The 213,035-nt window shown below is 53.8% G+C and overlaps 10 protein-coding genes across 19 annotated transcripts; 6 read left to right on the plus strand and 4 right to left on the minus strand.

Moving 5' to 3' along the window:
* Window positions 1-11,649: 11,649 nt before the first annotated feature.
* CLUAP1 (clusterin associated protein 1) lies at window positions 11,650-70,143 on the plus strand. Of its 2 annotated transcripts, XM_065644934.1 has the most exons (13): window positions 11,650-11,727; window positions 12,414-12,525; window positions 13,200-13,284; window positions 17,307-17,486; window positions 18,067-18,162; window positions 30,949-31,032; window positions 32,523-32,656; window positions 33,846-33,987; window positions 47,698-47,770; window positions 57,831-57,938; window positions 66,942-66,997; window positions 69,259-69,312; window positions 69,849-70,143. In XM_065644934.1, the coding sequence occupies exons 1-13, from the start codon at window positions 11,706-11,708 to the stop codon at window positions 69,993-69,995; spliced, it is 1,293 nt and encodes a 430-aa protein (XP_065501006.1). In that variant the 5' UTR covers window positions 11,650-11,705; the 3' UTR covers window positions 69,996-70,143. The 2 variants fall into 2 exon arrangements, with proteins under 2 accessions (XP_065501006.1, XP_065501008.1); XM_065644936.1 differs by lacking the exon at window positions 69,259-69,312.
* Window positions 70,144-73,609: 3,466 nt separating this feature from the next.
* Window positions 73,610-82,985, minus strand: NLRC3 (NLR family CARD domain containing 3). The gene is made up of 18 exons (XM_065644947.1): window positions 82,960-82,985; window positions 82,322-82,470; window positions 79,420-81,163; window positions 79,074-79,160; window positions 78,273-78,356; window positions 78,060-78,143; window positions 77,467-77,550; window positions 77,274-77,357; window positions 76,654-76,737; window positions 76,288-76,371; window positions 75,804-75,887; window positions 75,616-75,699; window positions 75,402-75,485; window positions 75,022-75,105; window positions 74,823-74,906; window positions 74,506-74,589; window positions 74,218-74,301; window positions 73,610-73,718 (listed from the first exon to the last, which is right to left on the minus strand). The coding sequence occupies exons 1-18, from the start codon at window positions 82,983-82,985 to the stop codon at window positions 73,628-73,630; spliced, it is 3,189 nt and encodes a 1,062-aa protein (XP_065501019.1). The 3' UTR covers window positions 73,610-73,627.
* A 7,885-nt stretch (window positions 82,986-90,870) lies between these two features.
* Window positions 90,871-96,438, plus strand: NMRAL1 (NmrA like redox sensor 1). Of its 2 annotated transcripts, none has more exons than XM_065644717.1 (6): window positions 90,871-91,037; window positions 91,245-91,310; window positions 91,768-92,006; window positions 92,860-93,109; window positions 93,598-93,788; window positions 94,966-96,438. In XM_065644717.1, the coding sequence occupies exons 2-6, from the start codon at window positions 91,271-91,273 to the stop codon at window positions 95,134-95,136; spliced, it is 891 nt and encodes a 296-aa protein (XP_065500789.1). In that variant the 5' UTR covers window positions 90,871-91,037; window positions 91,245-91,270; the 3' UTR covers window positions 95,137-96,438. The 2 variants fall into 2 exon arrangements, with proteins under 2 accessions (XP_065500789.1, XP_065500790.1); XM_065644718.1 differs by having other exon boundaries at window positions 90,871-91,007.
* On the minus strand, window positions 96,092-108,161 carry DNAJA3 (DnaJ heat shock protein family (Hsp40) member A3). 2 transcript variants are annotated; one of them, XM_065644715.1, is made up of 12 exons: window positions 107,957-108,161; window positions 107,644-107,771; window positions 106,884-106,967; window positions 105,924-106,130; window positions 104,671-104,823; window positions 103,536-103,683; window positions 102,671-102,735; window positions 101,648-101,776; window positions 101,086-101,201; window positions 100,208-100,305; window positions 97,920-98,036; window positions 96,092-97,187 (listed from the first exon to the last, which is right to left on the minus strand). In XM_065644715.1, the coding sequence occupies exons 1-11, from the start codon at window positions 108,138-108,140 to the stop codon at window positions 97,933-97,935; spliced, it is 1,416 nt and encodes a 471-aa protein (XP_065500787.1). In that variant the 5' UTR covers window positions 108,141-108,161; the 3' UTR covers window positions 96,092-97,187; window positions 97,920-97,932. The 2 variants fall into 2 exon arrangements, with proteins under 2 accessions (XP_065500787.1, XP_065500788.1); XM_065644716.1 differs by lacking the exon at window positions 97,920-98,036.
* A 1,383-nt stretch (window positions 108,162-109,544) lies between these two features.
* On the plus strand, window positions 109,545-147,103 carry CORO7 (coronin 7). Of its 2 annotated transcripts, XM_065645180.1 has the most exons (28): window positions 109,545-109,645; window positions 112,896-112,992; window positions 113,301-113,375; window positions 114,990-115,060; window positions 115,442-115,625; window positions 116,233-116,309; window positions 117,459-117,509; window positions 125,905-125,991; window positions 126,209-126,291; window positions 142,305-142,359; window positions 142,747-142,804; window positions 142,902-143,047; window positions 143,840-143,935; window positions 144,022-144,144; window positions 144,273-144,405; window positions 144,497-144,672; window positions 144,750-144,858; window positions 144,960-145,046; window positions 145,160-145,302; window positions 145,377-145,481; window positions 145,586-145,671; window positions 145,742-145,883; window positions 145,984-146,073; window positions 146,170-146,286; window positions 146,365-146,500; window positions 146,610-146,701; window positions 146,787-146,873; window positions 146,948-147,103. In XM_065645180.1, the coding sequence occupies exons 1-28, from the start codon at window positions 109,586-109,588 to the stop codon at window positions 146,951-146,953; spliced, it is 2,772 nt and encodes a 923-aa protein (XP_065501252.1). In that variant the 5' UTR covers window positions 109,545-109,585; the 3' UTR covers window positions 146,954-147,103. The 2 variants fall into 2 exon arrangements, with proteins under 2 accessions (XP_065501252.1, XP_065501253.1); XM_065645181.1 differs by lacking the exons at window positions 109,545-109,645; window positions 112,896-112,992; window positions 113,301-113,375; ... (2 more) ...; window positions 116,233-116,309; window positions 117,459-117,509 and adding an exon at window positions 125,401-125,476.
* On the minus strand, window positions 132,858-140,461 carry VASN (vasorin). 2 transcript variants are annotated; one of them, XM_065645182.1, is made up of 2 exons: window positions 140,379-140,461; window positions 132,858-135,511 (listed from the first exon to the last, which is right to left on the minus strand). In XM_065645182.1, the coding sequence occupies exon 2, from the start codon at window positions 135,499-135,501 to the stop codon at window positions 133,483-133,485; it is 2,019 nt and encodes a 672-aa protein (XP_065501254.1). In that variant the 5' UTR covers window positions 135,502-135,511; window positions 140,379-140,461; the 3' UTR covers window positions 132,858-133,482. The 2 variants fall into 2 exon arrangements, with proteins under 2 accessions (XP_065501254.1, XP_065501255.1); XM_065645183.1 differs by lacking the exon at window positions 140,379-140,461 and adding an exon at window positions 137,789-137,868.
* Window positions 147,104-147,329: 226 nt separating the features above from the next.
* Window positions 147,330-149,969, plus strand: PAM16 (presequence translocase associated motor 16). 3 transcript variants are annotated; one of them, XM_065645187.1, is made up of 6 exons: window positions 147,330-147,439; window positions 147,849-147,933; window positions 148,477-148,616; window positions 149,048-149,113; window positions 149,249-149,374; window positions 149,777-149,969. In XM_065645187.1, exons 1-5 carry the CDS (start codon window positions 147,437-147,439, stop codon window positions 149,327-149,329), a joined length of 375 nt encoding a protein of 124 aa, XP_065501259.1. In that variant the 5' UTR covers window positions 147,330-147,436; the 3' UTR covers window positions 149,330-149,374; window positions 149,777-149,969. The 3 variants fall into 3 exon arrangements, with proteins under 3 accessions (XP_065501259.1, XP_065501258.1, XP_065501260.1); XM_065645186.1 differs by lacking the exon at window positions 149,777-149,969 and having other exon boundaries at window positions 149,249-149,400; XM_065645188.1 differs by lacking the exons at window positions 147,330-147,439; window positions 149,777-149,969 and adding an exon at window positions 147,490-147,544 and having other exon boundaries at window positions 149,249-149,400.
* Window positions 149,950-158,453, minus strand: GLIS2 (GLIS family zinc finger 2). The gene is made up of 6 exons (XM_065645184.1): window positions 158,257-158,453; window positions 153,817-154,192; window positions 153,307-153,483; window positions 152,687-152,820; window positions 152,290-152,408; window positions 149,950-152,174 (listed from the first exon to the last, which is right to left on the minus strand). Exons 2-6 carry the CDS (start codon window positions 154,174-154,176, stop codon window positions 151,387-151,389), a joined length of 1,578 nt encoding a protein of 525 aa, XP_065501256.1. The 5' UTR covers window positions 154,177-154,192; window positions 158,257-158,453; the 3' UTR covers window positions 149,950-151,386.
* A 3,479-nt stretch (window positions 158,454-161,932) lies between these two features.
* TFAP4 (transcription factor AP-4) lies at window positions 161,933-169,793 on the plus strand. The gene is made up of 7 exons (XM_065644978.1): window positions 161,933-162,084; window positions 166,052-166,217; window positions 166,736-166,834; window positions 167,351-167,521; window positions 167,829-167,966; window positions 169,188-169,346; window positions 169,464-169,793. The coding sequence occupies exons 1-7, from the start codon at window positions 161,996-161,998 to the stop codon at window positions 169,656-169,658; spliced, it is 1,017 nt and encodes a 338-aa protein (XP_065501050.1). The 5' UTR covers window positions 161,933-161,995; the 3' UTR covers window positions 169,659-169,793.
* Window positions 169,794-172,015: 2,222 nt separating this feature from the next.
* On the plus strand, window positions 172,016-198,761 carry SRL (sarcalumenin). 3 transcript variants are annotated; one of them, XM_065645142.1, is made up of 8 exons: window positions 172,017-172,124; window positions 180,648-181,832; window positions 183,553-183,651; window positions 184,494-184,589; window positions 188,507-188,542; window positions 193,204-193,320; window positions 194,044-194,277; window positions 195,001-198,761. In XM_065645142.1, exons 1-8 carry the CDS (start codon window positions 172,064-172,066, stop codon window positions 195,810-195,812), a joined length of 2,640 nt encoding a protein of 879 aa, XP_065501214.1. In that variant the 5' UTR covers window positions 172,017-172,063; the 3' UTR covers window positions 195,813-198,761. The 3 variants fall into 3 exon arrangements, with proteins under 3 accessions (XP_065501216.1, XP_065501214.1, XP_065501215.1); XM_065645144.1 differs by lacking the exon at window positions 180,648-181,832 and having other exon boundaries at window positions 172,016-172,124; XM_065645143.1 differs by lacking the exon at window positions 188,507-188,542.
* The last annotated feature ends 14,274 nt before the right edge of the window (window positions 198,762-213,035 follow it).

Genomic DNA, 213,035 nt, shown 5'->3' on the forward strand with positions numbered 1-213,035 from the left:
ATATCAGGGTCGCTATATTCTCCACGTTAGGAATTTAAGGAGCAGAGAAGGGGCTGTACCTTTTGTTTCCCTCCTGGCTATTTGCAGCTCAGTTGCATCTTCTTTTTACCACCTGTTTAGGCACAATTGTGCCTGATCTATCACTTGCCTGTCTTCTGTTTCTGGCCAGAGTGGTGGTGTAGCCACATCCAGGGGAAGCAGCATCTCCTTTTCACCCACTGGTGTGGAAATAAGGGAGGTCGACACCTTCCTGTGAGGGTGTGATGTACAAGGGGCTGGGGATGAAGTCAGCCTTTGCTCTGCACTCAGATGCATCTACAGCCCTGGGGGTAGAAACGCAGATGATTTTCCAAAGGTTAAATACAGCCCTGAAGGTGACTTCGTAAAAATCCCTTTGAAAAAAAAAAAGTCCCTTTGTGCAAGGGGCGGCATTTCTGTCAACCTTGTGGCACAGGCATGGCCTCCCCCCATGTACTCAGACAGGGTACAGCTGTTTGGCAAAATCAGAGGGGACATGAGCAGGTTTCCAGGCTGGCAGTGCCAGTAATAAAAGACTAAATGGTGGCCACTGTAGATGGGGTTTGTGGGGGCTGCTGTGGCTCAGCCCTGGCGGGGCAGGTGAGTTTGGAGCAGGACTGTCTCCCCCGCCAGCACGTCCTGCCCAGCTATTTTCCTCATCTTTCATCACCAGGCGTGAGCTGAGGCATCGCCGTTCCCCACTTATTGTCCTACCCATCGGCCACCAGCGATGCTCGAGGGGCTCAGCCAGGCTGGAGGAGAGCAGCTGGGCTGGTGGTGCTCAGGTAGGGATGTCCTGCACTACAGCTGCTTCTTTCATGGGCAGCTGGATCTGACCTCTGAAAACCTCTCCCTCCATCACACCTGGATTTGCTGGGTCTCCCTGGTCTGCAGAACCACAGGCTCCCCATTGCCACAGTCCTCTTGGAAGGCTTCATGTGTCTTCATGGCTGAATTGCCAAGAGCTGCAGCACCAGCAGAAGCTCAGGCTGTTTGCTGAAACATCAGAAACCATTTGGCTCTGGATCCTTGAGTTTCATTTTTGTCGCACTGAAATGCAGAGAAGGCAAACCCAAAAGTTTTCTCCCAATGAATCAATTTTAAATCAAATGCAAATTCTTCAGCTGGTGCATGAAAATGTGTTTGGGAGTAGCTGAGACAACGTGGATGAAGTGAAAATGGCAGCAACTCGCCTCCCTCTGATCACATCTCTCCCACATCATCTCCTCTGGATTGGTTTCTGATCTCTCCGTAGACTTGTGTTCACATCATCATCTGGCTTTTTCTGATTTCTGTTTCCCATTCCTGTTTATAAAGGCCAGGTCCAGGTGCTAAAAAGCCAGCCTGTCGGTAATGGCAGATACTGCACTGCAGGGCAGCAGTGCTCACTGTGGGAGTACCTGCCCTTACAAGGACACCAGTAATAAACGCGTGATACCAGTAGGGTACCAGCAGTTTTCTTTGAGAAATATGTGGTTCAAAGTGCTCTACAAATATTATGTCTGTGTCTTTTTCTCCCAAACATCTTAGCACTCACATTTTTTTATACTGCCAAATGATGTTATTTCACATTTTCACACAGTTATGCTGAAAATTGACCATTCCTGGCATTTCCAAAGAGGGAGAAATACCAATTCAGGGCAGTCACTGGTCTCAGTGAGACACCTTTCCCCATCGGTTGTTGGAGCCAGGCAGACTTGGGGACACATGGACATGGCCCCATTCTACCCCACCTCTCAGACATCTCCTGGGAACCCCTCAGATATGGACAAGCCAGCACTGTGTTTTGCTGACCAGTGGCCACCACAGTTCCTGTGACAGGCAGGGGCTTGTGAATGTGGAGGACACTCCTTGCAGCGGTGGCTCTGGCAGGGACTGTCCCCTGCAGCCACCACTGGTCCTGGGAATGGCAACGACCTCTGTCTTCAACCTCTATCCCTACCAACCCCGCTCCAGGTGAAACCACTGCTAAATGTTATTAAGCTGGGTAGGGGCTGGGCTAGCCCCAGGTGTAATCTCTTGGAGTCATCTTCAGCAGAGCCTCCCACCAACTCCTTCTATGCCCCTCATAGTTAAGGTGATGCTGTGCCAGATTTGGGCAGGAAGCAGGTTGCTCTCCAAAATGTTTAAGGGGAAGCTGAACAGTCTGTCAGGGGGCAGGTGGCTTGAGGTGGGACTGATGGAGCCTGGAAACTCAGCTACTGGCCGAGATGTCAGGTTGCATCATCTCCTCCAGCATCCCACTGCAGCTTTGTGACGCTGCAGCCAGCCAGGCACAGTGCTGTATCGCAGCACGCTTGGCTGTTCAGTTTCAGCTTGCTGGGAAAACTCTCTCTTTCTTCTCACTTCGGGGAAAATTAAGTAAGAAAGTGACTTGCTGGCTTTTCCTCCTTCTTAGCAGTCCCTTGCATGCATTACTGCATCAATCTCCTAATTAGCTGGCAGGCTGGGCTGCGCTCTGCAGTTTGTGGAGGGGCTGCTGTTTGCTGCCCCTCTCTTCTCTTGATGTTTGAAGGATAATGGCTCCTCTGCTCAATCCAGCTCTCCTTTGAGGCTCCAACATGAAGAGCCCGGGCAGCTTGGCATATGCTGTTGTTTTGGGCTCTTTCTGGCATCAGATTTCTGTGGGTGTACAAAAATCTGGAGCTTTGGGTTGTGTCTATCTAAAGGTATTGATAGATGCTGTGACCTGGGCTGAAAACAGCCCCTTGGATTTTTATGTGTTACCCAGGGCTGCCTGTGTGTTCCTTTCCCTCTGATGACAGAAGGGCCAATTAATTGGTATAAAAAGTTAAGGCTGCATGGTTCCCCCCGTTATTGCTCCTTCCCCACTCGCTCCCATTTCTGCTAGTGCAGGGAAGCTCTCCAGGAGCACCAGTACAGACTCTGTGCCTTCTGCCTCAGCAGCTTCTGTCTTCAAGGAGCTTTCCTTTCCTGTAGAAGACCAGAGGAGATTTTTATCACTCAGCAGCTGGGCTCCTTTCTGCTGGGCATCACCAGCACCAGGGACTTGCACGACTCGCTTGGAGGGTGCTGCACACAGGGGAGCACCTGTGTGTAGTGATGGGGTATTAGCAAACCCATCTACTGATGAGGTGCAGGCAGACGTGACCACAGCCTCTTGCTCTGCAGCTTTCCCATCCTGGAAGCAATCCTTCTGTGATTCAATAGGCTTTAGCTGATGTTTTGAGGGGTATTCACTTCTCTTTTAGTTAATGACACCTGAAGCTGGGTCCTGGGTTCACTGGCAACTTGGTGTATTTTCTGAAGCTCCAGCAAAGAGATATTCTGGATGTACATATCACCTCTGCTCATAAAGAGGCACAGACATCCTCATCATGAGGTTTTTTTCTGATGTGACCAGAGATCTTCTAAGAGCTTAATGGCTGATGAAGGTGCCCAGCCTGCAGAGAAAACAATCTATCACTTGCCCAGGGAGCCAGAGATCCTCAATACCTAACCAAGAGGGGATAATAATTCCCCAAATCCCATAATATCTGCAGTGCAATAGCTTTTGCTTCAACAGGAAAGAGGTTATGAGGTCTCCCGACATCCACCATACGCTCCAGACAGTTGCTGAGAGTGACGCTGAATTAATCTAAGAGGGATAGCTTCCTCTAGGCTCAATTTCACAGTTGAGTGTTTTTTTGCAATAGAAAAAGGTAGTTATAAGAAAGGAGTTATTTCCAGATGAGGCATGTCCGTGCTATTGCTCATCTTTTCCTTGTGATTGTGCCCAGCTTGGTTTGGTGGGGTTCCCGCTGGGGGGTGAAGCTGGGGGTGGGATCCCTTTGGCTTTGCTGAGAGCCAGGGTCCTGTGGGAGAAGTCGGCAGTGCCAGCCCTCCCCAGCCACCATCACTCACCTGTCTGCAGGTAACGGTGTTACTTGGGTTGCAAAGTCTTCTGCTGCCTCATCTGTGCCCAGTGACCCCCCGCTTCCTCTTGCATCTCTCCCACTGCACCCCAGGCCCTGCCTGCAGCCCCTCCATCGATTCCACTCCAAACTCTTCCTTGTCACAAACCTGGTTTTAGATGTACTGAACCTAAAGCAGCTGCTCGTCCCTTTTAACAGCGCAACACTTAATTCTGCTGCTGAGATCCCAGGTTTCTGCCAGCACAGGACATAAAATTGCTGGACTGACTCAGCCTCAAGGTCTATTTATCCAAGACCATGACTTCCCCTGTGAGCTGGGATTCCTGGAGTGGCTGTTTCAGCCAATGACAGTTTAACATTGAAGCAGAGCTGGGAACAGAACACAAACCCAGCTCCCAGCACTTCAAGGCTTCCATTGCAGTTTGATAAATCTGAAAGGTTTTTAAGCAAACTGTTTCTTCTCCTGGCAGCATAAATAGTTGTGCTTGTTGTTTAAACACTAATATTATTTCTGCATTTCCCTTTGGACTCTTCCTCTCTCTTTTTCAGAGGACACGGCTCCATCCCCATCCCACTGTGGCCACCAGCAGGGCTCCTGCTGGCCCATTGCTGGCTGAGCAGCCACTGGCTTCCCCAGCTGTGGTGGTCCCCAAGCCCACTCAAGGTTGCATGGTGGGGCGGAGGACACCCATCTCCGTGATCCCACCAGCTACTGCTGGAAAGCAGCACCCTGACAGCAAGGCGGGAGGATGGAAAGACACACTTGGGGTGAAAACTTGGCAAAGGTGGCACCTTCACAGGTAAGGAGTACTTGGGATAATCTTGGAAGAGCTCTCGTTTCCCCTCGTGTCCCTAGTTTTGATGGTGGTGCCCAAATGATGATTGCAATTAGTTAAATAACGTAGTTCTGGCAAGGGCAGAGCCTGGAAAAGGGGACCTTGCCCAGGAGAGTTTGCTTCATCCTGGCGCTGTGCAGGACTTGTGCTCCTCAGCTGTGAAAGAAGCATTTTGCTTGGTGACCTTCATCAAAAAGGGCAAGTTGAGTAACTGGTGACAGTGCCCTTCCAAGCCTATTTTGACTCTTTGTCACCTTTGCTGGCTGTTCTCTGTACCTTTTGCTCCAGATAGGTCAAGAGCCAAAATGTTGGTGCTGCAGAAAAACACATCCAAACTTTTCATGAGAAAACAATGCTTTTTGGATCCCTTTGCCCTGTACTGAAGATGATCTGGATTTTCAGCTCCCAGGGACACAGGGAATGCCATGTTGTCTATAAATTAAGCTGTGCCATGCCATCTTAGATTAGACACCTTGAAATTAGGCAGATTCTGGGAAATAAGCACATAGTGCTGGCTTCAGGCATGCCAAATGGCACTCGGCTTTGGAGGGAGCTAATGGAGAGTAGAAATATAATATTGTTTTTCACTGCATGTAAATGAGAACCCAGTCTCTCCTCTCCTGACCTGTGAGACAAAGTCTGCGATAGATCTGGAAACCTACTTGCTTGGGGATGGTTTTTTATCCTAAGTAGCTTCTCTTGTTTATCTGCCAAGTGATCAAAGGGAGGATGTTGATTTATTACCCCTTCTGCTTGATACATGGGCTGCTGTTTATCCTGGGTACCACACTCTGCTCTCGGAGCTCTTCTTGAATGCCAGTGCGTTAGCAGGGAGGGAGCTGCTCTGCAATGTAATTACAGGGAACGTGACATTCCTGGATGTTTTTCTTCCCCAGACACAAAGGCTCCAGACTTCCCCAGGTTCCTCAGCACAGAGCTGAGCTGAGAGTTGATGTTACACGAAGAGGGAAGGAAGAAGGCTGCTCATCAAACTCTCTGCCAATGCAACACCAAGGAGTTCGCAAGCTGAGCCAGTCCTCAGCAGCAGAGACCTTGGATCATGTGGATAGGTAGAGCAAATGTTGTTGAAAACACCTTTTAGGTGAAAATTAATGTCCCACCTGGGTAATGGGGGAGGCTCTGATTAGAGGAGCAAAAATTGATGCCCAACTTGCAAGTAAAAGCAGAAAGTGGATACAAAAAACCGATCATGAGGTGTCTGTATGACACTTCCATATACCAGCCAAATTAAAATCTCATCATTTTCTACCCTGCCTTTTTTTTTTTGCATCTGCCCCTCTGAGCAAATTACTCTGGCAGATTCCCTTCCCAGTCTCTCAAGCTATAAAGGATCTATTTGTAAAGCTAATACCCTCCTGCAGCATTCATCTAACAAGTAGCTTGGGAAACAACCCAGCACAAACAGGTTTTATTTTCTCAGCCATCAAGAGGACTACAGTCTTATCTTATTTTTTCACAGTGCCTGAAAGGTGACTATATAGGAGCATATTAAAGCATACAGCAACTTCGCACTAGGGTGTGAAAGAAGCTTGAGCCCTTTTTCCAACAGGGAGGGCACAGGTGAGTGTTGCTCTACTTTGTGCTTGAGGAATCTCAAGAATACCTGATCCTCTCAATTTTGTTTTTCTTGATTTAGAAAACATTAGAGAAATCAGAGTAAAAATTACTTGCTTTTTCAGTTAATCATATTTTCAACAGCAGTTTATGTCCTAGTCCTGCCACCCCTGGGATTGAGGACTGAATTTGCAGTGCAAGAATAACCAGGTAAGACAACATCAGAAAAAGAGCAGTAAAATCCTGAAGCTCTTTTTCTTTGCTTTGCAGGTTGTTTTACAGAAAGGCAACAGGCAATGAGGGGACTTGGGTGCTGCTGGAGGGAAGTTCCACCATGCACTGCCGGGGGGGCTGCACTCAGCTATTAAAAGCTCTTTTCCAGTTTGACGTGTAGATTTCTAGATGGATACCAGGGTGCAATATTGAAGGGAACAGGGGTACAGGCTGTTCAAACACCCCATCAGGAACTGGGGTGCAGCCTGACCCAGGGGAGCTGGGCAGCCTCGTGCCTGTGACACCGGCTTGGGGACAAAGCCCAGTCTCAGAAAAGCCTGGTTATCTGCCCTGTCGTGTGGTCCTGTTAGAAACTGAGTGATTCTGCATCTTTGAGGGCAAAATCAAACGTAGCTGCTCTCCTAACACACAGGACACCAGGTGGTGGGACAGGGGGAAGAATGATGGTCTATTTGCAACATGAATACAGCAGAGCTGTTGCTGGAGGCACACAGCAGACACAGGGGCACAGATGAGTGTCCGAGCAGTTTTCTGATTCTGTTTTCCCCCTGCTTCTGTGGTTCAGCCTGTCCCTGGGAAGGTGTTTTGGCCACAACGGTGATGCCACTACCTGCCCTCGCACTCTCTCTTCCCAAACTCCCCGTCAGCATGGCTCACCCACCCACTGCACTGAGTTTCTCTCTAGATTTTAAGGCATCAAAAAAAAAAAATCTCCTTTCCAGTTATGCGGCAGAGACACCACAAGTGCTCCTTGGGGTTGTCCATGAGCTGGAACAAGTCCTGCCTTCGCAACTGGCCCGTGGCACTTGTTGTATCCCCAGACCATTGGCCAACGGGGTCCAGGTCAGCCTGACTCCAGGTGAGTTCACCCTGTGATAGCAGCACGAAACAACAGCTCTCCACAAAGCATTATTCCTTGTTACCGGAGGAAAAAAATGTTCTAAGACGATCTGCAAGGTACGGTAATGTAAAGGTGTGAGAAATTGAATTAAAAAACATGTGATAACAACTTTAATGCCAAGCTCACAAAACAACCTGAGGAGAGAACACTAGAGCACTAAAATGAAAAAATATGTCTATTACCTAAAATAAAAGAATCTTTCATCTACAAGATGATGGCAACAAGAGTTCAGATGGCTGAAAGGATGCCCACAGGGAAAGATTAATAGAGCTGATTACTGAGAACCTGACAGGTACTGGGGTTGGGGGTGTCCCGAAGGGGTGGGGTCACGTGCAGCCCGAGATGGGGAGCAGCTGCTGACGGGTGCGACCAGCACTGCTGAGATGAGATGGGGAGAAATGAAAAACTGCTGGCTGGTGGCCACGAGTCTCTGCCCGGGAGATTGATAATGCTGTTTTAGATGTAAAGAGCGTTTGGTGAACGTGGTAAGGAAAGGGGTCTCAACCTGCAAATCGTTAAGATTTATTTTGCTGGTCCTAAAATGGCAATAATGGGGTGAAGCAGCAAAAATCATGTATGGAGGTTGTACAGTTTAGCTCCACAAATGGAGGGTGGGCAGATGTGATCAAATTATTCTTTCTTCCCCAAAAGAGAGAAGAGTTTCTTACAAGCAGAGGAGACTGGCAGGGTTCTACAAGGTCTGACCATCCTTGCATTGAGGTGGTTTCTCCTTCCCTGTCCTTCCCAAATCTCTTTTATCACAGACCTCATCTCCTGCCTCAGTCCGGACACCGAGGCTCTCCCAGTGCACAGCAAACTCAGGCATTGTTCTTGCTAAATTGGGAGCTGACACAGAGACATCAGGCTGATGGGATCTTTGAATGAAGGACTATTTAAAAGCACGCTGTGCTAACCACGCTTACATCAGCCAAAAGGGTCCCGGTGGCACATAGCCTGGATCAATGATGTTCAGCTGCCCAAGTCAATGGTTTTTCAGTGAAATCTTTGATTAATGGATGCTCATGAGCCAAAGGATGACTCGACTTCAGTGGTGTGTTTGGGGATGGGTGGGAGCCAGAGAGAGAGGCTAAAAGGTGTTGGCAGGGTCCTGAAACTGGGATGGAGGCAGTGAACAGCACGAGATGATGCTAACTGGGATGTGGAAGGGTTCGCCTGGCCGTGCTAAAGTGAACCACGGAGCCCCAAAATTCCTCTGTACAGCAACTGAAACAGGCAGAGGAGAATGTTTTTCCACAAGGTGTTAAATAATAACTGTTGCTTCTGTCATCCCCAACTGTGTTTTAGAGCAAAGCTGGTCACTGCAGGGGCTGCTAATTCCTTATCACCAGAGGTTCAGGCTGCAAGGTGGGGTCACCACCTTCTGCTAGAAACCAGCCTGAGAGGCAGTCAGTGCCACTGGATGCTCACATGCTGCTTGGACAGGGTTTGCCAGCCCTGGCTGGGTTCCTCCTACACCTCTACCAGGCCCCCAGCAGCAGTTGTGGCTTCCTACAGCCTTAAAGAAATGAAATTTCATCTAAAAAAAAATCAGAGGTTGGGATGGAGACCAGGCACTGCAGATGTGCAATGAAGAGATTACTGTTGGTACTCAGAAGCCTGCAATGTCATCTGATAGCTGACCCATTGCCACAGAAACTTGTGCCAAAATGTTAGATTTTCTTTCCTTTCCAAAAAATTTTTCCAGCTTTTGTAGTGATGAGCGGGGGAAAAGCCCCATTCCTCAAAAGAGTGAACTGGGCTGTGGAATGGGGAGCTGCTTCCATGTAGGTTAGTTCGTGTCTCTGTGAAATGAGTAGAGATGTGGCATTTTTGCCTTTGGATGCAGGTTTCTGGAGATGGGAATGTGGCTGGAGAAAGGCTTAGACCTCGCAGATGCGGTGTGAGCTCCTGCCACAGTTATATGGCTGCAGTTTGCTCTTCTTTGAGCCCCTGTTTAGTTCAAAGCTACATCCACTCTCCAGCGGCACATTTGTGCTGCCTAATATTAATATATAAATATTAATGATATTTATATAAAGTGAAGAGCTGAGGTAAACAGTATGCTGTTTATTTATTTTGTTTTACAGCTTTGGCTTTCCACCCCATATTTCATCCCAGCTGCTTTTTGCCTGTCAGTCAATGTAACACAGCAGTAGAGCAGGGGAACGTTTCCTTCCTTCTCTCGTCCCCCTGTCCAAGTTATTAGATCACTGATACACTCTTGAACTAGTGAATTATTTAAGGTTTGCCATCTCATGGCTTTCTGGCATAGGAAACCCAGAGTCTTATCATGTCTCCTGTTTTCTAATGTAACTACTTCATTTCAATATCTATTCTCTCTAGGATTGATTGTTATTTCCTTGCTTTTGGTTATTTTTTCAATCATGTGGATAGGGTACTGCTCAATATAGAGGCCATGTGTGCATGTCTCTTATATGCTTGAGCAGTTAGAACTGGAAAAATGCAGCCTGCTCCGCAAAATGTCCTGAGACATCCATAGATCAGCCTGACATCTAGATTATTTTCAACTCATTCCACCCTGGGATATTGATGACCCTATCAGGAAGAGCTCCAGCCGCTCTGTCTGGTGTTTCTGCAGAGTCTCGTGGTCAGAGCTCCTGTTCCTTTAGGACATCTGAAACCACCAAGTGTTAGCGGAGAAGCTGTCATACTGTTCTTACTTGATGCATCAACATGAAAACTGCTGTTGGTTATGTCTGTAGGGGCAAACTCAGGACATCAAGAGCCTTTAGGAATTTTATTACGAAACTGCTGGCAGGATAAGTCAGTGTCAGTTGTGGGCAGGAGCTCATTGTGGTCTACAGCTTCCTCACCAGGGGAGAAGTGGCAGGTTCTGGTCTCTTCTGTCTGGTGACCAATGACAGAACCTGATGGAATGGCAAGAAGATGTGCCAGGGGAGGTTTAGGTTGGACATGAGGAAAAGGTTCTTCACCCAGAGGGTGCTGGAGCACTGGAACAGGCTCCCCAGGGAGGTGTCACGGCCCCAAGCCTGACAGTGTTCAAGAAGAGACTGGACAATTCCCTCAGACGCATGGTGTGAACTGTGGGGTTGTCACTTGCAGGGACAGGAGTTGGAACCAATGTTCCTTGTGTGTCCCTTCCAACTCAGGATGTTCTATGATTCTAAGAAGCCACGTTGGCCGGCCTGGGGACACTGGTTTGCGTGGGTGTCTGTGGGGATGGACAATGAGTGCGCAGAGCTCTGGCTCTGATGACAGGCAGCCATGTGCAGTGTGGGCTGCGCCAAAGACCTCTTGTGCATTTCAGCGAGTGCTCATGTACTGCAGTCGCTGTCTGCATGGCTGTGGCACCCTGGATGCCCATCAGAAACGTGTGATCGTAGAGAAGGAAGGTGTTCCCATCTGCCTTCCTGCTGGTCCACATCCTCTGCTCGAGCTCAGCCCTGCGGTACCCGAGCACCTGGGCAGAGCTGCATGCTGGGCTCCCATCCTCGGAGAGATCGAAGTCCGTCTCTGCAGAGCAAGTGGAAGGTGGATGCACTGACTCCAACAAGACGGAGAGCCAGGGACTCAGCCCCCGGGATGCGGCAGCGGTGGGTTTGTGTCTGCCAGGTGAGGGGGGACGTGGATTTTCACATCCCTGGTGACCGTTGTGCTGTCCTACCAGGGAGCGTGGCATTCTCCTCAAACCAAAGCAGCCATGATTTAATGTAGCTAAGGTACTATTGGGTCTTCTCCGAAAATAACTGGTGATAGCTCTTAGGTCTCCCTCCCCGCTCCCTGAATTTAAGACCATGTTCAGCAAAGCTCCTGTCCCAGCTGGGTGTTGCCATGGGCAGAGCACTGGCGGGTGGCTGCTGTGTGACAGCAGGGAGCCGTGGAGTCCCAGGGCTGTCTCCCAGCACCCAAGGCACAGCCACGACACGCAGGTTGTCCCAGGCAGTGGGGTCAGCCTGCACCTCAGGGACAGCCATCATGCCACCATTGTCCCAGCAGACCCAACCGCCCTGCGGAACAAGGGGGAGGCTGGGCACCCCACAGAGCCGCTCCCCTTTGCCACCCCGGCTGGTGAGAGGGTGTCCCGGGCAGAGCCAGCGCTGCCCCGGCCCAGGAGGTGCCGTAGGGGTCAGGAGCTCAGGGCCCTGACCAGCCCTCAGGGCCCTGCGCTTTCCGCAGGATTTTGGCCCCGCCGCTGCGCCGTAGCGCGGTTGCCATAGAGACGAGCGGCGCGGCCTAGTGCGGCGGCGGGCGGGGATCCGCGGGCTCCTTTGGGCTCCCCCGGCGATGTCGTTCCGCGACGTCCGGAGTGAGGAGCCCCGCTGAGGGGAGCGGGTGTGGGGCGGGGGGACGGGACGCGGCAGCCCCCGGTCTCGGCGCCTCTGAGGTCCCTCCGGGCCGCCGCGGCTCTGGGGCCGGCGGAGCGGCTCCGGGCCCGTTGGGTGCCCCAGCGGCCGAGCGGGTCCCGCTTTGCTTTAAGTTTTGCCCGGTAGTTTCACTCAGAGATCGGGGAGGCAGCGCAGGCGGGTGAGGGGCGCTTGGGGTGTAACCGATGCCTCAGCGAGGACTGCAGGAAACTCTGCGCTGGGAGAAATTGAGAAAACCGAAAAACTGAGAAAATCGACTGGCAGGCTGCGCTTTAACAGGGTGTAATAAATGCCGAGGGCTGGGGTAGCACAGCACCTGCAGAGTGGTGATCGCCCTACGCCGTAGTTAGCTTCATTTAATTGGTGTGTTTTGTAGCGAGAAACTGTTCTAACATTGTTTCTGCCCTGTGAATCTCTTGTGAAAAACTCACCTCTTTACTCAGGCATGTTCTCTGGTGAAATTATATAGATTTTTTTTTTTTTAATTAATTAATTCAGGGTTTTCTGAACAGTACTTTGAACAGGGCATATCTAATGGTAAATGAACAGCACGCTGTGGCAAGCAGAGTTCTTGGTAATGTCGTGTTGGGTACCTAAGAAGAAATCTCTGCTCTTATGTGTTTTTCAGATTTTACTGAGATGATGAGGGCGCTGGGGTATCCCCGACTCATATCTATGGAGAATTTCCATACCCCAAACTTCAGGCTTGTTTCAGAAGTGCTTCTCTGGCTAGTGAAAAGGTTGGTGACTCAGCTAACAAATGTTGGGGCTGATCCTGGGACATGATATGTATGTTTGGAACTGATGTTTTGGTGTGAAACTGTATTAAGAAGTTTAAAGAGGAACATGATGGTATTTACTCATTGAGATCTGTTATTCTGAATATTGGATAGAATATATGGTAGTTAAGTTTGCAGGTTTTTGGTTTGATTGTAGAACTTTAAAATGTGTTTTAATAGCTGAAGTAGGAAATAGAATTTCTCAGTCCAGGCAGAAACTCTACGCTGAACGTGGACAAGCTCATTCAAAAGTAGCTATATCTCTTTCATGTACTCTACAAACTCCGTTACCATTCTGCCCATATCTGACCTTGTACCCCAAACAGGGTGATACACAGTGAGAACCTCCAAGATACAGTTCGTCCTTACCGTGTTGCTACAGTTGTTCTTGGTTTAACCTGGTATTGTCTAGCATCCGTGCCAATTAAAAAAAAAAAAACAAACCACAACTAATCTACTACTCCCCAGTTCTTGTTTTACACCCACTTAACCCATTGACAGACTTTGGTTAAATATTTATGAAACCTGATGTGATAATCAAATGTTTTGTTTGATTTTTGCTTCACAAATGAACCAGTCTCTTTAATATTGCACAGGTGTTTCTTGTCAGAATCTACGCCTGCTTCTTTCCACAGGTATGAACCTCAGACTGATATTCCTCCTGATGTGGACACAGAGCAGGACCGGATTTTCTTCATTAAGGCAGTGGCTCAGTTCATGGTGGGTCTGCATTAGGAGTTATGCTTAAGCACGTTGAAATTCTGGTTCTATATTAGCTTTTATGCTTTCTCTCTCAACCCCTTGCAATTTCCTTGCAGCGTGTGTACTGTCTTCTTGTGCTATATTGTATGTCTTGTGCTGTTATAAAGTTGAACAGGCCAGGGCGTGCTGCTACTGAACTCACGTAGAGTTATGCACGTCTTTGCAGAATTGGGATCTAAACATCTAACACTAAACCAATATTCATTCTTATCTCTTCGTATTTATAAAAAGGTAATAGTGGAAGATACAGCTGTAGATGTGAAATTTTTTGAAGCCATCTAAATGGGTTTAGAAGAGATCCCATCATATTTATTGTTAACTTCGAATGCCTGATTCTTTTGTATGCTTGAATAGTCATAACTTGTGATGTTTTCATTATGATGTAGTCATATATTGGTATCCTCTTGTATGAGCCTTCTCACTTAATAGATCGAGTCATATTTTTCTCAGATCATTTTTTTACCGTGTTACACATGAGCATACTTGAATTGGGCCATCAACATTTTTAGTCTCATGGAATAAAACATTGTCCTTCATATCCTTCTTGTTATTTTGATGCAGCATGAGCCTTTGCTGTTATGACACACTTACATAGCACTCTTAATCAGGTGCAAGAAACTTAATGGATCTGGGAGCAATGGAAGTCTTTTTGACTTTTAAAAATATATTGAAATGGCATTCTAACCAAGCCAGCTCTTTCCCTTCTGATTTTTGATGATGTCCACCGTAAATTTGCTTAATTTTAGTATGTTCAGAGCACGATACACTACTGTACATACCAGAATACACTTTTGAGCCCTGTGGCATCCTAAGATGTCATGAACAAATGTATTTTGTTCAGAGGGATTTCCCTCCTTCAAATCAAGCATGTTTTGAAAGGACAAGTGTGGAAGCAAAAACAATGTTACATGTACATTTTCCCTTTAAAAGCTGATTTAATCTAAAAATATCCCAAGGGTTTTGAAGAATTATATAATATGATTCAGAAAATGTAATGAATTGAAATTTCTTTAAGTATCCTGTACTTAGTCTTGGTTAATATTACAAGATAATATGGGGATTATTGTAGGTTTTCAGCATTTGCAGAATGAGAAAAGCTTGTAGACATTTCCTTAACAATTCACTGTCCGTGGAATCCACAGTTATCTTCTCCAATAGCTAATAGCTTTATGCATCTGTAGCTTGATGTGAGATTTGATGGAGACAGATTCATCTTAGACGAGAATATCAGGATGGATTAATCATCATGAAACATGACTCAAACACTGTTCTCCTTTACTGAAGAAGGAGTAAAGATGTGTTAATTTTTTACACAAATGATGTATTGCTCTGTGTTACTGGTAGTTTGAGAACTTACCAAGTGCCTGCTTTTCAGACCCAGAAGTTCCTGAAGTGTCTGCGGGATTTTCTTATATGCTGCTTTAATCATTTGCTCGCCTAGAATTGCCCTAGTCTATGTGGATCTATATGTGGCTCCTACTTGAGCCTATTTGGATCCAAATTTGAGGTAGAGTGCAGCAAAAAGCCTCTGATGAGTTTAGTCTCATAAAAATGCATTAATGAAAATGTACTTAACAAACCAAGATACCAAACTTTTTGCACAAGGCAGGCATATTTGTTTTTTAAAGAGTGGTGGGAGAAGTGGTTGATGAGATATCTGCTAATAATCTTCTGTGGTGTTTTCAGGGAAGTATCGTGTTCAATTCCCATTTCAGCTTGTGAGATTTAGAGCCACTACTTCAGTACCCAGGAGACTACCCTAAGTATTAAACGAGACAGAAAGATGAGAGCAATCCTCATTCTTCATGTCTGGAATGTGCTGTTGTACAGAAAAGAATGTAAAATGTTTGGACTAGACAGGCTGAAGACTGTGACTCTGCAGCTGAATGGCTGGAGCACTCGGCTTGGAGTTCTGGTTCTTCTCTGGGCTCTTTTTGCATCTCCATCACACCGCCAAAATTTGGTTTGATGATAATAATAAAGCAGATTCTAAAGTAAAGCAAACGTTCAGGCTGTTGATGCCATTCCTGCAGTATATTACTGTTTCTCTTTTCTATTGTGTTGTAATAATCTGATCTTCAGAACAGACGGAAGTGATTTTTAATGATACTTTTAAACTATGTAAAATAGGTGACTGTCTCAAGCTTTCCATACACGAAGTTACCTTCTTGAGTAAACAGTGTCATTATGCTGGTCTGAAAAAATTATGTACTTGTATGTGTATTTTTTTTTCTCTTTTTAAGTAGCCTTTGAACAAAAACATACAAAAAAATCCCTTTACTAGACATTGATTTTTCTCTCTTTGAGTTGAATGGAACCGAAATTGGAATTTCTGTGTTCAACAGCATCCTTTATGATGTGGTGCATTAGTCTTTGTGTATGGGATGTTTAACAGATTCTGTCAATTTAATGATCAGCTTCTCTTAAAGTTTAATACCTACTGTTTCTATTCATTTTTTCCTTCCCTTTCAGCAGAAGGAATCTAAGGAGAGCATTTCTGACTTTCCACTTTGTGTACTGGCTCATTTGAGGTCACACTGGTCAAATTTTTCACAAGCAATCAGGGTTTTTTGTACCATAAGTCTCATATTCCCCTGGATCAGGGTGTACAACATCAGTAACCTGTTCTGGAAGTTTTGACTTCACTTTTCAGCTGATGTAGAGTCAGTTTCCTCTGCTGGGTTGAGATTTTGGGACCAGAGAGGCAAGAGGTAAACATTTCTTGGAAATGGAAATCTGATGGTAAAGTCACAACGTTTGACAATGCATATGAAGAAACATGGGCCAACAACTATTTGCTTTGTTTCCTTTGTTCCTTGAAAAGTTGCAGCTAAATCCATGTTTTGAGATGTGTCCCTTTCTCTTTTTAGTTTCACAGGAAATTTTCCTGCAGTCAATTATTCAGTGAAGCTCAGTGCAGGGTGGGCAAAACTTGCACCAGCCATTTTAATATTGGAGTATTTTACCCCAGATTGAAGGTCTCGCACTGTCAGAGCCCCAGGGGGGTGTGAATTGCTTATGGTAACACTGGAATACAGAACTTGTGTAACACTGTGAGTGAATTGTGGATAGATTCTTTCTGCCACACAGTAGTCCCGAAGGATAAACATTTTATCAGAAATTTCGTCTTAAAGATACTGAAAAGAAGATGCTAAGTTGTTTGGATACTTAGTTTTTTTATTCATAACTGGTGATCAGTTTTTATTTGCTTCCTCATTTAGTCATGCCATCAGAAAGACTGCCTCAAAGTTTTACCAGAAGTTTGGTGTTGGCTCCTTGTAGCTATTCCTTTCTAATATAATCTTGCCAGGAATTTCAAGAACAACATTTGCGTCCTTTCTGTGACAGATGTATCATTTCTATTACGCTTTTTCCCCCTCTTTTATTATTTTAAAGTATAAAAAATATAATATTATAATTTTTAATGTTTTTTTCCTTACTGGTCTGTCTGTACTTCTCAGAGATGGAAGACAAGGGAATAAAATCACTAATATTGTAGCAGGGAAAAATTTGAGAGAAATAATAAAATATTCTGAAGGTACTTCTGGAAGACAAGACAGTTAAATTAGGATAATTGATCTTATTCTTGTAACTCATTAAGGGTGAAATTTACCTCTCTGCAGCATCATCAGAAGACCTGGGCAGCACTTACATTCCACTTATACTTAATTTGAATTTAAGTGGTGCACAGGGTTTTTGCTGATCTTCATGCAGGAAAGAATTAATGGATAGTTCGAGATTTTTTCATTCTGGCAATTATCTGCAAATATTCTGACATGAAGAAAGTGCACATGTTTCAGAAAAAAATCTTCTAGAAACCTCAGTAATATGATGATGCAAACTTGTGCTTCCAAACAGGAAGATCTATTTGTGTAAAGCAGAGCACAATGCCCTTGAAAAGAGCTTTTGAGTCAAGTGTGAAGAGGTAAATGAAGATTTTGTTCTTTGTAACATGATGAAATCATTCTTTCTTCCTGAAGGCTACCAAAGCTCACATAAAGCTCAACACCAAGAAGCTTTACCAGGCAGATGGTTATGCAGTGAAGGAACTGCTAAAGGTCACCTCTGTGCTTTATGGTGCTATGAATACCAAGGGAGTGGAACGCGCAGACGTGAATGAGGAAGACAGCAGCAAGTTCAAGTTTGATCTTGGCTCAAAAGTAAGGAAAACTTGTACTCTTGTTTTGGGCAGGAGTTTTGTGTTAACTTATGAAAAACAAATCAATTTTCTACCTGGAACTTAAGTAGAGAATGGTCTCACAAGGGAGTGTGTGTGGTTTCAACTCATACTCTGTGTACTTGAGGTTATATGCTATGATTTGTTTTAAAATCTGTGAATTCTCAACCAGAGGCAAAATACAAGGCAACAGTGGCACAAAATTGGTTATCTTTGGTTTGGATTGCTGTTGAAATCATAGAAATAGTGGAGTAGGCTGGAATGAAAACTATTTTCCATCTACTAACCTCCAGTTTTGAGGAGGCTGGGGTTTTTTGTCGGCCTGAAGTGGCTGGGGTTTCACCCAGAAGCTCATGTCTAAATGCTGCCTCATCTGCACCATTTTAAAGCCAAGAGACAGGCTCACTCTCATTCTAGTGGACATCAGTACTATAGTAGAGTTTCAGCCACTGCGCTGACCTCCTATGCAATTTTAACAGCAAAATGGGAATAATCTGTCGTGGATTTTCTTTGTGATATTGGTGATTCTCTTTTGCTACTCATTGCTGTTGCTGTGTTTCCAGATTTCTGACTTGAAGGCAGCTAGACAGCTTGCTTCCGAAATCACCTCCAAAGGAGCAAGTCTGTATGACTTACTTGGCAAAGAAGTTGAACTAAGGGTAAGTACATGCTGCAGAGTGTATAAGAACTTGTGTTCCCCGGGCTCTGCAAAGGAAAAAGGTGAAAAAAAGTATCAGTAGTTCTTCTTAACAGCTGTGTCTAAAATGATGAGTTTGAAAGAATGCATCTCAAAGTTTGCATTTCCTTCCCACTCATATTCATACTTGGATTGCAGTAAGCCTGAGAGAACAGTTTGGCATCTTCTCTTTAGCAGGAAATGCCCTCTGCAGAACTGTTTGGAAATATAACTTTATATGTATGTTTAACGGTGGGCATAGATATATTCTGAAGGATAAATGATTAATGCCATTAGTTTTCCAAGTGCAAGGCTCGTTATTTCTGTTACAGTAATTGAAGGCCTCATAAGCTGCAGGGTACATATTCTTCAGCTTAGTTGTAAAATCACAAGCTGTTGCTTGAAGTCACGGAAGTGTCCTGGAACACTGCCAATAAGTCTTTCAATTATTTTCTTAAATGAATTATCTGCAATGCTGGAGGTTATTAATTTTCTGAAAATAGACATTTAAAGAAGGGAAACCTTTAAACAGTTCTAGTACTGGTTTTGGTAATCTTCGGATTTGCAATATCTGAGCTGTAGGAAGTGCAGCCTGTAAGAGCCATAAACTGTGTGCCTTGACGATTAATGTTTCCAGATCCTTGTTTGATGGAGTACAAGTGTTTCAAAAGGTGGGTGATATACAGGGAACATTATCTGTGGAACACTGCCTTTTCTGCTAGATACGCAAGTCAGCACGGTTTGCAGCAGTGTGAAAGCCATTAATTTTTCAAAAGGGAGAGAAAAGTGATAAGCCAGTTTAATTCAACATACATGATTGTCACAAAACTGTTAATCAGTCACTTCTCATCTTGCATTCTTTGCATAATTTCTTGGCTTTGAAAGTTTTCACAGAAATACTACCAAGCACATTAATATTTGCTTCAGAGCATTAAACCCTTTTTTTCTGTGTACAGCATCCCTAAGTGTAAAGCAACATTTTTATAAAGTACTCAAACATTGGTTTGAAATTCATCATTGTTTAATAACTTTAAATCAAGGCTTTCAGGAGTCCAACTGCCTTTAGAACTGGGCCCTAGAAAAGGGACTTGTACAAGTACACTGTGCTGAAAGCATGAAATGAAAAATCAAGAGATGAGTGAGTGCTTCGGTGCAGCCACTTTTCATTGGGTCCATTAGAAACCTTCAATGGAGGACTATTTAAAGGTGCAACTTCTGAAAGGACAGTATTTCTTATATACAGTAGCGGGCACATGTTTCTTGTGGCGTAATGGCTGAGTGCACGAGATGGAGCTACTTAATCCTACATAGGTACACAGTTTATATTTTGCAAAAAGATTTAACAGATTGAACTTGTCTTTATGAAATCCTGTCTTGGGAAAGATGACCTTTGTTTCTGTCTCAATTAGCTCTGAGTTTATATCCTAAAAGCACAAGGTGACAGTATGACAGCACAATGAGAACTTCCAGAGAGCAGCAGAAGAGACTTTCATGCTCTGTTCCTTATGATTTGTGACTGATTCCAGCCTTCTTCAATGATTTGTTAAACCTGAAGAACCCATTTTTGCCTTGTGTCTTAAATGCAAAGCTTGATACATAAGCGTGTAACAAGTTTGAGACTTAAGGCTGCAGCAAAGCAAATAGGTTTCAGGTTAGAAGCCACGAGGTTGCAGTAACCAGTAGTTCTGTGGAATTTGTCAAGTTTTCCTTTTTTAATTATAAGCACACAGCTCTGCCTTTCACTTGAAGTATGAAATTTGCTCATCAGCTGAGAGACTTAGAGCCAAATGCTGCTGTTTTCTTCCATTGCTGCTAGGTCTGCTAATGCGCACATTAGTCAGTGGAGCTGCAGCTCTTGCTAAGTAGCCAATGCTGAGGGCAGGAAGGAATTGCCCTTCATTTCACACACCTTCCCTGGATCCTTCACAGAGTTGGTGAGGTGCTCTGATCACATCCTCTGCTGCCCGTCCCACCTGCCTCCAGCTGGGCAGAAGTGCAGTTAATTCTGGCTTCCTGTGGGGAATTTGAGCTTTGTCTGGAAATATCAAATTAGTTGCCATTAACCTAAGGTTACTTTTATTATTGTTTAATGTGAAGATTTTTTATTTCCGTTGCTTATTTTCTTTTGACGTTGCATGGCTAAGTAATGCACACAATAAATTGCACTGGCAGAGGGATTGCGCTGTTAAAGGCCGGTAGGCGAGCAGGATGGTGTATTTTTTCATCACATTTTATGTCTTGAAATTTGTTGCATATACTAAAATACATCAACAGCTGTGATATTGTTTTAACAAATTTGAAACCATGGTAGTTTTATGTTCCCTGAACTTCTTTTTTTCCCCCGCCAATCCATCCATTTCCAAATATTTAAATGAAGGATCTTGCTACCTGGGCTTGGTTAGACTGATAATATATATTGTTTTTATTCTAAGTGAAGACTGCTTAATTTTCCAGCAGCTGTAAAAGAAGCGCCAACATTTGGCACTAATGGGTTGACTAGGTCTGTTCTCATAGTCTGAGCTGCTTTTGGGGAGAGATCACTGGGAAAAAAGTGAAGTAAAACTCATTATTTCCTGTAGAAATGTTGACTCTAATTTGTGTCACAATCTTTACTGGAGGGAGTTTTTTGCACATATTTTGTATAGAAACTGTATAGAAAAGCCTTATACATTAGATACATTTTACTATTTCAAGTCATGGAACACTTCTTATAATAAATTACTTTCTGAATGAAAACAAACTTGGGCTAGAGAGGAGTTTATGAACAGAATGGTTCTGTTAGATATATCGTAGATACATTCTGATCTCAATATATACGCACATTTATTGGGAAGAGTCTGAGTCTGTATTTGTTTTCTTGGCAATGTGGTACTGTGCTTTTCTGATGCCTTTATAAAAAGATTATTTCCTGACTGAATACATAGTTATCATGTATATGTAAACCACTTTCAAAGTTAATCTAGAATGTAAAAAACCTTTAACTGAAGAACATCAGAAGAAACAAAACCTACAGATTTTCATTTGCTGAACTCAGACTATGATGCTGTTAGTTAAGATTTTTTTGGGGAAAAAAAAACCCCTATGCTTTTCTTATCAAATTAAAATCATAAATGTCATTTTTGGTTTAAAAAAGAAATCGGATTTTATAGTAGAATAGAGGAATACGTTTCCCAGTGGTGGAGCACCAGGTATGGAGGGGAGAAGTACAGCGTCACGTGTGTGTCACCACAGTGGTGTCACCTACACTGTCAGGGAACTGTTAAACGGGAGCTCAGCACAGTTGACTTTGGGGAGCAATTCAGCACTGAGGGGGGAAAGGGATGAAAGGCCTTTCTTGACCAGGATCTTTGGAGTTAAATGTTGCATTCCATTGAAGTTGTTTCTAGATCAACTGTGGATGAGCACAGCATAGGTTATTGGTGTCCTGTGGCAGTGCAATGGTGGAGACACAGAATCTTTATTTTAAAACACATTTAAACCTTACATTTGCAAATAGTTTGCAGTTTCCAGTCTTACTGTTCCAAGTCTTAAAGCACAGAAATTGCAAAGTTGGAATTAATAGAATGTAGTGGAGTTCATGAATGAATTTTGATACAACACAGTGAGATCCCCAGCTGAAAAGCAAATTTTGTGCGCAGAGGCTTATGTCTTTATCTCCATTGTTTCCTTCACTGCCAGGGGACTTTCTCTGCATTGCATTACTCTGTAGACTTAATTTTCAGAATATTTACAACTAGCTCAACTAGCTTTGGAATAGTAGTTAGACACTTTGAGTTCTGGTTTTCTTTAATGTATTTTCTAACTTTTTTTTTTTTGCATGGGGATGGTGGAGCTTGATTTGGATTTGAGGTGGAGATGGGAGATTTTTTTTTGATTTCTTTCTCTTTGTACACTATACTAAATGCTTAGAATGATTAAAAGAAGTAGAATTTGAAAATACTAGTGCTGTGATTAACCCTGCGAAGGCCCAAATCGAGAAAAGCAGCAAGAGAATGGATTTCAATACTCGAGGAAAATGCCACATAACTTGGCTATGCATTCTCGCTGGGTTTCACATGTGGTGGCTGCTTCTGGACCTCCCCCGCTAACTGCTGCAGTCTTGTAAGTGGCCAAAAGATGTTAGAAAAGTCAGTGGATCTCTGTACCCTGAGAGAGCTGGTGATCGGCCAGTCGTTCATTGGGAAAACGGCAAGATGAATCTTTGGGAGGAGTGAGAGGTGATGAGGTGATTCAATAAATTCTTTAGCACAGAATAAAGCAGGAATGACTTTCAAGGTCAGTTTTGATCAGTTGAAGAAGGACACTCCTGAGTTATCCTACACTGAAAGAAGAAATTCACAGGTATTTGTAACACGTGAGCGAAGCTCAGTGGCTCTGAGTGTCGGCCGCTCTGCAGCTGCCAGAGCTCCTGTGGACACATTAGCAGGAGCCTGTCAAGAAGCTGCCTTGCTTAGACTCGCTGAATTATTGGACGCAGTAACATAATGAAGCAAAAAAATGCCAAAATAGAACTGTTTCTGTGCTGGTGGCAGACATAAAGATTTCTGACCTTCTCAAGGTTATTTTCATTTTATTTACCTGTTAATTAGCTCTAAGCTGTATAAAACTGAAGAAAGATGGAAATAATCTTTATATATATGTGTATATTTAGCTTGTGCCGATGATGGGCAACGCATTGGGTTTGTTTTCTAATGCTCCTCTTAGCACTTACTCCACCTGTGACCTTGAACAAACTGTTTATTCCTTATATATCCTCTTGGGTAAATAAAGTAATTTCTGTAATTTTGTAGATTAAAGCTTTTAACAGACAGATAAACTTTTTCCCAGTCTATGGAGGATAAATTTCTAAGTATTGCTATGACTGTTACTGTTCTGTATGCACACAGTATGAGCTTGTTCCAAAACTGATGGAAGTCATTGAGAATCTCTTTACTGACTTCAGTTTGTGTAATGTTTGAATTAAACTCTTACGAGAGCCAAAGGCATTTAGATCCAGCTGTGGAGCTGAGACAGTATTAGTTACAATGAAAAGAGCTGCCACTACGGACATTTAACTTGGATCTCTTCATTGCCATTTTTCTGATTAAAGAACCCTTCCTCCCTGCCTCCCCCCTCGCACTGTTGCAGCTTGCCGCCTACTCCTTCTGTAGAGAGGTAGATCTGATTTGAGTGACGGCTGCATTATTCAGTACTCTTTGAAAGTTAACTACAAAAAATATTTTATTTGTAGCGTTGGAAACATTTTCCATCTGCCAAATGTTAGTTCTGGGTACCAGCTACTGCCTGGAGGAGGCTGATAAACTAATTTCCCTCATTTCCTGTGCTTTGGCTACAAAGTTGCCACACATCAGGGAGAGAAAAATTCTTTATAGTGGAAATTTGTAACCTGAAATTGCCAGAACTCTGGAGAATTATCTAGTTTGTTTCAGATTTTTTGAACTGCCCTGCTTCAAACCAAAGCCTAACCTATCAGTTTTGAGAAAAGGGGCTTATTGCAAAGAGGGAAGCCATGTAAAACAGAAGCCAAATTAAACCTTGCAATTGTAAGATGTATTTGAATCACTACTGCCCTAAATTTTAGATTGTTCTAACCATAACCATGGTTATACGCTGTGTGGATATAACACTTGTGGATATGTGTTTTATGTGACAAATGATTTTGTAGTGAACTTCCCATTAGTATTCAGTGTGTAGACACAGTGTCAGCTATAAATGGATGGCACTTTTCTCCCCGCAGTTTGGGGACAGTGCATTGATAATTTTGTCAATGAGCTGGAAGATCTGAATTCTTATAGCTCAATTCTAGACTGTTCTGGGGAAAAAAAAAAAAAAAGTAGCTTAGATGGGAAGAAAATCACATTTGAACCATCTTTTGTACGTCACAGCATTTGTCAAAACCTCTATGACTCTGCAAGAAGTTCCACTTAATTGGGCTAAATCAGAAACACTGTCTTTTGAATAGCTGGTGAGATTTTGGTTGTTCATTATTCCTAACCTTCCTTCATGATACACAAAGTATGTGTCTCAAAGCCATGACAAAATTTTAATTACATAAGAGGAAAATGTGCTGGCTTAAACATAAGGATAATGATTTTTAGCTATTTTTTAGCTATTAAAAAATGCCTGTTTTCTGCCCAAAGAGAGCCACCCAGTATTTCTGTCTCTGGAATACAACAGCCACTCTGCTTCCTGCTGGTTAAGCTTTGCTGGGAATGGAAATATGAGTTGTGTAATAGTGTTTACTGAAGTCAAGGGCTTGATGTGAATTAGAAGTTTAAACTATCTCTTTGGGTGGTATTGCTGCATATACAATGCCTGCTCCTACCTCTGCTGCAACTTTACATGTTGTATCTTTGAGGTCTGAAAGATGCTGCTGAAAAATATGCTCCTTTTTGTTGCTCTTTTTCCTCAGAAAATCATAACCCTTCCTGAAGTTTTCTTATATGTTACCTAAGAGGAAAGGAACTTCTGTTTTCTTATATGTTACCTAAGAGGAAAGGAACTTCTATGTCTAATTTTGTTACAGAAGACTGTGGATAAAATGAGAAACTGGGTATCTTGCCTTTTTGATGACCCTGCTCTTTTTCCCTTAAAAAACGAAAAGCAAGCTCCCACCTCTCCATGCTGCCCAAGGACTTTTCTATCTGTTGATGTTAGGAAATTCACTCACAAACCTGGCTTTTGCTCTGCAAGAAGAGAAACGTTCCTTGTTGTTTTGCCAGACTCTGGAAGAGACTTCACAAGCCACCTCCTGGTTAAGGACCCATTAAGTGACACCCCATAGTCCTGTGGACTAATCCAAGCTTTACCAGCGCAGCGTGCAATGAAACCTTGCATGAAGTAAATTAAAGGTGAGGTTTTAAAGGATGTGGGAAGGTATCAGTAAGCACATGCTGGGTTTTGTGAGCTGAGGGTAATTCAGTGGAATCAGCTCTTGAGCCAGAAGTGGACCTGGAGGGGTGTGTGGGGAGGGAGCAGAGCAGTGGAACTTCGTGCCAGTCGGAAAGGTTTAAAGTTCCCTTTCCATGTGCCAGTATTTGTAAGGGGTTTCTTCTGTCATAGAGCATATATTCAGATTACTTCTTATCTGGCTAGGCAGGCCTTCTGATTCTTTTTGGTCTGCAGAAAAATTATGTTTTCCAGTTGGTTCTCTATCTCAGATCCTCTTGCGGGATGCTTTCTACGCATCAGGATAGCCAAGGGGTTTCAGACACTGTCTTTGATTGAGGGTTTTGCACTGCTGAGCAGGGAAATGTCTCTGGATTTCCTTTGTGGACTGCTGAGATGAGCATATGAGAAAGCAAAATAGCTTTATGGGAGCCTGGAAGCAGCAAAATTCACAACTAGCTTGAGCTTTAATCTGTTGAAGAGGAAAATTGGCTGTTAGGAGGTATGCGATTCCTTCAGAAGGTCTGGATTATTTTTGATGTCCCTCCTGTACCTTCCTGTTCATATATAACAATGCCTAACGATCTCTTCCCTATGTTGGTCAAATGTGATCACAGTGTGTGGTAGGAAACTCCCTGAATAATAAACTCTCCAAAATGAGAGTTTTATTGCCTGTATGGACAGCAGTAGTTGCAAAACACCTATTTGCAGGGAGTACAGGATGTATAATAAAATGTTTCCTGGACTAAGATGGAAGGTGACAGGTAGTGGTAGTGAGGAGGTAACTTTTGTTTGCATCAGGCTTAAAATCTCCTGAAAAAATGAGGAAAGATTTAACCTGTGGTCAAAAAATGTTTGATGCAAAGACCAATATGTTGAAAAAAATCTTTTATTTCTGGTCCTTATCACAAAAATGTGTTTGGAAACCTCTGCTAGACCTTGTGCATGTCAATATATACATATATTATTCCACATTTATCATGAGTGACTTGTTTGCTAGTTATGCTTAATTACTTGCCTTGGTTCCTTACTGCCGTTCAGAAGATTTGTGCATCCATTTATCCAGACATCAAGCATGCAGGAAGCTGGTTTATCAGGTTTTGATGCATGATGACGGAAAACCATTACCAGTTGGAAATGCTTCATTTGGCATACTTGCAGAATGGTTTTGCAATAACGGCTCTTCGTTATTAATCAAGTATAAAGCTCCTGCAGGAAAATTTGCAGTAAGGGCAGTGTGGGGTACATTTGCAGAGGTGGTGGTGTCCTCCTGCCTGCACTCGTTGTGGCTATAAGTACATTTATCTTTCTGCACGGAGTGTGGGAATTCAGGATTAATTCAGTGTTCCACATTAACACCGCACACAATGGAAAGGTGCAACGTACCTAGAAAGTACTGTTAGCTGTTCCCTGTTTCTCTTAAGGTCAGAAGATGCTAGAAACTGTTACCTAGACCCTCTGCCACTACATGGTCGGTGGAGCTCATACAATACTTTACAATATACCAGTTCCCTCTCTAGTCTTTACTGCTAATTCTTGATGCTTTTGCAGGGTTTCACATTCTCAACAATTTTAATTGTCTGTAGAGAATATTTCTTGTCTTATATTTGACATGTAAGTGGGCTGAAATCCAAACTTTCAGGAGCTTTTATTTGTGTGTGTGTTTTTGTTTGTTTGGTTGTTGTTGTTCCAGGTTTTTTTGTGGTGGTGGTGGTGAGGCTTTTGTTTGGATTGATTTATTCAGGAAGATGACAATGCTGTACTATGCTTTTTTCATGTGCAATAGAGGTGCCTAAATATAGACATACAGTCTCATTTCAAATGTCTGAGGGTGTCCAAGACATTTGAGGAGGGTTGGCAAATATAATATTAATACAGGACATAGGGCATATCTAGGAGATCAGATTGTTCAGGAACTGGAGTCGCCTGCATGTTAGTGTGTGTTTCAGAGATTGTGTACACACCCTAAAAGGTATGATACCTCGAATAAAAGATAGGTATTCTCTAATGATCCTGGAGGGGTAGAGAAATCCATGTGGTTCCACATTCAGGAAACTGAAGGCTGCAGAGCTTTGTGGAACAGGTCTTTAGTGACAGGAAAGGCAACTCCTGTGCCGTGTTTCTGCATTTTATATTTGAACCAGCCGTTGTACATTTTGCTGCATGTTTGGCACTGAAGCTGTTAGAGGGCTTGATGAGGTTGCTACCTCTGTATTTGTATCCTACAGGATGCTTTTCTGCTGAGCGAGGTAGAATTCCTGCTTAGGTGAACCAGTTGCTTTATCATCTTTTGGCAGAAAGAAGCTGTACTGTGACACTAACCTGAGTGTTGTGAGAATAACAGTAACTCGTGGTCCTGTGCCAGGCCAACTTCTCCCCCAAAAGGTGATCGCCACAGCAAACGGCCAGAACCGCGGCTCGTTGCCTCTGGCAGAGCCTGGCTGCTGCTCTGAGTCCCGGGGACAGAACCTCGGGCTCCTGCTCTGAAGATCTGCTGTGCCCTTCTCCCTCGCTGGCGTTGGACCCAGGGAACCGTCACTCAGCAGGGACACAGATTTGAGACGAGTAAATTATTTAGACAGATGGAGTTTTGAAGGCTTTAAGGTCAGCGTTATTTCCTGAAATGACTGCAATGCAGTTTTGCTCTAAGGAAATTTATCCTCACTTTTGATGCCAAAACTGGTGCAATTTGGGCACAGCTGGTTTCAATGCTAACTTTCCGTGTCCTGTGGGGAATGTCCTGTTAGGCTGGGCACTGTTCTGCTTGATTGGGCAGTCAGCTAGTCTTTGATTAGAAACCTTTCTTACTTTGTAATTAAATTTTCATTTCCAAAGGAAACAAAGTTTTCGAGTCTAAACCAGCAAACTGATTTGTTGGCACTCCCAATTGGCTTTGTCCAAAATTGAGATTCAAAACTTGAAGAAATAAGTCTCAGCCTTTCCATGCAGCACCAAATATTAGTCCAACCAGGGAGGACAAGTAATGCCAGCAAATGGTATCTCCTGTGTGTTTTCATGTGTTTTCTTTAATAATTGATAGCTTAAGTTCATCAAAAATAATTTTACACTTGGCTTCCCTGATTTTTCATTAGCATTTATCATGTAAAACTATAGCCAGGGAGCTCTTGGACGCTTTGAACAGGAAGCACTGGTAAGTGATAAACAATCAGCCTGCTTTGGCGTATGTTTGTTTTCTCAAGATGTAATCACCAGGCATAGTCCTAAATTGTTCTGCTTCTTACCTCCTCTTGCTTTGATAATTTTTTCTATATTTTTAATCTCTCATGAGAACTCTATTTTTAATGGTTAATTTAAAGAAAACCTCTTGAGTATTATAATGTGTATTCTGATTAGTACACCTAATTGCAAAGAGTACATTACTTCAAAAAAAATGAATGATGCCGTATTTTTCAGCTGAGTTTCATTTGCACACTTTTTTGAGAACAAGGAATTGCGAGTACAGCCAGTGACAATGGAATACCTGATATTTGGACAAAATTACAAAATTGGTTTTGCCCTTAAGTATACGGCCTATTTGTATCCACAGATTTAAGCACAAACAGATGACCCTTTGTGTAAAGCCAGGCTTTAAAAACCTCAGTTGTTGTGTTACTGCTTATTTTATATTGGGTAAGACATACCAGTGAGGTTGAGTTAGGCTGGAGAAAAAATGTGCTTTATTTGCTCATGTGGGGAATCATTGTTTGTAACAGTGAAGTGAAAAATATATATACAAATACAGAGTCTTAGGGAGGAGCTATGTGTGTACAGAAGCTGTAATCGTCCCCTTGGATTCTCCTCTTGGCCTGCTGAGGTGCGAGGTGGTTAATTGCCCAGACCTTCTGCTTTTCCAGTTTATCCCTGGTTCCGCAGTCTGAAAATACGAATTTCTGCCTTTATGCTACTCTTCATTGGCCTGACAGATTTTTCTGAACAGGTGTGACTGTAGGACTGAACCCTGTTCTAGGAAATGGTGTGGATTTCTGTATGAAGACTGTGGTCTGTAGTGAAACTTCCACAGGTAGTAGAGGGAAGGTAGAAGAAAAGACATTCAACTTGTATAAATTATTCTAACTTAAAAGGGTAGATCTGCAGAAGTGTAGCTAAAACCCATCAGTTACCCTTCCCCAGCACACACCGCAGTGACTTGTGCCTGTTCTGTGGGTGTTTTACCAGGCAACCGAAAGGAAATTGATAAGGAGTTTTCCATAATTAAAAACTAAGATCCTTGCTGTTCCTTTTATCTCTTTTAAAATTGGGAAGGAAAATAATTTCCTTCCCCCTGCTGAGTGATAAACTATTTTGTTTGAAATATGTTTGCTCTGTAGCAGAGATCTCCCTGTTGCCATCAAAACCACCAAGCCTGTCTGGCAGGGCGGTGTCTGTACCAGCCTGGCCCTGGCTGCCACTGCCGGTCAGGCAAAGTCCTCACAAATAAACAGGCATCTCGTTGAGCTTGTTACATGCATAATGTTCACATAACAGCTACTAAGCTGCATTATACTTGTCTAGTCTTCCTCCAAAAGCGTCTACCTGTGGAGTTACTCAGGAATATGTGTTGTGCAGATGCTTCGTATCTCATTTTCATCCAAATTAACTTTCTGCTGCTGAGAGCCTGTGTTTCTGTGTGGACAGAGGAGTGTTCACAAGCGCTTCAGGCAGCATAAGCTGTCACTGCCACTAACAGATGTAGCTCCTGTCGCTATCCCCAACATAATATTTCTTCTACTTCTGTTCTAGTGCCAGAAAAAGGCCTTTGTGCAGCATGTGGCAGGCTCATTCAGGGACCTCATTCAGCAGAAGAATAAGCTCAGCACAAAAAGCTGGTTTTTGGTTTTTTTTGGCTGGATGAGCTCCCTGATGGGGTTCACCAGGCAACTCCCTGAAGTTGAGTTGGTGGAGAGGGAGCCAGGCTGCCTCTGCTGGTACTTGCCTCTGCGACCTGGAGTGTCTGGCATGGTAACTTAATAAAGTAATTGCATCTGCTTCCAGAATTCATCTTGTAGTAGGCTGGGTACAGCCTGGTGCAATGGGTATAAAGCATTTCTAGATTCTTAGTCAGATGTTCTCTAGAGAGCTGCTATTTCCATCTTTACCCACCTGTTACCAAATAGTTTGCCAACATAAGATGATTTTAAGGACATTTAGCTGCAAAATTCTCCCTCCTCCCAGTAGCAAACACATAATCCAATGTTTTCATATCATGACTGGGTCAGAGTTGTAAGACATAAGACAGACAAAGTGCATGCTGAATACCCCATAGCCCTTCTGTCCCCAAAACTGCTGAGGATGGAGGAGGCTTTTTCATCCTTTGGGCTCGAAACAAAGTTCACTGTTTAGATGAGGATTTGGAACCACTTGGTTATCGGAACTGGAGAAACCCATATATCTGCATCATCTGGTTTTCGTATGGGCATAGGAGGCACCTGCTGACTGTCCCAGCTGCCTGGCTGAGTAGATGGATTTATAGTGTTTGTCGCTCCACAATTTTTGTGACACTGCTCATCTACCTGCACTATGGTTTTCATGGTTTTTGTTGTAAAGTTGATGAAATCTTCTGTGCTACATTGCACACATTGCGCAACATGTAATAACCAGTGCAGTTTCCAAAAACCTTCTTTCAAGAATACTTGCAGTTCAGACAATAGCACTTGTTTTGAAAAGATGCCTTAATTGCTCAGTGTTAAACTCAGCCTCACTTAACTGACTTTTTCATTATCTGCTGTTCTTTAAATCATCTGAGCCTTGGTGAATAAACACTAAATCCTACTCCATCTATTATGCAGATGATCATATTGTTGTTCCTTTACCATCCTCAGTTCTGTATGTATTAGTTCCTTTGTGTAGTGTTTAAATATATTGGTGTATTTTTATTTCATAGGAAGCAAGAACAGAATCTATTGCCAGACCTTTGGAGATAAATGAGGCTGAGAAAATGATGAAAATTGCCATTGACTGTGTTCTGGTAAGCAAAATGGTATTTATTTAATTGTAAAATTATCATTCCTTTCCTGCAAGAAAAACATAGCTCTTTTTATCAGCAGCCTAGGGTTAAGAGTGCCCTCACCCTCAGCTGGCTGGACCAAGTGCTGCTGCACCTGGTTAGTTAATAGCTAACGTGGAGCTACAGTTAATGGCTATTACAGACTTTGGTGTTTAGGTAACATCAGATGTGTGAGCAGGAGTTCATCAAGGCAGAGATCAGTCTGTGATGACTCCTTGTGTTGTGGCAATGAATACGGTCACTGCTGGTTTATTTGCGAAGCCTGTTGTGTCCAAAGGGAACAAGCATGTTAATTTGAACTGATAGCTTTTCCTGGCAGAGTGAAGGAGGTGGCAGTCAGAAATCAGCCTGCAGCAGAAGGGTAAACCATGCTAGCAGCAGCACCTAGGAGGGCATGTTAAGACCCGTTCTGCTGTCTCTGTTGCACTGTGTAACTTTGTCAGTTTAATGTGCAGAAACATTTCCCCAGTTGATTCATCAAAGAACTGCACTTGGCCTCCCATGGCCTCTCCCTTGGGAGAAAATGACAGGAAAACCCTCTGAATTTTAGTTGTATTCCCCGCCTCTGTTAGGAGCTCAGTAGTAGCCTCAGAAGCTCTATAGGAAGGATAAAAATTGCCTAAATCAGCACAGAAATCTACATCCCACCTACTAGTGTCTAAGCCATATAAACGTTGTGGAGTCAGGGCTGCAAAGGGGGCACTTGGTAACTCCAGATATGCTGGTACCTCTAAAGTTGTGAAGCTGGGCTCTTGAAGCAGGAGGCTGAGCTGGCGCTGTGCTAATGAGTGCCAGGCCAGGGCTTCGTTATGGTTCTGGTCTGGGAGGACCTTTCGCCTGTCCCACTCTCAGCAATACTGTGCTTGCTCCAGCGCTTGGGTTCCTGTATTTCTGAACCATTAGCTGCACTCACAGCCACTGTGCAAGTATGATGGTTAATTAAATCCTAGCGATCACTAGACGTTATTTAACTGCAATCTGTATGCAGTCCACTTGTGTAATTGCAAGGAGTAGAGTTCCGCATTTAAACAGCCAATGCATAATGAATAGATACTCTAGGTGATCTTCCCTTATGTTTTTGCTCGTACTCGCAGTCTATATGAATTCTAAATGTTGTTAATAGGCATTGCTCTTCTATGCAGTAGTGCTAATAAACTAACAGCAGCATAGTAGAACAATTGGCTTCTTGGGAAATAGCAGTAATGCGTATCTCAGCTGGTTTAGTTCTGGGAAAAAAATCAGGTATTTTAAATTTGTAAATGTCCAGTTAGTTCACTATCCTGGCCACAAATAACTTTAATTTTCATTGCGTAGCCCGTTTATGTTCTAGATCATTGTTATAATGTTATTTGATAACATGAGAGCAAGATTATCCAGAAAAATGTTCAGCATCTGAAAGATAATTCTAATTATTCCAGTGCAAGCCATGGTTCACCATCCTTCTCTTTTAGGAAGAAGTCCAAAAGACTAAAGACATGTTGAATAATGTGGCTTTGGATGAAGCCAATTTGGAAGTCAAGATTGAAAAACGAAAATTGGAACTGGAAAGAAGCCAGAAGAGGCTACAGACTCTACAAAGTGTTCGGTAAAGATTATGAGCTGATTTTCTACTGCATAAATGAGCGTTAGCATAAATGATGGAATGTGTGTTGTTAATGTTTAGAGCAGCAAGGAGTGAAGTCTCTAATGAGACTGAGATGATGGCCTGTGGAAGAGAGAGATTCTCTTCTCCAGAAGTGCCCAGTCTGGATTATATTATAATTGTTTGTTTTTCCGTTACCATGTATTTGAAATCAGAATTTCAGGGCTATTCGAAGTGGCCGGAATACTATTTTGGGGGATTGCTTAATCACTACCTGAGCTGTACAGATTGATCAGGTAGCATGTCTTTTCCTTTGTCATTCGTCATAGATTGTGTCAGGTAGTTTGAAAATGGCAACTTGTGCAAACATTTGCACTGTTCCCAGAGGCTTCAAGCATTCTTAGCCACCAGTTATTCATTATTCATCCTTTGTTAGGGTCAGTTCCTCTAGGCAGTGATACAGCCTGCCATAAAGTCAAGATGTTCAGATTTACAGTTTGGGTTGATTTCTTGCCCTTATTAAACTGCAGGTTTATACAATCTACAAGGTCATGCTCTATTTTTGACTTCATATATTAAAAAAAAAAAAAAGGAAATACTAGAAAAATGAGTTGTAGAAGCAATGACATTGATTCATATACACGTTTGGATCAGTAACACTTTGGAGGAAGGATATGGGGTAGATGTGAAGCACCAGACAGCCATTGTGTTCTTTGGGGCACAGCAGTTGGCTCTGTAGTGTAAGGACTTCATCATTTCTTGGTCTCAAGTCTTGTTCTGCTTGTAATGACACAGCACAGTTTTGTAACAAATAAAGTCTCCAGCAAAGTTAATGATTCACCAGCCATGCTACAAGCCAGTTTTTTGGAGTTATGTAACAGCAGGATAATTAACTTGGATTTGCCTGGTAAAGAGGCCAAAATATTGCCTTTGTGCCTGTTTGGAAGGGAATGGTAGTGGGTACGCAATAACCTCTCCTTTACTAGATCTAATTTTTGCAGAATAATTTAATGAGGTTTTTTGTCTCATACTTTTAGTCTCTGAAGTAGTGTGGAACCTTAAAAACAAAAGGTCCTTTTAGATTAGTTTAGCAGACGTGGAAAGGAAGCTGCAAAATCAAAAAATGCATATTTCAGAATTCTGCACATACAGGTCAATACTCCGCTGAGTAGTTTGTGCTCGTTCTCTCCAGTCCTGCTTTTATGGATGAGTATGAGAAGATTGAGGAACAACTGCAGAAACAATACAGTAGTTACCTAGAAAAATTCCGTAATCTGACCTACATGGAGCAGCTCCTGGATGATCATCGTAGGACAGAGCAAGAGATGTTTGAGGTAAGACAGCTTAGAAATGCTCAGCAAGACTGTATATCCCATAGTTCTTGATCTCAAAACAGGAAAATTTTTTAATACCCCTGTGCCAAAGCAGCGCATCACTAGTTGTAGAGCCAGCCCTGAGTGACTGGCAGTTTACTGACCATCCAGTAATTGTGACTGCTCTTGGACAAGCATGATAATACAGCTTTCTTTTGGGTTAGTGAAGTTAAACCAGTGAAGTGATGCCCCTTTCCAGTCTCTGACTCTCCCACCTTGTTTTCAGTTGATGTATGTGTCTGTCCCTTTTACAGCCAGATCTTCAGGAGTGCTAGTGTCCAAACTGTTATTTGAAGTCATTATGGGATGTCAGTGCTCAAAATCAGGCTCTGGGACTTGGTAACTGAAAGAGGGGGAAGAATCTGAATCCCAACTAAACCAGGAGACTTGCTGATGCACTCTGATTTCTGAACCAATAGGGGGACTTTTTTATTTTTTATTTTAAAGAGATGGCACATTGTTTAATCCATTTCAGATTAGTCTCTTGCCAACCTGGAACACCAGGATATTTCACTTCTTGTGTCAGTCTTGATCTGCTTTTCATATGATGCTTCATCACTTTTGGCTACTTGTTAGTGAAGCAAAACTGTGGGTTGTTTTTTACATGCTTGGAAAAAAAGCAGTTTGCTCCCAAATGTTGCTACATGTTGTCCTGAAGTTTATCATCTCATGCCATTTTCAGGATCAACAGAGAAAAAGTTAACAAGGATAATTATATTTAATCCATTTTAATATACATTCTCTCCAGCTGTCAAAAAACACTGAAATTTATGTTGACTTTTTTTCAACCCTGATTTGTCTTTCATTCCACCAAACAAATCTTAATTATCTTCTGTAGTAGAAGTGAGAGTCAATTCTTTTATCATCGCTGTGTATTTTGTTAAATAGCTTGCCAGAAAAAAGCAACAGCGATGTAATTAGATTAATCCAGCACACCGTGTGCTGCTCAGCACCGAGGACTGATGCTTGGACCCTTTCCTTGACTAGGTGCATGTTTTTTGGAGTAATTTTTGTTCTGATTGAGAGACCCTTGCTGAATAACGAGACTAATCTCTCGTGCACTTAGCCTCAAAGCTGTTTTGGTACCCTGCTGACATTGCACAGCTAATGACCTGGGCCAGAGTGCATTTCTTAATTAGAAAAGTGATTTAAAGATTGTACCCAAGCACACAATTTTAATTAAGTGACACTGAGCAGTTGAAGCACTCCAGCCTCTCCAGACCGCAGTGCCAGTTTTTTGTATGGATGGTTTTGGTTTGTTCTTTCCTGTGGTAGGTGCAGCTGCAGGAGACAAGCGCTCTGTAGGTCTTGGTGTTGTCCTGAGGTTCCTGTTCCTTCTGCCTCCCGGTGTCCGTAATAATACAGAGCAATCGGCAGGAGTCTCCTGCCAGGCACTGGTCTGAGAAATCTCTGTGTTAAAAGGAATTTAAAGGCTCAGTGTTGAGTCTGAACCGAATGAATTGCCAGAACTGAACAGTTAATTGATGATGAAATTACCACCTGCAAAGCACCTGCTCATTTGATGTGGAAGCCCTTTGAAATGTATGAAAAATATGAAATTATTTGTCTGTTATCAACTCTCATTTGTGGAGATGTCACAAGTCCTCAAATGACTCCTTTGAGTGAATGTCTCCCTTACTGACAAACCGTTATGCACCACTTATTTTTGGATCTGAGGAATTTAAATAACAGTCTTTTGTCTTTGCAGTTTCCTTAGCCTTTTTTCATTTTCAGCCACCTCTTTTATTCTGTTTCTGTTCTCTTGTGCTGCTTGTGGGATTAATCCATCTTCCTGCATTTCTGTGCAGAAGCAGGGATTTATGTGCCGTGTCTCCTCAAAGATTTGTTCTTATTTTTCTACTTTGTAAAAAGATTCAGCACATTTCATAATTTTTATCCTGTTTTTAGGATGAAATTGTTTCTGATGCTTAGACATGAAAACTATTAGAACCGTGTCTGCTCTAAAAATCAAAGTTTAAGGGGGCTGTAGATTTGAGGGTCGAAATTGTCTATGACTGTAGATGAATGCCTCTCTTTTAAAGGACAACATAGACTAATACAATTCAAAAAGGTGTTCTTGAAACTAGCTTGTGTAATGCTAGAATAACTTGGCAAGATGCTTTAGCATTTGCCTTTTCTCTAGGCAGAATATGCTTATTCTTTCTTGAGCTTCGCAGGGGACATCTTTGACGTTCGTTCTTCTTCAGCTACCTTATCCTAAGGTATTTTAAGGCTGCTTTTTATGCTGGTACTGTGAAATTTCAGATTCAACCAAGGAATACCATGAAGTGGCGGACACACAGAAGAGAATGTTCTAATCCACTCAGTCATTATCTTTCATTTGGGTTTGCTTAAGCCATTTTTCTTTTCCTCAGTATGTTATTACTCTCAGTCAGCAGTCCATCACGATTGAGCAAAGAAAAGCCGAATAAACAGACTATATTGTGACTTTCCCTCTGCAACCCACCCTCCCCAATAAAATCCCCTCTTCATTAAACTCATGGGTTTTTTATCAGAGCTCCATATCTGAAGCAGATGCTTTATTCTCAATATCCACACAATAGAGGTATCTGAGTTCTGCTGCATTCTGAGATACCCCATGGTTCTGCTGCTTTTCATGCTATCCCATTTGAAATATTAAATGTAGCCATTGCCATTGCGATGTCTGCTTACTGAAATAGCCAGACAGAAGGTTAATATGAAAAGCAGTTGGTTACAGTCTTTAATCTTCTAGCAAATGTACATTTGAATTATGACTGTTTGGTAACATTTTTATAGGTATCAGGAGAGCACTTCTGGTCCAGTGTTGCTGAATTATATTGAATATCAGACGTCAAAGTAAGCACAAGCATCTTAATTGTTGATTGCTGCTATTTTGGCATTTAGTCCAGTGTACAAGTATGACAGTATTGGTGCACTGAGACACACAAATCCCATAATGGAGAAATGTGGAAACAAATAGAGGAGGAGAAAGGGAATGCACAAGGAGAGAGTCAGGGCAATGGAGCATGGGAGAAAAGGACAGAGGAAATTGCTGGCCTGAGAAGTGATGGTCACACAAAAGGATAAGATGGAGATAAAGGAAAGGTGGGAGGGCATGTGAAGAGCATGTTAGAAAAGCTGGAACTGTTGCTGTGTGCATTCATTCCACTGAAGGAAAAATCTGTAATCCCCTACCAGTACCATGGCAACTGGATGTAGACTCTCCAATGTACCTCTCCATGCTCTGAAGCAGTTGTGTGTGTACCTGCTCCTGGTGCTTTACTGATGCTCTCTCCCACTAAAAGCTTTAGCAAAAATTTTGGGGAAATGAAGACAGTTGAGATCAGCTCAATTGACCTCAATCAGATCCATCAACTGAGTGCTCAAAGATCCACATATTTGTTAGAATTATCCTGACACCTAATGTACCAGATGAGTGAACAAGCTCACCTTAAGATCCCAAATCTGGGGTCATTTGATTCACAGCTTCAAATTCTTCATGTTTGACAGACTCTAGAGCTTTTTCACAGACCTAGAGATCAAACAGGAATTGATTAAAATGATCCCACTTAAACCCCATTATATCTAGTGCATGATGACCCCTAGATTGGCTTTGGGAGAACAAAACTGTGATATTCATGAAACCATAACTGTTTTCTGGGAGCTTGGGAGGTGCGAGTGGAGAACTGCAGCTCTATGTTAACAACATTGTTTTTACTAAACTAAATTGAAAAGGAGGCCCAAGATGAAATTTAAAACATTTCAATAAGCTAAGGATATGTGGGAAGGCCAGTGACATTTTTTGAACAGGCCAATACCCATTTGAATTTTCTCCATAGAGGACAAAGCAAAGACCGATATGGCAGGGGCTTGATAACAGGAGAATTATGAAGGAATGCAGGTCATCCCTACTCTCACATCAAATTCTGCCACAATCTGACAAGTAGGATTTACTAAAAGAAGTTACTCGTGGACTGGGAGGTGTTGAGGCCGAAGATGACTTTCCAGAATGGTTGCTAAAACCAGAAACATTAATATTCTGCCTTCAGCAGCCCACAAAGTCCTCAGCAGAAGAGGTAAAGAGGTTCCTGGCGCATCAGGGCTTGATGCTCTGCCTGGATATGGACGCTGCACAGGCTACTCAGTCTAGTTCTTTCTTGCTGCTGTTGTAAAACTGCACTAATTCTGTTGTATATAAACTGCTCTGTAGTTGGGGAAGGAACACAGGGACAGTATCTACTAAGCTTGTAGTGTAGTAAGTTGTGGGGAGTTCCTCTGCCATACCAGCAATTTCTTCTGTGAAGTATGAGATGTGACAGCTCCCGTTCACGGTGTAGGTTGGAAATCATTATTTCCTTGAACAGAAATCAGACACTATCTGATCTCTAATATTTTCAGTTCTTAGGTCATTTCACTGGCTTTATGCAGTCATCCCACTCCTGATGAAACATTGTATGAAAACTGCGTCCATTTAGCGCATTCTGAATGTATTCCTTTCTGAATGTATTGCCTTTTAGTTTTTAAGTATTCCCTTTTTACGTTTTTATTTAGTAAGAAAGTAGAATAAGTGAGTTGTTCATATTACAGTTTTTATGCCTTCCCTGTCAGCCTACAGCTTTTGAATATTCACAAGTATTTCAGATGTGTGTAATATGTAATAGAAATCTAGCTTGAAATTCACTCGAAATAGGAGACAATGTGGTCACTTGAAGCAAAATTGATCAAGCAGGTCAATTTTGGTTTTCCCCAGAAATCAACACAGAAATAAAAATCATTGAGAAACCTTTTAGTAGGTGATTAAAAACCAAGGAATTGGTTGAAAGAAAAAGTTCAAATAACTCTTATTTTGGGACTAATGTTTTGCAACTGATCTGCACCAAATGACATAAGTAGGTGATGTTAAAATGACGTATGTGAAATTTAGGAGGTTTATGCTCTGCTAACTGCACAAGATACTTAGCAGTAGAGAGAACTAGCTATGAGACCAGCACTTTGATTTGTACAAGCACGTGTAATCTCATAACGCGAAAAACAGTAAGGTTTGAGTTTTTTAATGTTAAATAGTAAAATAATTCTCAGATTTCTAGCTGTGTAGAAACAATTTCTGGTTCAATTCTGTGGAACATATGAAAATGAAATACTACACACATATGAACCATAGACCTCTAGGACAGGTGTTGTGGCAGAACCCTTGGCTGATAGCACCCAGTGCCTGGGCTGGCAGTGTGAGTTACTGCCCCTTGCACAGTCTTTGCCTTCCCCTCTGAGAGCTCTGGAATACTGTCAGGATTCTTTGAAGATGATTCTGATATTGAGATACCAGTGGACCAAACTGTGAGCCATACCATTTCAGAAGCATTGCAGCAGGGTCAAACGTCAGGACTGAGGAAAGGTAAGAAATCCTGAGGCAAACAATACAGCTTTCTGCCCAAGGAACATGGGTCACATTTGTTTTGCTACAATTCCATTTACATTCTCATTCAGGCTTATCATGAGCACAGTAAGGCCCTGAAATAAATGGGAGCCTCCATTCTAGGCCACTAGACTCTCTGAGAGCCTGCTTTTTAAAAATTTGTTGACCTGGAGAGCTATATGCCCATCTCTTACTCAAGCATTGTTGCATCTTTCAGAGGATTGATGAGAAACCTGACTTGATTACATCCCAGCCTGTTAAGCAGGGTTTAACTCTGGCAGTGCTTATTCACTGTATGTACCTGGTGGTGGCTGTCTTCTGGCAAGAAACAAAGGCTTCACATAGTGCACCCTACGTCTCAGATCCTACTCAGCCACAAGGATTTTTAAACCAACAGCTCTTGTTTCTTAATCTGTAGAGTAGGCTAGAGTGAAGCTATGCAGTGTCCTTACTACTTAAGCTGGGTGATTACGTGAAGAACAGGATTATTGAAACTAGAGAAGAAGAATGTGTAAGGTGAAACGTGGTGTTGTTATAGATCATTAGTTGCCCAGCAAGTATTACCTACTCGTTTTGTATTAAAGAATCATAGTCTGATGCATGTGAACAGTTGTAGAAACAGTGCTTACCATTCTCTTTTAGAAGAGGTTTGTCTGCATCATTAGACATCTTTACTTTCTTCTCTAAGGCACCACAATGAGATATTTAAAAATAGTTTTATCCTGGTCTTCTAAGCTAGTAGCTAGAGCATAGTCCTGGTGAACAGGAACTAGGACTGCACATGTTTTCAAGTCGGAGAAATAATAAAAAACAGGTCTCTAATTCCTGTGCTAGGGCTCTAAAAAGACCATTAGAGAGAGGCTTGCTGGTGCTGCCTCTTAATTTGGGACTTGACTGGTGGGAAATAAGAAATAAACTGAAGTGTGTGTCAGCCACCTGTAGAAGAGATTCTTTGCCTTAAGGAACATGGGCTGTATTGGAGCTAATTGATCTCAAGATGAAGGCAGCAGATTCCGTTATCAATTCCTGGAACCATCAAGCTCACCAGGAACAACTACTCTTTAATATAATAAATGCTGTCCTTGAAAAGAGTGAATAATCCTTGCTCCCCTTTGAACACTTAAGGGTTTGTGCTACCTGTGACACAGGGAGAGGGTAATTCTGACATTAGATTCTAGCAGTGATGTGACACTGTCTGCTTTATGGTGATGAACAAGACACAACTGTGAATACTAACTTCCAATCAACATTAATTTGGATGATAATTTCTTCAGACAGTGCAAACTGACCTCAGGTTTACATTGCAGAATTGTACATTAATTCAAATAAATCACATATCCAACCAATACTTCTTGTAAGCTTGGTACAATAAAAATGTAATACGTGAAGGGAATGCTCAATGAGCTGTTATTAAGTCATTATAATTCATATCTTCCTCAAAAGCGAATAGGAAAAATAGAGAAGAGTTGTTGTTATGGTACATTCGCATTATGTATCTCATGATTAATACATCTGATTCACAGTATAAAGTCCATTCTCTGTTGCATTATGTTAGGCAGCAGTGAATTCCTGAATGTTAGTGCTGACTTCAAGCTTCTTGCGTGAAAGCATTTTAACTGGGAAGCTCTGAGCAGAAAATGTGAGTCTGGGTCTTTTTTTTGCCTCCTTTTTTCTTAGTTCTGTTTGGGTGCTGTCACTCAGTGCTGGTGGATGATTTAAAGCCCTGTGGTCTCGACTAGTCTCACGTTGCCATCTCTGCCAGTGACTTACCAATCCTTCTTTCTTTTCACAATGCTCTTGAGCTGTGCCCTGTTGTAGACGGCCACACAAATCCTCAGCGGTGTGCTCAGTGCTGTGTTTCCTCTGATATTCCACTCCCTTGGCTCTGCCCCGTGGATTCTGAATGGGTCTGGGGTGTTTCTTACATCCTCCTGGGGCTTTCACCTTCAGGCCTCCAGCCGCCTTAATTCAATCTGGATCTTGCTGAAGCTGAAAGGAGAACCTTAACCTAGTCTAAACATGCTAGATGTACCTGTAGGCAGGATCCATGTGCTGCTTTAACCAAAATAAAAGGCATTTATGCTGGTACTTGTTTGGGGGAATCATGGCAGCTCAAAATTCTCTGCTTTCGAAATGGCCCAATCAATGTGAAAAATGGCTCTTGGTGGCAGCGCAGTGAAGTGTACTCTGGGAGCAGTGTTGGAAAACCAGTTCAGCAAAAGCATTTATTAATAGTATACATGTCATTTGTTTTTATGAAGGCTTCTCCATATTTATGGTGTCTCTTTCGTGTTATTGTTGAATGAATGGAGGTGGTGAAGGCAAAAGTTATATCAGTCTGAAAGTAAGTGATCCATACTGTGCAAAACACACACATAGGTGTGGGGGAAAACTGTCTGGCCCAGGAAATAACAAAAATAGGCTGCATGTGTGCATGCAAGGAGGGATTTTAATCATTGGAGCTTCTGAAAGAGAGAGGAGGGAAGGTCATGGAGTAAAGGAAGATCTGAAGCCTCAAGCTCATCAGAGCCAGAGTTGACTCCAGAACTGGCAGAGCTCATAATGAAGGGGGTAGGGTTGCACAGAGCTGGACTGGTATCCTTTGTGGGAGCTTTCATGTAGCTTATGTCAAATTCCTTGAACTGCTGTGCATCCTAATATATCACCCAAAACAAGTACAGTACAGCAGTGGAGAGAAGTATTTAAGGTAGAAAGTTTTTGTGGTTTGCCTGGTTGGTTTGTTTGGTTTTTAATAGAAAACCAGTAAAAAATAACTAAATAACTTTTAAACTTGCTTTCTTGGTGACTGATTCACAGACTAATTCTGTTCAAAGCAAGGTCAGATATGGCATCAGACCACATTGCTGAAGACTTTATCCACTCCAGTCTTGAAGGCTTCCAAGGGCAGAGACTGCACAACCTCTTTGGCCAAGCTGTTCGCTGTTTGACTGTTCTGATGGAAACATGCAACGTGTAGGCACATAAAAATTGGAGTAATATGTGCAGAAAGCTTTTCTATTGCATCAAGAGTTGCCTAAAAAACATGCCACTGGCAGAATTACTTATTTACTTTATGAGGATAAGAAGGGAGATGAGGATGTAGAGAGATGCGAAGAGAGTTCATACAAAGCATGAATATAGCACCCTAGTCTATAGGGCAAGTCAGGAAACCCATTCCGTAGTGCAAGAACAATCAATCACCCAAGTGGAATTCACCCCCCTGAGCTATGTGCTTTTTCTGTTTAGTTCCTTCCTTTTGAGTTCCAAAGGGAAGGTGTTCATGTCTGGGTGAGACCTCCACACGCAATCTGCTGTTGAAGTGGAACAGTATCTGATCTGCCTGAACTCTCAGGACGCTGCCTCTCAGCTTCAGCTTATGAAGTGTGCTGTTCTCTTCCAACTCCAATTTATCTGTTCTGCGAAAGTGGTTATTTCAGTATTTGAGCTGGACGTACTGAAACCAGAACTGCTAAGTAATTATGGAAGCTTTTGGAAGAAGTGTATGTGAGAAACATCAAACCAATCTAATTTCTAAATACTTGCTGTGGATTGTGTTGCATCCTGTTGCTTTAAGTGTGGAGTTTTTTTAATTACATTTTACTGTCTGGCTTCATGTAGCCTAAGCTTGGTAGCATTAGGAGCTGCTATGTTAGAGTAGCATCAGTGTAGGTATCGTAAGCCACAAACTGCATCTTTTCCTGCCTCTGCCTTCTGCCACTCCCATGGCCCCACGCAAAGGCTCAGCTGGGCACCCTGTTCTTGGCTCCTCTTTCCACAGACCCCTGACAGCAGTACACCTTCATAAAGAGTTTTCCCCCAAAGTCATCATACAAGCCCATGCTAGATTTTTTTACCATGATAGCTTTCCTTTATGGTGCATTTCATTTACATTAGAAAACATTTTAGCTTTTTTCCTAATTTCCATGATAGCATTAATGAAGTTCAGTTAATTAACAAGTATTTCCTTGAAAAGATAAACCTTCCAATAAACTTTTGAGGTATTTTTGTGACTTTTGTTGATGAAAGTGCACTTCAGTAGTCACCTAACAGATCTAATTGTTTATTTTGATAAGTGTGATCACTGGACTTAGTGTGTCAGAATTTTTGGGGGGAGGATGCTATATCTTGTGTACTGTCAACTGACCAACGTGATTGCATTTGGGTCTCTGTGCTTCTGCTGAGTCTGTCAGTACCAAGTCAGATTTGGTGTTTCACTTGGATAAGTGTTATTCTGTCAGACTAATACTCTTCCGCCCCTTCTGTTTTACTGTATCTAGTACAGTACCTTCAGTGAAGACTTCTCCTGCAAGAAGCAGCAAAAGTCAAGGTTAGCAGGGTTTAACCTAGAAAGACTGAGTCATGTTGTAAAGTAACAGAAGATTTGCTGGTTTTCAATAGAATTTGATTCTAGATAGATACATCAATGACAGATAATGGCTAGCTGGGACAGAAGAGCTTTAGGATAAAAAACTTTTTCTGAAGAAGGACAATGAATCAAATTAATAATTTAAAATAATGACATTACAGCAGAAATGAGTCCCCATCCCCTTCCTGTGACATTGGTGGTGCCAGTATTATGATAACAGTTGGTGAATTTCTGGCAAGTGTCAGTTAAGTGTATAAAATACTCTCAAGTATGCTTTATGTGTGTTTCAGGAGAAATGATTGCTGTAAAATGACTATTAATGATGGGAGGTGATGACTGTTTCAGCACATGAAAGCGAGGGGAAGATGGGAATAATAAGGAGGGGACAGATGGTCTTATAATAGGGGCTGATGATTTTCAATTCATTCAATGTGTGCTCATCCACTGGAAGGATGACCTCTAAAAAAGTTTAAATGGCCAGTGGTGATGGCTTTCAGATGCTCTTCAGACCACAACAGTAAAGATGTATAAATGTCCATAAAAGCTAAGTATTTATTAGTATTAACCTTGATGAGGGATCCATAGAATCTGCTAGCACAAGTCCATGTTTTCCTTTTATGTGCACAACTCTGTATTTGGAGCAGTGGCTTGTTTGTTTGAGACCACATTCTCCAAAGCACTGTACTTGATTTAATATTGGGGAGTGGGGGAAGTTGCTGCTCCTGTATTCATCAGAAAGCTTTATCACAGCGATAGCACTTTGTAATTACTGAGGTGGCATCAACATTCAGAGAAGAATAACATCTAAATGCAAAACCTCTCTCTGTGCTAGGCCAGGGTCCTGCTTTATTGCTGGCTCTGAGGAGCTGTAAGGCAGCTACACTGTTTGCTGAGTGCAACTTCATGTGATGTGGAAAGGAATATTTAATTTTCAGTTTTGGTAACTTTTGTAGGAAAAAGAAAGTCATGGTCAAATGACTATAGACAAGAGATGGGAAACCAAAGGACCCCTCTGGTAATACTGCCAGCTGTGACTTCGGGTTTGTGTTTTTTACTGTAGTGACATGATCTGCCAACAATAAGCATTTAAAAGTTCAAAGTTAAAATGAACATTAGTTTATGCAGCATGGTCTGTGTTGTTTTATAGGTCAGTAGTTTGTCCTCCGATCCTTAACCGTGAACTCTCAAAGGGCTCATCACCTGTCACAAGGTGACATTCAGGCTGCTCCTTTGCAGAGGGGCAGCCCCTCCTCCTCACCTCCCAGCTTGTCCTTTCTAGAGCGCCTGGAACTGCCTGGTGCAACCCTCCCAACGTGGAAACAGTCTCACCAGGTTTCTGTAAACCCGATGGGATCAAAGCTGTGCAACTGTGCACCTTCTAATTCCTTCTGTTGTGTTTCCTGTGGTGCATGTACTTGTGCACAGGCACTTGAGATGGGCTCCTGCCTGTGCTGCCTTCACAGGGAACACACCAGAGCCTCCCCTTCTCTGTTCACAGTACCCCTGCTTTTCATCGGGCTGTCATCATCATCATCATCATTCCCTGACAGACTGAGTTTGAAGCCCTCCTCATAGATTAGCAAGCCTGTCGGTAAAGATTCTTCTGCCCCACTTTTTCAGGTGGATCTTTTCTCTCTCCCATAGTCGTCACTCCTCAACAGGCTAAAAAGGGAAAAAAGCCTATAATATTGCACTTTTGGTCAAGCGTAACTAGCCACATTCCAATTCAAATCATACAACTGGACATTAATTTAGTGTGAGATTTTTAGTAGTAGTTTGCATGGTAGGAAGCATCGTCTTCAGTTCTTAAAGAACAGCTCTGGGTCATTTGATACATCACATGATTGTGAACATTAACTGTGCAACCTCAGTGTTGTGCTCACTTGCCTTCTGTTGTACCTAGCAGACTTGCTCTTATTAAGAGTATTGTCACACTGTCCGTTCAGGCACCGCACAATTTCTCCTCATCCTTATATCTCACTCCTGCTGCATGAGTGACAACCCTTTATTATGAAAAGCAAATGCCATTGTGCGTGTGTAGCAAGAGCTAATCTCAGCTGCTTTGTTCTGTAACAAAGCAAGAAACAGCTGCTGAGATGAATAGGCAAGGCGAAGATTGAGGCGGTCCAATCCATCCTCAAATTGGTTCATTTTAAATGTACTACAAAGCTGTAGGATTGCAAATATTCTCTAGCAAATCACTGAGGAAATGCAGAATATATATCCATCACTTCAGGGATTTCAGTAGTTTATGTTGGTGCAGGTTGCTGTTGGAGTGTCTCGTTCAGAATGATTTTGCATCATGACCTTTCTGCTTTATAGCCCTGGAAGCTGTCATGCCTGCTGTGTTATTTCTGTTATTTATGTTCTTTTCTATATGTTTTGCAGTGTTATTTCTACAATCCCAAGCAATCATACGCAGTCTTCCTAGTACCCATGGGGCCATTGTCTGTGTTAGTAGTGGAGAGTTTGTACAGCAGACACTTTGCATAGTTGGCCAAAGCAGACTTTTGGATCAGAATTTATTCCCTCTCTGGCTTTGAGACAAGCACCGAGCTGGGTTTCTCACCACATACAGGGATTTACATCATTTCCCCTTACCACCAGTAAACATCTTCTCTGCAAGCTCTTTCAGTGTGAATTTCAACTCCCAAAACACAGATGCCTGTGCCAAGTTCATATCCTACCTACTCTATTGATAGTTTAGTTTGCTATTCACCATTAATGTTACCCAAACTTAAACTGGATGTCATTAAAAATATTTTTTTTCTTTCTGATGCTATTATTGGAATAGCGAGCCTTAGTTCCTAAAATTCAGTGTCTTGGTATCTTTGATAGATTTTAGTCCTAACTGGATGGAGAACTTCAGGAACTCAGCAAAACACCTCCTACGATTGCTTTGTGGTGTTCAGCAATCAAATAGTCCCTTTAGTCTACCAGGTCTGTGATGCTCTGCAAATGCTTGCATCCTAGAAGATTAAAATTATTCTCATCAGTTACTGTCTGCAGAGCCCTCCATGTTTTCTTACCAATCCATTACACTGGAATCAGAATGTCTGTGCAAGACTTAGGTTTTAAAGTCCTTGTGGGCCTTTTTGCAACATTTTCTATTATCATTTGCCTTCATTTGAATGGGTGGAGACTTGTGATTTGCTTCTCTTCCTCAGCACAGCAGCCACTGCTCTACCTACTGTTTTCCATTTGCTGTGAACGGCATTTGTCATGACTTTACCATCCTGTCATTACAATGGTGTTTCTAAGCATCTTTTTGTCTAAGAACCTGCTATATTAAAGAAAGAAAAATTAACAAACCACCTTTCGCAGTCATACCATCATGGTTCTCCTTTGCACCCAAATTAGTATAGTATGGTGTAGTGTAGTGTAGTATATGGCTCTACTTCTCCAGCTTATTGATGGGGCTTCTTGCTCCCACTTTGTTTGCATGCGTGGAAATGTGTGAATTTATTCTGGTTTGGCTATTATGAAGCTGCAGTTATTTCACAAACCACTTCTGTTAAATGGAGCATTGGTTAACAACAGCTACCAAAGGCTCCTTTCCAAAGAAAACCCCTTCCATTTTGTAGCAGCAGTAATTTTTTTGTGGGTTGAAGACAAGTAAACTCATTTTAAATGTGGTAAGTGAGGATTCAGCCAGTGGGAATGTGTGGTTGATTTTCAGTGCACTGTTTCACCTGGGTATGTGCTTCATATCCTGACCTTCATGGGCAAAGTAAGTAGGAGCCCCCAGGTTTCAATTAAGACCATGTTTTCATAAAATACTTCCAATGCTGAAATTTTCTGCTCTCATTCTGCCTGAGTGCCTTTAACTGTTGTTGTAGAACCATCCAGTTAACTACTTGACTGGGCAATGTGGCAGCTTTTCCAATTCAGTTGTTTTCACCTGTTACAGGAAGCAGCAAACATGCTACGTCTTACGCAGAACAGGCTGAAGGAAGAGGAACAGAACCTGCTTAAGAGTGAAAGTAAGTGGAAGTAAGATTTCTTCACTCCTTGTGTTAGCAGAAAAAATGCGAAATACTGGCTACTTTATGTCTCAGTATCCACTTAAAAGCCTGAAGCGAGGGGACATAGGATAGATGACAGAGTCAACATGCTACATTAGGAAAAGTGGAATGATAATAACCTTAAAAGGAGAACAGTGAAACAGGGAGCATGGAGGGGCTGGCTGTGGACACAGCCCTTGTCCCAGCACGATGGGATTGCTGGTGAAAGGTTGGTTTGCAAACAAACTTAGTTAGAGGATTCTACCCAACAAATTGCTTGCGCGTAGGTGAGTAGTCTCATCACCTTGTGGGACTGCTTGGCTGCCTCATATTATACTGGTGCTGGTGTGCTTTGCAAATCTGGAATATAATTTATGTCCTCAGCCGTGAGCCTGCCACATTGCGTGGCATGGAGTTCGATTATGTGTTTGGATTAATCCTTTGTGATGTTTCTATCAGATCATAACTTTCACAGATGAAAAACTCTCAGCTTGAAATGCTCTTTAATATCACTAATCTTCAGACTGGGGTCCACATTTGCCTGCTTGCATTTGCTTGATTTTAGTGTACCTGCAAAATGAGAATGCAATTAAAATTTGAGGGGGTTTCTAAACTTACTCTTAATTAGAATTCTAGCTGAGGATCAGAAGGGAATAATAACCTCTTGAGATTTTGCAGAAAGCCAGCAAACCAGATTTTGCTCCTTTTGAGCCAAGCATCAGCAAGAACTTCCTCATTAATTAGTCCTATGAATTTAATATTGCAATATGTGCATTTTTGTATGGTAGTGGTAAAAAAATACAAGAGGAGTTAAGGATCAGAGAGACAGTTCATGAAAGCTGAAAATGAGTAAGGATATAAAAGTTGCACTTCACTGTTTGCTGGCAGAGATTTTCAGAGCAAGGTCATGAAAGAGGATATTCACTCATTTCTGCTCGTCTTTGATGTCCTTTTCTTATGTCAATGCAGTAAAAAGTGAAGAAGGTTTAGCTAAAACATAGGATTTGTAATATAAATTACAAGAATGTGGAATTGTTTCAAAGATTTACTTGAGTGAAAAAGTCCAAGTCTTGCTGTCTGACAGCTTCCAGAGTAAGTAAGTTCAAGAGGAGAACATCTGTCATCAGTAATTAGCGTTATGAAGTATAACATGAAAACTTGCTGACCCGCTTTCTCCTTATCTGTGGATTTTTACTTGGAAAACTATCAGTCATTTTGTATAACTGAAATAATATGAACCTTGCCTTTTAGTGAGTGATGTAACTGCCACCTAAGAACATGTGATTATGACTTTCAATGACCTAAAAATATTGCCATAACACATCTTTATTCACATACTTAATTGTCATAATTAGTAATTTATCTAGTGATAAGAGCACCAGGATCCTGCTTTTCAGTGCTGGCTCATTTCTTGATTGTCCCATAACTTGGAAAATCAAGTCATCTTTGTCAGCTCCTGTCTGCTTTTATCTGCACAGGGTGTGGAAGTCTGCAGAGTTGCAGGGGTGTAACTGAGACAATAAATTTGGCTCTCAGAGGCTGTTTCGCCAGTCACGAGGATGGAGCACCACTTCATTACTGGGTGCTGTAAGGTTAATTTACTGAATGTTGTGAAGCTCTGAGACCACAGTTTGCTATGGTACCATGGTGAGGTACCAGGCTGTGCTTTCCCCTTACATCAGACCCCACTCTCCTCCTCTCATTATTAGTTAAATGATGCCCTTTACACAATTCAAAACCAAGAGAATTGCTTTGGTAAGAGAATGCAGAGGTTGGTGTCTAAAATCTCGTGGTGGCCTATTAGAGATACATTTACATGATGGTTACGTTAATCCCACAATCTCAGTCACAAGAAAAATATATTTTTTTTGTGCAAGGGGAAAAAAAAAGAAACGGCAGCAGAATCGGTGCAGCATCACTGAACAGCTTCACCTGCCCCAACCGCCCGAAAGGTTAATCGTGAAATTCCCACTAGAAATAGGAAGCACGATAACAGACAGAATTTCTGCCGCAGAGGATTCCCCAGAGCCCTACAACGTTGGGCTGGCAGGTAGTGATTTTATCAAGGAGTCCTGTGAGCATTGTGTGTATCATGTGGAAATGGTGTAAAGTGCTCCAGGCATAAGCACTTAAACCATCTTTCCCCTGTGCCTTCGGAGGTTCTGTGTGCTGCATCCTCCTCGGCTGGGATGTGCCCTGTTACTGAGACAGACGCAAAGAAGATTAAAGAAGGGCTTTTCTTCACCATCAGAAAGCTCTTTCTAAAGTAGGCTTTGGGAGGGAAAAAGCACACACCATCCCCTATCCCCAAGCAAAGTGCTTTTATCCTAATACGTCTTCCATCTTCAGTTTGTCAAAAAATGTAGGACTTGGCTGTCCGGACCTTCAGCCCGTGGCGCCTGCTCGCAGGATGGGTAAGGCGGGACCTGCTCTGGCTTGGTCTTGCCCATCTAACAGGTTCTGGAGATGGAAGGACAAGTTTCTTCCCCTTGCAGTGGCAGGTGGGCAGGCTGGCCTGATGGCTCCCAGTATCCTAACACTCTCTGGCCGAATCTTGAAGGTCTGGGGTGGTGGAGTGAGCTTGGTTTGAACAGACCGATTGCTTTCCTGCTCAGCGGGGTAGCACAGGGTCAGTGCCTCCTGCAAGGGACAGGGAAGGTTCTCTAACTCTCATTACACTTTGCCCCTGAGAGCTGCAAAACACTTAATGAGGCTCTTCTAACAGTGTAGGCTGGAAGCTGGTGATAAATTTGTTACCATTAACTGATAAAAGTCAGCATCCACTCTGCCCCAGTAAGAACTCTTACCTTTTCGTGCCTTTGTAATAGATGCAGTTCTCTCATTGTCTGGATCCTTTGACCTTATCTTGCTAATTTGGTAAGAAGGGTCGCAAATTAACAGTTCATTTCTCTGCAGCAGAAGTTGCAGGAATTCTGGGCAGCTTCAGGCTGAACTAACACCAGAGAAAATGAAATCATGTTTCTTGTAAAGAAGAGCTGAGAAGTGTAGGTTAAATTGTGCAGGTCTGCATTAAAAATATAGAAGGCCCATGGATATGTCATGGTACTCACATAAAATTTGCAAAAAATGTTTAGCATAGTTCAGAAACAGCCTGGTTCTTTTTTTTCTTTTGCTAGCATACATTGCAAGTCATCTTTTATTTCTGACAGAGCATCCCCATAAAACCACTGCACTAACAAAACAAAAAAGAACAAAAAACCAAGAAAAGCTAACATTAAGTTATATAAAAATTCATTTTTAAAAACTCTGGATACAGATCAGGCTTTGAGTATTATTTACATAATGAAAATATATGCAGTTAAGTATTTGCAGCAGTACAGAAATGTTTTTTGAGATGAGTGGTAAGTAAATTGCTGATATTTTTGTAATCTTTATTTCACATAAGCTGTTCTTAGAGAAACTAGTATGCGATGTGGTGTTTTTCACACAGCCTGCTGCCCTTGTGACACATCCAAGGTTGGTGCAAAGTAACAAATACCAATTGACTGAAACTCAGGGCTTGATTTCCTTGTGGTTAATGGAACAGTGACTCTCAAACATCATATTAGACACTGCTTGGATGAGCGCTGAAGGCTGTTGATAGAACTATTGTCAGGTGTAGATACGTGAAGAGCTGCTCTGACAATGGTTTGGCGTGAGAGGAGAGGGAAGGTCACTGACCACAGCAGAAATTAAAGATGTTTTTTCAAGTTCATCCAATGTTGAAAAAACATGTTTGCTGAGCAAAAAGTAACAAGTGGAAATGTTTCTAGACCGAAACACACTTTTTCAGACTAATCAGCTTATTTACAGGTTTGTCTTTATTTTTTACACACTTTTTTGCATGGGTTTTCTCACATCCTTTTTTAAGATTTTTTTGTCCTTTTAAAAGCAGACTATATAAACCATAGTTTTTTAAAAAGTAAAATATTTTGGTGTGAAAATACAAAAATAAACCCTTTGAATTTTTCAAAATATTTTCTGTATTTATTTTGGATAACTGTGTCTAGAATTTGATTCACTTTGCAAAGGTATTTGCTGTAAAATTACATTTTTTTCTTAATTCAATGTACCACTTTCTTGTGTGCCGCTACAGGCAATCCACCCTGCATAGTCTCCCTTGGTCTGTAGAATGAACAAACATCCATGTTACACAGCATTTTGAAACTTGCACTACTTCATTTTTCAGCAACAGGATTAACTGATGCCCCTGGAGAGCTTTAATTCTGCTCAATGCACAACCAAAGTGTTTCCTTGGCCAGTTCTACCTGTAACTCCTTGTTTTCTGACAGCCAAGCAAAATGTGCTTAGGTCTATTGTTTTGTTCAATTAAGCAGAGCAAGTAACTGTTGTGTTTTGGACAGCAAATCGCATGATGCTGTTGCGGTTTGGTGCTGCGCTCAATCTCTCATACCCTTTGTGCTCCAGAATTGATGCTTCAAAATCTGACAGCAGGAAAACAGCCCCATTGCAACAGTTGTGGCATTTGAAGTGCAGCAGTGAGTCGCTGGGTAATTCCCTCAAGGGTGAGATGCTTGGATGATATTGCTGATGTTCAGCACTGTCACCAGCAGGATGCTCAGACCATCCATCTTCTTGTAACAGACACTTGGAATTTGTCCACAATAGTCTTCTGTTTTGCTTGTTAAATAATTGCAAGTTCATGTTCTAATTTTATAGTACTTTGATGGACTCTTGGCTTTTAAGATCATTAGAAATAGTTATGGTCACTGAATATGACCTCTCTATAAAATGGGCCAAAAAATATCTGAGCTACTCATTCCTGAGCCAAAACTACAAATTCCAGTTTAAATGGAGCTTGTCATCGAGAAATATTTTTAATTATTTCAAGTGATGGAGACCTTTTGCTTCCCTTGGCAGTGGTTAATCATCCCTACTGTTAAAAATGGGAGTGTGGATGTAGCAATAGACCATTTTAAAATGACAAAGCAAGGTAAGAAAGTGCAGTGAGACCTCTACAACCTACTGGTTGGTGTTTGTGGGTATGTTATTGCCCTGTTGGAGTATACACAGGTCTGAACATCCAAACTTCCTGCTGAAGTTAGTGAGAGCCACAGGTGTTTGGACCTTGATCCAGTAAGTCTCAGCACCAGGATTAATTTTTCCTAGAGATCAGACGAAGGATCTCAGTTTTGTGTCAAGGACAAAGGATGTTCCTTGCTTTTTATATGTGTTTATTTAGATATCAAAGTGTTTCTTCCAGTTCAAATTGCAGAGCTGCAAATCTGTTAGTATTCAGGCTGATGTACATGACTGGTGTCTCTGAGATTCATGAGACACAAGTATGGGTTTGGTAGAACCAAGGCTTCCATGTGGAAACTGAACTTCACTCTCCCTTCAGTCTCCTTAAAATCCAAATCCACCCTTTTTTTTTTCTGTTCTAAAATTTAATGCTATTTATTAAATGGATTTTATTTGGGATCAAGTGGCTGTCAGTTGCCCACTTGATTTTCTCATTATGTTTTTTCACCAAAATCAACAGCCTGCTGAATCGAGTAATTGCTGTGGAGCCAGTGCCTGTGTTTTCAAAGCAGTGATTTTTATTATGAAATTGAACATTCTAAACAACACTTACATTTAATTGTAAACCATATCGATAAACAATGCCCATTGTGCTCATTATCTTCACCACAGTACCTTCTTATTTTACAGTTGGATACATTTACTTGAATATTTATGCAAACTAACAAATCTGTAATGAAATCACTGGTAAGTTATTAAATCATGCTGGTTTTCCTTCAAGCATTGCAAATTACCAAAAAATTAAATCATTTAAATATAGAATTATCGGTCCAGGTATCTGCTCTGGCTTTTTTCTGGAAACAGTAGGTGTGCTTTGGAACAAATAACGCATCTTCTGAGAGCAAGGTTTTTCACTTGTAGCCAGAATGTACTTTTTGTGGCCAGGCTGCTTTAAATGAAAGTAATTTAGTTGACTGAAATCCACCTTTATGAAATTGAAATGTTGAAATGTAAGGCAAGCAGAGTTTAAAATCCCAATATATTCTCTCTCAGGTATTCAGCTAGCATTCTCTGTGCAACAGAGTAAATCACAGCAGTGGGGAAATGGGCCAAACACAGATTATAGGGTTGTTTTGTCAATCACCTTTTAGTAGTAAAAATACAGGATCATGTTAAAATACCAGCCTTAAGCTGCAGTAAGCTACCAGTGTTGGCCTAAATTTGGGCACACGGATTGCTGAATAGCAGTTTGTTGTGAAAAGTCAAATAATCTTCATGTAAACCCATGCAAATCTCATAAGCCAGCTCCGTTAGAATGTGTTCTGTACTCCATGTACTCGTACGTGGGAATTTGTAGTAGTATGCTTTATCTTTGTTGCTTTATGCTGATACTAAGAAAAATCTGTTTTCTCCATAAAGAATGTTCCTTGTCTCGCCAGAATTGATGCATTGTGATTTCTGTTATGCAGTATTACACAGATGTGGTCATGACTTCTCCTATGGCAACAAGTAGATTCTTTCTGTATGTAATTAAAAGAAACTTTCCAAATTGTCACCTTTTTATGAATACCAAGAATATTTTGTTGAAAACTGGGAATGTAGGATGGTGGAATCCTGTAGTGCTCTGGCTAGGATGGGTCACACACAGCATTGGACTATTCTGCCGTTCCACTCTGCTAAGAAGCCTGTACTCAGCTTCTCTTTATCTTGTGTATTTACATACATTTTCAGCAATATGCTCTGCTTCTGTGTCCTTGAGATTTTGGCTCAGTGCTGTTCTGCTCAGCTGGTAACTCACATTGTACACTGGACAGAGCCGGGCTTGGTGATAGCAGCTATTGAGCTGGGTTAGAGCAATACAGTTAATTTTTTGTAAGTGAAAAATGTGCTCGATGTCTTTCCAAGTGGTGGGCAGGAGGCTTGGAGGCAAAAATTTTACTGTTGCTGAATTTGCATTTGCAGGTGCCACTTGTCTGATCTTCTGGCACACATTCACCGTAGTGATGTTTCGTGTTGGGGTATGTGTGTCAGAATTCCAGCTAGATTATTCAAAAAAAATCCAAACTCTTGCCATAGATCCATAACAAGATTTCTTTCAAAGTCACAGCTCCATAGGAGAAGTGTTGCACTGTGCTTATGTGCTGATAATTCTGATAATTCACCTGATGAATCTTCTCTTCATTTATTTTGAAAGGCATAAATAAAAATTAGGCCTCCAGTTGCTACTGGCTTGGCTTGTCAAGCACACTTTGAAAGACAAGAGGTGGATCTGAAGCACAAGGCACACTTTTCTGGGGTTGTCAGGGGTATTCTGTGGCATCCACGCATGGGCCGAACAGCAGAAAACTGCAACTGCATCACTGACAGGCGAGAGTTACAACAGCTGAGTTTGTGGGATAGAAGGATAAAAGAAATAGTGTGAGAAAGAAGGGATTGAGAATACCAGAGAACCTGAGGGAAAGAAGGGCTGGGTGAGGGAGGAAAAACGCTGTGTTTAAACCAGTTCCTTTCATAAAGCGGCAGCTTGGGCTCTCCAGCCACTGATTCTCTCTCCTCAGTAGGAATCACTTCTACTACAAAGCACTTATTCACCATGGCATCTTTCTGCAAGTCCCGCTTTCCACCAGAAAGGTGCTGCAGAGAATTATATGATGAAAGGAACCTCCTTTTTGCATGCTGAAATGGGTCAGGAATGGCTGGAGTGTGCTATGGAGAGCTGGAGGGGTTCAGGTGGGTCGGGAGGGCATTGAGCCGTCAGCGTCAGCGCGGCTACGCAGGAAAGGGCACCAGTATGTACGGCAGAGGGGAGATGGCAGATTCATTCTCGATTATTCTTCTCTTCTTACCGCTGCTTTGTCCCAAGGGAAAGACATTTTACATGTTATTTCTGAGAGTCTGGTATCACGAATGGTTGAAACAAACAGGTTTCCAGAACAGTGAAATGTACAATTGAAGCCCCGTGTTGTTACGGCCGTGCCCCCAGCCAGAGCAGAATCGCGTCGCTGTGCCTCTTTGCTGCGAGTCCTGTTCTCACAGTGGTGTCAGCTGGGTTGGCCACTTTGGGTTGTCAGCAGAGAGCACCGGCTCCATTAGTCCCCATCTCAGCTGGCAACTCCTGCTCAGGAGATCCCAGCCAGAGGCAGAAAGTGTTAATGGGTGTGAAATAGAAGTGGTTTGACAAAGTAATCAGAAGGGCTCTCTGCAGCATCCTCAGCCTGGCCAGCAGTGCTGCAGAACGGGAGGAGCACACATGACAAAATCTGAAAGGAAGGAATTGCTGCTCCAAAATAGGAAAGAGAAAAGGGGGAAGGTGGGAAGGGAAAAAAAAATAATGAGGGCATTTTAGTAGCAGCAGTAAGAGCTGTCACAGATGGGGTAGTCGTGCTCTTTAACATGCAGAACACGAACCTGAATCCTTTGTGTAGGCTCCACATAGCTCTTCCCAAGGAGTTTGCCTGGGCAAGGGCTGAACAAAACCTTGTTTTTCTGAATACCAGGTAAACAGAAACGGTATTTGAGTCACACAGCAGTGAGCGGTTCCTGCACTTGCCAGAGAAGAAAGTGCAACACAAAGAGAAATTGTAACTAACGTTGCTGGTGCCTTGTAATCTTACCAGGGTATCAAATATATCCCTTGCTGTTATATGTTGGCATTAACATTGCAATGAAAAAGATTACGGAAAAATGTCTACTATTTGTATATTGTCCACTAATTAAAGTTTGCAAAGATGTGTCAGCTCATTACTAATCATAATTAAAGTAGTTGTTTCCATTTTCAGCTCAGGCATGTGTGTAATTAAATGTACCTGGGAAAAAATTGCCTGTTTTCTCTAAATAATTAACAGCTATTGTTGCTGCGCTGGGTGCTGGCCTCCCACGGAGCCCCGTTGGGTTTGTCAGCGTGGCTGATGCCATGAGCCCGAGCTGGGGGAGCAGCTGCTGAGAGGGGCTCATCTCTGCACGGGTGAGAAGAGTTCCAAAGATGACAGGAGCTGAGGATCTGGTTCACTGAGTGAATGTTTGAAGAGTATAGTAAATAATGACAAGTGAGCAGCAGCTGGAAAGCAGAGCTTGGTTCGAGTGAGCTTGCACAAGCAGGCTGGCACAAGAGGGGGCAAAAGCTCGTGGGATAGAAGGAGACTGATATGGAGTAGAGCCTGCTTCAAACTTCCCGTGCACTTCTCCACCAACTTTCCACCCTCTGTTCTACTTCAGAGTAGGCTCAGAGGACAACCATTTTGGTTGACCATGCATGTGAACCTCAAACGTAGGACTCTTACAGCTGACATGGAGAACAGTCTTCCCTTTTCTTTGTCGGCACTTTTAAGTACCTAAAGACTTTTGTCATGCTTTCAGACATCTGAAGGTCAATTTACTCCAAGTTCTTTAGGTTTGTTCCATTTTGGTGATGGGGAACTGGGAGTAAGAGACCAAGTAGGCTTTAGTTTGGATAGGAAGAAGAAAAAAAGAAAGGCAGGTTATGAAAATATTTGAAGTTCCTGCTTCTTGGGAAGCTTTCCTGTCTCTCCAGGCATCTTGCATTTGGCTGTAACTGCTTTCCTTTATCCGGGGATGTCTCATTTGTGCTTTTCTAGCCTATGATTAAATGACAGGCAAAGAGTCTAAGGGGACAGGTTTTTTGATATTGCTTGTGTCAGGATAAAGGACTAGGAGATGCATTAATAAGCTCACACTTTCCAAATGTTTTTAAAAGACTTCTATCTTTAAATCAGTTGCTGAAATAGCACCTTCTAACTGTATGTATGCTTCATACCCAGGGAGTGTATTCAGAGCACGGCCTTTATGGCACAGCCTGAGGATTGTCCCAAGACAATTGTATATATTGTATGCTTCTTTGGCACTATGCCTTTCTTAGGATGTGGATGTTGGCTGTTTCCCTGTGCTAGTAGAGCCAATGTTCTGTCTGCGACTGTATTTTTAATTAATCTTGGACTTGAACAAAGGCAGAAACTGCTAGCATCTCTTGCATCCAACTGCTGTTCTGAGTTGTGGGTTGGCTTGAGTGATATTTATCAACTGCTTTTGTTTTAACCAGATAATGATGACTCCGACGTAGACATTCAAGAGGATGAAGGATCCGATAGTGAAGTGGAAGACAGGCAGATCATGAAGCAGCACGCCGCCATGGAAACACTACTGCCAGGTATCTTAATCTTTCCTTAGCTGCTTCTATGCAGAAGGATATGCTGGAATTATCTGAGTAACCTTAAATGTAAGAAGACTCTGTTGTTGTTCAAGGACACTGGCATTGCTCAGCTCTTGTGAGGTGTAAGGGGTTGTGTCTTGTGGGAAAGACACAATGCTTTCAGGGGAGCAAATTAAGGATTATTTACTGAAAAAAGTACCATGTGAGGAAAATCATTCCTTGGTGTTGCCTTGCAGATTCTGAAGTAGTTTTATACAAAGTCTTAGAAAAGTAATACCATTCCTGATGGCAAAGCCTTTGTTTCCCTTTAGCTGTTGACACTCATTCTGGTAGGGTCTTCTTCAAAAGGAGGCCTATGGTGAGTCCACAAATCCACCTGCCCTGACACAGTCACAGGTGCAACATGCCTGAGTTGTTGCTTTCAGGGAAGGACATCTGGCTTCTGCTGCTCTTTATGTGAAGTGGAACTACAGCCTCCGGCAGATGATTCCTCTAGGGCCCGGGTCAGAAGTAACTCAGAGAAATTACTGTGTGAGGCTCTGTGTTTCACCTGGGTAGAAAAAGAATCACTCTGCTTAGTCTATAGACAAGCAAAATGAAACCAGAAAATCAGGTTACTTCTCCATGGCGTTCTTGTTAGCGGTGAGTAATTCTGACCATCATGTGACAAGCAGTTCCAGTCTTGGCAGGCTCAGATCTGCACCTCTCCATCTGTGTAGTCGGGTCCCTCATCGACAGTGAGGTTATGTGTTTGGTTGCAAGACCCTCAGCAACTGAAGTGCTGGAGACATGTCAAGACATGAGATTAGTGTCAGGTGCATCAGCTTCTTTAGAAAATCAGGCCTGATTTTCTGGCTATTTGTTGTCAAACACACCAAGAATCTGTACGTGTTCTTCGGCACAGGTAGTTTGCATTTAAGATATACTTAAGGTAGCATAACAAGAACATTATTTATATTAATTACTGCTTTTTTCCTTGACTCAATTCACAATATTTCAATCACTTTCTTTTGAAGTTTTGCATCTTCTTACATGGTGGTGCTTCTGAGCCATGTTTGCTCTCAAACTAAGGAGAAATGGTCCACTGTGGTCAGTTCCTGTACTTGCTGTGATTCAGTTTTACATCTCTAATTTCCAGGTTATTAGTATTGTAAGAGATGGCTCCCTCCCTCTGCCTGTAATAGGTGGGCAGGTATTCCAGTGTGTTTTGCCATTATAGAGGCAAGATTCTCAGGGAGAGATAATCTCTCTTATTAGGCCACTTGGTATAAGTGAGAAAAATCAACACACTTTCACCCTGAAGAGTCCTTTCATCAGATTTGTCTAGATGCAGCAAAATTCAAACTAAATGCAGCTTTGACAATATCGCCCCTAGTGTTATTCTTTTAGCCAATTAAAAGACTTGAAGTTACAGGATTTAGTCTCCCATGGAGCAGAAAAGAGTGTTAGCTGGGAAAGACATGGCAGGCTGCGAGCTCCTGTGGTACAGAGAGAAAATTGGACCCTTATTCCCCATGTAAAAAGAGAGATAGGCAGTAGCAGGTGAAGAGGGAAGCTGTAATGCACTAGGGAGCTTCTGTCTCCATTGAGTTCAGTGCTTTTGGTTTAACAATACAGCAAACTCAGCTTTAGGAAGGCAGGAAGGTTTTGGTACAAGGAGGGAGCAGCATGGGGTGACAATACATGGCTGGGAGGACAGTTATCAGCCTGACAGATGCTGGCTTATTGGGTTTGTGAAACTACAATCTGTTTTGTTATCACAATGTCTCAATTACAGGCAAGTCTCTCCTTGATGGGGCTTGTTATAATAAATCCGTGTGCCACTAATCATTTGTTTAACTAAGAGAACACATTGATTTATTGTCTGTAATTTTTAATTTTAACATTGTCAATGTGAATAAAAATTCACATCCACTTTTATTCTGTCTGTCAACAGAAAAGTGAGGCTGTCGCACAAATAAAATAGATGCATGGACTTCCCTGAGGTCAAACTATGAATTAGTGACGGTGTTTGGAATAAGACTCTTGTTTTGTCAGAGACCCAAAGAAAAATAAATTCTTTCAATGTTGAAAGTCTTAACCATTTGCAGTGTAGAGAAACCTCTTGCCTGAAACAGGCCATAAACCAGTAGTTTGCAGCAGGGCAGTTGTTCACGTGCAGATGAGGTGAAGATCAGGGTGAAGAATCCAAAGCCCTGTCCTAGGAATGTAGAAGCTGCTATGCCAGGTCAGACAGAAGGTCCATCTAAGCCTGGTCCTTGTCTCCAGCACTGGCTGAAAGGCAATGCCTGAGGAAGAGTGTAGGAACTTCCCTGAGGTTCCCTCTCGCTCTCAAACAGTTTCAACTCCCACCAGGACTTCCTGAGCTGGATGTGGTTTCCATGAATTTAGTCTAACCCTCAGTAGATTTTTCTTTTTTTTCCCTAAGAACCTGTCCAGTTTCCCCTTGAACTAAAGTGGATTTTTTTCATCTGTGCTATCAGAAGTGGCAGATTTTGAAGTGATGTTGTGATTACATGCGGAGATCCATCTTTCCAGTGTCATTTGGATGAGAGTTCTGAAATGCATTTTGGCATCATAAGCAAATTCAGGCTCTCTCCTCCTCCCAGTGGGAGCACTGGCTGACTGGGCAGGCCATGGCAGACTGGCACACGCTGTGCTTGCAACAGGGCAGGCAGTGGAAATGCTACCGAATGAAGCAGAAATGATCCATGCTTGCAAAACTCTGGATCTGTGCCTGTCTGTAGTAAATCACCCTCTATTCCACACTGCCAGGATCTTTCAGCTCCTGCAAACCAATTATCCAAATGCTTTAGCTCTTATGTTTCCTTTTATAATGTTGGTGTTAAGGGGTGTTTTTGTCCTGTTTGGACCACAAGAGACTATTCCACTATTGAGACAGTAACAACTTCAGCCCCATTTGATCTTTATTGTAAGAAGACAGCTTTATAAAACTCTGAGTGTTTTTCAGCAAAGAATCGGTCCAAAATCAAACAGTGAGAGAGCAGCTCTCTTGGAGCCTCTTACCTTTGCAGAACGGACCCAGAGGATCAGTGCGGGAATGATGTGCCGGCAGCCAGGTTAGCAAGTGTACTTGCTACCAAAGGGATAAGATCTTTGCCTGTGAAAACCTGCACTGCTTAACATGGCAAGAATAGATAAGTCTCTGAATGTAGCAGATGGGAATAAAGGGATTTCATTAAAAAAGCAAAGTGTACCTCATTGGAAGAAGTGGAATCAAATATGCAACAATCAAAGTGGAGGTGAGTTCTGGGGCAGACAGAGAGCACGGTCCTCTGGCTCTGTGGACATGGGCTGGTTGCCAGCGCTGGCTGGAGCCAGGCCTGTGGGGATCCCCCCTCCTGTACAGGTGCATCTCAGTGCACACAGAGCAGCACATACCCAAACCACGCTGATGATGTTTTTGTGGCAGATACTTGGTGTTTTGAGATGATGGTGATGTTTAGCCTCCCTCTCTCAGTTTTCTTTTTAAGCTTGAGCTTGTGATTATTAAGGAGGAACTGGCCAGCAGACATGGGGGAAGGGCCAAAGGTACCCTGTGCACTGAGGGGAAGGTTGCAGAGGCTGAATTAGCCCTCACTTTTTCAGTTCTTTAGAGAATTGGGGCTTTGACATAGTAACAAGGAATCTTCCCAGGATACCCTACATAGTCGTGTTTCCAAATCCCTCCATCCAGCATGCAAGCCAAAAAGTAGGAAAGTCCTGATCTCAGTGGAAATGGTCAGACTCCGCTTGTGGAAATTCTTTCTCCAGCTCATTATCATTTTCAGACTTCTGCTACTGAATTTCTAGAATGTTTTCCTTCCCCCAATCTCCCCAGGTGTGTAGAAGCCACAGGTGTGTCATCATTATGCAGGGGAGTGGAGGAATTAATTAGGAATGTGCAACAGCAGCCTGCTCCTTGTTGGTTGTCTTGTTCACATTGAGTTCCTGTGGCTGTCACCTGCCTAATTTTTTTGAAAAGCATGTTAAATAACTACACTATTTCTTCTCTTCTCTCTGGTTCCTAAAGGAAATTACTTCTCCGAGTCCAAGACCAAGGAAAGTATACAAGTGCATTTATCCGTACAAATACGAGATGATAACAAATCTGCAGCTTTTCTCAAAATGCTGCATGTTTCTCTGTTGTGGTAATGAGTCTTGATAAGAAAAACATGCTGAAGCCCACTGCAGTTGTCCAGGCATCATTCAAATGCAGTATGATCCCATCCCTCATCTCTCAGCTTCATCTGCAGGGACAGCTGCATCTCACTGGCACGCAGCTCTGTGCAGGATGGTTTCCCTCTTTACTGTTCCCAAGGCATTTCCCCCAGTCAGGCTGTTCAGAAACCCTTAAAAAACTGTGATCAGGGTTTTCCCATCGCTGCAGTCAGAGTACGTGGAGTTTGTGACATAGAAAAACAGAAGATCTCTTGTTCCGAGTCACAGCACACTGGGTAACTACAGTGCCCATTGTGGGGATTTGCCAAGGGCCTGTTGCACATGTGAGCTTCAGCCACAGACTGGAGAAGCTGTCAGTGTCCTTCCGATGTCGCAGCAGGTCCAGCATGGCAAGGCCTGAGTCTCAAAAATACCAGGAATCTGCAGTTCACATGCTTGCTGGGGCTTGCAGGTGCCCTGCATCGCGTGCATTCTGGGGCCAAAATAGATTCTGTGTCTGCACAGAAGGGAGAGCAACAGACCTGATGTGGAGTCAGGTATGAGCAGCAGCCGTGAGACAGGCTCTGCTGGGCACTGAACTCTTCTTTCCTTTCCATCCCATGTGGGATTTATGATTATTTTTTGTAACCCCAAAGCTCCTTTGAAAATCCCTGCCTGATTTCTTCACAGTTAACAAAAAGTACGGAACTACAGAAACAAAAGTCTCTTCTAAGCTGGCCAAGCCGCTCTCTTCCTGATGGTTCTTCATGAACCGTGGTGTTTGAAGGTACCACATTGCATGTGTTTGCCTTGATTCAAAGTCTGTGCAAGTGAGGAGGTGAGTGGGTATGGATAGCGCACGTACAATGGTGGTGGCAGAGAGAGAGGGCTGAGGCATAAAGAACGGGCCTGGAGGGAAGGGATTTGGCTGTGCATTAGCAGGATTCAAGTTCTCCAGCTGTTTGATAACGTATGAAGTCAAGGGAAAAAATTTCGCTAATGCACCTGCTCTCAGAGAACTCTACCAAATTGGTATTGCTATCCGTGACTTCTAAAAACAAATTCCTTCCTTGTGAACTTTACAAAGTTCAATTTTATCCTGACTGGAGCTTTGTAGGCATGGCATAGTGTGGGTCCTTCTGACTGTGCTCCTGGAGTGAATATACTTTTCTAGTAAAGCAGATCAAGTTCTAATTGTAGATGTTATAAAAGAATTTTGGAGAGTCAAATTAATCTCTTTCTTCCCTCTTCAGGTCAAGCAGGAGGGAAAAAACAGTCAATACTAAGTGTCTGAGCCGCTGAGAGAAAACTCAGCTGGGGAGGGAGAAAGCTGATATAACTGCTCTTCTCATTTTTCACACATTTCTGTGTGTATTCCTGCCCCCCAGTTAAAAGTCCACAAAGTCTTTATTTTCCTGATACAGCAGCTGCTGGGCAGTATTACCAGGCTCATGTAGCTGGGGACATGGTGGGCAACCAAGTGTCTTTGGAAACACCAAAAAGCGGCTGCAGTTTTGAATTCACAGAAATTAATTTGTTTTAGCTTGAAATAGAGCTTCTTCCCACCATTGCGGCATCTGGTCCCAACAGAGCTGCCTTTGCGTGTTTTGTGTCAGCGAAGTTACATGCTCCCAGGGAGGGAGGAGCAGATTCTGTACGCGGTCAGCCTGTGTTATGGCCATTGCGACACTGGACCTCGTGGAGAAGGAGGGCAGGTTGTAGGTCTGAGATGGTGGGAGACAGGTCACTCGCTTCTGAGCAAATTTCCTTTTCATGATGGTGTAAGAAATAAGTAGAAGTCTGCTCACCCTGGGCAGCAGCTATAGTGTGCTTAATTAATCATTGTACTTTGGCAATGCCTAGAACATGCTGCTGAGATCAGGGCTTTGTGCTAAGGGCTACACTCACACTTAAGAGCACAGTGCTCAAGGGGCATGCAGATCAGAAAGATAAAAATCAGGCAAAATATTTATCCCAATTTTCTGTGTGCAGAGGTAATGCAGAGGGAAAGGAGGTGTCCTACCTGAGCTCATGCTGTGAATTTGCATTAAGAGCTGGAGACTGAATGCAGATCTCCAAACTGGGAGCAAAATGTTTCAGCTGCAAATCTACCTTTCCCTCATGGTAGGTTGTCCTAACCTCTCAGGTTAAGTGTCACTTCTTGCTGTCAGGCACAGGGTTAACACATACCCACTGCTGGGTAAGAAGATGTAAATCACGCCAGTCCTGTGGATCCATTGTAGGCAGCTGCACGGGTTAGTACAATGGCAGCGTCACATGCAGAGGAAAAATGGCAAATGCTCGCAGGCTTAAAATTGTGGATGCACGTTCACTTCTGATCTTTGATAGCTTAGTGGCTATAAACTGCGGCGATGCATGGAGATTAGATTTGGATCCAGAGGTGCAGTGAATTACAGTCTGTTCATTACTAACATTTTAGCTAATTACCGCTTTGTACAGCCTGTCCCGGCTGAATTCACATTCTCTATAAGTAACCATAACAGGCTCTCACCCGCTTGGAAGCTGCGTGAGCCTCTGTGGCCAGAGTGGTGCAGCTCTAATGTGGCTGCAAGCTGAGCCCAGCTAAATTGAACCCAGGAAATTTCAAGGGATGAACACCCCCGTACCTGCCAGCCCTCCCTGTCCTGGGCAGGTGACTCCTGGGTCCTGCCTCCCCCCAGTACACATGGAAATGCACCGTTGCCGTCTGTCCCTCCTCGTGCTCCCACACACGGAATCTTGGGGGTTTACCATCCGAAAGTTAAAATAGCACTTCTGTCTTTGTCATGGAAGTTCTTCTACCAATGTGGAAATTTTGCTTTCTCTCTTGTTTAGTGTACAGCACAGTGCACAAGCTGGAGCTCCAGGCCCTCTGCATCCTGGGCTGTCTCCTCTGAGCATCCCAGGGTTGTGCTACGGGACCTGATCCTGCTGAGCCTGCAGTCGCTAGTTCAGAGAGGTGTTCCTGGCTTAAACAATGTAGGGATCAAAGTCTGGGCAGTACCTGATTGTTGTCTTCCTCCAAATGTGAGCAGATGAATGCCCTTGAGATGTCCTTACTGTTTGCATTGATGGAAGAGCAGCATCCAGCATCCTGCAGACCTCCTGTTAGCATTCCCTAAGCTCTTCCGTTGGCATTTTTGAACTGTCCAATTTCATCAGCTTTCCTTATGTGATATCTTGATTCTCTTTTATATTCAGGATCTCTCTTAGTTTTGTCTTACCAGTAAATTTTAGGAGCTCCCTGCTGCTTTCTTCTTTGAGTTAATAATTCCCTATCTAACACTTTATGCTGAGCCTTCTACGTAGCAAAATTGCAGTTAGGCTCTTGGAGCAATCTCTATGCTGGGCAAAAATGTGGGTTTGTGGTTGTTTAATGATGTCAGTTGTAACAGTCTCTGAATTTACATGGTTTAGTCTAGCATATATTAGAGAACATGTCTCTAAAGGTTGAAGAAAGATCAGCTGCCCAGAAATCTTCTTATAATTCCATCCCCACTGCCTGTGTTATCAGCAACCAGACGGATAGAGGACACTGCTTTTTATTTAAAGACGTAAGACCCTTTAAATTACCTGCCTTGACACAACAAGGGTTTTTTCGTGACTTCTGGGTGAGTTAGTCAGCTTTTTGCTACAACTAACCCAGATCAGTCTGTGAAGGGAATGAAATTGACCATCTTCTTTTGTACTTTGGGAGGTACAAAAGAGGTTCAACAGGATATATTTAAAAGTCACTTTGTTTTCGTGCTAAAAAAAATAAAATAGATTTTGCCTAGATTGGAAAAATCCATATTTGGCATAGAGAAAACCAGTGATGACAGGAGATAAGCAGATGGTGAAATGCGGTGGTCACAGCAGGACTGTTCAATAGGCATCCAGTTGGTGCTGGTGACTCCAGGTGGCTGCAGGAAGCCGGGCTGAGTCACCCGTCAGGCCACACATGGAACTTCCCCTGTCACAACCCTGCTGTACCCATCCCAACACCTTCCAGACTCCCTTCCTAGCAAAGGAGACCATGCTGGCATCTTCTTCATTCCTTATGGCCTCTACATAACCAAAAGTAACAAAGGTAGGTGCAAGCGTCTTCTCACTTTTCAGTGAACTCCTCACAACCCTGAGATCGCCACCTCCCTCCTCAGACTTACTCATCCAACTCTCAACAAGGAATTCCTGAGGTTTGCCTTGGCATTGCGTAGGATTCCTGTGAGACATCAGTCCCTGCTGGAATATCAGAAAGCATCTGAGCACAGTGAGCTCTCTAAAGGACAGAAGCCTTGCCCCACAGAAAAGATGGGCTTTTGCTCTCTGGGTACCAAAGCAGAGGAAGGAATATGCCAATGCACAGAAAGGACTTCTTGAGATCATCTAGTCCAACCCCTCTGCTCAAACAGGAGGTTTGAGCAAGTTGTCCAGGGCTGCATCCAGTTGGGTTTTGAATATCTCCATGGATGGAGGCTCCACAGCTTCTCTTGGCAGCCTTGTTCCAGTGTTTGACCACCCTCACAGTAAAAGAAAAAAAAAAAAAAGTGGTTTCTTGTGTTCAGATAAAATGTCCTGTTTCTTAATGTGTCCATTGCCTCTTGTCCTGTCAGAACTGTCATACTGGCATGAGGTAGCTCTGGAAATACCTTCCTGACTGGAATTACTGTCTGCCTAACCCTTTTCTACCTTCTGCTGAGCTCTGAGGCTCAAGGAGGGTAACCCAGCGTGTGCTGGGATCTCATCCTCTCACTGCCATTTGACTAGTCCTCTAAAACGTAAACTCTGAACTTTATCTTTCATTCTCCCTCAGTGTTAATCATGAGCCAGGCTTTATGGTGATTCTCTTTGCTCTTGCAGGAAGAGCTGGCACACGGGTTGTGGGAACAATGCAAGGTGGAGACACAGAGGAAGATGTAAGTAACCATCCCTTGTGCCTGTAGAGCTTGTCTGACAGTGCTTTAGAATGACAGCCCTCTCCTGAGATAGAGAAACACCTTTTTACCTGCTGATCCTTCATGCCCCAGGCCTGCTTTTCCCCTCCTTTCCTCCAGCTGACTGCTCTCTCATCTGCATAGACACATATTTTCCTTTTTTTCTTTTGCTCTTGGAGTGTCTGTGCACTGCCTTGTGTCTTAGCCTCAGCCTGCAGAGCATAACCAGTGGCACACAGGTTGCAGGAAAGCTGTTTTGTTAAGCTGTTGGGCAGATCGCTGGGAAGAGGGGATCAGTGCAGTGTAGCAGGAACTAGATGTGTGGATCTAAATCCCCTCTAGAGATACACTCCTTGGAGCCCTCTCGGTAGCCTGTACTAGCAGCATCCATCCTTCTGTCCTCCAGATGACAGGACAGGGATGAGAGCAGAACTGTGAGCTGTGCCCCTTGGGATCCCTGCCTTGCAGATAAAGCTGCCCCATGGCTGCGGGCTTCGCATCTGGTTACGGTTGACCTGGTGAGTGAATAGTGGCTAAACAGGTGCACATAGGTTTGTGCAGCAGACGTGTATTCTGACTGTGGTGCTCAGCCTTGGGCATATGTGGGCAATCTTTCTGTGCCTGTGGGTACTCCTAAGTGGTTACATCTGTATAAGGAAGCTGAAGCCAGCTGCTGTGATGGTGTGCATCCATACAGTAAGCTCTCCTCCCCAAAAGGTGCTGGCATCCAAGCTGCCACCCAGGAGCAGAGGGGCTGGCCTGTTCCCCCAGTGGTGTTGGAATATTGTTTTGGAGAGTGCTAGTTGGCACTAGGAAATCGTACAAATGCTTAAAAATGACAACTGTGAATTTGTGTTTGAACTTGTGCCATCTATTAATTTCCTAGTGTAGATGTAGCCTTTCTGTCTCACTGTCCAGCAGCCACCCCACCCAGCACTGCCTGTCTAGATGAGGAGGCCACACTAGAGTTCAGACATCTTCTCTGTGCCCAGACAGAAGCCCTGTGCTGCCAGGGGATTATCTGTCTCTCAGTACTGCCCTGCCTTTTGCTGCCTTCGCAGGATAGAAATTTAAGCCTCTCTGAAACAAAGAATTTGCTTTTCAGAAATCCTTTCACAAAAGCCCATTACAGACACCAGACCCTGGGGGAGCAGCAAAGTGCTGGCTTGGATCAGAAGCAGAGGTTAATGGAGCGAGCGTAACTCCAGCATCCTCAGGAGGAGGCTTAAAAAGGGAGGAGAGCAGATGAGGGAATCCACCTCTACAGGACATAGGGATAGTGGGAAACTCCTGATGTTTGCCACCACGTACAAAAGCCATTTGCCATGGCTGTCTGACACTGCTTAGTGAGCCATGAGACTCTGGGCAGACTATTTCTCCTGCAGGCAGGGCCAGAAGAGAGAAGACCCCACTGCTGTTAGTGTTCATTGGAGAGACCTGGAGGCACGACAGTGATAAGGGAGTTAAGTCTCTTGCTGGAGAGGGACGAGCTGCCCTTCTTTTTGCCCATCCTCACCTTTTCTCTGGAAAGGAACTTGCAGGCCATGGTCTCCTTTTGTTTCAGCCTGACTGGATGTGGTTAAGGCTGTTTGTTACCTTCTGGGGAATGATTTGTGCCATTGGCATTCAGGAACATTTCTGGGTAGGGTTGGGAGTGCCAGTGCTGTAGGTAAAGATGCTGTGACCTTAGTCATGGTGCTGCCTGATCATCCTTGACCAGCTTTAGTCATTCTCTGCAATTTCTCCTTCCTTTGGACTTTCCTGTTCACAGCTTTCTCCCATGTCTCCCTGTTGGCACAGCCCCAGCACATCCAGGTGTGGAAAGCCAAGGCCTTCAGCCTCTAATTGTCCTCAGCTGCAGCCACTTTGGTTGTCTTGCAGCTCTGCCCTCTTAATACAGCATCTCAAGAGGTGCCAGGGCTGAGAGGCTTGCACAGGGATCCTTGCAGGCATCTATGTGTCTGAGATCAGGGTAGGAAACTAGTGAGTCTGGTTTGAACCCCTCAAAGAATTAATGAGGTTATGGAGCGGAGAAGAGAGCAGGCTTCAGCCTGCCCGAGAGGCAGCAGCGGTGTGCCCAGCCTCTGTCACTTGCTGGTGTGCCACATGAAGCATGAGCTGTACCTGGCTTTGCTGACTACTCCCCTTGCTCCCACTCTGGTTACTTTCTGTTTTCTTTTATGCTATTGTACTTTTTTTTTCCTGCTCTGCCTCCCCTGTTCTTTCCACTCTGGTTCTCCAAGGGGAGATCTGCCCCAGCACGGCCAGGCAAGCACAAGATCGTCACCAAGGCACAGGTGGGTTTCTTTCCTGCAGTTAATTCTCTTCCACTATGCCTTGATTCTTTCATCTCACGATAGGTATCACTTTAAAGTTAAACACCCTGCAAGGTTTTTAATACCACAGATTCAGCAGAAGTCAGGGAGTTTGACAGGCCCATGAAATGAGGAAAGAGGTTTGCAATAAATCGAATGGAGCAGCCACTGCCTGGCAAAGCGGGGAGCTGCTGGGGAAAGCCACATGGGCCATTATCTCCCAGAGGCAGCTGAGCTCTGGCTTTTCGTTATTTTGGAAGGCCAGCAGCACAGCAGCCCAAGCTGCGACAAAACCCTCTTGCAGAACCTGCTGCTCCGCAGAGCAAGTCCAAATCCAGATCCATACCAGCCCAGACAAACAGCCTTCCCCAGCACCCCCGGGTGTGCGATTGTACAGGGTGCAGGAGAGGAAGAGAGTAAACATCAGCCAGGGGTGCTGGTCTTTACTGTTGAGCTGACAAAGATGCTTTGCCATCCTAGAACTGACCTGGTTGTGAATTCTGCTCACTTTCCTGCAGGAGGAGTCGGGGGATAGTGAGATTGACCTGGATGAAGATGAAGAGGAGGATGATATGGAAGATGACAGCATGGAAATCTCCCCAAGCAAATCTGGTCACCGAGCAAGAAAGCCAGAGCCACTAGAGGAAAGTGATAATGACTTCTGACCCTTTAGTAGCAGGACCAGGAGACATCTGGAAATACAAGCTTTGGAGAGCATGCAGGCCAGGAGCTGATATCCTGCCACTTGAAAAGTGCTTGTCAGTATGAATTCAAGAGTGGGTAAATAATGTTCATTAAACTTGAAAATTAAACTTGGATTGCCAGTCTTGTGACTCTCAAATCATGAGCAGATTATCCATAATGAGAATCACAGTAATGTGGAGTGCGGTTATTTCCATAATTGCATTAGAACTGGCCCTCATGCACTGCTGTGCCAAAAGTTGCACTCCAGTGAGCATTGTGTGCTTGATTTCCCTGCATTTTATTATGTCCAAACAGATTTTTTTGGCTTAATAAAACTGGATGAAAAACTGCTCTGGGAATACACTTAAACAGATTTTAAGTCTGGCTTAAATCTGTTTATCCTAAACATATTCTTTACTTAATCAAGGTCTTGCCTTCACAAAGATCAGCACCAGTGGCAGTAAGGGAGTGGGAAACTGGTGAAGGGGTCCTCAAATACCACCCTCAGTGCAGCATCTCTTAGTATTTCTGCTATGTCAGCGGGAATTGTTCTCACCCTTCGGTGTTCTGAGAGCAGTCATGCAAGACAGTGCTGTAACTAAACCCATAAGAAATTAGCCCTTTAATTATACTGGTACTTCTGGGGTGGACCAAGATTCAGGCACTCAAATGTGCCAAAAGTTGGGCTTTTGTTCAGCAAGTTAGACTGATGCCATCAGTGAAAGTGTATTCAGGGGAACACAAAAGCTGCTGTTTGTCTAGTGTGCTGCCTCTTTCCTTTTAGCTCTGGTCTAGTGTCAGAATTTGTCTTCATGGGAGCAGAAATCAGTGCTTGATTAGAAGAGTTCATTCTGGTGTGTGTTCATCAGGGCAGATAAGCCCGGGCTGTTTTCCTGCCCTTCCCTTTTTTCACATCAGCAAAGTGCTTTGCTTTCCCCTCCATCTCAAGTCCAGAGTCAGGTCCAACCCCCCTGTTATTGTGCTGAAGGAAGGAATACACGTGAGTTACTTGAAAAACCAAGAGCTTTTTCATCTCTCCACGTCTCTGGCCCCAGGGTGGAACCTTCACATCCAAGGCAGTTCCCCATCAACAGAGCTCAGAGCTTGAAATGTCACGGCAAGGTGGGACAAAAGCTTACAGGTAAATACAGTGCAGTTTTTGTGTAGTAACGGGATGTCTGTGGGAGCAGCGACATGCTGAAATGCACAGTCTTACAGGCTTGAGCTGAACTGGCTGACAGAACACCTCCTTGCACCCTGCAAAGTTAGTTGGCATTTTGACCTCACTTCAAAGACAGCAGAGACAGAAGATGCTGTTCTTGGCGCTAGACACCTGCTGCAAAACCATCATGGTGATCCTGCCACACCAAGTGAGAAAGTGCATCTGCTCACCACATCCTTCTCCCAAGGGATGAGCATATCCTGATTTTACGACCTGTTCTGAAAGCATTTTTTCCATATTATGCAGGGAACCTGTTCTGGTCCCCGCTGTGTGCTGACATGTCCCTGACCTGTGAGAGAGATTTCCCATGAGATGGGGCCCAGTCTCCACGTCTGGGCTGCAGTTTCAGAGTTACAGTTTTCTATGGTATTTCTTGTAGGCTGAAATGGAAAGCCGACTTAATATTTTGTGGCACAGAACCAGAGCTTCTTCAGGCAGTGCTGCCACGTAGCCCTTCAGCACAGCTGGCTGGGTTTGAGGGAAGCTGTGCTTCACATTGCACCTTCTTTTACCAGGCTGGAACAGCAGCAGTCAGCAGCCACCCCAGTTGCCAGTGGAAATGCAGCCTCTGAGCACTTGAGCTTTCCTCTCAGAAGTGTTTGTGTATAGCTGGGTATGTGTGTATGCAGACAGATGGATTAAATGTATTTCAAATTGTTGTTAACCCTGTTTCCTGGAGCTCCAGCGCACAGGAGGTGGCTTGGTGTCGTCGATCGCTCTCCCCGTTGCGATTTCGGATAAGGTCACAGCTCAAGGTTAGGCACAGGCTTTTGGCAGAGCTGGCCCCAAGCCTCAGTCTGCCAAGAAATAATGGTGAAAGAGGCAGGACTTAAATCACTCCACGTCACTGTGTCCTGTTGGAGAGTGTGCGTCAGCCCCTGACGCCCCATGGAAAAGCGTGAGCCCTCGTCACACCAGCACAGGGTGTGGGGTCTCCCGCCAGGGCAGTGGAGCACAGCGCACCCAGAATGTCACATCATGCACAACCAAGACAGGAAGGCAGCACAAGGCATCTTCTCAGCTCGTAACCAATTTATTTCCAAGTACAGACATATCGCACAGCTCAGCACTGCATTTCTCCAGGATCAGCCCACAGCAGCACTCACTGGGCTGACTGCAGCAGCAGTGCAGCTTCAGGTGGGCTCCGGCTAGGGGGGAGCAGGGAGAGGGGACGGTGGCTGGAGCCGGGGGGACTCTGAGGGGGTTGGTCCACCTGCAAATCTGGCACCTTCTGGAGAGTGTCTGAGTCTCTGCCATGCACCCAAGGGCATCTCCTGGCACCTCTGCTTTCAGCAGCTGCCTGCAAAGGGTGACCTACTAGGGGAGGACCTGGCCTGCGGCTGAGATATTGGGAAGACACATCCCAAGGTCACACAGATTGTCACCGATGACAACAGCAGGAGACCCAAGAAGTCCAGCCTAAACTTGAGAGGCAGGACTCTGTGATAAGGCAGTCCTGGTGTGGCACCAGGATGTGTGCAGAGCTATTCCTCTTACATTCACCCTCCCACTCCTCCTCCTGTTACCCTGAGGGCTCTTTATTTCCCAAGGTCTTTCTAGATGGTTCCACTCCTGTGCTGTGGGACGACTGTCTCTTGCCAGAGGCTTTGACAGAGAACAGCACTACCAAACGCTTCCATTGGGCTCAGCCAGCACCAACCCGTTACCGACGGCACAGCAAACAGCACAGGTCACACTGGCTGCTCTGCAGTGCCCAGGTCCAGAGCAGCACTCGCATCTGAACAAGGAAACCGCAAACCTCGTGTTTGTCTCTGGGATTTCCAGGGGATCCTGCAGGACCCAGCTGTGCGCAGCCAGGTGAGAAGGGGCTGCTGTGAATCCTGCCCGTATTTCACCTGCCGGAACTAGAGAGAGATGAGCCCTGGGGAGCGGAGCCCTGGCTGGGGTGCTGCAGTGTTTGCCCACAATGACACAGGCTGGGACGAGAGCAGAGCTGTGGGGTGGTTGGGATGCGCCCGTCCAGGGCAGGGTCTGAGCATAGCATTGTCACCCCGTGGAGATCACAGGAGGGGTCACTGCTGCTGGTGTGGCAGATAAGTCACCCACAAGAACATGAAGGGCTGGTATGTGGGATCTGCCCCCTCCTCCCTCCTTTTTGCATTTTGCCCATTCCTTGAAGCTCCCCCAGGGCCCGGATGAACAGGGATGTGGTCACACATCCCTCAGCTTTCAACACCAGCGAGTCTTCACCCCCTGCACTGCTGATCTGGAGGCCCCCGGTCCTCCTGGGCCGTGCTGGGGAGCTCAGGAGCTCTCCTTGCCCCAGCTTTTCCCCCCAGGATGGGCGGGTGGAGGGCTGAGCAGCTCCCTGCAGAGTCCCCTTAGCCAAAGGGACCCACCAGGCCATCTCCTCACTGCGGCCAGGCACCCTCATACGTCCACGACACAGTCGGGCGAGTTTGTCCGGATGGCGTCAGAGATCATCTTGGCTCCCGACTGGCCGATGCGGTTCCCCTGCAAGCTGGGAGCAAAGGGAAGAGGAGTTGAGGCTCGGACATGAGGCAGAGCAGGATCCTTGGTGGGTACAAGAGATGCTGCCCAGCTGTGCAGCAGCATCATCTGCACACTCCCCATGCCATCCAGGACCTCTTGCAGGGACCCCGATCACAGGGGACTCTGGGTTTGAGAGCCCTGAGGCAGCCAGGTGAGAAGCTTAAGAAAGCCCCTGGGGAGCTGGAGAGGCTGAGCCAGCCCGTCCCCATGATGTTTTGGAGAGTATTTGGCTTTTGGGATGGTTCTTTGCCCCAGGCGCATCCCCAGAGAGGAGCTGTGGGGTCTAGAACTGTGCAGGGATGGTGGCTTCACACCGGGAGGAGCACAGGGTGCCCTTGTCCCCTGCCCCACTGGGGAGGTTCCTGTAGGGCAGCCGGGAATGGCAGTGCCAGTGGCAAGGAAGGTCCCTTGACAGTTCCTGTGGTCACCCTGTCCCTGCCTTACCGTCCAGCTCAGCAGCCACTTACTTCACGTAGGTAAGGCCATGGTTGCCCTTCAGAGCGGTGGCAATGCAGATGGCTCCGTCCATGCCCAGGGAGTTTTCCTGCAGGCTGCAGAAGGTGGGAGGGTCAGAAAGCACTGGCCAAGGAGATGTGGCCACCAGGAGGGAATGCACGGCATGGGCACTGGGGAAAACCACCAGCTATGGGATTTGCCCCACTGAGAGCTGCTGGCCTGGCCGTCCCCTCGCTGCTCCTTCCAGGAAGGTCTGGAAAGGCTCTTCTTGGCTCCCACCCCAGGGAGCGGGTACTTACTTGAGCCAGCGGAGGCTGCGGTTCACCTTCAGTGCGTTGGCCATCGCCTTGGCCCCTGCCACGCCAATGGAGTTGCCCCGCAAGCTGCGGAGGAAGGCAGGTGGTGAAGAAGGACAGCCCGGGATGGCCCAGTGCTGGCCCTGGGCGAGAGGAGGAGGTGGGAGAGGTGGCCCCACACCAGCAAGTCAAAGGACAGGCAAGCCAAGTGTGGTAGGACACGACACAGGAGTGGTGCTGAGCTAAGGACCAGGGTCTCGGACACCCCTAGGGAGCAGTGTCGCAGCCGTGGGGACTTGGTGGCCCCACTGAGCACTTACTCCAGGATCTGTAGGCTCTTGTTGACCATCAAGGCCTCTGCCAGGGCTTGAGCACCAGTTGCACCAACTGAAGCAACCTGCAGGCTGCAAGAGAACAAGGATCCTTCAGCACATGTCATGAGGTGGCCGTGGTATGCTAATTAGACAAGCTAATTAGACAGCTGCAATGCCAGGGCCATGCGGCAGCCTGGGTACTTACTGGAGATCTGACAGGGTTGTGTTGACCTTCAGTGCGGTGGAAAGGGCAGCCATCCCCTCATCTCCGATGGCATTTTCCTGCAAGCTGAGACATGCAAGTGCCGTGTCTGCCCATGGCCCGGGCACCCAGGGCAGGGGGACAGGCAGCGAGCGCAGGGCACAGTGTGCTGGGCTTCCCCAAATGGCTTGGGCGTCCCCGGAGCACCATGTGCCTACAGCATCCCCAGCCAGGGGCATGTGATGGGGACACAGGATGGACAGGAGCGCAAGGAGGAGGCAGCAGGCAAAGCCGCCTCTCCTGGAGCAGTGTGAGCAGAGTCCTGGGACAGGTCCCAATAGGAAGACGCTGCCCAGGACCTGCCCACCCGTGTCCCCACTTACTCGAGGGTGGCCAGGCTGCTGTTGGACTGTAGTGCTTGTGCCAGGGCCGTGGCAGCTTTTGCCTGGATGAAGTTCCACTGCAAGCTGCAAACAGGAGAGAACAGGAGGTGACGTCCAGTGCTGCGAAGATGCCCTGATTCCTGCAGGATTGGTGTCCCTGCCCCGCATCCATGCAAGGGGCTTCAAAACCATCCACGTCCAAGGGGAAACTCACTGGAGGGACGTAAGCGCCTGGTTCTCTTTCATCGCTAAAGCGATGGCCTTGCCGCCTTCGTCATACAGCAGGTTCGCCGCTAAGCTAGAGGTAGGGGACAGAGCACACAAATCACACACACAGAGTTTGGGACAACTCCAGCAACACTGCAGCAGCGTGGGTGCCCTCCTGGGGCCCATGGGACTTACTCCAGCTTCCTGAGGGTGCTGTTGATGCGCAGGGCGCGGGCGATGGCAGGGCCCCCGTCCTTGCTGATGGAGTTCTCCCGCAGGCTGGGGAAAGACACAGGGCTGGGGAGGACATCAGCTGCACCCCCACAGCCCCCACTCTGAGGCTGAGACCATTTATTGCAACAGGCAGTCTGTCTGACTTGCATCCCCACCAGCATCTGCATCTCCGTTCCCTGGGCACTCTACAGCTGTGAGCATCAATGCCACTGGTGCTTTGTCCCAGCCTCCCATCCCTGCTGCCATCCTTTCATTGCCAGACACGGCTGAAGCAATTATGTCCCAAGGGGACAATGGAGAGAAGATGCTCGCAGCCAGAGGAGGGACAGAGGCTGCTTTCAGCATCCCAGAGCACTTGTGGAAACAACCGGGCACAATGAAGTTCTCACATCCCGTGTCCTGGCAGCAGCTTCTGGCCAGGGTGGCTGGAGGGACTGTCACTTACTTGAGGCTGATGAGTCCCTTGTTGGTGCAGAGAGCCAGTGTCAGCGCCATGACCCCAGCGCTGCTGATGGAGTTGCTCTGGAGACTGAGATAAACAGGTAAGATGTGAGGACGGGCCAGCTTTTGCACTGGAGAGTGGTGTTTGGGGTGAAAAGCGCCCATTTGCCCATTTCACTGAGAAACAGGCATCTCTCAGCCACAGGAGTTGAGGGGAGCCAACAGTAAAGGACCAACTTTGGGAGCAGCCAAGCCAGGATCAGCATCTCCTGCTCACCATGGCAGCACCGGCTCCATCGAGCAGAGGTGACGGGGTTTGCCGTCACTTTGGGGCAGCCACGTCCCTGGCAGGTGTGGAGGAGGGACTTACTCGAGGCTTTGCAGACTGTGGTTCACCTTCAGAGCTTCCGCCAAGGCCACTGAGCCATTGTCTCCTACTGCGTTGCTGGAGAGTCTAAGACACAAGAAGAACTGGCGTTACTGAGATCTGCTGACCTAGTTGAAGATGTTCCTGCTCATGGCAGAGGGTTGGACTAGATGAGCTTTGAAGGCCACTTCCAACCCAAACCAGTCCGTGATTCTATGATCTCCCCCAGGCTCTTTCTGCTCCAGCAACGAGCATGAACCTGCTAGTCTCATTCCAGCCTACGAACACCTCTGCTCTTGTATGTTTGTTTTGAACTGAAATAGCTTTTAACGTATCCACAGGGCCTGGAGACCTGCTGCCTGCCTCTGCCGGAGGGAAGGCTTGACCTCTCGGTTCTTTATGTGGCTCCCTGCATCCCTAGAGGTATGGAGAGCATCTCCGTGGGGTTGCTCTGAAAGCAGCGCTGAGGTCCTCACCCCCTCCACGCACGCCAACCCCCATGGCAAAGCTGGCAGAGCCCGTCCTGCTTGCTCATGGTCCAGCCCCCGCCCATCACTCCTGCCCGCAGATCCCAGGAGACGTGGCGCTGGTGTCACCGTCCCTCTGCCTCGTGCTGCTCTTACGTCAGCTCCTTCAGGCTGCAGTTCTGCTTCAGCGCCTCGGCGATTTTCCTGGCACCGTGGGCTCCGATGGCGTTCTTCTGCAGGCTGCAAAGGTGAGGAAGGCACCTGTGAATATCAGGTGCCACATCCCTGTCGGTGGCACCTCAGTCTGCTGGGTGGCTGGGAGGGGGGACAGCAGGTCCTCGTCACTTACTGCAGGGTCATCAGCCTGTGGTTGGTCAACAGGGCCTCAGCCAGGAAGGTGGCACCATCCTCCTTGATGACGTTGTGCTGCAGGCTGCAAGGAGAGAGGAACGGAGCTGTGCGTGGCGGCCACCACAGTGCGACAAGGCGCCATGCAGGGTGGTGGTCACCTGCGCTTGCATTTGATCGTCCCCATCCCTGGTGTGAGAAGGACGTCCAGACCCTGAGCATCCTTGTCTGGGTGGCATCCCTCCCTCCTCTCCCAGGGGAGATGCCTGCTCCTGTGCACCAGCACTCTGTGAGCTCCTACCCAAGGGATGGACCTGGACCCAGACCTCAACCTCAACCTCAACATCAACATCAACCCACAGAAGCTGAGAGGCAGGAGGGTCCCAACATCTCTGGCCCAGAGCTGCCGTGGTCACCAGGTGTCTGCCAGTTGCACTCACACATCCTGCCCAGCACAACCAAACCAGGTTGTGCCCAGGGTGTCCCTGCCTGGTGGCCCTTGAGGTGGGGAAAACCTCGATGGGACAGGAGAGGGCTGGAGGGGGCTTGTCCTGTGGATCTGCTTCCAGAGGTGCTGCAGAAGTCGAGACTTACTTCAGGGAGAGCAGGACTTGATTTTTTTTCAGCGCGTCAGCCAGTGCTTTTGCTCCAGTGGGGCCGATGGAGTTGCTCCGCAGGCTGGGGTGAGATGGGCAGAAAAGCCAAGGTTAGCAAAGCCTAACCTTGATCCGGCCCTGCTGCTGCATGGGAATGGTTCCCGGTGGGGAACACGTGCGTGGAGGGAGCTGGTGAAGGGGGGACACTTACTCCAGCACTGTCAGGCTCCTGTTCACCATCAACGACCTGGCCAGTGCTTTGGCTCCTTTATTGCTGATCTGATTTTCTGCCAAGCTGCCCAGAAAAAAGAAAAATCGCGTTTTTCAGGGGAGAAAGAGGCTTTCGCGTAGGCTGCATCCGGGATGGGTGAAGAGAGGAAAGCCATGGGGAGTGTTTGGTTTGAGGTAAAACCACACAAAGTGGTGGATGCTCCAAGATCTGCTCTCCTGGGGTGGACACCAGGCAGGGGACTGCAAGGACAGGGTGCAAGGGCAGTTTCTAGATTTAAAATTCATTTGTGTTGTGAAAAGGGAGCTTAGATGGCCGCATGGGGGACTCCATGCGCAGCCACAAAGAAGGGCAGGGAGGTGGGTAAAGTGGGGATCCATCTGTCTGGGCTGAGGCATCTGCCTGCACATGGGTCGGGGACCCGTCCCCTCTATATGTCAGATGCTCCATGTGGAGCCTTGGGTGTCCAGCAAACAGCCATGACCTTGGGAAGCAGTTTGTCAGGATAATCCATGGATTTCTACACAAATTTTTAGGAATAGTGAGGAGGCAGCAGTCCCAGGAAGGCTGGACGAGACAGCCTGCCCAGCCACTGTGGGCACACAGGGGGTAAGGTCACCGTGCCTGGGTGCAGGAGATCGTGTGGGGCTGTCCTTGTCACTAGGCACCCTGGGGAGCCAGTGGAAGAGACGTTCCCAGAGGACACTCACCCTGGATTCGAGGTGCCCCCAGCTCCACTCCGCACCCCCAGGAACAGCCCATCTGCCCCTGGCCAGGTCCTACCTGAGCTTCTGGATCTGGCAGTCCTTCACGCTCAGCATGCTGCCCAGCAGCTCCATCACGTTGTCCTTGAACTGATTATTGTCCAGCCTGGAGTAGATACAAGGAAAGAGCAAAAGCAAGCACTTGGATAACAAAGTGGAGTAGGAATCACCCTCCCAGGGCATCTGCCCATCACAGGTGGAAACACTCAAGCACAGAAGCAGAGCTGACCCACTGCCATCCCCAGGGCAGCTCTCTGCTGATGGACAATGATGGTGGACCCATGTCTCCAATTGACACCTGGGATTCTGAGTCACAGCCCGGCATCCCTGCTTGCTTCTCCCAGTGCAATCTGACCAGGACTCACCTGAGGTTCTGGCAGAAGAGGAGCTGGGGGAGCAGGCTCTTACAGACGTTGTAGGTGAGGCAGCTGGAAAGGTTCGTCTCCTCCACGCAGACATCAGAGACCTGCAGGAGATAAGCCAGGGCAGAGCAGTTCACAGGGGTGAGCATCCCGGCCAGGCTCTCGTTCTTCATTGCTTCTTCCACAGCCTTAGCGATCTCCATGTGCTGAATTTCATACAGGCAGTGCACGGTGTTCACCGTCCGCAAGGAGATGACATAGTCGGTGTTCAGGCAGCCCTGGAGGAAGCTGATCGCTTGGTTCCTGAAGCTGTTGTGCTCGTCCTTCACCAACAGCCACCCAGAGAGCAGCTTGTTCACCTGCGGGGAAAGGAGCCCGGAGAGAAAACGCACAAAGACGTCCAGTTGCCTGTCCTCTGCCTGCAGTGACCTCTGAACAGCGCTCTTGAAGTGGCTGAGGAACCCCAACTTGGGCCAGGACATCCCGCTCTCAGTGAAGAGGTCAAATATTGCCCGCTTGGCAGCCGTGTAATAATAAATAGCCGCTAGAAACTCCTGTATGGTTAAGTGGGAGAAGCAGTAGGCTGTGAAGGATGGTGTCTCTTCTTTGAGCAGGAGGCGACTGCACAAGCTGCTCTGCAGCAAGGCAAGGTCAATGCCGTACGCCTTCATGTCCTGCTCGTAAAACACATATTTCTTTTTGAGCAGCCCATAGAAGGCCAGTCTGCCCAGGCTGCCCACTATCTTCTTGCTATTGTTCACAGCCTGCTCGATCCTGAGCGTTTCTCTTGGCTTTTCTGGCCAGTCGTTGCTCAGAGCCATTTTAAAATAATAGGAGTAGATTTCTGATAGGGTCCTAGGCACAACGGTTGTTTCTTGGGATTGATTTGTGCTATTTTTTAGGTAATAACCGATTGAGGAGCCATAAATCCAGCAAAAGCCAGGAACGGTGCACAGGATGTGTAATGACCTGTTAGCCCTGATGTGATGCAGGACTTGGCTGGACAGGTCTCTGTTGTCAAGGAACATCTGGTCCAAGAAGTCCTTCATCTCTGCTGCTCTAAAACCTCGTATTTCTGTCATCCGGTCAACAAGCCCGCCGGGGATTTGGCTGGCTGCTGTTGGCCGCGACGTGACCCAGACAGAAGCCTCCTGCAGCAGGTTGCCACGTATAATGTTGGTGATCAGGTTGTCCACTTGGATCTCCTTTTTGGGGTCGGTGCATACTACCGTGTTGGAAAAATCCAAAGGCGTTTTGAACTCATCCAAGCCGTCGAGGATCAGGAGGGTCCTGGCAGCTCCTGCCGAGATGCAGTTAGGCTCAGCGATGTGAGGGAACGCCAAGCAGATGAGCCTCTCAGCAGAGAGCTTCTCATAGGTGTTGAGCTCCCGGAAGGTGAGGGGCAGCACAAAGATGATGTCCCTGTTGATCTCCCCTTTTGCCCAGGTGTAGACAAACAGCTTCACAAGGGTGCTTTTGCCAATCCCGGCCACTCCGATGGTGACAGAGATCCGAGGTGGGATGCTGAGCTTGGAGAGAGGCAGGAAGAGCTTCTCCAGAGAGATGCTCTTAGATACACTTCGTAGGCCTTTGGTGGCTTCAATCTGCAGGATGTCATGCTCCTTCTGCTGGATATCGGTCAAGCCTTCCACCAGCAGCAGGTTCGTGAGTCGCTGGAGGGGACCCGTGTCCAAGCCGTTCCCATAGTAGCTTTGGAGGCTCTCCAGGTGCTTCTGCACCACAGGTTCTGCACAGAGAGAAATTAAAGCAGAGGTGAGGAGGAGGATGGTAACTATGAATACAAACGAGAGATGCTGCCTCACTTTCCTGCCAAGCCCATGCACAGAGGGCAGGAAAGTGTGTGCCAGGGCCCAAAGGGCACTGAGGCTTAAATCAGCCTCACCCCTTGGTCCAGGAGCCGATTTAAGCTCAGCCCTGGGCCTCCAGCCCCTGCCTAAGCTTTGTTGTAGGAGTACTTATCTACAGCACCATCATGCCTGTGCCTGCTATGGACCTTGTTCATGTGGCTCTTGATCTCAGACCCCATCGCTCTGCATTTGCCTAGTGACCACTGGACTCTGAACCTGGTTGCCCTCACTGGACCTGATCCTGACCTCTGGACTGACCTGCCGGCTTGACCTCAGCCTTGCCTCATTGCCATGGACTCATGTGATGAGTTGGACTCCTGGCTGAACCTGGTGACCATCTCTGGACCTGTCCAACTCAGCTGGCTCAGGTACCATGACCCTGGTACAGCATATTAAACTCTCCAGCAAAGGCTGAACAAGCAGGGGATGGTGCTGCGAGAGATTCAGAGCAGACACCCGCCAAGGCTGGAGCCTTCCAACCAGGAAGGAAACCAGGGAAACCTCTCCTGGCAAGAGGGTTGCAAGGAGAGCCTGAACTTGGGGCAGCCACTGAGAGATGGGGTCAGGGATGCCCAGCTGTCCTCCTCCTGCTGTCCCCCTGTTCCCAGCCCAGCTGCTGGGAGTGACTGGTGTGATCTGGACATTGAGGACATTAAAGACTCCTCAGGCTGCCCAGAGAGGTGTGCTAAGGGCAGTGAGGGGACTGGAGGAAGGTCCTTCAGACCTGTCAGAGAGCCCTTGTCACTCCCTGGCTGTGTCCTTCCCCAGCGGAGATCCTGAAATGGCACCGTCACTTGCAGGAACACTCCCATGGGAGCCGCCAACGCTGCCCAGCTCTGCGCACATCTTGAGGTGCTCCAGCAAGCACCCACAGCCACGACATGTGTGCAGACACCCCTCCTTGGGTCCAAAGTAGACTGCCTACCATAGACAGTGATGTGAAGGTAGAGCTGGGAATTGGTGGTCTCGATGAATGTCTGCAGGGACTGGGAGGCGTAGCTGCCCTTGCCAGCCAGGACGTCTACCACCACCCTCACCTGCTCGGGCAGGGAGCTCGCCTCCTGCGCCCGGCTGGCCTCCTCCGCCGTGAGGAGGTCCAGCCTCCGCAGGTAGCAGATGATCTCCTCCAGGAACTGTGGTGAGATGGACCTCACCAGCTGCTTGCGGTAGCGGTTGATCCAAGCCTCTGTGGGAGAGGAGAGCAGGAGAGTTGGGTCTGGAACAAGCATTGGGCACATTGGTCGGGTGTGATGGGGAAAGGCAGCAATGGAGCACCCCGTCTGATTCTGAGGGTAGCAGGGGTCACTAAATCCCTTCAGAGTGACCTGCTCAAGTCTTCCTTGAGATTATGCCACCCCAAAGCTGTGGCAGGCTGTTTTGTTAGGAGCTGCTTGGTCAAGGCAGCAGCTATTGAAATTGGAGTCAAAGAAACCAACGAACACAATCATGAAAATGACATTTCCTCCTGGAAACCAAGCCCATGCAGAGACAAAAGTCTAAGCAAAATAATTTCTCTTTGGAGACAGCCCTTCCCCCTGTGCCAGCACAGCGGTCCCCAAGCCCCTGGACTAGGAGCTGCTGTCAACCCTTACGCCTTGTTGGCCCGCCTTGGTCCAGTTTTGAATCTGAAACTCCACCAACAGGATGGATCTTCAGCTGCCCAACCACCACTCACCTTCCATCAGAGGCCTCCCGTGACATGGGTGATCCCTGGGTGAGGAGCGCTGTGTTGGCAGCAGCACAGCCGTCCCATGGACCACCCCGCGTCCCCACGGATGCTCACAGCACCAGCTGAGTTTCCTCAGCCTTTATCCATGTTCCTGGTGGAAGAAGAAGAAAAACACCAGGAGCAACATGGGAGGGAGGGAGCCCACCTTGAGCTAACATGGTGCTGTGGTTGAGCCAAGGGTCCATTCCTCAGCTTTTGGCTGAGACCAGAGTCCGTGGTGCTGTGGACCTGGCAGTGGAAGAGCCAGGACCACCACGCTGCAGCACCTTTGCCCAGACCTGACGTGCTACAAACGTGGTGCCTTCACCACCACCGACGCTGGAGCCTTTCTCAGGCAGAGTGACCGCATTAATTGCCCTGACGCTGCCCCTGTGCCACCCACGGACCACGCACTGAGCACCTGAGTGCCACCACTGTCACTGGAGGGACAGCAGGACTGTGAACTTCTTGTGCATTTTCCTTCTCTGTGTTGTGGAGGAAGCTGTGGGGCAGCAGGCAGAGCAGTGAAGAGCCGTTTCAGTTTCGAACCCCACCAGCACGCAGAGGCTCTGCCAGGGCTTGCTGAGCGTGGCCAACACCACATCCTGTTGCAGAGCTCCACTTTCAGCAACACTGGTGAATCGTTGCCTGGGGAAGGAGCATCTACCTGCTCCCTTCCCCCGGCTGCTGCCAAACCATGCAGGGGGTTTGGCGTTATATTTTTAGGAAGTGTGTCCGCTCACTGAGTCCAATTGTTTCGTGAGATAAGGTGGAGAGGAAAATGCCACGGTCCCTGCACGCTTCCCCCAGCAGTGACGGTGGCCCCACAGCAAAGCCCTTTTCTCCACACAGGGAGCAGCAGGGCTGTGGCAGCAGCTTGCCTTGCCCTTCACCCCCCTGGCAGTGGCTTGGTGAATTAAGATACCATAAATTAAAGGAGCTCAGTGAGCAATTCACAGAGAAATTTTCACCCTTTGATGTCTTCTTGTTGCTAACTGGCCTGGAAAGTTCAATTAAGCCTTTGCACGCAGCAGTCCCTGCATTTCTCATCTTTGCTGTGCAACATGAACACAGCCAAAATGCACAGAGGTTGTGCTGCTTGCAGCGTTGTTCCCCACAGCTCTTCCCCTGCAACACGGCTGCTGAGAAAAAGCCCTTTGCTGCGACAAACCTGACCTAACACCAGAGATTATTTGGTGGTGTCCTCCAGTGCTATTTCAAAATGTGATCCCACTGCTGGAAACCAGCAGCCGTGGGTCAGCTGGTTCAAAGGCATCTGACTGGGAGAATAAAGCAGAAGAAGACATAAAGCAGCAGAAGAAACAATCCAGCAGCTGTAATTTTTTTCTGCTTCCAGAAGAAAAGTTTCAGATGCAGCTCTTGGACCACCTAGTGATGCTGGAGGTTGCAATGTAGGAGGGTGAAGGGCATTATCTGCTCTTACATGAGCTGTCTAAAGGGTAGAGGCCACTCAAAGCCAATCTCTGTAACCCCTACAGAAATCCAAAGTGTTCCCAGGATGCAACCAAGCCCACCCCAAGGCTCCTGGGACAAGTCGTCTTCTGGAAGTGCCGCACTCCCCCGTGCCTGAGGATGGAAAGTAGCATCCATGGAGCTCAGCCCCGAGTTTGCAGCTACCACTTGGCCAGGATCAAGCAGAGACAAGTGCTCACCCCTGCCCCACTGGCAACTGGAGAAGCAGTGGTCCAGCGATGGCTTGTGTCTGCCCAGCCTTGCTGCCCGTGTCCCCAGGGCACCAGGAGAAGGAGCTGGAGGATGGGTGGGAAGCTGCCCAGCCAAACTGATCAATGGCATCTGCAAGCCCCAGGGAGGGAAACCGGGGATTTTGTCGGCAAGAACTTGGCATTAATGCTTTCGTTTTGCCTGGTGCGGTCCAAGAGCCCAAGGGCAAAGCCTCCCATCTGAGGATGTCCAGTCAACACTGAAGTGTCCTTCCAGCAGCTTCAACCTGATGTCCCACCATCCCAACGTCCTGCCATCCCCACCTCCCACCACACCTGTTAGCAGAGGGTCCATGCCCAAAACCCATCAGTGCCTGGGAGCCACAGACACCGTGCTAGAAGGTCCTTGACCATGAGCACAGGCACCCTCTGCCAAATAGCCACTGCGATTTTCATCACCATGCATCCTGCTCCAAGATCCAAATTGCCTGATATCAACATTGGAAAACACGGAACTCGACACAGGTGTTTCTGCTCACCTCTGGCTCTAATTACAGATACGCACTTTTGCTCCTAGAAATCCAACAGGGACCAAAGGAAGCTTGCCAGGGGATCTGAGATGAAGGGACAGTCCCAGGATGGCCACAGCATGAAGGTGGCTGGAGATAACAGATATTTACCACCTCTCTGCATGACCTGGCCTCTCAGATCTTCCTCCTGCTAGGAGGTGGCTTTGGTTTTCATACGGCAGCCACTGGCCTCCGGACAGATCCATCGCCCTGTGCTTTGGGAATCTGCTGAGGACTCGCGACCATCCCACACCAGGAGGCATCGCAGCCACCGCCAGCAACACCAGGACGATGTCGGGCTGCAAAGCTCAGCAGGCGGAAATCTGCGGTCGCTGCCTCGTGGGGGCTTGTAGGCGGATTCGCCAGCCACATTGGGGGATGCTGGTTGGCACCTCGAGCAGGGCTCTCCAGCCGGCAGAGCCTCGGGGACCTGACCTGCTGCGGGGGCTGGGGACAGGGCTGAACGGCACCTGGTCTAGATGGGAACCCAAGCGCTGGGCAAGAGCTCCTGGATGGCTGCAGGGACACATGTAGGGAAAACATCAGAAAATGGGCTGATCTGCAGTGTTTAGGTATGTTTAAAGCTTCTTATAGGAACTACAAATTGCATCGTTAACCAGACACCTGAAGGAGCAGCAAGATGCCGGCTCCAGCACGGCTGCCTGCCCCAAACACGCAGGAACCCACAGCCCAGCCTTTTCCATCTCCCCGTCCCACCACCGCGGGGTTTGCAACGCAGCCGGTCCCTCAGAGGTGTCCAGTTTGGGGTGCTCTGCCTCGGTGCAGCTCGAACCCCCGCAGCACAGCACCCGTCACCGCTGCCCTCCCTCCCATAGGCACGGGAATGGAGCGAAACCAGCCCCGCCAGACCTTCCCACCGCATCCTGGCGCTGGGCTTCCTCCAGCAAATCTCAGGCTCCTTTACCAACACACCCTCTGAGCTTTTAATTATCCACCCCGAACCGACCCCGTTTCAGAGGTCAGTGAGCTGCACACAGAAACATTTGCCAAGCCAACCTCTCCAGCCATTCCCCACCAACTGATGTGCTGAGCAGACCCTGAAGCCAGGACACAGGCTGCCACCTTTTGGCAGAACTGAAAAGATTTCACGTTGTTAATTTATGTTAATTAAGCAAAGTGATGAAGTATCTTCTGCATGATAACAATTATGAAACTTGCAGATTTGCAGGTAGCTCAGTTATCTAAGCTTACATATGATTTTTGGATGCAGTATTTTTTTTTTTTTTTAGTTTGGATTTAATGCTAACAAAATTTATTGCAATTACAGAGTGACTCCCTAAGCCAAATCTAGCTCCTACCAGACTTTTTTTTTCTTTTCCAAAACCCCAACCAGAATAAGGGGGCCCAGGCTCAGCAGGAGTTAAATAGCAAGTCATGGAGGCAAGGAGCCATGAAGGACCCCCAGGCTGAATGCCAGCAGTCCCAACAGCCAATCTCACCAGGAAAAATCAAAGATCAATCTATGGGCAATTCCAAACAGCTAAAAACGAAGCTAATTTCAGAGAGGCGGTCTCTTGCATGGTACTGCTACACCTTACAAGCTGCAGAATGAAGAACGATGCATTTACTGAGCTGATCACGGCCCCACGACACTACCATGAACATGCACCCAGCTGACTGAAAAGCGGATCCTCTCCCTGCAGACAACTTCTCCCCTTCTCACCAAAGGGATTTCAGGACATCAGCGTGAAAACTGGGAATGCACTGCTGCCAGCCTGCCTGTCACCAACGCCAGCCCCATCCACTGACCTCAGAACAGATGCAGAGCTCTGGGATGCTGAACGTTACCCACCCCAGCAACTCATCGGGGTTTGATGCTTGGTGTCAGCCCCAGCTTCCTGAGGTTGCAGAGCATCCCTCTGCAGCTGCAGCTCTGGACTTCAAAAGGCAGCTGCGAGTTCTCCAGAAATAAGCTTTCACGCAATGTGGACATCCTCTGTGCCGAGCTCTGCCCAGCCTGCCCCGAATGTCTGGCCTCAGGTAACCCTTCCACGCAGCGCCCGAACCCCAGGCGCTGGTGATGTCTCAGTGGGTGACAGCACCCAGGTGGTGCTCCAGCTGGTCCCACACCTAGAGAATACATAGTACTCCTAATGACCTTACAGTGCTTAATTAAGGATTAAGTGTAATGCATCGGTGCAGTCCAGTGTGCCTCAGGCTCCTGAGCCAAGCCGGTGTCTGGGCATATGGCCACATGGCCCTTGATGCGCTCCATCCCCTGCTCCTCTGGGTCCTACGCAGTGCTGGGGGATCCCCTGCAGTGAAAAGGGCTGAAGAAGGTACCAGCTGCAGCTTTGGAGACCCCAATGTTCCCTCCGGGAAAGCATCCTGAGCCTTTTCCCAAAGCAGGATGCAGGGGTGCAGCTCTGGGTTTCAAGGTCCATCCATCTTGGACTGCTGACCAACCCAGGACCCTGCCTCGCTCTTTGGTGCCATTTCACACTGTGCCATGGGCAAGCATGTCGCGAATCTCATCCTTTTCTATTTGCGGTACATACTGGGGATTTTTTTTGGATGGTTTTGAAGTGGAATGAATTCAGCAAATGACATTAACGTGGAGGCAAAAGCTGCTGCTGCACAAGGTGGAGAAGCTTCGCGCAGACAGGACAGCCTGGCTGTGGCCACCTTCATGTCTGGGCAGGCGGTAGCAGGGAAAGGGACGGAATTTGTGACAAGTGCTTGGTTCCCCACGAGGTCCCACACACATCTCCAGCACTCAGGGCTTAGGGCCCTGCACCAGCACACCTGCTCCTGCCAGCACCGGTGGCCATCCACGCCAGCCTGCTCTGCCAGGTGCTGCTGGCACTTGGTCACATCTTGCCCGTTCCAGGGACCTCTGCCCAGCAGCTCCTGGCCCTTGACCCAGCAACTCCTTTTCACGTGGCTGTTACAGCAAGAGGTCTGCAGCAGCTCAGCCCCATGCAAGAGGGCTGAGCAATGCCTCCCCTTCTCCCCGTACCCCTCCAAAGTAAAAGGAGCCCCACCAAAACCTTACCTTGGCCTTGTGCCGCCCTCACCAGGTCTGCATGGTAGCAAGAGAGCAGAGAGGGCATCGCCATTGTGGCAGGAGGCTGCAGGCCCTCTGTGCCCCCGCTCAGCCCTTGATCCCCAGAGCTTTGCTTCCTCCTCGCCTGGATGCTCAGGTTCAAGGTAGAAAATGGAAGCCCGTCCAGTTGACGGCCCCTGCCCCTGGGGGACCCGCAGAGGTGATGGGATCCAATGGCTGGGGTGATGTTTCAGGCAGTACCTGGGGAAGGGGGGTCTGGCTTCCCCAGACACCCAGCACCGCCGTTTCCAGCCCAGTGGCTTTTTCTGTCTTTCAGTTTGCTCCTCACCCCTTCCTGCACTGCGGGTGTCACTCAATCTTCCTTCCTGTCAGCACAGGGCTGCCGCCTATGCAAATCGGTGCAAGTTATCTGCTGAAAAACAGCAGCGCATGGTAACTGCCTGTAGCCCATATGATGCCCCGACAGCGGTGACATGGGGTCTGTCCCAGCAGGATGCATGATCCACAGCCAGTTCCCCAGCCATGGCTGCTTTCTCCCAGGAGAACCACAAAACCAGGCTGACCCAGGTCCTAATTACACCAAATTTCCTTGAAGGACAAGCACGAGCTCACCCCAGCCTGGAAGAGCTGAGGGGTTTTGCTACACAGCCCCCTCACTAGCCAGAAATGCTGGGGAGATCCCGTGGAAGAGGCTGGTGCTGCAACAGCTCTGCCCTTTGCTGGGCCATGCACGGAAATATTTCCACAAGTAAATTCAAGTTGTATCTTGAAGAAGCAGAATAAGGGAGCAGGAATAAACTCGCCTTCCTCCAAAGCCATTTTTCTGTCAGTTCTGAATGTTTTCTCGAATTACGAGTTTCTCTCTAAAGAGGTGGATCGCGTGGCACGAGGCAACATTGCATCTGCACCTGAGGAGCCAGAGCCACCGGCAGCAGTGGGACCATCAGGATCTCCCTTCCCCAGCTCTGCTCAGGCAAGGGAGGTTGATCATTATTTTGCATTTTGGTTCTACAAAATCCTTAATTTGTAAATCCTCTAACAGGTTTTACTGGCATTTAGGCAAATCCATTCTGAGATGCTGGGCAGAGAGGTCCCTATAAGGCAGGTGGGCAGGGCGGCACAGCAGCGCTGAGACCCAAGGCAAACAATTTGGCTTTCCACAAGTCCCAGGGCAGAGCGGCAGTGCTCAGGGGAGCGGGGGAAGCGCAGGTAATGAAAATAACAGGATAATTCCATGCCACGGTAGAGTTTGCTGCCATCCTGGTCTATGCCAAATGACTCATTTTTTGAGCCAAAAGCTCCTGCTGCTGGAGTGGTTTGAGAGAGATCAGAGTGAGCAGAGCTCAGTGATGAAAACAGATGAAAATAGCACATTCTGTTAGAGGACCTGCCCTAGTGGGGTCCTCGAGCTGGTAGCTCTAATGAAGCTCTGTCTAAATTGATAATTAGACATCTTTCCCTCTGCTATGTCTGGCTGCCATGTGTTCGATGACTAATGGTGGAGATGATGGTGGCTGAGGTAGCTCTCATGGTGGATAGCTGGTTGGGGATGGGGTGGGCTCACAGCCGGATCATCCGCATGTGGAGAACTGTGTTTGGGAGGAGAGGTGGGGACAAGCAGGAGTTTGGACCTTCGGCCACCGCTCCGGGCTGCTGGTCTCCCAGGGATTGCTCTCTGCCGGTCCTAGGGCTGCCCCTGGTAAAAGGATAAAACCTTTCCTCTCCCATGTGTTAGGTCTGTTGGTGATTTCCTACGCAGTCAGGAGGCTGGTTTCAAGAGGAGATGGCATCTGGGAAGTCCCATCAGCTGTCACCTTCCCGATAAGCTGTAGCTAAACACCCCTCACATAAAAAATGACTGTGCAGAAGCCCCCATTGGGGCTGTACCTTCTGCTTTCACAATTATTCATTTATGTTAATTAATGCATCAGAATTATTTCTTGGCAACTGTATATAACACATCACTCGTGTTTTCTGGGCTGTTTACTCAATTCAATCCCAACATACTTACCGAGTTTAACCTACTGAGTTTCCAGCAGCATGAGTTTGACATGTCCCTCAGCGAGCACACTCTCTGCTTGGCGTCCCTAACCGGCCTGGTGAAGCTGGTGACACAGAACCCGCAGGAACGGTTGGAAAAGCCCCAGAGGTGTCTCTGCTTATTCTGACTCCTCCAGGTTGCCCGGCAAGGGGGTGATCAGGGACCCTTCCCCCGAGCAGGAGTCATTTGTGTGGGGCTAACGAGCCGTCCCATCTCCAGCGGGATGCTCCTTGGGAACAGCCGAGTTTCCACACCAAGAAATCGTGCAAAACGCGTTACTGGAGTACCCGCAACCCTCCTGCCTTTGCGGCGCGGGGTCTACAAGCCTCGGGACGACTCCGGGTCCCCGAGGCGGAAGCGGTACAACCCCTAACGGGGGGGTCACAGAGCTGCTCTCAGGGTGTAAGCGGACAGCGGCTGAGGACGAAGCGGGCGGCTCGGCCGACGGACGCGGCGCCGTCCCCGGCGCGGCCCCGGTGCGACCCGCGGGCTGCGCGCCGCCGCGTGCAACGCTGCCCGGCGCCGCCTGGCAGCGCGAGGGGCGGTGAGGCCCCGCCCACACGGACCCAGCCGAGAGGGGCCGGGTCGAGGCGAGTGGAACCGAGCGGAGCCGAACAGAATCGGGTCGAGCCGAAAGTAACCGAGCGCAGCCGAACGCAACCGAGCACGGCCGAGCCGAGCCGATTCGAACCGAGGTGAGGGGACGAGCGACGCTGCCCGTCTCTGTGAGTGGATGCGGCTGCGTGTCTCCCGGGCCCCCGCCGAGCCCGGCGATGGGCCCTCTCCCGCGGACGGACCTCCCTCCTTCCCCGCTCCCGCCGCCCCCGTCCCGTGCCCGGGGAACCCGTTGGAGCGAGGCCGGGCCGGGGGCTGAGCCACGGCCTCGCCGGGCCCGCACGGCGCTGCGAGCGCTCTGCTTCTCACCCTGGCAGAGCCCCGGGACCGCCCGCGTTGCCTCATGGCCGGGAAGAAACTCATCGTGGTGTTCGGCGCGACCGGTGAGTGCTCGGGGGAAGGCCCGGGCCGTGCCCGGGGTGCTGCCGCAGCTCCGAGAGCCCCGGGGCGCCGGGCTGTGCGGCGCCGGGCTGTGGCCAGGCCGGGCTGTGCGGTGCCGCGCTGTGGCCAGGCCGGGCGGAGGCCGAGGCTGGGCCGTGCCAGGGCCCTGCGGCTGCCGCGGCGGGGAGAGGGGCTGCGGGTCCCCCAGCAGAGCGCAGGGGCAGCGAGAGCGTCCGGAACACCCGGGCTCGGGGCCCGTGGAGGTTCAGGGGGTCTGGAAAGCGCCTGCCCGGCTGGAGCAGCCGGCGGGAGGTTTGGCAGGAGGGCGGGTTGGAGGGACTTTCGGTCCTTGTGTCGCAGGGAGTGGGGCGGTGAGCCGGGTCCGTCTCACAGCCCCCGCTGCCTGTATGAGCAGAGCCCTGCGGGGAGCCGGGGCTCTGAACAGGTCTGCATTTGCAGGGGCTCAGGGCGGGAACGTGGCCCGGGCTCTGCTGGAAGATGGGACCTTCGAGGTCCGTGCGGTGACACGGAGGCCCGGGAAGAAGGTGGCCAAGGAGCTGAAGCAGAGGGGAGCTGAGGTGGTGAAAGCAGATCAGGACGATGAGCCGTCACTGGAGCTGGCCTTGGCAGGTGCTTACGGAACCTTTGTTGTAACCGACTTCTGGGAGCACTGCAGCAAAGAGAAAGAAATCGCACAGGTACTGGTGCTTGCTTTTAACTGGGGCCATGTGCAGAATGGCCTGGGAGGGTGCGATCGAGGGACAGGTGTGTGGCATTGGGGTCGACAGCTGGTAGTGTGGCCTTGCCGGCCCTGATGGTTCAAGTGGCCAGTCCAGAAAAGTCCCAAGGCCTTGCAAACAAACCAAGTCCCAGTTCTTGCAAAGTCAGAACTTGTTCCTTGTTCCCTTGCAGTCGGGTGGCTCCAAGATCTGGTGCCTCAGGGAGCAGTTAAATGCCTCAAGACTCAGCGTGGTAGAGAGCACTGCCTGGGAGTCAGTAGCAGGAGTGGGAAGACTGGGCTCCACAGAGCCTTCTGGGGGCTGAGGCAGGGCTGTTTCTGCCTGCAGTCCTGTAGTTCTCTGCTCTTGCAACTTTGGGGCCAAAATGTGCTGTGGTATGAAAAATCCCAGGGTCTTCCCCAAAGGTCTAGTTCACTCCCAGGACAGATTTTCCTGGATGGCAGTGAACAAAGGCAAAATATGTTAGGGCAGGTGTGTTGGCCCTGGTAGATCTTTAGTGCTTGTGTTTGCGTGCTTGGTGGAGAAGCTAGCACCAAAGCTGGAGGGTATGTTGCCTTTCTAATGTAGGATGGTGTAAGCAGAGGACTCTGCTCCACCTGGGCAGCTCCCAAGGCTCACTGGGTCTGCTCGACCCTGGTTGCAGCTGAGGGGTTGGGGTGCCAGATGCTGAGGAGTTTGCTCAGCTGGCGTGTTGGATCCTGCCTGCCTGCCCAGTGCAACAAAGGGGAATTGGGATGTATTGGGATGATGAGAGCCCCTGCATGTCCCAAGGCAGCCATTCTCCTCTTGGCCACCTTCTCTCTTGCCGCAGGGAAAGCGGCTTGCTGACCTGTCGAAGTGCCTTGGTCTGCGCCACGTCATCTACAGCGGCCTGGAGAACGTGAAGCAGCTGACAGGAGGCCAGCTGGAGGTGCCCCACTTTGACGGCAAAGGTGTGGTGGAGGAGTACTTCCAGAAAACTGGTGTTCCCACCACGATCATCCGACTGCCCTTCTACTTCGAGAATTTCCTCTCCATCTTCAAGCCGCAGAAGGTCTCGCAGGGAGATGCCTTTGTCCTGGGTAAGATGGGACTTCCTGCTCTCCAGTCACTGTCCTGTAGTTCTCTGTTCCCACTGTGCAGTGGCTCATTGAGGGGTGGAGGAGCCAGCAAGGCTGCAGACTGGTGGAGAAAAGAGGCCTGTACCAGTTTGACCACGGCAAGTTGCAGCTGCTTTGTCCTTCAGATCTGTTTGATGGCCTGCAAGTGAGATCATGGTCCCATTTCTGGTGCTGAGGGCTGCTCTGCAGATCCCCGGGTGTCTCTGAACACCCCAGCTCCCTGCAGTTGGGATGTTGGAGGTCAGAGGTGGGGCTGCAGATCCAGGCGAGTCACGATGCTGCTCTGGCCGTTTACAGTCTCTTAGCTCAGCCCTGCAGGTGCTCTCCTGGCTTACCACACTGGTGGGTGCTCTTGGCTCTTCTTCACCTCGCATTCAGAGGCTGGCAGCCAAAAACTCCAGCTGTACCTCTGGGCTGCACTCTGACTGGGATCAATCTCTCCTGTACAGAGCTGCCCATGGGGGACACCCCCATGGATGGGATGGCAGTGGAGGACCTTGGGCCTGTTGTGCTTTGCCTGCTGAAGTCACCGCAGGAGTACATAGGGCGAGTGATCGGGCTCAGCACCGGCAAGCTCACCAGGGCAGAGTACGCTGCTGTCCTCTCCCAGCAGACAGGCAAGACCGTGGAAGCCAGCAAGGTGGGAAGCGTCCTTTGGTGTACGTGATGCTCTCAAGGTGGGGGGAGGCTGGCTCGGGACCCTGCAGCCCGCTGTGGCCTGGGAGTGAGGCAGTAGGGGGGATGATTCTTGCACCTTCCCAAAAGCTGCCTGGCAGCAGCGGGGGAGCAGCAAGCCAGCCTTTCCCTTTGGGCTGAAATAGCAGGGGCCATGTACAGGAGCTGAGCACAGACAGCGCTGGCAAAACCAGTGGTGTCCTGCCCCAGCAGCAAGGTCGGGAGCTGGTGGGGTGAAGGGTCCTCCTGGCTCGGTGTACGGGTTTGGTACAACCCAGCACTGGTGTCCAGGATTAGTCCCACTGCCCCTGCTTGCAGCTGGAGCACATGTTGGCACCAAACCTGCCATGTCGGTATTGTCACTGAGACGATATGTGCTCGTGGGGTCCGGCCAAGCAGGTCTGTGCCTGGCTCTGAGGGACAGCTGCAGTGGAAGGTCTCCAGAAGAGCCAGGGGCTGGCCACCTGCAGAACAGGTCTTTGCCGGGTGCCCCTCCCTTCAGCAGGTCTTCCCCAAGGGCCTTGCCATGTCACCCTTACAGCGCTCCTGGCCTCTCTGTACCCCATGACTTCTTGGTTTTTTGTTTGTGCTTTGGCTGTGCTGCTCCCCTTGGGCAGCCAATGCGATGGATGAGCGGTGCAGTGAGCCTCTGCTTTGAGAACAAAGCACATTTCAGCAAAAATGAAGCATCTGTGATGCTTGCTATAGGTTCTGCTCTCCTGGGGACAAATAAGCAGCCCTCCTTTACCAGGGCTCCAGTGCAGAAGCACAGCGGTCCCCCTTTGATTCAGGCAGGGGGTTGGGTGCTGGGGTACCAGGTACAGCCTGGGCCACTTAGGCTCCCTGGAGCTCCTCTGGGTCCCCCAAGTCCATGTTTCTAGCCCACCTCAGCTGTGGCTCGTACCCCAGTGCAGGTACATCCCCTGGCTTTCTTCTATTTTGCCCTCCCACTGCAGAGGTGCTGCTTCCTTTACACAACTCCAATCAAAATGACATGTAGAGCACCAGAGCCCTTCTCTCCAGCAGAAATAACACATCTGGCTGCTCTAATGCAGCCCTCTTCAGCTTCCCTGCATGGTGTGAGGGAAGGGCCCCAGCAGCCCTGTGACAACACAGTTTCCCCCCCCAACTCTTTTTTGCAGATCTCACCAGAGGAGTATGAGAGACGTGGCTCCCTTGGGGACAAGGAATTGGCCGCTATGTTCCGGTTCTACGCCCTGAAGCCAGACCGTAATGTGGACCTGACCATGCAACTCAACCCCAAGGCCCGCACCTTCCCTCAGTGGGTGGCAGACAACAAGGCCGCCTTCTGACCCATCCCTCCCTTTTCTCCTGCTCGAGCTCCTGCAGCAGGTAGTGGGAACCGGCCAAGGACGGGACCTGCGCTGAGCCACGCTGCCGTTCCACTAGTGCCCTGGAGAAGGGCTGGGAAGAGATTTGGCCCAGTCTGCGCTCCAGGGCTCTACTGCGTCTTGGTTGAGACTGTTCAGTGGAGCTGGAGCAAGAGGAAAGGCTGAACAGCTGCAGGCAGGTGGGGAAGCACTACCTTTGCACACTGTCCTCATGGAGGTGTTTTTTTAGCGATTCTGGGTGTTTTCCTGGCTGTAGGGTGGTGGTGGCTTGTTTTCCCAGGATCACCCTCTTTCCTAGCCCGCTCGGGGCTGAACACAGAGCACCGCTGGGCCCCAAAGGGCAGAGCTTGCTCTGCAGTCACTGCAGGTGCCCATGGCAGTCCCACAGCCAGCACTGGCACAGGCTCCTCAGCAGACTGTGGGCTTTCTCTGGGCTGAGGCACCGCAGGCGAGCCAGCAGGCAGAGCAGCACACCCGGAGAGATGGGTCACTGCCTTAGCACCACCCTGGCAAAGGGGACTGTGCAGTGACTTCCCATGCTACCTAACAGGAAAGCTGAGCCAATTTCCTCAAGTCAGACAGCTCTCAGCTGTGGGCCTGACATCTGGGCTCCTAGAGCTCCTTTCAGTTGCTGCTCCCAGGAGTTGAGTGAAACCTTTTTGCCAGATTTTTTAAGACTAACACAAAAAATTGCTTCCCCCATGCCACCATATGCTTAAGGTGCTGCTTGGGTAGGAGCTTTGGGCTTTGGCAGTTTTGGTCTGTGCTTAAAAGACAATTTTGGCCCCCAGAGAGGTGCTCAAGATATCTTGCCCTGTCCCCTCCCTGCCCCAGAAAAGACTTTTGTTCCTGTTACTGGAGGAGTGAAAGGGGGTGACAGATGAGGTTGGAAGAGAAGGCAGCAAGGCACAGCATGTGTTAAATATCTTTATGAAGTCAATCTTATTTACATGAATACAGAATCACTTTACAGACAGTTTAATCAGGAGGCAACACGTGCTTTATTTCAGCAAATTAGGAAGGGCAAGACTATGACATGTCCTTGTTTAACTTGTCAATTAGTATGTGGGCTGATGGTACCTGCACAGTATAACTAACAGCAGGCTACAGTAACGATGAAAATACTCACTGCAAGAGCTCAACTCCACCTGAAAGGAGTGATCCGCTTCACTTGTATTCTCACACATGTAGGAACAATGACTCTTTGACCAATCCTTTATGCTACAGCTGTTGTGTTAATGTAATAAAAGACTTTGTCCCAAACTGGCAAGGGGCTTGGTGATTAACTTGTACCCATTCAGAAGTGACAGCATTTGTGTTGTAACTTTAGTTAGTTTGAGTGAAGGGAAACCTGAGGCAGAGTGCAGATTCCATCTCTGCTCTTTGTGCAGGAGATCAGCAGGACAAAGAAGCCCCAGGGCTGCTGAGGGAGCCAGGGCTCTGACTGCTCCCAGCCCCAGGGAGACTTCCCACTCTGAGATGTGCAGGACAGCCCGGAGAGCTGTCATGAAGACAGGGTTAAAACTCACTGACGCACCAAGCCTCCCAGGAGAAAAGTGGTGACAAGTTCACCAAGCACATCTAGCTTTAAGAGGGACACCTGAGTGAGCAAGCAGCAGCCATATTGCAGTCCCTACAGCAAACTGCTCTGCTCTATGCTGGAAGGACAATTTTTATTTCACATTTCCACTGGTTTAGATTCTAAATAATATTTCAACTTTAATTTTTATGAAATAAGCTTCCAGCAGCAGTACGGACTGTGGAGCAACCTTGAGAGAGATGCGTTTCTGCAAAGCTGGTATTTTCCTTCATTACCATTCCCTAGGACGGTGGGTAGGTTTTGTATCATGATGAGTGTTGGTGCCTCAGTAGTTTGTAGCCTCTCCAGGTGGGATTCTCACTGCTGTTGACTGACATTCTTCACTCTCCTGTGCCCGCTGCCAGAAACATTCATCCCCAACTGCAAAGACAATCTGCTGCTGCTGGCTCCTAGTTTCCAGTAGAACGCTTCCCTGTAATTGAAGCAAGAGAAAAATTTAATATTTCCTGACTGAATCAGCCAAAGGCACAAGAGCACCTCCCCGCCTGGCCTGCCGTCACACTGGCAGAGCAGACATTGATGCCTGCGGTGACAGGAAGCTGAGCCCCTGGAACCCAAGACGCCACAATCTGCCATAGATGATTTCAGGTGTGCAGCGCTTCCTCGCAGCAGGCCAACACCAACTAAACAGCACCCTGACTTATAAGACTGCGGCGTTTGTGTGACAGGGCCTTTGCTGTGCTTTACGACAAAGATTGATTCCTTCCTGGTGTTGCCAGCCTGTGACAGAGGTGAGCCCATACTGGCACCAGAGGCTCTGCAGGCCCAGCTGTGCCTCCCGGCAAGGCCAGGCTTTGCAATGGCAGCAGAATTGCCTGGTCCCAGCCTTACCAGCTAATGGGAGTGCTCTCGGGGCTTTGAATTGGGTACGGCCACTGAGCAGACAAGGCAGCAGAGCTGCAGGGGAGGCCGCCAACCTCTCTGAAGACATATCCAGCATTTTTGCTGCAGCAGCAATGCAGTTTAGTCCCTGGCTTTTTGCTCCAGGTCACAAGGGACAGCTAGGGCTTTTCACACCAGTGGCTGGAAGGCCTGAGGCTAAGTGAGAAGCAGTGCTGTGCTTTTGCTGCTTCTACCTCCCAAGAAGTGCAAATTCTGCTTAGTGTGGGGGAAAGATGACAATAAAACACAAGAGGCCTCCTACCTCAGATGGGGTGTCAGGAGCTAAACATTTTCTTAAGTTTGGAAAGGAATCCCTCCTTGTTCTCCTCAGCCTCAGGCCTATCCCCGCCTGCGTCAGCACTAGCCGTCCCCCTGCCACCTGGACACAAACAGCAAAGGGCTGCAGTCAGATACATCTCCCACCAGTAGCCAGCACCCCTGACAAAGTGAGAGGGTTATTTTAGATGGGGAATGGTCAAGTTTGCTGGTTTTGCCAGCATCCTCGTGTAAAGCAAGTGGTCACCCAGGGCTGCACCTGGCAGTGAGTCACAGTGCTGGACCACTTGCGACAGAAGCACTGGAGAGCCTGGATCCCAGAAGTGGAGGAGAAGACCATGAGCCCAGGTAACATCGCTCCCATCCCTGCAACTGCCAAGGGAATTCTCCTGCGGCACAACTGAGTCAGAGATTCCACAGGCTTTGAAAACACACGCTCAGAATTGAGCATCTGCCACTAAAAAACAAGTTGTCAATTTGACCACAGCCAGCCATGACTTTACAGAAAAAAACCCTATATTGGTGGTCCTTGAAACAATCTGTCTTCCTGTTCCGTGGTGGTGTGACCCTTTACAGCAAAGCACTGCAAAACCATACCGGGAGCCTGCCTCACATAATTCTTACACAGTGCTCAAACAGTATCAAGGAGAAAATGAACTCGGGCTACAGTGAAGAAGGCTGCAAGTATTTCAGAACAAGTGTCCAAATAAGGAATCTTACCAGCACCAACAAGCATAATTTTCCTGTATAAACAGGTCCTGAGAAGTTGTTTGTCACCCCAGAAGTGGCTACAGCAAGAACTAAGGAGACCTCTTTGCTAATCTCCTTTTTCTACAGTGTAACAGTCAATAACAAGACTCCTGAATCCTTCTTGGGCTTTCTTTGTGCACAGAGAACACAAAGTCCAGTCCTCCCCGTCCTCCCACAGCTGACCGCTGAGCTCAGACTGATGCAACGGTGTGAAATACTGCGGCCCGCAGCAGAACACGCCACCATCCACTCAGGGTGTTCCTGCTTCCCAGAGCAAGGACATGCTCTCAGCAACAGCCTGTCTCTACGCTGCAAACTACTGGCACTGTTTTTAATCCGCCTTGCTGCTTAAGTGTGGTAAAAACTAGCAGGCTTACTTTTTAGAAACAAATTTGAAGAGTATTTTTTTCCTTTAACACATAAACATCTTTAAAAAGCTGGAATGAAAGTGTTGTGCTTAGAGATCTCTCCCCTTCCTCCCAAGGCCGACCTCTAATGCTTACCCGCAGTGGAAAAGACATAACTTGTGTGTTATGGAAGCACTAAAAACCACAACATTGGTAAGTATTTGGCAGATGCCACTTTCCAATATCCTGAAGGTCAGCCTATATTCGCTACATGTAGTAGAGAGGACCTGAGTTCCTGAGATCATTTAGCAGCTTTGAAAGACTCTCACTTTTGCCTAGCTGTATGTATTTTTTGTTTCAAGCATAGAAAGAAATCACAATCCAACGAGCTTTAAGTTCATTGTTCCAATACAAGCAAAGAAAAAGTTGTTTCCCAACAGCACAAGACAAAGCCCTTGCCTTACTCTTCTACCGTATGGTTTTTTCCTTTAGCTACTACTGCTGCCAGGTACCTGGCCACTGAAACTTAAAACACCTAATTGCTGGATCAAAATTTTTAATCTGGAGTTGAAAGAGCAACTTTACAAAGCCCCCAGCTGGCTTCACTCTGTCACGCTGGATGTTGTGTCAGTACAGTGGAGCCACCACTCCGCACCAATGAATATATCTCCAAGATTCCCCCGTGTGCACAGAATATGGCCTAGAGCAACCTTGACGGCAGTTCAGCTTTCAAGGAGAAACGTTCCCACTGTGGTCAGAAGAACAGATTCACTCACTCAATAGAATTGGCCTGAGGCACATTCTCTTTTTCTACCTCTGCTACTAAAATAAGTTACTTCTGGCACAGGGGTAGAAGTGGGGAGCAGAAGGCTTTCATAACCACAGTGAGACTCACCGCAACTTGTCAGGGCCCAGGAGTATCTCAACACCTGCTCTCTACTCCTGCAGAGATTTGCCCAGTAAGTATTGAAGTTTTTGGGGAAGAGGCTCCCTCCTTTATGCTACAGCCTACCAACATCACACTAAAACTATTTCCGATATAACACACTTGGCAGGCTGTGCTGACATGCTGTCTCGAGGTGACCTAGGCTCACCTTCCTCCCCAGGAGCTCCCGGGAAGCGCTCTGCACTCCCACACCAACTCCATGAGGAAGAAGCGCTAATTCACACCGCTCACCTGATGCTGTATTTGTGACCCCGTTCACTGTGCCCTCCACATCTGTCTCATCCTCAGCATAGCTCATCATCAAGGCTCTCTGGCGATCTGTCAGCCTCCTGCATTTGAAGACAGAAGTGTTGGTTACAGCTGTTTTTCAGGACAGATGTGTCTACAGATCTCCTTAACCTTCTCTGGCAGCATGCACGAGAGGCAGCTACTGGAACTACAAGATTAATACACCTGGCATACACTCAGAATCCCTATAGTGCTCTTAAAATAGGCAATCTATAATGAAGAAGCCCCAAAGGGGAGAGATATGACCCGCGGCATTTCACCAAACTGCAGTGAAAAAAACAAAGTATTTTGAAGTGCTGAGAAGAACCAGGTGGAGCTGCAACAGAACACACATCTGCTGGGGACACCCAAGGAAAGAACACCCTTGCCAAGTGCAGCAATACAAGCTAACAAGGTTCTTTCACCACAGGAGCAAATGGTGGCCAAGCAGTCTGAAAAGCAACTCCCAAGGACTTCAGTTCCTTTAAGCTGTAGGTGTGAGAGCACAGGTGCGTTTTAAGCTAGAACGCTGAATCTGTGTAACCGAGATCCAGACAGAATTGCAGACAGCCAGGCAAATAGGCAGGTGCAGGACTACTAATGTATTTCCAGGCTTTAGGATTTTTAGAGCTGGGTTGCCAAATGTTATTATTACAAAAAAAACCCCAACAAAAACAAAAAAACCCACAACAAAACAAAACCCCCCTCTCATTAGAATAAAAAGCAGAGCGAGAAATTAATCATCTTGATAAAGCAGTAAGGAATTTCCACAAAATCTTTCTGAACAGCATTTTTTGCAAACAGTTCAAGATTTCCCAGAAACTTGCATTAGCTCTACTTACTGAGGAACTTTTATTTTTATGTGAATGTAGTGGTCTCCGTAGCCGTAACTGTTAACTTTGGGAATGCCCTTCCCACTCATTCGAATTCTCTGGTCTGGCTGAATTCCAGGGGGTATCTATGGACACAGAGGAGTCATGTTTATTACTCTAGTTTAATGATTTATATGGTAATTACATGTCCATAAAAATAAACTACTTCTCCAGCAAGCTTCAAAGTAGGATGGGAGAGATCTGGTATGTTCATACACCTGGACACATTCAGAAGCCAAATCAGCAATGACAGAAAAGCTTTTGAAGGAACAAGTAGAGAATTGCCCATGGTCTGTAGACCTTTGATGGGATTTGTCCAGCAATCCACCCAGCCCTTCCCTTCCCTGTCCCTGCATAGCAATAGGAAAGGAGGGTGACCAGGCAGGTCACAAACCACCCGGTGGCTCAATACTGAAGAAGTCTGAAACTCAACACTGGCAGACTTAGATTTGCACCATTTTTGCAGCAAAGGAGAAGCCTCTGCTGTCCCACATTAATTTATGCCCAAGCTCTTCCACATAATGGTACTTACTGTGATATTAATTGTCTCGTACAAGCCTTGACATCTGGCTGTGCCTCCTAGAACAGCCTGTGCTATTGAAATGAGGAGGTCTGAATGGATATCTGCTCCGTTTCTTCTGAACACAGAACTCTTCTGAACCTAAAAGGCAGGCAGTTCCCAAGAGAAGTGGGCACAACCAAGTTCTCACAGTAAATGGCTTTGAAACTTCTTATAATAAAACCCACCAGAATGCTGTAGTCAGACCCTTTACCATCTACAAGCTGCACAGCTAAGAAGTGTAAGTTAATGTTCAGTCTTTTAGAAGAACACAGATCTTGACATGACTGTAATTAGCCAGAGGCTTAGGAGGATGCCTCGCTTCCTAGCTCAGCAACTCCCTCCCCTAACCCTGTTGTTAATTTATCAGTGTCAGTATGATTCTGCAGAGGCAGAGAAGACACTGCCTTGCCCAGCACCCTGAACAGGAGAAAGCCAGAAGAAAAGAGGAAGGCAAGCGCCTTTGCAGTGGCCTCACAAGCTGGAAGAGAATTACATCCTCCTGCACCACAAAAAAGATCCTGAAAAAAAATTTTCTCCTTGACAGAAACGACAGGATACCTACAGGCTACAAAACATGTGCTAAGCAGCACTTAACATGTGTCTGCAAAAGGACATTTGACCAGCCAGCCTCCCACGGGCGGTCCTGCAGCCCTCCTCAGCGCTCCCACCGTGCAAGCAGACAGCTTGACTTCCAAGTCACTCAAGGCATCAAGAACCTACTCTGCATTTTCATGCCCATGACCCTAACGGCCTCCTCCTGGAACAAACAGCGCAATTCTTCATGAGCAGACTTAACGTTACACCACTTGTTACAATGCAGATGTCCTGCTGTCTCAGAAAGTTCACGTGGATCATGTTACCTCAGCTGTTTCAAAGGATCACTCGTTCTTCCTCCTCCACCCCCCATTGAGTTTCTCAGACTTCATAGGCAGTTGTGAAGGGAACAAGCAACCAACAAACACTGAAAAGAGCCAACAATTTAACAATACATACCCTGAACGTAATGAAAATTTCCTTCTTCCCCACAGGCATCCGAACTGTCTGCCCATCCTCAACACCTGCAATCAGAAAAAAAGAAGGAATGTTACCTTGCATTATAATTCACATGTTACTTGAATACCTGCAGCTCTTGGAATCCCCAAGCGCCTGCCACCACAGCAGCACCACACACCCAGGAGCACGAGACCTACCAGCAGGCAGCACAGTAACACTCTCCACAGGTGCCCAGGAGCTGTGGCCAAAGGAAGGGGGTGTCAGCACACATTTATACCTGACGTGATCACTACAACCCAAGTAGGCTCATTACTTCAATCCCTACAGAATTCTTCTGGGAAATGCATCAGACTAAGGAACACTGGGCAGCCTCCACAAGCCGTGGGAAAATTACAGGCTGCTCACCCAGGGCGGTCTCAAAATAACAATTCTTCAGCCCCACTGCTCCTTTTATTCTCTCTGGTGAGGAAGGCCACTGCTCTGAGACAGGCTAAGGCTTTCAAAATTCCCACCCTCTCCCCAGGCTTCATCAAGGACAAACAAAAGTCCCAAGGCAACGAAACAGTTGAGAGTTTCACTCTTCAAAAGCTGCCTACAAGGATCCATGCAAGAACCAAAGCCTCAGCTCAGGAAGGGCAAAGCAAACATTTCTGTCCATGTCCAAAAAGTTCATCTCCTTACTAGCCCTTTCAGTTGCCAAGCTATCAGCCTGCTTTGTTCTTACAATTTCTCTGCAGCAAAACTTCTTACATTGCTCTGACATTGGTACCTGGCAGGGGCTTGGAGGCAAGTGCCTTGTTGTTGGCCAAATGGAAGCAAATCACTACAGTTATTTAACAGAGCAGCACACTAGTACAGCACTAACCAGCTGGTACAGGAACCATCACTGTCTTCTTTTGTTTGGTTTCCCCCGTTCCTCGACATACCACGCATGGGGTTGTTATGATGGAACCACGACCGCCGCATCGTCGGCAGGTAGAGCGCATTACAAAAGGGCCGGTATTTATCGTCTCCTAGTGAAGAAAACACAAATCGTACAAATATTTGGTACTGAGCTGGTACTTTTCGCTTCAAAAACGCTACCAGTGACTGGCCCAAGCACATTTGGGTCCCTCCAATTGCACATTTATCCTGACAGGATGATACCCTTTAGCAAGGGGCGCAGCAGAAAACTGGCTCAGAAATCCAGAGAGGATGCTGCTTGTGAGAAGCTGGATCAGATTCAATCAGATTCAGATTCTGATTTCCACTGAAAACCATCACTACAGTGAGCAAGTGTCTTATGGTGAGGGGAAGGGAAACACAACATACCTCTAGGATTTAATGTGCAAGCAGGAACAAAGCTCTTTCACAAGGAACTACAAATGTCTGTGTTTTGAGGAATCCAAGGACAATCCACTTGCATGAATTATTGCCAGTGTCCAGGAAAATATTACAGAAACCAAGCTATGGACTGAACTGGGAAAGCCACCCGCCAGATTGAAGCACATGAGGAAACAGTGGGAAGAGCTCACAGTCTCCTCTGTCCAACTACACCTGCTCTGTGCAGGGAGATATTCTGGTCACAGACTGACTGCTGGTACCCATTTTCATGTGTGGAAATTGGAACCCTGAAGCTTGATCATTATTTATTGTAACACCATCTTCTTATTTCAAGATTACCCTCAGGCCATCACCACCTTCCTCCTCCCTCCACTCCTCAATTCAAAGTACCCCATTTAACACCCAAGAAATTTCAGAACTGTTACACTACATAAATATGGTTTGCTGGATGTACGACACCACAGGATCTAGCCCTGAAGGCTGGTGCTTTTAGCTGCACAGAGCACTTCTTTAATATGAGGATAATCTTCCTACTGCATATTAACATGAAGTCCACATTAACTTGGCTTCACCCAAGATAAGCTGACGACTGTACTGAGAATTTTTCACCATGGAAGCGACTGACTTGTCCCAACAAGGAGAAGCACAGCAGAACCTGTGTCTTAAGAAGCTCTTACCATGCCAGTACCACTGCAGTAGTGACAGCGCTGTGCTTTGGTACCAGGCTCGTGTCCTTTACCATGGCATCGCTCACAGGAGTCATTGATGTTCACCACAATCTCCTTGTTAACACCTTTTGCAGCTTGTGTGAACGTCAGTTCCATGATATACTGTACAGGAAACAGGGACATTGATCTACGACTGATGTGCAATGGGGTCTTAAGCAGAATGAAATTGTTCTAGGCCAAATATCAAACAACGCTTAAAATACATCCAGGTAATACATGGGGGGAGAAACGGATGGATGGACAATGCATTCAGAAGGGTGTGCCTCATTCAAGGAAGCAATAATCTATCTCATAAATAAAAAGGGGTACAAAAGGACAGCAGACATTACAGGAATAATGATTACACCAGTCTGATGAGTAGTTGTGTAGCAGAAATGAGATTTAAAAATAGAAAAGGAAGTAAAAATAGAAGTCAAGCATTTGTCTGCCCTCAGGAAAACTCTTAAAATTTCTAAAGGTTTTGTTTGATGGGAATGCAGCAACAGGGGAGGGTGAAGGCCTTCAATCTCAATGACAGTATCAGCTCTTCCTCATTAAACTCTTTACTTACCAAGGGAAGTCATCAGCTAAGATGACTGCACAAAATAGAAAATTCTGTTTATAACAGAAAGGCCATTTTTAGTAAAGCCAGAAGTACTGAACACCAAGCAGTTCTGAAGGGAGCACGTGAACCAACACCGTCAAAACTTAAAAGAGCATTGAGCTGCAGTAATAAGAACAAGTCCTAGGTTTTGTTTTGCTATAGGCTCCACTGCAAAGTTAAGCCAATTGAGTTGCAAAATTAAGCCAATTAAGCAGGCAAACCTAATGCTGGAAGGCTTGTTTTATAGTTTAAAGGTATTTTGTGGGTTTTAGCATTAGAGATCAAAGCAGACATATGTAAATCAACGTACAGCAGAAAAGATGCCTCTACAATGACGGAATTGTTTGGCACCACCAACTGGTGTCAGTAAACACCAGATGAAGTAGCTGAAGTCCAGAAAAAAAATACTGTCTCTGAAAGTGTGGAGAATGTATCCACATGGCTTACCAAAAATATGTGATTCTCCTGCCCGTACAACGGGACACTCACGTGCTGACACTCCCAGAGCAAATTCTTTGTTTAAGCTTGCTCCCAGAGTGATTTGTGACAGACTCGTGTCCCTCTCCAGCTTTTGTGCTTTTCTCATTTTCATTACTCAGAAAATAAACGCACTTCATACCTCCTGTGGCTGGTCGAACACACTCTGAAAATCGCCAAAAGGGGATCCCGAAAACTCTCCAAAGATTTTTCTGAACAGCTCTTCGGGATCAATCGATGGACCACTGCTCCAGTACTGCCGCCCTGCGCCAGCACCCGCTGCGCCAGGATCAAAACTAGCCGTGCCATACGCATCGTACTGTTTCCGCTTCACTTCATCACTTAAGACCTTCGAGGCAAAAAGAACGATGCCATCAGGATCCGGAGACAGATACCGAGCAAGTGGACAGCCTGTATCTGCAGGGCAGCATCTCTCAGGAGAATTCCGGGCTACTGGTGTTACTGCCACAAGCCCATGTTCTCAAACCCGCCTGTCATCAGGAGGGCTACCCCAGTGCTCAGCAGTGCGCAAATTACTGAAAAGCTCCTTCTTCCCTACTCAGCTCATCATCATGAGGAAAATTACAATACCTTACTAATTTATAATAATCAAGAATAGCTTACATTATATAGGTGATCATTAATATATCGTGTAAAAGCTGGTGGTAAGAGTGGTTGGGTAAACTAAAAACTCACAAGAGCAAAAAACACCACAGGAAGATTTCTGAACAAGCCGAAGAGCAGGAAGAAACAGGGCTGGGGTGCAGCACAGTGGAAGGTATCTTTGTCTCAAACACCTGGTAACTGCTGACAGGTTTTCGGTTTATTTAAGTCAACCAATAATTCCACTGCAGTGACCACAGCACCCTTGCCAGTCACTCACTGCTAAGAAAGAGCCCAAATTTAAGCAACCAAAACCATATCAAGCTAAATCAGATATTTGGACCAAGTAATTTCCTGGAGACACTGTTGGGACAGAGGCACTCATTCCTAAAGCAAAAAATTAGCCACAGTTTTACAGGAAATGCATGCAATAAATGTTTCCCTACATCTACTCTCCAATCTTTCTTCCCTTTCATGGCAATAAAATCCTGTATATTACCTCATAGGCTTCTGCCAGCTGAGAAAACTTCTCTTTGGCTTTAGGGTCATCTTTGTTTGTATCAGGATGGTATTTCTTTGCCAGCTAAACAACAAGAATTCAAGTATTACAGACAAACAAAAGTAATTCACTTTAGCATGGAGAAACACATCAGGTAGAGCTTGGCGCTCACTCTCTGTATTTTAGGGAACTAATAGGCTTTATTTTCCATTACCATCCCAGTACAAGGAACTACAGAAGCTCCTCCTGAATCTCCCAGCAATCCCAGGACCTTCTGGAGGGACACCTGAGATGACAGCACAGCCGAACCCCCCTTTTGAGGAGATCCCCAAACCCCTGTGCTGAGCTTTCCCCCCCCCCCCCCACCTCTCCAGCGGATCAAAGACAGCGATCCCAAAGGGGGGTTTGATCTCTGCCGTGCAAGAGAGGCTGCGGGCGGCTACGGCTCCTCTGCCAGGACACAGGCGCTCGGCCACGGCCCGGTGCTCGCCTGTCTGCCCCGGTGGTGCGTTCCTGGCAGGAGTGTGTGTGTCCAGCAGTGTACGTGTTCAGCAGTGTGTGTGTCCCCGGCAGCGGTGTGTGTGTGTGTCCCCGGCGGGGTGTGTGTGTGTGTCCCTGGCAGCGGTGTGTGTGTGTCCCTGGCAGCGGTGTGTGTGTGTCCCCGGCAGCGGTGTGTGTGTGTCCCTGGCAGTGTGCGTGTGTCCCCGGCAGCGGTGTGCGTGTCCCCGGCAGCGGTGTGCGTGTCCCCACCCGGCCGTGCCTGGTAATAGGCCTTCTTGATCTCCTTCTGCGTGGCGGAGCGGGGCACCCCCAGCACCTGGTAATAGTCCTCCTTGGCGCGGGCCGCGGCGCTGCTGTGGAAGGCGGCGGCGGCAACGCGCTTCGTGCCTGCGGGAGAGGAGGACAGAGGGGCCGGGGTGAGGGCCGGGCCGGCGCCGCGGCGGGCAGGAGGCGGGACAAGGCCGCGGGAAGAGGCCCGGCCCCCGCCCGGCCCTGACGCGACGGCCCGCGGCTCGCCGCCCCCCGCCCCGGCCCGCTGAGGCCCCGCCGCCGCCGCCCCCGGCCCCGCTCACCCGCGGCGCAGAGCCCGGCGCACAGCGGCAGGAGGCGGCGGGCGGCGCGGGCCGAGGCGGCGGCGGGAGGCGGCGGGACGCTGAGCCCCCGGACCAGCCAGACGAGCGGCAGCCGCCCGTCCCCCGGCCCGCGGCTCCTGCCGGCGGCGGCCCCGAGCCAGCGCGCGGAGCTCCCGGCCGCCATCTTGGCCCGCGCGCAGCACTGCGCCTGCGCCACTGGCGACGCGCGACGTTGCGGAGGAAGCCGCGGGGCGGTGTCGCGCATGCGCGGGGCCGCCGCTGGGCCCGGCGGTGAGCGCGGAGCGGGAGCGGCCGCGGCGGAACCCCCGGCAGAGCCCCGGCGTGGCGGGGAGGCACCGGGAGAGGCCTGTGAGCGGTGCCAGGCGCGGGACAGCACGAGGCCCGGGGCGAGGGAGAGCGGCAGACGGGACCCTCGTCGGGAGGAGCGTCCTTGTCCCCGCGGGCCGGTTCGGGGGAACCGGGCACAGCCAGAGCCCGCACCCCCCCGGCGGGGCTGCGGCCGCCCGGCCCCGGGGAGCCCCCGCTCGCAGCGCCCCGCGGCGGGGACCGTCCTGCTGGGTGTGTGAAACATCACAGAACCGTGGAATGGGTTGGGTCGGAAGGGACCTGCGGAGCTCATCTGATCCGACCTGCTGCCGTGAGCAGTGACATCTTCGGCCGGATCAGGTTGCTCAGAGCATCACCAAAGTGCATCACCAGAGAACCGAAATAAAGGCTGTTCTGAACCCAGCCGGCTGTGCCAGCAGCCGCCTGCGCGGGGGTGGGAGCTTTTCTCTAGAGACAAGGGTAATTCGTGCCAAGGTCTCTCCTGCCGTCGTTACCGCGGCTTTGCCGCGCCCGTCAGCAGATGCGCGGCCCCGCGGTGTGCTGGAGGCCACGGCAGCGCCGGGGGGGCCGTGTCAGATCCCGGCTGCTCTCGCCGTGCACACGCCAGTGTCACAGCCCGGGCGGTGGGGAAGGAGACCCGGGCCGCACCGGGTGTGGCTGAGCCGTGGCTGGACCCGGGGGGACCCGGTGGGCGCGGATCCAGCCGTCTCTTCCTGCCCCCTCCCCGGCAGCTGTCGGTACACAAAGGTTTCTGTTCACCGCCGGCTGCGAGGCCGGGGAGGGGACGGGGACGCGGAGCCCACGGGACGGGAAACCTCCCGCTGTGCCCCCCGCACTCTGCCCGGTGGAACAGCTGCCATTGTTTCCGGAGGGACATTTGGGCGACAGCGGGGGGGTCGCAGCCCCGGGTGCCCGTGGGTGGGCAGCTGCCGGGCGGGAGCCCCCGAATCTCTGCAGGAGGCGGGGAAGGGGCTGCACCCCGCGAGACGGTCACCCCCGGGGTGGCCCCGACGCCGGGGCTCAGCCCCACGGGCGGGGGCTCTGAGGAGGGTCCCGGGGAGCGGCCGCGCCGGGGTGGCGCACTCTGTCCCGCTAACGGGGCCCTCGCCGGGCAGGGACAGCCCGGGGCACCGAACAGAGGCGGGGGCGGGGGGCGTGGTCGGGGCTGACCAACAAGGGCGTGTCCCGGGGCGGGGCCTCGGGGGCGGGCGTGGTCGGCGGCCCCGGGGCGGGCGGAGCGGCTCGGCTCGGTTCGGCGCGGCTCGGTGCAGCCGGAGCAACATGAACCGCTTCAAGGCGTCCAAATTCCGGCACACCGAGGCCCAGTTGCCCCGCAGGGAGGTGAGCGCCGCGGGATGCTCCCCGCTGTCCGGTACCGGGGTCGGGGGGTGGCGGGGCCGGGGCTGCGGGCGGGCAGGGGCAGGACCAGGACCAGGACCAGCACCGCAGCATCGATGGGGCGGCCCCGGGGTGCCGGTGGTGCCGCACCGGCAATGCGCGGCTTCGGGTCCCGCTGCTGCGGCCCTGCCGGTATGACGGGGCCGTGCCCAGCTCCCCGGCCCGGTGCCCCGCCGTGGTGCGGCAGCGTCGCCCGGACGGCCCCTCCTTGGCACCCGGTGCGTCCTGCCCCGGCGTCCACGGAGGTTTCCTCCCACGGATGTTTTGCAGCCGGGTGCTGGTGGGGAACCCCAGCCCTCCCGGGGCGGTGCAGCCGGTGCCACTGGCTTGGGGTACTGGCCCCCGTGGCGGCAGGGAGCCGGGCTGTGCTCCACCTGCCATGAGACCCTGGCTGGGCATGGCTGGCACAGGCTGTTGGCCACTGGTTAATGCTGCCCACCGTCCCAGCTCAGCTTGGTAGCTGGCTGGTGCTGGGCCCTCCCCAGGCAGCCCTGGCTCGCCCGTGCTGCCCGGGGAACTGTGCACACTGAGTGTGAAACGCTGGGCCCCGCTCCTGCCACCCCACTTCCGCAGGCAAAGAGGAAGCGCTGGGGGCCCGTGGGACAGTGCTGAGCCCCGTCACCCTTGCCACGAGCTGTGGAGATTGGCACCGGTGAGGCCAGGCAGGTCTGGTGGGTCCCACGGGGCAGCACAGAGCCAGGTGGTGCCCAGCTCCGGCCTCTGCCCCACACGTAACCAGTCCCAACCCTGCCAGGAATCATGATCCATCTCAGCTCATGAGATGCTGGATAAGGGACATGCAGAAGGGACAGTGTGGGCCAGTTACATGGTACAGGATGCTCTGGTTACCAGTCGTGCCAAGGTGGCATGCAGGTGTGGGAGGCTGGTACCCTTCACTGTAGACCATCTGGCCGGAAGTGGAGAGCTCATGCTGGGTGGGTGATGCTGCTAAAAATCAGCACATCTTGCTGCCTTTGAAAGGAATCTGGTGGCACCAAAATGTTTGTCTCCCAACCCTTGGACATCAGTGCTCTCCTTCGCTGTAACTTCCCAGCCAAGCCATCCTTGCACCAGGCTGGCCTGTCCTGCACTTAAATGACTCTGCAGACCAGGTGGGCACCCAAAACATCCTCCTGAGTTTCAGCTGTATGAGGGGACATGGTGGCCCCTGCCATCATGCCCAGCCTCAAGCATCCCAGCATCCCTGCGGTGTGCCAGCCTCAGTGAACCTGCAGAGCAGGTCACTGAAATCTCAGCCAACTGAGCATTTAGCTGCAAGCCTCAGAGTGCAGATGAGCTGATGCCAGTGGCCAGCCTGGGGAGCGTGTGTGTCTGTGAGGTGTAGGTATTGGGGTGCCTTGCCATGGGAGGTTATGGCATCCTCCGGGCAGGGACGTTCCCGTCAGCGCTGCCCTAGTGTTGGTCACTGTGGTGGGGGAGCTCTGCGGGACACGGATGGATGGTGTGCTCTTGTCCTTGTGTGCAGGGAGGCACCTGCCCTGCCTCCGGTAGCCCACGCCAGGCTCAGTGCACAGGAGGTGGCATTTCCTAAGGCATTTCCCATCCAGGCATGAAATGTGTCCCTGGGAAGCAAGGCCACGTCACCCAGCTCTGCAGGGCAGGACGTGGGAGGTGGACGTCTCATCTCCAAACCCATCTCAGGTGTCACAGCAGGAAACACTTCGTGTCCTTGGCCAAGCAGGTTGTTTGTGGAGGTGAAGGCAGACACTTGACCTGGACAGATCAGGAAACACACTGTAATCATGAAGGATCACATCTGAATTGCTTCTCCCCTTCAGGCAGCATCTACGGGGCTCTGCTGGCAGTGGCACCCTGAAAACTTGTGGTTTGTTTTAGGGCTGAATGTTACCATGTATGTGCTTTACTGGCTGCCCTGACACACTGTGGGAAGGATGGCACCTCTGAGGGCTCCTGCCTGCGTGCGGGGATATTGGGGGGCTAGGACAGACCAGATCAGTGGTCCCTCTGCGAAACCTTGCTGCAGGGGTCCTGCGTGGTACCCCTGGATGCTGGGGGCCAGATGAGGCTGGTGACTCCCCTCACCAAGGGACCAGTGCAGGGGTGACCGGGCACAGATTGTGGGACCCTTCCTCTTGGGTCTTGGTCACGCTACAGACCTGTTCCCCCTCCCCACTGCAGCTCCCGACCTACCTGCTGGGTGTGGGGAGAGGAACCTCCCTTTGGCAGGAGAAGGGTTAACACGTCTGTCACTGAGCAGGCTGCTGTGACAAGGACCAGAGGAAGTGCTACAGGAACTGCTGCTCTCTGTCAGGCCTCCAAAGGAAGCCGTGCAAGGAGAGGAAACCTGGGGCTCGGCCCTTTCGGGGCTGCATGCACAGCTGCCTTCCCTGCAGAGGGCTCTGCCCTCTTTGTGGGGTACCCACTGCTCTGGACCCCCGCTACAGCTCTCCACCATGCTGGTGGCTCCCGGAGGTGTACAGGCATGGTGGCACCTGTAAAACACCGGCTGTCACCTTTGCTTGAGGGTTGGACTTGGCCCTGGGTGTGCCGAGGAGTTCCTGGTCCCAATGGCCACTTGAGGCCGGGTGTCTGTGTCACCTGGAGCAGGTCCGGCTGGCACAAGGTGTCCCAGCGCTCCACGGGTGCAGTGCTCAGCCGTGGAGTAGAAGTGAGAAACACTGCAGAGTGGGATTTTGGAGCTGTCGTGCAGTTCCTTGTCCATGCAGGAAGCACGCTGCCAGAGGCATCTATCTGCCTCAGTCAGCCGCACCCTGACCTCGTGGTGCTTCACAGCCCAAGAACATTTGTCCCATCCCAAATTCCCCAATATCAGTTTATTACAAACTCTTCTGAGCCCTTTCTGCCATGGGAGAGCCCAGGGCTGGGGCAGTTTCAGGGAGAAGCAGCACTGGGAGCCAGGATGCTCCTGTCTCCCACTCCTGGCAAAGCTGGCCCCAAAGCCCCAGAACATGAGCAGCTGCATTGCCCTGGCCCTCCCGGAGAATGGAGCCCTATAGATTGCCTCCAACATGACTATGTTGGTGTTGGCAGCCTCCAGGTAGTGCCAGGTCCATCGGTGCGGGAGCTCCGCTGGGGCTGAGGGTGTCTGGCGATGCTTTGTTGTCTCCCCTCCAGCCGGGCTCTGGCCACAGCATTGGGTCCCTCCAAAGCAGAGGCATCTCCTGATGTGGGTTTTCCCTCTCTCCCCCAGGCCTGGATCACAGGTATCCGAGCGGGCTCCATTGCATCCTGTGGGAACCACGTGAAGGCCAGCTGCCGCTGGATCGCGTTCAATGCCGAGGCAGTGGGTGAGGCACAAGGGAAGGGGTGCTGAGCGCGGCTTGGGGGGGTGGGAGGGATTCGCTCCCGTGGTCCCTGCGGAGTTGGGTGAGGGGACAGCCCCAGGGACCCCAGGAGGCTTGAGGGCAAGTGGAAGAGACTTTCCCTGAGTTTCCCCAAAGGTGCTGACAGTCCCACACCTCTTGGCTTGCATTGCAAAGCTGGGTGTCCCCCCGCTGTGTCCCAGGCTGTGGGGGTTCCTGGGAGCATCATGTGGGCCATGGGCAGGCTGGTGACACAGCTGGTGACACAGCTGTTCTCGTATCCTTTCCTGCAGGTGTGCTGGGCATCGTGCCACTGGAGTGCAAGGATGGAGGCAAGAGGACTGTGTCTCAGCTCTGCTGCCACTCGGGTGAGCTGGGGGTCTGCCAGCCCCACTCTGGTTCATCCTGTGCCTCCACTGCACTCTGCACTGGGGCACTGAGGAGCTGGGTACCACCTCCCACCCCCACAGGGGCATTTGCCCCACCATGGGCTGTGCGGAAGGGCTCAGGTGCTGAGTCCCGGTCAGGGATGCCATGTTGGGCTGTATCCCAGGCGAGGGGCTGGGGGAGCTGCTGGACTCTTCAGGGACCGTCACCCACAGGCAGAGTGACCGTGACAAGTCCCACTTATGTGCGAGGCACAAGCTGACTGCAGCCATACTGAGCACACAGGGCTCTGCCAGGCTGGGCTGTTGCTAAGGAGCCAGATTCATCCACATCCCTTCATCTTTCAAGCTGCAGTGAGGTCTGGACACGTAGCTCTTTCTCACACTCTCGCTCTAGCACACCCTTCCCGTGTTACTCATTGCACGCCCTGAAGTTCCCAGTACACCCAGTGCCAGGCTGGCGGAGGAGCTGGGGATGGTATCACCATGCGTGTACCTGGCTCCAGCGATGGAGGAACAGGCCAGACCAGCTGCTTCGTGGCCCTGAGCAGCTCTGCCGTGGGCAGAGTGAGTGCTGTGGGGGAAGAGGCGGCTGACAGCATGGCTATGGGCAGAGGGGCACATATCGCGACAGCGAGGACTCTGCCTCCTGCCTGGGCATAGGGATGGAGTGTTGAGGAGCCCGGGGTACCCTTCTTCTGGTGTCGGAGCAGCAGTGCCAGCCTGGCGGGCACTGACTGCCCGTTTCCCAAAAAAATTGCACCAGAGAAGCAAAATAGGAGCCGGTCACAGTGCTGCCGTCCTGCGAGCAGTGCCTTGGCATCACTGCAGCACGGGGAGCTGCACCGAGGGAGCGCTGGAGGGGTGCCCGGGGAGCCAGCACCTCATTAATGGCTTCTTAATGAGATTTAGCACCAGCCCTTTGAAGCCGGCTGTGCCAGAGCAACGCCTCCAAAGCAGGGAAGGGATTTTTCTCTCCTCCCAGGGCAAATGCAGCAGAGCGAGCTGCTCGCTGTTCATGCCTCCTGGGCCTGTCTTTCCGCAGCCTCCTGGAAGCAGAAAAGTACACAGTGACCTACTTTCCCAAGCATGCCAAATGCATCTGAGGGGCTGCTGCTGGCGGTGCTGGCCTTCCCCCCGCAGGGCCCTGCCGCCAGGAGACGAGGACGTTACAAAGGGAGCCTTATTACCAGCACGGCCTCGCCAGCCTGGCATCCAGGCCGGCACAGACACCCTTGTGCTGTTCATACTTCTCCCTGTCCCTCCTGGGGAAGTCCATCCTGACGCGAGAGCCAAATCTGGGTGGCAGTGGGTTAGACAGGGAGGTGCAATTGTGAGGTGTTGCCATTCAGGGCTCCCATGCTGCCCAGGAAGAGGTACCAGACCCTGGTGAACAGTGTGGAGGGCTCAGGCTCTTGCAGCAAAGCTGAGCTGCTTGGAAATGCCTGGATAGGGCTGGATCTGACCCTGGCTGCCCTTGTCTGCCTGCGCATGTACGTGTGTGAAAAGAGTCTGAGTCTGGGGAAGAGCAAAGGTGGGCAGCCACGCTGTCTGCAGGGGGGATGTGAGGACGAACCTCTGCCCTTCTCCTTCCAGATGTTGTGACGGACTTTGACTTCTCGCCCTTTGATCAGCTCCTGCTGGCTACGGGCTCTGTTGATGAGATGGTGAGTGCTCAGTGCCGGGGGTCCCAAAAGTGCACCCTGTGTTCCCCTGCGCATCTCTGGGATTCGCTGTAAAGCTCAGAGGAGATGGAGATGCAGGGATGGGAATAAGAGGAGCCCTGGAGAGGAGGGTACCAGCCTTGGGGAGTGGCGTGGGACACCCCCAGGCTGTGGGGGACAGAGCAGATGGTGTCAGCCAGGGATCAGCCCTCTCCCACGTGGGATTCCCACAGCTCTGATCTCAGTGAGCTGCGCTGAGGGTTTGCCTGGTGTCCTCAGGGACCAAAGCCTGGAAGAGCAACAAGCCCAGGTTGGAGTACAGCCAGCACCCAGCCAGGTCCAGCTCGCCTGCCCGGGGACTCACCCCCTCTCCCTGTGCTGCAGGTGAAGGTGTGGCGCCTGCCAGAGAGCGGCCAGGACATGCCCGGCAGTGCGGGGCTGACCCTGGGGCCCGGGGGGGCTCCGGTGGACGTGCTGCAGTTCCACCCCACGGCGGATGGCGTCCTGGCCAGCGGTGCGGGGAAGCGAGTCACTGTCTGGGACGTGGGGCAGCAGCAACCACTGACAGGTAAACACGGCCATGCCTGCCAGCTCCTGCCCACAGTGCGGATCTCCACCATGCTGGTGCCTGGGCTCAAGTCCGGACCTCGGTGTCACCAAGCAGGCAGCACGGGTGGCTTTTTGGGCAGGGAGCACTGCAGCCCCTTATGTGTGTGCACAGGCTTACCTACATTCTGATGCAGGGGTGTAACAGGCTCCTGTACTGCCCAGGATGGCTGTAGCATCCCCTGGGGTGGCAGGTCTCTCTCCCTGGATGTTCCTATATGTGGGTAGGTGTGGGTGCCGTGGGCCGTTGCTGACCAGCCTTGCCCAGAGCTCAGCTAACCCAATGGGGACAGGGGGCTGTGCAGCAGCACGGGGGTGTAAGTTAAGTGCCTTGTGGCTTTCCCAGGGCTCCTGCCCTTTGGATCGAGTTGCCGACAGTGTGGGGATGCTCCCTGCATGGATACGGCAGCATCCCAGTAAGTCCTGGCCCCTGCTCTGGCTGCCACTGGCCCTTCAGAAAGACCAGATCACTGCCCCAGGGGCTCGCAGGTGGGAGAGCGATGGCTCCTGCCTCATGCACAGGAGGAGCCCTGCCTGACCCCGCTCCTGAGCCTGCTTCCCTCCTGCAGCTCTGGACGCACACGGGGACCAGCTGCAGAGCCTGGCCTGGAAGGGAGACGGCCGCCTCCTCGGCACCTCCTGCAAGGTGAGCAGCTTGCACAGGCCACCTCCCGGTGGCACGGCATGGCATGGCACAGCATGGCGTGGCATTGCTTGGCACAGCATGGCACGGCTGGGCTGGCTGTGCCCTGCTCCTGGGGAGCAGATGGTGATTCTGTTTTGGGGAGAAAAAGGCAAAAATGGTGTCAGCGAGTGGTGCCAGAGCCGAGGGGGACAGGAGCGCTAGATGGCGCCTGCTGCTCGCTGCCCGCGCGCTGCCAGACGTGCTAGCTCGGGTTGTGCACAGGCCCTGCACAGAGGCCAAGCAGACCCGGTGTGCAGGCCGAGCGAGCAGGCGAGCATCCGTGCTAAGCATGCAGGCAGAGCAAGCACATGGGCTGAGCCAGCCGTCTCCCGGGTGCTGAGCGTGCGGGCGGAGCGCGCTGCCAGGCCCGCAGGCCGCGGGCAGGGGCGGGTGAGCAGGACTGAGCGCGCAAGCCCAGCCGAGCGTGCAGAGCCAGCCTGCGGGCTGAGCGAGCAGCCAGCCCCGCTCAGCGTGCAGGCCGAGCAAGCAGTTGGAGCCCTGTACCAAGCGTGCAGGCTGAGCACAGAGGCTGAGACCCCACGCCATGCCATCTGGGGTGCAGGTCACCCCCTGAGCCGTGCCGTGTGGTCCCCAAGGCCTGCGGCACTGCCATGCTGTGCCATGAGAGTCTCACTGGCACAGTGTACGCTCCCCAAATAGCACCCTGGCAGCAGGGCTGGCACGGGGGCACCCCCCTGCTTCTGCCCCTGCACCCCAGGCAGCCCTTTCTGAAGAGCATCCCCTGCCCTGTTGGGCTGTGGGCGGCTGGGCAGGAGAGGACTCACTCCGCTGCCTGCACAATGCTGGGCAGCGCTGGCAGGATGGAATCTGGGGGTCAGGCTCCAGCCCTGGCACTGCTTTGGAAGCTCCCCACATCTCTGGGAGCAGTTTTGATGGTGTTGAGGTCCTGGTGAGGCTATGGGGGTCCCGAATGTGAGGCAGGACCTGGAGGACAGCCTGCAAGCCATCTATCAGGGCAGCACTGCAGGCAGGAGAGTGATGAGCAGGAAGGAGGGGGGCCGCTCACTCCAGCCTTCTGCCTAATAGGGCCTGATATCCCACTGGCCCCGGGGCCCTTAACCCTCCTCTGTTTTCTTTTTATCTCAACAGGACAAGAAACTGCGGATCTTTGACCCCCGAGCCAGCCCAGCTGCCTCCCAGGTACTGTCCCTCCCGGGCGTGCTGGGCGATGTGGCGCAGGCAGCCCTGCCTGACCGCGGCCCCTGCTGCCTGCTGTGGGGTGGGCTTGGTGTCCCCAACTGTCCCAGCCCTGGCACAGCCTGGGAGAGGCAGTGTGCCGGCGTGGGCTGAGGGCAGGGGGAACGAGCAACCTCCTCCTGGTTCCTGGTGGGGTTTGGCACAGGGGACCCCTGCCCTCCTGCCGCGGCCAGCGAGCCTCCCCGGTGCACCGGCACGCTGCTGTCTGCCGGTGGGCAGCGAGCCCGAGCCCCACGGGCACGAGGGCTGCAGTGGGGCTGTGGGCCTCCGGGCTCTGTATCGCCATGTGGGAGCTCAACAAAAGGCTCTCAAGGGACGAGGAGCTGCCAAGGGTGAAGGCTGGGTGGCTGGATCCGCGCAGCTCAGCAAATAACAGCGATTAGGAAATAAGTAGAGGACTTAAGCCTTGACGTCGAGTTTAAACAGCCTCTTATTAGAGGTTTCCTGTGGCTTGGGGGCTCTGGCTGCTGGTGACTGCCATCCCTCGCTGCGGGAGGGGCTGGAAGCCTTTGGGAGGGGAGGGATGCAGTGGAGAACGGGGTGAGATTGCCTCAGCAGGCTCTGCCGCTGCTTGTGCCTCTGCTGCTGCTGCCGTGCCCATGGGCTTGGGCAGCTGGTGGCCTCCGGTGCCCCTGGCTGGGCACGGCAGTGACTGCAGGCACCGACCTGGGGGAGCCGGGGCTGCGCTGCACCAGGACTTGGGTGCTGAGCTCGCGTAAGACCCCCGAGTGCTTTCCGCGGGTGCGAGTGGTGCCCTGACCCTTCAGGCAGCCTTATAAATACAACCCCACGATATATAAATATAAACCCAGCGGATACAGATGCCAGCGAGCCATGGCAAAGTGCTCCCAGCCCTCAAGTGGCCCCTGTGATGCTCCCCTGCTCCAGGTGCCACTCGGCACAGCTGGAAGGTCTCGGTCTCTGCTCCCAAATTCACCCTGCGCCGATCCGCCAGCAGCCCCAGGCGCTGCTCCCCCCCACCCCCCGCCTACCCCCTGCTTCTCCCCTGGCCAGACCTGTCGGCTTGTCTAATGGTGTTTCGGCGAAGCTGTGAGCACGATGGGCTTGAGCCAAGTCTCCTGGGGAGGGTGGACTCTGTCTCGCTGAGCTATTAAAAATAACGTGTGAATGATGGTGGCTGTTCAAAGCAGGCAGCTCACTTCCCTCCGCCGCCGTCTGATCCAGCCCGAGGCCGGCGCTCGGGCTTTGCCAAGAGAAATATGCACCTTCGCTGCCGCGGCCGAGCACTGCCGCGCCGCAGCCCCAGCCCCGGCCGGCTGAGAATTGATGAAGATGTTTAGTCTTGGAGAAGTACTGCGCTGAAGGGGGAAACTTTAAAATGCCATAAATCCTCTGGAAGTTTGCACAGGGCTTGCTTAGCCAAGAGGAACAACACTCTTGTGTTTTGTTTTTTCTTTTTTTCCCTGGTTGCTGGAGGGCCGGGTTATTTGGAAAGGTTCCTTCTCCCGCGGGCCAGTGCGGTTACGAAACCGGGTGATGCCGGGGCCGCCGTGCGGTGCCAGCACCTTGCAAGCTTTGAAATTGCCTGTTTTTTTGCAGCGGTGAGCGAGGTGAGCGGCGTGATGGGTTTTCCAGCCGGGCTGGCCCCTGCGGCACCGCAGGCTGTTTCCTCCCCAGCAGGCGAAGGGCTCGGGCTCAGCACCACCGCCAGCTCACCCCGGTCCCTTTGCGGCACGTGGTGCTGAAGCCGGCCCTAGCAGAGGGCTGCTCCTCCGGCTGGTTTTCTTAATTTGCCAAGCCTGCCTCATTAAACTGTTCCTTTTTTTAGAGCAGGGAAAAAGGCTGAGAAGGAGCTAAAATAAGAGCCTGCAGAACGGGGAGGAGGGGTTGCTGCTGTGATGCCTGATGGAGCTCTGGGGTCTCAGGGATGCAGCACACGTGGGGCTGTGGACGGAGGATGGATGGCGAGGTGGGTGAGCTGCCCGCACCCTGCGGCCGTGCCCTCCATGGGGGCCTGACCCCGCATCCTGGTTACATCCATCACCGCTATTTTGAGCACGTCCTGGCAGCGGGCAGGAGAGTGTGACACAGCGCGGCCGGGATCTGGCTGACCCCAGGGGGTGCCTGGGATCTACCCAAGGCCACCATGTCCCTTGGGAGGGCAGTGGCCTCATTCTGCTGGACCCCCAGCCCCTTGTTGCTGCATCTGGGCTGGAGGAGGGAGACACAACCAGAGCAGCGCCTCTATGAACATTAAGGCTGGTCTTGCACCCCGTTGCTGAGCAGCATGTTGCCCTGGACCCCCAAAACTCGCCTTGGAGATGCTGGGGCCATCCCTTTGCTGCCAGCGGTCCTTCTGTGTGCCCCCGTGCAGCTGCGCTCCCCCTGCCTGGCTGGGTTTGGGTCCTTCTGGAGCGGTGCCATGAGTCCTGTCCTCTGCCTTATCCCCTGCAAGGCCGTGCAGCCCCGGCCACAGCCCCCATCCCCTCCCACGGGTGTTCCTGGTTGCCCTCCTCACCTTGACCCTCTCACTGAAACAAGTCACATTCTCTCGCTTCCTCCCGGCTGCTCTGCCAGGGCTCATTGCTTCTCTGCTCCCATCTGCCCTGCAGTGCCTGGGCAACCCCCAAAAAATAGCCCCACCACCTTCCCTTGGGACGTGCCCTTGAGATGCATCATGTACCAGCCGTGGCCCTTCAGGCCTGGGGGGACGGGGCTTGTGGACAGGGTGCTGAGCGGGAGGTCGGAGCAGCAGGAGGGTGCCCGTACCCCGGCTGATGCCCCAGGTGGATCAGCAGGACCAGCACAGGGCAGTGTTTTGGGTATGGCCTGCGGACTAAAGTGGCATCTCTGCTTCCCCACGCCCCTGACCCTCCTCTCCTCTGGGTCCTGGTGAGCCCTGTGTCCCCCGGGCTGGGGGGTAAGCAGGCCCAGCAGCACCCTGCCTGCACACACGGGCCAGGGTCTTGCCTGTCTCCTAAAGCTGCACTCTCTAAAATGGGGTGCAGGGAGAAAACATGAGACCTTCAGCTGTACATGCATGTCATTTATACATCAATCAATATAGATCTGCTGGGGGTGCATCCTTGAAAATATTTTCTGATGGAGTGTGCAATCAAAGACACTTGGAGACACTACTGGAAAGAAAGGAGGTGGCTGGTGGGGGCAGAAAGCTACTACAGGGTGGAGACCGTCCCATGCTGTGCGGGCAGCGTGGCCGCAAACACTTTGGTGCCGCAGCTTGATGCAGCAGAGCCACGTCCCCGGACGCAGCGTGGCTCCGGGCTGGCGGCGTGCGGAGGCGAGGGGCTGCATCCCCCCGCACGCTGCGCGCTCGGGCGAGGGGCTCCAAGCATCTGGCTGGCACCTGGCTCTCGCGGCAGGGCCGGGCGGGCGCCGGCAGTGCCGGGCTGCGGGGCCGCTGTGAGCGTGGCCAGAGTGGGAAGGAGAAGAGCCGGCTTCGTTCTCATGAGAAACTTCCCCTGCCGGCGTTTCAGCAGGACCGGGGGCGAGGGAACGGCCGTGCGCGCCGGGTGAGCACACGCTCCTGCTCACGTCTTAATGAGTTCTTGTTTTAATGAGCAGGACCAGGGTGGAGGGACCCTGGGGGCAGCTGGGACGGTGTCCGTGTGGGTTTGTCCCACACCTGGTGTGGGGCAGGACTGTGCTGTCCCCCCAAGGCTGGGTGTGCCCCATCGCTGCATATGGCCCCCAGGGTGGGAGAGGGACTCCAGCCCCTCTCCCAGACTGGCCACCATCCCATGGGCCACATCAGCTCCCGCCGCAGTGGGAGAATACAGCATGGAGAGGTTCTCCGTGGGCAGCGTGGCCGTGGTGGCAAGGTGATGCTGTGGCAAGGTGGAGATCTAGGCTGGGGTGACCCGGCTGTGCCCACAGCCAGGACCCCACAGATCCCAACCTGTCACCTCTGCCCAGGATCCGCCTGTCAGCTCGGCGCTGGTTGGGGACCACTCGCCAGGGGAAAGCGTATCAGGACGTAGAGACTTTTTGCCTTCCTCCCCCCCAGCCCATCAGCGTGGTATCCCACGCTGGGGTCACCCTGGGGGTACCTGACTCCCAGCCTCAGCAGCAGCTTCCTCCGGGCTGGGGGAAGGTCCACAGCATCCCACATTCCCAAGGAGACCGTGGGAAGCTTTGAAAAAGTTGGCCTGACTCTGGGCTGCCTATTTATAGCACCGCACGCTCTGCGCTCTCATGCTTCTGTTCCCCAGCGTAGCTGCACGAGACTGTTTATATTTCCTCTGCTCTGCTTCCCCCTCGGCCGTCCTTCCCAGGAATGCCGGTTGGTATGGCAGACATGGGGAAGTTGAGGAGGATTCGGGATGAGCAAGCAGCATCGCAAGGGGTGCGAGGGCACCAGCTTGCCCTCACCTGGGTGCCCGTCCTTCCCTCTGAGGACGGCCATGCTGGCTTGGCAGGGTGCGGGCACAAGGGCTGGTGCTCTGGCATGGCATTTTGGGAGCCCCCAGCTTGCTGCCCAACCTGGGGCTCCTGGCAGGCTCCTACTCAAGAGGGCAAAGGTGTTTTGGGGATTTAATAGCAGCCTCATCGCAGGCCTTGCAGAGCTGATGGCTGCAAGAAGAGATGAGCGGTGGGAGAGGAGGGGTGGGTGCAGGTGGGGGCTGCAGTCTGTCCAGCCCACACGGACCTGCTTTGGTCCCAGCCCCGTCCCTGAGCATCCCTGCCGAGGCAGGGGCTGTCCCAGTGAGGGCCCCCCTTCACCTTCCTGCCCTTGCTGGGCTGGCAGCATCCTCTGGGATGGTGGGTTGGCCTCTCCAAGGGCAGGAGGGGGTGGCTGGGGGCAGGGGCTGTGCTGGCAGAGGGGTGGCAGAGGCAGAGCCTGCTTGGCACTGACAGTGTCTGGCTCCCTGGGATTGGAGGGCACCACGGTACCGTGACCCCACACCCGTCAGCAGGCAGGGGCCAACGCTGGCAGCGTGGTGGCTGCCGGGGCATCGCTGCCTCCCTGTGCGGTGGCTGGGTCCCTGCACTCCCCCAGTGGCAGGTGGCAGCTCATGGTCTCCCTGAGCCCTGGGCAGAGACCAGGAGCAGGGCCAGACTGGGAGAGGCTGCTCTGCTCTCCTAGTCACCTCTGGAGTAACTGGGATTTGGCAACAGAGGGAGATCACTCACATTCTTGTGCTGGAGGAGGGTGCAGTGCTGTGGTTAACCCCCTCAGCTCCCCAGGAAGCCGTTCCTCCTGCCTCCTGCCTCCTGGGGTTTGGGGAGCAATGGCTTCCCCCCATGTCCATGGACCCATCTTTTTGGTATGGACAGGAGTTGTCTGCCCTAGAGCCCCCCATGCTACCGTGATCTGGGGAACCCCTCCTGCACTGGGACCCGCTGGCAAAGGGGTGGCTCAGCCCAGCTCTGGTGCCTCCTGTGCCCACGCAGGTCCCTTGCTGGGGTTGCTTCCCACGGGGATCAGATGCCCGTGGTCTGCTCGCCATGCCCATGCTCTGCCAGCCGCGGGCATGGGCAGGGCTGGGCTGGCCCCTGCCAGCCTCCAAGGGCAGAGCCGTGACCCTCCCAGTTACCTGCCCTCCATCCATCCGCTGGGCTCCCCATCCCCAGCCCTGCATCCCAGCTGAGGGTAACGCTCTCCCCAGATGCAGGGAGCCCCCCAGAGATCACCCCAGGATTGCCCCAGCCCCAGGGCAGCGTTTGCTGTGTGGGGCTCTCCCAGGCAGCCAAAGGCGGTCGCTCCCTGCAGGCAGCTGTTCCCAGCTCCCCTGGCCCCACCGCGGCATCGCTGCCAACAGCTGCATCCAACAGGCCAGCCCTGCTCCCCGGCGCTGGCCCCTCGCAGCCCCCGCATCCCGCAGCGAAGTGCTGCGGGGCTGTGATGGGAGCAGGGCTGGGGACCCCCATGGATACAGGCACTGTACCCCAGCCTGTGCTGGGAGGGATGGGTCGAGATGGCGAGAGGGCCAGTGCTGGGAAACCCTCCCCATGCAGCCGATCTGGCTCTGAGGAGGGAGCACAAGCTCCCCCCAGCCTGGGCTGCCTAAAACCAGCTGGGCTGGACCCACACAGTTGGCTGGAGGAGACTGAGCTGCCTTGGCGCTGGTGTGGCTGGGGAGCTGGGCGACCTCCTCAGCTCCCCACATGCCAACCTGGAGCTGGGGGGCTCCTCTCAGCCTGCCAGGGGACGAGCAGCTCGGGAGGGACGCCGGTCCCTCAGGCTGCGGCTGGTCCCCTGCTCCAGGGACACAGGGGGGTCCCAGCATTGCCCTGGGCTGGGTGCCAGGGTCCTTGCCCAGCTCCACCATCCCCAGCAACCCACAGCAGCCCCACAGCTGCCCCAGGGCTCTCAGCTGACCGAACCACACCAGTGTCCCCCATCGGTGCCAGGTCACACCTCCCCTTCCCTGCCAAGACCCTCAGCACCCGGGGAGACAACACGGGGCAGGGATTGCTCAGGAACCCCCCCCAGGACTGACTGCCATCCAGCCCTACGTGCTCACCTCTGGCAACATCTGCACAGCCGGGTGGCTGAGCCACCACCGAAAGCAGAGCACCCCAGCCTCCCCGCATACTTGCTGCCATACGTGCTGCGCAGCTGGGATGGAACTAATGCAGAAAACATGGCCTCGCGCCGCAGCCGGCACACCGGGGGCTGGGGACGGCACTGCCCTGCGCTCTGCCAGCCCTGGGGAGCTGCCACCTACCGCCGGCCTCAGGTGCGGTGCTGGATGGGCCAGGGGGCCAGCAGGGCTGGTGCGGTCACCTATTGAATCTCCAGCTGTGGAGTTTTGGCTGCCGCAGCCACAGCACTCAGGTGCAGAAGTGCTCTCCCAGCTGATGAGCAGGCTGGCCTCGGCTCCCGGGGTTTCCATCCCTCTCGGCACCGATCCCGGGACATGATCCCTTCTCCAGGCCCTTCTCCCCCTCCAAGAGATGGCTCTGGTGCCAGCGTTTGGAGGTGGGGGACGGGCCCCTCTTGCCCCACATCCTGCCCCCGCGGCTGGGAGTGCCGGGCTTGGCTTGGCCAGCGCTGCCTCTTCCAAGCGAGCTGCACGGGCTGGCCAGCACCATGTTTGTGCTGGCGAGGGGGCTCATGTGCTGGAGCCAAGGGGAGGTGAGCTTGGCACCGCGCACCTTCTCCTGCCCCGGGTCTCTCCGGAGAACGGGCATCCCCAGGGCCGGAGGAGGCTGCTCCTGGCGGGGCTGCTCTGGCAGGGGGTGGGAGATATGGCACCTCTGTGCCCCCTCGCCAGGCTGCCACAGTGGCAGAGCCTTGCTGGTGGTCACAGCGCGGTCATGGCCTGTGGTGCAGGGTGCTCACAGCAAGGGGGACACATCTCCTGGGATGTGGCTCCTCCGGCACCAGAGTCAGTGTGCCAGCCCTGTCCCTCCTGCCCCCACACCAAGTCCCCCCCACGCCAAGTCCCCCATGGCCCTGTGCAGAGGTGCCGGAAGTGCCACGCCGGGTTTAGCTCTGGCAGAGCCCTGTGGTTTCCCATGCCAGCTCTGAAATCGTTAGTAGTTGTTTATTGGCGCTTGGCAAACGAGAACGAGGGGGCCGCAAGCGCTGGCTGCGCCATGGGGCGACTGCTGGCTGCCAGCTCCTGCTGGGACGCCGGGAACCGCAGGACCCATCTGGGGGCCACATGGGAGTCAGCAGCAGCCGCCAGCCCCGCGGTGACTCTTCCCTTCCCGTCCCCGGCAGAGCGGCACCGGGGCCTCGGGGGGGACAGGGCTGGGGACAGTGGGCAGGACAAGGTGGTGGTGTGGGCTGAGGGTCCCAGCCCCTCAGGGAACCTGGGGAGCGGTGGAGCGGAGCTGCAGGGGGTTAGGACAGTGTGGGGAGCGCAGTCCGGCTCAGTTTGCCGTGTATTTCAGTAGCAGCCAGACACTTGCGGGGCACCCAGCTCCTGCAGCCGGGATTCAGCGTGGATTGAGAGCCCTGGGATGCAGCCAGGGAAGTAAGTCCGTCTGTGGCCATGGCCAAGCCTCTTCTCGTGCTTGCCAGCATGGAGCAGCTTCCTCGTGGCACCTTGGTCCCCTTACCCCCTCGCTGGGTGTGGGGAGAGCCCTGGGGTCCAGGGAGCCATCCTGTGCTCCCTCACGCTCACGTTACCTGCTGCCACCCTCCGCTGCTCACCGGGAGCCAGGCCAGCTTCTCCACAAAGCAACCACGCCGGCACTGGCACAGCGTGGGGGCTCAGGACTGTCACCGCTTGCAGGCTGTCCCCACTGCGCTGTCCCCACGGGCATCCCTCAGCAGAGTTGGGAGCCAGTGCCCGGCTCCGTGTGCTCAGCCCCGGGCAGTTCACGGCCACCGCCAGCAAGACGTGTCCCACGCGGCGTGCCCAGCGGTGATACCCACGGCTGTGTCTCCTGTGCCTTGCAGAGTGTCCCGGGACATGAGAACAACAAGGACTCCCGGCTGCTCTGGATGGGCTCCAGCGATTGCCTCATCTCCGTCGGGTTCAGCCAGGTACGGTCCCCTCCAGCAAGGTGATGTCCCAGCCCTGCTCCCTGCGCTGGCTGTGCCAGGGCCCCAGGTGTTTTTTTGGGTGGCCTGTCCCCCATGAAAGCAGGAGGTCGCCTCGTCAGCTGACTGGGGCCTCACTGGGGACAGAGGGAGGCTGGCTGGCGAGGGGGGTGGTGCTGCAGCCTCAGCACCCACCGACACCGTGTCTGTGCCCCTGCAGATGCGGCAGCGGGAGGTGAAGCTGTGGGACACGCGGAGGTTCAGCGGGGCGATGCTCACCATGGCGCTGGACACATCACCCGGGTAGGGACGGGGACTCGCCATGGGGTGGGTAGGAGGGTGGTGGCGACGTGGGGTGGCACGGTGGGCACGCCATGGTCAGAGACCCGCAGGGAGCGCAGTGGTGGAGCAGGAGGTGGCAGAGACCTCCTGGCACTGGCAGCGCTCGGCTGCAAAGCTGGGGACAAGACTGGGGACGGCATGGCTGCATCCCCAGCACCGTTGGGGTGTGCCAGGAGGGCACTGGCAGTGCTGGGGATGGCGCGGCCATGTCCCTGGTAGCACCGGGGTGGGACAGGTGCTCCGTGGCACTGTGGTGGGTGGTGGCACTGCTGGGGACAGTGTCTGAGGTGGCTGCTAGCTGGGTGGGTGTGTTCACTGGGGTGGCACGACAACATGCTGTGGGCGAGCAAATCCCTTTGGCGCTGCCCATACACTGGAGCGGCTCGGCTCTGACCCCCTGCCCGTGGTGGGGCCACGGCGCTTTGTGCCGTGATGCTGTGGCGGCTGCCCAGTCAGCCGTGGGCAGGCTGGCGGCAGAGCCGTGCTCACCGGGCGTCCCTTGGGGAAGGAGAAGAGGAGCGTTAGCAGCTGTAAGGGGCCAGCGCCCCTTGTCAAGGTGCGATGGAGCCATCTCCTGTCTGCGGGGCTCTGCTGAGCTGAGGAACGCTCCGGTTAGACCCAGCCCAGCCTCTCCCACAGCGCCCAGCGAGCTGGCCCAGCGTCACAGTGTGGGCGAGGAAATGGGCGAAAGAGGAGAAGGCAGTGCCTTCATCCCCCCAGAGTGGTGGGGGCTTGGGACAAGGTCCTTGCCAGGTTGCGCTGGAAGCCACCAGCTCTCCCCAGAGCTGCTGGCAAAGCACAGGGGTACCGAGACCCACACTGGGCTGACTCCATGGTGGGCCGGGATGCCGGAGCAGGCTGGGTGGTCAGCAGCCACCAGGTGCCAATACGGGGCCTCTGGCAATGAGCTGAGTGAGCTGTGACAGCAGGGCCGGACCTTGGCTGCCTTGCTGGCATCGCCAAGGTGTCAGGTCCGAGCTGGCTCTGGCAGCGTTTGGGACCGCCCGGAGCAGAGAGGATCAGCCACAGGCACAGTGGGGAAGTGCTGGTACAGTGGCCAGGGGAGCAGCCCCAGGTGGGAGCATCCGTCACCCTCCTGTGAGCTCCTGGGGTGAGAGCTCGCAGCTCTCCCGCTCCCCAGCTCTGCCGCCACAAAGGGCAAATGCAGCCACAGGGTTGCACATCCAGCCTTGGTGGCCAGCTATCATTAGTGTCCACAGTGAACACTCCTGAGGGAGGCCAGGGCACACAGCGTGGTGCAAGGGGACATTTTAGGGTCCCTTATTGCTGCCGGCAGTGAATTCAGTGGGAATTGCCCCAAATCCTGCTGCTTCTCGCACCCCATGCACGTGGGCCTCCCTGCCGGTGCCGGGCTGGGGCGAGCCCGCCCGGCTAAATTGGATGCAGCCGCAGGGCTGTGCTCAGCCCCCTCTGCGCAGGCTGCAGTTATTTTGGCTGCCGGGTTTATCGGCCGCCAGGAATGCAGCTGGCGGGCGCTGCCTGCGTGTCACGCCAGGGCTCTGCCGGCTTGCGGCTGCGTGGCGGGGAGATACAGAGAGGGGCTGGGGGCGGTGGGGGTGAGCAGACCCCTCCTCCCCATGCCGGGGAGCCGCCAAGGAGCAGGAGGTGCCTTTTTTAGGCAGCCGCGTCGGGGCCAGCCACGCTTCCAGCCCCAACCACTCCCCAGCGATAAATCTGGTGGGGATGACAAATGGCGGAGGGGGATTTGGGCTGGCTCCTGGCAGCGGTGCCGAGCGGGGGCCGCGCTCTCCCTCCACCAGAGCCATGGTGATGGGGGGCTGGTGGGAGTGTAATGCTCAGGAGCCCCAGAGCTGTGGCTGGGGCAGGGGGTGGAGGGTTTGGGAGTCACGGGGTCCCCCCCACAGGCAGTGCCCAAAGAGGGGAGCTGCAGGCACGGGTCAGGCTCAGTGTGGGGGGTGCTGGATGTTGCTGTTCCAGGGACAGCGACTCAGCGCCGTGGGGCTGGTGGAGCAGCTGTGGGGCTGGAGTACCCACTGTGGATCTCTGCTGTGGCCGTGGGTGTCTGGCGTGGGGCATCGGGGACCGTGCGGCAGCGTGGCGGTGCCGCCCATGCTGTGGGCTGTGCTGGGAGCTGCGGGCAGCAGCAGCAGCTCGTTGAGGCTCTTTGAGGAAGCAATCAGTGGGCGGCAGGAAACTCATACCATTCATTACTGACGCCGGGCCGGCAGGAAGGGGAGCCTGCGTCCCCACCGCATCCCCACCACTCCCTGCCACGGGGGCCTCTGCCCGCCGAGCTGGCACCAACACATCCTGGGCACCCTGTGGTACCCCAAAGCAGGGCCATGGTGTGCCCCAAGGCGGGGGACGTGCCCAGCGTGCCCACCCCAATGCCCACAGCCACATCGAACCCCATGGGGTGGCTGCGCCCCTGCCCAGAGGAAGAGGGCAGAGAGTGGGAGGCACCAGCCCCATTCACCCCCACATCACCAAGTGTGTTTTGGGAGTCCCCTGTCCCAAATCCTGAGCAGGCAATATCTTTACAACACCGTAAACCTCATTTTCAAAGCACCTCCACTATGCAAGGGCTGTGCTCAGGAGCTGACCCCCTGCCAACGCCCAGACCCCCAAGGGAGACAGTGGTAGGAGGTGCGGGTGGCCCTGGCCCCTCTCCGCACCATGGTCCTCAACGTGCCGCCTTCGGGTACCCGCCGCTCCCTTTGACTCGGGTTTTTTCTTCCATCCCCGACCCCCTTTAATTAGATCAAGGAGCAGCGGGGCAGGAGCCAGGAAGGGGCCTCAATACGTTATTGTTGCCCTAAATTGCAACCAGCACTGGCGGGGTTGGGTTACCAGCTCCGACTTGGGGTCAGCGACCAGACCCCGCTGCCGCATGCTCAGCGGCTGGCGCAGCGCTGCACGGGGACGGTGCCATCACCATGCTCGGGATGGTGAAAACAGCGGCTCCCTCGTGTTGCTGCATCTTTTGGTGTCCCAAAAATGTCTCCAGGGAGGCTGGAGGTGCCCACTCGCCCACGCTGCTGCCAGCTCAGGGTGCAGCTGGATCGGTAGCACCGAGGTGACCAGGTCTGCCAAGGTCCCATGGAGCCGTGTCCCTGTGGTGCGTGCTGACACTGGGCAGAGCCCCATGGAGCAGGACGGTGGTGAGGGCTGAGAGATGGGGACAGCCGGATCCCCACCGCGCTGCACAGCGCAAAGCCCCCCAGAGCTGGGAGGTGCTGGAGCTGGGACCTGCCTGCGGCGGGGATCCGGCACGGCAGGGTGTTTGCGGAGGGATTTGTGGCTGTTTGACCCTCGCAGCGCAGGAGCAGGACATGGAGGGGCCCGGGCAGTTCCTGGGGATGCTGCCCAGGGGTGCTCAGCCCTCAGCAGCCACCTTCCGCCCCTGCCCCAGCCAAAGCCCGCAGCCGAGAGGGCTCATGGGGGCCAGGCTTGCAGCTTGACATCTCCCAGCTCCAGCCCACATGTGCACCAAGGCACGTGTCCCCACCAAGGCACATGTCTCCACCATCCCTCTGCCACCTCTCCTGGGTCATCAGCTTTAATGGGACCTCGATAGCTGGTCCTGCTTCCGTCCCGCTTGGCCCCAACACTCTGTGCACTGCTTTCTCCGGGGACTTAGCAGCCCTTTTGGGGTGTTTGGGGCATCTCTGACAACACCTACCCCAGTGGTCAGGTCTCAGTGGCAGAGCCCTAAGCAGGACAGGTCCATTCCTGTCCCCATCTCTGTCCCCCTGCAGACCCCTGCCCTCACCCCCTCCTCCCACAGGTGCCTGGGCTGGCGGCTGCTCCCCATCAGCGGGGAAGGTGCTTTTCCTGCTGCCCCCAACTGCACTTGGCTGCCAACTTCAGACATGAGGAGCTGGGAGAGGCCACCCCGTCAAGTGTCACCCCAGTGGGACTCATCCCCATGGGCCGAGATGCTCCTGGGCAGCCAGACAAAGGAGTTAACACTGGGATGGCCGCCCAGCTCCGCTGCCTGCCCCGGTAATTATACCATGTAAAAATAGCCCGGTGCCGCGCGTGGGGCCGCTCGGGCAGCAAGGCAAGGAGCAGTGGCCGTGCTGAAATTGCTCCCAGATGAGCTGTGGCCTCTACCCACCATCACTTCCACGGCTGGGGAGTGCTTCTCAGCCCCAGCCTCTCCAGCTTTCCAGGAAGCCGTCAGGATTTCTGTCTCTCCACAAGCTCTTCCCGGCAGCCGATGCTTTGCGGCACTGCATGGGGCTGTGGGATGGGCACATGCCCTTGCCCAGGGGAGCAGGGACAGGGACTCCCCAGCACTCTACACTGAGGCAGCCTGTGCTCCCGGGGCTCTGCTCCGGCCGTGGGGACCTAGGTGACGCAGGAGACCAGGCTTTGTTTTCCATGGGGCCATGACAAGGGCAGGGGATGTTTCTCTGGAGGCCAGAGACCTCCAGGCAGGATGCTGCCTGCACCAGGCAGGGCTGGGGCAGCGCTATGGGCAGCGGGACTTACCCCAGCAGAGCCCCTCCCATTGTGGCTCCCCACCGAGCCCCCCCATCCTACCAGTGGCTGCTGGCCAGGGCTCTCAGTTGCCGGCCCCGCTGGATCACATAGCAAGGGGAAATTTGGGTTTTGGGTTCATTTCAGGGGGTTTTGCAATCTTTCCCCGGCGCTGATTCAGCTCAGAGGAATTAGCAGCACTGCACGATGTGCTGCTCCTGGCGTGCGCCGGGGCTGGCAGCAGCAGGGGGGACTTTTGTGCTCGGGTTCGGGAACCGGGGGGGCTTGGGGGCTGGAAGGGCACACTTGGGGCACTGCTGAGCTCCCGTGGAGGCGCCTGGGTGCAGACGTGAGTGTCGGCAGTGGGATCCAAACCCACAGGGCACCAAGCCCTGCATTGGCCACAGTATTGCTGTACCCCCCCGTGCGGGGCTGAGCCCCACTGCCCTCCCAGTGCTGCTCCGGCCCCTTCCCCACAGGTCCCAGCTCCGCTGAGCCACCGTGAAAACCTTGACTCGGGGTGTCCTGGCTGGGCTGCACCTACCCACGCCCCAGCTTTACCCCTACCGTGCTGGGGCAGCCAGGGTGGCACCTCCACCGCAGCTGCGGTCAGGAAGCTGCTGGAAGTCCTCCAGGGGAGACGGGATGGGCTGAGGGGTCGTGGGGGGTCCCCTGCAAATCTCCAGCTAATTGTAAGTGGGAAAAATAGCTTCATTAGAGGAAGGGCACATCACAAAGCCAAGCAGCAGGGGGGAAAGCAAGGGGCCAGGAGGGACGGGGCTCAAGGACCACTGCAGGGTCCCTGCTGCCGGTCCCTTGCAGCCCGGTGCTGGGGAGGGGACACGCTGGGACAGACCCTGCACCCAGCTGGGCCCGGGGCACCGTGGCGGGGGCACCCGGCATGAGGCCACAGCTCTGGCGGGGACTTTTCTTCTCTCCTCCTCACGGGGCTGGAAAATATACAAAGCTCGCAGCGAAAATATTTACACAGCAGCAATTTTCGGAGGAATTTGGGATGTTAATTTGAAAAATCTGTGGGGAGAGAACCACAATGGGCTCTTTGAGCAGGCGAGCGTGGCCATCGCACCGACCCGCCCGCGCCGGCGAGGGGCCCCTCCTGCTGCTGCGCCAGCCCTAATGGGAGCCAGCCCTGCCGGAAGCCCACCTGGGAGCCCGGGGGGCCGCGCCAGACGTCCCCCGCCACCGCCCCGCACCCCTAATTGCATCCAGAGCCGCTCCCTCCCGCCATCGGCGCCTGGCGAGCAGGACCAGGGCGCTGGTGGGGTCAGGGCCGAATCCTGCGGCAGCGCGGTGCCTCCCGAAGAGCCGCCAGCCCCGTGCAGCCGGCAGCGCGCGGCACGGCGGTGACCCTCGGCTCCACTTTTGCTCATTCTCTCCAAATCAAACATACCTTGGCGGGCAGGGCCCCAACCTGGAAAATTCCAGCCTGAAAGATAAAGGATTGGAAAACGATTAAAACCAGAGGGTTGGAGCAGAAACCACTTGGCAGCGGGAACCTGCCGAGCTCCCAGCACAAAACCGGCTGTTCCCGGTGCTGGGGGCTCACTGCAGGGGCCTCAAGCCTTGGCTCTGGCTGCAGCCCCTGGTTTCAGGGGGGAACCGAGCAGGCTGACACTTGTCACGGATGCTTTGGGGGTGCCGGTGCTGCTGGGGTGCAGGTCAGGAGGTTGTGGGGCTGGGCTGTTTGTCCCGCTGCCGGCCCTGGAGCCATCTGGCAGGCGGGGAGGGATGAAGTAAGGCTGGATGATGCACAGGGCAGGGGCCGATTCCAAACCCGTGGCCTCTGTTTTGGGAACCCCTCCTCAGCGCCCACGGTGGGGGGCAGCACTTGGGGGGGTGAAGCTTTCCTAGTGCCACTGCCCAGAGCCGGGAAAACTCCCCGCTCCGCCGCCCTGACTCATCCCAGTGCTCGCCAACAACAACGGGAAGACGTAGCCAACGTTCCCGCTCCTCTGCAGGGGACACACCACGCTGCCCACACCCCTGCCCATGACAGGCAGTGCCTGCAAAAGCACAGAGATCTTCATTGTTGTTATTTTAATTTTTTTTTTTTTTTGTACAAAAAGACACCCTTCTGGTCTGCCTTACAAAAGAGATGTACACAAACCTGTACTAGAAAAAAAAAAAGTTTTCCCAGAAGAAATGGGAAATAATCGTGTATAAATATTCTCTTAGAGTTCTTAAAGCTTCAATTCCCGGTTTGCCTGCTCGGCACTTCCTTCAGCCCGGGGGTCCCGAGGGTCCCAGCACCTCGGCCAGGCCTTATTGCTCACATCAGCTTCCAGGGAGTTGAGAGTCATGGGCTGTGCTCAGCTAAAGGACCCTTGTTACCAGCACGTGGATGTCCCTTAGCTGAGTCACCAGCAGCTTCCTTTTTAGCAGGAGCTTAAAAAAGCCCACCCAAACCCCAAATTAAAAACCCAAACCCCCCTTCTCTTTCGCTACCCACATTCTACATAGTCACAGAAATCAAGGCACTGAGCAGTAAAATTACTGTCTCCTCCTGAAGCGTGGCAGCCTCTCGGAAATTGCACATTATGGGTTTGGGGTTTTTCTTTCTAAATGCAGTTAACTCCTCGCCGTTCCTCACCCCGGTGCCGCCGCTGGAGCTCAACTCTTGTCCATCCAGGCCTCCCTTTGCCCGGCAGCCACAGCCCGCCTGGCTCAGAAATAGGAGGGTTTGTGCCCTGGGGTGTTGTTGTTGCTGGGGTAGTGTGACTGCATGAGCGGGACCTCACACTCGGAGCCACCAGAAAGCATCGCTGCCTCTGGCACCTTGTGGCCGTGGCTGCTCAAATCCCCATTTTCTAAACAGGCTTTCACCCCTTCCAACTCCAGCGGGCTGGCATCCACCCCGGTGCTGGCGTGTGCCTTTGCCCGGCGGTGCCGGCGGTAGTACGCGCCAGCTGTCACTACCACCACAAGCAGCAACACAGCAGCCAGCGCCGGGACAATCATCAGGGCCAGATTGCTGTCCTTGCTCTGGGTGACCGGGGAGTGCTTCTGGTGGCTCACTGGCAAGGTCTGCGCCTCAGCACAGTGCTCCTCCTTGGAGACCTTCTCCCCCAGGGGCCCGATGCAGACGCGGTAGGTGCAGTTGGGCTTCAGCGCCCGCACCGTGTACTCCGAGAGCGACGCTGGCAAACGCAGCATCACCGGCCGCTTGTCCGGCCCGGAGAGATTTCGGTAGCTCAAGCGAATGCCCTTCAGCTGCGCTTTGGACTGGATGTAGTTCTGCAAGTCCACTTTGAGGGAGGTGCTGCTGACCTGTGTGATGCTGATCTGCTGGCCGAGTGGTGGGGATGGTGTGGCTGGGGACGGCGTCATTCCCCTCACCTCCACCTGGCAGTACATCCCAGCAAAACCCTCTGGGCACAGGCACTCCAGGTGGTTTTGGGCACCCAGGTGGCAGGTGCCACCGTTCAGACACGTGCGAGGGGGACAGATGGGTGGCGGGGGGCTGCTGGGGATCAGAGGACCACTGAAGGGCACCGGCGTGGAGCTGCCCTGGGGGGCCCCAGCCCCCAGCGTGGGAGCAGCAGTGCTGGGCTGCGGCGCCGGGCGGCTGCTGGTGGGGAGCGGCACGGGTGGCGGCAGGGTGGTGGGGCGCAGGGTGGTGGGGGGCGTGGTGGTGGTGGTGGTGGGGCAGCCAAAGTCAGCGTACTGCAGGTGGTGGAGGAGCTTGCCAGCGTTTTTTGGGGGGAAGTGGCAACGCGTCTCCTCGGGCCGCCGCAGGACCACGCCACTGGCATTCACCCACTGCACCAGCCAGCTCATCGGGCAGATGCAGTTGAAGGGGTTGCCGGCTGCCATTACAGCTCGCAGCCTGGGGAAGAAGCTGGAGAAATCCCGAGGGATGGTGTTGATGTTGAGGTTGCTGATGTCCAGCTCCTGGAGGTTGTGAAGGCTGTGGAAGTCCTCTGCTGGCAGCTGGGAGATGCGGGCGTTGCCAGCCAGGCTGAGCTTGGTGAGGCTCCCCAGGCGCCGCAGCACTGCTGGGACACGCTCCAGCAGGTTGTCGGAGACATCCAGCTCGTGGAGGTTGTTCTGGGCCTGGAAGAGCTCCTCATTTAAGTTTGTCAGGCCCAGCCCCGCGATCTTCAGGGACTCGATGTTGACGGCATGGAAGGCCCCCGGTGCAATGGTGGGGATCTTGTTCCAGCTGATGTCCAGCAGCAGGAGGTTGGGCAGGTCGAGGGGGGGCACAGCCCAGAGCTGGTTGTTCTGCAGCTTCAGCTCCAGCAGGTTCTCCAGCGTGTCAAAGGCAGCAGCATGGATGTGCTGGATCCTGTTCCTCTGCAGGTAGAGCCGCTCCAGCAGCCGCAGCCCATGGAAGGTCTCGTTGGTGATCTCCTGCAGCTGGTTGGAGGACAGGTCCAAGTTGACCAGCTCTGTCAGGGGCTGGAAGATGTTTTTCTGGATGTTGGTGATTTTGTTTTGTGAGAGGTCCAGGAGCTGGAGGGCAGGCAGGCCCGCGAAGCTGTCCTCGCTGAGCGTCGTGATGCCGTTCTCAAAGACATAGAGGGAGAGGGTGCTGGGGGGCAGCCCCTGGGGCACGGTGTGACCCCGTCTGGCTGCGCATAGGATGGTTTTGGGGTCTTGGCACTGGCAGCCTGTGGGACATGCCCCAGCCAGCTCCCCGGGGACCAAGAGCAGCAGCGCGCAAAGGATCAGCTGGTTCATGGTGTCAGCTCTGCAGGAGAGAGAAACGCAGCCAAGGGTTAGGGGACAGGCACTGCCGGGAGGGCCCCGGGCTGGCAAGGCTGGGGCTGCCTCAGCCCCCGCCCCCCGCTGCCCCTGCATGGCTGTGGCGGTGTGAGAACCATCTCCCCATGCCCTGACTGGGACTCTCCAGCCCCAAAGGGACAGCGGAGGCAGCACCGACATCCCCACCGCACTCCTGCCTCCTCTGCGCTGCTGTGGCCTGGGACAGAGCTGCTGAGAGCAAAGCAGCACGTGGGCTGCCCACCCAGCTCCATGCTCCCCTCTCCCTGGAACCCCAGGGTGCAAATCAAACATGGGGGCTCCAGGAGCCAGGGAGGGGGTGAGAGCCCAGCCGCCCCTCCCGGCACACCGAGCACCACTTAACCCTTCACTTGTGCTGCCATCCCAGCAACTGCACCCAGGGGTCTGCTCCTGCCCGCATTGCTGGCGGTAACAATCCCCCTCAGGAACAGGGGCACCCAGGGTGGCCTGGACACAGGCTGTGGGGCCGAAGGAGCCGGGTGCTCCATCACCCCACGGGTCCCTCCTGTGCCTTTCAGAGCTGGCTGCGTTCCCACAGTCCTGGGGCTCGTAGCCACCCCCAGGCTAGCTCCTGTCCCAGGGGGGCTGTGGGTCACCTTGCTGTTCCCTATCCTGCTGCCACTCCAGAGACCCAGCACAGCACCCTGGACTGGGATGGAGGGGAGGATGTTCTTGGGGTGAGCGAGGCTGCAGCCACTCCTGCCCCAGCCCCCACGGGTGCCCAGCTGATGTCCTTGCTTTGGAGGTGGCTGGCTCCTCTTTCAACCCCATCTTTCAGCCCTTTTAATAACATTACTAATTAGCACAGGTGAGGGAGGTGGCAGTGGGATCTGAGCCTGGCCTGGGGACCTGATGTCTCCTGCCACCCCATCTCAGTGGCATGTGGAGGTGGCAGAGGGGGGATCCTCAGGCAGAGAGAGGTGAACCCCCCCAGGCTGCTGGATGTGAGGGTGCAACCAGCACCCTGCCCCGCCAGCCCCTTCCCCATTCCCAGCCGTCACCACTTCCTCCTCTTCTCAGAGCTCTTCAAAGCTCCAGGCAACCCCCGGCTGGGGCTCGCAAGGGGCCCCCGCTGTGTGCAGGGGGCTGCCGGGTTGTGCAGCAGCACGTGCCGGCTGCCCTGGCCGCCCGTCCGCCGTGGGGGGCCCTGTCCGGTGCAGGGACACGACGTCCTGCACGGGTGGCTGTGGGAGGAACTGGACCCACGCTGTGTCCCCAGCCAGTGGAGCCCTCCGTGCCGCAAAGACACTGGCACTCACCCACAGCCGGACGACGTTAACGTGGCCACCGGCTCTATCCTCAGCTCTTTCCCGGGCGGGCCCCCCTCAGGGTGGGGTGCACCCACAGGCCGGGTGTGCCTGCGTGGCTGGGCAGGGTCACCGCAGCTGCCTGAGTCACTTGGCCCGAGCAGCCCTGCCCCGCTGTGACCCGTGCCGTCAGCCCCCTGACGCCAGCGAGGAGCTGTGTCGCATCCAAGGGGTCACCATCAGCCCCCTGACGCCAGCGAGGAGCTGTGCCGCATCCAGGGGGTCACCGTCACAGAGTCCCCCCACCGGCTCAGCCCCCAGCCCCCTTGCTGATGGTGCTGCCAGGTCCCACCGCACCCTCACATCATGGCCAAGCCATCAGTGCCTGGCACAAGTACCGAGTAGAGCCAAGAAAGCAACATGGAGCACTTGTGAAGCGCTTTTTGGGGCTAAGGGGGCTGGGGGCAGACTCTGTGCCGCTCATCGCCGTGCCAGCCCTCGAGGTGGCTCCGGCAGCCCAAAGGTGCTGGCTGGCAGGCAAAGCCCCGGGCACAGGGTGCATGGCTGCGGTGACACCACCATGCCAGGCTGCCCGGTGGGCAGTGCCAGAGTGTGGCCAGGCCTGCGGGATGCTGGCGAGGCCAAGACTGGTTTTGCAATGCCAGGCTCGGGTTTCGCTGACGTGTCCCATGCCGCAACCAGCTGCTGACTCCGAGTCTCTCTCTCGTCCCTTTAATTATGCTGGCATTTCCTCCCCGCCTGCCAGGCTCCCCGCTCCGGGCAGGTTCGGCCAGCCCGGCCACAGCCGCGCATCCCCGCCTCGCCACGAGTGCTGGGCAGGCTGGCACGGCTGCTCCGCCCACACACCTCCGGCATCACCCCGCTCCGCCGGCACACGCCAGCATCCCGCCCGCGCACCGCCTCCCTGCCCTGATGCTATTTCAAGGCAGCGAGGGGTTAACTCAGCTCAGGCTCACCGGGGTGCTCACTCCTCTGAAACAGGGGACAGAGGAACAGCCTCTCCATGTCCCAGAGGGTCCCCAAGGGTGGAGAGGGGGCCCTGGTTCTGCTGGAGGTGTTAGGACCGCCCTGCCAGCGGCCTGCTGCTGCCTTGGCTGGGCTCCCCTGCGCCTGCACCGCAGATATTTGCCGAATTATTCATATTTTCCGGCTGTGGGGAGGATCTGGGCTCAGATTCCCCTGTCCCAGCTCAGCCTTTCCTTGCCAGCCCACTGGGGTGGGAGCACCGTGTCCCCCTCCCTGCCTGCAGCCCCCCGGGCCAGGCCATCCCACTGCTTGCCCAGGGCAAGGACTCGGCAGGGGACACCTCACTTCACACCCACTAAGTGTTTTAAGGACAAGGCCAATGCCATCCCTGCGCCACAGGGTGACACCTGTGCAGGACGGACCAGAGGAGCCCCACCGGGGATCCCTGCCCTTCCCCACCACTTGGGGATGCAGCCATTGTCCCCAGTGAACCCGACACGGCCGGGATGTCCTTTCCCGCACTGACAAGCGAGGCCCTGCGACCAAACAAAGCCGCCGTTGTTGCCGGCCGGCGGCCAGGCCGGTGGGCTGCCTCCTTGGCCGGCGGGCACTGGCGCAGGCAGGACGGGGGCCCTGCAAAAAGCCAGACCCTGGGCTCTGTTCCCATCACCACAGGGAGGGACACGGTGCCTTCACCTGGCAGGACACAGGCACTGCTCCCCTCTCTCACACCCCCTCAAAACAAGCCCATGTCAGCACGTGCCTCCTTCCGAGACCCAGCTGGGGGGAGATGCAGGATTAAGCCCCTAATCCTCCTCCCCTTCAACCCGTCCTGCGCCGCCGCAGCTCCCACCTCCTCCTGGGCTCCCCTCCCTATTTAATTAAAGTTTCCGCAGCAGCCCTGGAGGAATGCAGGCCTGGTTATTGCATTCCCTGGGACGCTTGCCGGCCCCTCCATCCCGCTCCTGCCCCTTTGACCCAGCCGCGCTACCCAGCTCAGGTGCCGGCAAGGAGAAAAACCAGCAGAGCCACTTTACCAGCAGCCAAACCACCTCCGGAGGAGCCTGAACGCCAGCAGAGGTTGGGAGGAGGCCGGTGATGCCACGCGTGGCCCCAGCAGCACAGGGAGATTCCTATGGGGTGACTGGGGTGACCGTGGCTGTCCCCGAGCGCTTCCTCCTGCTGCGTCCCGCCGGCAGAGCCAGCTGAGCAGGCAGCGCTTGCGTCAGGGCCACCCTGTGAGGCCACCCGGCCTTGGCGTGGTGCAGGGAAAAACAGTAATTAGTGTCATCCTTGACACCGGCACTGCCCAGCGCTGTGTGGGCAGCGGCAAAGCCCTGGCTGGGTCAGGTCAGTCCGGCTGCCCCAGTCCCAGCAGGATGAGACCTGCTGGTGTGGGGCACGTCCGCAGGAGTGGGTGTTGGGGTGGACACAAGTGGGGTTTTTTGGTTGGGAAGAGGGGTCTTGGACCTGAGCATCTCTGATGGGATGTGCTGGCTCTCGTGACAGCTGCCGGCCCAGGAAGGAGCCAGGTATGGCAAGGGACAGTTATGCCATAGTGGCCCTAAGTCACTCCCAGAGAGGGTGACAGGGGCCAGCACCCTCCAACACATGCCGGGTGACAACGAAGCATGCAGGGAGCTGGTGGCAGGAGAGGCAGTGCAGTATCCCCGCCAGCTGGCAGCCAGGCTGGCTGGTGGCCCTGCTGGCACCCATCCCTGTGTGCCAGCTGGAGGGGAAACGCTCACCGGCACTGCCTGGGGACCCTGCTCGGCCCCACGGCCAGTCAGCAACCTGGGACACCAGCCCCCGAGGACAGGCAGGGCCAGGGCAGCCCACCCCAGCCAAGCCCTCCACCAAGGAGGGTGGTGGTGAACACCTCTGCCAGCAGCTCCCACCTCTGCCTGACCCCAAAGGGCGAGCCCTGCTGCCACGTCTGCCGAGACAGGGCGAGCACAGCATGGGCCCAGGACCGTGCCGCTCCCGTGTGGGTCCTGGAGCCCTTCTGCTGGCAGGATGGGTCACAGCCATCCAGCCGCAGCTGCAGGGAGCCAGGGTCCACATAAGCACTGGCCACATCTCTCCCCTTCCCCATGACGGGAGCAGCACCAGGCCGAGGTCCCTGGGTTGGACCGCAGCACATCCCATGGCAGGACAGGCACAGGCAGGGACAGGAGACCTGGGGCTCTGCCTGCACCCTCGTCCCTGCCCACTGCAGTGCCTGTCAGCCCGGCGGAGGCCTCGTCACCAGCCCAGGTGGGAGATGGCCGGGTGCCCCTGGCTCAGCCAAGGCCTCGAGGGGAGTAGGGCATGCCGACCCCCAGCAGAGGCCTGGAGCGAGCTGCCGGCCCCGGGTGCCCTGCCTGCAGCCGAGCCCTGGGTGCCACCCTGCCACCCGGGGATGACAGCCGGCCCTGGGTGTCCCGTGGCCCAGCCGAGGCCCACCGGGCCCCCTCAGCCCCACCTCCCCCCTGAGCCCAGCAGAGCCCCCTCCCGCCCGTGGGCCGCCGCTCCCACAAGCCCCCGGCCCCACAGCAAGGAGAGGGCCAGGGCAGCTGGTCCCGAGGCCGCGGGACTCACCGTGGCGGGCCGGGCGGTCAGTCCATGGCGGCGCGGCCGACGGCCGGGCGGGCGCTCCCCTCTCTGCCGGGGCCGCGCACGGGGGGCGGCTTTAAAACCGCGGGGGCGGAGCCTGCCCTCCCGCCGCCTTCCCATTGGCTGCGGAGGACAGGGAGGAGGGGGTGGGGCACACAGCTCCGAAAGGCTCCGCCCACTGCGCACCTGGGGCCCCACACGGGACGGGACCCCCGGGGGCGCATCAGGACCCCCCCAGAGTCACAGGGACCCCCGAGACCTCCGGCAGCTCCAGGACCCTCGGAGCCCTCCAGGGGCACCCACAGCCACTCAGGACCTCCCACATCCCCGGGGCCGGGGTACCCGGGATCTCAGCATCCCTGGGGCCGGGGTACCCAGGATCTCAGCATCCCTGGGGTGTATAGACAGATGCGTAAGGGTAGGTAAAGCTATAGGTGCAGCTATAGGTATCTCCCAGCATCCACAGGACTCCTGGCACCTCTGGCACCCCCAGGACCCTGGCACCCTTGGCACCCCTGGTAACACCCTGCCATCCACATAGACCATCACCATCTGCTGGGGGACAGGGGGGCAGTGGGTGGCCCTCACAGGGCCGCCCCCATGCCCCGGTGACGGCAGAGCTGTGCCAAGCACCACAGGACAATGCTCCCCCTTCAGAACTGCAAGGACAGCACAGGCCATGCTTGGACAACCAGGTACCCAAGGTGCCCTTGTCCCAACCCTGGGCCCTAGTGGTGGTGGCAGTGCTGGTGATGGTGACCGCAGCCGGGCAGGGGACCCTGGTGCCTGCCGCGGCCACACCAGCAGTGTTTGCCTATATTGTGCCAACAGTCCCGTGGCAGGACTGTGTCGTACTAACTGCGGCTGTCCCTTGTGCCGGCCTGTGGCAGCACCAGGGTGTCCCTGCTGTGGGGACCTGCTGGGCAGGGGCAAGGCACAGCCTTTGTTTTGCTGTATTTCCTCAAAGCTGTGCGGTGTAAAATCACGGCATGGCACAATTCCCTGCCCTCAGCACAGCCACAGAAACGTCAACCCAAAAGTAATAGATTGTCCCTTTGTTCTCTGCCTGCGGAGCTCCCTCCTCTGCCCCTGCCAAGAGAAGGCACAGAGGTGGCTCCGTGCTCCTCGTCATTCCACTGAGTGTTCCTGTCATGGTCCCTCTGGCCACTGAGCATCTCCTCAGTCATCATGGTCCCCTCCAGGCAGTGAGCATCCCCCAGCCACAGTCCCCTGCAGCCACTGAGCATCCTCCTGGTTGTGGTCCCCTCCGGCCACCAAGCACCCCCCAGCTGCAGGCTGGGACAGGGTGCAGGACAATGAGCAGGGACACGCTCCAGCAGGCATAGCCCTGGCCACCGGGCACTCCTGGGGCTGCCTGGCACGGCAGGTGCCGGGTGAGGCAGGCGGCGTGCCGGGTGTGCCACGTGCCCACCCCAAACTCACCGAGCCGGCCCAGCCACCCTGGGGTTCCCCTGCAGGTGCTGGCAGCTTCCCCGAATGGGGCCAGGTGCCGTCGCTGGGTGCAGGATTTGGGGTGCAGGGCTGGGAGGGGGGTGCCCCATGGCTGGGCACATCTTAGCAGTGGGCACCACGCAGCTGGGGCTGGAGCAGCCGGCAGTGCTGGTGGTGCCGTCTCGATGCAAACCCATCACCCTGGGGTGGGACAGTGGGGGTCATGCCGTGGGGAGCTGTAAGTCAGGGGAGCAGCCCGGCATGGCAAGGGCACCCCCTGGCACCAGCACCCCCCCAGCACCAGTGCTGCCCTCCCACCACAGGCAGGGCCCGATCCTGCCCTGTGTGTCCCCGGGAGTGGGTTTGGGACCTGCACCACTAGGTACAGGATCTGGCCCCAGGCCATGGGGGTGCTGCACCAATGGGTGGCCCCCGCTCAGCACCCTGCTTCCCTCCCAGGGCAGCCATCCCGCTGTACGACGCCGACACGGGGCTGCTGGTGCTGGCGGAGAAGGTGAGGTCTCACAGTAGCAGGGTGCAGGGGGTGCAGCAGGGTGCGGTGTGGTGCAGCAAGGCACAGTGGGGTGCAGAAGGATGCAGGGGGGTGCAGTGAGGTGCACGTGGGGGTAGTGTGGTGCAGCAGGGTGCAGAAGAGTGCAGCAGGGTGCAGGGGGGTGCAGGAGGACGCAGAGGGATGCATCAGGGTGCAAGGGTTACAGTGAGGTGCAGGATGGTGCAGGGAGGTGTAGCGAGGTGCAGTGGGGTGCACATGGGTGTGGTGGTACAGGACAATGCAGAATAGTGCAGGGGCATTTAGTGAGGTGCAGTGGGGTGCAGAGGGATGCGGTGGGGTGCTCCCCACTGCCCCACTCACACCCCATCCCTTCTGCCTCTCTCGCAGGGAGAAAACCTCCTGTACTGCTTTGAGGTGGCACCCACGCAGCCGGCGCTCACCCAGGGTAAGCAGGATACATCCCATGCCAGGCTGCCGGCAACCCCGCGGGCCTCATCGCTGCCTGCGCTGCCTGCCCCACGGTTGCCCTGCCTGTCTCCCAGTGACCCAGTGCTGGACGGAGAGCAGCACGTGGGGCCTGGGCGCGGTGCCGCGCCTGGCCCTGGACGTCATGGCCTGCGAGGTGCTCCGTGTCCTGCAGCTCACCGACACCGCCCTCATCCCCATCAGCTACGTGGTGCCACGCAAGGTAAGGGGGGCGCTGCAAGTGGCACTGTGTCACTGGTGCCTGGTGCCATCGCATGAGTGACACCTCACCAGCACTGGATGACAAAGGGCACCTGGGAGTGGGGGATCCCAGTCTCCAGCCTGGGGGGAGCAGCAGGGGAGGTGAAACCTGGGTGCTGATAGTGGGTAGTGCAGGCTGGAGGGTGGGTGCTGGGTACTGGAGGCTGAAATCTGGGTGTTGACAGTGGGTAATGGAGACGGGATTTGCTGGGTGCTAGATTTGGGAAGCTGTGTGCTGCATGCAAGATGCTGGAGAAGGGATCCTGAAAGCTGGATGCTACCTGCTGGGTGCTCTTGTGTAGTGGGTGCTGGTTGCCAAATCCTGAATGCCAGGTGCTTAAAGCAGCTTAAAGCGGTTGAAATTTGGGTGCTGGGTAACAGAGTCTGTGTGCTGGAGGCAGGATCCTGGGTGCCAGATCTGGAACACTGGGTGCTTAAAGCTGGAGGCTGGGTGATAAAACACGGGTGCTGGGGCTGGGTGCTGAAAGAGGTGATGCTGGGGGCTGGGTGCTGTTTTGGAAGCTGGCTGCGTTCAGGGGTGTGCAAGGGAGCCCAACGCTGGGCAGTGTCTGACACCTACAGGCTTTGGCACACAGCTTGTGGGGAAGGGGCTCAGGGGCTGGGGTGCCCAGGGGTGTCCAGGGGATCCAGGGCGTGCCCAGGGGTGCCCCAGGCTAGGGGGTGCCAACTGGCAGCAGGACAGGAGCTGTGGGGGTTTGGGGACACCCACCTCACCTCATCCCCTCTCCCACAGTCCATCCAGGACTTCCACGAGGATCTGTTCCCTGACTGCACCGGGACGCTGCCGGCCACCAGTGCCCAGGCCTGGTGGGCAGGGGACAACCAGCAGGTCAGTGTCAGCCGGGGAGGTGTCCCCACCAGTAGCATCACCCAGGGCTCCCACCACTCCCTGCCCACCACTCTGCCGACCAGCAGGTGGGGAGGGTGAGCCTGCACCCTGCACGGAGACCCACGGAGACCTTCACCTCCCCCATCATTGCCTGCACCCAGCTGCAGGGAGCCGACACTGGCCCCGCCAACACCGATGCCGACCAGAGTGTGAGCATGGGGTGCCGAGGACTGTGCTGAGGGTGGTGAGGGGTTGGGGGTCCCCACAGCCCTCGTCCCGCAGGGAAGGGCAGGGGCTGGGACACCTGCACCCCCTGCCCACCTGCTCTCTCCTGTAGGAGTGCAGCGGCTACTCCTCACCATCCTCACTGGCCTCGCCGGGCAGTGCCACCACCTCCCTCTCAGCCAGCACTGGCCCCTCCAGTGGCTTCGTCAGCAGCCCCAGCCAGAAGTCACTGCAGAGCATTTTGGGTGAGCGAGCAGCCAGATGGGCTCGGTGTCCCCCAGCTGAGGCCATGTGGGGGGGACCTGGGGTGTTCACCCCATCCCCCACCTGCGCCAGGGCCCAGCTCCCGCTTCCGGCACGTGCAGGGCAGGGTGCTGCACCGTGACACCCACCTCACCAACCTGCGGGGGCTCAGCCTCACCACACCGGGCGAGTGCGATGGCTTCTGCGCCAACCACCAGCGCGTTGCCCTCCCCCTGCTCTCCGCCGGCGGCCAGATCGCCATCCTCGAGGTAACCGCTGGCACAGCTCAGTGGCCGGCACAATGCCGGTGGGCGCAGTGCAGGTGACCCCTGGCTCTCTCCCACAGCTCTCCAAGCCGGGACGTCTCCCTGATGTGGCCATGCCCACCATCCAGAACAGCACAGCGGTGGCTGACCTCTCCTGGGACCCCTTCGACCCACGGCGCCTTGCTGTCGGTATGCGTGCCATCCCTAGGGGAGTGCGCCGGGCTAGTCCCCTGGCACCAGGCATGCCAGATCACTGTATTAACCACTGCCCACCCCTTTTGGTGCTGTAGCGGGTGAAGATGCCAAGATCCGTCTGTGGCGGATCCCCGAGGGAGGGCTGCAGGAGACACTGCGGGAGCCCGAAGCTGTCCTCCAAGGTGAGGGCGCATGGGGAGGCACATCAAGCACCCCACACTGGGGACAAGCCAGCCCGGTGTTGTCCCCATCCCAGTGCAAGTGGGGACAGCCACATACCACCCATCCTTACCAGGTCACACGGAGAAGATCTACTCCATCCGCTTCCACCCTGTGGCATCCGATCTCCTGGTTTCCTCCTCCTACGATATGACAGTGCGGATCTGGGAGCTGAGCGCCAGGCGGGAAGCCTTGTGCCTGTGGGGACACACCGATCAGGTAAGAGGCGACACATCTGGGGACACCCGAGGGGTGTGTTTCACCAGGCAGGGGACACACATCTGTGTCCCCAGATTTTCAGCCTGGCTTGGAGCCCTGATGGGAAGAAGCTGGCGACAGTGAGCAAAGACAGCCGGTTACGGCTCTACGAGCCCCGGCGCAGCCCTCAGCCTCAACAGGTATGATCACAGCGGTGGGGATGGGATAGAGAGCCGGAGGTGTGGGCACCTGCCCGCACCCCCGGCTCTCTTGGAGCTGGCAGGGTGATCTTCACCCCACACAGGAGGGTCCAGGTCCCGAGGGGGGCCGTGGAGCACGTCTGGTTTGGGTTTGTGGCGGCGACTACCTTCTGGTGTCTGGCTTTGATAGGTAATGAGGGGGACACAGGCCGGGGCCCCCAAGGGACATCATGCCCCCCTGCATTGTCACCTCCCCACAGCCGCAGCGAGAGGAGAATCCTCCTGTACCGGGCGCAGGCTCTCCCTGAGGGACCTTTGTCTGTCCTCGGCCTCGACGTGGCCCCATCCACCCTCTTACCATTCTATGATGAAGATACCAGCGTTGTCTTCCTCACTGGCAAGGTGAGGGTTTGCCCCCTCAAAAAACTGGGGGGGCTACCTGCCTACGGCACCCCAGCAGTGTGGAGCGACCCTCCGTGCTCCCATCTCGCTCCATCCCCAGGGTGACACCAGAGTCTTCCTCTATGAGGTTACTCCTGAGCCCCCCTATTTCCTTGAGTGCAACAGCTTCACCTCCAACGAACCTCACAAGGTAAAGGGGGGGCCCACTGGGGCAATGCTGTCCTTGACCCCCCTGCCTGCGTTGCCAGACCTGCAGCAGGCCCCTCTCACACCTCCGCCCCATCAGGGCTTCGTCTTCTTGCCCAAAACGGTGTGCGAGGTGCGGGAGGTGGAGTTCGCCCGGGCACTGCGCCTCGGGCAGAGCACCCTGGAGCCCGTGGCTTTCCACGTGCCACGCGTCAAGGTAGGTGGAGGGGACCCAGCCATGTTTGGGGTGGTGTTGGAGGTGCAGGACCTCCCTCAGCACCCCTTGCCCCCGCAGAAGGAGTATTTCCAGGACGATATCTACCCGCCGACCCGCGTCTGGTGGGAGCCAGCCCTGGGCGGCAGCACCTGGCTGGCGGGGGAGGACGGGCAGCAGCGCCGTGCCAGCCTGCGGCCGGCCGACATGACGCCAGGTGGGTGCAGAGCGCCAGGGCGCGGACCCCAGGCCCACGGGGGCGGGTGGGGGCGCGTGTCAGCCGTGGGGCGAAGCTCTCCTGCCCCACGGCGATGCCGCTCTCCCAGTGAGTGAGGCCCCCAAGGAGGCTCCGGCACGGAAGTTTGTCCCGGCGTCCGTGTACCTGGAGGAGAAGTCTGACGAGCAGAAGAAGGAGGAGGTGGGTGCTGCGGCACCACGCAGCTGCGGGGCCTGGGCTGGGGGTGCTGCCCCGCACCCCACGGCTCTGCCCTGCCTCCCTGCAGCTGCTGAGCGCCATGGTGGCCCGGCTGGGCAACCGGGACGACCCGCTGCCCCAGGACTCCTTCGAGGGCGTGGACGAGGACGAGTGGGTATGTACGGGGATGGGGGGCCAAAAGGCCGGCGCTGACCCACCGCGCCCCTCACCCCACCGGGCCTCCCGCAGGACTAGGCCGGACCCCGGCACCCCGAGGGCCGCACCGGGGACCCCGCAGCCGCCCGGGCCCGCCGGGAGGACGAGCAGGAGGCGGCGGGGCCGGGCCAGGCGGAGGGGGAGGCGCGGCAGGGCGACGGCCGCACCGGGACAGGCCGGGCAGCGGCGCCGGACCCCGTACCCACCGCGGGCAGGCCCCGCTATTAAAGCCGCTGCACCAGCACCCGTGTCCTGTCGTGATTCCGGGCCGGGGGCGGGCACCGGGGACCGGGTGGGGACACACACGGGACCGGCCCCGGGGAAGCCACGGCCTGGGGCTCTGCGCATGCGCGGCCCGGGCGGCGGGGGGACCTCCGAGGGGGAGGTGCAGCCGCCAGGGGGCGCTGTGGCTGGAGCGAGTGAAGGAGGGCGCTCCGCCTCGCGGTGCGGCCGCCTCGGTGGCCGCTGCGACCTTCGCTCCCTGACCCCGTGACCTCCGGGCGCGGAAGCGGCGGCGGGGACATGGTGAGAGGGGCCGGGAACGGGAACGGGACGGGACGGCGGGCGGGGGGACATGGTGAGAGGGGCCGGGAACGGGAACTGGAACGGGACGGCGGGCGGGGGGACATGGTGAGAGGGGCCGGGAACGGGAACGGGACCGGGACGGCGGGCGGGGGGACGTGGGGAGAGGGGCCGGGAACGGGACAGCGGGCGGGGGACGGGGCTCCGGGAGGCGCGGGCCCGGGCGGGCAGGGCCGGGCCCGGGGAGGCGGGAGAAGCTGGTTCTGGGGGCACTGGGCCCGGGGAGAGGGGACAAGGCCGGGCCGCGCCGTGACAGGAGGCGGGAGGACAGGGGACGGGAAGAGGTGGCAGGGCTGGGCTCGAGGGGAGGTGCCATGGCACAGCACCCTGTGACAGCAGAGTGTCCCCGCAGGCCAAGTACCTGGCTCAGATCATCCTGGTGGGGGCCCAGGTGGTCGGACGGGCCTTCATGCGGGCGCTGCGCCAGGAGTTCGCAGGTACGAGCCCAGCACCCCCGCCCCCCCAGGGCACGGCTGCGCCCCCTTCCACAGGGCACCCCGCTGCTCCCCGTCCCTCATGGCTATGCCCGGGGAGGGCACGCTTGCCAGGCTGGTATCCTGGTGCTGGCCTAAGGGCGTTTCAGCTTGAGCCAGGCTCCCAGCAGCCATCCCAGGCACCAGCACATGCCCAGCACTGCTGCCAGGCTGCAGGATGTCCTAGCAACGTCAAAGGGCAGAGCAGGATGGTCCCCTGGGACATGGCAACCCTAGCCCTGCCTCCCTCTGCCTGCCTGCAGCCCAGCTCACTGTGGGCACCAGCAGCAAACTGGTGTGTCCCCCATTCCTGCCACCTCTCCTTGGCTGGGGACCTTGTCCAGGTGACCCCCGCGGGCCGGGGGCAGCGTGAGGAGGATGGAGGGGTGGAACTGGGATGTGAGCACCTCAGAGCCCATGGGCTTTGCTGCCCAGCCCCTGCCCGAGGTTTGGGGGTCCCCAGGGGGCAGCGGCAGGGGGACTCAGGCCTTGGGTGTCTCCGGGCAGCAAGCCGAGCAGCAGCAGATGCGCGAGGGCGCTCAGAGAGGCCCCAGTCCGCCGCCGCTTCCAGGATCATCGGCATCAGCCTCCAGGAGGCTCAACAGATCCTCAACGTCTCGAACCTCAACCCGGAGGAGATCCAGAAGGTAGAGGCTCCCTTGGAGCCAGGGAGGGATGGTGCCGACAGGGCCCTGCCCTCCCCGCGGCTGCTGCCTGGTGTGGGGGTGATGACTGGTCCTCGGAGAGGGTGTGGGTGCTGCCCTCGGCCGATTTAATCCCAGTCTGAGGTTTCCCTGCCCTAGCTGGAGGAGTGTGCAGGCAGCCGGCGGGCATTAGCAGCACTGCCAGGCTCGGCCCCTGCGTTGGCCCAGCAGCACTGCTTGGGAAAGGGGATGTGGGGTCCCTGGAGGTGCCTGCCCTGAGCATGGGGACCCACCGGGGGGTCAGGCAGAGCCAGCCATGTCCCCAAGATCACATCCGTCACCCTCAGCACTGCCACAGGGAGCGGGAGGCTGCTGGGGTTCGGGGCTGGGGAGGGCAGATGAGATGAACCTGATGGAGAACTTCTTTTGGGCAGAACTACGAGCACTTGTTCAAGGTGAACGACAAGTCAGTGGGAGGTTCCTTCTACCTGCAGTCCAAGGTGAGCAAAGGGCCCAGCCCTGCCCTGCCCTCATCACCTTCACCTCTCTGAGCATCACAGCAAATGAGGCAGGGAGGGGAGGGTGCAGCCCCGTCCCTCCACATCACCCTGTCACCCCGTCCCCATGTCCCATAGGTGGTGAGAGCCAAGGAGCGGCTGGATGAGGAGCTCCGCATCCAGGCCAAGGACGAGAAGGAGTGGAAAGCTGAGACGTGACTCCTGCTGCCCCCACGCCCCGTGTCCTTCACCCTTAACTTATAGGTAGCCAATAAATGCCATGTCCTTCAGCGCCTGGCCTGGCTGCTCTGCGCCCTGCGGAGGGAGAGGGGACTTGTCTGCCTCTGCCCCGGAGGGATCAGCCCCTGCGAGGGGCTGTTTTTTTCACTGGGATGGAGAAGGAGGGAGGTGGCTGGGGAGTAAGGGGTGTCCCCAGGGCACCAAGGGCTGCCAGGGCTCAAATGGCACCGGGGAGGCCGCGTGAGCTATTTTTGTGGTGGGTTTGGATACTCTTGGTCTGAGCACATGGATACCTCTGGCTCCGTATCACAGGAATGCCGAGAGCTCCGTGCCATTACCCTTCTCCCACTGCGGGACGGCTGCTGGGTCAGGGTGTGGTGGCAAGGGGCTGTGGGGGACACACACCGAGCTGTCCCCATCCTGCAGACCCTGGAAGGGCTTCACCAGCACCAAGGCTGCACAACTGGGAGCGTGGGGACCAGCTGGGGGTCAGGCAGAGCAAGTCATGCCCCTGAGATCGCACCCATCACCTCCAGCACCCCTGTCCCCACCTCGGGCTCCTCGCTGCCATCACCACAGTCACAGACTGACACAGGGACTTACTTCAACTTCACTTTATTGTTTTCTTAATAAATTTCCTCTCCCCTGGAGGAATATAGTGTTATAGTCGTTAGCTTATCTCTTACTTCTGCAGTCCTTAAATGCTACGCTACCAGCGATGGAGCCCAACAGGAGGAAAATAAAAACAACCCAGAAACTACGATAGAAAGGCACTTCGAGACCGTTAAAATACTGATGTCCTGGAATGTGCAACAACAAACCGACGAAGGAGCGAGGAGACGTTACACCGTGCACCGGCCGGGGTGGCCTGGTCAATGGCCCGCGGCCATGCGGGGGCTGTGGCAGCGCTGGGCGGCCGCCCCGGCCCCAGGAGGGTGAGGGCAGGGAGACCGGCTCCCCGCAGGGCCGGGGACTCCTTCCAGCAGGGACGGGGCAGGATCGGGGAGACCTCCCCACCCCGGTTCAGAGAAAGCTGTGGGTGGGGGTCCTGCCCGGCAGTGGGAGGTACATGGGACCCCCCTGCATGCACCAGGGGAGGCTCTGGGCTCTGCCTGCTCCTGGCACCGCAGCAGCATCCTGCCTGCCCCAACACTGCCCCATGGCTGTGGGGAGCTCACAGGGAACCTCAATGTGGGGATGACACATCCCAAGGAGTGGGTGTCTTGCCAGCTGGTGCCAATGTGCCACCGGCATCAGCTCTGCCGGTGCCTGGAGTCCTGCCTGCGCTGCCTGCTGCCTGCGTGCGCTCACGGGCCGTGGTTAGGTATGAACGTAGCTAAACAGGGTGGCTCTGCCCCGGCACGGAGCCGGCGCAGCGAGCAGCACACGTGGCTGTGTGCCTTGTCACGGGGAGGGCCGGGGAGGCGGCAGGGGACAAGGATAAAGAGGGGCACGGGTGGGCACCGGACCAGCATGTGCCCAGCCAGCTGGGCCTGGCACAGCAGGGACTGCGGCACTGCCCACAGCCGTGCTGGCTGGGGGGGTCAGATGGCACGGCTGGGCACAGCTCCGGGCTGCGGGAGTGTTCAGTCCTCAAGCTGCCACCCCACTGTCTCCAGGGTGGGAGGCTGGGGGGCTGCAGGTCCCCCCCACACCAGCACCGGCTGTGCCAAGGCCTTGGGTAGGGAGACACCGAGTCGGCGGCAGCAGATGAGCCCATCCGGGGCCCCGTCAGAGTTGGGGGCTGGTCAAGAAATAAATAGTGGTGTCTCCAGCTGCCCAGACTGGGGGGAGCAGGGGAACCCCCCCGCACCCCCAGAGCTGCCCCTGGCACAGGGTCGTGGCCAGCTCCGGCTGCCAAGGGATTATTGCTTTTCTCAGAAGAGTCCGTTCTTCTTTCGTGATGGTTAAAAGCGCAAACGAGGCCCCGCCAGGGCTGGGGGGGCTGTAGGGGGAGGAGGGGGAGATGCCCCCCAGCCTGGAGAGCGGGATCTGCCCGCCGGGCCAGCAGCCAACCCCGGGCATCGTTGGACCCCTCAATTCACAGCGGCAGGTTTGAGCAGCAGGGAGCCAGGGGGGATAAGCACCCAGCCGGGGGGCAGCGCCTCGGGGCTGCCCCCCGAGCTGACGCCAGCCGAGAGGTCGAGCACGGCCCCCGGCAGCAGCGCCAGGCTCTCAGGGGGTGCCCGTGGCCGCCCCGGCTCCGTCCTTTCGCCCCTCTCCTTCCGGCTCTCCAGCCCTTTGCCCACCTTGGGTGGCCGCCCCTCGGCCCCACTGCCCTTCTCCCCCTCGGCCTTGGCCCCGCCGGCCAGCAGCGACATGACGGGCAGCCCCAGCCCTGCCGCGAAGGGCGAGGGCAGCAGCGGGCTCTTGGCCAAGTTCAAGGGGCCACTGTTGAGGGGCAGGACGGGGCCTGGCAGGGCGGGTAGGGCACCAGCAGCTCCACAGCCCAAGGCACTGAGGTCGAGCGGTGCCGGTGCCAAAGGGATGGGCAACGCTGGAAGCCCCGGAGGACCAAAGAGGGCAGCAGGGTTGGGGATCACGAGCTGCGCCCCGTTAACGTAGGGCATCTCCGCCGAACCCAGGGGTGTTTTGGGAGGTGGGTGGACCTTCAGCATCTCTGGGTGCTCCGTGGAGACGAAATGGCCATGGGCTTTGATGTGCTTGCGGAGGGAGCTGGGGTCGGTGTAGCGCTTGTGGCAGCCCGGCATCTTGCAGGAGTAGGGCTTCTCCACGTAGTGGGTGCGGGTGTGCTTGAAGCGGTCACTGGAGTTGGAGTAACGCTTGTTGCAGCCTTCGTAGGGGCAGATGTAGGGCTTCTCACCTGCGAGACAGCACAGCACCAGGTCTGCTGGGGGCCCAGCCAGCCCTGCCAGGTCCCCTCTCTCCCCCCACAAGCCTCCCTGCTCCCCTGGATGAGCGCGGCAGCTGGTACTGACCTGTGTGCGAGCGGTTGTGGATTTTCAGGTTCTCCAGGCGGGAGAAGCTCTTGTTGCAGGTGGGGCAGCGATGCGGCTTCTCGTTGGTGTGTGTCCGGATGTGGATCAGCATCTTGTACCTGCCAGGGTCAAGGAGACATCATGGGGGACAGCCTGAGACCACAGGGCATCTTCTTGTCCCTGTGCCCTGGCTATGGGGTGGGGGGACAGGGACATCCAGGCCAGTGCAGTCTTCCAGCTCCCCAGGACCTCACACCCCACGCTGGAGGGCTGGCTGGATAGACACCTCCCGCTGCCTGGCCTATGATGCTGGGCTCCCATCTCCCCATGGTGACTCAGAGCAGCCCCCCAGGGAACCCAGAGCACACCCCTGGTGCCCGGAGCCCCCCCTGCCCACCTGGCGTTGAAGCCCCTGCCGTGGCGGGCACAGCCCTCCCAGTGGCAGCAGTACCCCGCGTCCTTCTCGGGTTTGACGTGGAAGTCGTTGACGTGGTCCACCAGGTCTTGCAGGAGGTCGAAGAACTGGTTGCACTGTGGGCAAGAGGCTGGGGGTGAGGGTGCCCAGCGGGGTGGGCACCATGGGGGCCCGGGAGCCCCACCAGGGCCAGCCCCTGCCCCTCAAACCCCCCCCAGCTCCCACCCATACCCCATGTGCAGCAGCACCAGCATCTGGGGAGATGGAAACTGGCCTTTGCACAACCCCCCAGCCCTGTATCACCCCCCCAGCATCACTGCGTGGCCACCAGCTCCCCATCACGCCCCCTCCAGCCCCATAACTCCCCCTGCAACCCCTATAGAGCTCTGCCATGGCCTTCCAGCCCCACATCCCCTCCCCAGCCCCAAAATGACACTGCATGGCCCCATCACCTCCCACAAATCCCGCCCCCCATCCTCACAATGCCCCTGCATGGGCTCCCAGCCCTTTATCACCACCCCTCGCCCCATAAAGTATCTGCATATCCCCCCCAGCCCCATAACCCCCCACCCCACATTGCCCCCCTATCCCTCCCTGCTGACCTTGGACCAGCGGCAGATGAGCTGCTTGGGCAGGGGCAGCTCGGGAGGGAGACGCTTCTCCTTGCTGGGGGGCAGGAAAGCAGCGGGGGGCATGTGCAGGGCCCCCCCCGCCCCCAGTGGCAGGAAGAACTGGAAGGAGCTGGGGAGGCCATCGATGTAGCGCAGGGACTGGAAATCCTGGAGCAGAGCCCAGGGTGGGGGCGGTGGGGAATGGGGCCGAGCCAGATGGAGCCCCCTAGAGAACCCCAGAGCCCCCCACAAACCCCATAAGCCCCCAGAGACCCCAGAACCCCCCAGAATACCCCGCCAGGGGCCACCCCAGGGCTGCCACTGCGATCAGGGGGCAGAGGGGGGCCAGGCAGGACATTGACCCCGGGGTGTGTGTACACGCTGCAGGGGGACTGTGTCACCAGCAGCATCGGGCACGTCGCCAAGGTTGGGAGCACCGTCCCGGGCACAGTCCCCGCTGCTGGGGACACCTTGCGGGGGAGAGGACACGGCTGTACTTACGTGGGGGGTGAGTGGGCCGGGCAGGTCCCCACTGCCCTGGCGCTCGGGGGAGAGCGAGGTGCTGCCGGCTGGAGACTCCCCACCGGAGCGGGGCGAGAGGCTGAGGTCCACCACCGGCACGGTGGGGAAGGGCCCGTCCCGCGGCTCCCCCAGCCTGGAGTGTGCCAGGAGCCCGGCGGACAGCGAGGCCGGCACGGCACGGCGACCGCCCCGGCTCCCCACTCGGCCATCCCCGGCCAGCGGGGTGTCCGGGCGCTGGGGACCGCGGGGTCGGGGACCGGGAGGACCCCGCTTCTCCCGGGCAGCTCGCAGCTTGGAGATGCTCAGCTTGAGGTCCAGCGGCTCCTCCAGCGAATGCATGGTGCCGGGGCAGGCGCTGCGGGGGACAACCGGGGGTCACTGTGAGGATGGGGGGCACCGGTGCCACCCGAAGCATCGCCCCGGCCCGGCCCTGCGGCGATGCCTGTTCCTGCTGCAGGCTGGCGGCCGAGCAGGTGCTGGCTGCCGCGGTGCTGACATGGGGACCATGCTGTCCCTTCCAGCCACCCTGCTGTGTCCCACTCCCACAGCGGACAAAGGGCAGGGCATGGCACCGGGGCCCCCCCACCAGCCCCCGCGCGTCCCCAGCATGTCCTCTCTGTGCCGCCAACCCCCGGGGCCAGCACAGCCCCTTGGCCGAGTACCAAACGCTGCCGGGGACTGCCAAATCCGCCGGGCACCTGCAGCTCTGGGGCTGCGGCGTCCCTGTTCTGCCCCCCCATCTGTCTGTCTGCCGGTCCCTGCGGGCCTGCCCCAGCGAGGCCTTTCCCAGTGGTGGAGGAGGGCGGTGGCGGCCACCAGCCCGGCGGTGACCCGGGCGGCCGAGCCCGCTGGCCCCAGCCCCGGAGGCGGCAGAGCTTCCTCCCCCGCCGGGGCCCCTTCCCCGCCGGCCAATGCCGCTGCCTGCCGGGGCCGGGCAGGGGCTGCCTGCCGCGGAACGGCACAGCATGGCGCGACACGGCACAGCATGGCGCGACACGGCACAGCACCGCAGGGCACGTTACGGCAGGGCTGCTGCCTGCAAGCACCCTCCACTTCTCAGGACACGGTGGCAGACCCCAACCCTTATCATGTCACAGACAGCCCCACAGTGCCCACCACCCCGCTCAGCACCCACGTCCTCCCCTCGTCCCCTCCCCAAACTGCCACCCTCATGGCTCGAGAACATGCAGCTCAGTGCAGTGCATGGCTGAGAACAGGCAGCTCAGTGCAGCAGTGAGCGCCAGAGCCGACCCACAGCAGTGCCCCCCCAGCCCCCCGCATGGCCTGGGGCAGGGTGGGGGGGCCAAGAGGCCATGTTGGGGGACACTGCGCACCCAGCACACGTGGCAGCGGGGGCCCCCCCATTGCCACCCCACCCCGCCCCGGGGGGCCTGGCCCCCGCCCTGTCCCGCTGGTGGGGCCCCCCTGCGCTGGCGGGGGTCCAGCCCGGCTCAGACGCTGAGGAATGCGGAGGAGCCGCAGGGGGTGTGGGGCCGGGCCAGGGGGGTGGGGGACCCCCCGCCTGCACCCCCCTACAGCAGTGCCACCATCCTGGCCATAGGGCTGGCCCCATGCGGGGGGTCCCTGTCCCAACCTCCCATAGCCAGAGGAGCTGCCTCATAGCAGGCTTCTCTACCCTGAGGGGGGGACATCCCCCTAAGCCCCCCATGGCCATGGGGCCTGACCCATAGCAGGGTCCCAGCCCTTGTGGCAGAGACACCCTCTTGAGCCCCACAGCCATGCGGCAGGCCCCATAGCAGGGTCCCTGCCCCCCCAGGGTGTCCCCCCCGAGCCCTCCATGGTTCTTGGGCTCCAGCCACCCCCTATGTGCCCCACAGGCTGGTGGCACAGCTCAAGGACAAACAGACGGGACAGGGGGCAGTACCCCATGGCTGGGAATTCGGAGTGGGACAGGTCCCCGGCAGCCCCCAAGAACCCCAGAAACGGGGATCCCACAGCGGGGCTGGCCAAGGCAGCCAGGCTGGTCCCGCCGTGGTGGCCATGCCCCCATGTCCTCAGGGGACGGAGTCTGGGGGGGGTCTCGGGGCAGGCGGTGCCGGGCAGGGGGCCATGGCCAACCCCGGGCAGGGCGGGTGGGAAAGGGGCCTCTGGCCGCTGACGCCAGGGCTCCCAGCGCCGCCGCGGGCAGGTGGCAGCTGCCAAACCACGCGGCCCCGCCGGCGCTCCTGGGAACCAGGGCGCCGCGGGGGCCCCACCGGGATGGGAACAAGCCCCGCGGTGGCTTGGCCGGACACCCCAGCACCTGCGGCCCCCATGCGAGGCCCCTGCCAGCTCTCCACCCCCCCCCATCAAGGCCTCTCCTGCCCGCACCAGGCACTGCCAGCCCAGCCCCGCTTCCCCTCCAGGCGCCCAGCGACCCCCCCCGCCACACCAGTTCAAACCAGTCTGGCGCGGCACTGGGCCCAGGGGCTTCCCAGTCCGGGGCGGGGGCTGCTGGGGTGGAGCCCAGGCGCGGGAGGAGCCCCCCGAGCTCCACCAGCCAGGCTGGGTGCCCCCAGGGGCCACCGGGCCCCCCACGCTGCCCAGCAAGCCGGCAGGGCCGTGGGACCTGGGGTGACCCCAGTGCAGCCGGAGGGGTGCCAGGGCTCCGGGCCACCCCGCTACTGGCATGGCCAGGGTGTCCTGTCTGCCCCCCCCACCCCGGCCCAGCTGCAGCACAAAACGCGCCAGGAATAGCGTGGGCACGGGGGGGCCGTGGGGCAGAGATTTCCCGGCGGCGCGGTGCGCTCGGGGATGGCGGCAGCAAGGGACGGCAGTGCCGAGCTCGCGCTGCCCCAAGAGGGGACAGTGACCGCAGGGCTTGGTGAGCCCGGAGCAGCGCCAGTGCTGTGGGCAGGCAGGCAGGGCTCATCCCCCCCCGCCGTGGCGGCACGGCGCTGCCAGCACTTGGCAGGACTGGCAGCGGCAGGCTGGCACCACCACGAAGGTCGGGCAGCCCCAGGAGCCCCCTATACCGGGATGGTGGGAGGGGGGTGGTTTGCAGCATCTGGCCCTGCTGCCTGGGTCTGTGCTGCAACCACTGCCCGGGTCACCATCCCCACAGCCACTGGCAGGACATGGGTCACTATGGGACTCACTGGCTTTCTTTATCCCACTGTGGACGGTGCTGGCACTGCTGCTCCTCACCAGAGCCCACTGGTGCCTGCCAGCACAGGGGGGGCTACATCCTACTTGTGGCCCAGCGCCCACCACCCCGCACCACCCGGAGTGATGGCAGCCCCCCTAAATGTCCCCAGAAGTGGCCGTGGCTCTGTCCCTTGCTCCCTAAGCCAAGGCCAGTGCCATGGTCCCCACTTCCCAGGCGCATGGTGGCCATGGGGACCCCAGCAGGGGGCTGAGACCAGCCCACTCCCCGGGGGAGCAACCCCACAGCAGTGCCACCAGCATCATGCACCCTGCCACCGCTGCGCAGGGACACGGCAGGACCCGACGGGCACACATGTGGGGCTGGTCCCCAGTCGCTCAGTGGATCAGACCCTTGGACTCAGCAGCCACAAGGGCCCAGGCTGGGGGGACACAGGAACCCCAGGTTTGGGGGGATGTGGTCACAGCAGGGTGACACAAAGGCACGGAGAAGGGGAGGTGGCCACTTGTAGAGGGTTTTCTCCATGCAGGGCAGGGGATGAGCCCCTGCAGCAATGGTCAGGGACATTGAGGACAATTTTGGCAGCCCTTGGCCCCTGCTGCTAGTGCCTCAGGGAGGGGGTCACCCAGCCAGGCCCCCAAAACGCCCCAGTGCCGGCACAGCCTGGGCTTGGCCACCCCACACCTCAGCCCCACGAGGCCATGGGACCGCAGCCCCCCGTGATGGAGCCTGGAGGTGACCGGTAGCTGATGGGTGGTGGCACTCGGCCAAAGCTGTCCCTTCGCCCTCCCAAAACGGTGAGGACACCAGTGTGGGTCCATGAGGGTGGCCGTGCCTCGGTAGAGACATGGAGCACGTCCACGCCGCAGCCCCCGCCCCGCGGCCAAGGTCAGGACACCCACCCCGGGTGCGGGGGGACAGTGGGTGACAGCCACCCCCCCAGGCACCCGCTGGGCAGTGGGGGTTCCCCCTCTCCGCACACCCCCGCCGCCCTCCCTGTGTTCCCCCGGGGAGCCCCGAGCTCCCGCCGCCCCCCTACACTCTCCTCCGTGCCCCGGGGCTGCAGCGGGGCCACGTCCCCCACCCCAAACCGCTCCCCACGGCAGGGGGGATCTGCAGGTGCCGAGCCAAGGGAACCCCCCCTGCAGCCCCGGGGCAGGGTCCCGGCGCTCCCCCCAGGGCGGGGAAGGGGCTTCCCGGAAGGGTGTCCCCCCCTCGGTGGCAGCATCCTCCTTCTCCTCCTCCTCCTCCTCTCTTCGCCCGCGCGGGCGCGGTGGCGCGACAAAGCGCCGGTCCCCGGTGCGCGATCGTACCTGCGGCGGGGGCTCAGCGCCGGCGGCGGGTGGGGAGCGGAGCGGGGAGCGGGGCTTGGCGGAGCGGGCCCCCCCGCTGCCGGGCCGCCGGGCCGCTCCGCCACATCTGCAGGGGCTGGGGGCGGGGGCGGCGGCGACGCTTTGCCCCCCCTCCCCGGTCCCCCGGGCGGCGGCGGCGGAGGGCGGCGGCGGGGCGGGGGCTGTGCCCGCCGTGATTTATGGCCACCCCGCACCGACCGGCCCGGCCCCGGCTGCGGGCGGGAGCTGGGCGGGGGCCGGGGCCGGCCCCTCCCCACCGCGGGGGGCACCGGGGGGCACGGCGGGGGGGGGGGACACCGGAGGGGGAGCCCCGCCCCGTTGGGGGGACACGCAGGGACAACCCCCGCCCGCGCAAGGTCACCCCGGCGCTGCGGCAGAGCCGAGCCCCCCCCCGGGTGTGTCTATGTCCCCCCCCGCGGGGACGTGGCGGAGCGGGGGCGGACGGGGGACCCCCGACGGTGGCGCAGGAAGCGGGAGGCGGCGCCCACCGGAGCGGCCTCCCCCCTCCTCCCGCACCGGGTGGGGGGTGTCACACCGGGGGGGGAGGGATCCCCCTCCCTGCAGGCGCTGCGCCGCCCGCCGCGTGACGTCACAGAGCGCAGCTGGCGTCACTCCTGGCGGGGGCCTCCGTATGACGTCACCCCCGGGGGGGTTGTCCCGGGGCGCCGGGGCCGCGGCTCCTTCCGGCGGCAGGATGTGGCGGGGCCGGCCCGGATGCTGCAGCCCTCACCGGGGGGGGAACTCCCTCCCCGGGGCCCGCGGCGGGGGGGGAAGGCTGGCCCACGCGGGTGGCCAGGGGCACGCCCCACCCGTGGGGATTTTGCGGGGGGAGGTGCAGCTGCTTTGTCCCCAACAGCCCCGCCACAAAAGGGGGGGGGCACGAGTAGGGGGGAAGCGCTGTCCTACGCGGTTGGCTGAAGTCACACCCCACCCGTGGGGTTTTTTGGGGAGGAGGGAGCCCCTGTGTCCCCGCCACTCCCGCCACAAAAAGGGGGGACACACGTGGCGGGGGGCAGCACTCACGCGGGTGGCCGAAGCCACACCCCACCCGTGGTTTTTTTTCGCAGGGGGCGGATGCAGCTGCTGTGTCCCCAATAGCCCCGCCACAAAATGGGGGGACACAGGGGGGCAGCACTGTCCCGCTCGGGTGGCTGAAATTACACCCCACCCATGTTTATTTGCGGGGGGGGGGGAAGCTGCTGTGTCCCCAGCAGTGACCTCCTCTTCCTCCTTGCACCGATGGCTGCAGAACAGCTGCCACCTCGTTTTCATCTTTTATTCCCTTTTTCTGAGTTTTTTTCCCCGAAAAATGGGGGCGTGAACATCAAAGTCGGTTCTTCCCCCCAAAAAATAAAAATGGAAATGAGCTGGGATGTATTTTGGGGGAGTGCGAGCGGGCGGGGGAATTCGATGCCCACCTTGGTGGCGGTGGCCCCGGTGGGGATGGGGACACACAGTGCTGACAGGGTGGCCCAGTGTCCCCAGCCTTGCTTCTCTTCAGGCCACCAGAGCCCCTTCACTGGGCGCCAATGACACCCCACTCCTCCCATCCCAAAGTCTTCTGAGATGGGGGGCACGGCGCCCCAGCCCCTGGGACACCCCATCCCCTGCCTCACGCAGGCAGCAGGCAGGCAGGGACAGCTGCTGGCACGGATTTGGGGCTTGGCAGTGGTGTGGGGTGTTTGGGGGGTGGCAAGAGAGCACGTGGGGTGATGGGAGGTGTGGGGGGCCAGGGTGGGGGGGACGCCTGAGCCCCCCACGGTGAGACCTCCTGCGGAGGGATGGGCAGGGGGCCCAGGGGGGACAGGCAGGGACCAGGCAGAACCTGTCCTGCCAGCTCCTGGGCGGGGCTGGGCTGGGGGTGCTGGGGGGGGGGTTGCACCCACCCTGTGCTGCAGGGCTGAATCCTGCCCACCCAGGGTGGCAGGCCAGCTATGCCCCCCGCCTCGTGCCCTCGGTGGATTGCCCTGTCCCTGCTCTGGTGGCCTCTGCTGGCCCTGGCCCCACACAGGCAATGCTGGGGGGGGCTTAGGCAGGGGGGAGCGGGGATCACCTGGCCCCCCTGCAGAGCCCGGCGGGTCCCTGAGGTCCCGCATGGCCCCTGCCAGCCCCCTCCCCCAGGCTCCCAGCTTCCAAAGCCCCTTGACAAGCCCCCACGGTCCCTGCCAACCGCCAGAGCCCCCCTGCCAGCCCCCAAAGCACTCTGCCAGTGCCCATGGCCACTGCCAGCTATGTCACCCCTGTCGCCGCCGAACTCCTGAGCCCCATGGCAGCCCCAAGGCTGCTGTAACCTCCCTGGCCCCTTCCAGCCCACAAAGCCTGTTGTGACCCCCCAGCAGCACCCATCACCTGCCCCCTGAGCAGCCTGTGCAGCAGGGCCAGAATCCATGGCACGCTGTGGGGCAGAGCCATAGGGCAGAGCCACGGGTCAGAAGAAGAGGCACAGCACCCCGGGGTTGGGGGGGTGATGGAAGTGGAGGCTGCCAGGGACAGGGATGGGATGGGGATGGGATGAGGATAGGATGAGGTGGGATGGGACAGGATCGGGATAGGATCAGAAGGGTAGAATAGGACGGGACAGGGATAGGACACGCCAGGATGGGATAGGGTAGGATGGAGTGGGATGGGGATCGGGCAGGATGGGATGGAATAGGATAGGATGGAGCAGGACAAAATGGTATGGGGATAGGATAGGGTGAATATGGGACAGGACAGGATGGGACAGGATCAGATGAGGTTTAACAGGATGGGATGGGACAGGATGGGATGGGAACAAGACAGGTCAGGTTAGGGATGGGATAGCATAAAATAGGATAGGATGGGATAAGTATGGGATAGAGATAGGATGGGGCAGAATGAGATGGGACAGGATGTGCGTAAGGCAGGATAGAATGGGAATAGGACAGATGGGGTAGGATGGGACAGGATCAGATGAGGTTTGAGACAATGGAACGAGTTGGGATGGAGATAGGACAGGATAGGATGGGATGGGAACAAGATGGGTCAGGATGGGATGGGATAAGACAGATCAGGATGAGATGGGATAGGACAGGGCTAGGGCAGGATGGGATGGAATGGAGATAGGATGGGATGGGGATGGGATGGGGGCAAGGCAGGTCAGGTCAGGATAGGATGAGATGGGATAGGATAGAGGAAGATGGGATGAGGATAGGATGTGATGGGTATGAGATGGAATGGGGATGGAACAGGTCAGGATAGAATGCAATGGGACAGGACAGGGTAGGATAGGACGGGGACAGGGATGGATGGGTAGGGTTGGGGTCACAACAAGATGGGATGGGGACAAGACAGGTCAGGATGGGACAGGATAGAGCTAGGGCAGGACGGGATAGGATGAGGTGGGATGGGGACAGGGCAGGATAGGATGGGGACGAGACAGGTCAGGACAGGAGAGGATGGGACGAGAAAGGACGGGACAGGAGCACCCCCCCGCACCCCCGCCTGGGAGGTGGTGCCGGGGATCGCTCCCTCTCCCTTTCCCCCCCTCCCCGCGCCGTCCTTTGTTTACATGGGCCGGTGGCTGGCGGAGGCGGCGCCGCCGGGGGCGGGCGGGCGGGCGGGGGGAGGCGGCGGGCGGGCGGGAGCCGCCGCGCTCGCACCAGCTGTTTCCCGCCTTGAGCCGCAGGCAGAGGCCGCCGGAGCCGGAGCCGGGCCCGGCCGCCCCCCGCGCCGCCCCGGCATGGAGTACTTCATGGTGCCGGCCCAGAAGGTGCCCTCCCTGCAGCACTTCAGGAAATCCGAGAAGGAGGTCATCGGCGGGCTCTGCAGGTGGGGGCGCGGGGGAGACGGGGGGTGGGGGGGGAGGGAGGGAACGCCGGCGTGGGGGGGGAAAAAGCTAAATAAATTGTATTTTTAGAGGGGTTCCGGGGGGCGCGCTGGTGGCGGGGGGAGCGCAGCGCGGCCGCCGCAGCCCCACCGCCCGCACGTGGTCCCGGCCGCGCACATGGGGCCGGGCGGCCGCGCGTGGCCGCGAGGGGGGAGGCGCCGCCCGCCCGCTCGCCCCCCCACCCCGTCCCCGGGCGGGGTGGGTGGGTTTTTGGAGGGGGGGTGCTTAAAGGAGTGGGGGGGGGGGTCCGGCGGGGTGTGCGTGGGGGGGTGTGTGTTTACTGCCGGGCCTGGCCGTGACTCTGCAGCCCTCCCGGAGGAGGCGGGTCGCGGCCGGGGCTGCCGGGACATGTAGTGCGGGGAGGCGGCGGCACAAAGCCCCGGGGCACGGTGGGGGGATCCCCAGCGGATGGGGCGATCTCCCCCAGCGCCGGGAAGGAGGCTGGAGCCGCGGGGCTGCTCCGAGCCGGCGGGGCCTGGCGGGAGGCGGCGGGCGGGCGGGCCCCGCCACGCCTGGGGGCGGCCCGGGCCCCTCGGGGCCACGCGGGACGGCGCTGTGCGCCGCGGGCCCCGGGGGGCGGCACAGGACCCCGCTCTGCGCCGGGCTCCGCCGGGGGGCGGCCTGAGCAACCGGGCCCCGCCGCGCACGGGGGGCGGCCCGAGCCCCTCGGGGCCCTGTGGGGCTGCCCGGGCCCCTGGGGTCCCTGTGGGGCAGCCCAGCCCCGCCGCGGGGCAGCCCGCAGCACCCAGGCCCCGCTACACGTGCGGGGCGGCCCGGGCCCCTCAGGGCCCTGCCCCGCTGTGCGGTAGTGCTGCCCCACGGCCCTGCCCCACCGAGGGTGTGGGGCTGTGTCCCCGTGCTGCTCGGGGGCGTCCACACCTGAGGCTCTCGGGGGACGCGGCTGTGGGGCAGGGACCCAGGGCGGCGGGGTGGCTTGGCCAGGGTCCCCCACGTTAGTCGCCGCGAGTGGCTGTGGCTCCGGTGGGAGGGCGAGCACCAGGGACAGGTGAAACGTGACTGTCCTGCGCAGGGCTAGGGGTCTGCGTGGCCCCACACCTGCCCTCGGTGTGGAGCAGAGCTATGGGGGAGCTTCGCTGCCTTTCCACCACCCTGAGCTCCGGGACACCGTGCCTGGAGCTCCAGGAGCTCAGGGACATGTTTGTGAGCTTGGGGATGCCCCGTCTGCAAACTTGGGGTGCTTGAGGACACCCTGCCTGGGAGCTCAGGGTGTTCAGGGACACTGTGTCTGTGTACTTGGGTATACCCTGCCTGCAGCCTCAGGGTCAGCCTGCCTGCAAGCTTAGTGAGCTCGGGAATGCCCTTTGTGCCAGCTTGGGGATAACCTGCCTGTGAGTTTGGGGGTACCCTTCTTGTGAGCTCAGGGACACCCTGCCTGTGACCTCAAGGATCTCGGGGCACCCTGCCTGCACAGCCATGCCTCCCTGTGCAAACCGCACCACTAGTTGCAGGCAGTGGCAGACACAAGCGGCCAGAGCGGGACGTCTGCCGTGGGCCCGCCGAGCCCCCAGCCTCCTCACCAGGCAGCAGCAGCAGCTCCGACACCCCCATGGGTTCGTTTCCCTCAAGGTCCGGGCGAGAGTGACGTCCCCGCTGGGCTGTGCCGGGGGCTGCCGTGCTGCTGGGGCGGGACAGACCAAATTCTACTTGCCTGACCCAAACCCCACAGCACCAGCATGGGACATCCTGGGGACTTCTCTCCTGTGCCATCTGCTTCCCCCACCTCTGTTCTGCCCCATCCTCGGCAGTGCTGAGTGCCAGGCTGTCTTTGGAATCTGTGGTTTCTTTTCCCCCTTTCTGCATTTGGCTGTCACTTCCCAGGTCTCTTCCCAGGAAGAGCAGCTGGGGCAGGTTGCAGGAGGTCTGCCGGCGAGGAAGCAGGCTCTTCCTCCTTCCCCAGTATTTAAGAAACTGCTTCCGCGCTGCCCGGTCCTGGGCCTCTCCGTCCCACTCCCCTTGTGTGGCTGCGGCTGGCAGTCCCACATCCTGGAGCAGTGCTCTGCCATGTCCCCAGCTCCACCAGGCATCGTGCCAGGGGACAAACCCTGCCCGTGTGAAGGGACAGCGTCTCTGAGACCTGCTGGGGTTTGGCATGTTTTAGGGATGAGTTTGGGGCTGGTTTTTGGCAGGAGCAGGGAGGTGGGTGACAGCCACCAGCAGATGGGAGCCCTGTGCCACGATCCTGTCGCAGGCAGCTCTGGCTCCGTCCAGCAGATGGCTGCTCCCCATGAGTGGGGCAGACCCCAGGCACCCATCCCAGCCCTGCACCTCCCAAAACACCTGTTTGGAGCTGCATGGGAGGGATCCAGTGCAGCGAGTGCTCGGTGCCCAGCACCAGCCTGCACCGGGACTCTGCCTTGGTGGCTGGAACAAGCATCTTCCTGGCCGCCTGGGCTGAGCTGGAATTCTTCATCCCATTGGGCTGAGCTGTGGTCCTTCTCTATACCCCTTGCCTGAGCTGGGAGCATTCCTCATCCCCTTAGCTTGAGCTGGGATCCTTCCCCATCCCATTGGGCTGAGCTGGGATCTCTCTGTCCCCCAGGGCTGAGCTGGGATCCTTCCCTGTCCCTGTGTATCTCAGAGTTCTTGCAGTGTGTTCCTTAGTTGCAGAAAGCAATGGGTGGCTTGGGAGGCTCCAGGTGCTGCCTGAGCACACAGGGGTGCTGTGAGCAGGGCTTGGCTTTGCCGCTTAGACCCCTGGGCTCGCAAACCTCCATCGTTCCTCCATGGCCTTGCCGGGAAGGCAGGAGGGCAGGCATGTCAGGACACCAGGCGTTGCTTTCCAGCCCAGTGTCAGCAAGGTGCTGGGTGGGACGGTGCCATCTCCCCATCCTGGAGCTGTTTGGCACCTGAGCAGGAGGCTGGAGCCCGTCTTATCTCTCCTTGCACCGGCAGCCTGGTGCTTGTGTTTAGTCTTCGGTGCCATGCAGCATCCCCAATGCCAGCGGCCTGACTTGCAGCCAGTGGGCACCCTAGAGAGAGCTGCTGCTGGGGGCACTGGGGAGGCCAGATGGCCGGTGGTGTGGCAGGGGCTGCTGGTCAAGATGGTTTGGCATAACAGCCAGCTATCACTCTGGTGCTAGGCTTACTAATTGCTGGTGCTGGCCACTACCTGGTGGGCTCACTCTCCCTGCAAACCAAAACTCTTGCCAGGATTCAGTCATCCCAACTCCCTGGGCTCTTGGAGAAGCAGCAGAGTGTGAGTGAAGGAGCTGGATCCCCACAGCAGTGGGGTTTGCTCGGGGGGCTGGTGTCCTGGACCCACACCGGTCAGCGGCAACAGCACTGCCAGCTGCCGTCCCTGCTTGCTGCCGGCGGCATTGCCAGCTCCGGGAGGCATTTCCTGGCCCATCTGCGGGGCGAGGGCGCGGGGGGCGAGGAGGCGGCAGGAAGCAGGCGGGAGCTGCGGCTTGGGGTGGGACAGGGGCTTCTCTGCTGGGAGCTGTCATCTGGAAGCCATCAGCGGGGCGGGAGGGAGGGAGCCGCCTTCCCGGGGCCACACACGCCGGCCGGCCCCGCAGGGACCCAGCCGGCCGGCCCACAGCCTCCCTTGCCTGCCCGGGGGTCCCTACCGTGCCCTGCCTCCCCTTGGCTCCCCTCGCCCAGACCTGCCGCCAGCGCTGCGCAGCCCGTGTCTGAGCTTGGTGGAGCCGGGGGGCTGCCGCGGGGCCACCGTTCGGTTGATGCATCCCCAGGAGCTTTGCACAGGGGGCTGGGGAAACCCACCCACCTGCTTTTGTGCTCGCCAGCGCTGCAGCCATCATCTCCTCCGTGTTTACCATCCCTTTGGTGGCTTGGCATTGTGATTGCAAAGCAAGGGGGCACACGGTGGGAGTGAGCCAGCAGCAGGGGTGCAGCCCCCTCCTCCCTAACCCTGTGCCTCTCTTGCAGCTTGGCTAACATCCCGTTGACTCCGGAGACCCAGCGGGACCAGGAGCGGCGGATACGCAGAGAAATTGCCAACAGCAACGAGAGACGGCGGATGCAGAGCATCAATGCTGGCTTCCAGTCTCTGAAAACCCTCATCCCACACACGGACGGGGAGAAACTCAGCAAGGTGAGTGGGACACCTCCGAGGCTGTGGCAATACAGGACACAGACGTTGGTCCTGCACTAGGAGGTTTTTGGCATTGCTTGTTGGGCAGGACAGGGTTGCAAGAGTGATTTGGGGTATTTGTCTGTGCTAATTTGGCAATGGAGGTCTCCTGAGAAGGTTTCTGCAGTGGGAGTGGGTGTGCATCTCAAGGCAGGTGTCCAGAGTGGGCTGGGTGCATGTGACAGCACCCCACAGCCCGGGAGCAGGGTGGCTTGTGCCCAGATAATGAGGTGGCCCCGCTGCGGAGGGGAGCAGGGTGAGGAGGTGGCGCATGGCAGCCGGTTGGGTTCCCGAGATGGGCAGACTGGAGATAGCACTATGGCGGAAATTCCAGGGGAGACCCGGGGTGAAGCAGAGCCTGGATGGAGACACCGGGGCCGGGTGAGGAGCGGTGCTGCTGTCTCTTGGGAGCAGGAGGGTCCTTGGGGGGACGCCGGAGCCTTTCCTGCCTCAGCATTCCCCTCCCGGCTCTCCCACAGGCGGCCATTCTCCAGCAGACGGCCGAGTACATCTTCTCCCTGGAGCAGGAGAAGACTCGGCTACTGCAGCAGAACACCCAGCTCAAGCGGTTCATCCAGGTAGCGCCTGCCTGCGCACCCCAGGGACGGGAGGGGATGGGACAGGACGGTCCCAGCTGGCTGGGGATGGGATGTTGTCGCCATTCCTTGGGGTCAGGGCAAGAACCTCTGCCCTAGTAAGCACGGGATGGAGATATTTCGCATCTTCCTGGCAGGGCAGGGGAGCCTGGCTCAACCTGGCATCTCCTACCTGGCAGAGAGAGAAGGGCTGAGGTCCCATTTTCTATTTGGAGTAGCAGGTTGTAGCCCGGTGGCAACTCCAGCACTGGGGTGACCCAGTTGAACCACCCTGAGTGTCACAGTGGGAATAGTGGGTTTCCACAAGGCTGGGGGTTAAGGACTAGGAGGGTGGGCACACACAGGAGCCCATCGATCCCATGTCCCTGGGGAGCCACTTCCCTGCAGGGAGCTGTGTTCAGGGGCAGCCGAGGGAGTGGCATCACTCAGACGTGGTCTGGTTGGCGGGGAGAGCATCGGAGCTGGTCCCTGTCTCCTGACACTGCATCCCTGCAACAGGAGTTCAGCGGCTCCTCCCCAAAACGGCGACGGGCAGAGGACAAAGACGAGGGGATCGGCTCACCGGACATCTGGGAGGATGAGAAGGCCGAGGATCTGCGGCGGGAGATGATCGAGCTCCGGCAGCAGCTGGACAAGGAACGCTCGGTCCGCATGATGCTGGAGGAGCAGGTGGGGCCACGTGGGGCTGGATTTGGCTACGGTGCTGCTGTCTGTGGCACTGCAGTGGCTGGGCACGGAGTGGCTTGCCCTCTAGCAGGATGTGCCCATGGCTGTGCTGGAGCCTCCTGTGGACACTGGCACTGCCATGGTGTGACGGTCCTTCTGCTCGGGCTACCTTGGCTCCACACTTGGCTGTGGGCTCCCCAGCTCTGCTCTGTCCAGCCCATGAGGACCCTGCCTGGTGGGAGCTGGGAGGTGCTGTGCCAGGAGCAGGCTGGGCTCCCCACTGATGTGTCAGGGCTCTCTCGGCTGGCAGGTTCGCTCCCTGGAGGCCCACATGTACCCCGAGAAGCTGAAGGTGATCGCTCAGCAAGTGCAGCTCCAGCAGCAGCAGGAGCAGGTGAGGTTGCTGCACCAGGAGAAGCTAGAGCGCGAGCAGCAGATCCGAACCCAGGTGAGTGCGCAGATGTTGCCCCGGCTGTAGCGCACCTGTGGGAACACCCCGGCAGCCGCCTGCCACCCAGGCAGTGAAATACAGGGGGTCAGGGTGGTTCGGCAGTGTGCTGGGCACCTCTGGTCCCTTAGGGATGGCTGGGCGGGACAGCGATGTCCCAGCAAAGATCTTGCCCTCAGGGAACTGGGAAAGGGTCAGCACACAGTCACCCCAAGTGCTCGGGGGGGCTACACTGTGGCCACCCTGTGTTTTGGAGGGAAACATGGCTTGGATCATTCCGCAGCAGCTTCCAGGCAGCTCCATTCCCCAACACAAGGGGCTTTGGATGGGGAAGGCGGCTTTCTGGCAGGCAAGGATTCGGCTAGCAGGCGCGACGGCACCTCTGCCAGCAACTGATGTAGGTCGTGCTCCCTGTGCCGGAGTGGGTGGTTTGCAGCAGTGGGGAGTCCAAGCCCACTTCTGGGGGTTCACCTCTCACTGGGTGACTCATGCTGAGTTTTGGGGACCCCCAAACTGCTCCCAGCCACCTAGCAGGCTGGCAAAGGGAAGCGGGCAAGCTGGCAGGCAGCACTGCTGGGCAGGACTGCGGGACAGGAGCCTTCAGCCTTTTCCCCGGCACAGCTGGTGTTTGCCGACAGTGGGGGGAGCCTTACACCAGCCCAGCACAGCGGGCGGTGAGTGCGGTGCTGGCACCCGGTCCTTGCTCGCTGCCGCCCTCCAGCTCCATCTGGGGAGCTTCAAAGGGAGGGAGAAAAACCGTCTTCCTCCCTCCTCTGGCTTCTGCGTAGCTGTGTCCCTGCAGGATCCCCTCTGGCCACCTCCTGGGGAAGTTCAGCCTATTTTTAGGTGAACTCTCCTTAGCCTCCTGCTCAGGCGGATCTTCCCATCCGCTGGTTTAATGAGGATCTCTGAGGAGTGCGGCGGGTTCCCAGCTCCACAGGGTGGGGCGATGGGAGGGCTGGCACTTGCCTCTGACGGCTTAAAAGCCCAAATCTTTCTCCCTTTGGGATATGGAGAATCCTTCACGTTCTGTTCTGCCAGAGCTAAGGTGATGGCAGCTTTCAGCTGGCATCCTCTCACATCTGTCTGGGACGGGTGAACTGGGGCAGCCAAGCTGCTGCTTTAGCTTTTACGGGCTCTCAGAGGAGTCTGGGCACCACAAACAAGCATGATTGTGCCCAGGTCCCTGCTGACCCAGGGGGTTTTTGCTTCTCTCCTCAGCTCCTGCCATCACATGCTCCCCCAGCGCCCACCCACCACCCCACCGTGATCGTTCCAGCGCCGCCTCCCTCCCATCACGTCACCGTGGTCACCATGGGCCCGTCCTCGGTTATCAACACAGTCTCCACATCTCGGCAAAACCTGGACACCATCGTTCAGGTAAGGGAGTGACTGAGGAAGATGGCAGTGGGGTGGCTTTGGGGGGTCCCTGACCCTGCCGTGGCACATCAGAGGGGGACACACGATGTCCTGACAGCCGGTGGTTGCCCTCGACAGGCGATCCAGCACATCGAGGGGACGCAGGAGAAGCAGCTGCAGGAAGAGGAGCAGAGACGTGCCGTCATCGTGACGCCAGCGCGCGCCTGCCCCGAGCCCTCCGCCTCCGACACCGCCTCCGACACCGAGGGCGACGACAGTGACTCCATGGACCAGAGCAAAGAAGAGCCCTCGGGGGACGGGGAGCTGCCCTGACACCCCCCGACCGGCAGCTGGGGAGGGGAGCCAGGGCGGGGGGGGAAACGTCAGAGAATATGCTGAAATTTTTAAAAAATACAACGCGATTTGGGTCTCTTTTATGACCTTTTTCCAATACTGTAAAGCAGAGCGCTAGAAGCAGGCAAAGGTCACCCTTCAGCTCCTGGGGGGGGCAGTACGGGGGGTGTGGGCGCTTGAGGGGGCCACAGTGGGACATGGGGGGCTTGGGGGGCAGCAGGGGGGTGTGCTATGGATGGGGGCTCACAGCCATTTACCCCATTTTATCATGTCCCCCCTCGCCGACCCACGGGGAATCCTGCCAAGCCAGTGGGAGCCCCGGTGTCCCCTTGGGATGGGGCCTTCAGTTGGGATCTTAATTTGTTTTTTTCCTCCTCTTTTGTGTTTGTTGTTGGTTTGGGTTTTGGGTTTTTTTTGTTTTGTTTGTTTTTGTTTTTTTAATTAAATGTTCATTTTTAAGTAGGGGGGAGGTGCCAAATGACACGGCAGCAAAGGCAAGACAGGCACCCCCAGCTTCGGGGTACAACCAGCCCCACCATGGCTCCCAGACCCCATCTGGGGCAGGGAAAACCCCTTTGGAGAGTAAAAAAATCCCAGGTTTATGCCCAGCAGAGCATGGGCAGGAGGGCCAGCATGTGCCACCCCCCAGCGTTTCCAACACCTGCCTCCTTGTTGCAGGGATGGTGGTTTGGGGGCTGATTTTACACCCCCGTCCCCATCCCTGTCCCCATCCCTATTCCCCCATCCTGCTCCCATCCCTCCTTTAAGCACTTAATCCGGTTTGCGGGGTCCGTCAGCTCCAAAGAGCTTTCCTATTTCATGATTGTGTTGCTTGGGTCTGTCGTGGCAGGCGGGGGGTCCCCATTTTGTGCATCCTCCTTCCTTCCCCCCCCGCTGTCCCCACCCCGCTGTAGGGTTTTAGGCCAGTCGTGTGTAGAGCCTCAGTGGTATTTGGTAGGTTCCCCCCCCAGCTGCAGCTGTTTCTCGGTTCCTTTCCCTTTTTTTTTTTTTTTTTTTTTTGTATTTTTTTTACGATTTTCAGGTCTTTGTGTTGATTGAGAAGCTATTCTATTTTGTTAAGAAAGTGGAAAAAAAAAAAAGAGGCTCGTGCCTTTGTAAAGAAACAAAATAAAGTTTGTACTTGGTTTTTTAGAAGCTCGGTCCTGGCGTTAACGTCTGTGGGGGGGACGGGACTGGATCTGGCCCCTGTGGGACACTTGTCCCTCTTGGGGGACCTGGGACTTGTGGGGAGGGCAGGGGAGTGCTGCCTGCGTTGGGAACCGCAGACAGGAGGCAGAGGCGGAGGATGCCGGCCCTAGCGAGGTTTCGCGCTGATCGCTCGGGCTATATTTAAAGGCTTAGCCCTGCCAGTGCTGCCTGCACGTGCGGTGAGTGCATTGGGGCTCAGCTCACCTCTGGGATAGCGGGAGGTCTGGGACTGGTTTTAGTGAGGCGGCTCAGCTTGTGGGGGGCTGGGGTCAGGCTTTGTGCCTGCCCTGTCCTGCAGATGGCACCCACGGTGCCCCAGGATGGGAGTGTCCCCATGGCTTGGGGGGGCAGCCATCTCTCCCCATGACTCTCCATGGGGTTGTGTTGGGGCTGTTGTTTTCCTCCTGGTTTGGCCCCTTCCCCAAGAAAAAGCTGCATCGTGGCCCCCCAAAAGTGAATCCTCTAGTGCTGAGGACACACCCTCCACCATGGCCAGGCTTTGGGGACAGCTCTGGGTGGCCATCCCACATGCGTGAGCATGATGGGAACTGGTGACTCTGCACCTCCAGCCACCTCCATCCCCTATGTCATGCAGCCAGTGCCATGCTGGTGGCATTGGGGACACCACCAGCATAGAGGGGACATGTCCCCTTGCCTATGGGGCGAGTGGTATCACTTGGGTTGGTGTCCCATTGTGACTCGAGGGTGCCCCAAATCAGCCCAGGATGAGGTGCCTGGGGCCACCTGCTTTAGGGACGGATGGGGGACACCACGGTGCCATGACACTTGGTTCTCCCCCTCTGTGAAATCCTGCTCCAGCCAAAAAGGAGTTGCAGGAGCTTAGGGCAGCCCAAGGACATCCACTGCCCCACACCAGCGGGATGCTGTGATGGAGCTGGTGACACCCGCATGGGCAGTGCCACCCCAGGGACCCCATGCCAGGAGGTGTCTCATGCCACCACATCCCTGACATGAGCGTTTTCCAGTGCTGCAGCACTGCCGCTGTGTCCTGTCCCCATCCCCAGGGCCCCTGGGAGCGGACAGGCGGCGGTGGCAGCATCTGTGCTGGCCGTTCCAGCAGCTGCCTGCGCTGCCCGCCCTGCCTGCCCTGCCCCGCGCCTGCTGTCGCCGTATAAATAGAGGCAGCGAGCAGCAGGGAGCTCCTGGCAGCCACCATGAAGGGCCTCAACCTGCTCTGCTGCTGCGTGGCCTCGCTCCTGCTCCTCAGCACTGCAGGTACGGCCACCCGCTGGGCTGGGGCCCCACGGGGCTGTGTGTGCTTGTGGAGCTGGGGATCCCCGTGGGGCTGTGGGTCCCCACGGGGCTGGGGGTGCCTGTGGAGCTGTGCGTCCCCACAGGGCTGGGGGTGCCCGTGGAGCTGTGGATCCCCACAGGGCTGGGGGTGCCCGTGGAGCTGTGGATCCCCACAGGGCTGGGGGTGCCCGTGGAACTGTGGATCCCCATGGGGCTGTGGGTGCTCGTGGGGCTGTGGGTGCCCGTGTGGCTGTGGGTCCCCGTGAGGCCATGGGTCCCCGTGGAGCTGTGGGTGCCTGTGGAGCTGTGGGTCTCCGTGGGGCTGCGGGTCCCCATGGGACTGTAGGTGCCCGTGGGGCTGCGGGTCCCCATGGGGCTGTGGGTCCCCATGTGGCTGCGGGTGCCCGTGGAGCTGTGCGTGCTCAAGGGGTCTGTGGGTCCCCACAGGAGTGTGGGTGCCAGTGGGGCTCTGGGCTGCCCACTGAGCCCAGCTGAGCACCCCAGGGCTGGGTGGGTGCCAGGACGAGGTGGTGGGAGTACAGTCATCTGGGCTTCCCAGTAGCTGTGCCAGGGCTGCAGAGTCACCCCAAAAATGCCCAGGGAAACAGAGCGGGTGCTGTGAGCTGGAGTGGGGGCATGGACAGGGGTCTGTGTGGGTGCAGGGGCTGTGCTGCTGCCAACACACCTGGGGTCAGTGTCACCCAAGGGTGCTGAAGTGGCTCTGTTTTGGGATGTGGGGGGCCTGCCAGGGTGCTGGGGCAGCCTGTGGTTGGAGCAGGATGGGGTGGACCGTTTGCCCTGGGGGTCATCCCCCCACCCAAGGACCTGCCAAGCAAGACAGCAATTTGAGTGACCACAGAGCCCCTTCCCCAGCCTGTCCTGTTCACCACCAAGCACCCCTGTCCCTGGCTGGGTGTCCCTCGGGGCTGCATGGTGGGGCGGCATCGCCGATACCCTTTGCTTGCCCTTGAGTTAATTTGGGCTGGTTCTCTGCCTGGCCGGGCTCTGGCAGCCGCGCTGCCGGGAGCGGGGCGGCTAAGTATGGAAACAGCCGTGTAAGGGGACACTGTGCTCCCTGCAGTCGCCCTGGCCCCCCCCGGGCCACCAGTCCCCCCCGCCCTGCGCCGCCATGGCCCCACGCACGGGCACCCGCAGCTGCCGCCTTCCAGCACCGGCACCCCTGGCCCTGCCGAGTTTTGGCCTTTTAAGGGCATCTTGGACCATTCTCGCTAATAAATGGGGTTTGGGGACAGTGACACATCCCGTCAGTGGTAGGGTGACCTCTGTGGGGCCACAGGTCAGGTTTGGGGATGGAGGAGATGGAAAGGTCTTCTACGGGCATGGCTGGTGCCACCCCAGGCTGGGCTGGTGGGCTTGTGGGACATTGAAGGCTTATCACCATGGTGGGTGACTGCTGGACCAGCTTTTGGCGAGGCTGGCATGGAGGCTGGCACGGCCTGAGCTGCGGCAGACAGAGGATGCCACGGCACTGGGCACCCCATCACCAGCACCCTGCTCAGCCACATGCCAGGATCTCCAGTCTTGGAGAAAGCTCTGGCGGCAGTAGGTGTGCTGGGATCTGCAGCCCCAGAGCTGGCTCTGAGGAGCAGCTGGAGCTCCCTGAGTCCCCACGCTCAGCGTCTCCTGCTTATTAGGAGAGACCTGTGTTTCACTCTGGTCCTGTAGGTTTGGGAAAAAGGTACAAGCAGGGGCAGACCTCCTGCACATGTTTCTGCTCCACAGGGACTGGTAGAGTTTGCACCGTGAGTTTTGCTTTCCATTTGGTCCCAAGCGGGGCTCTCAGAGCCAGGCTCCTTTGAGGTGCAGGAGATGGCTCGGAGAAAGAGTTTTCCTATTTTGGGGCCTTGTCTTCCCATTTAACTCCCCTTTGGTGAGGAGAAGGCTCCCCAGTGGGGGAAGAGGACCAGAGGAAGGGAACCCCAGTGCGGAATGATGGGTTTCATTGATGTAACACAGAGGAGTGCGGTCACTGAGGCGAGGGCAGGGTTTGGGAGGCTCCTGCTGCGCACAGGGGCACAGCTGGTTTAACCATCCTGACCTCCACCTCTGCACAGTGGGTGATCTCTGGGGTAAAGCTGCTGGTTTTTGCAGGTAATGGCTGAGCGTGGAAGTGGAAGGCCACTGCCCCACATGGCAGAGCATCTGCAGCTGGAGTTTGCTAGAGCCCAGCCAGGCTTCTGGCCGCAGTGTCCCTCCAGACAGGGAGGATGGGGACACATGGGACAGGCAAAGCTGGATCCCCCCTCCAGCTGTGATGCCCCTGGCTGAGGAAAACTGCCAGGTCCCTGAGGGTCCCCATGGCTGTCTGTGAGGGAGCAGAGTCCCCTGGGTCCCTGGCCGAGGCACTGTCCCCTCTGCCACGCACAGCAGCACTGGGACATGCTGCCAGAGCTGCAGCACCTCGAGGGTTTGGTAACACCTGGGGCTGCTGGGACCTGTCACCGTTCCTAAAGGCCAGGGGGTGGGAAAGGCCTGTGGTCAACATGGCCAGAGCTGGCAAAGCTCACCGGAGCAGCTGGGAGCCCTGGCAAAGGCCAACGCCCACCGCAGGGCTGGGCAATGGCTCCGTGCAAGGGCACTCACCTGCTGCCCCATCCCTGCCCAGGGCAAGGTCTCCTCCTTGTACTCGTACCTCGGGCAGAGACTGGCCGTCTCTTCCAGGCTAGGTGACTGTGGCGAGTCCCTGCAGCCACCAGGAATGGGCCATGGGGATGCTGGTGAGGCAGTGCCCAGCCACTGCGCTCAGCAGCTTCACTCTGGGGAGCCCTTGGCCCCCAGCAGCCATCACATATTTAGGTGGGAGGGCTACAATGGGCTGTGTCTTCATCACCTCCAAGCTGGGTGAGGAGCTGAGGAAAGCCCTGGCACGCTGGCACCCTCCTGCAGCAAGCACAGAGGGCACTAAGGCGCAGGCACAGACCTCCGCTGATGACAGCAAGTGGAGGCCACCACCCCTGAGACTCCTCATCCTGCCTCAGTCTGGGAGGTGTCACCTCGTGATGGGCTCCATCTCTGTGTTCTCATGGTGTCTTGGGGTGGTTCCCATCACCCAGGATGTGTGTCACCTACATTTCTGTCACATCCCTGGTACCTTGTCTGAAGGACACCCCATGGGCGCCCCAACTCTCCCAAAGTCTTGGCTGAGCAAAGCAAAGCAGATGTCAGGCAGGTTGGCCGCATGGTGACACTCTCTCCCATCAGCCATCCTTGGCCAGGTGTAGGTGACAGCTGGGCAGGACTGCCGGGACACCCCCCTCATGCATGGCCCTGGTGGCACAGGGGTACCAGCGGATCGCTGTGGGACAGCATGGGGCTGGGAGGGCTGCGCTGTGCCCGTGCACAACAGTTGGTGGGCTGTGCCCTTGCCATGTCCCCATGTCCCTGCTGTGCCCCTGCTCGCCGATCCGCCAGCCCCACGCAGGCGTCAGCTCCCTGCACTGGGGGCATGGGCTCACCGGGGTGTGGAAACCCCAGCTCAGCCGGTGGGTCCAAGAGTGACTGAATTGCTCATAAAATGGCCCTTCCCCAGGCGCTGCAGGAATAGCAGCGGGTGCTGGTTCCTTGGCAGGGCTCCGCCAGGCTATTTTCAGCCCGCAGGGACATTTCCCTGTAAGCGACAGCCCAAGGAAGCCAGCGAGCTCGTGTGCCGGTGGGGGCTGGCGGAGGGGCCGGGGAGTCTCCAGCCGGGCATCCTGAGCCAAACTGGGGCACTGGCAGCAGCAGCACAGCCCCAGTGCCAGCCGGGTGTGTGGCTTGTCCCTGCCTACCTCCCCGCTCATGTTAACACATCAGGAAAAAGGGCTCGGAGCCGCATGGCCCCGTCCCTGTGCTGAGCTGGGATCCCCCAACCTGATGCTGAGATGCCTGGGGCTGGGCGCTGTTGCTTGAGCACAGCTGGGCAGTGTCTCTGCCTGGACATTCCCAAGAATTTGAGGATATTGTGGGACAGTGGATCATCAGGCATTAAAATCCAGGTTGACAAGTCCAAGGGCTCTCCCTGTCCTGCCCAGGTGAGCAAGAATCCTTGGGATGACCAAAGAGGAGAGATGGGGAGTCTTCACCCAGAAAGACTCACATGCAGTGCATGGAGAATGTCCCTTGGGCCACCAAGGAAGCCCTGGGGTGGGTTAGTGAAGCCTCCCATTGCTGGAGGCTTGGGGACAGGACCAGTAGGACCTCTCAGGAGTCCCTCCTCGGGATGAAGGGGCTCCTCCAGCCCCAGCCATTGCAAAGCACTTCCCTCAGGTCCTTCAGCATCCTCCCACACTGCAGGCCCCACAAGGGACACCATGGGTAGTTGTTCCTCAACATATAATATATTTGCCTGTGCTGATACACATACTGTTTTCTTGCTGTCTGCTCACTTGCGGACCCAGATGTCTCCCAGTCAGGGAGTGGTGGCTGCTTTATCTTCCACCATCCTGATCTTTGTCTTCTGCAAGATAAGAGTTCAGGTTTTCTTCCAGATCTTAGGGAGAAAACCCTGTGGGGACACAGCAAAAAAGGCACTCTGCAGAAGTGATTCCCTGTTGCCATCTCCATGTAGAAAGCTCCGAGCCTGGTTTTAATCCCTTTGGTGCCTCTGGGATGGGACACTGTGGTTGTGTATCCTGGGATTTGTGGTGCACAAGGGTCTGAAGAACCAAGCCCATCCTCAGCCAGCCTTGTTCTCGTGTTCTCTGGGTTTCTTGAGCTGCTTTGGAATACTTTCCTCTCCCAGTCGGTGAAGGTGTTGGCCTGGCCAACTCCAAACTGGTGCTAGAGCCAGGCTCCAACCTGCGCTGGCTGTGTCAGGGCTGCCGTGTGAAATGTGGGCAATAAACCACGGGCACTTTGTCCACAGGTCTCAGTAGTGGCACCGGGCTCTGCCAGAATGGCACAGAGTGGGAAACTGAGGCAGGGAGGAGATACTGTCCTCTGCCGTGCTCCGGTTAATCACCAAGCTGCAAGGCTGGGGTGCCCAGGCCTGAGCCCAGGTTCCCCTGGCCCTACCTCCTGCCTGGGAAGGGTTACTTGCTGCAGAAAGGTCAGGCTCATGGGGCTAATCCATCTCAACTTACTTTTTCCAGAAGCCAGGCTGCTGCCTGGCAGCAGCACGGAGCATCGTAATCTCCAGGCGCTGCACCCCCTCCCCAGCAGCCCCCCGCACGGCAGCCGATGGCTGGGCAGGCGGGGACTGACCCTTGCCTGGAGCAGGACCAAGTGTCACGATGCTGCAGCGCCTTTGGGTTCAGTTTCCTTGGGGTTTTAAGGGGCTTCATCGGAACAAAGCACAGCCTTTGGGCTCCGTTCAGCCTTGCCTTTCTCTGAAAAGGAAGGCACAGATAGGTTTGGAGTGCAAACTGCCCCCAAAACCCCACTGGAAGGACAACGGGACAGCAGGACTTGCAGGAGCCAGTGGATAACTCCCCTGTGCACTGCAGGGGCCGGGATCTGGGCAGGGGAAGGGGGCGTGCGAAAAGCCATCCCTGCCGTGCTGCACATCACCGGCCCCACGCTCGGGGCTCCGATTTCTACTGGAGGGGGAGAGTGTCCCTCCCAGGGCCACCTGTGCCCATCTGTCCCTCCTAGCTGGGCCCTGGCGCCGTCCTGAGGGGCTGTCCCTCCTGGAGGACCCATTTCAGCAGCGGGGTGTTACTGTTCTACACGGTCCCATGCAAGGATGGAAGGGACATGGTGACAGGGTGATGTTCAGCCCCCAGGAGCCATCCCCATCCTTTCCACATGGGCTTTTCCCGGGTGCAAACCAGCCGTGGCATCCTGTGGCACACAGAGCCTCACCATGAGCTCTCCAACCCCACAGCTGCACCCCAGGGTGCTGTCACTGCTGGGGAAGGGGTCCCCAGGCAGCTGACAGCCCTCCCAGCCCCTGCAGACAGGCATGAGATTTGGGGTGGGCAGGGGCACCACAAGCCGGGGACCCTCTGGGAGGCCAGGTCCCCAAGGGGAGGGAGCCATGCCTCCCCTCCGATGCCCCCCAGCCACTTGGCACAATGCAGGGCATGAACAAGGGGAGCCCCGGTGTCACTTTACAACGTAGCTGTCCCCCCTCCCTCCGGGAGCCCACGGGGACCCGCAGGACAGGCCCCAGGTGCGGACGTCACCCTCGGCTGGCAGTGGGGTGACAGGCTGGGGCCAGCGGCCTGGGGGGCTGGTGCTTCTCCATTCACACTCCACCGAGCTGCCCCTTCTGATTCCCCCGTACAGTTGCTGCGCCATATTTTTAGCCTCAAGCAGGCGCATGGAGGGTGTTAAGCCCATAACCTTCGGCCCATTTCACTGCTCATCGGCCGGCCAACTGCAGATCAGCACAATTCGCCTTGTGATGGATTTGAAGACCATGTAGGGGAAACAGAAGGGAGAAGGAGGTGGAAAGGGGAGAGGGACTTTGTACAACACCTTAAAGGTCACAGGAAATAAAGCCCGTGACCAGCACACTGTCAGGGACATCCCAGTCAGAGTGTCTGGGGAATATTTCCCTTCTCCTGCAAGAGAAGGTTTATGCTGGGCACTGGGGTTGTCGTTGTGCCTGGCCATGGTGGGTGACGACCCCTCTGTTCCCCTGCATTGTGTCAGAGTGGACACACAGACCCCAGACAAAGCCCTTGGGATGCACAGTGTCTCCTCTGCCTGGCCCTGCTCTCCCCAGACCTGCCTTGACCCTCTCCAAATGCCTGCCTGAGAAGCTGTGCTCACCTCCTAGCCCTCCAGGTCACCAGCTATTTCGAGGACAAGCTGAGAATATCCTTGTCCCCATCGGCCGAGGGGACCCTCAGGAGACCCAGGCAGGTCTCCAGGCCACCAGGGCCAGGCAGGGGCACGCTGGCCCCCAGCCACTCGGGACTTTGCAGTTCAGACATAGTACGTTCCCCTTCAAGTGGCTCCCGGCAGGCTGGGCACCTTGAGGAGTTCCATGGGAAGGTGACCTGAAGGAGAGGGATGCTCCAGGGGGGAGGCAGGCAGGTGGGAGCTGCACAGGACCTGTCTCCCTCCAGCTGGGGGATTAATTTGGAGCCTGGAGTCACCTGTGAAACACATGCCAGCAAAGGACGGGGGAGGTCGGCGAGGGCAGACCGAGGGTGACCTGTGCATCCGGTTTCGGCAGGGCGAGGGCCCGCGGGATGGTGGCAGCTCCGCTGTGCCAGGCTGCAGATGAGAGTGACTGGAAATCCTGGCATGCTGAGGGACACGCCAGCCCTCCCAGCCACCTGCCACTGGCACAGCTCCTCCTCCAGTGTGAGCCCACCATTGCCACCCAAATCCCAGCTAACAGCACCACCGGCCCTGGCGCAGATACAGGTGCATCCCTGGCCATGGCAACCTGGCTTACAGTGGGCAGCATGGTCTGAGGCTGGCATCGTGCCGACTCTGGCTTGGCTCCTCCAGTGCTTGGCCACCGCGGTTCCCCATGGCTGAGCCCAGTGAGCCCCAGCGCTGTGGCTTTGCCAAGTCCGGCAAGGCCCTGCTGATGCTCTGCAGGACACATGGCCCCATGGCTCCCTGGCAAGGACATGGTGCAGGAGCCAGAGGGCTGGCAGCCTGTGCCCGGCACTGCCCATGCCCAGCGCTTCCCATGCCTGGTGCTGCCCGTTCTCCTCCCCACGACCGGGTGGAGGTGGCATTTTTTCCTGGTTGTCATCTGCTTGCCAGCTGGAGTACAAAGGAATTATTTTCCTCTGAAACGCTTCCCTGGTATGCAGGCATTAGACGTTTCGGGGGATTATTTAGACTAGCAGCAACTGTTTGTAACAGAGACAGTATAGCTGGTGATCTTTTATTTTTGGCACCCGTTGACTAATGTTAAATTGCAGTTGGAGGCCTATGGAAAATATGGATGGTTTCTTCTGGGCCACAGAACAAACTCATTGTGTCCCCGCCAGCCGTACAGCACGGCAAATGCTTTCCTAGTGAAGGGATGCTCACAATAAATAGCTCCTGAGCCCTGCTGCCAGGGTCAGGCCCTGCCTGCACTCGCCTGCCCTGCACCAAGGAGCCCCTTGCCCCTTCCTCCCTCTCACCCCATCCTCCTCCTCCCCTCACCCAGCCACCCGCCATGGCCAGCGCTGGTGACACTCTCCTGAGGGCTGGGGAACCCTTTTAACCTGCCAAGTACCCACAGCCCTTTGAGCTATGCTTTCCGTTATTCCTTTCCCCCCATTTTTTAGGGCTGCTTTGCCGCCTCCCTGCAGCGCTTTGCAGCGAGTGGCAGCCACGGCCCCAGGCAGCCATGGTGGGCGCAGCCATAGGGCCCCTGCTAGCATCTGCTCTGCCCCCCCACAAACACCTCTTTGCACCCAGCTTCTTGCAACAGGGCTAGGAAATTAAGCTGGAACTAGAGAAGGTTTAGGAAAGAGTTTAAACCTCATGGTAACAGCCACAGATCCTCCCGCAGAGCCCCTCCTGGAGCTGACGGGGGGTCAGCAGGTGCCCCAGTAGCCACGTTCTGGCGCGGGTAAGACTGACTGAGCTGTTCTCGTCATTTAGAGCGGCACAGCCCCGGCACGGACCATGTCGGCGGCGCTGCCGAAAGCCCCTTGCCGGCTGCAGAGCCCAAGCTGGAGGAGAAGGCAGCTGATGGCAGCCCTGACGAGGATAAAGATGGCAGCCCCATCAACGCCTCTTTGCCCAGTGTCATCAAAGATGGACATGGCAAGGGGGAGGAAGAGCCCGTGCCCGTGGGTGGCCCGAGCAGGGACCTGGGGCCAGGGGATGGCCAGCCAGAGGAGACCATCATGGAGAAGGGCCAGGAGGGGCCTGGAGAGCCGCAGGGCCCAGGCGATGACACCACGTTGGGTGCCCCTGAGGCAGCACATCATGAAGAGAACCACCTGCCTGCGCCACATGATGGCTTCCCTGCCCGGGAGGATGGGAAGCCCAGCACCAAGGAAGGAGCCTCTGAGGACCAGGGGCAGCCTGGGCAAGAGAAAATAGATGGGACAGGAGCAGTGTTTGCTCCAAAGAGGGGAGAGGAAGGAGGTGAACAAAGCTCAGAGGAAGATGACAAGCAGGGGGAGTCTGAGGAAGATGAACGTGGGGAGTCTGAGGAAGATGGAGGTGAGGAAGAGTCTGAGGAGGAGAGCGAGTCTAAGGAGGAGAAAGAATCTGAGGAAGATGGTGCTGGGCCAGCAGGGCCAGAGGACAGAGATGGAGGGAGTGACAAGGAAGTGGTCGATGCTTCTGGCAATAAGGGCAGTGGTGAACCAGCAGCTGCCAGCAAGAGAGAAGCCAGGGATGGCCCTGTCAGCTGCCGTCACCCACCCTGTAGGGATGCAGCAGAAGACCCACCAGCAGCAGCGGAAAACCCACCAGCAGTGGAAGACCCACCGGCAGTGGTGGAAAACCCACCAGCAGCAGAAGATCCACCAGCAGTGGCGGAAAACCCACCAGCAGCAGAAGACCCACCGGCAGTGGTGGAAAACCCACCAGCAGGGGTGGAAGACAACCCACCGGCAGCAGAAGACCCACCAACAGCAGTGGCAGACCCACCAGCAGTGGTGGAAAACCCACCAGCAGCAGAAGACCTGCCAGCAGTAGTGGAAAACCTACAAGTGGTGGAAGACCCACCAGCAGCAGAACTCTCTGCAGATGAGCCAGCGTTGGCAGAAATGGAGAGCCCACCTGGCCACAGCACCCAGCCTGCTGCCACCAAGCCCTCACGTGGCCAGATAGGTTGGAGTCTTTTCTTGTTGGTGTGCTGTAGCAGTGAGAGTGACCTACTATCAACCCCTGGCAGAGCTGAGCTTGGCACATTAAACTGCGCCTAGTGCATGGCCCTCTCCTAACGCTTGTGCTTCCCACGCCTGCCCCTAACCGCTGCACGGCTGGGCCGGCTGCGGACATGGAGGGCGCAGGCAGGAGCCCACAGACGCCTGCAATGCAGGTGCTTGTGGCAGCGATACCAAAGTTGGCAAACATTTCTCTCACTGCACTTTAAGCCCATGATTTCTCCTCTGGACTGTGGACATGGATAAGGTTTTTGTCCCCCAGGCTCCTTTCAGCACTCACAGATCAGTTAAAGGCTCTTTATCCTCCATCCTCAGGGTCCTCCAGACCACCAGCTCTCTTGGTGCAAGGGCAGGACACTGCCCAGGCTGGTGGGTCTCTTGTCCACCAGCCATTGCCTCATGGGGAAGGTGTGAAGGGGGATTCAGACTGATGAGTTGCCAAAGCACTGGCTCCAGCAGCGTTTGGTCACTGAAAGGCAGGCTAGCTAAGGAGAATAGACACCCCCCATCACAATTTCCTAGAAACGCTCGTGGGCTTTGGCCCACAGGTTGGGTAGCGACCTTCAGACCCAGCCGAGTCTTTTTCTGCTTCCGTCTGTAATGTCCCAGCTCAAAAATTTCACAATTGTGCTGAAAGGGAAACCCAGTTTGCTCTTGGTGGCTTTACTTGGCAAGTCAAAAGGTCTTCCTCAGCCTAACACTTGGGAGACATTGAGTACAGCCCCAGGATTTGGCTGTGCTCCACATGGCCCAGGTGTCCCCAGCCCAGCAAGTCACCACATATCTGTCCCCAGCCCTGTCCCCAGATCCCTCCTAAAGCCCAAACCAGCTCTCAGTATCAAAAAGCACATGGAAATGCATGGGGCCCTTGGCGTGCCAGCACCTCTGGGGCGAGGACACCTCTGTCTCCCCATTTTGGAAACACTGGGGTGCCTAGCCCAGGTGGAGGCAGACACCTCATGTTCCCAGGGCCTGGCATGGAGCCGCTCGGTCCCCGGGGCCACTCTGATCCATGGCCTCACACAGAGGGCTCCCGCCTGATGTGGGAGCAGAGTGGGGAGAAGCCGGAGGAAAAGACTCCACTGGCAAAGCAGAGGCAGCCAGTCTCTTGAGAGCCACACTGGGTCTTGCATACCCTCACATCTCTGTCTGAATGGGTCATTTTTGGGGGAGGAGGACAGAGAGGGAGAGCAGAGAGCACTCACAGTCGAGGCTTAGCCCTGGAGGAGCCGCAGCTGCGGGGGAAGCGCCGGGGCAGGCAGGGGCCCTGTCCCACAGCAGGTGCCACATGTGCTCCTGCCCTGTGCTGCACCCCAGCCCCAGGAGCCTCTTCCAGGCACGTCCTTTGCATTCTCCACGAGCACCAGCTCCTGCTTTCCCTGGGGAGACACTGTTTGCCTCCCTCGCCGGCCCCTCCTCAGGGCCAAGCAGTTGCCCACGATGTTTCCCCCAGCGGCCACAGCCCTGGCAGCCTCCAGGAGCCTTTGCAAAAGAGAAACTGCACGGCGTGCCAAAAGCAGCGGTGGCTGCTGAAGCCCGCGGTGGGTCTGTGGGCTCGAGGTGTGTGTGCTCCCCTGTTCTTTCTCCCTAGCAGTAGCTTGTGTGAACTCCCGTGCAGATTCCCTCCTCCAGCGGTAACAGATCTCCTTGCTTTTTTCCTCCAGAAGAGGTTGAAGATACCAGCGAGCCAACCAAGCGTGACCGGTCCCACTTGGAGAACACCCTCAAGCTGAACGAGGACAAGCCTGCCGATGATTTCTCAGGTGAGGGGGTCTGGGTGGCACCAAGCCATGCATGTCCTGCTCCTTCGGTCTATCCCATCCCTGTCCCTGCGGGACAGGCTCCATACCTTTCTGCTGCACCAATAGCGTGGATGGGATTTCCCTCCTCTAGAGTGTTTTGGTTTTACCCTTACTTTTTGAAGGTCCAGCGACACTATGTTTTCAATAACAGCCCTTTTGCTGTTCCTGGGTTGACATATTTCAGGTGTTTTAAAGACAGCTCTGAGGGCATACAAGAATTAGGAGGGTAGAGCGGCTGTAAACTGAAGATAACGAATCAGCCCAGTCCAGCCACACTGCTGCCCAGAGAAACTGAGGGCAACTTGCAATAAAGGGTTTGGATTTTGATTCCAATTACTTATTTGGTTTTGCTATCATAAGGCTTGTTTCTTCTGACCCCATGGGCAGTCCAGACTGCAAAGAAAGTGATGAAAGCTGCTATGGAAAAAGTTTCTTCTTTCTCCAAGCCAACAGCTTAAGGACTGTGCCATGGGTCTCTGGCACTGTGGTGAAGGGATTTCAGGTTCATGGGTGTTGAGTGCTAAACAACATTAATGAGAGATGTTCCTTCCATCAGTGGCTGGCACGTGCAAGACCAGCAGCAGATGGGGACAGTGCCCAGCAGGAAACATTAGCAGGGAGGGGCGTAAAAATGCATGACTGGGATTAGTTTGGCCAAGATTTCAGCTGTGAGCCAAGCCTCTTGGTCCACAGCTGAGTCACCCTCAAGATCTGCAGGGAATGCCCAGCAGCTTACCCAAGAGGGATCCAACCAGGGTGGTGTGGTTCACCTTTCACTCATCCACATGCTTCTGCCCTTGCAGGAGTACTGCAGCGGCTGAGGAAGATCTACCACTCCTCCATCAAGCCCCTGGAGCAGTCCTACAGATACAACGAGCTGAGGCAGCACGAGATCACAGGTAATGCCACGGGCAGCAGGGTCTCCAGCACAATCACGTTATTGACATGCAGATAACAGTGTGAAAAGCAGATCATGGAAAGGCTCGGATAGTTTTTCTAACTTCACAGCTTCCCAAGAAGGCCGTGAACATGCTGGGCTTAGAGGACGCGCCCTAGTGAACCCAGCGGCAGGCATTCCTGCATCTGCCTTAGCCCATCTGCTGTCAGGACCATCTGTGTAGGCTGAGCATTGAACCCTGCCTGCTCCGGGTCCTCCACCTGCTCAGCATCAGTGCCCTGTATCCATGCCAAGCAGAGATCATGGCCCAGGGAAAAAGGCTTGGCAAGGAGGCTTAGGACCTCTCAAGGCTGGGGTTGAGCTTCCTGGGGGTGGCTGGAGCTGGCATCCTTCCTGTTCATCCTTCCTGGGACACAGCCATGTGGGCAGGGTATTCCTCAAGCTCAGCAGCCTTCACTCATCCTGGGAGTTAGAGTTTCCACCCTTTGGCAATCACAGACACATTGGATCAGGTGAGCAGGTCCCTGTGGCCACAGTCATTGCCTTAGGCTGAGTCCAAGTAGCACGTGTCCCTCCAGAAGAGGAAAGTGCAGCACTGGTCCCAAGAAGCTGACAAACTACAGGAAGCTCTTGTGACCCGTATGACACAAGTAGCCTCATTTTCCAAGCACAGATGGCTCAAGCCCAAGTCTGAGGTCCCTGTTCACTGGGGTCACTCTCCCGTGAGCCCCTTCCCAAGCCTTGTCCTGAGACAGGGCCAGATGTCCCCTGTGCCTTGGCTGGGCAGGCAGGGGATGCTGGAGTCCCTCCTGCCTGTGTCCCAGGGCTACATGCCCACAGCAGCCTCATGAGAGGGTCCCTCCTTGTCCTGAAGTTCTGCCTCCCTCCCTGGGTTTCCAGCCTCACACACCCTGGAGCCATGCCCTCCCTGCTGGTGAGACAGGACCTAGATACACCCTCCACACAGACCTTCCTTTTGCAGCTGGGCCCCAGTCCACCAGCGCATGAGTCCCACATTTATTTGGACAAACCCCTGGGACTCATCCCCTCAGAGCAGCACTCCTGTTTTACAGGTACTCCCACTGCAGCCCAAATGCAACTCCTAAATCCACGTCAGACATTTTCTAAGCAGGCTTGAGCATCTCCATACCCAGCCAGCCCATGTCCAGCTTACAGCCAGTGGGAAGCATGGGGGACCCATGGGGCAGGAACAGGGCTGTAGAATCCTCATCACCAGTCCAGGTCCTGTCCCATCAAGACACAGAGCACCCTGGACATCATCTACCACCCACCCATTGGGGTTCTGGAGGGTGCATTTGTAGGTCTGACAAGCTGTGCCTAGATGCCTCCCAGAGCCAGCTCCATGTTCCTGCCTTTGCCTGCCTCGCTCTGTGCTCCTTGCCAGCAGCTGGGGACCACAACCCGCTTGCCATGTGAGAGGGTATCTGGGGGTCACAGCAACATGCCATGCTGCAGCCAGCATGGGAGGGGTGCCCCACAGATCATCACCCCACAGCTGCTGCCACACACCTGGTGTGCTGGCCTGTCCCCTCCCTCACACAGCCAGCACAGCACTGCCACGTGCCTGGGAGAGGAGCAGCAGGAGCAGCAGTGTCAGCACCCCGGTGCTTGTCCCTACAGCCTCTTAGATCTGGCACCATACAGTGAGGACAGCCCAGCCATGCCCTGTCCCAACTGTCTCCATCCTGGAGCTCACAAATTCAGCAACACCCTGACCTCCTCTCCAAGCTGCTGTGGTCTGTGTTGGTGGGAGTGTAAGCAAGCATCAGCATTTACTGTCAGCAAATCACAGGACACTGTTTAGGAGAATATGTGGGGTTACAGGGGCAGCTGGTGGTCTCCCAGCCTCTAATCCTCACTTTACTGTTCACTGCCAGCTGATGCAGCCTCCAGACTCAGCTCCCAGTACACAACCTGTTTCCTTGCTGAGGACACCCCACCCTGTGCTTCAGCCACCCCAGACCCAAGCAGCCACCTCCCTGCTCCATCTCAGGAGGGAGCAAGTGTTTCTCAGGCCACCGATGGCTTCTTCCCTCCCAGCTCCTGAGGAAACAAGCACCAGCCCTTGTGTTTTCCCAACCCAAGGCCCCTCTCAAACCCAGCTCCTGAGCAGAACTCACCACAGACAGCAAGACCTAGTGTTCCTCACAGCCTCACCTTGCAACACTCCATGGTCTGTTCCACTTCACCATGAGGAAGAACCATTCCTCAGGCTGACAATCCTCCAGGTCAGCTCCCAGCACACTCTGTTGTGTCCCATATGGCACCCTCCCAGCAGTGCAGATGCAATCCCAGAGCTGGTAACCCACAGTCACAGCCTCCTGGCCCCAAGGGAAGGGCACATGGACACTGCAGTGCCTACAGCCCTTGGCTCAACCATGAGAGGTCTTGCCCACACTCCCCTCAGAAATGTTTCTCCTGCTACCAGACTCCTCAAAGCACCTCTGATACCCCAATACTGGCACACACAACCCCATCCTGAAAACCTAAGGCCCAGCAGTTTGCCTTTAATACCCACAGATCCAACTTGTCCAAATCCCCTATTAGAAGTGTAATTAGAGAAACCTGCAAATTAGGTAGGGAGTTGGCCCAAGGAGCCCTTTTGACCTTACAAGGCAGGTGAGGACAGAGTGGGGCTCAGGGAGCCTTCTCACTGCTCCCTCTGCATAGTGACCCTGTCCTGCGTGGGTTCATTGCAATGGTGGTGTCCCTGCAAGCTGGGAGATGCCCCCAGGCTCTCCCCCTGTGTCCTCCTCCACGGCAGGGGAGAGGCTGGAGTGTGCAGAGTTGCCGGTTCAGCTGGCTGGGAGGAGCGGGACAGCTGGGAGAGCAGCAGGGCAGGACTGTCATGGAATATGTGTGACCTTTGGAGGTGTAAGCCAATATAGAGGGGTGCTGTTGCAAGCACCTTCACCCCTCCATTACACGGCAGCCCTCCATTTTGTCTCCCCTCCCATCAACTCTGCTTGAGTGCACCAGTCGGTGTAAGCCAAGGAGCCTCTCTGCTCCTCGCAGCTCGCAAAAACACCCGTGTAGTTGAGTGTCACCTGTCCTGGGGGAGCTGCAGCTGCCACCCTTAACCCAAGACTCTGAATTGTCAGGTTGCATCCCAGAAAACTCACCCCACACCCTCCACTTACAGCATGTTTAAGCCTGGCAGGTGCCATCTCCTTTTCCCTGCCTGCCACCCTCCCGCGTCTCCGCTCTGCCATCCCACGTGGGTGCAGGCACATTCCAGCTGGGTCTGTCTGTGTGCCTGGCCACAGCACAGCCACCCTGGAGGGACTGTCTCTAGCTCAGGGGTGAGGGACTCTCCCAGTCTGGTGATGGGAAGCTTGCTGTGAAGTCATGCCAGTCTGTGGTGCATGCTGGTGACCCTAATTACTGTATATGTGCCAATTAACAAGTGTCCCTGTGTAGGGAATGACCTCCCAGTGGCTATCACCAGTCACTCTAGGGCTGGATATGGATAACCACACTGCTGGGGTGGTCAGGACACTTGTTGGGATTCGTTGCTGTCCTAACCACGGCTTGTTGGGCTCCATTTGCTTGGTGAACATTGCTGGGGAAGGCAATAACTCTGCTGAGTGGGGCAGGAGGGCTGGGGTGCTGCCTCAGATGCAGCAGCTCTCCTGGGGCTGCTCCCCCAAACCCCATCCCCAGTGTGCCGGGCAGACTGGGGTTTGGTGCTTGTCCTGGTAGCTGTGGGTGTTGTTGCTCACGGACTGTAACTCCTTCTCTGCTGCTGGGAATGGTGGCCATCTCTGGCTTTTCCTGCCCACAAGAAGGCCAGGGCCAGTCTTGAGCTCCCTCCTCCGCCTGGGCCAGATCCAGGCAGCCGCGTCCCTTCTTCGACTCACGGTACCTTTTCTCTCTCCCCGTGTCCCCTGCTAACAGCTTACCCCGGACGCACCCTGGGCTCCTCCGCCACAGGTTGGTATTGCTGCCTGCTGCCTGCATGCTGCCAGCGCTGCCTAAGCTCTTCGCTGGCCTCCAGCTTTCCTGTTCACCTGCCCCAACAAGACCACACTGCCCAAGCACCAAGCAGACCCGTTATCGGTGTTCCATGGCACTTGCGGGAGCCATTGTCCCCAGCCCTGCCAGAGCTTGGCACGCGTGTCACTGCACTTGTCTGTCCCAGGCCTGACTGTGCATCTCCACCTCACCCAGGCTTTGACACCTTTCCTTCTCGGGTTAATCCTCAAGAGATTGCATATTCCTGAAGCAATGGTTCAAAGGTGTTTGAGGTGGACCTGTGGGTTGAACTACCACCCATGGCATGAACTGGAGGAGCCCAGCAGATAACCCACTCTGCAGGGGAGCTCTTCCCACCCTTCACCCTCCTACATGAAGAAACTTTCCCAAATGTCCACCCTTGATCCCCCCTGGATGCATTTTAAGCCGATGAGCCCGCAGCAGCTGTCCCAGTAACACAGGCTGGCCCCTGTGCGGTGGCCTCAGCCCCCTGGGGAGCCAGAGCTGGCTCCTGTCCCTGCCGGTCCCGCTCGGGGTGTGCTGCCAGCCCCCCCTGGAGAAGCAGGAGATGGGAGATCAGCCAAGAAGCACCAGCCAACTCCCATCTCTTCCCCTGGGTCCGGTGCTGGGCCATGGGGACGATGTCCCTGCTGAGATATAAGGCAGGGAAATCCCATTTTCTGGCTCTTATGTCCTACCCCATGGCCCCACTGCCGGATCCTGCAGAAATGGGTTTGTCTGCACCCCTGTCCCGGATGCAGTAGAGCCCTACCAGTGCCTGGAGAGCCTGTGGCTCTGTGTCGTGCCAGCGTGCCAGCAGCAGAGAGGGTTGTAGATAAATATAGCATATTTCGATAGCTGTCTTATCTGCATCTCTAGCTGCAGGCGCACAGACGCGTGCGTGCGTGCTGCTTGCGTGGGCGTACGTGCGCGGGGAGCAGGGCGCGGAGGCAGGCGCAGGCAATCTGCAGCCACGTGTGGCTTGTCCCTCCGTCTGCGGGCACACGTGCTGTGAGGATACTTGTGGCTTTCCGTGAGCAATTCGGCCACCCCTCCGAGGGCTGCGGAGCAGTTCATCTGTGCTGTAGGCAGAGGGGCTGGCAGTGTTTGGGGTACAGGAGTGGGGTGGCAGCGTGGGCAGTGTTGGGAGAGTCTCCCCGGGTGTTTTGGCCTTCCTGGGTGGTGTGAGGGCAGAGCAAGACCTTAGTGCCTGTGGCTCAGTCTGAACAAGGAGAGCTGCGTCCTCCACTTCGTGTAGCATCCTCGGCACAGACTTGCACAATGTGGGGTGAGCTGACACCAGGCACTTCTGCTGGGCTTGAGGACAAGGAGGGAGAAGACCCAGCCCAGGGTTAATCCCAGCCCCAGAGCAGCAGTCCTCAAACCCAAGGACGGCAGTCCTCAAACCCAAGGATAGCCTGGTGCTGCAAGCAACATGGAAAAACCTTCCAAGAAGCCACTGCTCTGGGAAAAAAAAGCCTTTTTGGGCATTCAGATTGCTCCTACTCCCAGAACTGAACAGTCCAAGACAAATGAAGGCTCTGCAGAGGGAGACATGACCTTCCTGGCCTTGTTTGCCTGGTGCTTTGCCAGATCACAGCATGTTCTTTACCCTGAAAACCTGGCAGCTTAGAGAAGCTGTATTTTAGGCTGCTGTGTTTTAAGCAGGACCACAGATGAAGGGGTGTAAGGTCTGAGGACCCTCCTGCTCACAGGCAGGGCCTGATCACGCACCAGCATGCAACTGCTTCAGTGAACACCACTGGGACATGCCTGGCTTGGGCCGGGATGAGCTTGAGCTGGGATGAGCTTGATCAGAGACGGGTTTGAGCCGGGAGTGAGTCAGGCTGGGCTGGGAGCAAGCAGCCACAGGGTGGCTGGAGAGAGCTGCTGTGATGGAGCCACTGCCATCCCTGCCCTGCAGCCGGCAAGGTCTGGCTCTTTTCTCCAGCCCGACCACCAAGGTGACGCACAGGGGTGCTGAACAGACATAGTGGGGGGGACGTAACAGGGACAGATGTCAGGCCAGCACCCTCCTGGGTGGGAGATGCTCTCTGCTCTCCCAGTCCCTGGGCAGGAGCAAGAATGACCCGTGCGTGGCCTCACACCCTTGGAGCTGCTCTGTTACCTGGAGTGCTGCAAGGAGCCAGTGTCTGGTGCCAGCTCCCAAAGCAAGGAGTGGAGATGGGCTCGATGACATGCTGGTGACCTGGCTGGGGGGCTGCCTGCATCCCTGCCCACCTCGGCACAGTGGGGCAAAGGCGGGGACATGCAACAGAGCCGGGGCACATGGGCTGCCTGTGTTCACACGGCCACGCCTGGCCAGGAACGTGTTATGAAAGAGCACGCGGGGACCCGCCTCAAACCTCTGGCACAACATCACAGGGGATAATAATAATAATAATCCAAAACCCAATTAAAGCCAGCAAGTGAACAGAGCAGCAATGATAGAGTGGCGCAGAGGAATGATTAGTAATGAAAATCCAAGTTTCAACATTTGTTTTTGTCCTGCATGAGAAGAAAACTTTGGATCCCTGCAGCTTGCAGGCAGGGAGCAGGCAGCGAGCAGGGCCATCCCCGAGTTTGGATGTGGCCACCCTCCTTTGGGGAGGAGGGTTGAGCTGCATGGACACAGCTATGCCCCATGGAGAGATGTCCCCAGCCCATTCCCTTCGCCAGCAGTGATATGGTGGCCCTGCGATGGGCAGGTGCAGGCAGGAGGCGGCCGACATGTCCTGCCTGACTCCTGCACCCATGGTTGGATGTGTTCGGTGCAGAGCTGACATGCAGTGCCCTCCAGCACCCTCAGGAGCAGGAGCTCAGCACCACATGGGCTCTGCAGCTGCCCTGCCTTGGAGATGGATCCCCAGCTTGCTGGAAAGCTGCCGGTTCCTGCGTGGGCAGCAGCCATGGAGCAGCGGGGTCTCTCAGCCACCGCAGGGAAAACAGCTCTGGCTTAGGACTGGGGCCCAGGAGAGGGTGCCGAGGGCAGCGCGGGTCCCTCAAGGGCATCTCCTTGCCGTGGGGAAGGCTCAGCTCTGGCTATGGGACAGCAGCTCCAGCTCCTCCCGTGGCTCCCAGCCCCTCCCATGGATGGATTCCTGCTGGCAGCGGGACAGACCCGCTCCCACCCTGAGCGCAGGATGGGGATGAGGAAGGTTACCACTAATGAGAACTCTCTCATCCAATTTTTACTTCCATTTCTGGCCTGACTTGGGCTCGAGCTGACCAGCAGGCTGCTGGCTCTCCTGAGCACATCTTCAGGGCTGGCACAGCCCAGGGGCTCCTATGGCTCTGCCAGGTGCCTGCCACGAGTCCTGCTTGAGCAGGGATGGCTCCCGGGGCAGTGGCTCTGAGTGTCCGGGGACCTCTGAGTTCCCAGACCGATTGCGTGGCATCAGGACAAGTCCTTACGGGCCACCACCAAGCTGGTGAAGGATTTAGAAAGTAATTTGGTTTGTTCAGCCTGGAGAAGAGGAGACTGAGGGGAGACCTCATGGCGGCTACAGCTTCCTCACAAGGGGAGGAGGAGGGACAGACGCTGATCTCTTCTCGTTGGCGACCAGTGACAGAACCCGAGGGAATGGCAGGAAGATTCGCCAGGGGAGGTTTAGGTTGGACATGAGGAAAAGGTTCTTCACCCAGAGGGTGCTGGAGCACTGGAACAGGCTCCCCAGGGAGGTGTCACAGCCCCAAGCCTGACAGTGTTCAAGAAGCAATTAGACAATGCCCTCAGACACATGGTGTGAATTTTGGGTGTGAATTTGTCCTATGCAGGGACAGGTGTTGGACTTGATGATCCTTGTGGGTCCCTTCCAACTCAGGACATTCTATGATTCCATGATCACCAGCCTCTTTGAGCCCCTTAGCAAACTGCAGGACTTGAAGAGTGTGGGATGGGGACTGTACTTCATTCTCCTCCTGCCTTTCCCCAAGCCCAGCACAGGGCTGTTTGCCCAGCCTGCCCTCCCCACACCGGGATGGAGCCTCCCACCCAGCCCACACATAGGCAGGGATGCTCTGCCTGACCGGGAGCCACGGCCCAGGGGCAGATCCCTGCCAGGGTATGGTGGAAATGCAATGCAGGCAGCCGGCCTAAGGCTCGCATCGTGCTTACCCAGCACCGTAGCATAGTATTGCTCCTTAAACCATGCAGCTCTTTTTGCATGAGGCATTTGCCTGGTTGTGGCATGGCCACCTCCTTCGCATGTCCCATGCTTTGTGGCAGGTGCCTTCAAACAACACTTCCCCCAGCAGCCAGCCCCAGACTCACTCCAGCTAAACCAGAACAGAACCGAGACAAGATTTAAAAGACCTTCAGGTCCTCCTGTGCTCTGAGAAAGGCTCAACCTCAAAGAAGGTCAGAGAAGGTTCGCTCTTGCTGCAGCGAGGTGGGGTGTCCCGCAGAGCATGGTGACATCCTGCTCCTGCAGACACTGGGGCCTGTCGCTGGGCAATGCCTTGGCTCGCGAATGGCTGGTGGCCCCAAAAGGGTGGCTGTTTCCCCGGCAGCGCCGCCGGGCCGCTCAGATGGGATGCTCATTACAGCCGGGAGTTAATCGTGTGGCGGCGACAGCTATTGTTTCTTCACTTCCTCTTGTTATTTCCCCTCTCCGCAGATGGGGAGATCACTTCCAAGCCAATGGTGCTATTCCTGGGACCATGGAGCGTCGGCAAATCCTCCATGATAAACTACCTCCTCGGGCTGGATGACACTCCCTACCAGCTCTACACAGGTACCATGCTCACCCCTCCTTCCCGGCTCTGCCCAGGGCGTGCTGGCACCCACATTTCTGCGTCCGTGCGCTCAGCAATTCCCAGCCACGTCTATTCCATCCTGCCATTACGATCTGGTCTGTGCCACCTGGCGGCGGTGCCATAGGAGGGAGAGGTTCCCCACCGTGGCCCAGGGCCTGTCCCCCCTCCCCGGGGAGACGGTGGGCATCTCACCCAACAGCATCCCCATCCCAGAGCATCCCCATCCCGCAGCACAGGGCTCACTGCTTCCAACCCTGACCACGAGAGCAGCAGTCACATCGCAAGGGCAACTCACTCTTGTCTTCTCCCCTTCCTTCCTCATGTGGAGCTAATTAATTCACCCTCCCCGGAGAGCAGTCATTCCCCTTCCCTCCTCCCTGCTCCCAAGGATGCCATCTCACAGCTGAGTGCAGCTGCCCATGGCCAGCTCTGCACCAGGGAGATGAGGGCTCCCGGGAGGTAGTTCTCCAGGACACCTTGTGCAGTCAGATCACTTCCAGAACAATCTGACCGACAGCCCTGCTAGCATTTTCTCAAGAGGTTTGGCAAGAGTTTCATGGCCCTGCTGCTTGCCTTCCCCCAGCATCTCTTGGCAAGTGAGCGATGCTCCTGAGCTCCCCGGCTAGTCCCAGGCCAGCCCTGTCATGTCCATTGCCCAGCATGGATTTCAAAGCTCTGCTGGTCCTCTTGTTGCTGGGCAGGGGCAGAACCCACCACCTCCGAATTCACTGTCATCATGCACGGCCCCAAGCTGAAGACCATCGAGGGCATCGTGATGGCTGCCGACAGTGCCCGCTCCTTCTCGCCCCTGGAGAAGTTCGGGCAGAACTTCTTGGAGAAGTTGATAGGGATTGAGGTGCCCCACAAACTGCTGGAGCGAGTCACCTTCGTGGATACACCGGGCATCATTGAAAACCGCAAGCAGCAAGAACGAGGTAGGAGTTTACTGGGTTCATCTAAGGGACTCTAGAGAAGAGCCATAGGCTAACAAAGGGGTCTTGCATTAGATCGAATGGCCGCCCATAGCTATGGCAGCAGCAGCTGAGACCTGAGGAACATACCTAAGTATCACCAACTAGAGCAGCTGTTTCTGCTGTTTGGAGGTGTGGCAGATAGGCATTTTGGCAAAGTGTTTCCTGGGGACTCCTTGGGCTGATGAATCTCTGCCTCAGCTTAGCATTTAATGCCTTGTTTGTCACCCCTGGAGCCAGCTTTGCCAATGGCTGGTGCTATAGCAGGACCTAGAGAAGCACCAGTCCGTCCTCACAGCACCTGGGATGCCAGGACAGATCAGAAGGGCTTCTTGACCCATTTGGTGCCCACTGGAGGAAAGCAATGGTGTGGCCAATATCTGCTCAGAGCAGCAGTGGGAATCTGGCCAGCAGCAAGGAGAAGGAAGGTTTGGAGGTGAGGCTGAGGGAGACACGTAGTTGCAGGCCCAGACACACAGGGATGGGTTTTCATGCCAAGAAACTCTCAAGTGTTTTCAGCACGAGAAACAGGTTCTGGGCTGCATGGGAAGTCAGCCGTGTCCCACACCCTGTCCAAACCAGACAGGGTGTGAGGCATGGCAGGATCAAGCTTTATCTGTCCCTTGACCTGAAAGGACTAATCCTATGCTGGCTATTTCTGCTGGATTTCTCTTTCCTCTCCTCAAGGTTACCCATTCAACGACGTGTGCCAGTGGTTCATTGACAGAGCTGATCTCATCTTCGTTGTTTTTGACCCTACAAAGCTAGATGTGGGCTTAGAGTTGGAGATGCTGTTTCGCCAGCTGAAGGGTCGTGAGTCTCAGATTCGAATAATCTTGAACAAAGCTGACAGTCTGGCTACCCAGGAGCTCATGAGGGTCTACGGTGCCTTATTCTGGAGCCTGGCTCCTCTCATCAACGTCACGGAGCCACCCAGGGTGTACGTTAGCTCCTTCTGGCCCCACGAGTACCATCCGGATACCCACAAAGACCTGTTTCTCAAAGAAGAGATATCACTCCTGGAAGATCTCAACCAGGTGATTGAGAACAGGATGGAAAATAAGATTGCCTTCATACGCCAACACGCCATCCGGGTGCGCATCCACGCCCTTTTGGTCGATCGCTATCTACAGACCTACAAGGACAAAATGACCTTCTTTAGCGATGGAGAACTGGTGTTCAGGGACATTGTGGAAGATCCTGACAAGTTCTTTATCTTTAAGTCCATTCTGGCAAAGACCAATGTCAGCAAATTTGATCTCCCCAACCGCGAGGCTTACAAGGACTTCTTTGGAATCAACCCCATCACCAGTTTTAAGCTGCTGTCTCAGCAGTGTTCCTACATGGGAGGGTGTTTCCTAGAGAAGATCGAGAAGGCCATCACTCGTGAGCTTCCCGATCTCTTGGGAAGCATCGGCTTGGGGAAGAAGCCCAACGTTCTCTCCTGTGACATCACTGGCTGTGGTGAAACCCCAAAGAATCGCTACAGGAAACCCTAAGGTGTTCTGTAATACAACCATCCACGTGTTCCTACTGGTGAATGAGCTTATGTCTTATCTGTCCAAGAAGCCGTGGTTTGTTAACCCTTTGAGTGCCACACTGGCAGAGGCTACTGTACGATGAGGACTTTGAGTCATTGACGTCGATGGCAGGGGAAGATGGGTGGGCATAAGAAAGAGAATAAAAACTGTGAATTCCTGTCATTTTATCTTTGTTCTTTCAAGTAGAAGGCAATGTTTAAGCTGTAAGTATGAGCAATGCACCGTGAGCTAGAACTGTAGCTGCTTTTTCACTGGTGCCAAAAGTGCGCAAACAGGAATTTCAGCCTCTGCATCCCCAAAGCTGTCAGGGAAGGAGAATGGGGGCACGGTGTGAGAGCACAGGGGAGACCGGTGACACTAACCAGGGCATCACCAGGAGCCCCAGTAAAAAGTGCTGGGCAAGGAAAGTGAGGCCAGGTCCCAGCTGTTTTCAGACACAAACATCCTATGAATCTCTGCAAATATTGATCTTGTTTTTCTTTCCAAGACTTTTAGGTCGCCTGGTGAGTTCGCCTTTCACTTAACAGCTGAGTTGAAATTCTGCAGCCTTCACCTGCGTGTTCGCCTTAAGAAGGGGCTTTTGCAGGATCATTTGTAGTTCCAGACAGGTAGCTGTGGTGGGATTTGCAACTCCATGTCAGAGGAAGAAGTGGGCTAGAAAGAAGCTGCCAGCAGTGGCTGAGCTGTGCTGGAGGAGGAGGGCCCGCACCCCAAATCACACGTTCCCTCAAGGGGCTGTGAGCAGGTTTTGCTCTCCCTGGGCCAGCAGAGGGACAGGCACTTGGTGCTTGCGTGTGCCATTAACCTCAAAAACCTGTGCTGGTGAGTCAAACCTGTGAATCAGCAGGGATCCCAGGGTTAAGGGTTTGGCAGTTTGATGTTGTTCAAGTTGCTGTTTCTTCAGTCAGAGCCCCACGGTTTTGTGCTCTGTGGAAGAAGGCAGGTCACCAGCCATATCCTTTTTGCCCATCTGCTGATCTCTTCTCCTCAGGACAATCCAGGCAGGCTTTTGTGGCTTGTTTGCCAAACTTTCCCCATTTTAGCCACTTATTGGCTCATGTCTGCATGCCAGCGCTTAGTCCTGGGAGGAGAAGGGGTATTGCTTTGGAAGTACCCAAACAGGGCAAGGTTCTCCATGGACAGCCGACCTTTAAACCTGTCAGTGAAAGCCAGAGGTTTAGGAGTGGCCTCATCGCTTGGCCCTCACGGCCAGCACAGCTGGCTGCCAAGCCAAGCACGAATCAGCCAAGAGGCAGATGTTGGACTGGATGGAGACTGGCGCCTTGAAGCCCACTGGTGACCTGCTGAACGTCCTTTCTCCTTCGTCCTGCCAAATGACCGCAGCTAGCGCTGCTCTCCAGGGAACCTCTGGAGCAGAGGGACTTAGCTTTGACAGGAACAAGAAGACGTGGATGTGCCAGCTGAGACAAGAAAAAGGCAAAAGGAACGAAAGAGGGAAAGAGAAATCTGGGAGTGAAGGCTCTGTTGTGATGGGAAAGCTGTGAAGGGCATCACCCATTGTCTCCACGTGCCCAACGGGACATAGGCTAGGGCAGAAGGTCCATGGGAGCTCCACGTCCCCCGGCACTGAGGCCAGGCACTGTGAAGAAGGGGTTGCCTCAAGTCCAGGTGAGTTTGGGGGGACACCAACCCAGGAACTTCCATGCTCCTTGCCCCTGCTTCAACATAGGACTCTGCCTTCGAACTAATGAAGACAAGACTCAGATTTACATCCAAACATGGGAGGGGGCATGGCTTGTGCAGAGGGATTTTGTCCGCAGCACAGCGAGGACCAGAGGTATGAGTGAAAGCGAGCAGAGTGTCAGGGAAAGCAGCAGCCAGAGCAGCCTGGAGAGGAGTGATATGCTTGTGAGTCAGTGCCATGAGGTCTCAAACCTGCCTCAGAGCTGCTGCCCCGCTCCGCTGCTGTTCCTTCTTCCTTCTTGTCCGTGATCCTGTTGTTCATTGGCATCCCGCTCTGCCTCATCCACTCCTCCTCGCCTCTCACTCCTCCGCTGGGTTGGTCTGCACAGTTTTCTTAAGAGATAATGGAATAGAAACACTGACAGAAATGTGCTAATATTGTCACTGTCCCTGTCATCATGGTCTGTGTCACTGTCATGGCAAGCAAAGGCCATCAAACATCTCTATTTGCAAGTGCTGTGTTGTGCCATCTCTTTCGTTGCTGCCCTGTCAAGCTTGTGGGCTCTGGGGAACGCAGGGAAAGGGCCCCCATCCCAGGAAGGAGCCGTAACTCTCCCTTATGGCCTTGAACCCAAAGGCACCATCGCTCTGCTCTCAGGCTGCTCCCATCATTTGCCCATCCCTTCCCTGTTTTCCACTTCTTTTACTTTACTCTCCAGCTCCTTGCCTTCTGTCCTTCCTTTCTCTTCCTTTCAGCACCTGCATGCCCTGGACCCCATGTCCTGGATGGGCTCCTCTGTGATGGCCATAACCTTTTTTCCTCCCCCAATATTGTATGTTAAGGTTCTGTTTCCAAAGCAATAGCAGCGGTTGTCTGAAGCCGAGGCTGTTTTCTGCTCCCTGTGACACACACGCTGCCTCGGGGAGATGCTGACACCGAGATGTTTTCTCTCCCATGGATCCAAGTGGCCGTTAGTCCCAAGAGGATTGTGGTCCCCTGCCCAGCTCTCTCCGAGCTTTCTTAAGAGAGCTCTGGGAATCTGGGGGTGGAAACAGGGAGCAGAGAGACCTTTTCACTTTGCCAAGAAACCCCAAGCCCCCACATCTGTGGTGCTGGGGAGTGAGTGTCTCATCCAAGAGCATTGCAAGAGCGGGGGAGCTGGGACACAGGCCCACATAGATGCCCATGATCATGTGCATTGGGATAAAACCGTCAGCTTGAACATCGTCTTGTCTAATAAAACCTGGTATTTTTCAAACACACTCCCTGGAGGCGCTTGTTTTGTTTCTCTTGCTGGTGCAGTGCAAGCACTAGGGCTGGGGTGGCCGGGGGGCTGCAGCTGCAGCTGTCTCCGTCCCCAGACCCCGGCCTCGTACCCATCCCTTGCATGGGACCTGATGGCCGCACCTGAGCCATTTGGTTGCTTTTTCCAACCTGGCTTCCTGTGGCATAGGCACAAACTTGCAAAGCAAACCCCAGCTCCTTTGTTTTGCACTTCAGGGCAGCACGATCCCCCCTGATGGGACAGATCCTTGCTCCCACCTGCACCAGGAGATGCCCTTTAAACCTCCTTTGTGTATGTTCCTTCTCCTCCTCTTCTCGCAGACCCCCAGCCATACTGAGCACTCAGAGAGAAAAGCCAACCCTCCCCTCAGCCATGGGGACTGCGGTCCCCTGGGGCCCAGCACAAACCTGGCTCTGATTCATCTGCGGGGGCTCCAGCACAAAGCCCCGAGGACAAGCAGGAGCTGTGGGGCTGGTGGTGAGCGCCGGCAGCCGCAGGGCTGAGTCACGGCCGTGGGCCCACGCGCGCCGTGGCAGGTAGGAGCCTGTGACTCAGCCTCGCCAGCAGCGCCGCGCACGGCTCGCCCGCCTGGGTGGCAGGGTGGGCTGGCAGGGATGCTCTGCGTGGCGGATGCTTCTCCCCACTCCAGCATCATGTTTATGTCCTGCCTGCCCTGGCCACTGCCTCAGGGAGAGCCCCGCAGGGATGCCCTGGATGGGACCTGCGGATGTTGGATGTCACCTTTGTCCTCTGCCTGGTGGCAAAGGCACCTGCAGCCGTGGAGGACCATGAAGGAGAGCAGGGGGCTGGGAACCATGGCAGAGGGAAGGGGCTTGAGGACCACGGTACAGGGCAGGGGGTGAGGGACCACGGAGGAGGGCAGGGGTTTGAGGACCATGGAGGAAGGCAGGGGGCTGAGGACCATGGGCGAGGACAGTGGGTCGGGGGCCAGAGCAAACACCGGGGGCTCTCACCAGCCACCCAGCGAGAGGCAGATGGAGGCACCATCCCACCAGCGGCTGGGGCTCAGACAAACTGCTTATTGCAACGCTACTGCCTGGCCTGGCTGGCTGGCTGTCTTTCCAACTATCTGTCTCGCTCGCTAATCAAAATGAGTTGTTCCAAGAAAGCTGGAAGAGGAGAAGGAATGTCTCACTCAGCCGTGGCTTCCTTTAGAAAGCCTGGAAAAACTGTGGCATCTCAATGTGTGTGAAGATCTGCCGAGAAGCACATTTTCCTTCCAAAGCTGCTTTAGAGATGTGAATCATGAGCCGGTGACGCTCCTGGCAGAAAGAAAACCAATTCCTCTGAGACTTAGTGCCGGCAGCAATTCTGCCATGTCTCTTGAATGGAAAAGACAAACATTTATCATAGAGACATGGCTGGGGAAGAGCTGCTGGTGCTGCCAAGAGCCCCGTGGTGTCCAGACCCTGCCTGTACCTGGGTTGCTCCTGCCAGGAGAAGCCTCAAGCAGCTTCCCCAAAGGTCTCTCAAAGCCTGGCGGTGACATTGCCAACATTTAAACACAAGCCAAAGGGTTTATGGTCCCCTTTGCTGCCCTCCACAACCTCAACCCCTCAGCTGCATCTCTGCGTTTCGGGGATGAAAATACTCTGTATCCCAGCAGGCTGTTTCTGATGATGCCGATCCAATTTCTGGGTTTTTACAGGCATCCTATTGCACGTTACAGGGAGAGACGAGGAGGGGATGCCCGAGCAGATTGCTTTCTCTTGCTGTGTGCTCAAGGCCACAGCTTCTTGCAGTTATGAGCCAAACTCCACACCCCTCCAGCCGTAACCACCCCATGGCAGAGCACCTGCCTTCGGCCATAAGTGGAGAAGGTGGGGATTCATTGCTCCTTTCATTGGAAAAGAACCTAAAACCTTCGGAAAGTTCTGCTGGGAGCTGGAGGGGGGTTTGCTGTAGCCTCACAAAATGGGGGGATGGAGGGCTGGCAGTTCAAAAGAAAAGCACATTTGGATGCTGAAAATGAAAGAGGTGAGAGGGAGGTGGGTGGTGGGCCAGGACTCTGGGGGCGCCTTGAAGCAGAGGAGGGAGCAGAGGGACTGCCGGGTGCTCACACCTTGCTTGTCCCCACCATGAGCCTGTGCAGCACAGGAGGCAGTCCAGAGCTAAGTTATAGTGAATTCCCACACAATTATTGTTCCAAAAAAAGTATCTCACTTGTGATTAACTTTTCTCCTTCTTCCAGCACCTGAAATAAAGGCGCTGGGACAGCAAGACGGCTGGGAGCGTGTTAGCCCAGCCTGCCGGGCGGCTCGCAGCCGGCAATCACACCACAGCCCAGTACTCCTGCACACGCTGTTTCATTTGGCTGCTCCTTTCCTAACACATTCATTAGCGGTCATTTAATTAGAGGATGCAAAAATGAGCTGTTCCGAAATACTAAATATATGCATGCAAAATATGAGCAATTAGTGCTACTAATGAGAGAGTTGCATGACGGCAACAACAGGAAAAATACAGTGACGTCCCAGCAAACCTGAGATCCAACCTGGCTCAGCTGCCTGCAGTGACCTGGAATTATCCCAGTGCCTTTTGGGGCACAGGCAGAGAAAATTAAACACAGGTGGGCGAGCTGATGGTGAGTGGCTGTTCCTATCCAGGGGTGTCCCAAACCACCCGGAATTCACAGCAAAGGCTGTCAGAAGGGATGGGAAGGGGTTGCTGGCACTGCTACAACTTGAACTCTGGATCTAAATTCAGCAGGATGGGGAAGCCCATTGCTGTCCATCGACTTTCTGATGCCATTTTCCTGGAGATGGGAATTAATGGGGCTGAGCATGTGAACCTAGCCCTCCTGGGGATGGGGAACACTGTCGGCTGCTTCCCAGTAGCTGTGATTAATTGTTATTAATATTAAATTCAGCACTTTTATGAGGGACGGAGAAGTGTTTAGGCAGAAGCCTAGCTCCTGTCCTACCTGTCATTAAAAAACACTGCAAATAAGCTGCAATGCAAGGAATTGAGAGTAAATGCACCCTCTGTAAGTGGCTTCAGCCTTCCATGGGCATCTGTGTCCCACCATTTCCTCTTTGGCTGGCTGAGCTACTTCTGTTTTCCTTCTTCTCATGACAAATACATTGCTTTTTCTCCTTAATCCTGCCCACAGCTCCCGATGGTCGTGGCTCAAGCAGGAAGGACCCTTCGCAACCGATGGAAATTCCATGTCAGCTGCGGCTGCAGCCCCGGCCCGGCCAAAGCCAGGGCTGTGTGCCGGGTGCTTGCCCACCCAGCTGGTCGCTGATGTTCTTGCTGCTCCTTTGCAGCCAGCACCGGAACAGGGTACAAGCCATATCTGCTCGGAGCTAAATGCTAAAACCACCCACCAGGCTGCAAGGTGAAGGGTGCTCTCGGTACCCACTCGTGCTGTGATGAGAGATGCTGGGACCTGGGGAAATGCAGGAGAGGCGCCGGCTCCCCGCTGGCACTGTGATGCCAGGCGGTCCCTCCAGCTCCACCCCACCGCCTCCATCAGCCCGAGGAGCTCAGCAGAGCCAGGAGGTGCTGCCTGACCCCGAAATCCTTGGAGATGCCAGGAATAGGCAGCACCACTGCACACCAGGCTTGTCAGCATCCCCAGACGAAACATTTCATCCTGCGTTGACAAATCTTTTTGTTGCTTTCAAGCACAAAACTGAAGAGGTTTAGAAACCATGAAGAAGCATTTAGAAACTCTGGGAGTGCCCACAGATTCCACCCCCCTCCATCGGCAGAAAACCAAACACTTGGTGCTTTCTGCTTGAGGAAGAGTTGACACTGCCTCGATATAAAGGGTTTAACAACTTGTTTCCACCTTGCAGAAGATCTTGATGGGATTTTCAGCAGTTGAGACCTGCTCCTGCTTAAGTCAACAGTGACCGACCTCAGCCGGACACTCCCAAAGAGCCAGCCCGGTGTAGCCCTGAGGTCCATGGCAGAGCCGTGCCGACACGCACAACCACGGGGCAAAGCAGAACGGGGGGTTTATTGCATCCTGGGACAGGGTTTTCCTATGACATTACCTGCCTGGTTTATTCGGGCTGCAGTTCTCCCCCAGCGAAGGACAAGGCAGGGCGCTGTGGGGTGGGATGTGGGGCTGGTGGTGATGGGTCAGCCCTTGCCAGGGGACACTGAGAAGAGCCGCGCCAGTGGGGGCCAAAGGGGGACCCTCGTCTGCCTCCCGCCAGGGACTGACAGGACTGTGACACAGCCAGAAGACGCGGTTAAAATCCAGGGAATGCCAGGAGAGACAGGGCAGGGCAGCAGCAGCGTAGAGCCAGGTCTGGCACGCCATGGCATGTTAGAGACAGCGTGGCCAGCGTTCCCGTGCCTCCCATAGCAGGTACTTAAACCCCTGACGCTGCCTGGGGAAAGGCAAAAAGTCCCAAGATAAGATTTAGGGTGAGGGATTTGGAGATAAAGAGGGGCAGCGAGGGAAAATAAACCCTGTGGCAAGTAAAATACCAGTGCCAGGAATACTGTGTGGAATATTTTGGACCCAGTGCGATAAAGATGATACGAAGCGTCTCGAGAGCCAAAGTGGGCTTTTCGGGGTGGCGAAGGATGCTGGCAGACTCACACAGGGTCAATCCGAGGGTCAGGATGTGTGGGGAGGGATGGGGGAGCAGCAGGCGTGCCTCAATTCAGGTAGATCTGGGACTCTGGCAGCCCCAGAGCCTGGCTGGCTGGGGACACGGCACGTGGTGATGGTCACCGATGGTCTGGGATTAAACGCAGGGGATCACAGAACAGCCCGGCTTCACCCAGCGCCGCACGGCAAAGGGCGACGGCAACAGCGCCCGCGCTGGACCAGGGCTCCGGCCACGGGCTCCCCCGATGCCGCAGGGAAGGGAAAGGTTTTGCTGGGACTGCAGTACCAGTGAAAGACTTTTTTTCTTTTTTTCTTTTTTTTTTTTTCACTCATTGCTTGCAAACATCGTCATCTTGTATATAAACACAAAATGCCAAAATGTGAGTCAGCCTAATGGCAGTTTGGCTTCTGCGCAGAAACAAGCTGATAAACGGCAGAACTGCAGTTTGCAGAGGTGATTTATTCCCCTTCCAGGGGTTTCAACAAGTCTTTTCGTTTCATGTAGAACACACTCCCATGATATGAATAAATAAATAATTTATTTAATTTAATTTTTTACAATTTTTTTTTTGTTTTCGATTAGTTGCTTCCCATCAATGTGGGGAAACCTTTCACTCTCAGCTAGTGGCCAAGCGTACTTTTTTTTAGCCTTGATATACACTAGAGAGTGGGAAGAAATGCAGACAACATGCTTCCGTGAGCAGCAGATTCAAACTATAAGCAGGTGGGGATATTTTTTAATAGCTGCTAAATAAGTTTCATGGCCCAGTTCTGTGATTCAGCACAACAAAAGACCCTATTCACAAGAGGGAGTAGATCTGAGACCGCCTCAGGAATCTTAATTCCTGAATTTCTCAGCTGTTTTGTTGTTTGGTTTTTTTTTTTCTGATGTAAAGAATCTCAATGAGCCAGTTCTGGAGATCTTGACATAATGTCATATTTTTGGTAACCAATGCTATAGTTTAAACTCTGATCTGTAAACACTCAGGTATATACTTTTATCTACATGTGTAAACAATACCATGCAGGTCAGCAAAACTAACCACATATGTAAAGTTAAGCGCGTCTGAAAAGTGTCTGCAAGATTGAGGCCAGCGATTGCAAAACAGTTTAAACTATAATCCTCCATTTTCATTAGTTTCTTGAAAAACTTCTGCTGTGGGCTTGAAATTCTTCCTGTTTTGTTGAGCCACAGGTGATTTTTCTCCCCAGGCAGTCTGAGTAAAAACCTTCCTGCTGTTTTTAAGTCGTTAGGCTTCAAAAATCACATTTCCCACTAAGGACATTCTGCCCTTTTAATTTAGAGAGTTCAATGTTGGCATGTATTGTGTAAATAAAGCTAATTAAAGACAGTTATTATTTGCTACACATAAAAATACTCTAACACCACAGTCCAGTGGATTTGGCTGCTTTTGCTAAACAAAGCAGTATCTGTAGGCACTGGGAGCATCCTTTTTTCCGACAAATGGGGTGTTAATTTTCCAGCCTAACATATAAATAAGACCTCAGCCCCCAAACTCTACGCGTTCATCCTCTTCTAGGATGCGGAGCAGTGCAGAAGTGGTGGGCTCCAGGCTTAAGCTCTGTTCTCTTGGAAGGAGAGCGGCGTCCAGCCATGAAGGGTGCTAAACCATCGCCCCGTGCCGAGCCGTGCTGGGGAAGCACCGCTCGGGCGGTATTGCTGGGGTTCCCTGGTCCGTGCAGCGTGCTGCTGGCTCGGGGAAGAAGGCGGCTACGGGCTGGTTTGCAGCCCGGCTGAGGTTAGGAAGACAATAATCCCTGCAAGAGCCCATGCCTGCTTTTCTGGCTTTTAAGAAAATGTTTGAGGCTGCAGCAAAAGCGATGAACTCGGTGCCTCCTGGCCTAAGCAGCCCGGCTGTGAAGGTGAGATGGGGTAGGACGAAAAGTCTGGTTAAAAATCAACATGCGGCCATTCAAGCCAAACTGCCTCTGAGGGAATATGGCACGTGCCTTGAGTTTGAACCAAACGCGATAACCAAAGGAAGCAAGAGATGCAGATTAAGGGCAAATCCTTCATTAAGAGCTTAAATGGTTCAGATTAAAAAAAAAAAAACAAAACCAACCCTCCCCAAAACAAACAAACGTCGCCCCCCAGCAAAAACAAAAACAAACAAAAAACCCCAATCGCGTGGCTATCGTTATTTGGGTTATGGTAAAATGGGATTTAATAAATACATGTTACAACCATGAAAGGGGAATGGACTATTTTCCCTGCTTTTCCATGGACCCGAAGCTGAGAAAGTAACTGGAACGAGGATGGTAAAAGAGGAGAAATGAGCAGGCAGGAAAAAGCCACTTAGCACCATAAATCTGCTTCTCAGCCCCCACTTTTCTGGTTTATGGTCAGAGCCTTTTCTCTCTCTACAGCCATGTGTCTTTAACTCCCGAACTCACCGCAGGGGTTGGCAGGAGCGTGTCCCGTCCCTTGCAGAGGACCAGGCAGCTGGTCGTGAGATGGAGCCCTGGAGCAGAGTCAGCCCTGCACCGCTGCTGCCGCAGACAGGGCAGGCTCCTCTGGTCACCTTGCAGAAACATCAGCTCAAGACAGTGGAATATATATATATATATATATATTTTTTTTTTTTTTTTAATACTTTCAGTCATGCTTCAGCTTTGTAGATTATTCAGGAGCAGGTTCTCCAGGCACTTGGGAGTTTAATATTAATAACTGAGATGTTTTGACTAGACACACAAGCCACACAATCTGCTTGGTTGGTTGGTTGCTTGGTTGGACTGAAGAAATACTGAGAGGCAATTTCAGCTCCTTGTTTTGTTTTCTAAGTGTTCTAGGAAATAATTGACAGACGATATGTGGGACAGTTTGAGGTGTGCAGTGACGAGACAAGGTCACACATTTTAGACATCCTTCAGTAAATAACTGAGCTGTCTGAATCTACCCAAACATAACCCCTGTGCAGCTCTTGCAGGTACAAATCATGCAGAGCTTCCAAAAGCTGCAGCCTGGAGGAAACCTGTGGTGGGAAATCACCGAAAAGCCTGTGACGGGCTCTGATTTTTCCTGACTGTCATGAAGAGTTTAGTGCGCACCACGAAGCACGAGGGTTATTCAGTTTTTGGCTTATCAGGTATGAGTGTCAGTACTCCCGTTGCCCAGTTCAAGGAGATTCCTGGTTTATAAAAGAATTCGGGTCCCTTTCCTAACTCCTGATTGCATCTAGCAAATAATTTCTGGATTTAATTGAATTTCTCCCTTGATGACCTCTGATTGTGTCTCATGTGCCACTTTGTTTTGCCACAAACTCCCCTTTTTAACAAATATTTGCTACATTTTCGGTACCCCAGGACCAACATTTCTCCTCACTGTAGGAGCATGCACTTTCTCTTATCTTCCTGAAAAAGCATTTAATGTATTTGTCTAGTTCACAAACAGCAGAACTCAGACCAGAGTGACTTCACATTTTATTTCCACAATATATCACAGTTGTCAGGGCAGCAATGCAGGTAAAAATGACTAGGAGATGTGATAACCATCTCTGCCAGAGCGTTATGTGTTCGTGTTTTCAGCCACATTTTCCTCCCATCTTGTTCCCTGGAAACAGAACTGGGTGCGTGGCAGAAAAATGCATTCACGCTCAGCTTGAAACACGGTTGTTTGGAAGGTGTTTGCTGCTCCTTTTGCACTCACAGTCCGTCGATAGCCCAGCAAAAGTCCTGAACACTCAGCAGGCATCCACCACTCCACAGATATTCTTCGAGAGTGTCAAAATGCTACAGTTAACATCATGTTTTTGTAATTTTTAAGTACTTGATTCTGAAGCCCCAACAATAATATTTTACTGTAGTTTTTTCTTTGTGCAGTGTCAATAAAACCTTTAAGTCATAAAGTGTAAAGTGCAGCAGCAACCAGTTTGGAATGAAATCAGTTTTTAACAAACACAAATGCTAAATATATCACCCGGTGCAGAATCAGTGGGCTGCATTGGGCCACCCCAATGTCAGTCACTGCACTAACATAGCAGCGGTCAAATCGCACTGTGTAATTTCTTCTTGTTTCAAAGGCTCAATAAATCAAAATAATGACTAGTTCCTGTGTTTGTAGACAAGAGAAGCTCTTCCTGTGCTTATAGAACACAAATGTGTACAAACCATCTTAAATACAGACTGAAAATTGATCTAATACTTTCTCTATGCCTTCCACTGCACACTTGTGATATCATTGCTAAATTGCTCAGATATGTCAGCTCCGGTTGGAGTAGTGGGGATCATCTATATTCCTAGACAGCACTGGAGTTGCAGCCATGTAGTTACGATCTCAGGCAGAGCTGAGAAGAATGCTCTCTTCTGCCCTTTCTGGGGGGGAAAAAAAAAAAAAAAAAAAAGAAAGAAAATCACCAAAAATCCAATATTACTGAGTTGGGTTATTTTTTTAAATGATTCTGGCATGCACAGCGCAGAATAACAGATTTATAGTTAAAATATACTGTGCCAGCCTGAGCTGGGGAAGAGAACGGGAATGTATCGAGGGGTGCGGCTGGGACGCTGTCGCTGTCAGAGGGAACGCTCGGCTGGGCAGGGATGGTTCTCCCCAGAGCCGTCCCAGCTCGCGGCGCTCGGGGTCACCTTCCTACCGCAGGTCAACTGAGACACGGGACCAAGTCACCAAAACGCCACAGCAACTCCCTTCTGCCCAGAAATCCAAGCTTAAAAAGGGCTCGGTGCATGCACAGCAAACGCTTTGTTAAGTTTTACGTTGTGGAATTCCCTGCGGCACTCACAGCCAGGATTTTCTGTGGATTTGCAGCAGGTCTTTCTTTCAAACGTGCAGCATGTGCACAAGATGATTGCATAAGCCTGTAATTGTGCCCGGTAAATTCTCAGCCTCACCTCTTTTTGGTTGAATTATGCAAACCCCTAAGTATAAAATGCGTGCAATTTGCAACTGCACTGCTGCAAAAATCAGAAAATGGTAAAATTATGTGTCGCAACATTCACATCCACTGCAGAAATGACAGTTTTTTTCAAATCTCTATAATTTCTTCCATAATACTGCAGGAAAATCCTATACCAAGTCTTACCCCAGAAGGAAACTTGCCTGCGAGGTTATATGAATATTTTAGACTGGTTTAGCTCTGAATAGCTAGACTAGTTTAGAAGAATTTAGTTCTGAGGGTCCTTTGGCTGCTCCTGTAGAAAAGAACTCCTCTGTCCATCAAGATCTTCCCACAGAAACTGTGCTATGGAGACAGGTTGTCTAAATAAGTGAGCTGTGAGAATAGAAAGGCTTAATTTTCTGTTTCTCTATAGTGTTGTCTACAAAAACCTTATTTTGCAAGATCACATAAATTGTGATGTTATACAAGTAGAGGAGCATATATGAGATCTTCGTGACAAGAGGGGAGCTGGTTGCATTGCCGCGCTGGATTGCAGCACGTGGGCATCCAGCCCTTCCTTCGGAGGAGACAGAGGAAATGTTTCCAGAGAAAGTAAAATACATCTGGACTTTCCCTAAGACAAAGGGGTTTTTTTTCCCCTCAGCACAGTAATGGTTGGATATCTCATCTGCTCAGCATTTGAAAGGGGTTCCTGGTTTTTGTTGGCTCTCTAGAATGGAGATTGAGGCCAATGTGCAGCACAACAAAGGGAAAACCAGGAGAACGGACAGAAGGTGGCACACAAGTGTCTGCTTGACAGCCCCCTGAAAATTTATCTTTAGTGGGTGTCCTTTTGTAGGATGCTAAAAATTACTGATGCTACAGCTGCAAGATAAAAAGCTGAGCTACTTGAGAAGAGGTGAACGGCTGAATTAACATTATGATTATGTTTCTACTTCTTGGCCTGACTTGGAGCTACAGAAACTCCTCCCTAATTTATATCATGTAAGACTATTTTTACATGCCTTTTCCCTGCCTTCCACCTACTCATGGAAGTCCTGCTGATGACTTTACAGTGCCACTTCCCACTAGGCGACTGCAACTGTTGGTAATTTTCACTGTTTTTTGCTATTTTATACTGTGTTATAGAGTGGAGTTATGGCACGGCAGCAAGAGTGACCCAGCTCTCCTTTGGGAATCCTGGATGAGCACGGCTGTAGCTGATCTCCAATCAGTGTTTTACAGCTTCCATCCTGTATCCTTGCCATCATTCCTTAATGGCTTAAGCCTCCGCTTTAGCCTGGCTGTAGCCTGACCCCTGTCTCTCCAGTTTGAATGTCCTGAGGAGCTGCAGGCAGACGGATAGCGAGCTTGGTGCTGAGCTAGTCTGGGTGATACCAGCGACTGCCACCTGTACAGTCCTTCTCCTGCTGCTCACTCCTTGGTGCTTCCACATCCAGACAGTCCCATTCACAGCAATCTTAACACTCCTATTTCAAGCAAGAAAAAGCCTGGGGTTTTTTTAATTTTTAAAGCAGCAGAGTGTCACGCAAGTTCCTCCACTGAGTGCTCATGGTTATAAAAGCATGTTAGATGTGGCTGTATTTGCAGACAGCAGTGGTACTTCCTCTCTTCGGAAACGGAGCAAGTTTCTATTTCAGGCTTTGCTGACTCAAGGGTGAGGTACCCAAGCTGATTCAGCAGCTTGGCAAGCCAAGAGAAGTTCTGGTTATGAATGGAATGAGCAATAAATTTTAAGTTTGTACTCGTCTTGCAGAAATGTATCTTTGAGTGAAGCCACCTCCTGGTGGCAGACATTTTTTGCCGAAGAAGTGGTGTGGTCTGCATTGCTTTCCGTGTAGAAGGCCACTTGGGTGAGACGACTCTAAAGCCTGCAAATAAACTCCTGGTCCTATGGGAGCCAGCGATTCCCATTCAGCTGTGCCAGGTTTTGTCCTCCCTCTTGAGGTTCAAGTCCCAAATAAGATCTTCTACTGCTTACTCACTTATTTTATCAGTGCATCTTATCTGGGACATGAAATCACGTCAGTAATACAAATAATTTGAACGACAATTTCAGAAGGATGAAAATACAGAACAGGATTAAAACGAACCTGGCTACCCTGAGGAAGTGAGAAGAACGTGCCACTTACTCAGGCTCTGTGGCTTTGTATGGAAAAGCTGTCCGAGGTAATTCTTGTGCTCTTCTTTCATGGAAGAGTGAAATAAGCATCATGATACCCTTCTGAATTTCAAAAGCATGGAGGAGAAACAATCCTCCAAAATATATTCTGTTTGCCTGTTAGTCTGTGAACAGAAGTCAGAAAAGTTGTAGGTTTTTAATCTATAACACGAGTTCTTTCACCTAGAGGTTACCAGGATTCAAAACAAAGCTTATAATGAATGCCACATACAACAGGAAGGATGCAGGTGCAGAGGTTTGTCAGAAAGTGAGATTCTGCTATCTGTTACAGTAAGAAGGTAGGGAATGGGTCATCTGTGCCATCTCCCTTGTGCCTTTCTGTCTCTGGATGGACTAAATAGGTTTTAATGCATTTTTCTCCACTATTTATGCTGTCTGCAGAGCCGGACAGGATGAATAGTCTCCACCTATGGCATCCATGAGGCCTTTTCTTTCAGGCTCTAAGTTTTCCTTTGACAGTGTACAATAAAAGCCACAAACTTCTAAACAGCATTTCTCATTCCCGACTACACCTACTGGCACTGACATACGCTGTTGTTCTCGCCAGCAGCTCCCGTGTCATATTCTTCTGCCTCGTGAAGGCGGTTTGTGAAGTCTAAAAAAGCATCATGTGGGTTGCCACATTGCAGAACCTCCCTAAATAGTTTTGTACAGCTCCATCAGATAAGCAGTGAAGTACAATATTATGAATGTCAAACAAAACCTAATCATTAGAGCTGACAAAGCTCTGCTTCTGAGAAGGGAAATAAATTCAATCCTATAGACTAAATATGTATATTTAGTGGCAAAAAAGTTAAATGTAGCATATGCATTTGCCCAGCTATTGCTCTGTAAAGTATCTCCTTGGTCTCTGAGAAAGGAAACCAGCCACAGAATGTTTTGGAAGGGCAGTCAGAGTTCTCTACAGGAAAACAGTACAACCCAGAGCTACCAGACACTAAAATGAACCCAGGACTCAAAATCGATACTGTGGGGTAGCTCCCAGCCCTACCAAGATGTGCTGAGTGTGGTTGCTGAGAAAAGGACCCAGAGGAAGTGTCTTCCCAAAAGGATGCTACAAAGATTACCCAAGCAGATGCAGCCTTAGAGGGACATGCTGACTGTATCATAATCCACCTCCTGGATAAAAACAAATCAGAAGGCAAGGAGGGGAATAACAGATACAACTTCAAACCACTTCTTGCCCTCTAAGATAAGTTTCATTCACACTTGAAATAAATATAAGCATCACTGGTGTTTCTGGATTACTGCTTAAATGGAGTTAAACTGCTTCTTGAATTGAACGGAAAAAAAACTTTTCGGTAAAAGCAAAGTGAAAGTGATCTCATACCCAATTTTAAAATTTCAGTCTTTCAGAGGGCAGCACTAGGTTTTTCCCAGCCAGCATGGAGCTAACAAAAGCAAATAGAAGGTAACTGGTCTCTCTCCTGCATACACAGTGTATGTTTCCACAGAACGTAGCACTGACAGAGGATGCTGGGGCACAGTTGGGCTGGGGAGTGTTGGAGAACTGTTTCACCCAAAAATCAGAAGCAGGAGCTGGATGGGAGTTTATGAGTAACAAACCTGGTGGCAGCTTCCTCAGGGGAGCAAGGATTCTGAACAGTCTCCAGGTCGTGATCTGGAGGTTACCAAAGGAAGGGTTTGACAAGTCAAAAATTTTATGTCTTCTTCGGTTCCATTTCACTGTCCTTCAAACAAGTAAAAGAAAGCTGGGAAAGAGGAGACTACTTCATCAGCAGAGATCAAAAGCAGTCTCTGACTTGTAGCCAGACAAAACTTGGGATCATGTGGGTCACTCAGTTACAACTTGTGATGTAGCTACTATCTTTGATGCGATTCTGTTTATTCTAAGGACATACAAAGTCCCGCTTTATCGAGCACAGAGGAAACAAGACAGACACTCCTCTTGCGTCTCAGCCTGAGCTCTGCTTCTGCTTGTCCTCCGTCCCCTGCACCCACGCACCTTCGTGCCCTAAGCGTTGGTCTCAGAATTCTGTGTGCACGCAGGGAAAATCCATGTGAATGGCCCCTCACGTCTGACGGTGCGAGCACACTCGTGCAGATGAACTCTCTCCGTGCCGCACAAATGCACCTGAACTACCTCCTTCCTGCGTATTCACACACAAGCCGTTGCCCAACAGTTTTATTTCGAATGAAGGCATGACCTCACATCTTCATTTGAGATGAAAATCAAGTTAAAGACTACCCAGGCAAGTTTCAGTAGTAAATACCAATTTGAAGGGCCTCAGCTTTTACTATACTCTAGACAAACAACGTTTTACTTATTTACTGCCCATGCAGTCTTAATCACCGTGGGCCAAAGGAACTGAATGAAATCATGACTTTATTGATACCAAGGAGAAAAATCACATCTTCAACTGAAAGAAAATTTACCCTGGCGTTCTTTTCAACGACATCCTGATTTACTTAGAAATAATATGGGCTTAAATTATTTCCTGTTTCCCCCTGATATTGCAGCTCATTGTAGTTTCTGCCCTTTTCAGAGAGAAAGGCTGAGCTGAGCCAGACTGGCAGTTGAGTAAGGACGTCATAAGCAATAATAATAAACCAATACTATCATAAAGCAAGGCTAAAAAA

This window comes from Caloenas nicobarica, chromosome 14 (genome assembly GCF_036013445.1).
Source record: "Caloenas nicobarica isolate bCalNic1 chromosome 14, bCalNic1.hap1, whole genome shotgun sequence".
NCBI classification, from domain to species: Eukaryota; Metazoa; Chordata; class Aves; order Columbiformes; family Columbidae; genus Caloenas; species Caloenas nicobarica.

Coding starts and splice junctions, on each gene's coding strand:
- DNAJA3 (XM_065644715.1), bottom strand. CDS start 108,140: ATGGCGGCCGGGAGCTCCGCGCGCTGGCTCGGGGCCGCCGCCGGCAGG. Junction 100,306..101,085: donor ATAAAAATAAAAGTTCCTCA/GTAAGTAGAGCT, acceptor CTTCAAATGCAG/GAGGCTGACAGATCGCCAGA. Junction 98,037..100,207: donor GGTCACAAATACAGCATCAG/GTGAGCGGTGTG, acceptor GTTTGTGTCCAG/GTGGCAGGGGGACGGCTAGT.
- PAM16 (XM_065645187.1), top strand. Junction 148,617..149,047: donor ACCCGGAGGAGATCCAGAAG/GTAGAGGCTCCC, acceptor TCTTTTGGGCAG/AACTACGAGCACTTGTTCAA. Junction 149,114..149,248: donor CCTTCTACCTGCAGTCCAAG/GTGAGCAAAGGG, acceptor CATGTCCCATAG/GTGGTGAGAGCCAAGGAGCG.
- SRL (XM_065645142.1), top strand. CDS start 172,064: ATGAAGGGCCTCAACCTGCTCTGCTGCTGCGTGGCCTCGCTCCTGCTC. Junction 183,652..184,493: donor GCCTGCCGATGATTTCTCAG/GTGAGGGGGTCT, acceptor CTGCCCTTGCAG/GAGTACTGCAGCGGCTGAGG. Junction 194,278..195,000: donor CCGCAAGCAGCAAGAACGAG/GTAGGAGTTTAC, acceptor CCTCTCCTCAAG/GTTACCCATTCAACGACGTG.
- VASN (XM_065645182.1), bottom strand. CDS start 135,501: ATGAACCAGCTGATCCTTTGCGCGCTGCTGCTCTTGGTCCCCGGGGAG.
- TFAP4 (XM_065644978.1), top strand. CDS start 161,996: ATGGAGTACTTCATGGTGCCGGCCCAGAAGGTGCCCTCCCTGCAGCAC. Junction 162,085..166,051: donor GTCATCGGCGGGCTCTGCAG/GTGGGGGCGCGG, acceptor CCTCTCTTGCAG/CTTGGCTAACATCCCGTTGA. Junction 169,347..169,463: donor ACCTGGACACCATCGTTCAG/GTAAGGGAGTGA, acceptor TGCCCTCGACAG/GCGATCCAGCACATCGAGGG.
- GLIS2 (XM_065645184.1), bottom strand. CDS start 154,176: ATGCATTCGCTGGAGGAGCCGCTGGACCTCAAGCTGAGCATCTCCAAG. Junction 152,821..153,306: donor TCATCTGCCGCTGGTCCAAG/GTCAGCAGGGAG, acceptor TCTTGCCCACAG/TGCAACCAGTTCTTCGACCT. Junction 152,409..152,686: donor GGCAGGGGCTTCAACGCCAG/GTGGGCAGGGGG, acceptor TGACCCTGGCAG/GTACAAGATGCTGATCCACA.
- CORO7 (XM_065645180.1), top strand. CDS start 109,586: ATGAACCGCTTCAAGGCGTCCAAATTCCGGCACACCGAGGCCCAGTTG. Junction 144,673..144,749: donor GCCAGATCGCCATCCTCGAG/GTAACCGCTGGC, acceptor TCTCTCCCACAG/CTCTCCAAGCCGGGACGTCT. Junction 144,859..144,959: donor CCCACGGCGCCTTGCTGTCG/GTATGCGTGCCA, acceptor TTGGTGCTGTAG/CGGGTGAAGATGCCAAGATC.
- NMRAL1 (XM_065644717.1), top strand. CDS start 91,271: ATGGCCGGGAAGAAACTCATCGTGGTGTTCGGCGCGACCG. Junction 92,007..92,859: donor AAGAGAAAGAAATCGCACAG/GTACTGGTGCTT, acceptor CTCTTGCCGCAG/GGAAAGCGGCTTGCTGACCT. Junction 93,789..94,965: donor AGACCGTGGAAGCCAGCAAG/GTGGGAAGCGTC, acceptor TCTTTTTTGCAG/ATCTCACCAGAGGAGTATGA.
- CLUAP1 (XM_065644934.1), top strand. CDS start 11,706: ATGTCGTTCCGCGACGTCCGGA. Junction 11,728..12,413: donor GTCGTTCCGCGACGTCCGGA/GTGAGGAGCCCC, acceptor TGTGTTTTTCAG/ATTTTACTGAGATGATGAGG. Junction 31,033..32,522: donor TTGCCATTGACTGTGTTCTG/GTAAGCAAAATG, acceptor CTTCTCTTTTAG/GAAGAAGTCCAAAAGACTAA.
- NLRC3 (XM_065644947.1), bottom strand. CDS start 82,985: ATGTCACGGGAGGCCTCTGATGGAAG. Junction 77,551..78,059: donor CAAGTCCTGCTCTCCCTGAA/GTAAGTCTCGAC, acceptor CTCTCCTTGCAG/CCTGCAGCACAACGTCATCA. Junction 74,302..74,505: donor CGCAGCCTCCGCTGGCTCAA/GTAAGTACCCGC, acceptor CACCTTCTGCAG/CCTGCAGGAAAACTCCCTGG.